Below are 252,638 nucleotides of genomic sequence, written 5' to 3' on the forward strand. Positions count from 1 at the left end.
GTGTCTTTGGGGGTGGGGGTTGTGTAACCAAACCTGGATTCTTGTCCTGTCGTATTATCTGCTCGAAATAAGACAAACATATACCACCAATTGCAAGGGAAACAGAAAGTGGGAATTTATTGTTTGCTGCAAACAAGGAGCAACGTGGAGCCTAGCAGCTGAAAGACCATGAGCTCTCCATCCCCGGGGAGCTGGGGGCTTTTATGTCCTCAAGTCCGCATGTAACCGAATGCTACTCAGGTTCTTGTCCTGTCTTATTAGCCGATTGAAATAAGACGGACACTAATTGCAAGGAAAGCAGAAAGTGGCAAGTTTATTGTCTGTACATACAAGGAACAGCGTGGGGTCTAACAACCACAAGGCCAAGTGCTTGCCCTCTAAGGGGGCTGGGGAGCTTTTTGTTTCCAGTGGCGTCAGGGGTTGGGTTTGGTACCTGGAATTTTCTTCCCTTAGCCCTCCCATGCCCATATTTGGGGATCCGGATATTAAATCATCTTCCGTTGGATGTGCATGTAGTGGGACCCCTTGCTTCTAAAATGGAATTGGGTGAAATCCCGGCCTGGGAAATACTGTTCCTTCTGGTGACAGTCAGGTCCTCGGGTAGGTTGAAGGATGTGATTTCTTTAGTCTGCGCATGCTTCGAGGTGTAAAAAAAAAAAAAAAGTTTTTTTTTTTTTTTTTTGGGCTAATTCAGTGGATGGAGCCACTACCTGCTGGGACTTCTTGAAAAATGTCGCTCAAAACAAGCTTGTGGTTAGCAAGACAAAGGGGGGAAGGGGTGTTGTTTGGGGTTTTCATCCAGGGGGCAGAGATTGGCACCTGAAATCTGAAACCCCAAGCCCTCCCCTGCCCAAATTTGGAGATCTGGGTGCTGAGTCATGTTGCAAAGGAAGGGACCTTTCGCTCTGCAAAGGGGCTGTGATGCTGCAGCGTGGGGGAGAATATCTTCCCCTCTGGCCACGCTCAGGTCTGGGGTCAGGTAAGGACACAGTTCCTCAGGTCCTCCGCGTGCACCAAGATGCTAGTTCACGCACGCACAGGGGTCTGATTTTCCAGTGGGGGTTGTAAGCCACGGGTAGTCCGGACAGAACAAAAGGTTATTTGCATCAGTTTAAAACAAAGAACAAAGTCATTAACATTTGGTCAAAACAAAGTTATTAACAGAGGTATGCGAAGGAGGAGGCAGGCAGAGGAAGGAGAAAAACTTATAGGTTCATCATGGCCTCATCAAGCTCTCAGTTGCCCGTTTTGGAAAAGGAGAAAACATACTGGGGAGTATTGGGGTCACAGTTTTGCTGCTTCCCTTGCTGCAGCCAAGGTCTGGGAGCCTCCCAGACCATGGCTCTAAGAACAAGAGACAGGAGTGGCACCAGGGGACATGTGAGGCCCTCTCCTGCCGGGGCGGCTTCAATCTACTTCATTCTGGACAAGTGAGTGGCCATTGGATACCTGGAACACAACTTTCTGCCCATTAGCCTCCAGGCCAGGGTAGCCGCGGGCACCTTTGGGAAGCTGCTCTGTTGCTTCTGTTGGGCATTTACTTGTGCCACTGCCTGGAAAGCCCTTTGCTTTGCTGCTTCTAATTGGTTTGCTTCTGTATTCAATAGTTAGGGGACCCGTCTTAAGCTCCTGGAGTTTCAGGAAGATTTTGATCTGTCTCTGTGTAGCCTTGGGAAAGTTGCAGCATGTTTCAGGCCCCTCCTGGATCCAGTGGGCTGGCCCTGGCCCCTTCCTGTTGTTCTGGGACTTTTCTGAGCTGGCAAACAAGGGAGGAGTGTCCTCAGTAGTAACAGCAGTATAACTGTCAATATTGCTGAAGTCACTTCAGTTTCCAAAGCCTTTTCACTGCAGGTGTGTTCTCTCATTCTCAAAACAACCCTGGGATGTAGACTGGCAAAGCTGTTTGCTGGGATCCTAGAGGTGGTAAGATACCCAGTGATGGTGGCAGGACTTGCGGAGCTCCTTCCACGACCCCAGGCTAGATTCCTCTGGCTTCGTCTGAGTCTCCCAGGGTGCCATGGCAAACAAGCAGCTCCAGGAGCTCCTGCATCCTGGAACAGAGGTCCCTCCTCGCTCCCCAGCAGGGACATCTGAGATGCCTTGTTGATCCTTTGCACAGTTGGGGGTGGGGGTGACCCCCTTGGAGGAGGATGGAGGGGCTTTATGGGGGTTGATGGCCTTTTTGGGTCCATCTTTCCAGAGAGGGACAGTATGCCCACAGGGTCCCTACAATGGCTGTATAGCCACCTTGCTGCAGTGCCCTGCCCACTCTCCTAGTGCTGTGCTGTTAGTCCCAGTGGGGACACCTACCCCTGGATTGGATGGGAGGGGCTCCAGGCACAGTGGACAATGTGAAATGATATTAATTGAACTCTTACTGTTTGCATAGCAATGTGTTGAACACTTTAGGCCTACCACACCCTGAGGGGGGAGGCTCTGTTTCCCTGTTTCGAGTTGGAGACCAAGACCTGGAGTGGCTAAGTGATTTGCTCAAGGGCAGCCAAAGCTAGTTTGCAGCAAAACATCAGGAAGGGCAGATTATCTACTTTCCTTTACCCCAAGGAGGGAGTGAGGGTGGGGATCCTAGAGAGGGGTCAGAATGGCTATCTCAGTCAGACGATCCCACTCCCCACCCCCACATACCTCCTTTGGCTTCTTGAATGCTGGGAGCTGGTGCTGGTTCCTCAGGCCACAGTTGAAGGACAGCAGAGAAGGAGGAGCAACTGAAGCCCCCTGTGCCCCAGACCAGGCCCCAGGATTGAGGCTGCCCTATAGGGCCTCACCCTCACTGTCAGTCTTCACTTTGTCCTTCTAGCTGGCCAGGACCGATCCTATTATATTCTGCACATGGGAGCAGGTGTTGAGAATATCCAAAGAAGGGCTCTCACAAATTATTTCCAGGTCCCAGGCTTTTAGCTAGGAGTGAACCAGGAGCACGGCCACAGGGGGGCCAAAGTAGGCTTGTCTGAAACCACAGGTTGACTCCGCAGCCCCAGGGAATAACATGTGCTTACCCAGGCCTTGGTGCCTTCAAGGGCCATGTCCCGTCCAGTAGCTGTCTGGTTGAGGACATGGTCTGTGGCTGTCCCCTGTGGCTCTTGGAGAAGGAGAAATAATGACCACTGAGGAGGGGACTCCCCACTCACCAGCCTTGTGGCCTTGGGCAAGTTGCTTCATCTCTCTGTGCCTCAGTGTCCCCATCTGTAAAACAGGAATCCTCGTGTCTACCTAGCCAGATTGTAATGAGGGTGAAGGGAGAGTTTGTAGGTAGTTTGCCTAGCACAATGTCATGTACAGTCATGGAGGATGAGTGTAAAGTAAAGGTTGAGGCGGGGTGGAGAGGGAGGCAGAGTCACAGTGCTGCAGGGACCCCTGACCCAGCCCTGGCTCCTGGACTGCATTTTCTTCCTAAGTGCCTTTGGCCTGGTGTAGGTGGAAGAACACACCTCTGTTGGCCTGGTTTGGAATCACACCTGGGCCCAGGCTTAGTACTTCTGAGGTTTTCTGGAACTTTTTACCCATGTTCATTCATTTGTCTCCTTATAAATTCATTCACTCACAGGTAATTACTGAGGAACTATGGTATGTCAGTCACTGGTTTAGGCACTGGGAATAAGGCAGCAAATAAAACCAAACCAGACCCCTGCCCTCTTGGAACTTCTGTTTCAGTTGAGAGATAGAAGTAGGCAAAAACATGAGTGAAATCGGTCTGTGTTCCATGGGGATTAGCACCATGAAGGACTATTAGGAAGAATGATGGCAAGTGCTGAGGGAGGGGCAGTTCTAAGTAGGTGGGCAGAGACAGCAGTACTTCAGAGACTTGAAGGTGAGCATGTTTTGAAAAGGAGAGTGACTTTACTGGACCTGTGTTCTAAAGGTCACAGTTGGAGGTGCCAGGGCAGGGCCAGGAGAGCCATGAGGAGAGGCTGTTGCAGGAATCCAGGGAGAGATGATGCTGGCTTGAGCCAGTGGTAGCAGAGAGAAAATAAGTGGTAGACTCTGGAGCTACTGAAGGTAGAGGCCACAGGATTCTGGACAGATTGATTGAGGGGAGGGAGGTGTAAGTCCGGTGCCTGAGTCTTTATGCTAACACTGTGGGGAAATGTTGTTACCCTGTTTTGTAGATGAGGACAGGGGGCAGCTCAAGGACAGGAAATGACCCACCAAAGCCCCAAACAAAAAGACCCGGAGCCAGAATTGAAACTCTCGTGTCTGATTCCAAAGCTCATTCCAAAGACCATGAGGCTGGGTGGGTCCTGAGGTGTCTTGGAGGCAGAAACAGCCCATTACCTGCAGGTGGCTCTCTGATCATCCTTCCTCTGCTGGGACACCCAGGGCTTTGGGCAGCTTAGACTTTCATCCTTGGATTGAGTCCGGTGGTTATGACTGAACCCTGCTGTGTGCCAACATTATTGGCCAGGTGGCGTTTAAGGGCCAGGTGTGATCTGAGAAATTCAGACCTCAGTGATCCCAGCAGGACCTGAGAGAAGTGGAGAAGGAAGAAAGAGGACAGGCCAGGTGGCGGGGGCCCTGTAGCCACATAGGTTTGTCCTTTATCTCAGGGAATTAGGGGGTCATCAAAAATAGAAGTGTCAGCAGAGGAGGGATGGATCAGATTTGTGTTTTCAAAAGAATCTTTTGGCCCTCTTGGGGACGATGCATTGGAAGGGAGAAGGAAAGAAGCAGGGGCTGGAGTGAAAAAGGGAAGGGTCAGAGAAGGCCTGAGGAGGCACAAGGGGCTGGGGAGAGCAGGTGGGAATGCAGGAAGAGGTGGGCCTCATGGGAGGAGGAGAGGTGAGGCAGAATCCAAGGGTTACCCATGTGCCCAGTGCAGGCAGATGAAGGAGGGCTTCCTTAAAGGTGTGTCCACATCAGGGACCCTTGGGCTTTGGGCAGTGTCATGGGTGGCACTGAAGGCTAGAGAGGGGCTCGCAGCTCTTATCAGCCATGTTATTGAGGCTGCCATTCCTAGGCATGCTCCTTGCCTGCACTCCAGTTCTTCCATTATGTGGAGATAGTGGCTGTAATAACTGCCAGAAGAACGAAGCCAGGGATCACTAAATTCTGGAAATAAGGGACATTTTCCTTCTCAATTGCAACTTCATCATTTAGACCAGAATCAGCAAAGCTGCTCCAGATATTTTTGCTAAAGAAGAAGTAGAAAAGGTTGGGTAAGAATTACTTTGTCAAGATGGTGGGAACCCGATCTTTCCTGCGTTTGCCATACCGTGTCTTTAGCTGTCTGCCAGGACGTGAACATAACTGCCTCTGATCCTGCCTCATTAACATCCTAGAGCTTAGGATTTACAACACATGGGAAAATCACATCGGATCACAAAATTGTGGACAACTGTTACACAATACTGGCAATCATGGCCTAGCCAAGCTTAGACACACTTTTTTTTTTTTAATTAACTTTTATTAAGCTTCAAGTGAACGTTTACAAATCAAGTCAAACTGTCACATATAAGTTTATATACACCTTACTCCGTACTCCCACTTGCTCTCCCCCTAATGAGTCAGCCCTTCCAGTCTCTCCTTTCGTGACAATTTTGCCAGCTTCCAACTCTCTCTATCCTCCCATCCCCCCTCCAGACAGGCAATGCCAACACAGCCTCAAGTGTCCACCTGATACAAATAGCTCACTCTTCATCAGCATCTCTCTCTTACCCACTGTCCAGTCCCTTCCATGTCTGATGAGTTGGCTTCGGGAATGGTGCCTGTCCTGGGCCAACAGAAGGTTTGGGGACCATGACCACCGGGATTCCTCTAGTCTCAGTCAGACCATTAAGTATAGTCTTTTTGTGAGAATTTGGGGTCTGCATCCCACTGATCTCCTGCTCCCTCAGGGGTTCTCTGTTGTGTTCCCTGTCAGGGCAGTCATCGGTTGTGGCCGGGCACCAACTAGTTCTTCTGGTCTCAGGATGATGTAGGTCTCTGGTTCATGTGTCCCTTTCTGTCTCTTGGGTCTTAGTTATCGTGTGACCTTGGTGTTCTTCATTCTCCTTGGATCCAGGTGGGTTGAGACCAATTGCTGCATCTTAGATGGCCGCTTGTTAGCCTTTAAGACCCCAGACGCCACATTTCAAAGTGGGATGCAGAATGTTTTCATAATAGAATTATTTTGCCAATTGACTTAGAAGTCCCCTCAAACCATGTTCCCCAGACCCCCGCGCTTGCTCCGCTGACCTTTGAAGCATTCAGTTTATCCCAGAAACTTCCTTGCTTTTGGTCCAGTCCAATTGAGCTGACCTTCCATGTATTGAGTATTGTCCTTCCCTTCACCTAAAGCAGTTCTTATCTACTAACTAATCAGTAAAAAACCCTCTCCCACCCTCCCTCCCTCCCCACCTCATAACCACAAAAGTATGTGTTCTTCTCAGTTTATACTATTTCTCAAGATCTTATAATAGTGGTCTTATACAATATTTGTCCTTTTGCCTCTGACTCATTTCGCTCAGCGTAATGCCTTCCAGGTTCCTCCATGTTATGCAATGTTTCACAGATTCTTCAATGTTCTTTATCGATGCATAGTATTCCATTGTGTGAATATACCACAATTTATTTAACCATTCATCCGTTGATGGACACCTTGGTTGCTTCCAGCTTTTTGCTGTTGTAAACAGAGCTGCAATAAACATGGGTGTGCATATATCTGTTTGTGTAAAGGCTCTTATTTCTCTAGGGTATATTCCGAGGAGTGGGATTTCTGGGTTGTATGGTAGTTCTATTTCTAACTGTTTAAGATAACACCAGATAGATTTCCAAAGTGGTTGTACCATTTTACGTTCCCACCAGCAGTGTGTAAGAGTTCCAATCTCTCCGCAGCCTCTCCAACATTTATTATTTTGTGTTTTTTGGATTAATGCCAGCCTTGTTGGAGTGAGATGGAATCTCACCGTAGTTTTAATTTGCATTTCTCTAATGGCTAATGATCGAGAGCATTTTCTCATGTATCTGTTAGCTGCCTGAATATCTTCTCTAGTGAAGTGTGTGTTCATATCCTTTGCCCACTTCTTGATTGGGTTGTTTGTCTTTTTGTGGTTGAGTTTTGACAGAATCATATAGATTTTAGAGATCAGGCGCTAGTCGGAGATGTCATAGCAGAAAATTCTTTCCCAGTCTGTAGGTGGTCTTTTTACTCTTTTGGTGAAGTCTTTAGATGAGCATAGGTGTTTGATTTTTAGGAGCTCCCAGTTATCTGGTTTCTCTTCGTCATTTTTGGTAATGTTTTGTATTCTGTTTATGCCTTGCATTAGGGCTCCTAGGGTTGTCCCAATTTTTTCTTCCATGATCTTTATCGTTTTGGTCTTTATGTTTAGGTCTTTGATCCACTTGGAGTTAGTTTTTGTGCATGGTGTGAGGTATGGGTCCTGTTTCATTTTTTTGCAAATGGATATCCAGTTATGCCAGTACCATTTGTTAAAAAGACTATCTTTTCCCCAATTAACTGACACTGGGCCTTTGTCAAATATCAGCTGCTCATACGTGGATGGATTTATATCTGGGTTCTCAATTCTGTTCCATTGGTCTATGTGGCTGTTGTACCAGTACCAGGCTGTTTTGACTACTGTGGCTGTATAATAGCTTCTGAAATCAGGTAGAGTGAGGCCTCCCACTTTCTTCTTCTTTTTCAGTAATGCTTTACTTATCCGAGGCTTCTTTCCCTTCCATATGAAGTTGGTGATTTGTTTCTCCATCACCTTAAAAAATGACATTGGAATTTGGATCGGAAGTGCATTGTATATGTATAGATGGCTTTTGGTAGAATAGACATTTTTACTATGTTAAGTCTTCCTATCCATGAGCAAGGTATGTTTTTCCACTGAAGTAGGTCCTTTTTAGTTTCTTGCAGTAGTACTTTGTAGTTTTCTTTGTATAGGTCTTTTACATCTTTGGTAAGTTTTATTCCTAAGTATTTTATCTTCTTGGGGGCTACCGTGAATGGTATTGATTTGGTGATTTCCTCTTCGATGTTCTTTTTGTTGATGTAGAGGAATCCAAGTGATTTTTGTTTGTTTATCTTATAACCTGAGACTCTGCCAAACTCTTCGATTAGTTTCAGTAGTTTTCTGGAGGATTCCTTAGGGTTTTCTGTGTATAAGATCATGTCATCTGCAAATAGAGATAATTTTACTTCCTCCTTGCCAATCCGGATGCCCTTTATTTCTTTGTCTAGCCTAATTGCTCTGGCTAGGACCTCTAGCACAATGTTGAATAAGAGCGGTGGCTTATACACACTTTTGGGGGACACAATTCAATCCATGACATGGCTTTATTGTTTACATTTAGATCCTTGATCCATTTTGAGTTAATTTTCATGTATGGTGTAGGGTATGGGTCCAGCTACATTCTTTTGTTTGTGGAGATTAATCATCCCAGCACTTTTATTGAAGGGACTATTTTCTCATTGAATGAACCTGGCACCCTTGACCATAGATGTATGGATTGATTTATGGGTTCTCTATTCAATTCCATTGGTCTGTATGCCTGTTCTTATACCGATACTGGACTATTTCGATTCTGTAGCTTTCTAATATGTTTTGAAATCTGGAAGTGTGAGTTCCCCTACTTCATTCTTCTTTTTCAAGATTGTTTGGCTATGCAGAGTCTCTTGTAATTTCATATGAATTTGATGGTTGGCTTTTCCATTTCTGCAAAGAAGATTGTTGAGATTTTGATAGAAGTTGGCGTGAATCTGGAGATCACTTTGGGTAGTATTGACATCTTAATGATATTGAGCCATCTAATCCTAGAACACAGGTTATCTTTTCATTTAAGTTTTCTTCAGTTTCTTTTTTACTGTGGTAAATATATATGTGGCAAAATAATTGGCACTTCAGCATTTTTTGCATGTACAATATAGTGACATTAACCACCTTCATCTTCTTGTTCCACCATCACCACTATCCATTCCAAACTTATCCATCACCCTTAATAGAAACTCAGGGTACCCTAAAACATAAGTTCCCTTTTCCCCACCTCTGGTAACTGCTGATAAACTTAAGTCTGTATACACTTACCTATTCTGTATATTTCGTATAAGTGGGATCATACAATATTTGTCCTTTCTGACTTATTTCATTCAGCATGTTTCAAACTTCATCCACATTGTAGCATGTATCAGGGCTTCATTTCACATATGGAAGGGTAATATTCCATTGTATGTACGTGCCGTGTTTTCTTTCTCCATCCATCTGTTGATGGATATTTAGGCTGTTTCCACCTTTTGGATGTTACGAGTGGTGCTGTGAAGAACATCGATGTGTAAGTATCTGTTAGCATTCCTACTTTCAGTTCTTTTGGTATATACCTAGAGTGGAATTGCTGGATTATATATATACTGGCAGAAATTTTTTTTTTATACATACTGGCAGCACAGTGATTAGGAACTCAGGCTGCTAACCAAGAGGCCAGCAGTTTGAATCTACCAACTGTTTCTTGGAAACCCTATGGGGCAGTTCTGCTCTGTCCTAAAGGGTTACTATGAGTCAGAATCGACTTGACAGCAAGGTTTTGTTTTTTTTTTAATAGTACGTCTATGTTTAAGTGCTTGAGGAACCACCAAACTGTTTTTTACAGTAGCTGTATCGTTTTATAATCCCACCAACAATGGAGGAGGGTTCCAATTTCTTTACAACCTCACAAACACCTCTTGTCCCTTCCCCCCCTTTTTTAAATAATAGCCATCTTAGTGACTGTGAAGTGATATGTCATTCTAGTTTTGATTTGTGTTCTTTTTTTAATGACAAAGGAGAGTCGACCTTAATGTTATGGATGGAGTCAAGCTTTCTAGACCTTCATTTGCTGATGTGGCACGACTCAAAATGAGAAGAAACAGCTGTAAACATACATTAATAATAGGAATGTGGAATGTACAAACTGGGAAAATTGGAAATCTTCAAAAATGAAATGGAATGCATAAACATTGATATCCTAGGCATTAGTGAGCTGAAATGGACTGGTATTGACCATTTTGAATCAGACAATCACATGGGCTGCTATCCTGGGAATGACAAAATGAAGAGGAATAGCTTTGCATTCATCATCAAAAAGAACATTTCAAGATCTATCCGGAAGTACAACACTGTCAGTGAAAGGATAATGTCCATACACCTGCAAGATCAACCAGTTAATACAATTATTATTCAAATTTACACACCAACCGCAAAGGCCAAAGATGAAGAAATTGAAGATTTATATCAACTTCAGCAGTCTGAAATTGATCGCACATGTGATCAAGATGCATTGATAATGATTGGAATGTGAAGTTGGAAACATAGAAGAAGGAACAGTAGGTGGAATACGGCTTTGGTGATAGAAACAATGCTAGAGATCACATGGTAGAATTTTGCAAGATCAATGACTTCTTCATTGCAAATACCTTTTTTCAACAACATAAACAGCGACTATACACATGGATACATTGTGTTGGGCAAATCTGCTGCAAAAGACCTCTTTAAAGTGTTAAAAAGCAAACATGGCACTGTAAGAACTAAGGTGCACCTGGTGTTTTCAGTCGCCTCATATGCATGCGAAAGCTGGACAGTGAATAAGAAGACTGGAGAATTGATGCCTTTGAATTATGGTGTTGACAAAAAATATTGAATAATACCATGGACTGCCAGAAGAATGAACAAACCTGTCTTGGAAGAAGTATAGCCAGAATGCTCCTTAGAATCAAGGATGGTGAAACTTTATCTTACATACTTGGGGCATGTTATCAGGAGGGACGAGACCCTGGAGAAAGACATCATACCTGGTAAAGTAGAGGGTCAGCAAAAAACAGGAAGACCCTCAATGAGATGGATTGACACAGTGGCTTCAAAAATGGGCTCAAACATAGGACTGATGGTGAGGATGACACAGAAACGGGGAGTGTTTCCTTCTGTTGCACATAGGATTGCTATGAGTCGGAACCAATTTGATGGTTCCGGCTCATCAGTGACTAAGGAGGTCGAGCATATTTTCATCTGTTTATACAAATGAACAACAGGAATCATTTTTTTGATTGTTGTTGTTCATTTGTATTTCTTCTTTAGTGAAATGTCTATTTGAGTCCTCTGCCCATTTTTTGATTGGGTTGTTTATCTTTTGTTGTAAAGTTGCAGAAGTTCTTTATATATTCTGGATATTAAACCTGTATCACACATATGGTTCTCAAAATTTTTCTCCCACTCCGTAGGTTGTCCCTTCACTTTGTTGATGAAGTCCTTTGATGAACAATTTTTTTTTTTTTTTTTTTTTTTGGTGAAGTCCAGTTTATCTAGTCTTCTGTGATTTCTTTGCAATGGTTTATTGTTTTTAGTGTATACATCTTTTACTTTCCTATTTAAATTTATTCCTAGGTATTTCATTCTTTTTGATGCTATTGTAAATGGAATTGTTTTATTAATTTCCTTTTTAGGTTGTTCATTGCTGGTATATAAAAAACATTACTGATTCTTGTTTGTTGATTTTGTACCCTGCAACTTTGATGAATTCATTTATAAACACTAGTATCTTTATGGGACTTCTTTGGATCATGTCATTTGCAAATAGAGGTAGTTTTACTTCATAAGAAAAACAGAAAGAAAGAAAAGACAAAATAGATGTTAGAAGGGTCTCCAAAACTTGCCCTAGAGTGCTGGATATCTAAAGTGAATGAAAGAAATGATTAAGTAAAAGAGTTGAACAGAAGATTTCAAAGGGTGGCTCGAGAAAATAAGATAAAGTGTTATAATGAAATGTGCAAACACCTGGAGTTAGAAAACCAAAAGGGAAGAACGCTCTTGGCATTTCTCAAGCTGAAAGAACTGAAGACAAAATTCAGTCCTCAAGTTGTAATATTGAAGGATTTTATGGGCAAAAAACAATGATGCAGGAAGCTTCAAAAGAAGATGGAAAGAATGCATATTGTTACTGTACCAAAAAGAATTGGTCGATGTTCAGCTATTTCAAGAGGTAGCATATGATCCAGAATCAATGGTACTGAAGGAAGACATCCAAGCTGCACTGAAAAAAAAGAAGGTACTGGCAAAAAACAAGGCTCTAGGAACTGACAGTACTAACTGAGATAATTCAACAAACTGATGCAATGTTGGAAGTGCTCACTCATCTGTGCTGAGGAATTTGGCCAACTAACTGGAAGTGATCTGTATTCATGTCCATTCCAAAGAAAAGTGAATGCAGAAATTATCGGACAGGATTGTTAATATCACAGACAAGCAGCAAAGTTTTGCTGAAGATATTTCAAAAACAATTGAAGCCATACATCAACAGGGAACTCCCAGAAATTTAAGCCAGATTCAGAAGAGGACATGGAACAAGGGTTATCATTGCTGATATCAGATAGATCTTGGCTGAAAACAGAAAATAACAAAGGTGTTTACTTGTGTTTTATTGACTACACGAAGGCATTCAACTGTGTGGATCGTAAGAATTATGGATAACATTGCAAAGAATGGGAATTCCAGAACACAATTTACATAGTTCCAGAGGCAGTCATTCGAACAGAAGAAGGGGATATTTCGTGGTTTGAAATTGGAAAAGGTATGTGGCAGGGTTGTATTCTTTCACCATATTTGTTCAGTCTGTACAGTGAGCAAATATTCTGAGAAACTGGACTGTATGAAGAAGAATACAGCATGTGGATTGGAGGAAGACTCAATAACCTGTGATATGCAGATGACACAACCTTGCTTGCGAAAAATGAGGATGACTTGAAGCACTTACTGATGAGGATTAAAGACTATAGCCTTCAGTATGGATTACACCTCAATGTAAAGAAAACAAAAATTCTCATAAATGGACTAGTAAGCAACATCGTGATAAACAGAGAAAATATTGAAGTTGTCAAGAATTTCATTATACTTGGATCAACAATCAATGCCCATGGAAGCAGCAGTCAAGAAATCAAATGATGTATTGGCAAATCAGTTTCAAAAAGACATGTTTAAAATCTTGAAAAGCAAGGGTGTGCCTTTGATGACTAGGTGCACCTGACCCAAACCATGGTATTTTCGTTTGCCTCATATGCAAGCCAGAGCTGGAGAATGCAAAAGGAAGACTATAGAAAAATTGATGCATTTGAATTATGATGTTAGTGAAGAATATTGAATATACCATGGACTTCCAGGTGAACAAACAAATCTGTCTTGGCAGAAGTACAGCCAGAATGCTCCTTAGAAATAAGGAGGTCAGGACTTGGTCTTGCTTACTTTGGACATGTTATCGGGAAGGACCAATTTCTGGAGAAGAACATCATGCTTGGTAAAGTGGTGGGTCAGTTTAAAAGAGGAAGAACCTCAACGAGATGGACTGACACAGTGGCTGCAACAATGGCTAAACATACCTACAATTGTGAGAATGGCGCAGGACCAGGCAACGTTTTTTTCGGTTATACGTAGATGGCTTTAAGCCAGAGCCCACTGAACAGCACCTAACAACAACAAACTGACTGACAAAAAATTATCAGTTGGCATAAAATCAGCACCTAACAATAACACTGATTTTTGTTTGTTGGTCTTGTGCCCTGCAACTTTGACGAATTCCTTTATTAACTCTAGTAGCTTTTTTAGGCTTCTTTGGATCATGTGATTTGCAAATAGTCTGTTGAGTTTTTCTGTTAGTTTGAGTGAATTTTTTTCTTCTTCTTTTTTTTTTTTTAATAACTTTTATTAAACTTCAAGTGAACGTTTACAAATCCAATCAGTCTGTCACTTATAAGTTTACATACATCTCACTCCCTACTCCCACTTGCTCTCCCCCTCTTGAGTCAGCCCTTTCTGTCTCTCCTTTCTTGACAATTTTGCCTGCTTCCCTCTCTCTATCCTCCCATCCCCCCGCCAGACAAGAGTTGCCAACACAATCTCAAGTGTCCACCTGATATAATTAGCTCACTCTTCATCAGCATCTCTCTCCCACCCGCTGACCAGTCCCTTTCATGTCTGATGAGTTGTCTTCGGGGATGGTTCCTGTCCTGTGTCAACAGAAGGTCTGGGGAGCATGGCCGCCGGGATTCCTCTAGTCTCAGTCAGACCATTAAGTTTGGTCTTTTTATGAGAATTTGGGGTCTGCATCCCACTGATCTCCTGCTCCCTCAGGGGTCCTCTGCTGTGCTCCCTGTCAGGGCAGTCATCGATTGTGGCCGGGCACCACCTAGTTCTTCTGGTCTCAGGATGATGTAGGTCTCTGGTTCATGTGGCCCTTTCTGTCTCTTGGGCTCTTAGTTGTCGTGTGGCCTTGGTGTTCTTCATTTTTCTTTGCTCTAGGTGGGTTGAGACCAATTGCTGCATCTTAGATGGCCGCTTGTTAGCATTTAAGACCCCAGACGCCACATTTCAAAGTGGGATGCAGAATGTTTTCATAATAGAATTATTTTGCCAATTGACTTAGAAGTCCCCTTAAACCATGTTCCCCAGACCCCCGTGCTTGCTCCGCTGACCTTTGAAGCATTCATTTTATCCCAGAAACTTCTTTGCTTTTGGTCCAGTCCAATTGAGCTGACCTTCCATGTATTGAGTGTTGTCTTTCCCTTCACCTAAAGCAGTTCTTATCTACTGATTAATCAATAAAAAACCCTCTCCCACCCTCCCTCCCTCCCCCCTCGTAACCACAAAAGTATGTGTTCTTCTCAGGTTTACTATTTCTCAAGATCTTATAATAGTGGTCTTATACAATATTTGTCCTTTTGCCTCTGACTTATTTCGCTCAGCATAATGCCTTCCAGGTTCCTCCATGTTATGAAATGTTTCAGAGATTGGTCACTGTTCTTTATCGATGCGTAGTATTCCATTGTGTGAATATACCACAATTTATTTACCCATTCATCCGTTGATGGACACCTTGGTTGCTTCCAACTTTTTGCTATTGTAAACAGAGCTGCAATAAACATGGGTGTGCATATATCTGTTTGTATGAAGGCTCTTGTATCTCTAGGGTATATTCCTAGGAGTGGGATTTCTGGGTTGTATGGTAGTTCTATTTCTGACTGTTTAAGATAACGCCAGATAGATTTCCAAAGTGGTTGTACCATTTTACATTCCCACCAGCAGTGTATAAGAGTTCCAATCTCTCCGCAGCCTCTCCAACATTTATTATTTTGTGTTTTTTGGATTAATGCCAGCCTTGCTGGTGTGAGATGGAATCTCATCGTAGTTTTAATTTGCATTTCTCTAATGGCTAATGATCGGGAGCATTTTCTCATGTATCTGTTGGCTGCCTGAATATCTTCTTTAGTGAAATGTGTGTTCATATCCTTTGCCCACTTCTTGATTGGGTTGTTTGTCTTTTTGTGGTTGAGTTTTGACAGAATCATGTAGATTTTAGAGATCAGGCGCTGGTCGGAGATGTCATAGCTGAAAATTCTTTCCCAATCTGTAGGTGGTCTTTTTACTCTTTTGGTGAAGTCTTTAGATGAGCATAGGTGTTTGATTTTTAGGAGCTCCCAGTTATCGGGTTTCTCTTCATCATTTTTGGTAATGTTTTGTGTTCTGTTTATACCTTGTATTAGGGCTCCTAGGGTTGTCCCAATTTTTTCTTCCATGATCTTTATCGTTTTAGTCTTTATGTTTAGGTCTTTGATCCACTTGGAGTTAGTTTTTGTGCATGGTGTGAGGTATGGGTCCTGTTTCATTTTTTTGCAAATGGATATCCAGTTATGCCAGCACCATTTGTTAAAAAGGCTATCTTTTCCCCAGTTAATTGACACTGGTCCTTTGTCAAATATCAGCTGCTCATACGTGGATGGATCTATGTCTGGGTTCTCAATTCTGTTCCATTGGTCTATGTGTCTGTTGTTGTACCAGTACCAGGCTGTTTTGACTACTGTGGCTGTATAATAGGTTCTGAAGTCAGGTAGGGTGAGGCCTCCCACTTTCTTCTTCTTTTTCAGTAATGCTTTGCTTATCCGGGGCTTCTTTCCCTTCCATATGAAATTGGTGATTTGTTTCTCTATCCCCTTAAAATATGACATTGGAATTTGGATCGGAAGTGCGTTAAATGTATAGATGGCTTTTGGTAGAATAGACATTTTTACTATGTTAAGTCTTCCTATCCATGAGCAAGGTATGTTTTTCCACTTAAGTATGTCCTTTTGAATTTCTTGTAGTAGAGCTTTGTAGTTTTCTTTGTATAGGTCTTTTACATCTTTGGTAAGATTTATTCCTAAGTATCTTATCTTCTTGGGGGCTACTGTGAATGGTATTGATTTGGTTATTTCCTCTTCGGTGTTCTTTTTGTTGATGTAGAGGAATCCAAGTGATTTTTGTATGTTTATTTTATAACCTGAGACTCTGCCAAACTCTTCTATTAGTTTCAGTAGTTTTCTGGAGGATTCCTTAGGGTTTTCTGTGTATATAATCATGTCATCTGCAAATAGTGATAACTTTACTTCTTCCTTGCCAATCCGGATACCTTTTATTTGTTTGTCTAGCCTAATTGCCCTGGCTAAGACTTCCAACACGATGTTGAATAAGAGCGGTGATAAAGGGCACCCTTGTCTGGTTCCCGTTCTCAAGGGAAATGCTTTCAGGTTCTCTCAATTTAGAGTGATATTGGCTGTTGGCTTTGCATAGATGCCCTTTATTATGTTGAGGAATTTTCCTTCAATTCCTATTTTGGTAAGAGTTTTTATCATGAATGGGTGTTGGACTTTGTCAAATGCCTTTTCTGCATCAATTGATAAGATCATGTGGTTTTTGTCTTTTGTTTTATTTATGTGATGGATTACATTAATGGTTTTTCTGATATTAAACCAACCTTGCATACCTGGTATAAATCCCACTTGATCAGGGTGAATTATTTTTTTGATGTGTTGTTGGATTCTATTGGCTAGAATTTTGTTGAGGATTTTTGCATGAATGTTCATGAGGGATATAGGTCTATAATTTTCTTTTTTTGTAATGTCTTTACCTGGTTTTGGTATCAGGGAGGTGGTGGCTTCATAGAATGAGTTGGGTAGTATTCCGTCATTTTCTATGCTTTGGAATACCTTTAGTAGTAGTGGTGTTAACTCTTCTCTGAAAGTTTGGTAGAACTCTGCAGTGAAGCCGTCCGGGCCAGGGCTTTTTTTTGTTGGGAGTTTTTTGATTACCGTTTCAATCTCTTTTTTTGTTATGGGTCTATTTAGTTGTTCTACTTCTGTATGTGTTAGTTTAGGTAGGTAGTGTTTTTCCAGGAATTCATCCATTTCTTCTAGGTTTTCAAATTTGTTAGAGTACAATTTTTCATAATAATCTGAAATGATTCTTTTAATTTCATTTGGTTCTGTTGTGATGTGGTCCTTCTCATTTCTTATTCGGGTTATTTGTTTCCTTTCCTGTATTTCTTTAGTCAGTCTAGCCAATGGTTTATCAATTTTGTTAATTTTTTCAAAGAACCAGCTTTTGGCTTTGTTAATTCTTTCGATTGTTTTTCTGTTCTCTAAAACATTTAGTTCAGCTCTAATTTTTATTATTTGTTTTCTTCTGGTGCCTGATGGATTCTTTTGTTGCTCACTTTCTATTTGTTCAAGTTGTAGGGACAGTTCTCTGCTTTTGGCTCTTTCTTCTTTTTGTATGTGTGCATTTATTGATATAAATTGGCCTCTGAGCACTGCTTTTGCTGTGTCCCAGAGGTTTTGATAGGAAGTATTTTCATTCTCGTTGCTTTCTATGAATTTCCTTATTCCCTCCTTGATGTCCTCTATAACCCAGTCTTTTTTCAGGAGGGTATTGTTCATTTTCCAAGTATTTGATTTCTTTTCCCTAGTTTTTCTGTTATTGATCTCTAGTTTTATTGCCTTGTGGTCTGAGAAGATGCTTTGTAATATTTCGATGTTTTGGACTCTGCAAGGTTTGTTTTATGACCTAATATGTGGTCTATTCTAGAGAATGTTCCATGTGCGCTAGAAAAAAAAAGTATATTTTGCAGCAGTTGGGTGGAGAGTTCTGTATAAGTCAATGAGGTCAAGTTGGTTGATTGTTGTAATTAGAGCTTCCGTGTCTCTGTTGAGCTTCTTACTGGATGTCCTGTCTTTCTCCGAAAGTGGTGTGTTGAAGTCTCCTACTATAATTGTGGAGGTGTCTATCTCGCTTTTCAATTCTGTTAAAATTTGTTTTATGTATCTTGCAGCCCTGTCATTGGGTGCATAAATATTTAATATGGTTATGTCTTCCTGATCAATTGTCCCTTTTATCATTATATAGTGTCCTTCTTTATCCTTTGTGGTGGATTTAAGTCTAAAGTCTATTTTGTCAGAAATTAATATTGCTACTCCTCTTCTTTTTTGCTTATTGTTTGCTTGATATACTTTTTTCCATCCTTTGAGTTTTAGTTTGTTTGTGTCTCTAAGTCTAAGGTGTGTCTCTTGTAGGCAGCATATAGATGGATCGTGTTTCTTTATCCAGTCTGTGACTCTCTGTCTCTTTATTGGTGCATTTAGTCCATTTACATTCAGGGTAATTATAGACAAATAAGTTTTTAGTGCTGTCATTTTGATGCCTTTTTATGTGTGTTGTTGACAATTTCATTTTTCCACATACTTTTTTGTGCTGAGGCGTTTTTCTTAGTAAATTGTGAGATCCTCATTTTCATAGTGCTTGAGTTTATGTTAGTTGAGTTGTTACATTTTTCTTGGTTTTTATCTTGAGTTATAGAGTTGTTATACCTTTTTGTGGTTACCTTATTATTTACCCCTATTTTTCTAAGTAAAAACCTAACTTGTATTGTTCTATATCGCCTTGTATCACTCTCCATATGGCAGTTCAATGCCTCCTGTATTTAGTCCCTCTTTTTGATTATTGTGATCTTTTACCTATTGACTTCCATGATTCCCTGTTATGTGTATTTTTATTTATTTTTTTTAATTAATCTTAATTTGTTTGTTTTTGTGATTTCCCTATTTGAGTTGATATCAGGACGTTCTGTTTTGTGACCTTGTGTTGTGCTGGTATCTGATATTATTGGTTTTCTGACCAAACAATATCCTTTAGTATTTCTTGTAGCTTTGGTTTGGTTTTTGCAAATTCTCTAAACTTGTGTTTGTCTGTAAATATCTTAATTTCGCCTTCATATTTCAGAGAGAGTTTTGCTGGATATATGATCCTTGGCTGGCAGTTTTTCTCCTTCAGTGTTCTGTATATGTCGTCCCATACCCTTCTTGCCTGCGTGGTTTCTGCTGAGTAGTCAGAACATATTCTTATTGATTCTCCCTTGAAGGAAACCTTTCTTTTCTCCCTGGCTGCTTTTAAATTTTTCTGTTTACCTTTGGTTTTGGTGAGTTTGATGATAATATGTCTTGGTGTTTTTCTTTTTGTATCAATCTTAAATGGGGTTCGATGAGCATCTTGGATAGCTATCCTTTCGTCTTTCATGATGTCAGGGAAGTTTTGTGTCAGGAGTTCTTCAACTATTTTCTCTGTGTTTTCTGTCCCCCCTCCCTGTTCTGGGACTCCAATCACCCGCAGGTTATCCTTCTTGATAGAGTCCCACATGATTCTTAGGGTTTCTTCATTTTTTTTAATTCTTTCATCCGATTTTTTTTCAGCTATGTTGGTGTTGATTCCCTGGTCCTCCAGATGTCCCAGTCTGCATTCTAATTGCTCGAGTCTGCTCCTCTGACTTCCTAGTGCGTTGTGTAATTCTGTTATTTTATTGTTAATCTTTTGGATTTCTACATGTTGTCTCTCTATGGATTCTTGCAACTTATTAATTTTTCCAGTATGTTCTTGAATAATCTTTTTGAGTTCTTCAACAGTTTTATCAGTGTGTTCCTTGGCTTTTTCTGCAGTTATCCTAATTTCATTTGTGATATCATTAAGCATTCTGTAAATTAGTTTTTTATATTCTGTATCTGATAATTCCAAGATTGTATCTTCATTTGGGAAAGGTTTTGATTCTTTTGTTTGGGGGGTTGGAGAAGCTGTCACGGTCTGCTTCTTTAAGTGGTTTGATATGGATTGTTGTCTCCGAGCCATCACTGGGAAACTAGTTTTTCCAGAAAATCTGCTGCTTCCAGTCCAAATCCCTGCAGGATGGTTCCCCGGCTCGGATGCTGCTCTTTCTGCTCCAAGGCCAGTCACTGCCTCCCGGGGACTTCTCCTACCGTTTGCGTCCCACGCCGCCCGTGGAACCAGCTGGTCCCGCTCCCGGGGTTAGTTCAGGAGGGTGGAGTAGGTCTCTGTGCTTGTGCCGTACCTGACTGGTACGCTGGCTCCAGGCTCTGTAAACAATCGCTGCTTCCCCGTATTAGTTCGTTCTCCGTCTCTAAATCTGTGTTTGTTGTTCAGGGTTCGTAGATTGTTATGTATGTGATCGATTCACTTGTTTTTCCGTGTCTTTGTTGTAAGAGGGATCCGAGGTAGCGTCTTCCTAGTCCGCCATCTTGGCTCCGTTTTTCTTCTTTTTTAAAAAATATTTTTTTTGTGCTTTAAGTGAAAGTTTACAAATCAAGTCAGTCTCTCATACAAAATCTTATATATACCTTGCTATATACTCCCTAATGAGACAGCCCATTCCTTCTCTACACCATGTGTTTCTGTGTCCACTCAGCCAGCTTCTGTTCCCCTCGGCCTTCACATTTCCCTTCCAGACAGGAGCTGCCCATGTAGTCTCATGTGTCTACTTGATGCAAGAAGCCCACTTCTCACCAGAATCATTTTCTGTCTTATAGTCCAGTCCACTCCCTATCTGAAGAGTTGGTTTTGGGAATGGTTCCCATCTTCTGCTAACAGAAGGTCTGGGGATCGTGACCACCAGGGTCCCTCTAGTCTCAGTCAGACCATTATGTCTGGTCTTTTTACTAGAATTTGGGGTCTATATCCCACTGCTCTCCTGCTCCTTCAGGGATTCTGTATTGTGCTCCCTGTCCTGGCAGTCATTGATTATAGCCCGGCACCATCTAATTCTTCTGGTCTCAGGTTGACGTAGTCTTTGATTTTTGTGGCCTATTCTGACTCTTGGACATACTTACCTTGTGTCTTTGGTGTTCTTCATTCTCCTTTGATCCAGGTGGATTGAGACAAATTGATGCATCTTAGATGGCCGCTTGCTAGTGTTTAAGACCTCAGACGCAACTCTCCAAAATGGGATGCAGAATGTTTTCTTAATGGTTTTTATTATGCCAGTTGACTTAGATGTCCCCTGAAACCTTGGTCCCCAAACCCCCGCCCCTGCTACGCTGGCCTTTGAAGCATTCTGTTTATTCAGGAAAATTCTTTGCTTTTCGTATAGTCCAGTTGTGCTGACCTCTTCTGTGTTGTGTGTTGTCCTTCCCTTCACCTAAATTAGTTCTTGTCTCTATCTCTCTTCCCCCATCTCGTAACCATCAAAAAATATTATCTTCTCTGTTTAAACTATTTCTTGAGTTCTTATAATAGTGATCTCATACAATATTTGTCCTTTTGCAACTGACTAATTTGAGTCAGCATGATGCCTTCCAGATTCCTCCATGTTATGACATGTTTCACAGATGCATCGTTGTTCTTTTTTGATGAATAGTATTCCATTGTGTGAATGTACCATAATTTATTTATCCATTCATCCGTTGATGGGCACCTTGGTTACTTCCATCTTTTTGCTATTGTAAACAGTGCTGCAGTGAACATGGGTGTGCATATATCTGTTCGTGTAAAGGCTCTTACTTCTCTAGGGTATATTCCAAGGAGTGGGATTGCTGGATCGTATGGTAGTTCTATTTCTAGCTTTTTCAGGAAGTGCCAAACCAATTTCCAGTACCATTTTACATTCCCAGCAGTAGTGTATAAGTGTTCCAGTCTCTCCACAAGCTCTCCAACATTTATTATTTTGTGTTTTTTGGATTCATGCCAACCTGGTTGGACTGAGATGGAATCTCATTGTAGTTTTGATTTGCATTTCTCTAATTGCTAATGACTGTGAGCATTTCCTCCTGTATCTGTTAGCTACCTGAATGTCTTTTTTGGTGAAGTGCCTGTTCATATCCCTTGCCCATTTTTTAATTGGGTTATTTGTCTTTTTGTTGTTGAGATTTTGCAGTAACATACACATTTTAGAGATCAGCCACTGATCAGAGATGTCATAGCTAAAAACTTTTTCCCAATCTGTAGGTAATCTTTTTATTCTTTTGGTGAAGTCTTTGGATGAGCATAGGTGTTTGACTTTTAGGAGCTCCCAGTTACATAATTTCTCTTTTGCTGTTTTTGAAGTTCTAGTAATGTTTTATATGCCGTTTATGCCATGTAGTAGGGCTCCTAGCATTGTTCCTATTTTTCTTCCAAGAACTTTATCATTTTAGATTTTAGCTTTAGGTCTTTGATCCATTTTTAGTTGGTTTTTGTGCATCATGTGAGGTATGGGTTTTGTTTCATTTTTTTTGCAGGTAAATATCCAGTTATGCCAGTACCATTTGTTAAAGAGACTGTCTTTTCCCCATTTAACATACTTTGGGCTGTTGTCAAATATCAGTTGCTCATACGTGGATGAATTTATGTCTGGATTCTCAATTCTGTTCCATTGGTCTATGTATCTGTTGTTGTACCAGTACCAGGCTGTTTTGACTACCGTGGCAGTATAATACTTGCTAAAATCTGGTAGTATGAGGCCTCCCACTTTGTTCTTCTTTTTAAGTAATGCTTTACTTTAAAAAAAAAAAAATTTTTTTTTTTTTTTTTTTTTAACTTTACCTGGGGCCTCTTTCCCTTCCATATGAAGTTGATTATTTGTTTCTCTATCTCATTAAAAAATGTCACTGGTATTTGGATCAGGATTGCATTGTATCTATAGATCACTTTGGGCAGAAAAGACATTTTTACAATGTTGAGTCTTCCTATCCACGGACAAGATATGTTTTTCTACATACGTAGGTCTCTTTTGGTTTCTTGCCTTAGTGTCTTGTAGTTTTCTTTGTATAGGTCTTTAACGTCTCTGGTTAGATTTATTCCTAAGTACTTTATCTACTTAGGGGTTATTGTAAATGGTATTGATTTGGTGATTTCCTCTTCTTCACTCTCTTTGTTGATGTAGAGCAATACAACTGATTTATGTATGTTTATCGTGTATCCTGAAAGTCTGCTGAACTCTTCTATTAGTTTCAGTAGTTTTCTTAAGGATTGTTTAGGTTTTTCTGTATATAAGATCATGTCATCTATAAACAGAGATACTTTTACTTCTTCTTTGCCAATTTGGATGCCCTTTATTTCTTTATATAGCCTTATAGCTCTGGATAGGACCTCCAGGACAATGTTGAATAAGAGTGGTGATAAAGGGCAGCCTTGTCTGGTTCCTGTTCTCAATGGGAATGGTTTCACTATCTCTCCATTTATGATAATGTTGGCTGTTGGCTTTGTATAAATGCACTTTATAATGTTTAGGAATTTTCCTTCTGTTCCTATTTTGCTGAGAGTTTTTATCATGAATGGGTGTTGGACTTTATCAAATGCCTTTGCTGCATCAATTGATGAGATCATGTGGTTCTTTTGTTTTATTTATGTGATGGATTGCATTGATTGTTATCTAATGTTGAACCATCCCTGCATACCTGGTGTGAATCCCACTTGGTCATGGTGGATTATTTTTTTCAAATGTTGAATTCTATTGCTTGAGGATTTTTGTGTCTAAGTTCATGAGGGATATTGGTCTATAGTTTTCTTTTTTTGTGGAGTCTTTATCTGGTTTTGGTATCAGGGTTATGCTGGCTACGTAGAATGAGTTTGGGAATATTCCATCCTTTTCTGTGCTCTGAAATACCTTTAGTTGTAAGGGTGTTAACTCTTCTCTGAAAGTTTGGTAGAATTCTCCAGTGAAGCCCTCCGGGCCAGGGCTATTCTTTGTTGGGAGTTTTTTTTTTTTTACTTTTTCAACCTCTTTTTTTGTCATAGGTTTATTTAGTTGTTCTGTCTCTGTTTGTGTTAGTTTAGGTAGGTAGTATGTTTCTAGAAATTTGTCTATTTCCTCTAGGTTTTGAAATTTGTTAGAATACAACTTTTCACTGTAGTCTTTTATGATTGTTTTAATTTCAATTGGGTCTGTTGTGATATCACCCATCTCATTTATTATTCAGATTATTTGCTTCATCTCCTGTTTTTCTTTTGTCAGTCTGGCCAGTGGCTTATCAATTTTGTTAATCTTTTCAAAGAATCAGCTTTTGGTCTTAGGTAACTCTTTCAATTGTTTTTCTGTTTTCTATTTCATTTAATTTTACTCTAATTTTTTTTATTTGCTTTTTTCTGGTTCCTGAAGGTTTCTTTTGTCATCTCTTTCTGTTTGTTCAAGTTGTAGGGATAATTCTTTGATTTTGCTCCTTTCCCCTTTTTGTATGTGTGCATTTATTGATATCAATTGACCTCTGAGCACTGCTTTTGCTGTGTCCCAAAGGTTCTGATGGGAAGTGTTTTCATTCTTGTTGGGTTCTATGAATTTCTTTATTCTGTCCTTAATTTGTTCTATAATCCAATCATTTTTGAGCAAAGTATTGTTCAGTTTCCATGTGTTTCTTTTCCCTGATATTTCTGTCATTGACTTGTAGTTTTCTGGCTTTATGGTCAGAGTAGATGCTTTGTAATATTTCGATGTTTTGGATTCTGTTAAGGCTTGCTTTATGGCCTAATATGTGGTGTATAGTAAAGAATGTTCCATGTACATTGGAAAAGAAAGTATACTTGGCTGCTGTGGGGTGGAGTGTTCTATATACGTCTGTGAGGTCTAGTTGGTTAATTGTGGCATTTAGCTCTTCCGTGTCTTTACTGAGCTTCTTTCCAGATGTTCTGTCCTTCACTGAAAGTGGTGTGTTGAAGTCTCCTGCTGTAATTGTGGAGCTGTCTATCTCACTTTTCAATGCTGATAGAGTTTGTTTTATGTATATTGGAGCCCTTTCGTTAGGTGCATAAATATTTAATATGGTAATATCCTCCTGGTATATTGTCCCTTTAATCATTATATAGTGTCATTCCTTATCCTTCGTGGTAGATTTAAGTTTGAAGTCTGTTTTGTCAGAAATTAGTATAGCCACTGCTGCTCTTTTTTGATTGTTGTTTGCTTGATATATATTTTTTCCATCCTTTGAATTTTAACTTGTGTCTTTAAGTCTAAGATGTGTCTCTTGTTAGACAGCATGTAGCCGTATTGCGTTTTTTTACCCATTCTGCCACTCTCTGTCTCTTTATTGGTGCATTTAGTCCATTTACATTCAGTGTGATTATAGATAGGTATGAGTTTAGTGCTGTTATTTTGATGCTCTTTTTCGTGTGTTGTTGACAGTTTCATTTTTCAACTTTTTTTGCTGAGAAATTTTTCTTTGTAAATTGTATGTTCCTCTTTTCCATTGTAGTTAAATTTGTTTTTGCTGAGCCTTTATATTTATGTTGTTTTTTATTTTTGAAGTGTAGAATTGTTAGTCTTCTTTGTGGTTACCTTAATATTCACCCCTATTTTTCTAAGTTTAAACCTAACTTCTGTCTCCCTTTATTGCCTTGATTTCCTTTCCATATGGAAGATCTATGCCTTCTTTATTTAGTCCTTCTTTGTTGATTATTGTCATCTTTTATATAATGACATCACTGATCCCCTGTTCTGAGAGGTTTTTTTTTTTTTTAAATCTTGATTTGTTTTTGTGATTTCCCTAACTGAGTTGACATCTGATTGCTCTATTCTGTGTTCTAGTGTTGAGTTGATATCTGATATTTCTGATTTTCTAACTAGAGAATTCCCTTTAGTATTTCTTGTAGTTTTGGTTTGGTTTTTACAAAATCCCTAAGCTTCTATTTATCTGTAAATGTCTTAATTTCACCTTCATATTTGAGAAAGAGTTTTGCTGAATATATGATTATTGGCTGGCAATTTTTCTCCTTCAGTGCTTTATATATGTCATCCCATTGCCTTCTTGCCTGTGTGGTTTCTGCAGAGTAGTCCAAACTTATTCTTATTGACTCTCCTTTGTAGGTGACTTTTTGCTTATCCCTGGCTGCTCTTAAAGTTTTGTCTTTGGTTTTGGCAAGTTTGATGATAATATGTCTTGGTGACTTTCTTTTGGGATCTACCTTGTATGGGTTCGATTAGCATCATGGATAGATACCCTTTCATCTTTCACGATGTCAGGGAAGTTTTCTGCCAACAAATCTTCAGCAATTATCTCTGTATTTTCTATTATCCCTCCCTGTTCTGGTATTCCAATCACTTGCAAGTTAGTCTTCTTGATAGAGTCCCACATGATTCTTAGGGTTTCTTCATTTTTTAAAATTCTTTTATCTGATTTTTCTTCAGATATAGTGGTGGCAAGTGCTTTATCTTTTTTAGTGAATTTTTTGAAATTTTTATCCTTTTATTTTGTTGTTGAGAATATGCACAACAAAGTATATACCAATTCAATTGTTTCTACATGTACAGTTCAGTGACATTTATTACGTTCTTTGAGTTGTGCAACCATTCTCACCTGGCTTTTCTGAGTTGTTGCTCCCCAATTAATATAAGCTCACTGGCCCCTAAGGTTCCTATCTAATCTTTTGAGTTGCTGTTGTCACTTTGATCCAATATATTTAGTTCTTAAAAGAGCATAATGCTCAAGTCAGAAGATTTTTACTAGTTAAGCTAAACTATTGTTTGGTTTTAGGAAGACTTCCGGGGATATTTTTGGTTTAAGTTTTAAAAATTCTCTCAGGACAATAGTTTGAGTGGTTCATCAGCCCCCAAGGTTTCAGAAAGTCTGGACTCCATGAGAATTTGAAACTGTGTTCTGCATTTTCCCTCATTTGATCAGGATTCTTCTATAGAATCTTCGATCAAAATGTTCAGTAATGGTAGCCAGGTAGCATCCAGTTCTTCTGGTCTCTTGGCAAAGGAGGCTGTTGTTCGATATCTTTCTCCTATTCCTGATTCTCCTCCTTCCTCTGTTGCTGCAGGTGAATAGAGAGCAATTGTCATCCATTGAATGGCCACTTGGAAGCTTTGAAGACCCTAGGCACTACACAACAAACTAGGAGGCAGAACAGAAGCACTAAACACATTATTAGGCCGATTAACTGGGATGTCCCAAGAAACAACTTTTGCCAACTTAGCTTTTTATAGGTGTACAGCTTATTGACATCAATTACAATAATTGGCTGTGCCACCACACCCTTAATCAATGAGATTTTCCCATTACCACTAACTCCTCCTTTCCCCTTCTTGCCCCTGGTAAACGTTAGGAAACTTTAGTCTCCATACATTTGCCTTTTCTTGTGTTTCATGTGTGAGGTCATATGATATTTGTCCTTTTGTGATTGATTTATTTCACTCAGCGTAATATCTTCAAGCTCCGTCTGTATTGGAGCATGTATCAAGACTTTATTTCTTCCACTAGCTGAGTAGTATTCCATCGTATGTATGTACCTTATTTTGTTTATCCATTCATTTGTTGATGAATATTTAGGTTGTTTCCAAATTTTAGCTATTGTGAATAGTGCTGCAGTGAACATTGGTGTACAAGTCTCTTTTTGAGTCTCTGCTTTCAAGTATTTTGTGTATATACCTAGGAGTGGAACTGCTGGTTCATGCGGTAGTTTTAGTTTTTTGAGGAACTACCACACTATTTTCCACAATGGCTCTACCATTTTTGCTTTCCCACCAGCAGTAGATAAGGGTTCCAATTTCCATACATCTTCACCAACATTTGTTATTTTCTGCTTTTTTTTAAGTCTTAGGCATCCTCATGGGGGTGAAATGGTATCTCAGTGTGGTTTTGATTTGCATCTCTGATGGCTAATGACGCTAAGCATCTTTTCATGTGTTTGGTGGCCGTTTGAATGTCCTCTTTGATGAAATGTCCATTGAAGTCCTTTGCTCATTTTATGATTGGGTTGTCTTTTTGTTGTTGTCAAAGTTTTATATATATATTGGTTATTAGATTCTTATTGGATATATAGTTTCTGAAGTTATTCTCCCAATCATTAGATTATCTTTTCCCTTTTTATGTAACATCTTTTAATGAACCCAACTTTTTTATTTTATAAGGCCAGATTTATTTATTTTGTCTTTTGCTGTTTGTGCTTTTGTTATTATATTAGATAATCCATTGTTGAAAGCTGGGCCTGACACCATTGCCACCTGTGTATTCCTCTTAGAATTTTGTGGTTTAGTTTTCACATTTAGTTCCTTAATCCATTTTGAATATGTTTTTGTGTATGGTGTGAGGCATGGATCCTGTTTCATTTTCCTGTGTGTGGAAATCCAATTTTCCCAGCACCATTTACTGAAGAGACTCTTCTTTCCCCGTCGAATGGATTTAGCACCCTTGTCAAAAATCAAGGATGGTAGATGTGTGGGTATATTTCTAGATTCTCAGTTCTATTCTGTTGGTCTCTGTGTCTGTTGTTATACCAGGACCAGGCTGTTTTGATTACTGTAGCTTTATATTATGCTTTAAAATAAGGAAGTGTGAGCCTTCCTACTTTTGTTCTTCTCTTTCAACATTGTTGTAGCTATTTGGGGCCTCTTGCCGTTCCATTTAAAGTTGAGGATTGGTTTTTCTGATTTTGCAGAGAAGGTTGTTGGAACTTTTATTGGGATTGCATTGAATCTACAGATTGCTTTGTATTGATGTCTTAATTTAACAGTATTAAATCTTTCAATTCATGACCATGGAGCATCTTCCATTCATTGAAGTCTTCTTTAATATCTTTCAACATTGTTTTACAGTTTGCATTGTGTAAGTCTTTCGCATCCCTGGTTAGATTTATTTCTAGATATTTTATGCTTTTAGATGCTATTGTAAATGGATCTGTTTCTCTAATTTCCCTTTCAGCTTTCTCATTGCTGGTGTATAGAAGCTCAACTGATTTTTGTTTGTCCACCTTGTACCCTGCAACTTTGCTGAATTCCTCTATTAGCTCTAGAACTTTTCTTGTGTTCTCTTTGGAATTTTCTCTATATAGAATCATATCATCTTCAAACAGAGATAATTTTACTTCTTTTCTAATCTGGATACATTTGATTTGATTTTGCATATTGTTCTGGCTAGGACTGCTGATACAATACTGAATAGACATGGTGAGAGCTGGGACTTTTGTCTTTTTCCCGATTTCAAGAAATAGCTCTCAGTCTTTCTCCATTAAGTATAATGTTGGCTGTTGGCTTTTCATATATGCCCTAAATCATATTGAGTTATTTCCATTTTATTCCAATCTTCTTTATTGTGTTTTCATCAAGAAAGGATGTTGGATTTTATCAACTGCTTTTTCTGCACTCATAGAAAGATTGTTTAGTTCTTTTCCTTTGTCTTATTATACAGTGTATTACATTGATTGATTTTCTAATGTTGAGCCAGTCCTTCATTCCTGGAATAACTCACTTGATCATGGTGTATGACTCGTTTAATATGCTGTTCGATTCTGTTCAGTGTTTGTTGAGGATTTTTGCATCTATTTTCATGAGAGATATTACCTTGTAGTTTTCTTTTTTGGTGTTGTTTCGTTTGTGGGTGTAGTATTTTTGTTTGACAGTTTTTTTCTTTCAGCACTTAAATGTATCATTCCTTTACCTTGTCTCCAATGTTCCTGAAGAGATATTGGCACTTAATCTTATTAGGGATCCTTTGTATGTGACTGTTTGCTTCTCTCTCACTGCTTTCAGGATTCTCTTTTTGAGATGATGTTTCTTGTTGTAGATCTCTTTGAGTTTATCCTGGTTGGTGTTCTTTGAGCTTCTTGGATTTGTAGATTCATATCCTTTGTATTAGGGAACCATTCTGTCATCATTCCTTCAGATGTTCTTTCTGTCCCTTTCTCTCTCTCATCTCCTTCTGGAATTTCCATGATGTGTGTATTAGGTCTCTTGTTGTTGTCCCATAATTCCATTAAATTGTTTCTGTCTTCTTGAGCTTCCATTCTTGTTGCTCTTCAACCTCTGTTATTTTTACCATCTTATCCTCTCATTCACTGATATTTTTCTTCTGCCTGATTAAATCTGTTGGTGAGTACTTTATTGAGTTTCTCATTTTCGATATTGTCCCCTTCAGTGGCAGTATCTCTTTTTTAAGATTCTCATTTTGTTCTTGCATTCTTTTCCTTATTTCTTTTAGCTCTTTGTCTGTGTTTTCTCTTAGGTCGTTAACTATGTTTAACATTGTTTTATTGTATTCTTCCATTTTTTCATTAATCGGTCTTCCCTAGATGCAGTTTCACTCCCTTCGTCGTTGGGTGGACCATTGTTTGTCTGTTCTTTGTGTGTCTTGTGGTTTTTTTGTTGGGCATTGGATTTTTTGAGGGTGATAACATTCTCAGTTCTGTCCAGTATTTGGTGTTTTTGCCCTCACTGCTTTCTGCACAAAGCTCTTAGGTGGGCAGAGCCTTCGGTTTTTGCTTACCATTTCTTCTCCCTCTCTGTGATTGCTCTTTCTCCCTCCCTGATTCAATTAGGATTTGAAAGTTCCAGATCTCAGTTTTTAACTTTCAGTGTCTTCCAAACACACCAGAAGATGCTGTGGTCAGTCTGTCCACCAGCAGGCACTGGCACTCTGGTGAGATACCATGCGCTAATTAATCAGTCTGTCTACTGGGGGATGCAGCTCTCTCTCTCTCTCTCACTTTCTGTTTGGTTATTACTCCCTTCTTTTTTCTGTTTCTGGAACCACATTTTCAGTTGGAAAGCCCACACCCAATGAGCCCCTTTCAGGGCTTGGTTTTGCCCTCAGGTTTTGCTTGAGGCTTCTTCCATGTTCGGTGGGGCTGCTTATATCTGAACCACCGTTCAGGGAAAACACAGGCAGGCTTTCTTCTGTTTCAGGAGGAGGCAGGGTTGGCACTCCCGCAAAGGACCTCTGAGAGATCTGTCTTGTCGGTTTCAGAGCTACAATGGCCCTTTGGTTGTTGGGGGAGCAGTATCCACTTAGATGACCTCCTCCTGGCTCCACTGTAGGGAACCGTCTGTAGGATTTGTATTAGTCCAGCAGTTGACAGTTACTTGGTGGAAGAGGGGTTGTCATGCTCCAAACAGACCCCCAAGATGTCTGCCTTGTTGCTATCAGAGCCCACCCTGTAGTATGTTGGCTGTGGGTGTAGTTTCCGCTCAAGTTGCCTGCTTCCTATCACACAGAAGCCTCATTTAGCAGCCTTCAGCACCTACCAGAAAGAGGAGCTGAAGACTTAGACTGACCCCTAGGGAGACCTGTCCTGTTGGTTTCCCAGGCCTGAGCTATGGGGAGCACAAGGAGGCAGGTGGAGTGGGGACTATGGGAGCAGACTGCACTGCAGGGGCCTTCTGCAGCAATTTGCAACATGTTAGGTTAGTAAGCAACAGTTACCAAGTGGGGGAGGGGGTGTCACGCTCCAGTCAGATCTCCATGGAGGTGTGGTTGTTGTTGTCAGAGTCCTGCCAGTAGATTGTTGGCTGTGAATGCAGCCTCCACTCAAGACTTTTGCATCCTAGCACACAGCAGCCTCCATCAGCAGCCCTCAGCACTGACCGGGATGCAGACAGAAACAAAATGACTCCCTGTCCTGTTGGTTTCACCAACAAGGCAGATAGAGCAGTGACTATGGGAGCAGACTTCATAACAATTACATACAAATTTTAGGGCTGGTTTTTCCATTTGTGGAAAGAAGGCTGCTGAAATACTGATCAAGATTGCACTGAATCTATAGATTGCTTTGGGTGATGTTGATATCTTAGCAATGTTAAGTCTTCCTATCCAGAAGGACAGAATGTTTTTCCACTTATTTTGTTCTTTTATCTCTTTCAGCATTTTTTTTTTTTTTTAAATAATTATCATTGTATAATCCTTTCACATGCCTGGTTAACTTTATTCCTAGGTACTTTTATTCTTTTGAATGCTATTGTACTGAAATTATTTCTTTAGTTTCTTTTTCAGCTTGCTGATAGCTGGTGTATAGAAACTGAATTGATTTTCAAATTGTGATCTTGTACCCTGCAACTTTGCTGAATTCCTTTATTAGCTCTAGAAGCTTTCTTGTGGATTCTTTGGAGTTTTCTGTATGTTATGTTTTGTTTTGTTTTCCTTAGTTCCCTTATACAATGATTGATTTTATAGTGTTGAACCACCTTTGGATTTCTGGAATAAATCCCAATTGGTCATGGTGTATAATTCTTTCAATATACTGTTGGATTTACTTTTCTTGAATTTTGTTGAGAATTTTTGCATCTGTATTCAAAGGGATATCAGTCTATAGATTTCTCTTCTTGGGGTGTCTTTGTCTGGCTTCAGAGAATGAGTTAGGGAGCACTCATTCTTCCTCTCTTTTTTGGAAGAGTTTGAGCAGGATTTCTGTCAATTCTTCTTTAAATGTTTGGTAGAATTCCTCAGTGAAGCCACCTGTTTTTTTTTTGTTGTTGTTGTTGGGAGGTTTTTGATTACTGATTCAGTATCTTCACTTGTTATGGGTCTGTTGAGATTTTTCATGTCTTCTTGAGTCACTTTAGGTATGTATTTCTAGCAATTTCTCCATTTCATCTAAGTTATCATGTTTGTTGGAATATAGTTGTTTATAGTATGTCTGTTATGGTTCTCTTTATTTCTCTTGGGCCAGTTGTAATGTTTCCTCTGTCATTTTTTATTCTGGTTATTTTCATCTTCTCTCTTTTTTGCTTTGTCAGTCTAGCTAAAGGTTTGTCAATTTTACTGATCTTCTCAAAGAACCAACTTCTGGTTTTATTGAGTCTATTTTTTTTTTTTTTTTCTATTGCATCTATTTTTGCTCTGATCCTCGTTATTTCCTTCCTTTGTATGGATTTAGGCTTAGTTTGCTCTTCTTTTTCTAGTTCCTCAAGCTGTAGAGTTAGGCTGTTGATTTGAGATCTTCTTTTTTAATGTAGACATTTATTGCAGTAAATTTCATTCTGAGCAGTGCCTTAGCTGCATCCCATAGGTTTTGGTATGTTGTGTTTTAATTTTCATCCAACTCTATGTCTTTTATTTTTTTCTTTATTTCTTCCCTGACTCGGTGGAATTTTAATAGTGTGCTCTTTAATTTCCATGTATTTGTGTGTTTTCCAGTTTTCCTCCTGCTATTAAAAAAAAAAAAAAAAATTTTTTTTTTTTAAATTCATTTTTAGTATCACTTCCTCGTGGTCAGAGCAAGTACTTTGTATGATTTAAATATTTTTAAATTTATTGAGACTTGTTTTTCAGTCAACATATAACACATACTGGAGAGTGACCCATTCAACCTAGAGAAGAATATGTATTGTTCCGTTGTTGAGTGGAGTGTTCTTCATAGGTCTGTTAGGCTTACTGTTAGGCCTAGTTGCTTTATAATGTTGTTCAAGTCCTTTATCTCCTAACATAGGGCCTCCTATGTTCAGTGTGTATATATTTAGATTTTTATTTTTTTAATGCATTGACCTTTTTATGATTATATAATGTTATTCTTTATGTTTTATAACAGATTTTTACTTAAAATATATGTTCTCTGATAACAATATGACCACCTTTGCCCTTTTTTGGTACTATTTGTAAGGATTATTCTTTTCCATCCTTTCTCTTTCAGTCTGTTTGTATCCTTGGGCCTAAGATGTGTCTCTTGTAGACGGCATATGGATGGATCATGCCTGGTCTTTTTATCCATTCTCAGCTTTTTCTTGGAGCATTTAATAATTTACATTTAAGGTAATTACCAATAAGGAAGAACTTATTACTTCTGTTATTTTGGTAATTGTATTTTGTTTGTCTTAAAAGCAACCCTGGTGGCACAGTGGTTAAGCGGTTGGCTGCTAACTGAAAGGTTGGTGGTTTGAACCTACCAGCCACCCTGTAGGAGAAAGATGTGGCAGTCTGTTTCTGTAAAGATTTACAGCCTTGGAAACCCTATAGGGCAGTTGTACTCTGTCCTTCAGGGCTAATATGAATCAGAATCGACATGACGGCAATATTTTTTTGTTTGTTTGTCTTGTGCCCCTTTAAGGAGCCTTGGTTGCACAGCGGTTAAAGTGCTTGGCTGCTAACCAAAAGGTCAGCGGTTCAAATCCACCAGCTATTCTGCGGGAGAAAGATATGACAGACTGCTTCTGTAAAGATTTATAGCCTTGGAAACCCTAAGAGACAGCGCTACTCTGTCTCGTAGGGTCACTATGAGTTAGAATTGACTTGACAGCAGTGGGTTTGGTTTGGTTTTTGGTATACCCCTTTATCCTTCATTTCCTGCAACTTTCTCATTATTTGTGTTTAATTGCTTTTTATTTTTTGTAATTTTTATTGTGCTATAAGTGAAAGTTTAAAAATCAAATCAGTCTCTCACATATAAACTTATATGCACCTTACTACATACTCCCATTTACTCTCCCCCTAATGAGTCAGCCCGCTTCCTCCTTCCAGTCTCCCCTTTCGTGACCATTTTGCCAGTTTCTAACCCCCTCTACCCACCCATCTCCCCTCCAGACAGGCGATGCTGACATAGTCTCAAGTGTCCATGTGGTGCAAGTAGCTCACTCCTCATCAGCATCTCTCTCCAACCCATTGTCCAGTCCAATCCATGTCTGATGAGTTGTCTTCTGGAATGGTTCCTGTCCTGGGCCAGCAGAAGGTTTGGGGACCCTGACCGCCAGGGTCCTTCTAGTCTCAGACCATTAAGTCTGGTCTTTTCAAGAGAATTTGGGGTCTGCATCCCACTGTTCCCCTGCTCCCTCCGGGTCCTCCGCTGTGTTCTCTGTCAGGGCAGTCATCGGTTGTGGCTGGGCACCATCTAGTTCTTCTGGTCTCAGGATGATGTAGTCTCTAGTTCATGTAGCCCTTTCTGTCTCTTAGGCTCATAATTATCTTGTGAACTTGGCGTTCTTCATTCTCCTTTGATCCAAGTAGGCTGAGACTCATTGATGCATCTTAGATGGCTGCTTGCTAGCGTTTAAGACCCCAGACGCCACACTTCAAAGTGGGATGCAGAATGTTTTCTTAATAGAATTTATTTTGCCAATTGACTTAGGTGTCCTCTGAAGCCATAGTCCCCAAACCCCTGCCCCTGCTTTGCTGACCTTTGAAACATTCAGGAAACTTCTTTGCTTTTGGTTTAGTCCAGTTGTGTTGACCTCTCCTGTATCGAGTGTTGTCCTTCCCTTCACCTAAAATAGGTATTATCTACTATCTGATCAGTAAATAACCCTCTCCTATCTTTTTTTTTTTTTTATCCTCCCTCTCTCCCCCTGCCCATAACCACAAAAAAATGTGTTCTCCTCAGTTTAAACTGTTTCTCAAGATCTTATAATAGTGGTCTTATACAGTATTTATCCTTTTGCAACTGACTAATTTCACTCAGCATAATGCCTTCCAGATTCCTCCATGTTATGAAATGTTTCACAGATTCATCACTGTTCTTTATAGATGTGTAGTATTCCATTGTGTGAATATACCGTAGTTTATTTATCCATTCATCCGTTGATGGATACCTTGGTTGCTTCCATATTTTTGCTGTTGTAAACAGTGCTGCAGTAAACATGGGTGTGCATTTATCTGTTCATGTAAAGGCCCTTATTTCTCTAGGATACATTCTGAGGAGTGGGATTGCTGGGTTGTATGCTAGTTCTATTTCTAGCTTTTTAAGGAAACGCCAAATCGATTTCCAAAGTGGTTGTACCATTTTACATTTCCACCAGCAGTGTATAAGTGTTCCAATCTCTGCACATCCTCTCCAACATTTATTATTTTGTGTTTTTTGGATTCATGCCAACCTGGTTGGACTGAGATGGAATCTCATTGTAGTTTTAATTTGCGTTTCTCTAATGGCTAATGATCGAGAGCATTTCCTCATGTATCTATTAGCCACCTGAATGTCTTCTTTAGTGAAGTGCGTGTTCATATCCTTTGCCCAATTTTTAATTGGGTTGTTTGTGTTTTTGTGGTTGAGTTTTAGCAGATTCATGTAGATTTTAGAGATCAGGTGCTGGTCCGAAATGTCATAGCAGAAAATTCTTTCCCAGTCTGTAGGTGGTCTTTTTACTCTTTTGGTGAAGTCTTTAGATGAGCATAGGTGTTTGATTTGTAGGAGCTCCCAGTTACCTAGTTTCTGTTCGTCATTTTTAGTAATGTTTTGTATTCTGCTTATGCCTTGTATTAGGGCTCCTAACGCTGTCTCTATTTTTTCTTCCATGATCTTTATCGTTTTAGACTTTCTGTTTAGATCTTTGATCCATTTGGAGTTAGTTTTTGTGCATGGTGTGAGGTATGGGTCCTGTTTCATTTTTTTGCAGATGGATATCCAGTTATGCCGGCAGCATTTGTTAAAAAGACCATCTTTTCCCCAATTAACTGACACTGGCCTTTGTCAAATATCTGGTGGCTTTTTATTTCTTTTAATTTAACCCTTCTTTTTACCTTCTATGTATATTTTTTAGATATTCCTTTGTGATACCATAAAGATTTAACAACTAGTATTACAACAACCGACCTAATTTAAACTCATACCATGAATACGAAAACTGTTCCTATGTTGCCCTTTCCTTATCTCTGTTGCTGCTGTCACCAATTATATCTTTATAGATCATACGCCCATGAAGGTAAATTTATAGTTATTTCTTATGCACTCGCTGTTATATAACTTACAGAACATAACTGTAGCTATCAACTGAAAATACCATGAAATTAGCCCTCTTATTTGCGCATTGCCATTGCCTTTATTGGAGAACTCTTTTATTTCCCCCCATGCATGGCTTCAGGTAGCTGTTTAGTGTCCTTCCTTTTCCATCTAAAGTACTCCCTTTAGTAATTATTGTAAGGCAGATGTGGTAATAACAAATTCCCTCAGCTTTTGTAAATCAGGGAATATCTTGATTTCACCTTCATTTCTGAAGGACAGTTTTGCCAGATAAAGAATTCTTGTTTGGCGGTTTTTAAAATTTCAGCTACATGTGTTTTCGTTGTTAGGTGTTGTTGAGTTGACAGACAGTGAGCAAACTAAGGATTGTACCAGTGTAAAGACTATCATTTACTGAGTGGTTATGCATGAAGTGCTTTACATGCATGACTTCCAGTTCTAGAGCAACCCTCTGATATCAGCATTATTCCCATTTTACAGATGAGAAAACTGAGGTTCAGGCAGCTCAAGCAATTTTCCACAGTTTCCACAGCTAGCATGGATCTGAACCCATCTCAAATGCCAAACCCATGCACTACCCATTGCACTTGGCATGGGAACACTGGATGATGCCACAGTGGCTGACAAGCGCTGAATAGCAAAGCAGTAGATTCCGAAAACCCACCCAAATACAGACTTTGTTGTCAATAGCCCGTATGCTAAAACGCAAGACCTTTAGGGAGCCAGAGAGGAGCAGACAGCTGGGAATGGTTATCCCCAAGGGTGGTAGGAAGCCAGGAAAGGGTGGCGACATCAGAATCATTTCAGTGCTTTTCCGGTCGACACATACTCTCTCATTCCTTGACCACACAGCCCCCACCCAGGGAAACCAACCATTCTGGTTTGCTTGGACTTCCCAGGATTTAGCACTGAACATCCCTAGTTCTGGGAAGCCCTACAGTCCCTGGTAAATGGGTACAGTTAGTCCCTACACCCCCAGAACTCACCCTGATCGAAGTCATGACCCAGAGTGTCCCCTTCTGGTCTCTGAGGGTGTGTCACAGTCCTAGCTGTGTTGGAGTGGAAGGAGCTTGTTAAAGAGCCTGCTGGAATGCTGAGAGAGGCAGAAGCTCTGCTCACAGATGGAGAAGCTAGCCCCCTGACTCCCATCTCCTTTGTTTTCAGGTCAGGCAGTACGCACCACGACTGGATTTATATTTTCAACTTTGTGGATGAAATAGTGAAGGCGATCATAAGCTATGACTTCTCTATGCTGCAGGCTTCTTCGTGCTGCGGGGTGCTTTTCCTCCGCCAGGCAGAGCACATCTGTTCTGGACTCAGTGGCCCTGCCTGTGGGCCAGGCCATATTGCAGGGGACATAGAGTCTGTGCTTGAGGGCCTCACAGAATGGGACAGGAAGTTAGGACAGGCACACCAGTTCTGAACACCTTGTTTGAACTGTGCTGAGGGCCATTAAAAAAAAAAAAAAAAAGACAGCAAACATGCCTTGGAAGTTTAAAGGAAAAGGCAAGAATCTAAAAATAGTCAAGGATGGCTTCCCAGTGGATATGGAGATGTGAACTGGGTCTGGCAGGATGGGGAAGACAGGGTAACAGGAACCATCAAGGTGACTTCTAGTGGCAAGAGTGGACTGCTTTGGCTAGAGAATACGGGTAACTCAGAGAGGGCTGAGAAATAAGCCTGGACAGGTCAGTTTGGGGCCATAGCCACAGGGCTCAGAATGTCAGGCAGGGGGCTTGGGCGTCTGTGGTAATAAGCAACTGTAGATTATTCTTGAGGAAGGGGATACCATGATCAAGATTGTGCCTTAGGAAGATAAATCTGACAACTGAGGGTAAAATGAAATGGGAGTAAGAGCCAGGAGCAGTGGGGAGCTCAGCTCTAGGAAATATGGTAGCAATTCAGCTAAGGGGTTATGAGGGACAGTGAATGAAAAGAGAGTGCCCAGGAATAGGAAAGGGAGGGATGTCTGTGAGTGGTTTCCAAGAAGGAGAATAATTTCTTTGATAAGGGAGGAACGAGAAAGGGGAGAAGGAAGAAGAGCAAAGGACAGGTGAAGACACAAAGAATTTTTCAGTAGAATGGAGGTGAATTAGGAGACACTCATGGAGGCATGGAGGATGCATAGGTCTCTATCTCATTGCACTACGTAGGCTCATGTGGGAGCATGCATGATTGTCTTTGGGTAGTTGCAGGTATAGGGATAGAGCAGGATGTCATCGTAGCACTTTTCTCTTCCTGGAAAGCTCTTGGAATTGAAATCCATCACTAAGGTTATGGGAACTTCGTAGATGGGCCCACAAGTGGAAGAGGTGAGGGGTGGCAGTACAGGAAAATGGCCCACACCCCTCCTGGCTGCTCCCGAGGTCTTCCCTGGCTGTATGTGGGCTCCTATGTTTCCTCCCCAGCCCGAAGCTGCAGATGTCCTTCATCATCTATGCCACTGACATGAACCTTACCTCAGATAGGCAAGTTCTGCTCTGACCCCCCATGCATGTCTGGTGGGCTGGGCTGCAGAATAGCATGAGAGAGCAAGGTTCCCAGAGACCCCTCAGTTCCTGCCCTCAGCACAAAGCTGACTAGCAGCCCATAAGATCCTGGGCTGCGCTGAATTACACGAATGCCACGTGCAGACCCCTGTGCTTCCACATCCTCGCCTTCCTCCATTCTCTTTCTCCTTTGCCTACACTCCATCTGCTCTGAGACCTTGCCCTTTTCTAGACTGATAGAGGAGGAAGGGGAGACAAGGCAGAAGACATGGGGGGGAAGAATGAGGTAGGCTTTAGTGGAGGGTCACTATGAGCCTGAATCAACTCAACAGCAATAAGTTGCTGTAGTTAGAGTTTAGTGGTGGAGAGTTCGACCCTATGGTGGATAAAAGCAGGAGGGGGCCTGTGAATGAGGTCCTAAACACCAACCTGAGCTGGATGCCTGAGGAAGGCAGGAGGTGGGCTGCAGGGGGGCTGAGCAGTGAGGGCAAAGGCCTGGAGGTGGTAGGTCATGAAGATTCTGATTGGATGGAAAGCTGAGGACACTTATAGATGCAAATGAAGGGTGCCCAATTCAGAGTGAGTGAAACACAAAGGAGAGGTTGAGGACATCTAGGACTAGAGGAGACACCTGGTTTTGTGATGGTAGAGTCACTGTTTAGGATCTTAGCCCAGAAGCCAGCCTGCAGGGCGAAGGTGGTGCCTGTGGGCCCTGCTCCTAAGCCTGGCTCTCAGGAGAAGCAGGGAGTAGGTTGGCCACTCCCTGGGCTAGGGGATGGTTTGGGATGTGTGTGTATGTAGTTTGGGTCTGGGTTTGGGAGAGACCTGAATGGGATGAGGTGGAAGAAAGCAAGTCCATGGGGAAGGACTCTGGCAAGTGGAAGAGAGGGAAGAAGCAGGGTGCCTTGGGCAGTCTGGGGACAGAACTGGTTGGTGGGTTGAAGGAGACCATACCCCCTCCAAGGCAGGGAGGCCACATTAGGGCCTGGACTTCCAGAAACTGTGGTAGGGGGCTCTTGGGGACCACCTGGGGCCATTCTGCCCAAGGGAAGGTGACAGGAGTAGCAGTGAGAGTGGGGGCTGAGGGGAGTGGAGAGGATGTGAAAGAGAGAGAGAGAGAGAGAGAGAGAGTGTGTGTGTGTGTGTGTGTGTGTGTGTGTGTATAGGGGGAGGCATGTACAGGGAAGAAAGCAGCTAGAAGTCAGCCCAGGGCCATAAGGCTGCCAGACCCGTAGGATCCTATAGATGCTTCATTAGAGCTGGGATCAGCCTGGGGTTAGCCATTCTCAAAAGTACCCCTTTGCCCTGGGGTGGAAGAGGGATGAGGCCTAGGGCCAGGGGCAGGGCCTGGAGGATGGCACATAGAGCAGGGCCTATGGAGCCTGGGAGAAGAAGGAGCCCTGGTGGCTCTGGAGGGTGTGTTGAGCAGGTGGGCCCTGGGTGGGGTGGTACTTTTCGAGATGATCCTGTAGGGTGGGCAGGTGTAGGGAGAGTTTTTGTTCTGGACTGCTGGAGGAGGGCAGGGTAGAGGAGGCCAGACAGCAGAGGGGCTGTAATCCCTGATGGTGAGAACAGGGAAGAGGTCGAAGGGGACCTAGAGGAGTAGGGTTCCCTTCAAGTGGAGTAGTGTTGCTGAGGGAGGCAGGAGCCAGGTGACCTGGCCATGCTCAGAGCTGAGATGAAGGGGTCGCTTAACTGGAGCAAAGAACACAGCCTGGACCAGCAGGGGAGGCTGGGGAAGGATGTGGGGGTGCTCCTGAGAAAATGGAAATCAGCATAAATGTGGCAGGAGGAGGCTGGTGGGGATGGAGGTTAGGAGGGGAGGGTGTTTGTACTGGGTAAGGCAGGGCCTAGGTTGGCCTCCGCTGGGCATGGGATCCAGGCCTCCTCGCCTTCTGGCTGTGTCTGGGGCTCTTAAATCTCCCCGCACAGCGATGGCCTTCTTCCCGCAGGGTGAAACCCGCCTTCAGGGTCCATGCTCTCCAAAGCCGTGAGGTGCCAGCTCAGGCAGCTCACATTGGATTAGCCTGAACCCATGCCAATCCATCAGAGCTGCCATCAGAGCCAGCCCTGCCTGCCCCCACCAGTCCCATCTGCATTAGTATCAGCTGCAGACCATAGCCCCACAGTGACCTAAGGACTGTGGCTTGGTCGATGGCCAGCAGCCTTTGGGGCTTGCTTCTCCCAGCGTGTGGAGCAGGGGTCAGACTTGGATAGAAATTGCAGGACCCCTGTAGAGTCAAGTTTTCCTCCTTCTGCCTGGAAGTGTTATGCTTGTGGAGTGTAAGAGCTGGGATTTCCCTTCATGACCAAGTTGTACTGTTTAGTGGTAATGCAGGCTTAGGTAGCTTGGTGGTAGGAGCCTGAACTGGGTTTGGTCTCCTCATCTTTCAAGTAGGTCCTGGGCTAAGGCCCTTATTCACTGGAGGAGCCTTCTCAAAGCTTTCCACGATTCTGGATGGCAGATGCTGGGGTCTCAGTGAGCTAGCATCCTGTGTCCTCAGCCACCTTTCCCCAGGATGAAGAGGTATGGGGTGGTTGGCTGTGTCCTATCTTGGGCCAGACCCTGGCCTTCGCAGTTGGCTGAAGGCCAAAAACTTCTGTGGTTCACTTCTGGTACCCGTCCTGCCCCAGCTATTCCTTGTTTCTCCTGCAGCCCTCAAGAACTCCACCATAATCCTCACGCTAACAGATGGAACACTGTTAAGATAAGCACTTCAGGAAACTGTGCACCTGGTGAGCTCAGTCCCTCCTTATCAGACTTTTTCTCCAAGTATTTTGGTGATTTACACTTAATGCCTCCTTTCTCTTAGGCTAACAAGGTTTGGCGATTGGGGGCAACAGTTTACTGCATGGCTGTAAAGGAGTATAAACAAGAAGTAATTCTGAAACGGTAACTCAGAAGAGATTACTCAGGTGCCACTTAAAACCTTGGTCGGGGGAAGGTATCAAAGCTGCTTTTCCAGGGCAGCCTGAGCATGATAATCTAACCCACCTCAAGGGATTTGGGGCAGCAGGTGTCCACTGCAGAAGCTAGTAACACTGTGTTTTGTAAAACCTATGACCCCAGAGTTGAAGGTGGAGTAGTTTGTTCCTCCTTAACAGAGCCCTGCTGGCAGAAGCAAGGCTTTAGCCCTCAGAGTATGACATTCAGCTGTCCCCGTGGCATGATGGCAAGCCACGCTCTCCTGTGCATGGGAACCCTCTGCACCCTTACCCCATGTTTGTGGGATTCAAGCCGTCTCTTCTTATGTGTAGCTGAACGTGGTTGCAGACACCAAGGAGAAGGTGCTTGGGTTGAAGGGGAGATTCTCGGCCCTGTCAAGCGTCACTGGCAAAATTAGTGGGAGCCGAGTGTGGAAGGGGGATGGGCGGTTTCTCCTTAGTACTCCCCACGTTCACACTCCATGCCTCCTCCTGCCCCACCTGGCATTCTAGCTTTCGAAAAGGAGCTGTATTCAAATTGTATCTCTGGAGCCTCCCAGTGTCTGTGCAGGAGGTAAGAGCTGAGGAGAGACTGCTACAGTCAGAGGCGTGTGTGTGTGTGTCTGTGTGTGTGTGTGTATGATGTGTGAAGGTGTGTGGGATGGGTATATGTGGGTTATGTGACAGTGTGTGTAGGGTAAGAGTGTGTGGGGTGGGTATATATGGATGTGGGTTATATGTGGGTATATATGTGTTTGGGAATGTGTGTGGGTCGAGGGTGTGTGGGGTGAGTACAAGTAGATGTGTGGAGTGTATGTAATAGTATATGGTATTATGTTTGTGTGTGGGCGTGTGTGTCGAGAGGTGTGCGGGTTAAGTATATGTGAGTATGTGGGGTGTGTGCTGTGAGTGTATTCGGATATACGGGGTGAATTTTAGGATATTTGTGTGAGGGTGAAGTTGAGTGTGTGGGGTGTGTGTGTGAGGGTATGTGTGGGTGTGTATGTGGCTGTGTGGTGTGTAGGTAGGTGGGGTGGGTATGTGTGGGATTTATATCAGGGTATGTGTAGATATATGTGTGCAACTTTTTAAAATCTCAAAACAAAAAATCTAATTAAAGTGATGAAAAATGGAAGTGGAATCCAGCAACATGTAAGAAGGACAGTACATCAAGACACATTAGGGGACATCCTAGCAATGCAGGGCTGACTCTGTTTGAAAAACCGGTGTAAGTCACCACCTCAACAGAATGGAGAGGCAAACATGATTATCCCAATGGATGAAGAAAAAGGATTGGACACAGTTCAGTGTCCAACATCATGCCTCTTCTCAGCATTCAGGGAAGTGAAGGGAAGAGCCTTCATAACCTGACCAGGGGCATCCACGAAGAAACCCTCCTGTGCCTTCCAAGAGACCCAGAGCTGGACGGGGCTGTCCTGTCTCATCACCAGGGGCAGGGACCCTCAGGTCACCAGTCAGGAGCCTTGTACTCTGGTGAGCGAGGACAGCCTTGTGCAATCACTTGTGGAAGAAGCCTTCTCTTTGTGGTGAGCTCACTGTGTGTAGGTGTGGACCTTCCTGTCACAGGGATTTAAAGAGTTGAATCTGTTGGAGAGAAAGGGAAAAGTGAGCGGCCTTCACCTCTGGTATCCTCGGGGTTCAGAGGCAGGCTGTTGGGTTTAGCCTTTGTGTTGCTGCACTAGGACTGTGGGTCCAACAGCGCGTGTTCCTGTCTGAGCCCTGTTACCCACGGGCATACACACCTGAGCAAATGACTGGATATCTGTGACCCTCAGTTTCATCTTCCGTGGACAGGGATAACACCACCACCATCAGGCCTTTTGTATGGGCTAAAGGCAGTAGATGGTGCCGTGTCTGGCATAGTATCTGGAAGTCGGTTGGTGCTAACAAATGGTAGCCAGTACTAGTATTTCTGTCATTAGCTGTGGTCCATTGTAGCTCTCCTCCCTGCTCCTGTCTCACTGTCAAGCTCAGACCCCTTTAGGGTAGAGGTGGTGGTTGAAGAAAGTTGATGATGAAAGCCTCTCCAGCTGAGCTAGCTGTTGCTGTACCTGTGTAACTCCTTATGTGCTCTGACCTGTAAGCCTGTCAAAAGAAACTGAGTCAAAGTCAATAATAAAATTAATCAATTAGATGAGGTTTATTTGGGCAGAGGATTCGCAAATTGTGTAGCACCAACCTGAGTGTGGAAAGGTACTCTGCCAAGTATCAGCAGTTACTGGCTTTTTATTGAGAAAACACGGAAGCAAAAGAGGCTTATTTCTGATTGGCTTCTACAATTTATTATTGAAGTGCTGTCAGGATGTCATTGGTCAAGGAGTATAGAAGCCGTGGGTGTCAGAATCTCATTGGTCACTAAGGGTGGTCTGTTTCATAGGAAAGCTTGGCTAAAATTTTACAAAGAGAAGTCTTAGGGGCATTGTCCACTTGGCTGCAGATGCCATTTTGCCAGCCACATAACTCTAATTTGATTTCATTTAACTATCTTTACTTTGAGGGGTGGAGTGTGGTCTGTGGCCTGCAGTGTGAGGAGTGGAGGGTGTCAGGGAGCTGCAGTGTCAGGGGCAGAGGTGGAGCTGAGAATGCCCCCACCCCATAGGTCTTTTCCTGTTTCTCCTGCAGTTGCCCAGACGTCAGCTGGCCTGACAGCTTCATTTCTCTGATTATGTCCCCTGGACACACACAGGCCCTTCTTAGCAGCCATGTCAAACCAGGTGAGGATGTGAGTCGTCACTTCTTGGGCGCAAAGGCAAAGCTGAAGTGACAGGCGCCCACTGACACCCGCTCAGCACACTGCCTCTGCCAGTGTGGCCCAGCATCCCCAACCCTGACCTTCTATAAACTGTTTGTCATCTTGTCAAAAGTTGCCAAATACAGGGTGACAGCCACTTGGGGCAAAGGATGAGGCAAGAGCCCAGACCCTGAATAAGAGAGATTGAACCATTTTTACAGGGTGCCACTCAGGATTGATTAATGCACCGAGTGGAGCTGGAGCCACCCCTCATACTCCAGGCCATGGGTGTGCATTCCACACTCCTCATCCCAGCCTGGTGGGGTCTGTAAAGCCCTGAGCCTACAACCAGGCCTCCAAGGCCTGCCCTCTGCTGCAGAGGCAGGTCTGGGTGTAGTTGCCCCAGGTTCCAATGTTCCTTATCTTCCTTGGGTTGGGCCACCCATCTTTTGAGGGGCCTTCTCTTCCCTGGTGGACTGGCCCTCTGAAGCCCCACAGCCTGTGGTCTGTCTCTGTCATAAGGCATTGGCCACCCACCAGGTGACATGACTTTTGGCTGGCTGTGTCTGTGGCTTTCCTTTTCTCATTCAGCTCTTTGTTTTCTTCCCAACATTTTATTATGGAGATGCTCCAACCTACAGTGAACTTGAGAGAAGTGTACTATGAACACTCCTGTACCACCACCTAGACTGTATAATTACTACTTTATTGTGTTTTCTTTATCGCATATCCATCCACCTCTCCATATATTCATCAAACGATCTTACTTTTGATGCATTTCAAAGCAAGTTAGAGACCTTGAACATCTCCCCTGAACACGTCAGCCCGCATATCCTTCACCAGGAACCCATATTTGTTTGCCTTCTCTTTTTGAGATGCACAGATCTTAAGTGTATCACGTGATGAGTTCACACAAGTGCATACACCTGTGGAACCCCACATCGCAGTTTGATACCGAAAGTTCCCACCACCCAGAAAACCCCCTCCGACCCTTCCCAGGCGATCCCCGCCCAGAGACAGCTACTGTTCTGGTTTCTTCCTCGTAGACGAGTTGCTTTAGGACATCACATCAGTGGAATCAGACAGTGTGCACTCTCGATGTCTGGCCGGTGCACGAGGCACCCTGTTTTGGGTATTCATCCATATTGTGTGTGGGCTGAGTATGCCTGTGGCTTTTTCCCCCCTGGAGGCGGCAGAGGTGGCACCTGCTGTGGCCTGGGATGGGACAGCTGTGGGGAGGGATGGGGCAGCCGTGTGGTGCAGGGGGAGGATCCAGCACCTTTAAATGTGCGAATCTGTGTCAATCAGCCTAAAAGGGTTTTTACACACGGGAGTATGCAGTGCATTGTGCAGATTTCTGCCCAATATTTCATTATGTGGATGTGTCAGATGTACTTGTTTTAGCCGTCCTCTCTGAGTCTGTACTGAGATTGCTCCTAATTCACCGCTTTTAGGAGCCACTCTGTAGTGAACATCCCATGCTTGCTTCTTGGCGCCCGTGGATCTGCATCTCCCCGGGGCGGATACCGAAAGTGGAGTTGCTGAGTTAAAGCGACACATGAATTAAAAGTCGATCAGAAGTGACAGTTGTGTCTGGAAGAGGCTGTGCCAAGCAGCATGGGCCAATGCCCAGTTCCCACCCCTCCTCCCTGCCGGACACTGGCCATCTGCCTGTGTGTGTGTGTGTTAGTCTGAGGGCAAGTTTACCCTCTCTGGCCACTTCTAATTACAGCAGTGCTTTTTTAGTCTAGGGTGCCATCTTGCAAGCAATGCTTCTTTGCAATAAATAATCCTAGAGCACAAATTGGAATCCTCCCTTCCAAGAGCTAAGGGGCAGTAATGCTCAGGTTAGGCTGATTTGGGCTCATGAGCAGGGTCTGTGAGGGAGATACGCCCCACTGATCCTTCAGAGGCAAAAAGCGAGCCCTGCACCATGCTGAACAGACCTCATGAGAATACTGAGTATTCAGTGTGATGGCATGGACTCAGAAGCAACGTCGTGCTCTGGGTTGTAGTGCACAGGAAGGACACGATCTTAGTGACTCCAAGCCTGTCCAGGTAGGCTGCGTCTGTGATGCTCAGGCACAGGGCCTTTGGGCTGGCCTTGCTGTCTCTTTCTCAAAGCCCCTGTGTTCTCCCCATGCTCCCACATGCCTCAGGCACTTCCTCGGGAGCCTGTGGTGGCCAGGCAGGCACCGTGAGCAAGAAGAGCAGGCTGGGCACAGCCAGCAAGCACAGGCCCAGGGTGAGGGTCCTGGAAAGTGGGTGGACACTGTGCTGCCTGGTCTGAGGAGGGAGGTAGCCCTCGGCTCCCTCCTGACGGGCAGGCCCGGCACTGTGCTGCCTGGTCTGAGGGGGGTGGTAGCCTTCTGCTCCCTCCTGATGGGCAGGCGGGCACTGTGCTGCCTGGTCTGAGGGGGGTGGTAGCCCTCAGCTCCCTCCTGATGGGCAGATGGGCACTGTGCTGCCTGGTCTGAGGAGGGTGGTAGCCCTCAGCTCCCTCCTGACGGGCAGGCGGGCGCTGTGCTGCCTGGCCTGAGGAGGGTGGTAGCCCTCGGCTCCCTCCTGACGGGCAGGGGGCCGCTGTGCTGCCTGGTCTGAAGAGGGCGGTAGCCCTCAGCTCCCTCCTGACAGTCAGGAAGGCAAACCCACTGATGCCATATCTTCCGATTTTCAACATCTGGATCGTTGGGTAAGAGTCTAGTTTTCTAAATGTGGGCTCCTATTTTTTGAAACCACTCTAAAGCGTAATGAAGAGGTCATCAGGCCAGCTTTAGCACAAGGGCCAAGAATCTCTGTTTTCTTTAAAGCAGAGAATTTTCCAACTCTGCCTTGAAGGGCTGTGTCCTGCAGGGTGATGGGAAGAAGGGGGAATAGGGACTGTCAGGTCCAAGGTTGCACTGGGCGTCTCAGAGGGCGTGATCCTCAGGTTAACTGACCTGCCCACCTGAAGCATCGGGGTTGGAATTAGCTGGGCCTCGGCCAGGAGGCGGAGTCCCTAGGTAGTAAAAAAAAAAAAAAAAAACGGTTAATGGGCTTGGCTGTAACTAAAAGGTTAAATGTTCGAGTCTACCCAGAGACACCTTGGAATAAAGGCCTGGAAATCTGTTGCTGAAAAAGCAGCCATTGAAAACTCTGTAGAACACAGTTTTACTCTGACACACCTGGAATCTCCATGGGTCAGAGTCTACAGCAGGGCAACTGTTTTGGGCCAGGAGGCAGGGCTGTAGAGAGGAATGAGCTTGCAGAGACAGGTCTGTGTCTAGCCCTGGCTCACTCTCTGAGGGCCACCTACTCCTTGTTCTCTCTCTATCTGCCTGTGATCTTTGACTCAGAGGCAGGGGAACATGGGGTAGGGTGGGGCACCCCTGCAGAGGGCTGTATCCTGCACTGCACCTCAAACTTTGCATTGGCAGAAAGAATTGCTTGGTGAACTCCAGGATAGGGTGGGTAGCCCTTGGTGGGCCAGTAAGAGGTAGGAGATGAGGAATTACCTACAGGATTCTGGAACCATAGCTAAGACTTGACTTTTCCTCTGATGATGGATTTTCCCCAGCAGGGCCTTAGACTCCTCGCTTGCCTCATGGAGTCCCTGTCTCACTCCTGGGGTCTGTAGCTTGTCATGGGCACATGGAAAGACAGGTAGGAGGAACACACCCCCTAAGAGTCCAGTAAGTCTTGCAGGCATCTAGGCGGGGTGGCCAGCTCAGGCCTGAGGAAGAGGTGATGTGTCCTGTGTCCTCTGACACCTCCCTCAGCTGTGAGGAAGATCTGGCTGAGAATATAGGCATAGCTCAGTGATAGCATAGGTTAGGTTCCAGACCAAGGCAATAAAGCGAATATCACACTATAGCGAGTCACACAAATTGTTTGGTTTCCTAGTGCATATAAAAGTTATGTTTACACTATATTGTAGTCTATTAGGATCCCTGGTGGCACAGTGGCTAAGTGATACACGTACTAACCAAAAGGTCAGCAGTTCACATCTACCAGCTGGTCCTTAGAAACCCTATGGGGCAGTTCTACTCTGTTCTCTAGGGTCGCTATGAGTCGGAATCGACTTGACGGCACTGGGTTTTGGTTACCAAAAAAAAAAAAAAAAAATGCAGTGCCATCGAGTTGATTCCTACTCATTATGACCCTATAAGACAGAGTAGAACTGCCCTGTAGAGTTTCCAAGGAGCACCTGGTGGATTCGAACTGCCAACCCTTTGGTCAGCAGCCGTAGCACTTAACCACTACGCCACCAGGGTTTCCAAGTGTGCATTATTTAAAAGTATTTTATTACTAAAAAATGATAACCATTATCTGAGCTTTAATGAGTTGTAATCTTTTTGCTGGTGGAGGATCTGGCTGCGATGTTGATGGCTGCTGACTTATCCTGGTGGTCGTTGCGGAAGGTTGGGGTAGCTGTGGAAATTTCTTAAAATAACACAGCAGTGAAGTTTGCCTCATTGGTTGACTCTTCCTTTCATGAAAGATTTCTCTGTAGTACATGATGCTGTTTGATAGCATTTTACCCAGAGTAGAACTTCTTTTAAAAATTTAGTCAGTTCTCTCAAACCCTGCTGCTGCTTTATCAACTGCATTTATATGATAATCTAAATCCTTTGTTGTCATGTCAACAGTGTTCACAGCATCTTCACCAGGAGTAGATTCCATCTCAAGAAACCACTTTCTTTGCTGATCCATAAGAAGCAACTTCTCATCCATCAGGCCCCACTTCTAATTCTAGTTCTCTTGCTCTTTCCACCATATCTGCAGTTACTTCCTCCATTGAAGTCTTGAACCCCCAAAGTCATCCATAAGGGTCAGAATCACCTTCTTTGAAACTCCTGTAAATGTTGATATTTTGACCTCCTGCCATGAATCATGAATGTTCTTAATGGCATCTAAAATGGTGAATCCTTTCCAGAAGGTTTTCTGTTTACCTTGTCCAGATCCATTGGAGGAGTCACTGTCTGTCTTAGTTATCTAGTGCCGCTATAACAGAAATACTACAAGTAGATGGCTTTAACAAAGAGAAGTTTATTCTCTCACAGTCCAGTAGGCTAGAAGTCTGAATTCAGGGCCCCAGCTCCAGGGGAAGGCTTTCTTTCTCTGTCGGCTCTGGAAGAAGGTCCTTGTCATCCACCTTCCCTTGGTCTGGGAGCATCTCAGCGCAAGAACCTCGGATCCAAAGGATGTGCTCTGCTTCCAACACTCCTTTCTTGGTGGTATGAGGTCCTCATGTCTCTCTGCTTGAGTCTCTCTTTTATATCTCAAAAGAGATTGGCTTAAGACACTACCCAATCTTGTAGACTTCGTCAACAATATAACTGCCACTAATCTATCTTATTACATCATAGTGATAGGATTTACAACATATAGGGGAATCACATCAGAAGATAAAATGGTAGACAATCATACAAGGGAATCGTGACCTAACCGAGTTGACAGATACTTTTCGGGGACACGGTTAATCCATGACACTATCTGTGGTAGCTATAGCCTTACAAAATGTATTTCTTAAATAATAAGACTTGCAATTTGAAATTATTCCTTGATCCACGGGCTGCAGAATGGGTGTTGTGTTAGCAGGCATGAAAACAACGTTCATCTCCTTGTACATCTCCATCAAAGCTCTTGGGTGACCAGGTGCATTGTCAATGAGCAGTAACGTTTTGGAAGTAATCTTTTTTTCTGAACAGTAGGTCTCAACAGTGAGCTTAAAATATTTAGTAAACCATGTTGTAAACAGATGTGCTGTTATCCAGGCTTTCTTGTTCCATCGATAGAGCACAGGCAGAGTAGATTTAGCATAATTCTTAAAAGTGTTAGAATTTTCAGAATGGTACATGAGCATTGGCTTCAACTTAAAGTTACCATCAGCATTAGCCCCTAACAAGAAAGTTAGCCTGTCCTTTGAAGCTTTGAAGCCAGGCGTCGACTTCCCCTTGTTAGCTACGAAAGTCCCGGATGGCATCTTCTTCCAGCATAAGGCTGTTTCATCTTCGTTGAAAATCTGTTCAGTGTAGCCAACCTTGTTGATTATCTCAGCTGGACCTTTTGGATGACTTGCTGCAGCTTTTACATTAGCACTTGCTGCTTCATCTTGACCTTTTACATCACGGACATGGCTTCTTTCCTTAAACCTCATGAACCAACCTCTTTTAGATTCAAATTTTTCTTCTGCAGCTTCCTCACCTCTCTCAGCCTTCATAGAATTGAAGAGGGTTAAGGCCTTCCTCTGGATTTAGGCTTTAGCTTAAGGGAATGTTGTGGCTGGTTTGTTCTTCTATCCAGACTACTAAAACTTTCTCCATGTCAGCAAAAAGGCCATTTAGCTTTCTTATTCAGTGGAGTGTTGTTGTTAGGTGCCGTGAGTCAGTTCCAACTCATACCAACACTATGCACAACAGAATGAAACACTGCCCGGTCCTGTGCCATCCTTACAATCGTTGTTATGCTTGAGCTCATTGTTGCAGCCACTGTGTCAATCCACCTCGTTGAGGGTCTTCCTCTCTTCCGCTGACCCTGTACTCTGCCAAGCATGATGTCCTTCTCCAGGGACTGATTCCTCCTGACAACATGTCCAAAGTTTGTAAGATGCAGTCTTGCCATCCTTGCTTCTAAGGAGCATTCTGGTTGTAATTCTTCTAAGACAGATTTGTTCTTTCTTTTGGCAGTCCATGGTATATTCAATATTCTTCGCCAAGACCACAATTCAAAGGCGTCAACTCTTCTTCAGTCTTCATTATTCATTGTCCAGCTTGCACATGCATATGATGCAATTGAAAATACCATGGCTTGGGTCAGGTGCACCTTGGTCTTCAAGGTGACATCTTTGCTCTTCAACACTTTGAAGAGGTCCTTTGCAGCAAATTTGCCCAATGCAATGCATCTTTTGATTTCTTGACTACTGCTTCCATGGCTGTTCATTGTGGATCCAAGTCAGATGAAATCCTTGACAACTTCAATCTTTTCTCTGTTTATCATGATGTTGCTCATTGGTCCAGTTGTGAGGATTTTTGTTTTCTTCATGTTGAGGTATAATCCATACTGAAGGCTGTGGTCTCTGATCTTCATTAGTAAGTGCTTGAAGTCCTCTTCACTTTCAGCAAGCAAGGTTGTGTCATCTGCATAACGCAGGTTGTTAATGAGTCTTCCTCCAATCCTGATGCCCCATTCTTCTTCATATAGTCCAGCTTCTCGAATTATTTGCTCAGCATACAGATTGAATAGGTATGGTGAAAGAATACAACCCTGATGTACATCTTTCCTGACTTTAAATCAATCAGTATCCCCTTGTTCTGTCCAAACAACTGCCTCTTGATCTATGTAAAGGTTCCTCATGAGCACAATTAAGTGTTCTGGAATTCCCATTCTTCGCAGTGTTATCCATAGTTTGTTATGATCCACACAGTCAGATGCCTTCGGATAATCAATAAAACACAGGTAAACATCGTTCTGGTATTCTCTGCTTTCAGCCAGGATCCATCTGACATCAGCAATGATGTCCGTGGTTCCACATCCTCTTCTGAAACCGGCCTGAATTTCTGGCAGTTCCCTGTCAATATACTGCTGCAGCCGTTTTTGAATGATCTTCAGCAAAATTTTGCTTGCGTGTGATACTAATGATATTGTTCTATAATTTCCACATCCCGTTGGATCACCTTCTTGGGAATAGGCATAAATATGGATCTCTTCCAATCAGTTGGCCAGGAAGCTGTCTTCCACATTTCTTGGCATAGATGAGTGAGCACCTCCAGCGCTGCATCTGTTTGTTGAAACATCTCGATTGATATTCCATCAATTCCTGGAGCCTTGTTTTTCGCCAATGCCTTCAGGGCAGCTTGGACTTCTTCCTTCAGTACCATCGGTTCCTAATCATATGCCACTTCTTGAAATGTTTGAATATCGACTAATTCTTTTTGGTATAATGACTCTGTGTATTCCTTCCATCTTCTTTTGATGCTTCCTACATCATTTAATATTTTCCCCATGGAATCCTTCACTATTGCAACTCGAGGCTTGAATTCTTTCTTCAGTTCTTTCAGCTTGAGAAATGCCGAGCGTATTCTTCCGTTTTGGTTTTCCATCTCCAGCTCTTTGCACATGTCATTATAATACTTTATTTTGTCTTCCCGAGAGGCCTTTTGAAATCTTCTGTTCAGTTCTTTTACTTCATCAATTCTTCCTTTTGCTTTAGCTGCTCAATGCTCAAGAGCAAGTTTCAGAGTCTCCTCTGACATCCACTTGGTCTTTTCTTTCTTTCCTGTCTTGTCAGTGACCTCTTGCTTTCTTCGTGGATGATGTCCTTGATGTCATGCCACAACTCATCTGATCTTCGGTCACTCATGTTCAATGTGTCAAATCTATTCTTCAGATGGTCTCTAAATTCAGGTGGGATATACACAAGGTCATATTTTGGCTCTCGTGAATTTGCACTGATTTTCTTCAGTTTCAGCTTGAACTTGCATATGAGCAGTTGATGGTCTGTTCCACAGTCAGCCCTTGGCCTTGTTCTGACTGATATTGAGCTTTTCCATCATCTCTTTCCACAGATGTAGTCAATTTGATTTCTGTGTGTTCCATCTGGTGAGGTCCATGTGTATAGTCGCTGTTTATGTTGGTGAAAGAGGGTATTTGCAATGAACAAGTCGTTGATCTTGCAAAATTCTATCATATGATCTCTGGCATTGTTTCTGTCACCAAGGCCATATTTTCTAGCTACTTATCGTTCTTCTTTGTTTCCAACTTTTGCATTCCAATCGCCAGTAATTATCAATGCATCTTGATTGCATGTTTGATCAATTTCAGACTGCAGCAGTTGATAAAAATATTTTCTATTTCTTCATCTTTGGCCCTAGTGGTTGGTGGGTAAATTTGAATAATAGTCTCATTAACTGGTCTTCCTTGCAGGCGTATGGATATTATCCTATCAATGACAACGTTGTACTTCAGGATAGATCTCGAAACGTTCTTTTTGACGATGAATGCAACACCATTCCTCTTCAAGTTGTCATTCCCAGCATGGTAGACTGTATGATATCCAATTCAAAATGGCCAATACCAGTCCCTTTCAGCTCACTAATGCCTAGGATATTGATGTTTATGCGTTCCATTTCATTTTTGACGATTTCCAGTTTTCCTAGATTCATACTTCGTACATTCAAGGTTCCAATTATTAATGGATGTTTGCAGCTGTTTCTTTTCATTTTGAGTCATTCCACATCAGCAAATGAAGGTCCCGAAAGCTTTACTCCATCCACGTCGTTAAGGTCGACTCTACTTTGAGGAGGCAGCTCTTCCCCAGCCATCTTTTGAGTGCCTTCCAAACTGGAGGGCTCATCTTCCAGCACTATATCAGACAGTGTTCCGCTGCTATTCATAAGGTTTTCACTGGCTAAAGCTTTTCAGAAGTAGACTGCCAGGTCCTTCTTCCTAGTCTGTCTTAGCCTGGAAGCTCAGCTGAAACCTGTCCTCCATGGGTGACCCTGCTGGTATCTGAATATCGGTGGCATAGTTTCCAGCATCACAGCAACACACAAACCCCCACAGTATGACAAACTGACAGACGTGTCAGGGATTCAGTGGAGTAGTACTTTTAATTTCCTCGAAGAACTTTCACTTTGCATTGACAATTTGGCTATTTGGCGCAAGAGGCGTAGCTTTCAGCCTATCTGAGCTTTTGACATGTCTTCCTCGCTAAGCTTAATCATATTTAGCTTTTGATTTAAAGTGAGAGATGTTCGATTCTTCCTTTCACTTGAACAATCAAAGGTCATTGTAGGGTAATTAATTGGACTGATTTCAATATTGTCATGTTTCAGAGAATAGGTAGGTCGGAGAGGAGAGAGAGAGATGAGGAATGGCTGGTCGGTGGATCAGTCAGAACACATACATTTATCAATTAAGTTCACTGTCCTATGTGGGCGCAGTTTGTGGCAAGCAAAACAATTATAATAGTAACATCAAAGATCACCAATCACAGATCGCCATAACAGATATAATGAAAAAGTTTAAATACTGCGAGAATTACTGAAATGTGACACAGAGACAGGATGTGAGTATACCTCGGAAAAATGGCACCGGTAGACTTGTTTGACACAGGGTTGTGAGAAACCTTCAATTTGTAAAAAACACAGTATCTGTGAAGTGCAATAAAGCGAAGCACAATAAAATGAGGTATGCCTGTACTGCCTGCTTTTCGTGGCCTGAGGGCTTACTGTGGGATTTCAGGGTTGGAAACCCCAGGCTGAGTTTGCACTGTAGAGGGGCTAAGGAGGGCGCCTTTCCTGAACCTCATGGATCGGGCAGTGGGGAGAGGACCCAGCCATCCCTGTCACAGCAGACCCTCCATGACACCAGATGAGGATGTACAAAAGCTGGCTCAGAGACAGCACCAGATGGGTCCTCACTCAGCCTTTTCACTGTTGCCCTTGTAGAAAAGTATTAAGTGGTGGTTCATGGAAGTGGCTTTCATAGTGCAAGGAACAAGAAGGATGTTCTTTGCAATTTCAAGTTCAGTGACAGCAAGGTAATCAGCGAGTAACCCCCTTGGTGCTTCTGGGTCAAGGATTTCCCTCGAGACTGCATTTCCCTTCAGCCATCCAAGCCTCCCCGGCCCTGGCTACCCATGGCAGGAGTGCTGTGGGGTTAGAGGTGATGCAAGCCAGCGGAGGGCCAGTCCTGGCTGGGAAGTGGGACCTGTTTCTCTTACCTGTAAAGTGGAGCGTACTAAATCCCCGAGAGCACGAGAGCGTCTGGGAACCGAGCTGTGCTTTGCTGTCAGTCAGCCCTCAGGCTGCATGAGCCTGCAGCGTCCTCAGCATCCCCTTTCTGTGAGAGACCTGAGCACAGGGTCCCTGGGAGCTTTCCCAGGGAGGTGTGTTTACCCAGGATTGGGACAGTGCTGACTGTCAGGTCTGGGCCCTAGAGTCGGCTCTGACTCAGGAATATGTTAAATGTGCCATCGTATGAGGGCTCCATTCTGGGCCTGTTTTCTTTACTGTTAAACGGGGCAAATAATGGCATTGCATTAACTTAGCAAGATCACATACATAGGAAGGTTGGCATATGGAAGAGCTTAATAATTGTTACCGTAAAAAAAAAATAAATAAATAAAAATCCTATTATTTGGTGATACCCAGGCATTGTAGCTAGCAGCTTGAAGAAGCCGACTTGTGCACTCCGAGTGGAGCCGAGGCAGTGTGGTCTTCCCTTGACCACACTTGAAATTTATGCTTCATCCTCACCTCCGCTACTTGGCTTCTTCACATACTTATTTGATCTGATTATGTTCAATGACTTTATGTTCCGGAGCCATCTGGTAAACCCAGAACAACTCCTCTCCCCTCAGTACACTTCTCTGCCCTCTCTTCTCCTCTCTGTGAGCACGTAGAGTGAGTTAGATTCCTTCCATTGCCACATTTCTACACCACAGTTGTGTAGATGTCCTTAGGAAATCATGCGTCAGTTTGCCTGTGCTTTTTCAGGAGTGACTTAGGGACTGAACGACCACTTAATATTGATCGATAAAATTTATGAAGCACTCATTTTCTCAGGTATGCTATCTTCCTTAATTTTTAGAACATCCCTATTGTTAATCCTAGCTATGGATCGGAAAGCAGAGGAGGCCCATTGAAGAGCTTGCCCAGGGTTATGGAAGAGCTGGAACCAGACCCAGGTGATCTGATTGCCAAGTCTGACTTCTGCCTTGCTCAGTGTTTGGGAAAGGACGAGGCCAACCTGTCCCAACAGGAAATGTGCTCAGATGCTTCCTCTGTAGGCCTGTGGGTGTACTGTCCTCCCACCCTGCAGGGAGGTTCTAGAGGTCCTCCCCGAGGTGGGCCAGCATCGTGGTCTCTTCACAGTGCTGGGCACCTCCACATGTGGCTTTCCTGTGCCTGGACACTGCCACAGGGAGCCCCTTCACAGTGCCGGGCAGCTCCACACATGGCTGCCCTGTGTCTGGACGCTGCCACAGGGAATCTCTTCACAGTGCTGGGCAGCTCCACACGTGGCCGCCCTGTGGAGCCTCTTCACAGTGCCGGGCAGCTCCACTCATGGCCGCCCTGTGCCTGGACGCTGCAAACACAGCTGTTTATCTCCAAGAGCTCAGAGGCACTGATGATGATCTGCTTTGTTATTGCTAATTACACTTTTCTCTGATCAAAATGTCTTTGTAAACTTTTTAGAAAATACACAATAGAAAAAATCAAGAAGAAAAATATAAAAATCAGTGTTTCTGTATGTTCTATGTTTTCTGTCTTTACCACCAGTTTTTATAATTTACTAGGAAGTTTTGTAAATACGGCAACTGAAGTATTTGGCTTAATAAGTTAGTTTGAGAACTCCTTTCCCATCAGTCTGGCTTTGCTGGGCACCCTGGCACCCTTCCCGTGTTTTCCCTGAGCCAGCTGCCTGCCGTTATCTCTTTCCTTGCTCTCCAGGTAAACCCCTGGCACACTCAGTTTTCACTTTCTTGTGGACTTTTTTTCCAGTTAATCCCAGTGCTTCTATCCCTCAGAAGCAAATTCTTGCCTGTGACCATGATTTTGCAATGTTTTCATTACAGCACTGATGAAGAGGTGAAACTATGTCAGTAATCAAAATTCATGGCAAATCTGACAACGTGTGTTAGGGCCAACAAACTAGAGTATATAGAAATGAACCATTTTGTAGAGACCTGTGGGGTAAAAGCAAAAATCAACAAATATTATGAGAGATTTTTAATTATAAAAATGATACATCCTTCAATTGGTCTCAACCCACCTGGATCAAAGGAGAATGAAAAACACCAAGGTCACACGATAACTATGAGCCCAAGAGACAGAAAGGGCCACATGAACCAGAGATTTACATCATCCTGAGACCAGAAGAACTAGTTGGTGCCCGGCCACAACCAATGACTGCCCTGACAGGGAGCACAACAGAGAACCCCTGAGGGAGCAGGAGATCAGTGGGGTGCAGACCCCAAATTCTCATAAAAAGACCAGACTTAATGGTCTGACTGAGACTAGAGGAATCTCGGCAGTCATGGTCCCCAAACCTTCTGTTGGCCCAGGACAGGAACCATTCCTGAAGACAACTCATCAGACATGGAAGGGACTGGACAGTGGGTAGGAGAGAGATGCTGATGAAGAGTGAGCTATTTGTATCAGGTGGACACTTGAGACTGTGTTGGTTATCTCCTGTCTGGAGGGGGGATGGGAGGGTAGAGAGAGTTGGAAGCTGGCAAAATTGTCACCAAAGGAGAGACTGGAAGGGCTGACTCATTGGGGGAGAGCAAGTGGGAGTATGTAGTAAGGTGTATATAAACTTATATGTGACAGACTGACTTGATTTGTAAACGTTCACTTGAAGCTCAATAAAAATTAAAAAAAAAAAGCTAAAAAAAATAATTAAAAAAAAAAAGATTGGAATCTAGAGACACACACACACACAAAGATTCTATAGAAGAACCCTGGCCAAAAAGGGGGAAACGCAGAACAGAATTTCAAATTCTCATGAACTCCAGACTTTCTGGGGCTATGGAGACTGGATGAATCCCTGAGATAATCTTTAAACCCTAAACCAAAAATATCCTCTGATGTCATCTTAAAACTAAGCAACAGTTTAGCTTAACTAGTAAAAAAAAAAAAAAAAAAAGTCTGCCTTGAGCATTGTGCTCTTTTAAGACCTGGCACAGGGTTTTATATGGAATCAAAATGACAACAGCAGATTAGATAGGAACCTTAGGTTCAGTGAACTTACGTTAACGGGGCAGGAACAACTCAGAAAAGGAGAGTAAGAATGGTTACACAGCTTGAAAAATGTAATCAATGTCAACAAATTGTACACGTACAAACTGTTGAATTGGTGTATCTTTTGCTGTTGTATTCTCAACAGCAACAAAATAAATAAAATTTTTTTAAAAATTAAAAAAAAAAAAAAATTACTGTCGACCAGGTGTGATCAGAGAATAATCAAATTGGAGTTTCTGGTGGAGGCACCCAGGCATGGTTACTTTTTAAGCTCTCCCGTACAACCTGGGGTGAGAACTACTGTTTTAGTGTGGGCATTTCTTAAAGACTAAGATAAGGAATTTGCTTTTTAGTCAGGATGCAAGGGAAGCATCTGGAAGATTTAGAGCAGAGAAATGACATCAGCACATTTACTTTTTTAAACCATCCAGAGACTTAACTGGGGAAAGAAATCAGCTTTAGAGGTGAAAAGAGGTGATTCCATTTTCAAACCAGGAAAGAAAGAAGTAACTTTAAAGAGAGTTCACATCTAAGGACCTCAGTTTTCTCTAAGAAATGAAAGACATGGTCCCACCTGCAATGATTTAAGGGCACAAGTGATGAGGCTGGAAGGAGAAATGGTAGGTCAGGAACAGCCAACAAAGGGGAGTAGGAAAGGGAGATACCTGGGAAAATAAAAATGTTAGATGGTGTCACTAGGAGCCTCAGAGGATGCCAGAAAACAGCTCCTTATGTGGAGCTGTCATTAGGCTAGGTTACATAAGCATCTCTACTGGGCAGAAGGAGCATGAGCACTGTTAGGCAGAGGAGGGTGAGCTGCAGAGAGAGAGTGCAGATGAAAAACCAGGTGGCAGGAACTTGAGAGTCATCAACAAGAAATCATAGATATTGACAGTGGGCTCCAGGCTCCGTCAAAAAGAAAGCCACAAAAGCCGGTTAGACTGGAAAAGCTGAGATCCTGGAGACTTGAAGCAGCTGAAGAACAAACACATTTAGTGAGAAGGAGAGGGAGGCATGGAAGGGTGAGGAGATGGAAGCATGGAAGGATGAACAATGAGGTGGTGGTGTTGTTGGGCGCTGTCAAATATGTTCTGACTCATAGTGACCCCATGTATGACAGAACAAAATACTGCCCGTTCCTGCGCTATCCTCACAATCCTTGTTATGCTTGAGCCCATTGTTGCAGCCATTGTGTCAATCCAACTCATTGAGGGTCTTCCTCTTTTTCACTGACCCTCTACTTTACCAAGCATAATGTCCTTCTCCAGGGACTGATCCTGATAAAATGTCCAAAATATGTGAGATATAGTCTCACTATCCTTGCTACTAAGGAGCATTCTGGTTGTACTTCTTCCAAGACAGATTTATTCATTCTTTTGGCAGTCCTTGGTATAGTGAATATTCTCCACCAACACTGTAATTCAAAGGTGTCAATTCTTCTTTGGTCTTCCTTATTCATTGTCCAGCTTTCACATGCGTATGAGATGATTGAAAACACCATGGCTTGGTCAGACACACCTTATTTTTCAAGGTGACATCTTTGCTTTTTAACATTTCCAAAGAGGTCTTTTGCAGCAGATTTGCCCAATGCAATGCATCCTTTGATTTCTTGACATCCACAGGTGTTGATTGTGGATCCAAGTAAAATGAAATGCTTGACAACTTCAATCTTTTCTCCATTTATCATGATGTTTCTTACTGATCCAGTTGTAAGGATTTTTATTTTCTTTATGTTGAGGTTTAAACCCATACAGAAGGGTGTAGTCTTTGATCTTCATCAGTAAGTGCTTCAAGCCCTCTTCAATTTCAGCAAGCAAGGTTGTGTCATCTGCATAACGCAGGTTATTAATGAGCCTTCCTCCAATCCTGATGCTCCATTCTTCTTCATATCGTCCAGCTTCTCGGATTATTTGCAGAGCATACAGATTGAATAAGTATGATGAAAGGATACAACCCTGACACACAATTTTCCTGACTTTAAACCACACAGTATGCCCTTGTTCTGTTCAAACAACAGCCTTTTGGTCTAAGTACAGGTTCTTCATGAGCACAATGAAGTGTTCTGGGATTCCCATCCTTTCAATGTTATCCATAATTTGTCATGATCCACACAGTTGAATGCCTTTGCACAGTTAATAAAACACAGGTAAACGTCTTTCTGGTATTCTCTGCTTTCAGCCAGGATCTATCTGACATCAGCAATGATATCCCTGGTTCCACATCCTCTTCTGAATCCAGCTTGAATTTCTGGCAGTTCCCTGTCAATGTACTGCTGCACCTGCTTTTGAATGATCTTTTACTTGTGTGTGATATTAACGATAATGTTTGATAATTTTCCTGTTTGGTTGGATCACCTTTCTTTGGAATAGACATAAATGTGGATCTCTTCCAGTCGGGTGGCCAGGTAGCTGTCTTCCAAATTTCTTGGCATAGGCAAGTAAACACTTGCAGCAATGCAGCCATTTGTTGAAACATCTCAATTGGTACTCCATCAAATCTTGGCCAAAGGTGAAGAAATTGAAGATTTATACCAACTTCTTCAGTCCAAAATTCATAGAACATGCAATCAGGATGAAGTGATAATTACTGGTGATTGGAATCCGACAGTTGGAAACAAAGAAGGATCAACAGTTGGAAAATATGGCCTTGGTGATAGAAATGATGTTGGCGATTGCATGATAGAATTTTGCAACACCAACGACTTCTTCATTGCAAATACCTTTTTTCAACAACATAAACAGCAACTACACACGTGGACCTCACAAAATGGAATACACAAGAATCAAATCAACTACATCTGTGGAAAGACGTGATGAAAAAGCTCAATATCAGTCAGAACAAGACCAGGGGCCAACTGCAGAACGGACCATCAATTGCTCATATGCAGGTTCAAGTTGAAGCTGAAAAAAATTAGAACAAGTCCACCAGAGCCCAAGTACAACCTTGAGTATATCACACCTAAATTTAGAGACCATCTCAAGGATAGATTTGACTAATGACTGAAAACAAACAAGTTGTGGAATGACATCAAGGACATTATTATACATGAAGAAAGCAAGAGGTCATTAAAAAGACAGGAAAGAAAAGACCAAAATGGATGTCAGAAGAGACTCTCAAACTTGCTCTGGAATGTAGAGTAGCTAAAGCAAACTGAAGAAATGATGAAGTAAAAGAGCTGAACAGAAGATTTTGAATGGTGGCTTGAGAAGACAAAGTAAAGTACTATAATGTTATGTGCAAAGACTCAGAGTTAGATAATCAAAAAGAAGAACATGCTCCGCATTTCTCAAGCTGAAAGAACTGAAAAAATTCAAGGCTCCAATTGCAATATTGAAGAATTCTAAGGGAAAAGTGTGACACAGGAAGCATCAAAAGAAGATGGGAGGAATACACAGAGTCACTATACCAAAAAGAACTGGTGCACATTCAAGCATTTCAGCAGGTGGCATATGATCAGGAACCGATGGTACTGACAGAAGAGATCCAAGCTCCACTGAAGACACTGGTGAAAAATAAGGCTCCAGGAATTGATGGACATGGGGTGGGATTTCTTAAAAAGGAGCCAAGTCAAGCAAAAACAAGGCCCAGGCTGTGATCAGGAGTGGCATCAGCAGAAAGCTGTGGAAATGGACAGGCTTTGGTTTATGGTCATTATTTAGTTTCTGAATTAAAAATGCTTCACAACTACCAAGTATTAGAGTACCATTATTAGGGGATGTTAGGGAGATGGCTTAGGATCATATGCTTGACAGTGTTCTGGAACCTTCTCTGAAGCATTTAAACCCTGAATACAAACAATTACCTATATTATCCTAGTAGGTGTGCACATTTTATTTAAAAACAATTTCCACCATTATGCCATCAAAAAGCTAAAATCATGCTCTCAATTCAAAATGCCACTCTATTGCTGACACCCAGTTCTTAAAACCCCTGGTTATTTCTCAGTCTTGGCTGAAATGCCTATCAAGATCTCAACTGGACTGTTGCAAGATGATTGATTACCCATGGGTTTTAGTCCAGTCATCTAGAGGATTGGCTGTGAAAGCCAGCTGAAAACCCAGGGGCTGTTTTTGAGAAGTGAGGATGAGAAGTAGGAATAGAAGCCCCAAGCACTTGTGAAAGGCAGCTGAATGAAGAGTAAAGATCACTGGCTTGGTGGTCAGATCTGACATCAAATGCCATATCCACACTTCCCAATGGAGCAAACTTTGATGAATTCCGTTCTGAGTGTCCTCTACTGTGCATGGGCTAATATCTACTTTTCCACAAATGTTAAACAAGGTCAAGTGTGTAAAGCACTACGCACAGAGTTTGAAACATAGTAAATGTTCGTTGAACTATAGCTGCTATTATTATTATTTTCCCAAATTATAAATGCTTAGGGCAGTGAACTGTTTCCAAGCCATCGCTGAGATGTTCTAGCCTCCCCGGAGAGCTCACCAAAGCAATATATGCAGGGGGTGTGCTAGTAAACTGCCTAAAGAGGAAGTATAGGGGAAAGGAGAACCCTGATTTGTAGCATTTGCCAATTTCCATGGTATAAATATGCCTGCCACGACTGATTTCAAGCTACCAGGAGGAGAGAGAAGAAGGGCGGAAGGGGAGAAGAAGTGCTGTTGGGGAAGAAGATGGGTTCAGCTTTGTTCATGTCGAGGTCGAGGTGCCTGAAAGACACGAAGTGAGGATGTCCAGCAGGGAGTGGAATACACCTGGAGTTCAGGAGAAATTTGAGCTGGTGATAATGCCTTCAGAGTGTCTAGCACATAGTATAAGCACATAGCATAAGCCATGCGAATCACTGAGAATCATCTACAGAGGCTGTGTAGAACTAGGAAAGAAGGGGACTTAGGGTAGAACTCTGAGGATCATAAGCGTTAAGCCCTCAGAAGAAGAAGCACCTGTAGGAAGCCTGGGAAGGAGCAATCAGAGAAGTCAAAGGAAAACCAGGTAAATGAGGAGTCATGAAACCCAAGAGAAAACTGTTTTAAAGAAGGAGGAACCAGTCAACAAAGTCAAATGCTGCTGACAGATCAAGGCTCAACTGAAGACAGATTCAAACAATAGAACATGGATGACCCCCAGGGCTCAGAAGATTTATTTGTTTTGCTAAAATGCTTGCTGCTGATCTTTCCGCCAAGGGCTGTGGCGAGAATGGAAGAAGAAACCTTCCGGAAGTGGCTGGTCTGTGCAGAGCATGCGCAAGAGAAGTAAGAGCAACAGCTGTTTGACCTTCCCGGGCCCAGCGAAGGGGGTGATCTGACGAAGGGAACCTGCGTCACATCCCATAATGAGTCCTGTCAAAGGGAACCAAAGGACTTCCATCTTGAAATCCTGAGTGCGCACCTGCATTTACATAACCCAACCCCTTCCCAGAAATCTCTGCCCTTTCCCCACCGTCCCCAAAACCTCATAAATAAACATTGAGACCTCTTTTTGTGGAAACCTGTAAATTCTTGGCTCTTAGATAAATCGGGGTGACAGTCTCTCTGAAGGTTCTAGCCCTTACTATCAACTTTTGCTAGCCGCTGGCAAAATAAATTTGCTTGTGTGACTCCAAAAAAAAAAAAAAAAGGATACATCCCAGAAAATGGGGAAATATAGAAAAGAATAAAAATATTACTAGTAATTCCAAACCCTAAGGAAGTACTGTTAAAACTCTCAAATACAGCATAATAAGTTAAAATTTACTTAAATAAATTTACTTGAATTTACATACATTTAAATTTACTTGAATCAGAATAAGAAGCTCAAGCAGAATTGAAGGAACTGTTGAATATCATGAGGCATACTAGTTCCCAAGAGATGCTTCTGAAGTTAAAAAAAACCCAGAAAACCAAACCTGTTGCTGTCGAGTGGATACCAACTCATAGCGAACATATAGGACAGCGTAGAACTGCCCCATGGAGTTTCTGAGGAGAGCCTGGTGGATTTGAACTGCTATAGCACTTAACCACTACGCCGCCAGAATTTCCCAGAAGTTAAAAGGAGAAAATAAAAACACTAAAAAGTTAGGTCATAACTGAGGATTTCTTTTTTTTTTTTAATTTTTATTACGCTTTAAGTGAAAGTTTACAAATCGTTAGTCTCTCATACAAAAATACACCTTGCTATATACTCCTTATTGCTCTCCCCTTAATGAGACAGCACACTCCTTCCCTCCACTCTCTATTTTCGTGACCATCCAGCCAGCTTCTGACCCCCTCTGCTCTCTAATCTCCCCTTCAGACAGGAGATGCCAACATAGTCTCATGTGTCTACTTGATCCAAGAAGCTCATTCTTCACCAGTATCATTGTCTATCCCATAGTCCAGTCCAATCCCTGTCTGAAGAGTTGGCTTGGGAATGGCTCCTGTCTTGGGCTAACAGAAGGTCTGGTGACCATGACCTCCAGAGTCCTAGTCTCAATCAGACCATTAAGTCTGGTATCTTTACAAGAATTTGGGGTCTGCATCCCACTGCTCTCCTACTCACTCATGAGCTTTCGCTTGCACTCCCTGTCAGGGCAGTCATTTGTTGTAGCCGGGTACCATCTAGCTCTTCCAGTCTCAGGCTGATGCAGTCTCTAATTTATGTTCTTACAGTCTCTTTGTCTCATAGTTACCTTGTGTCTTTGGTGCTTTATTCCCCTTTGCTACAGGTGGGTTGAGACCCATTGATGCATTTTAGATGGTTGCTTGCTAGTGTTTAAGACTCTACAAGCCACTCTCCAAAGTGGGATGTAGAATGGTTTCTTAATAGGTTTTATTATGCCAATTGACTTAGATGTCCCCTGAAACCACGGTACCCGAACCCCCACCCCTGCTACGCTGGCCTTCAAAGTGTTTCGTTTATTCAGGAAACTTCTTTGCGTTTGGTTCAGTCCAGTTCTGCTGACCTCGCGTATATTGTGTGTTGTCTTTCCCTTCACCTAAAATAATTCTTATCTACTATCTAATTTTTTTTTTTATCTAATTAGTGGAAATCCCTCTCCCTTACTCTCTCCTTCCCTTCCCCCTCTCATAACCATTAAAGAATCTTTTCTTTTCTGTTTAAGCTATTTCTCGAGCTCTTATAATAGTGGTCTTATACAATATTTGTCCTTTTGCAACTGACTAATTTCACTCAGCATGATGCCTTCCAGATTCCTCCATGTTATGAAATGTTTCACGGATTCATCATTGTTCTTTATCGATGCATAGTATTCCACTCTGTGAATATACCATAATTTATTTATCCATTCATCCGTTGATGGGCACCTTGGTTGCTTCTATCTTTTTGCTATCGTAAATAGTGCTGCAGTGAAGATGGGTGTGCATATATCTGTTCGTGTAAAGGCTCTTATTTCTCTAGGATATATTCCAAGGAGTGGGATTGTTGGATCCTGTGATAATTCTATTTCTAGTTTTTTAAGGAAGCGCAGAATCGATTTCAAAAGTGGCTGTACCATTTTACATTCCCACCAGCAGTGTATAAGTGTTCCAGTCTCTCCACAGCCTCTCCAACATTTATTATTTTGTGTTTTCTGAATTAATGCCTACCTTTTTGGAGTGAGATGGAATCTCATTGTAGTTTTGATTTGCATTTTTCTAATGGCTAATGATCGTGAGCATTTCCTCATGTATGTGTTAGCTACCTAAATGTCTTCTTTAGTGAAGTACCTGTTCATATCCTTTGCCCATTTTTTAATTGGGTTATTTGTCTTTTTGTAGTTGAGTTTTTGCAGTATCATGTAGATTTTAGAGATCAGACGCTGATCGGAAATGTCATAGTTAAAAAGTTTTTCCCGGTCTGTAGGTAATCTTTTTACTCTTTTGATGAAGTCTTTGGATGAGCATAGGTGTTTGATTTTTAGGAGCTCCCAGTTATCTAATTTCTCTTCTGCATTATTAGTAATGTTTTGCCATGTATTAGGGCTCCTACCCTTGTCCTTATTTTTTCTTCCATGATCTTTACCATTTTCAGTTTTATATTTAGGTCTTTGATCCATTTTGATCTCATTTTTGTGCATGGTGAGAGGTATGGGTGTTCTTTCATTTTTTTTTGCGGATGGATATCTAGTTATGCTAGCACCATTTGTTAAACAGACTATCTTTTCCCCATGTAACTGACTTTGGGGCTTTGTCAAATATCGCCTGCTCATATGTGGATGGATTTATGTGTGGATTCTCAATTCTGTTCCATTGGTCTGTGTATCTGTTGTTGTACCAGTACCAGACACTTGTTTTTTTTGACTACTACGGCGGTATAAAACCAAACCAAACCAAACGTAGTGCCATGGAGTCGATTACGACTCATAGCAACCCTATAGTACAGAGTAGAACTGCCCCGTAGAATTTCCAAGGAGCACCTGGCAGATTTGAACTGCGGACCCTTTGGTCAGCAGCCATAGCACTTAACCACTAGAGCACCAGGGTTAAATCCAGTAGAGTGAGGCCTCGCACTTTGTTCTTCTTTTTCAGTAATCCTTTACTTACTCGGGGCCTCTTTCCCTTCCATACGAAGCTGGTGATTTGTTTCTCCATCTCATTAAAAAATGTCATTTGAATTTGAATCAGAATTGTGTTGTACCTATATATCGCTTTTGGTAGAATAGACATTTTTACAATGTTCAGTCTTCCTATCCATGAGCAAGGTATGTTTTTCCACTTACGTAGGTCTCTTTTGGTTTCTTGCAGTAGTGTCTCGTAGTTTTCTTTTTATAGGTCTTTTACATCTCCAGTTACATTTATTCCTAAGTATTTTTTATCTTCTTGGAGGCTACGGTAAATGGTACCGATTTGGTGATGTCCTTCTCAATGTTCTTTTTTTTGGTGTGGAGGAATCCAACTGATTTTTGTTTGTTAATCTTGTATCCGCATACTCTGCTGAACTCTTCTATTAGTTTCAGTAGTTTTCTTGAGGAGTCCTTAGGGTTTTCTGTGTGTAAGATTATCTCTTCTGCAAATAGAGATACTTTTACTTCTTCCTTACCAACCTGGATGCCCTTTATTTCTTTGTCTAGCCTAATTGCTCTGGCTAGGACTTCCAAGACAAGGTTGAATAAGCGTGGTGATAAAGGGCATCCTTTTCTGGTTCCCGATCTGAAGGGGAACGTTTTCAGACTCTCTCCATTTACGATGATGTTGGCCGTTGGCTTTGTATAAAGGCCCTTTATTATGTTGAGGAATTTTCCGTCTGTTCCTATTTTGCTGAGAGTTTTTATCATGAATGGGTGTTAAACTTTGTCAAATGCCTTTTCTGCATCAATTGATAAAATCACGTGGTTCTTGTCTTTTGTTTTATTTATATGATGGATTACATTGATTGTTTTTCTAATGTTGAACCATCCCTGCATACCTGGTATGAATCCCACTTGGTCATGATGAATTATTTTTTTTTGGTATGTTGTTGAATTCTATTGGCTAGAACTTTGTTGAGGATTTTTGCATCTAAGTTCATGAGGGATATTGGTCTGTAATTTTCTTTTTTTGTGGTGTCTTTACCTGGTTTTGGTATCAGGGACATGCTAGCTTCATAGAATGAGTTTGGGAGTATTCCATCCTTTTCTATGCTCTGAAATACCTTCAGTAGTAGTGGTGTTAACTCTTCTCTGAAAGTTTGGTAGAACTCTGCAGTGAAGCCATCCAGGCCAGGGCTTTTTTTGTTGTTGTTGGGAGTTTTTTTATTATGTTTTCAATCTCTTCTTTTGTTATGGGTCTATTTAGTTGTTCTACCTCTGTTTGTGTTAGTTTAGGTAGGTAGTGTGTTTCTAGGAATTCATCCTTTTTTTCTAGGTTTTCAAATTTGTTAGAATACAATTTTTTGTAGTAATCTGATCTCATTCTTTTAATTTCAGCTGGGTCTGTTACAATATCGCCCGTCTCATTTCTTTTTCGGGTTATTTGCTTCTGCTCCTGTTTTTCTTTTCTCATTTGGGCCAATGGTTTATCAATTTTGTTAATTTTTTTCAAAGAACCAGCTTTTGGTCTTGTTAACTCTTTCAATTTTTTTTCTGTTTTCTATTTCATTTAGTTCTGCTCTAATTTTTATTATGTGTTTTCTTCTGGTGCCTGTGGATTTCTTTTGTTGTTCTCTTTCTGTTTGTTCAAGTTGTAGGGATAATTCTTTAATTTTGGCCCTTTCTTCTTTTTGTATGTGTGCATTTATTGATGTAAATTGACCTCTGAGTACTGCTTTCACTTTGTCCCACAGGTTCTGATAGGAAGTGTTTTTACTCTCATTGGATTCTATGAATTTCTTTATTCCATCCTTAATGTCTTCTGTAACCCAGTCTTTTTTGAGCAGGATATTTTTCAGTTTCCACGTGTTTGATTTCTTTTCCCTGCTTTTTCTGTTATTGATTTCTACTTTTACGGCCTTGTGGTCAGAGAAGATGCTTTGTAATATTTCGATGTTTTGGATTCTGCTAAGGCTTGCTTTATTACCTGATATGTGGTCTATTCTAGAGAATGTTCCATGTACACTAGGAAAGAAAACATACTTGGCTGCTGTTGGATGGAGTGTTCTCTATATGTCTATGAGGTCAAGTTGGTTGATTGCTGCATTTAGATCTTCCGTGTCTTTATCGAGCTTCTTTCTGGATGTCCTGTCCTTTACCGATAGTGGTGTGTTGAAGTCTTCTACTATAATTGTGCATCTGTCTATCTCACTTTTCAAGGCTGTTAGAGTTTGTCTTATGTATTGTGCAGCCTTGTCATTTGGTGCATAAATATTTAATGTGGTTATATTATCCTAGTATATTGTCCCTTTGATCATTATATAGTGTCCTTCCTTGTCCTTTGTGGTGGATTTAACTTGAAAGTCTATTTTGTTGGATTAATTTAATCTTGACATTCCTGCTCTTTTTGATTGTTGTTTACTTGATATATTTTTTTCCATCCTTTGAGTTTTAGTTTGTTTGTGTCTCTAAGTCTAAAGTATGTCTCTTGTAGGCAGCTTATAGACAGATCGTGTTTTTTTAATTCATTCTCCCACTCTCTGTCTCTGTTGGTGCATTTAGTCCATTTACATTCAGCGTGATTATAGATAGGTATGAGTTTAATGGTGTCCTTTTGATTTTTTTGTGTGTGATTTGTTGACAGTTTCTCTTTCCTACTTAAGTTTTTGCGCTGAGTAGTTTATATATTGTCTTTTCCTCTTATTCGTTGTTGTTGATTTTGTTTCTGCTGAGTCTCTATTTTTTTCTTGTATTTTATTTTGATGAGTAGGATACTTAGTCTCCTTTGTGGTTACCGTAATATTTACCCTTATTTTTCTGAGTTTAAACCTAACTTTTATTTCTTTATATCACTTTGTCTTCCTCTCCACATGAGAGACCTATGACTACATTTAGTCCCTGTTTATTTCAATGCTGTCTTTTACATAATAACATCGTTATCTCCCTGTTTTGAGTGTTTTTTTAATCTGGATTTATTTTTGTGATTTCCCTGGCTAGGTTCACCTCCGATTGCTCTGTCCAGTATTTGAGTCTTGGGTTGATACCTGATATTATTGATGTTCTAACCAAAGAGCTTCCTTTAGTATTTCTCATAGTTTTGGTTTGGTTTTGACAAATTCCCTAAATTTCTGTTTATCTGGAAATGTCCTAATTTCACCTTCATCTTTGAAAGACAGTTTTGCTGGATATATGATTCTTGGCTTGCAATTTTTTTTACTTCATTGCTTTATATAAGTCACCACATTGCCTTCTTGCCTGCATGGTTTCTGCTGAGTAGTCCAAGCTTATTCTTATTGACTCCACTTTGTAGGTGACTTTTTTGTTTATCCCTAGCTGCTTTTAAAATTCTCTCTTTATGTTTGGTTTTCGCAAGTTCGATTGTAGTATTACTTGGTGACTTTCCTTTAAAATGTCCCTTATGTGGAGTTCGATGAGCATCTTGGATAGATATCTTCTTATCTTTCATGATATCAGGAAAGTATTCTGGCAACAAATCTTCAACAATTCTCCCTGTATTTTCTGTCATCCCTCCCTCTTCTGGCACTCCAATCACTAGTACATTATTTCTCTTAATAGAGTCCCACTTGATTCTTAAGGTTTCTTCCTTTTTCTCCAACTCTTTTATCTGATTTTTCTTGAAATATATTGGTGCCAATTGCTCTATCTTCAGGCTCACCAGTTATATCTTCCACTTGCTCAGTTCTGCTCCTGACTCTCTATTGTCTAATTCTGTAATTTTATTGTTAATCTTCTGAATTTCTAAGTTCTGTCTCTCAATGGATTCTTGCATCTTGTTAAATTTTTCATTATGTTCTTGAATAACCTTTTTAATTTCTTCAACTACTTTATCTTTGTGTTCCTTGGCTTGTTCTCTGTGTTGCCTGATCTCCTTACTAATCCCGTTCCTGATGTCTTGAAGAGTTTTGTATATTAATTGTTTGAATTCTGCGTCTGGTACTTCCAGGAAGGCACCTTCATCCAGAAAATCTGTTGATTCTTTGTTTTGAGAGCTTGTTGAGGTCATCATGGTCTATTTCTTTATGGGACTTGATACTGACTGTTGTCTTTGAGTCACCTGTAAGTTATTGTATTAGTTTCTTTTATTTTTGCTTATTGTACCTGGCTGCTGGGGCGGGGAGGGGGGGCAGCTCTCCAGAGCCTACAGCCTCTGGGCTCTGAGCCTGGGCAGCAGTATGCAGGTAGTGAGAGCGCTTGTGGGAGCAAAGGTGTCCTGGGAAGAGGGACGCTGGCCTAATTGCCACCACCCTTGGGTCAAATTCTACCTGTAAGGATTTAAGCAGCTGTTTTTCTCCATCTGTGAAGCAGACATCTCTGTCTGTCTTCACTTGTCCCTGTACAACCACTTGTAGATCAGCAGACTGGACGCACACCTTTGTGCTCCAAGAATCCCACTATCAGCCACCTTGTTGTGGTCCTCACCAAACCTGTCCACTCTCAGCTGAGGTGTACAGTGAGAGCCGAGGTCCTCAAACCATGGAGCTTCTGGGCCATCCTTGCAAGGTTCTGGGGCAGAGGCTTTTAGCAGGGTCAGAGTTGAGTCTGTGGCCCAAGGCTCCCTGTGGCTCGTCAGGGGTCTGTCCCGGGCCTTCTAGCTTTCCTGTAGTCCCTCAAGGTGGGCAACCTGGCTAGATGGGGTGGTGGCTGATGGGAAGGCCTGGTGTGGAATGCCAGATGATAGCACCCAGGAGAGGCCACCAGGGCCCACCCCGGCCCTCTGCCATGCCTGTTGTCTGCTGGTACGGTGGGCAGTGACCATGGCTCTACCACAGGAGTAGAATGACTCCGCTGACTCCCCCAGCTTATCCAGCTTACCTGGCATCCCTGACATCCCACTACTCCTGGTGCTGGTGCTTTCCCTGCTGATGCTCCCGTTGCTGCTGTGGTGTGCCTGGCATCTGTGCCACAAGCTGGTGAGTGCCCCTGCTACACCCAGCTCTGTGGACCGGGCATACATCAACCTTCTGAGGAACACTGGCCTGGTTCATGGTAGTCCCCTCAGCCAACTGAGGTGCAGGCTCTGTCCTCACAACCCGGGACCCTAGAGTTGGCCTGGGCCTCCAGTGGGCACTAGGCCTTCATACCTGCCACATGGAGTTTGCCTACAGGATATACTGGACTCTGAGCCAAGGCCTGCCTGACACTCCCGGTCTAGTATCTGTTCGGGGGCATTGAGAATAAATTGTCAACCATGATGGGCTGTGGCAAGTGCCTGGTGTACTGCAGAGTAAGTAGCAGAAGGACAGAGATTAGCACTCCTGGGGCCTGGGTGGCAGAGGCACTGTCAAGACACATCCCAGAGAGCTGGGTGAAGAGAGTTAAAAACAGGTGTGAAAGGAGAGAACAAACCAGCTTAGAATTAACAGGTGCAGTAGAAACAGGTGCACAGGGTGAGCAGTGAGGAGAGAGAACCTGGTTTGAGGCTGTCATCCTCAGGGACAGGAGGCCTGTGATAGCCTCGGGTTGGAGAGAGAATAAGGAATGTGGGGCAAGTCCTCTTGTCTTCATATGTTTTGGCAGATGATAAAAACTACCAGATGCGGTGCCGCTACCAGGGACCACATGGGTTAGCCTGTGGGACCTGCCCAACCTCCCTTCACGGAGGTGCAGTATTCCCTTCTGAAAAATGAGCAAACCGAGGCACAGAGGTGGAGCGTTTTGGCCATGGCACCCCAGGCAATGCACAGAGGTTTCCACCCCAAAGCCTGTGCTCTGCCTGATGCTCCGACCAGTGTCCTGTCCTCCCTGCTAGCTGTCACAGAGCCTATAACACCCCCTTCCAGCTGCAGTCATGCCGTTTTGTCATTCTAGACCATCAAGGAGCCATTGCTGCCTCCACCACAGCCACCGCTGCCACCACCTACACTACCACCACCAGAAAAGGTAAGTCACGTTTTTGTCATTTATTAACACTCCTGACTCGTTCCTGACCTTCACAAAGAGACCTTCTGAGGCCTAGGAGATAGTTCCTTCCTGGCACATGGACTCCCACCCACCTAGCTAAAGAGCTGGCAGAAAGAATACGGTGACACACATCACGGAGGGGCCCTTGGAAGATTGTGGGGTCCAGGGACTCCCAATATCACCCAGATAACACCTTTCTGCACTCCCAACACAGCCTGATCATGGGCCCTTACCACATGATTAGCAGCTTGGGGCAGCCTGTTTCAGCAACTTCTACGATCCCCACTGAAACAAATGGGGCTTCTTGTCAGTCCCTAAGGGATTGCAGGCAGGAGGGCACTTCTTGAGGACTCAGGAGCTTTTGGAGAAGGAGCTTCCTGTTTCAAAAGGCTTGGTCCCTATCTCCAGTCTCTTGATGTATACCTGGCCCCATTCGGTTTCTCGTCATCCCTGTCCCCTGGCAGGGTTGGGGGTTTGGCTGGGGCTAGCCGTTATGGATGGCAAGGCTGAGGGCGGTAGAGGCAGTCTTCCTTGGCATTGAGTGGTAAGGGAGCCCCAGCTCAGGGAGTGGAAGGACCAAGGGCCAGGTGATAAGATTGTGGGGTCTGTGGGAAGCAGGCCTCAGGGCCCAAGGCTGTCCTATATGCCATCCACAGTGTGGACATTTGGAAGTCCAGATCTTTCTAAGGTCAGAGCCCAGTGGATGCTGATCAGTTACCTGCCAATGCTCAGATCCCTTGACAGACCTCCATGACATTGCATTTGCTCCACGATATCTCACATTTTTCATCATATCGTTTGTGCTTTGTGGTATTGCACAGTGTCTATGGTATCTCCCAACCTCCATGACATTACATAGCTCCATGACATCTGTGCAGCCAGGAGCCACGCAAGTGTGCCAACTGCATCAAACCAGGGAAGTTGAGATCATCTACCTCTTTACACCAAATGTGTGGTAGATAAGAAATCCCACTTCACATGCAAACCGCCTTCTGTAGAAATCTCAGCTTTCCTTCCCTGGTCAGTTCAGACTGCAGCTACAGCCATCCTCTTTCATCTTTATTCACCTAGGACTAGGTCAGCAGGTATTGGCGTCTTCTTTGTTTCTTAGGTCTTATAATTTGTTGGAAAAACTCACAAACTCCAGGAAAAGGGCAATCTTTAATCTAGAAGCAAGAAGGTTACAGATACATAGTCTGAAGTCCAGGAGGGGTCTTGGTGCAGAGGTTCCATGGCTTGAGGGGGTGTGCTTACTATCCGTAGAACAGATAGATGTTTACTCTCACCACCCAGGAAGCTCCACTGATCCTCTGACTTCCAAGGCCTTTGTTAGCCTCACTATGATAGGTTAGTCAGCATCAGGCCTACAGGGGGTGCCTCTTGGTCTTGTCAGCCTATGTTCACTGGCCTCAGGTGTGAGCCAGCTCTCAGGAAGCAGGACCAAAGGACAAATTGTTTACTGCGAACCATTCCATTATCTCATAGTTCACCCCTTGGCCCTTTGGTCATAGTTTTTTCACATGCTTAACTTTTGGTCATCAAGGTCAGCGTTATTGGCTTCATCTGTTAGGGACCTGCACAGCTACAGCCTTCGCAATTACGTCTTAATCATCACAGTTGAATCATATAATCACATCAGCCAGCATCTTCCCCCATTCTCACGTCCCCTTGTCCCCCTCATATTGAGTGTAAGCATACACTCAACAAAAGCATGCAAGCTCCCTTTCACACCTTTACCTCCCCCTGTTTTAAACAGTGAATATTTCAGTTGCCTGTCCCTGTCAAATCAGGACTCTGAGGAGAAAATCATGTTCCTTGGTCTGAAGAATCTTCTGTCCCAGTTAGACCTCTGAGCAGCTGCATCTATCACTGGGTAAACAAAGTCCAGTCTAGGGCAGGTACAGCCTCCTGGGACTATCAGTGGCATGCTGTACTGTAGATAGTACAGTAGAAACATGCCCAGACTCAGCTCATTTCTGTACCACCTCCACCTCCATTAATCTCATGCACCTAGGTGGTCACGTCAAGCAAGCATTTCAGGATAGCTACTTGCTGGCTTCCATTCCTGGAAGAGAGTTCTGATAGGCACTGGCTTGCCCTACTCTAGGGCACCCCTCAGATTTCCACAGGGCCGTGGCCCACAGAGGCATCCCTTTAATAACCCAACAGCTTGTTTACCTTCTTCAAGTAGCTTCTCAATCAAAGTCCAGTAATTATTACCTCTCAAATGCAAATATCCTTGGTCAGAAATCTCAGTGACTGCAGCTGGGTGACTTACAGATTTTATAATAAAGCCTGATTAAAGCTCCACATGGGACAATTATAAATTGCCAATTTGTGTGTGCTTGGGCAATTCTTACCAGCTCTCTTTTAGCATATCCAATTAGTGTTGACTGAGGCACTGCTTAGATGCCTGCTACATTTACAAATGTTCCCCAGTCAAATAGAGTATCCATTAACCACTTTACACGTAGCCAGTTAAAATATTACAGTTTTACATATTTCTCTTCACCCTTTTACATAAAGCCTGTTTTAAACATTACGGTTTCTAATTTCACTTCACCCCCTCAACCATTTTACCCGTTTATATCCATATAGCCTCATGTTCCTGTCTGGGCTGGTCCAGGAAACCCGGCCCCTTATCAGTCCACATCTGGATTCACATACAAGGCCTTCACCCCTAGCACTCCAGGTGCCTCTTCTCTTTCCTCACTATTCTTATGGAAATCAGTCTAGTCCTTTTTGTCTGTTGCTTTAACATAGCTTTTCCCTTTGGAAATGGATCCTAAACTGCTGGCTGACCAGAATTCAAACCTGGCTCATCTCTGACTTTCGTTTCCACCACTACAGATATCAACAACCAAAGTAACCATCCATTAATCAAAAGTTTATCATCCCTTGTCTGTTTATCCTTTTTGTTCCAAAACTCCATGTTTCTGTGAGTCAGGAGTAGCTGGAATGAATCCATCTTATGACACCAGTTTGGCATTCAGGAGCTGCTAAAGCAGACCCTGCTGACTGTGCCAGTTGCATCAAACCAGTCCAGGAAGGCTGAGATTAACCACCTCTGACAACAAATATGTGGTAGATAATAAATTCCATTCCACATACCAACTGCATCCTGTGGAAATCTGAGCTGCCCTTTGTTGGTCAGCTCCGACCCCAGCTGCTCCACACAGCCCATTTCCCTCATCCCCATTCACCCAGGGTTAGCTCAGTAGATACTGGCTCCTTCTCTCTCTCATCTCCATTCACCCACTGTACCAGAGGGTGGGAAGGGACACCATGTCTCTGGCCCTAGGGGCTGGTTGACAAGGAAACCAACAATTATTTTGTATCCTTCCAGGAGGAACCGCAAAAGGAGGAGAAAATGAGCCCAACAGAATGTACCACAGTGGTTTTCCCATGTTGTAGATGTCCAGGAGTTGACAAGATGAGACAGATGAAGGTGAAAAGTCCCTCTGTGAGGGCCTGGGGTAGAGTAAGGCATGAAGGCAGTGACTCATGCAGTCCTGCCTGAAAGGCACTGCTGGTTGAAATGAGTTTTTATGATTTTGATTTTGACCACCAGTGCTGGAGAAAACCTGAAGGCCTACCCGACCCTCATGGCCCAGGTGAGGGAAAGATGTCCAAGGGATCCTGCTCCCACCACCCCTATGTATGTCTTGGCACCAGGGGTTCTTCTGAACTTGGCTTCTTTCTCTGGGTGTTTCAGGTGGTTCCTGTCAGCCAGGCCTTGCTTCTCAAAGAGGTCCTCAGCTCTGGGAGTGGCTTGGGTTTCAAACCACTCACTCACGGATGGATGAGTCAAGACAGGCTGAATCATGAAGAAGCGTGTGCAGGTAAGAAGAAAAATAGGAAAAGTTCCAGGCAAATGTTGTTACCACCATTAAAACTTTCCAGAAATGTCTGGGGCACGTGGTGACCTGGCTGCAGCAGGCTTTGTAGACAGAGTAGGGAAGGTGTTGTTCCTGTGGCTGGTACAGTGGGGTGCCAGGGGCTGCACAGAGGCTGGGAAACTCTGGAGAAGCCCTCAAATGCCATCATCAGGTCCCCTGAGCAGGAATTTGAGCCCTTAGAACCCAAACTAAAGCAGCTCACTCTGTAGAACCTCCCTCCCCAAAGTGGGGGAGACCTGGCCAGGCGTGTGGATAGGGCTAACAGGGCTGAGGGAGAGCGGCCCCAACTCTACCTAGTTCAGCCCTCCCACTCACGTTTGGCCTAGCATCTGCTTTGTGGTTGGATCCCCGGTTTCCTCCTGGAGCTCCTTGCTCCTAGGGAGCTATTGGAGAAGCCAGCCCTACCTCTCTCCTGACAATTTGGGGATGCAGAGAAACCACAACACACCTTACCAGAGGGAGGAACCAGCTTGCTGAGATGGAGAGCCCCCAACCCCCTGCCCTAAGGGACCTGGACTGCAGGGCTGGGCCAGCCATTGTCCTCACCTCTACTTCCTGTGTTTTTTGCACCTCTCCCCACTGGGCATCAGAAACCTGCCCACAGAGCAGTGCATGGGTCCTCTTATCTCAGTTTCCACCTGCCTTTCTCCCTGAGTTCCCCCAAATGCAGCCCCCCTTCAAGCTCCTGCCCAGGACCCTGTGCCTATGCGTGTCTTCCCCTCAGGGCCTCTCCTAGGCCACCACATTCTCTGCCAACCTTTGAACTCTTCCTCTAAAAGGAGCCACTGACTTCTCCTCCCACACCAGGAATACCGTTTTATTCCAGATTCCCAAACTCTCTGTGACCCACAGTGCCCCGAATGAATACACCAAGCTGCCAGGCTCCCTCTCCCAGGTGAAGGTGCACTGTGTGAGCCATTAGGACCTGTGGGTCCTGATGCCCTGGGTAGCGAGTATCCATGTGCAGCTTCCTCATGGCTGCCTTTGCTTTTCAGTGCAAACTGGACACCCTGTGCACCCTTGTGAACCAGAGAAGCATCCAGTTGTCTCCTTGTGATGACAGGGTAAGCAGGGTACAGGGAGCTCTGGGTGGGAGGGCATCATGTCATTGCCGTTTGCTGAGACAGTTGTCCTCTGGGATTGCAGGTCCAAAAGCTGCCCCTGGGTATCTGCCTAGGAGACTGCTGCTCACAGTCCCCCAGACGGTTCTGGATGGCCCTTGTTTATTTCCCTCATACTGTAGTCTTCAGACCAACAAGGGACTTCCTTATCCTAATTCTGTTGGATTGAGTGAAAGGACTTTAGAGGAGGACAGGCTACCAGTTCTCAGTGCCCCTGGCCCATTAACCTTCCCCATAGCATCCCCAGATCCTATAGGTCTGTTCATGTTACCTGAGCAGGTGAGTCAGCCTCCTGGGCTGGAACCTTCCTGGGCTGCACCACCCATACATGTTGTCTGTACAACATGGACTGGTTTCTATCAAGTAGTAAAGATTCTCTTCTTGTATCATTGTCCAGCAACAGTGGGGCGAGACCAAGTGGTAAAGATTTCTCTAGTTGGAATTCAGTAATAAGGATGGCTAGTATTTGTCAGTTCCTCCTGTGGGCCAGGTGATGGTGTAAGAAATTTATGTGTTTTTTCTCTTGTAATCCTCCCGGTGACCCCATGAGTAGGTACTACCCTTATCTCAATTTTACAGAGGGGGATATGAAGCATAGAGATATTCAGCAACTTGTCCCCAGTCACACAGCCTGTGAGCAGCAGAGCTGGGCTTCAGCCAGGCAGCCTGGCTGCTGAGCCATTCTCCTGCCCCTCTCACTGTACGGCCCTCTGCTCAGGCCCACAGTCGTGATCTTGCAATGTTACCTTAAGTCCCTGCAGGGCTGTTCTCATGTGGCCCTGGGGCTGCAGGGAGCCCATACTTCTGATTTGGCCTGCAGCTGACCTGTCTGCACTTCCCCTTAGTCAGACCTTTGCACAGACTGGGCCTGGTGGCTTGGAGAACATTCTGGTCCCCAGTGCTTTTGCGAGGGCTGCATTGACCACATCCCCTGAATCAGGCAAACATGGACTCTCAGCTGCTGGACCAATGATGTTTAGAGCTCTGGGCAGACCCTGAGGCCTGGGACACTCCTGATGTGACTGGCTGGGACACAGGCCATGTACACCACACAGAGCCTTGTCTGTCTTGGGGGCACATGCAGTTCTCTGGCCACTGGGCTCTGGCTTGGGTCTCTGAGCAGAACGCTCAGTTCCAGCCATGCTTGGATGGATGCCCCCTCCCTAATTACTTCCACTTGCGGCTACAGCCTGGTTTTTGGCTCCCAGATCCCAGTTTGAACCTGATAACCAGAAGAGTCGAAACAAATGACCCTTCAGTGCCAGGAAAGGCAGAGCAGGAGGGAGGGACATGAAAATCCAGCCCCACCTGCCCCCCATCAGAGGGAAGGTGAGATGAACGGGGGACAAGGGACAGAGTCTCGAAATGGCCACACTGCCTAGCACCATGAGGGCAGAGGGATTAAGCAGCTTTTCAAAACGTTCCTGTCCCAAAGGCAGCTCTTTGAAGCTAAGGTTTTGGGGAGTATGGCAGAGTAGTTGAGTTATGGAGTCACTTACAGCTGGCCCCAGACTCTGCTAGTTTTCTTCATCTGGGCTCTCGTACATCCACCAGTAATCCACTATTTTGCACATGAGAAAACAGAGGCCCAGTGAGGGTAAGTAAGCTGCCAGGGGCCACACAGCCTATAAGTGGCAGCACCCAGCCTGTCTATCGTAAATCCTAGCTACCTCCTGAACCCAGCAAGGCCCACACTGTGCCTTGTAGAACAGGCTCCCTTTCAGCTCCTGTGCCACCATCTAATTTGGCCTCGTCCTGCCCACCCATATCCCTGGGGGCCCTACTGAGTATCTTGCCATATTTCTGTTGGGTATCCAAGTAAGTATTCAGGCAGATTGTCAGGATTTCTAAAAAAAAAAAAAAAAATTTTTTTTTTTAATCCTAGGGTTTAGAATGAATTGTATAGTGAAGGGATTGGGGGTCAACTGGGGTCTGAAGTCTCCTGTAGAACCAGAGTGGGATCCAGTGCCTCAGTCCTGACTGGGCCACACCCAGACACCCAGCAAAGGCTGCTTGGCAAGATCAGGTAGGTTTTTGATTGAAGAGACTTGGGGATACATTATCTGGGAGAGCTGTGGTGCCTGTTCTTGTGAACTTGCTATCAGAGCCACAGGCCCCCAAGTATGAAGTAGGTTGTGGGCAGGAGGACAGAGAACATGTCTATGTGGGTCTGGCTCATCTGACTTGACCACGGCCGAGTAGGTCACTAGGGTCATGGTTGGCGCCTTGGTCAGAAGTCCTGCCCACATAGTTATTGGCCTCTTCACTCAGGCCAGCCTGTGAACCTGTACCCTAACATGATAGCTGTCCTTCAAACCAGTGATCTTTGGGGAAGTCTCATATCTTACCTTTGGGATTGTGATGTCAACTGGTTGTCCCCCTACCTCCCCCAGTTCCCCCTAAAATAGTCATGAAATTCAGAAATAAAGTCAGTACCCCAAAGCACTGGATATTAAAGCTACCAATCAAGTATTTGCCAGTCATTCCAAGAAATGTGACTTCGCTAAGGAGTGCTTGAGATGGTGTAAGGAATGCTTGTTAGCTGGCTTAGATCTCTGCAATTGGTAGACAGCCAGGGAGGAAGGAGAATCTCTCCCTCAATCTCCAGTCAACTCTCCTCACCCCCATAAACTTAAATTACAGACTCAGGGCTCTGTCCTGTTACCTTTGAGTCGATTTGGACTCATAGCGACCCTATAGGACAGAGTAGAACTGCCCCATAGAGTTTCCAAGGAGCACCTGGTGGATTCAAACTGCGGACCGTTAGGTTAGCAGCCATAGCTCTTAACCACTAGGCCACCAGGGTTTCCCAGGGCTCTGTAGCAAATTGGAAATCTCCGCTTATGTCTGGGAGTGTCAGAGCAGCTCACTCCTCCTCCTCCTTATCAGCACATGTTCATATCCATTCAGAAGATTCCCTTGCACCTCCCAATGACAGACTATAGCCCGGGGGAGAGAAGTATCCTGAAGGTCACACTCTTAAAGAAGTCAAAGCGTTCCCAAAGCCGTTGGTAAAAACTAGACCTAGAGTGATATGTTCGTATTCTGGTGTAAATACAAACCAAAAAAGCCAAACCCATTGCTGTCGAGTTGATTCCGACTCATAGCAACCGTATAGGACAGAGTAGAAATGCCCCATGTGGTTTCCAAGGAGCACCTGGTAGATTTGAACTGCCGACCTTTTAGTTAGCAGCCGTAGCTCCTAACCATTATGCCACCAGGGTTTCCTGTGGAGTAAATAAGCAAAAGTAAAGATAATATATTTCATTCTATTCACAATAGATATAAGAAAACAAAATACCCATGAGTAAGTAGAACCAAAAAAAAAGAAAAAATGTACTGACTTATAATGAAAAAAACACAAAATTTTACTCATTGTTATAAAAGAACATTTGAGGATAGAGAGGAGGCAAAATGGCAACATTAAGCAGCTGAATGCTTCCATCCTCTTACAACATTACAGAAAAATGAAATAAACAATGTGGTCCAACTAACAAGAGTCAGAACTCTGGAAACCGGTCAAAGAGGTATAGTAACCAACCAAAAGCTGTAAAAGCAGCAAGCCAACAAGATAGGAAAGTTTTCTCTCTATCTTACAAGTGCTTCTCCCTCCCTGTGGGGGCTGCCAGTACAACTGTCTGTGAACTGCAAGCCATGAACTGAACCACGCTCCTCTTTGGCTCAGAAATGTGAGGAACAGAGTTGTGTTTTTGCTGGTGGCTGTTGTGAAAATTGTAAAACACTGCTAAAAGAGATTAAAAAAGACCTAAATAAATGAAAAATATTCTGCGCTCATTAATAGGAAAACTTAATGTTGTTAAGATACCACTACTACCCAAAGTATCTAAGATTTAGTGCAATCTCAATAAAATTACTGTAGCCCTCTTTGCAGAAATGGAAAACTAGTTCCCAAATTTGTCTGGAATTTTAAGGGATTCCAAATAGCCAAAGCAGTCTTGCAGAAAGAGAATGAAGTAGGAAGACTCATGTTTCCTGATTTCAAAACATAGTATAATCCAACCAAAAACCAAACCCAGTGCCGTCAAGTCGATTCCGACTCATAGTGACCCTACAGGACAGAGTAGAACTGCCCCATAGAGTTTCCAAGGAGCGCCTGGCAGATTCGAACTGTCGACCCTTTGGTTAGCAGCTGTAGCACTTAACCACTACGCCACCAGCGTTTCCTGAAACATAGTATACAGCTACAATAATCAAAAGAGCCTTGTACTGGTATAACCATAGACTAATTGAGAGGCCAGAAATAAACGTATATGCATACAGTCGATTGATTTTGACAAGGGTGCTAAATCCATGCAGTGGGGTAAGAATTGTCTCTTTGATAAATGGAGATGGAACAGTTGGCTATCCGCTTGCAAAATAATGAAGCTAGACTCATAACTCACACCATATTAAAAAATTAAATCAAGGACCTAAGTGTAAGAAATAAAATCATAAAACTCCAAGAACACAGGGATATGTCTCTGAGACCTAGTGACCTAGTGTTTAATAATGGATACTTAGATAGTACACCAAAATCTTTGGTAGTACAGTGGTTAAGCATTTGGCTGCTAACGGAAAGGTTGGCAGTTCAAACCCACCAGCCACTCTGTAGGAGAGATGTGGCAAATGGCTTCTGGAAAGATTTACATACTTGGAAACCCTAAGTTCTACTGTCTCCTACAGGGTTGCTGTGAGTTGGACTTGATAGCAATGGGTTTGATTTTTGTTTTAGATATGACACCAAAAGCACTAACTAAAGACAAAATAGATAAATTGGACTTCATCAAAATTAAAAACCTTTATCAACAAAGGACTTTAATAACAAATTGAAGAGACAGCCAGACTGAGAGAAAAGTTTAGAGTACTATATATCAGATAAGGGTTTTCCGATAAGGGTTTAATATTCTGAATATATAAAGAACTCCTACAGCTTAACAACAGACAACTAACCCAATCAAAAATTCCCCAAATAATTTAAATAGGCATTTCACCAAAAAAGATACACAAATAGCCAACAAGCACATGAAAAGATGCTCAACATCATTAGCCATTAAAATGTGTTGCCATCGAGTCTCTTGTGACTGATAGTGACTCTGTAGGAGAGAGAAGAACTGCCCAATAGGGTTTTCAAGGTTGTAATCTTTATGGAAGCAGACTGCCGCATCTTTCTCCCACAGAGGAGCTGGTGGGTTCGAACTGCCAACCTTTCCATTAGCAGCCAAGTGCTTTAACCACTGTGCCATTAGAGCTTCTGGTGTCCTATCTAAGTATCTGTTATTAAAAACTAGGTTGCAGGTGGGGCCAAGATGGCGGAGTAGTCAAACACTTCCGGGGGTCCCTCTCACAACAAAAACCTGAAAAAACAAGTGAATTGATTATATATTGAAAATCTATGAACCCTGAGCATCAAAGGCAAAGTTAAGAAATTGGACTGGGTAACAGGGGGAGGGAGAGACAGTGCAGAACCAGTGAGGAGCTGCCGAGTCAGCGACAGTGCCTCGGCCCCTATTCCCCTGCAGAGAGGCTGGCAGTAGTGTTCCAGGACATGGCTGCTTCAGTGAAAGAAGGCAAGCGAAGTGGCACACCCGCGACCTGCTCATGTGACTGTGGCGTGGCTGGCAGTGGTGTTTAAGATGCGGCTGCTTCAGCAAAACAAGGCAGGCAAAGTGGCGCAACCCATCTCCCTGGTTGTGAATGCAGTGCAGCTGGCAGTGGCATTTAGGACGCAGCTGCTTCAGCTAAAGAAGGCAAGCGAGGTGCCACAGCCCCACCTCCTGGCGACCACGGAGCCAGCGGACACAATCCATCCAGGCCTTCAGAATCTGATATAAAACAGTGCTCTTGGCACAAGATAAGTAATTTTGTCTAATTTACTGCATGGATCTAATAGCTCCTCCTTTTGAAAGAACTCACATCTATTGGATCCCTCCTCCCTCTGCCCCAGCTGGCTTCATTAATAGTGGATTTCCCTGGGCCTGAGAGAGGCCTTGCTACACTCCCTGAGCCATTCCCCTGGCCTTGGAGAAGGAACAAATTAACAAACAGGGAAAAATACTCTGCCTACTCCCCTAATGTGGAAACTCAGAGCAGAAGCATCTCTAGTTCAGGCACAGGCGGTCTGCAGACTTTATCTTCACCCCGTGTAGCTCCAGGTGGCCCATTACATCATACAGGATCTGGTTGTTATAGTGCAAGGGTCAATCTGTTTGAGGTCTGACTGTAACTGTTTCAACTGTGTGGTGGAGAGGCAGGTTTTTGACATTTGATACCACTCTGCCTATTAAACAGGGCCCTCACCTACCCACAGCAGGGGCCTGAGGACTGGAGGGTCCACCCACACCACCTAGCCATCTTTGACAGGGCTCCAACGATAAGTGGTGCCTACCAGTCCTTACAGTTAAAATCAATGGATGCCTGTGGTACAGCTGCAGACCCCACCCACCAGAGTGCTCTAGAGAACAGGGATGTACCTTCCTCACAGACATTCGGGGGAAGGTTGTCAGCCCCCTGCCTTCCTCAGAGTGTGACCTCTTGCTGCTACCAGAAACCTGTGCTTACACCAATCACCACTGCTCCTCTAGGATCGTAGATGAGAGCCTGCACCACACACTAGGTGCTCGACTACTAGGACACCTTAGCTGAATCTACAAAAGAACAGCGAATGGACTCCTAGACTCATATACCTGGTAACAGCTCTAGCCATCTGGTAACAGGACATTAGTACTTCAAAGTCTCCAATAATCAAGTTAGCTCACTCTAGTAGCCTATTTGGGTATATCGAAACAAAACAAAGCAAGAAGCTAGGACATAGTGGAAAAAGAAAAAAAAAAATTTTTTTTCTTTTTTCATAGTGAACACACATAAAATAAATTAATACAATAACATACATGGCTCGGAGACAACAGTCAATATCGAATCACATAAAGAAGCAGTCCACGATTGCTTCAACAAACTCCCAAAATAAGGAATCAGGGACTCTTCCAGATGAAGATGTTCCTGGACTTACCAGATATAGAATAGAAAAGATTAATATACAGAACTCTTCAAGATGTCAGGAAGGAGATCATCAGGCAGAACAAGCCAAGGAGTACACAGAGAAAGCAGTCGAGGAAATTAAGATGTGATTCAAGAACATAATGAAAAATGTAATAGGCTGCAGGAATCCATAGAGAGACAGCAATCAGAAATTCAGAAGATTGACAACTCAGTAGACAGATTGAGGAGATCGAAGTCAGAATTAGCAAGATTGAGGGTAAAACACTTGCTAACAATATATGGGAAGGAAAATCAGATAAAAGAATTTAAAAAAAAATTGAAGAAACCTCAATAATCTTGTTGGAGTCTATCAAGAAGAATATAACCTATGAGTGATTGGAGTTGCAGAACAGGGAAGGATAACAGAAAATACAGAGAGAATTGTTGAAGATTCGTTGGTAGAAAATTTCCCTGACATTATAAAAGATGAAAGTATATCTATCCTAGATGCTCATCGAACCCCATGCAAGGTAGATTCCAAAAGAAAGTCACCAAGACATATTATAAATCAAACTTGCCAAAACCAAAAATAAAGAGAATATTTTAAGAATGGCCAGGGATAAGTGAAAAGATACCTACAAAAGAGAATGAAGAAGAATAAGCTCGGACTACTCAGCAGAAACCATGCAGGCAAGAAGGCAGTGGGATGACATATATAAAGCATTGAAGGAGAAAGATTGCCAGCCAAGAATCATATATTGAGCAAAACTGTTTCTCAAATGTGAAGGCAAAATTAAGACATTTCCAGATAAACAGAAGCTTAGGGAATTTGCAAAAAACAAACCAAAACTACAAGAAATACTAAAGGGAATACTCTGGTTAGAAAATCAATAATATCAGATATCAACCCAACACTAGAACTTAAGACAGAGCAACCAGATAGCAACCCAGATAGGGAAATTACAAAAATATATCAAGATACAGAAACGCTCAAAACAGGAAATAAGCCATCTCGCTCCAACAAGGCTGGCATTAATCCAAAAAATACAAAATAATAAATGTTGGTGAGGTTGTGGAGAGACTGGAACACTTATACACTGCTGGTGGGACTGTAAAATGGTACAACCACTTTAGAAATCAGTTTGGTGCTTCCTTAAAAAGCTAGAAATAGAACTACCATACGGTCCAGCAACCCCACTCCTTGGAATATATCCTAGAGAAAAAAGGGCCTTTACACGAACAGGTATATGCACATCCATGTTCATTGCAGCACTGTTTACAATAGCAAAAAGATGGAAGCAACCAAGGTGCCCATCAGTGGATGAATGGATACGTAAATTATGGTACATTCACACAATGGAATACTACACATTGATAAAGAACAATGATGAATCTGAAACATTTCATAACATGGAGGAATCTGGAAGGCATTATGGTGAGTGAAATTAGTTGCGAAGGGACAAATATTGTATGAGACCACTAATAGAATAACTGGAGAAATAGTTTAAACAGAGAAGAAAATATTCTTTGATGGTTATGAGATGGAGAAGAGAAGGAGGAAGAGGGGTTCTCACTAATTAGATAGTAGATAAGAACTTTCAGGTGAAGGGAAAGACAACACACAATACAGGAGAGGTCAGCACAGCTGGATTAAACCAAAAGCAAAGATGTTTCCTGAAAAAACTGAATGCCTCAAAGGCTAGCATAGCAGGGGTTTAGGGACCATGGTTTCAGGGGACATCTAAGTCAATTGACATAGTAAAATCTATTAAAGAAACATTCTACGTCCCACTTTGGAGAGTGGCGTCTGGGGTCTTAAATGGTGGCAAGCGGCCATCTAAGATGCATCAATTGTTCTCAACCCATCTTGAGTAAAGGAGAATGAAGAACACCAAAGACACCAGGTAATTATGAGCCCAAGAGACAGAAAGGGTGACATAAACCAGAGACTACATCAGCCTGAGACGAGAAGAACTAGATGGTGCCTGGCTACAACCGATGATTTCCCTGACAGGGAGCACAACAGAGAACCCCTGAGGGAGCAGAAGAGCAGTGGGATGCAGACCTCAAATTCTTGTGGAAAGACCAGACTTAATGGTCCGATTGAGACTAGAAGGACCCCAGAGGTCATGGTCCCCAGACCTTCTCTTAGCCGAAGACTGGAATCATTCCCAAAGCCAACTCTTCAGACAATGATTGGACTGGACTGTGGGATAGAAAATGATACTGGTGAAGAGTGAGTTCCTTGGAACAAGTAGACACATGAGACTATGTAGGCAGGGTCCTGTCTGGAGAAGAGAAGAGAGGGCAGAAGGGGTCAGAAGTTAGTCAAATGGTTATGAAAATAGAGAGTGGAGGGAAGGAGTGTGCTGTCTAATTAGAGGGAGAGCAATTAGGAGTATATAGAAAGGTGTATATAAGTTTTTGTATGAGAGACTGACTTGGTTTGTAAACTTTCACTTAAAGCACAATAAAAAAACAGAATAAATGATGTCATTATGTAAAAGATGACAACATTAAATCAATAAAGAGGGACTAAATAAAGTAGTCATAGATCTTCCATATGGAGAGGAAATCAAGGTGATATAGGGAGATACAAGTTATCATTTTAAACTTAGAAATGTAAGGGTAAATATTAAGGTAACCACAAAGGAGACTAACAATCCTATACATCAAAATAAAATACAAGAATAGCATGAAGACTCAGCAAAAACAAAATCAGCAACAATGAAAAAGAGGAACACACAATTTACAAAAGAAACTACTCAGCACACACAAAAAAAGAATTGGAAAATGAAACTGTCAACAACACACGAAAAAAGACATCAAAATGACAGCACTATACTCATGCCTATCTATAATCACGCTAAATGTAAATGTACTAAATGCACCAATAAAGAGGCAGAGTTGCAGAATGGCTAAAAAACAGGATCCATCTATATCCTGCCTATAAGAGACACACCTTAGACTTAAAGGCACAAACAAAGTAAAACTCAAAGGATGGAAAAATATATATCAAGGAAACAATCAAAAAAGAGCAGGAGTGGGTATACTGATTTCTGACAATTCAGACTTCAAACTTAAATCTACCACAAAGGATAAGGAAGAACGCTATATAATGATTAAAGGGACAATATACTGGGAGGATATTACCATATTACATATTTATGCACCAATTGACAGGACTTCAAGATACATAAAACAAACTCTAACAGCATTGAAAAGTAGGGTAGACAGCTCCACAATAATAGTAGGAGACTTCAACACACCACTTTCAGTAAAAGAACATCCAGAAGGAAGCTCAGTAAAGACACAGAAGAGCTAAATGCCGCAAATAATCAGCTTGACCTCATAGGCGCATACAGAGCACTCCACCCAACAGCAGCCAAGTATACTTTCTTTTCCAATGCACATGGAACATTCTCTAGGCTAGACCACATGTTAGGCCATAAAAGCAAGCCTTAACAGAATCTAAAACATCGAAATATTACAAAGCCTCTTCTCTGACCATAAAGCCATAAAACTAGAAGTCAATAACAGAAAAACCAGGGAAAAGAAATCAAACACATGGGAACTGAACAACACTTTGCTCAAAAACGATTGGAGTATAGAACAAATTAAGAGTGGAATAAAGAAATTCATTGAATCCAGTGAGAATGAAAACACTTCCTGCCAGAACCTTTGGGACACAGTAAAAGCAGTGTTCAGAGGTCAATCGATATCAATAAATGCAAACATGCGAAAAGAAAAAAAGGGCCAGAATCCAAGAATTATCACAACTTGAGTAAATAGAAAGAGAGCAACAAAAGAATCCCTCAGGCATCAGAAGAAAGCAAATAATAAAAATTAGAGCAGAAATAAATGAAGTAGAGAACAGAAGAACAATTGAAAGAGTTAACAAGACCAAAAGCTGGTACCTTGAAAAGATTAACATAATTGATAAACCATTGGCCAGATTCAAAAAAGAAAAACAGGAGACAAAGCAAATAACCAAAATAAGAAATGAGATGGGCGATATCATAACAGACCCAACTGAAATTAAAAGAATCATAACAGAATACTATGAAAAATTATAGTCTAACAAATTTGAAAGCCTGGTGGGAATGGACAGATTTCTAGAAACACATTACCTACCTAAACTAACACAGAGACAGAACAGCTAAGTAAACCCATAACAAAAGAATAGATTGAAAAAGTAATTAAACTCCCAACAAAGAAAAGACCTGGTCCTGACAGCTTCACTGGAGAATTCTACCAAACTTTCAGAGAAGAGTTAACACTGCTATTAATAAAGGTATTTCAGAGCATACAAAAGGATGGAATACTCCCCAACTCATTCTGTGAAGCCAGCATATCCCTGATTCCAAAACCAGGAAAAGACACCACACAAAAAAGAAAATTACAGGCCAATACCCTTCATGAACTTAGATGCAACAATCCTCAACAAAATTCTATCCAATAGAATTTGACAACATATCAAAAAAATAACTCACCATGACCAAATGGGATTCATACCAGGTATGCAGGAGTGGTTCAACATTAGAAAAAAAAATCAATGTAATCTGTCACATAAATAAAAGACAAGAACCACGTGATCTTATCAATTGATGCAGAAAAGGCATTTGACAAAGTCCAATACCCATTCATGATAAAAACTTCCAGCAAGATAGGAATAGAAGGAAAATACCTAAACATTATAAAGGGCATTTGTACAAAGCCAAGAGCCAACATCATCCTAAACAGAGAGAGACTGAAAGCATTCCCCTTGAGAATGGGAACCAGACAAGGATGCCCTTTATTACCACTTTTATTCAACATCGTGCTGGGGGCTCTAGCCAGAGCTTTTAGGCTAGATAATGAAATAAAGGGCATCCAAATTGGCAAAGAAGTAAAGGTATTTCTGTTTTCAGCTGACATGATCTTACACAGGAAAACCTAAGGAATCCTCAGGAAAACTACTGAAACTAATAGAAGAGTTTAGCAGAGGATCAGGATATAAGATAAAGATACATAAATTAATTGGATTCCTGTATGCCAACAAAGAGAACATCTAAGAGGAAATCACCAAATCAATACCATTTACAATAGCCCCTAAGAAGATAAAATACTTAGGAATAAATCTAAGGAGAGTGGTAAAAGACGTATATAAAGAAACTATAAGACACTACTGTAAGAAATCCAAAGAGACCTATATAACTGGAAAAAAAAACCTTCCTCGTGGATAGGAAGACTCAACATTGTCAAAATATCTATTCTACCAAAAGTGATCTACAGATACACTGCAGTCCCGATCCAAATACCAGTGACATTTTTTAATGAGATGGAGAAACAAATCACCAACTTCATATGGAAGGGAAGGAGTCCCCGGATAAGTGAAGCATTACTGAAAAAGAAGAACAAAGTGGGAGGCCTCACACTACCAGATTTTAGAACCTACAATAGTCAAAACAGCCTGATACTGATACAACAACTGATATATAGACCACTGGAACAGAATTGAGAATCCAGACAGAAATCCGTCCACATATGAGCAGCTGATATTTGACAAAGGCCCAAAGTCTGTTAAATGAGGGAAAGATAGTCTCTCCAACATAACTGGATATCCATCTGCAAAAAAATGAAACGACCCATACCTCATACTATGCACAAAAACAAATTCAAAATGGATCAAAGACCTAAATATAAAATCTAAAATGATGAAGATCATGGAAGAAAAAATAGGAACAAGGCTAGGAGCCCTAATACATGGCATAAACAGTATACAAAACATTACTAACATTGTACAAACACCAGAAGAGAAATTAGATAACTGGGAGCTCCTAAAAATCAAACGCCTATGCTCATCCAAAGACTTCACCAAAAGAGTAAAAACGTTACCTACAAACTGGGAAAATGTTTTAGCTATGACATTTCCGATCAGCATCTGACCTCTAAAATCTACATGATACTGCAAAAACTCAATGACAAAAAGACAAATAACCCAATTAAAAAATGGGCAAAGGATACGAACAGGCACTTTACCAAAGAAGACATTCATGCGGCTAACAGATACAGGAGGAAATGCTCACGATCATTAGCTATTAGAGAAATGCAAATCAAAACTACAATGAGATTTCATCTCATCCCACAAAGGCTAGCATTAATCCAAAAAACACAAAATAATAAATGTTGGAGAAGTTGTGGGGAGACTGGAACACTTATACACTGCTGGTGGGAATGTAAAGTGGTACAGCCACTTTGGAAATTGATTTGGCGCTTCCTTAAAAAGCTAGAAATAGAAATGCCTTAAGACCTAGCAGTTCCACTCTTTGGAATTTACCCTAAAGCAATTTACCCTTCACATTCACACGAACTGATACAGGCACACCTTGTTCATGGCAGCACTGTTGATAATAGCAAAAAGCTGGAAGCAACCAAGGTGCCCATCAACAGATGAATGGATAAATAAATTATGGTATATTCACACAATGGAATACTAAGCAATGATTAAGAACAATGATGAATCTGTAAAACATTTTCATAACATGGAGGAACCTGGAAGGCATTATGCTAAGTGAATTTAGTCAATTGCAAAAGGACAAATATTTTATGAGACCACTATTATAACAAGTCCAGATAAAGTTTCAACACAGAAGACAATATTCTTTGATGGTTAAGAGGGTGGGGAGGGAATGAGATGGGTATCCACTAACTAGATAATAGACCAAAATTTTTTTAGGTGAAGGGAAGGGCAACGCATAACACAGGTTTAGTCATTACAAGTGGACTAAACCAAAAGCAAAAAAAATTTCCTCAATACAACCAACAGCTTCGAAGGCCTGAGTAGCAGGAATCAGGTCTGGGGATATGGTTTCATGGGACATCTAGGTCAATTGGCATAAAAAAATGTATTAAGAAGACGGTCTGCATTCCACTTTGGTGAGAGGCATCTGGGGTCTCAAACGCTAGCAAGCGGCCATCTGAGATGCATGAATTGGTCTCAACCTACCCAGAGTAAAGGAGAATGAAGAGCACCAAAGACAGAAGGTAAATATGAACCCAAGAGACAGAAAGGGCCACATAAACCAGGGACTCCATCAGTCTGAGACCCGAAGAACTAGACAGTTCCTGGGTACCACTGATGAGTGCTCTGATAGGGAACACAACAGTGAATTCCTTTTGGAGTAGGAGAACATGGGGATGCAGATCTTAAATTATCTTTAAAAGACCAGGCTTAATGGTCTTTCGGAGACAGGAGGAACCCTGATGGTCACGGTCCCTGGACCCTTTGATAGCCCAAGATTGGAACCATTCTTGAAACCAACTGTACAGACAGGGATTAGCCTGGAATATAAGGCCAACAATGATTCTGGTGCAGTGTGAGCTTCATGGCTCACATAGACACGAGACTATGCGGGCGACTTCTGTCTGGTGGCCAGAAGAAAAGGAAGAGGGGTACAGGAGCTGGTTAAATGGACATGGAAAATACAGGGTAGAGAGGAGGAATGTGCTGTCTCATTAAGGGGAGAGCAGCTGGGAGTGCAGGATGGGGTGTGTATGGCTTTTTGTAAGAGAAACTGACTTCATTTATAAGCTTTCACCTAAAGCAGAATTAAAAAAACAAACAAACACTAGATCACTAAGTCCCAAAGACACATCCCTGCTTTCTTCTAGGAGTTTTATGATTTTAGTTTTTACATTTAGAACTACCATTGTCGTGTTGTTGTTACATGCCATCAAGTCTGTTCTGACTTGTAGAAACCCTGTGTACAGCAGAACGAAAAACTGCTAGGTCCTGCACCCATCCACACAATCATTGTTATACTTAAATCCATAGTTGGAGCCACCGAGTCAGTCCATCTTGTTGAGGGTCTTCCTCTTTTTCACTGACCCCCTACTTTACGAAGCATGATATCCTTCTGAAGGGACTGATTCCTCCTGATCACATGTCCAAGGGGTATGTGAAATGTAGTCTCACCATCCTTGCCTCTAAGGAGCATTCTGGTTGTACTTCTTCTAAGATAGATTTGTTTGTTCTTTTGGCAGTCCATGGTATATTCAGTATTCGCCAACACCACAGTTGAAAGGCATCAATTCTTATTTGGTCTTCCTTATTCATCATCCAGGTTTCCCATGCATATGAGGCAATTGAAAATACCATGGCTTGGGTCAGGTGCACCTTAGTCTTCGAGGTGACATCTTTGCTTTTCAACCTTTAAAGAGGTCTTTTGCAGCAGATTTGGCCAATTTAGTGTGTGTTTTGATTTGACTGCTGCTTCCATGGGTGTCGATTGTGGTTCCAACTAGAAGGAATCCCTTGACTTCAGCCTCTTCTCTATTTATCATGATGTTCCTTTTTGGTCCAGTTGTGAGGATTTTTCTTTTCTTTAGGTTGAGGTATAATCCATACTGAAGGCGGTGGTCTTTGATCTTCCTCAGTAAGTGCTTCAAGTCCTCTTCACTTTCAGTAAGCAGGGTTGTGTCATCCGTATAACACAGGTTGTTAATGAGTCTTCCTCCAATTTTAATACTGTGTTCTTCTTCACATTGTCTAGCTTCTTGAATTATTTGCTCAGCATACAGGGTAAATAAGTATAGTGAAAGGTTACAACCCTGTTGCACACCTTTCCTGACTTATACTACGCAATATCCCCTTGTTCTATTCAAAAAACTGCCTCTTGATCTATGTACAGGTTCCTCATGAGCACAATAAAGTGTTCGGGAATTTCCATCCTTCACAGTGTTATCCATAATTTATGATCCACACAATCGAATGCCTTTGCATAGTCAAGAAAACATAGGTAAACATCTTTCTGGTATTCCATGCTTTCAGCAAGGATGCATCTGACATCAGCAATGATATCCCTCATTTTACGTCCTGTCCCTGAATCTGGCTTGATTTCCTGGCAGTTCCCTGTTGATATACTGCTGCAGCCGCTTTTGAATGATCTTAAGCAAAATTTTACTTGCGTGTGATATTAATGATACTGTTCGATATGAAATGGAATGCATAAACATCGATACCGTAGGCATTAGTGAGCTGAAATGGACGGGTATTGGCCATTTTGAATTGGACAATCATATGGTCTGCTATGCCAGGAATGACAACTTGAAGAGGAATGACACTGCATTCATCATCAAAAAAAATTTCAGGATCTGTCCTGAAGTACAACTCTGTCAGTGATAGAATATTATACGTACATCTACAAAGAAGAGCAGCTAATACAGCTAGTATTCAAATTTATGGACCAACTACTAAGTCCAAAGATGAAATTGAAAATTACTGGTGATTGGATTGTGAAAGTTGGAAGCAAAGAAGAAGGGTCGGTAGTTGGAAAATATGGCCTTGGTGATAGAAATGGTGGCGTAGATTGCATGATAGAATTTGGCAAGACCAATGATTTCTTCACTGCAAATACCCTTTTTCACCAACATAAATGGCAACTATACACATGGACCTCGTCAGATGGAATACGCAGGAATCCAGTTGACTACATCTGTGGAAAGAGATGATGGAAAAACTCAGTATCATCAGTCAGAACAAGGCTGGGGCCAACTGTGGAGCAGACCATGAATTGCTCATATGTAAATTTGAGTTGAAAGTGAGGAAATTAGAACAAGTTTGTTAGAGCCAAGGTATGACCTTGAGTGTATCCCACCTGAATTTAGAGACCATCTAAAGAATAGATTTGATGCGTTGAACACTCATGACTGAAGACCAGATGAGTTGTGGAATGATATCAAGGACATTACACGTGAAAAAAACAAGAGGACTTTCAAAAGATGGGAAGGAAAGAAAAGATCAAAATGGATGTCAGAAGAGACTCTGAAACTTGATTTTGAACATCAAGTAGCTTAAAGCAAAAGGAAGAAATGATGAAGTAAAATAGCTGAACTGAAGATTTCAAAGGGCGGCCCGAGAAGACAAAGTACAGTATTGTAATGACAGATGCAGACCTGGAGATAGAAATCCAAAAGGGAAGAACACGCTCGGGATTTCTCAAGCTGAAAGAACTAAAAAAAAAAATTCAAGCCTGAAGTTGCAATATTGAAAGATTGTATGGGGAAAATATTAAACAACGCAGGAAGCATCAAAAGAAGATGGAAGGGATATATAGAGAGTTCAACTATTTCAAGCAGTAGCATGTAATCAGGAACTGATGGTACTGAAGGAAGAGGTCCAAGCTGTACCGAAGGCATTGATGCAAAACAAGGCTTCAGGAACTGAAGGAATACCAATTGAGATGTTTCAACAAACAGATGCAGCACTGGAAGTGCCCACTCGTCTATGCCAAGAAATTTGGAAGCCAGCTACTTGGCCATCCTACTGGAAGAGATTATATTTATGCCTATTCCCTAAGAAACATGATCCAACTGAATGCAGAAATTATCGAACAATATCATTAATATCACAGAACTACCATATGACCTAGCAGTTCCACTCCTAAGTATATATCGAAGACACTTGAAAGCAGCAACACAGACACATGTGCACCAGTGTTCTTTGCAGAACTATTTACACTGTCCAAAAGGTGGAAACAACCTAAATGTCCATCAACAGATTAATGTATAAACAAAACGTGGTACATATGTAAAATGCAATATTAACTTAGCCACAAAGAGAAATGATGTTCTGATACAATCCACAACATAGATGAACTTTGAAAACATGCTGAGTGACATAAATCAATCACAAAAGGGCAAATATTATATGATCTCATTCATATGAAATATCTAGAATAGGCAGATATATGGAGACTGAGGTTTATTAGTGGTTAAGAAAAGTGGGAAGGGGGGAAACGGGGTGTCATTGTTGGGGAAGCGTTGAGTTTCTCTTTATGGAGATGGAAAATTTGGCAGCAATTACTGGTTACGGTTACACAACATGAGTACTGTAACCGCTATCACTAAAGTGTACATATGAAAATTGTTGAATGGGCTAATGTTATATATATATTTTTAAAACAATTTTAAAAAAGAATATTTGAGAATATGAAAACCTAGACCATAATGTTAATTTTCCTCAAAGGAATTCATGGACTTAATGCTCTCTTACTGAAAACTAATGAAACTTGTTTACGGAATTCAATCATAATGATTCTAAAATTCACCTGAAAAACTAAACAGTTAAGAAGAGTTAGGGAATTTTTGAAAAAGAGAAGCCATGAAGGAAGATTTGCCTCATCTTCTATTAAAATATAAAATTTTAAAACTTAAACTAATTAAAATAATGGGGGATTGTCCCCCAAAATAACCAAACACTACATGGAATAGATTCTATAAGTGAGCGCTGCCTGTGGTGTGCATGCATGTGGGGGTGTGTGTGTATATGAATGTGTGTGCATGTACTGAAATATGTTTTAACAAATGGTTTTGTAAAATTTCTCAAGCTATTTGGGAAAAACACAAATTAAAGCCTTATTTCACAACATACTAAAATTCAAGATGATTAAAAAGCTAAATACATAAAAAGTATGAATAGTAATAGCTGAAATAAGGTACAGGTAAATATTTGATTTCAGCACAGAGGTCTAGCTGATCATAAAAGCAATGGGAGGAAATCACAAAGGAAAATATTCACAGACTTAATCATGTACATTGCTTCAACAAATCTTTTTGTTGACCTAAGTGACCAAGAGGAAGCATACCCCCTCTGTCATGGGGGTAGGGGCTTACATTGTACCTGGGGAGAAGGAAAACTGTCAAGAGTGTCAAGTGATAACAAATCTGTGCAGGGAATGAGAAGTTATGAGCGTCCCAAGGAGTGCCTGGCTGGCTAGAGAAGACTTCTGGGGCGGGGGGCGGGGAGGGTGTTGGTGACATTTAAGCTGAGAATCAGTGAAGTGAAAATCAGAGGAAAGTCCCTCTAAGCCAAGGAAACAGCCAATGCCAATGCCCCAGGGCATCTGTGCTTGGTGAACAGAAAGGCCACGTGGCTGGAGAAAGCAGGAAATCAAATTCCATCTTCACTAATAAAATGGTTAAGATGTTCAGGATGACAGTCAGTGTTGGCGTAAATGTTAGTTTTGGGAGATAGACGTGTGTCCTCCATATAGGTCGGAGGGTGGATAGGAGCAAGCTTTCTGGAAGCAGTTGTCTTGTGTCTGGGCCTGCAGATACAGAGCTCTCTACTGGCGAATGATGAGTGGAAGGATGAATGAATGAGCCTTCCTAGTCCAATGTTGGCCTGTGAAGATGCTTTGGGTCGTTTCTCTGGCTCGAGGAGGCACATTTGAACCTGATGTGTATTAAGGCACAGGAATCCACTTTGAGGGGCAATCGTGTAGGGGCTGGAGGGACCCATTTGGCATTTTCAGGGGTGACCATAAGGAAGAACTTGGCTCCACCAGTTACTAACTCTGTGAACTTGGCATGGTTGCTTCACCTCTCCAAGTCTCACTTTGTCATTTCCCAAAAAGAGTGATCAAATAATAAAGCTCCATTGTACAAAAATTCAATTATGAAGGATCCTGGGTTGCATTATGCTGAGGGGAGCCTGTGGAGCCAGGAGTTCCTGGGGCCCGGCTGCCTGGCCTAATCCAGACCCGTGGGTACCTCTACCTGGGGTCAGTTGCTCACTCCAGCGTCGCCATCTACCGGGAAGATTCGGGCCTCCTTGGCTGTCTAGAACATGGGGAGAACAGTGGCGTGTCTAAGAATGTTCCATGCTAATTGATGTCCATTTCATTTTAGTGATTGGCCTGGAGATTATGGAAAGGAAGAAGAGGTAAGAGGTTGCCTCCTGTTTCCCCATCTCACTCCACCCTCTCTCCTTGCACTTGGAAAGATAATAACCTTAACTCGTCCCACTCTGGGCTAAGGTCTGGGTGATTAATCCACACAGATATTCTGGTTTGTCTTGCTCTGGGCACCAAGGTGTGTGTCTTGGGGCAGGAAGGGTGAGGGCCACACAAGGTAACTGAGACCCTGCCTGAACTGTGTTCTGCAAGGTTTGGGTCCAAGCAGGAGTTCCATGACCTCTCTGTCAGGAGAGAGAGAGAGAGGAAAAGAGAGATAGAGACAAAGAGCAACTCAGATACAGAGGCAAAGACATAGAGACACAGAGGCAGACATCCCGGCTGTGAAAAGAAATCCAGCTATAATGTGCTCTGGGGTTTGCTGACCAGAGCTCCAGGCCTAGTATCTGAAGACAGTATGGCTGAGGCCATTTTAAAGTTGAGACTTGGTAATAGGTGAGTTTGGAGCAGGAGAGGACAGCCCTCAAGGCAGAGGAACATAGGAGAGAGCAAGGGGTGAACATGGGAGGAGGGGCATTTCTAGTTGCTAGTGCTTTGGGTGTAGGGACGGGCTTGGTGGTGAACTGAAAAGAGCCTACTGTTTGAGGGCTGGGGTGCCAGACTCAAAGCTAGACCTGGACTCTGCAGGCTGAGGTGGAGCATCATTGAAGGTTTATGAGCTGGGGAGGACCCTGTTTTTCAGAAAAACAGTTCTGTGAAGAGTGGGTTAGAGAGGAAAGACTGGTATCGGGGAGACCTGAGAGGAGCAGAAACTGACAGTTAGCTGAAGGAAGATGAGTGGACACCAAGGAGGGGTGGAGAATGATGGGGCAGGTGTCTGGAGGTGGCCTGAGCAGAGCGGCCTGAGGCTAGGGTTCTGAAGAGAATAGGGCAGAAGAGCAGCTGGCAGGATGGGGGCTGAGGGTTTGGTGGGGAGAATGGCCTGCTAAGGAGTGGTGATCACAAAAGCAGGGATCTCTGATAGACGGTCAAAGTACTAGCCTGTATCCAGAATTAGGGATTTATGTTTGTTTGTAGTGGTTACTGTGGGTATTTGGGAAACAGGCAATTCTTGTTTACTTGTACGTAGTCTGTTTATTGTCCAGGTTCTCTGCAATGAGCAGGTGTTACTTTTATAACCAGGAAAAAGGAAAAAAAATGTTAACCTCTAAAATTACCCTAGGTTATTTTAATAGAAAATTGTCTTTTAGTGAGTGACCTTTACCAAGGTATCCCAGTCTTGTCAAATTGGGGAGCTTCACAGTGAGGAAAGTCCTTCCCACCGCTAGGCTTGGCTTTCCTCTCTGTATAATGGGTACAAGTCTCCAGAGGATGTTTGCAGTCCGCAAGGCTCTCATTGGACCAGACACATCACTGTGTTTTTGAGACCTCAGTCAGGTTCAGATGTCACAGAGCATACCTACTAAATTCAAACCCTTGGTCTGTTTTCCTTAGTTTGGTTTGGTTTTTTAAACTATGTGGCTACCCATTAGGAGAAAATAGCTGCTATCTTTCTTCGGGTTACTAAGGATTTCAACATTCTGGGGGTCAAAATGAGAGGCTCTCGAAGGAGAAAGCAGGCCTCAGTGCCTTTCTCACTGACATTCCTGTGAAAAGGACCCTTCCACCCATGAGTTAGCACCTTATACATGGTAAGAGAGTCAAGGGCACCTGAAGTCTGCACACCGCAGAGCGCCTATGGGGGTTCCTGGCAACCTATAGGCCTGAAAGGCCCAGAAGAGCCATCAGTGCAACTGTGAGCCATGTGGGGAGGGTGGGCATGAGGAAGGAAGTGGTTCAGCAGGCCCCAGGCCCAGGGAGGCAGTGGATGGTGCAGAGCTGTGGGGATAACCAGCCCATTTCACAGATGAGGAGGTCAAGGAGGTTGGGACTAACAGCATCCTGAGGGAACCTTGTCAGCCCTCCAGCCTCAGATGCTGCCTGGTGGTACAACCACAGCAATGATGCATATGAAGTAAGGACTGGCAGCCCCAAAAGGACACTGGTTTTCCCACGCTGGACCTCCCACTATAATTTGGGAGTTTTCGTGCCTAGGCCCAGTTTGTGCATGAAGATGTACTGGGCTAACCTGTGCTTTACAATATTCCCAGGGTATATGGAGCTAGCCCAATTGTCAGTGTGATGGCCTCTGCCTCAGACTCCCAGCAAGAAGTCCAGGGGACTGTAGGCAAGCAGACCAGGAGGCAGGAGGTCTGCCTGCCCCTCTCCCTGGAAATGTCACAGTTCCCTAGGGATAGCCTAGTAAAGAAAGAGTCTCAGAGCTGAAGATCAGTGCTAGGGGAGAAGAACTATGATTGCAGGGTACGACTGGAAAGGCCAAGGAGGAAAAGTGATTTTTGTTGGAAATAAGGTTAAGGGGTGTCATGGAGGAGGCGAAGCTTGAGCAGAGTCTTAAAAAAGAGAGTAGGAATTCAGGAGGCAGGTAAGATAACAAGGGGCATAACAAAGAAAACTGCCTGTGTACAAGCTTAGAAATGGGAAAGCTTCATGGCTCTGAGAAAGGTTTTCATCTCATTGGCTGGATCCTTCAGTTTTGAGGGAAACTTAACAATTTTCCTTGAACAGTGCAGGCTCTCAGTTTACCTTCATGCTTTCAGAATAGCTGCTGGAACTTCAGCTATCACACCTGTATTTCAGGCAGAAAAGAAGAAGGGGGCTTTCTCAGAAGCCCTCCCCAGTGACTCCCATCTTCATTCCATTAGTCAGAATTTATTCATGTGGCTACCTCCTTCAGCAGGGGAGACAGAGAAATTTCATTTGACAGCTGAGCATATTGTTTCCCCAACAAAATCACGTCTCTGTTACTGAGTAAGACAGGAGAATGAGCGTGGAGTCTGCAGTCAGCATTTGGTTATTCCTAGCCCCAATTTCAGAGATGGGAAAAGGTTCCAAGAGGCTGAGTAACTTGCCTGAGGTCAGAGACGGAATTGTAACCAGCTCTTCACCCTTCCATAGACTGGGCAACTCTTCGGGCTTCTCCAAAAGGCCCTAATCAGCTCTTCCATCAGGCTTGTACCTGATCATCTGCGCATAAGAACCAGTGGAGAGCAAGAACCAACACCTGGAGAGAAGAAGGCTCCCTGTGTCCTTTGGAGCTATTGTGATGCCGTGGTGGCAGCCTTGGTTGGTGTGTGCCGGAGGGCCCAGGTGGCAGGCCTAAGGCTGTCTAGGGTAGCCGGGCCACAAGCAGAGAGGGGAGATGACCCCTGAGGACTGGGCAGCCATGTATCTTGAGCACCTATCTCCCCACCCCGCCTGCCTTCTTTGTTTGATAGAAAGGTTTTCCAGTGCAGCCTGTGCTGGGTGGCAAACAGAGTCCTTGCTGTCAGATTAATGTCATCATGCTTGACAGTCACATCAGCCACTTAAGTGGTGGTGGGCAAGGGTTGGAACAGACATTAGAAGAAAATAAACCCCATGGCAATGCAGTGTGTTTTCATATAGGCCCCAAAGCCATTTAGATCATCTCTCAATTGAATACAATAAGGGAGAAAGTCTTCTCACATCCCTAGTGGTCCAAGACCTTGCAGGGCCTCTCTCAGTCCTCTGGAAGCTTCCAGATTTTAGACCATGGTATGTTGGAAATCCTCTCCTCCTAGTTTTCCTTGTGAGGCTTCAGCTGCACCTGTGTACACACACATACACACATATATAGTGGTGAACATATACAAAAAGAAACATTCACTGGTTCAGCATGTATAATTCAGTGACGTTGATTACATTCTTCCTGTGTGCAACCATTATCTCTTACCATTTGCCAAATGATTCTACCACCATTAACATAAACTCAGTGTCCCTTAAACAGAAGCTCCCCTCTTCTCCCTCTTCCCACCCCTGGTGACAACTAATAATCTTTGTTTTCTGTATATTTGCTTTTTTCATGTAAGTGAGATCATACAGTATTTATCCTTTTACAACTGGTATGTTTCACTCAACATGTTTCCAAAGTTCATCTGTTTTGTGGCATACACATTTTGTTTATTCATTTATTGAGGGACATTTTGGTTATTTCCACCTTTTGGCTGTTGTGAAAAGTGCTGCAGTGAACATTGGTGTGTAGGTGTCTTTTTACATTCCAGGTTTTACTTCTTCTGGGCATATACCTGGAATTGGAATTGCTAGGTCATATGGTAACTCTTTGTTCAACTTTTTGAGGAACTGCCAAACTGTTTTCCACAGGAGCTGTACAGTGTAACATTCCCACCAGCAATGAATGATGAGTCCAGTTTCTCCACAACCTCACCAACAACTGTTATTTTTTTTTTTTAATTTTTTTAGGCTTTGTCATTGTAATGGGGGCAAGGTGGTACCTCATTATGGTTTTGATGTAGTGCAAGAGGTTTTCAGTCAACTACTAACCCAGCAGAGCAGTGGAAGAAAAGCCTGAAGATCTGCTTTCCTCAAGAGTATAGCCAGGAAAGCCCTATGGAGCTCAGGTGCACTCTGTAACACATGCGATAGCCATGCGTCTGAATTGACTCCATGGCAATGGGTTTGATTTTTGGTTTTGGTTTAATGGCTATTGATGGTAAGAATCTTTTCATGTGCGTCTTGGCCATTTGAATATCCTCTTGTTGAAATATTTGTTCAGATCCTTTGCCCAGTTTTTGATTGGTTTCTTTGTCTTTTTTGTTTCTAAGTTTTAGACATTTTATATATATTTTGGCTATTAGACCCTTATTGAATATATGCTTCCCAGAATTTTCTCTCAACTGATAGGTTGTCTTTTCACTTCGTTGGTAAAGTCCTTTGATGAACAAAAGTATTTAATTTGTTTGAGGTCCCATTTACTGACATTCTGTTTTGCTGAGCTAGCTTATGTTGTCCGATGTGATAAGCCATCATTAAAACTAGGTCCTGAAGCCACAGCCCTATATTGTAAGAGTTTTATGGTTTTAGTTTTCACATGTGGGATCTTGATCAATTTTGATTTGTGTTTGGTGTCATATGAGGCATGCATCCTGATTATGCTTATGCACGTGGACGTCCCTGCTTCCTGATCTCAGGGAGAAAGTGCTTGGCCTTTTTCCATTAAGTATGATGTTAGCTGTGGGTTTTCCATAAATGTCCTTCATTATGTTGAGAAATTCCCCTTTTACTCCTATCTTGTTGAGTGTTTTTATCATGAGAGGGCATTGAATTTTGTAAAATGCCTTTTCTTCATCAATTGAGATGATCAAGTTGTTCTTTTCCTTTGTTCTGTTAATGTGGTGTATTATGTTGATTTAATTTCTAATGTTGAATCACCTTTGCATTCCTGGGATAAACCCCACCTGATCATGATGTATAAACCTTTTAATAAGGTTTTGGATTTGGTTTGCTAATATTCTGTTGAGGGTTTTTGCATCTCTATTCATTAGGATTATTGGTCTGTAGTTTCCTTTTCCTGTAGTGTCTTTATCTGGCTTTGGTATCAGGGTAATGCTGCTTTGTAGAATGACTTAGGAAGTGTTCTCTCCACTTCTGATTTTTGGAAAAGTTTGTGAGGATTGGAGTCACTTCTTCTATAAATGTTTGGTAGAATTTCCCAGTGAAGCCATCTGGTTCATGAATTTTCTTTGTTGCAAGGTTTTTGAATACTTATTCAATCTCTTCATTTGTTATAGGTCTGTTCAGATCCACTATTTCTTCTTGAGTTAATGTAGGTAGTTTTTGTGTTTCAAGGAATTTGTCCGTTTTCTCTAAGTTATCTAATTTGTTGGCATAAAACAGTTCATAGTATTACCTTAAAATACTTTTTATTTCCATAGGGTCAGCTGTAATGTCTCCACTCTCATTTCTAAATTTAAATATTTTCATCTTCTCGTTTTCTTTGTTAATGTAGCCAAAGGTTTGTCAATTTTATTGATATTTTCAAAAACTCAACTTCTGGTTTCATTTATTCTGTCTATTTTTCTATTCTCTGTTTCATTTATGTCTTCTCTGATCTTTATTATTCCCTTTCTTGTAGGTTTGGGCGTAACTTGCTCTTCCTTTTCTAGTTCGTCAGTTGTAGAGTTAGGCTACTGAGTTGGGATCATCTTTTTTTGTTGTTTTTTTTAAATTGTGGTGAAAACATATATAACAAAACATACAGCAGTTCAACGACTTCTTTAAGTACAGTTCAGCAACACTGGTTTTATTCTTCAAGTTCTACAACCATTCTCACTTTCTTTTTCCAAATTATCCTACCACCAGGAACGTATACATTCAAGGCCCCCTAAATAAATACTCCCTCTTTCTCTCTCCCACCCACCACTGGTAACCACTAATAATTTTTGGTCTCTGTGTATTTACCTATTTCATATAAGTGAAATCGTACAGTGTTTATCATTTTCTGACTGACTTATTTCACTCGGCATGATGTTCTTTAGTTTCATTCATGTTGTGTCACCCATCAGGACTTTTGTTTATCCATTCATCAGTTGATGGACATTTTATTTGTTTCCACCTTTTGGCTGTTGTGCTGTAATGAGCACTGGTTTACATGTGTCTGTTTGCGTCACTGCTTTCAGGTCTTTTGGTATATACCTAAATGTGGGCTTGCTGGGTCATATGGTAGTCATATAGTAATTCTATGTTCAACTTTTTTTTGTACTTTAGATGAAGGTTTACAGAACAAACTAGTTTCTTATTAAACAGTTAGTACACATGTTATTTTATGATATTGGTTAATGACCTCATGACACGTCAGCACTCTCCCTTCTCGACCTTAAGTTTTCTATTACCAGCTTTTCTGTCCCCTCCTGCCTTCTAGTTCCTGCTCCTGGGCTGGTGTGCCTCTTTAGTCTCATTTTGTTTTCTGGGTTTGTCTAATCTTTGGCTGAAGGGTGAACCTTGGGAATGACTTCATTACTGAGCTGAAAGGGTGTCTGTCCGGGGCCATACTCTTGGGGTTTCTCCAGTCACTGTCAGGCTAGTAAGTGTGGTCTTTTTCTGTGAATTAGAATTTTGTTCTACATTTTTCTCCAGCTCTGTCCAGGACCCTCTATTGTAATCCCTATCAGAGCAGTCAGTGGTGGTAGCTGGGCACCAGCCAGCTCTACTGGACTCAGTGTGGTGGAGGCTGTGGTAGTTGTGGCCCATTAGACCTTTGGACTAATCCTTGCCTTGTATCTTTAGTTTTCTTCATTCTTCCTTGCTCTTGAAGGGGTGAGAGCAGTGGAGTATCCTAGATGGCTGCTCACAGGCTTTTAAGACACTACTCACCAAAGTGCTACAGCTGCTAACCAAGAGGTCAGCAGTTCAAATCCACCAGGCGCTCCTTGGAAACTCTATGGGACAGTTCTACTCTGTCCTATAGGGTTACTATGAGTCGGAATCGACTTGATGGCAATGGGTTTTTAGTGGGTTACTCACCAAAGTAGAATGTAGAACATTTTCTTTATAAACTATGTTATGCCAGTTAAGCTAGATGTTCCCCAAGACCATGGACCCTACAGCCTTTAGCCCAGCAATTCATTCTTTCAGGGAGTTTGGATGTGTCTATGGAGCTACCATGACCTTGCCTTGTGCAAGGTATGCTGGCTTCCCTAGTATTGTGTACTGTCTTACCCTTCACCAAAGTTACCTCTTATCTATTGTCTTTTTAGCGTTTTTCCATCCCCACCCCCCTCCCTCGTAACCATCAAAGATTGTTTCTTTTTTCATGAGTTTTTACAATAGTGGCTTCATACAATATTTGTCATTTTGTGACTGACTTATTTCACTAAGCATAATGCCTTCCAGATTCATCCATGTTGTGAGATGCTTTGCAGATTCATCATTGCTCTTTATTGTTGCATAATACTCCGTTGTGTGTATGTACCACAGTTTGTTTATCCAGTCATCTGTTGATGGGCATCTAGGTTGTACCTATGTTTTTGCTACTGTGTACAGGGCTGCAATGAACATACATGCCTATTCATGTGACAACTCTTATTTATCTGGGATATATTCCTAGGAGTGGGATTGCTGAATCATATGGTATTTCTATTTCTAGCTTTCTAAGAAAGCGCCTCTTTGTTCAACTTTTTAGGGAACCACCAAACAGTTTTCCACTGCAGCTATACCAATTTACATTCCCACCAGCAATGGTTGAGGGTTCTTGTTTCTACAGAACCTGTTTTCCATCTTTTTTGATCATTGCCATTCTAATTGGGGGTGTTGCACTTGCCTGGGGCACAGAAGCTCAAGCCTACCCTACTACACTTACCCTGTGCTCTTTCCTGGGGCTGCTCACTTCAACTTTCTGGCCCCAACCTGGGCACTCACATAGTCTGGTCCATACTATTCTCCCCAGATTGCACTTTCCTGGGACTCTCAGGACTCAAACCTGTGCTGTGCCCATGCACAATTATCTCCCAGTCCTGTGTAGTCCTGGTACACACCATGCCCACCTTGCTGCTTCGTCTCAGGGATATTTATTCAGTACATCCATCCCAGTCTGTGTCCTCTGTGCTGCTCCCACCCTGAGGTCCTGCTTGGGAGGTGCTGGCTGCATGTTGAGCCAGGGTGGTGGACAGGGTGAGGATAGTCCAGGAACCTCCACTTTTCCAGTGTCTGTATTCCATCTTGTTCTTGATTCAGGGTTTACTTTGGTTCTCCAACCCTTCAGTTGATGTCCAGAGTGTCAGAATTATCAGTTCCATCAATTTTTACTTGTTTTTTTCTAGTACCATTGTGGGGGACATGGGAGTGTGAGTGGTTATGCCTTCATCTTGCTCCTGTTCCCTCTTCTTTTTTCATGTAGGCATTTATTGCCACACATTTCCGTGTGAGTACTGACTTTGCTACATCCCCTAGATTTTGATATGTCATATTTTCATTTTCCTTTGACTCTAAGTATCTTTTCATTTCTTCTTTGACCCATTGGTTGCTTTGTAGTATGTTATTTAGTTTCCACGGATTTGTGTATCTCCCAGTTTTCTTTCTGTCATTAACTTCTAGGTTCATTCCATTGTCATCAGAAAAGGTATTTTGTATGATTTCAATCTTTTTAAATTCATTGAGACGTGCTTTGTATCCTAAGATATCATCTGTCCTGGAAAGTGATCCATGTGCACTGGAGAAGAATGTATACGGTACCATTGTGGAGTGGAATGTTGTATCTATGCCTGCTAGGTCCAGTTGATTAATAGTGTTGTTCAGGTCTTCTGTTTCTTTATTGATCTTCTTTCTAGTTGTTCTATTCATTATTAAAGGTAGTATATTAAAGTCTCCAATTATTACTGTAGACCTATCTGTTTCTCCCTTCAATTCTGTCAGTGTCTGCTTTATAATTTTTGGAGATCTGACTTTACGTGCATAAATATTTATAATTGTTGTATCATCTTGATAAATTGACCCTTTTATCATCATATTGTATCCATCTTTGCCACTTATAATTGATTTTAGCTTAAAGTTTGCTCTGTTTTGATTACTGTTACCTTGGAATGTATTTTTCCATCCTTTCACTTTCTACCTGTTTGTGTCTTTGTGCCTAAGGAATCTCTTCTATATACAAAATATAGTTCCATTTTAAATCTAGCAGTTTCATTATCAGTTTCATAACTGATCAAGCCTCATGCCTCACTTGCCTTCCACAAATTTTGCCCCAGAGAACATGTACTTTCTCATGTAGGAAACCCCTTTACACAACTTCCAGAGCCTCTCTACCCCTCTGAGCAGGCAGAGCTAATAGGTGGTCACTAGTTACCAGCAAATTAATCAGAATGCAGAGGAATTGTGACAGGTTAGCACAGGCATCACAGGAAAAAGTGAGAGTGACTGCAAAGGGAGGTGAAATAAGAACCATGCCTACTGATTTGAGAACTCAAGGATATCCATCATTTTACTAGTAGCCCTGTGATCGTGGGGGCTGAGCAGGGAACCAAGGTCACAGCAGCAAAGCCCTTCAATCGCACAGTGCTGCTAACTCCTCCACATCACCGTGCATGGAATTTACGTGGTTTTTTAATCCAGGCTGGTGCATGTAACCTCTGGGGTTCAAGATTATCATCTGGATTTTGCTGAGGAAAGTACTGAGCTTCCAAACTTGCCTAGGGTCCCTTACTTGACAGAGGGCTAGGCTGGGACTCACACTCTGCTCCTGCATTCTGAATCACCCACCATGCCTCATGGATGAGGTTCTAGAGGTGACCCTCTCCTTCTTCCATTCTCTGCAGGGAGGTGCATCAACCATGCCCCAGGAGTAAAGTCCCAGTGCATGCAGATGGATTGTTGCTGCCCAAAGGCTTACCCTTCTCCCTGCCAAGAGAGAAAGTGCAAACCCCTCACCTGCTGCCCAAGGTACCACTACCCCCGACATGTGCACTCACAGCCTCCATGCAGAAGGCTGCCACTGGTTCTTTCCCAGGCCTGTTCTCTCTCAGGGCCCCCACTGGCGCTCCCACCATCTTAGCCCAACCTCAGAAGTACCAAAACCCAAGATTGTTAAGAGCCCGTTTTTTGCTGAACTGGACATGTTTATTGAGTCCTAAATGACAGTCAAAAGATGTTGTAATTTGATGCTGAACAGCAAAAGGGCTGATTACCAGGTGAGAATTGACCCACTGTGTCAGATGCATTTATTCTGCACCTACTGGGAAAAGGATGCTGGTGTCATGTGTCATGTCCTCAACATGGTGAGCCCCATTCCAGACAGCCCTGTCTCCAGCTGTCACCAAGGGCCGTGATACATGGAAACTTAGCCAAATTTAGCCCGGAGACAAAAGCCCCCAAATCCTGTGTCTCCTTCCTTAATGGTTTGCAAAGAGAAGTATTTGAATGTGTGATCTTTTTCATGCCACACCCTAGTTACTGTTTTTTTGCCCACGAATTCTGAATGTGTCACAGAAGGAGACAAGGCCCTCCAGAATTTACCATCTGGAAGCGTGACCTCTTTTCTGATACACCAAACAGTTGCCAGGTTTAGGAGAAATCCACATAATCCTCTCCATTTCACTAGAGTAGGACTCCTCACCACTACCACCACCACCTCCCCCCTCACCGCCCCACATCTTTCCTGGCCCCAGAAAGATGTCCACCGGCAGTGTCCCCCACCACACATGTGCACACAGGGTCTACAGGACCCAGCACAGGATCACGGAACCACTGGGGAAGGTCTCAAGGTGGACTGTGACTGAGAGCTTTGCAGCCGTCCAGAATCCATCTTGCTACTTTTAAACAGCTGTGCAGTCTTGTCCCACATTTCCTTAAATGTTGTATTTATGCCTTCCTGTTGAATTTCTGTAATGCAAGTCCAGGTTTAAATATGCCAGATTTGGACTTGTTTTCAGTATTTCTTGAATGGAATGGCTAGTGATAGAAATGACCATAATTTCTCTTGTGTTTTAAAAACAAAAAAGGTTTTACTGGAATGGCTTATACGTATATATATGGGGATTATCTGCAGATTTAGCCTTGGTCAAATAACTTAAGCTTTGGGATGTTCATATCTGGGAATGGCTCTTTCCATGGACCCCATTTCTGTCCCGTGGGGTCCTGGGGCAGCCTGGGCCAAGATCAGCCAGCTGTGAGGAGGGGTGTGTGGGTGAGAGAACACGTCCAGCCACCCTCCCCTGGCCTGGCCATCTCTGCCAGCACATTACTCAACCAGGTAGTAAGAAGGTTTTCCCAGGCAAGAATGCCAGGCATAAGGCAACTCAAAGGCAAGAAAGTAGAAAGTCCCCTCTGGGGGGAGTTCAGCATTTGGGGAGATAACCCCTGAAAACTGCAAGTGCTTTAACAATAAAAAGCAGCCTCCCCACCTCACCACCTAATGTTTTTCACAGAATGTGAGGCCTGACTCAGTCAATTCATTCTTGTTTTGTTTTGTTTGTATTTATTTTGCCAAAAGTAAAGGCCTCTGGTAGTGTAAATAAAGAGGCTTTATTTACAAGGAAGAACTCTGCATTCCTGCTTCATTGCTAGGCAGAGAGATTCATTCCAAGGAGTGCCTGGCACCTTCCTGGGGTTCAGATGGGTGTTCCACACTTGGGCAGGTGTAGGGGTTGGACAGGCATGCCAAGGTGGTGGCCCTGTTGCCTTCGGTCAGCTGCTTAAAGCCTCTGGATTGTGTATGAGGACAGCCATACCGAAATGCAGGTGTGTGGACTATGGGTCATTACAAAATCGGGAAAAATGCTTATTTTACTTATGAGAACGAAAAGCGTACGGAACCTTTCTTTTGGGCAGAATAGGTGTTCTAGTAATGTAAAAGCATACAGAGAGATTTAATTTCTGTATAAGAAATGTATCTGTGACCTAGTAAAGAGGTTACAGTGTCCTTGACTAAAAATCAGTACCTATTTTTATTAGTGGCTGTTGAGAGAGTTCTTGTTTTTTACAGTGTGAACTGACTCTAGGGCTGTCTTAGTTATCTAGTGCTGCTGTAACAGAAATACCACAAATGGATGGCTTTAATAAAGAGAAATTTATTTTCTCACTTTTTTAATAAGCTAGAAGTCCAAATTCAGGGTGTCAGCTCTAGGGGAAGGCTTTCTGTCTCTGTGGACTCTAGAGGAAGGTTCTTCTCATCAATCTTCCCCTGGACTAGGAGCTTTTCTGCATAGGAACCCTGGGTCCAAAGGCCGTACTCTGTTCCCAGCACTGCTGTCTTGGTGTTATGAGGTCCCCAACTTTCTGGTTGCTTTCCTTTCCTTTTATCTCTTGTAAGATAAAAGGTGATACAGGCCACACCCCAGGGAAGCCCTCTTTACATTGGATCAGGGATATGACCTGAGCAAGGGTAGAGATTATGATTTATAACACATTAGAAAATGGAGGACAACCACACAGTTCTGGGAATCGTGTCCTAACCAAGTTGACACATATTATTTGGGGAGACAATTTAATCTGTGACAGAGGCCATCACTCCTTCCTCATCCCTGAACTTGTTTAGGGGCCAGAGCCCTGGAATGTTTGACCAGAGGACATCTGTGAGGAATACTGTACCCCTCTCACATCCACATCCCTTTCTTACCCTGCTTTCTTGGTAAGCATTAACGGGAAGCAGCAGCAGAATAGGGTTTCATCAAGGACCCCTCAGGGGCACACTCACCCTGGCTTCCCACTCCCGTTCTAGCTCAGCATTAACAAAAAGGGGCCCCAAACCCTTGGTGAAGAGGAGACAGGGGTGCATTCCTTGGCTGATGCCTGATCTCCAGGAGGGCTGCTTTTGTCTCACCACCCTCTTCTGCCCAAGTCCTTGGGTAGAGCAAGATATTTTTTGAGAACAACTCTCACATCTGAGCTCCCAGCCACTTAGAAATGTGCAAGGAGGATTATATTGGGGAAGTTCTGATTTCTTGTCCAGCTAGAGCAATAAAAATGCAATTTTTTGGAGGTGGGACCAAGATGATGAAGCAGTGAGACACTCTGTGGTCCTTCTTACAACAAAGACCCAATAAAACAAGTAAATCGATTATATGTGACAATCTAGGAGCCCTGAACATCAAAGTCAAAGTTGAGGAGTCAAACTGAGTAGCAGGGGGAGGGAGAGACACTTCAGAGTCAGTGATGATTTGCCAGACCTTACCTGGCCAGCACCCTGCAGGCTGGATCAGGTGGCATGCACAGGCTGAAGGAAGCAGTAGTGCTCGGGACAAGTTTTCCGCACCAGGAAAACCCAAGTGAAGAATTTGCTCAAGCTTCCAGAACCAGGGAGAAGCAGCGTTGAATCTGTGAAAGTTAAGTGCAACTTTCAAATGTACCATGTGGGATCAAAAAAATCCTCCCTCTGGGAAGTACCTCTCTCCCATTTACACGTCCCCTCCCCACTTTGCTCCAGTCCTAACCTGACTTCAGGTTTTCCTGCGTCCCCTGGGACAGAAGTGGGACCTGTTGTGCACCCTGAGCCATTGTCAGGGCTTTGGAGAGGGAATAAATTAAGAAACAGGAAAAAATAACCTGCCAGCTCCCCTAAGTTGGGAACTCAGGACAAGTACAGAACCTTTGCCTAGATGTATGCACAAGGGGTCCATGGACTTTGAATGACTTTCACCCCTGCCTAGACCTATGTGTGCCCATTTCAGCAGCATGGGCTCTTATTAGCATAATACAACAGGGTATATACCTGAAGCCTATTTCCAGCTGCAACAGCTAAGGGGGGTGGCAGATTGGTGACATTTGACATCACGTTACCTGTTAAGCAGGGTCCTCACCTACCCACATTAGGTACCTGAGGACTGGTGGCTCCACCCACTCCACCTAGCCACCCACAACAGGAGTATGAAAACAAGTGGTACCTCCCAGTTGTTACAGCCAACAGTATCGAGTGCCCAAAGTCCAGCTACAAAGCTTACCCACCTACTCTCTCTGGGGAACAGGGACACACCTTCTACCCAGGCACTCAGGGGCAGTCATCAGTCCCCTACCTTGCTCAACACATAACTCCCTACTGCAGCCAGATACCTGTGCCTACTCCAGTCACCCCTACTTAGCCCTGCCTGTCTAGGACTGTAGGTGAGAGCCTGCACCACACGCTCGGTAATTGACAACTTGGACACCTGAGCTGAATCCACATGGTGGGCTACCATACCTAGTAACAGCTCTGACCACCTGGTGACAGGATGTGAGAGCTTCAAAGACGCCAATAATCAAAGTAGCTCACACGATCAGTCTGTTTGGGCATGTTGTTGTTAGGTGCCATTGAGTTGGTTCCGACTCATAGTGACCCTGTGCACAACAGAATGAAACACTGCCCGGTCCTGCGCATCCTTACAGTCATTGTTATGCTTGAGCTCATTGTTGCAGCCACTGTGTCAATCCACCTCGTTGAGGGTCCTCTTTTCCACTGACCCTGTTCTTGGCCAAGCATGACATCCTTCTCCAGGGACTGATTCCTCCTGACAACATGTCCAAAGTATGTATTTGGGCATATCAAAGCAAGAACCTACGACACAGTAAGCAAACATAAAATGAATAAATATAATAACTTATTGGTGGCTCAGAGGCAACAGCCGATATCAAATCACATAAAGTGGCAGACCAAGATCTAAATTCCACAGTCAACCAACTTGATCTCATAAACATATACAGAACACTACTCAGCAGCAGCCAAGTATACTTTCTTTTCCAAAGCACACGGAACATTCCCCAGAATAGACCACATATTAGGCCACAAAGCAAGCCTTAACAGAATCCAAAATATCAAAATATTACAAAGCATCTTTTCTGACCATAAAGGCATAAAAGTAGAAATCAACATAAAAAGCAAGGAAAACAAATCAAATACATGGAATGTGAACAACACCTAGGTCAGAAACTACTAGATTATAGAAGAAATTAAGGACAGAATAAAGAAATTCACAGAATCAAATGAGAACACATCCTACCACAACATTTGGAACACAGCAAAAGCAGCTATCAGAAGTCAATTTATAGTAATAAATGCACACATCCAAAAAGAGGAAAAGACCAAAATCAAAACATTAACCTTGCAACTGTGACAAATAGAAAAAGAGCAGCGAAAGAAGCCCACAGGCAACAGAAAAAGGGAAATAATAAAAATTAGAGCAGAAATAAATGAAATAGAGAATAGAAAAACAATTGAGAGTTAACAAGACCAAAACCTTGTTCTTTGAAAACATCAACAAAATCGATAAACCATTGGCCAAACTGGCAAAAGAATAACAGGAGAGAAAGAAAATAACCTGAATAGGAAATGAAATGGGCAGTATCACAACAGACCGTACTGAAATTAAAAGAATCATGACAGAATACTATGAAAAATTGTACTCCAACAAATTTGAAAACCTAGAGAAAATGGACAAATTTCTAGAAACTCAGTACCTACCTAAACTAACACAAACAGTGGTAGAACAACTAAATAAACTTTAAACAAATGAAGAGATTGAAGAGGTAATTAAAACACTCCCAACAAAAAAATTCCCACCCCTGACGGATTTACTGGAGAATTCTACCAAACTTTCTGAGAAAAGTTAACACCAGTACTACTAAAGGTATTTCAGAGCATAGAAAGAATGGAATACTGCCAAACTCATTCTAGGAAGCCAGCATAATGCTGATACCAAAACCAGGTAAAGATGCCTCAAAAAAAGAAAATTACAGACCAGTATCCCTCATGAACGTAGACACAAAAATCCTCAACAAAATTCTAGCCAATAGAATTCAATAACATATAAAAAAAATAATTCACCATGACCAAGTGGGATTTATACCAGTTATGTAGGGATAGCTGAACATTAGAAAAACAATCAATGTAATCCATCACATAAATAAAACAAAAGAACTACATGATCTTATCAAGTGATGCAGAAAGGGCATTTGACAAAGTCCAACACCCATCCTTGATAAAACCATCAGCAAAATAGGAATAGAAGGGAAATTCCTCAACATAATAAAGGGCATTTATATAAAGCCAACAGCCAACATCATCCTAAATGGAGAGAATCTGAAAATACTCCCTTTCAGAATGGGAACCAGACAAAGATTTCATTTATCACCACTCTTATTCGACATTGTGCTGGAGGTACTAGCCAGAGTAATAAGGTAAGAAAAAGAAAGAGCACTAAAATTGGTAAGGAAGAAGTAAAAGTATCTCTGCAGATTATATGAAAACTCAGAAAACTCCAAAGAATCCTCAAGAAAACTACTGAAACTAATAGAAGAGTTCAGCAGAGTATCAGGATACAAGGTAAACATACAAAAATCAGTTGGATTCCTCTGTGCCAAGAAAGAGAACTTTGAAGAGGAAATCTCAAAATTAATACCATTTACTGTAGCCCCCAAGAAGAGAAAATACTTAGGAATAAATCTAACTAGTGACGTAAAATACCTATACAAATAAAACTACAAGACACTACCGTGAGAATCCAAGAGATCTACATAAGTGGAAAAACATACCTTGCTCATGGATAGGAAGATCAACATTGTGAAAATGTCAATTCTACCCCCCCCAAAAAAAGCAATCTACAAATACAGCGTAATTCTGATCCAAATTCCAATGACATTTTTTAACAAGAAACAAATCACCAACTTCATATGGAAAAAGGCCCTGGATTAGTCAAGCATTACTGAAGAAGAACAAAGTGGGAGGCCTCACACTACCTGATTTTAGAACCTATTTTACTGCCACAGTAGTCAAAACAGCTGGGTACTAGCTCAACAACCGATACATAGAGCAATGGAACAGAATTGAGAATCCAGACGTAAATTCACCCATCTATGAGCAGATGATATTTGACAAAGGCCTGAAGTCCACTAAATGGGGAGACGACAATCTCTTTAACAAATGGTGTTGGCATAACTGGATATCCATCATTAAGAAAATTAAACAAGACCCATACCTCACACCATGTACAAAAAACTAACTCAAAATGGATCAAAGACCTAAATATAAAATAAAAAATGATAAAAATCAAGAATGAAAAAAATAGGGACAATGCTAGGAGCCCTAATACAGAGCATAAACAGCATACAAAACATAAATAGCAATGCACAAACATCAGAAGAGAAACTACATAACTGGGAGCTCCTAAAAATCAAACACTTATGCTCATCCAAAGACTTCATCAAAAGATTAAAAAGACAACCTATGGACTGGGAAAAAAAATTTTGGCTATGACATATCCAATAAGGGTGTAATCTCTAAAATTTACAAGATACTGCAAAAACTCAACAACAGAAAGCAAATAACTGAATTAGAAAATGGGCAAAGAATGTGAACAGACACTTCACCATAGAAGGCATTCAGGTGCCTAACAGATAACATAAGGAAATGGTAACCATCATTAGCCATTAGAGAAATGCAAATCAAAACTACAGTGAGTTACCATCTCACCCCAACAAGGCTAGCATTAATCCAAAAAGCACAAAATAATAAATGTTGGAGAGGTTGTGGAGAGACTGGAACACTTATACACTGCTGGTGGGAATGTATGATACAACCACTTTGGCAATTGATTTCTTGCTTCCTTAAAAAGCCAGAAAAGAAGTGCCATATGATCCAGCAATCCCACTTTTTGAAATATATCCTGGAGCTGTCGCACAAGTAGATACATGCACACCCATGTTCATAGCAGCACTGTTCCCAATAACAAAAAGATGGAAACAACCTAGGTGCCCATCGACAGATGAATGGATAAATAAATAATGGTACATACACATAGTGTAATACTAGGCAACTGTAAAGAACTATAACGAATCTGCAAAACATCTCACAACATTGATGAATCTGGAGATCATTATGCTGAGTGAAATTAGTCACAAAAGGACAAATATTGTATAAGACCGCTATTATAAGAAATCAGTAAAAGGTTTAAACACAGAAGAAAAAATTCTTTGATGGTTATTAGTGTGGGGAGGAAGGGAGAGGGGAATTCACGAAGTAGATAGTAGAGAAGAAACACAGTACAGAGGAAGTCAGCACAACTGGACTAAACCAAAAGTTAAGAAGTTTCCTGAACACAACCAAACACTTTCAGGGACAGAGTAGCTGGGGCAGGCGTCTGGGGACCATGGTTTCAAGTGACATCTAGGTCAATTGGCATAACAAAATTGATTAAGAAAATGTTCTGCATCCCACTTTGGTGAGTGGCATCTGGGGTCTTAAAAGCTTGCAAGTGCCCATCTAAGATGCATCATTTGGTTCCAACCCACTTGGAGCAAAGGAGAATGAAGAACACCAAAGACAAGGAAAATATTAGCCCAAGAGACAAAAGGTCCACATAAACTGGAGACTCCTTCAGCCTGAGACCATAAGAACTAGACGGTGCCTGGCTATCACCAGTGACTGCCCTGACAGGGAACACAGCAGAGTCCCTGACGGAGCAGGAGAAAAATGTGGCGAGGTACTCAAATTCGCAACTAGACTTAATGGTATGGCTGAGACTAGAGAAACACCAGAAGCCATAGCCCCCGGACTCTCTGTTAACCCAGAACTGAAACCATTCCTGAAGCCAACTCTTCAGACAAAGATGAGACTGGAATATAAAACATAAAATAATACTCGTGAAGAGTGTGCTTCTTAATTCAAGTAGATACAGGAGACTAAGTGGGCAGCTCCTGTCCAGAGGTGAGATAAGAAGGCAGAAATCCGTATACTGTGACAGCACACTCCCCATTTCCACCCCTGGTTTCCTGTGTCCATTCAACCAGCACCTATCCCTTTATGCTGGTGTGTGGTCCAAGGTTGGGAGTCGTGAATTAGGCCTCAGCAACCAGGTCTTCTGTCTCCCAGCCCAGGGTTCCTTGCACTTCCCCAGGTCAACCCCACCTTCTAGTGTCAAAAGTTGACCCTCCAACTCTCCCCAGATGTTGTGCGTACAGGTAAGTGCGTTAGTGGACCACTCTGATTACCAATTGTTGAACTAGACTGCAATGTGCTTATGCATCAGAACTCTCAGAGCATGGAGCGGGTGGGAGGGCTTGATATATTGTAAGCCCCTACTCTGTGTGAGGCCCTAAGTCGTTGGAGGTGGGGCATCTCACACCAGAATCCCCGGAGACTTTTATCAACGTGTATGTGCCATCAGGAATGTTCCTAGGATTCTTCATCAGTGCATCATTTTATTCTCACTAACATTTTGTAAGTTTGGCTTTATTTCTCCTCGTTTGATGGATTAGGAAACCACGGTTCTGAGAATTTAAGAGAACTTGCCAAAGATCCCACAGCTTTTATATGGAGCAACCAGGAGCTGATACAGACAAGCTTTGTGCAGAGGGGCCCTGAGGGCTTCGTTCCTGAGGATTAGAGACAGGGAAATGGGTTATGGGGGCACCACCTACCTCCCACATTGGCTTGCAGCCCAAGGCCTCCTGCCAGGTTAACATTGGCTGCCAGGGGTGCTGAAGGCTGAAAAGAACCCTGCAACCTGTAGGGGCACTGCATGGGACAGGGGTATGCCTCCCTCACCAGGAATAGTTAGGGGGCCCTTTCCCCAGGCTTGCTAGGGCTCCTGCTGGGCTCTGGTGCTCAGCTTTTCCCTTCTCTCTCTCCAAATGTGGGCCCATGCTTGTGCTTCCTGAAGCTAAGACCCTCCCTCCTACCCACACCGGGGCCAGCCACAGGCCTTGTTGCAAGCATACGTGTACAAGTGTAAACACAAACCCATGATAGGGCGGGTATACCTACATAAAGCTGTGGTCCTTATGACAGTTCCCCTACCCTTTTCTCTGTGCACCAGGATTCCCACCCCCATATTTAGCCCAAAGTGTAGATGAATTGGAGACCATGGATTGCATACAGGACTTGGTGGAGGGAAATATTTAAAGCATTAAAAGAAATAATTCCCCAAACTAGAATTCAGTATCCAGTGAAATTGTTATTCAGAAGTGGAGGATAAATGCTTTCTCAGACAAAGAAAAATTGAAGAAATATGTCACTGCTCTACATGCGTTTCTTTATGTTGAGGTCCATAAAGAAAGCATAAAAATCCTCACAACTGGACCAGTGAGCAACATTGTGATAAACGGAGAAAAGATTGACGTTGTCAAGAATTTCATTTTACTTGGATCCACAATCAACAGCCATGGAAGCAGTAGTCAAGAAATCAAAAGACGCATTGCATTGGGTAAATCTGCTGCAAAGGACCTCTTTAAAGTGTTGAAGAGCAAAGATGTCACCTTGAAGACTAAGGTGCCCCTGACCCAAGCCATGGTATTTTCAATTACATCATATGCATGTGAAAGCTGGACAATGAGTAAGGAAGACCAAAGAAGAATTGATGCCTTTGAATTGTGGTGTTGGCAAAGAATATTGAATATACCATGGACTGCCAAAAGAACAAACAAATCTATCTTAGAAGAAGTACAACCAGAATGCTCCTTAGAGGCAAGGATGGTGAGACTGTGTCTTACAAACTTTGGACATGTGATCAGGAGGAATCAGTCCCTGGAGAAGGACATCATGCTTGGCAGAGTACAGGGTCAGTGGAAAAGAGGAAGACCCTCAACGAGGTGGATTGACACAGTGGCTGCAACAATGAGCTCAAGCATAACAACGATTGTAAGGATGGCGCAGGACCAGACGGGGTTTCGTTCTGTTGTGCATAGGGTCGCTACGAGTCAGAACCGACTCAACAGCACCTAACAACAACAACAACATACATGCCTTGTAGGAAATATTTTAAAAAGTTCTTCAGAGAGAAAGGAAATAACTAAGTGAGAAACTTGGATCTACCTAAAGAATAGGAGGATGTTCAAGAAGGATAAAGGAAGGTAAGTAATTTTTAAAAAGCTTTTCTTATTAAAGAATTTACCAGAAAACAGTTTGTTTAAAATAATAACAACAATATTTTGGATATTTATATTATATGCGTCAGTGAAATGTGTGACAGAAGTGTTTTAAGGGTTGGGAGATGGGAATTGGGAATAATCTGTAATAAGATATCTGTACTGCCAGTAAATTGGGATAGTTTTATTTGAAAGTAGATTCATACTAGTTGTAAATGTATATTGAAAATTCTATGTCAACCACTAAAATAAGTAAATAAATAAAGAGCTAAAATTAATATGCCGAGAGGAAAGAAAGCTGAATCACATAAAATGCTCAATTAAAACAAGAGAAACACTCTCTAGATAGTAAACGTTTGTTATTTTTGGTGATTGTAAAGGTAACACTGAAGGAAGATGAAGGGTACGCAGCTTTACAAAGGTAAATAATGTCACTAAAAAGAACACAAGAAAAAAGGACCTGTTGGCTATAGCATATATAATTTTGAAGCAACAGCAAAAAAAAAAACCAAAAATATATATGCAGGTATATATGTATCTATGTTGGCATATGTGTGTATAGATATGTATGTATTATGTGTATAGAGGTGTATGCGTATGTATATGCATCTGTGACTTATGGGTATATATTCACATATATAGTAAAGCACATAGGGGGTACAGTCACAGATATTTCTTAGACATAACCATACACATCTCAGAATTGCATTTCTGGGTTTGAAGGATTAGGACCATAGTCTCATGGTACATCTTGATCGGTTGGCATAATGTAGTTCATAAAGTTATGTTTTTCATCCTAGTTTAATGAGTAGTGTCTGGAATCTTTAAAGCTTGCGAGCAGCCATCTGAGGTATGCTATTGGTCTCTACTGGTCTGGAGCAAGAGAGAAAGAAGGAAACTAAAGACACAAAGAAGAAAATAGTCTACAGGACAGTCTACATGAACCTCATCTACCCGGAGACCAGAAGAACTAGATGGTACCTGGCTGCCATTTCCGAACTTTCTAATCAGGGCCATTATTGATGGGCCCTGATAGAATGGGAGAAGAATGTGGAAGAGAACCTCAAATTCCTAAAAAAAAAAAACCAAAAAAACAGACCTCCTGGACTAGTTGAGACTGGAGGACTCTCCGACGTAATTGCCTTGAACCAAAACTAATCCCTGAGGTTTCCTTGTAGCTAAGTAACAAATTGACTCAAAAAGTAATGAATATCATCCATAAGTACTGTGCTACTTTTAAAAATCACCTATATGAGACCGAACAGTCAACAGTTATTTTAAAACAAAGATGAGAATGTAAGGGGCTAGGAAAACTAGATTAATGGAAATAGAGCAAACAGAATGGAAATGAGAATGTTCACGCATTGTGAAGACTATAACCAAGGTCTCTGAACAACTTGTATAGAAATTGTTGAACAGGAACCTAAGCTTCTGTGTAAACATTTGCCAAAAACACAATAAGATATTATTTAAACAAAAATCAAACAGTTAAGGCAGAATTAGAGTGGAAGACAAAAAAAGAAGTAAAAAACAGGGACAATGAATAGAAAAGCTACAAATATGGTAGATATTAATTCAACTATATTATAATAATTTTAAATATAAATTGCTTAAATATGCCATTGAAAAGACAGAAACTATGAAATTCAAGGACTGACACTATAACATTACCCAATTTTAACCACATCAGAGGGGGTTAAAACAAAAGACCCAACAATATGTTGTCTACAAGGAACCCACTTGGAATATAAAGACACAGCTACATCACAAGTAAAGAATGAATAAAAATATACTATGCTAACACTAATTGAAAGAAAGCTGGAGTAACTTCTAATTTCAGACAAAGCAAATTTCAGAGCAAGGGAAATTACCAGGTATAATATGGGACGTGATATAATACAGGGGTCATTTCTCTAAGGCAACGTAAAAATCATGAATGTGTATCATAACATCGTAACATCAGATGTCAAAATATGTGAAGCACAAATTGATAGAGCTACAAGGAGAAGCAGACAAATCCACTATTACAGCTGGAGACATCAACACCCCTCTATCAGTAACTGACAGATCCAGCAGGCTGAACATTATATAAGTATATAGTTGAACTGAACAGCACCATCAGTCAACTAGATCTAACTGACATGTATAGTATACTTCATTCAACAACAGCAGAATACACATTCTTCTTCAAGCCCACATGGGACATTCAACAAGACAGACCACATCCTGGGTCATAAAACACCTTTACAAATTTCAAAGAGTAGAAATCATCAAAGCTATACTCTCAGACCACAATGGAATTAAAATGGAAATTAAAGAATTGATAACTAGAAAAATCCCAAAATATTTGGGAATTAAACAACACACATCTAAATAGGACATAGGCCAAGGAAGAAGTCCCAGGAAAAATTAAAAACATAACTACCTAAATAAAAATGAAAATACAAGTTATCAAAATTTGTGAAATGCAAAAGCAGCGCTTAGAGAAGTTAACATAACATGGAGTATGTACATTATAATCATCTATAATCAATCATCTAAGCTTCCATTTTAGGAAACTTGAAAAGAAGAGCAAATAAAATCCAAAGTAAGCAGAAAAAAAGAAAAGAAATAAACATTAGGACAGGGATCAGTGAAATTGAAATCAGTAAATTAATAGAGAAAAACAAGGAAACCAAAAGCTTGTTCATTGAAAAGTTCAGTAAAATTGATAAACCTCAAGCCAGGCTAACCAAGAAAAAAGGAGAGAAGACACAAATTATGAATACTATAAATGAAAGAGGAACTTTCACAACTGATCTCATATGAGGACATTAAAAAGATAGTAAAAGAATCTTATGAACATTTCTATGCCCATAATTTTAATAACTTGGCTGAAATGGACCTTGAAAAACACAATCTATCAAAGACCACACAAGGAGAAATCAATAATATAACTAGTCCTATTTCAAAGAAATTTTAAATAGAAAGCACCAGACTTAGATGGTCTCAATGGTTATGCAACATTTAAAGAATTAACATCAGTTCTTAAAGTTTTTCAAAAAAAAAAAAAGAAGAAGAGGAGGGAACACTTTATAAGCCAGTATTACTCTAAAACCAAAACCACTCAAGAGCATTACAAGGAAGAAAAATTAAAAGACATTATTTCTCATGAACATAGATGTAAAAATCTTCAAAATTTTAGCAAATCCAACAATGTACAAAAAATTATACACCATGACCAAATGGGTGGGATTCATCCCAAGCATGCAAGCCTGGTTCAACATTCACAGATTAATCAATGTAATTTCTCATATTAACAGGTAAAGAAGAAAAATCATATGGTCATATCGATTGATGCAGAAAAAGCATTTAACAAAATCAACACCTTGCATGATAAAAACTTTCAGCAAACTAAGAATAGATAGAAACTTCCTCAACTTAATAAAATATATTTACAAAAACCCTGGAAGTATGTAATATTATTTTGTTAAAATGCTGTCTTGACATAGTTTTGAAGCCCTAATGGGAGGTCTGTTTATTTGCTTTTTTTGAGCAGCTGATCAAGTTTACTGTCCAGCTACTCCCATTATTGGGCTTTCACAGTCCTGGGCCAAAACACACCCATCCTGATGGCCCCAGGGACAAAACCAAGCCCCAATCCAAGTCTGTTGCAGAGGAGTCGTTTCTGACTTATAGTGACCCTGTAGGACAGAGTAGAACTGCCGTATAGAGTTTCCAAGTTGGATTCAAACGGCCAACCTTTTAGTTAGCAGCCAAGCTCTTAACCACTGCACCACCATGGCTCCTCCCAGAGACAAGCACTCAACAACTAGGAATAGCCCCTTTGTCACCTGGGCCTGCAGAATTATTCAAAATGCCCAAACCCCAGAAACCCTGTGAAACCTAACTATGACCTGCTTGTCATACGCAAGTCCCCTCCTAAAATTCCAGCTACAGTTCCCACTCATGTGCATATATGGAGTCATCAGTGTGCCCAGTGCTGGGCTAGGCATCATGAAGGCCACAGAGGACAGGAGGTCTGTTGGCCGGTGATAATGGCATTCTCTCTTCATGAGACATCTTAGTACGTGGGGAGTCAGCACCACATCACCGGGCCCTCCACTGACTCTGGGGTGGAACATGGAGAGAAGGGACTTTCGAATCTGAGGCCAGGGGTCAAGTCGTAGCTGGGTGCCCCTGGGTGCAACCCTCTGCGTGGCCCTTCTTCATGGCATGCTGTGTTTTCTCTAGGGAACTGTGGATATACTATACTTCCCATGGCATTAATTTCCATGTCTGTTTGCCTTGCCATTCCTGATTAAACAAACCCTGGGAACATTTAAAATGAGCTAACATCATACTTAATTGGGAGAAACTAGATGCTTTCTTCCAAAGACTGGGAACAAGACAAGGATACCACATGTCCCCATTCCTTTTCAACATCATACTGAAAGTCCTACCTCATGCAATTAGACAAGAAAAGGAAATAAAAGGCATACAGATGGTAAAGGAAGAAATAAAACTCTCACAGTTCACAGATGATATGATTATCTATCTAGAAAATAAATGATGGTTAAAAAAAACTAGAACTAATATGTGATTATAACAATTTGCAGGATACAAAATTAATATACAAAAGTCAATTGCTTTCCTGTATACCAACAAAAAACAATTGGAATTTGAAATTTAAAGTATAGCACCATTTACATTGTTGTTGTTAGTAGGTGTCAAGTGGATTCTGACACATGGTGATCCTGGGTGTGCAGAGTAGAACTGCTCCGTAGGGTTTTCAAGGCTATCTAGGCCTGTTTTCTGAGGCACCTCTGAGGGGGATTGAACAGCCAACCTTTTGGTTAGTCACCCAGTGCTTAACTATTTGTGCCATCCAGGGACTCTCATCATATACATTCGCACACACACACAAAAGGAAACACAGGTATAAATCTAACCAAACATGTACAGGACCTATCTGAGGAAAACCTTAGAACTCTGATGAAAGAAATGAAAACATTCAATACAATTCCGGTGAAAATCCCAGCAGATTATTTTGTGGATATTGACAAAGTGATCCTAAATTTATACAGAAAAGCGAAAGACCCGGAGTAGCCAAGGGTCGCTATGAGTCAGAATCGACTCAATGGAACTGGGTTGGGATGGGTTTTTTTATACTGAAGGAGAACGAAGTCAGAGGACTGATATTACAAAACTTCAAGATTTATTCTCAAGCTACAGTGGTCAAAACAGTGTGGTATTGGTGAAGGAACAGATAAAGAGATAAGCAGAACAGACTAGACAGACCTGAAGTAGACTCACACAAATACAGTCAACTGATCTTTAACAGTGGAGCAAAAGTAATTAAATGGAGAAAGGATAGTCTTTTCAACAGATGATGTTGGAACAACTGGATAGCCACTCGGAAAAATTTTAACTAGACAGAGCTTACATCTTTCACAAAAACTAACTCAAAAGGGATCATAGACCTAAATATAAGATGGAAAACTATACAACTTCTAGATGATAGCATAGGAGAAAATCTAGGTGACATTGGGGTTGAAAATGACTTTTTAGATTCACCACCACAGTCACAATCCATAAAAGAAAAAAAGAACCTGGTAAGTGTGACTTCATTAAAAGGAAAACCTTCTGTTTTGTGAAAGAAATTGCTAAGAAAATGTAAAGACAAATTGCAGACTGAGAAAAAATATTTGCAAAACCTGTATCTGATAAAGGACTTATATCAAAAATATTTTTAAATCTCAACAATAAAAAAACACAAGCAACCCAATTACAAAATGGGCAAAAGAAACTAACTGACACCTCATAAAAGAAGATAAGCAGATAGTAGATAAACATACGAAAAGATGTTCAATAAAAGAACATTTCAAGCTCTGTTCTGAAGTACAACACAGTCAGTGATAGGATAATATCCATATACCTACCAGGGAGACTAGTGAATATGAATGTTATTCAAATTTACACACCTACCGCTAATGCCAAAGATGAGGAAATTGAAGATTTTTACCAACTTCTGCAGTCTGAAGTTGATCAAACATGCAATCAAGATGCGTTGGTAATTACTGGTGATTGGAATGCAAAAGTTGGAAATGAAGAAGGATCCGTAGTTGGAAAATATGGCCTTCGTGATAGAAGAAACAATGGAGATCACATGATAGAATTTTGCAAGACCAAGGACTTATTCATTGCAAATAACTTTTTTCAACAACATATACAGGAACTATATACATGGACCTCACTGCACAGAAAACACTGGAATCAAATTGTCTACATCTGTGGAAACAGACAATGGAAAAACTTAATATCATCAGTCAGAACAAGGCCAGGGGCCAACTGCAGAGCGGACCTTCAACTGCTCATATGGAAGCTCAAGCTGAAGCTGAAGAAAATTAAAACAAATCCGTGAGAGCCAAAATAACTTGAGTATCTCCCACCTGAATTTGGAGACATCTCACAAATAGATTTGACACATTGAACACAACTGGCTGAAGACTAGATGAGTTATGAGATGACATCAATGACATCATACATGAAGAAATTAAAAAGATCATTAAAGAGACAAGAAAGAAAAGTCCAAAATGGATGTCAGAAGAGATTCTGAAACTTGAACTTAGAGTAGCGAAAGTGAATGGAAGACATGAAGTAAAAGAGGTGAACAGAAGATTGAGAAGACAAAGGAAAGTACTATAATGAAATGTGCAAAGACCTGGAGTTAGAAAACCAAAAGGAAAGAACACGCTTGGCATTTCTCAAGTTGAAAGAACTGAAGAAAAACTTCAAGCCTCGAGTTGCAATATTGAAGCTTTCTATGGGCAAAAATATTGAATAACACAGGAAGCATCAAAAAAAGATGGAAGGAATACAGGGTCACTGTACCAAAAAGAACTGGTCAACATTCACCCATTTCAGGAGATAATATGTGATCAAGAACCAATGGTATTGAAGGAAGAAGTCCAAACTGCGCTGAAGGCATTGGAAAAAAACTAGCCTCCAAGAATTGACGGAATACCAATTGAGATATTCAGCAAACATACGCAGTGTTGGAAGTTCTCACTCATCTATGCCAAGATACTTTGAAGACAGCTACCTGGCCAACAGACTGGAAGATACCCATATTTGTGCCCATCCCAAAGAAAGGTGATTCAACAGACTTCAGAAATTATCAAACAATATCACTAGTATCACACCCAAGTAAATTTTTGCTAAAGATAATTAAAAAATGGTTGCAGCAGTGTATCAACAGGGCACTTCCAAAAATTTAAGCCAGATGCAGAAGAGGACGTGGAATGAAGGATATCATTGCTGTCAGATGGATCTTGGCTGAAAGCAGAGAAAACCAGAAAGATATTTACCTGTGTTTTATTGACTATGCTAAGGCATTCGACTGTGTGAATCATGAATTATGATACCATTGTGAAAAATGGGAATTCCAGGACACTTAATTTTGCTCATATGGAACCTCTACATAGACCAAGAGGCAGTCATTCAAACAGAACAAGGAGATACTGCATGATTTAAAATCAGGAAATGTGTGTGCCAGGGTTGTATCCTTTTGCCACACTTATTCAATCTGTACGATGAGCAAATAATCTGAGAAGTTGGACTATATGAAGAAGAACACAGCATCAGGATTGAAGGAAGACTCATTAACAACCTCCGATATGCAGATAACACGACTTGCTTGCAGAAAGCAAAGAGAATTTGAAGCACTTACTGATGAAGATCAAAGACCACAGCCTTCAGTATGGATTACACCTCAACATAAAACAAAAAATATCACAACTGGACTAATAAGCAATATCATGATAAACAGAGAAAAGATTGAAGTTGTCAAGGATTTCATTTTGCTTGGATCCACAACTGACACCCGTAGAAGCAGTCAGGAAATCAAAAGACACACTGAATTGGGCAAATCTGCTGCAAAAGACCTCTTTAGAATGTTAAAAGTTAAGATGTCACTTTGAGGACTAAGGCGAGCCTGACCCAATCCACGGTGTTTTCAGTCGCCTCATATGTATGCAAAAGCTGGACAATGAATAAGGAAGACGGAAGAATTGATGCCTTTGAATTGTGGTGTTGGTGAAGAATATTGAATGTACCGTGGACTGCCAGAAAAACGAAAAAGTCTGTCTTGGACGAAGTACATCCAGAATGCCCCTTTGAAGCGAGAACGGTGAGACTTTGTCTCACATACTTTGGACATGTTCTTAGAAGGGACCAGTCCCTGGAGAAGGACATCAGTGAATAAGAGGAAGACTCTTGTCAAGATGGATTGCCACAGTGGCTGCAATAATGGGCTCAAGCATAGAAATGATTGTGAGGATGGCACAAGAACGGGTAGTGTTGTGTTCTGTTGTACACAGGGTTGTTGTGAGTCAGAATTGACATGATGGCACCTAACAACATCAACAACATGTCATTAGGGAATTGCAAATCCAAAACACTGACATCATAAAATACTGGCAAGGATGTGGAGCAGTGGAAACGCTCATTCATGGCTGGTGGGGATGTAAATGGTACAGTGCCTTTGGAAGGCAATCTGGTAGTTTCTTAGAAAGCTGGACATAGGCTTATCATATGAGCTGGGCTGTCTGCTCCTAAGTATTTAACCAAGTGAGTGGAACTGCCAGAAATACAAGCCGGGTTAAGAAAAGGCATGGGACAAGAGATATCATTGCTGATGTCAGATGGATCCTGGCTGAAAGCACAGAATACCAGAAAGATGTTTACCTGTGTTTTATTGACTACATTATTAGACTGTGTGGATCATGACAAATTATGGATAATGCTGCGAAAATGGGAATTCCAGAACACTTAATTGTCCTCATGAGGAACCTGTACTGAGACCAAGAAGCAGTGGTTCTACCAGAACAAGGGGATACTGTGTGGTTTAAACTTAAGAAAGGTTTTGTGTCAGGGTTGTATCCTTTCACCATACCTATTCAATCTGTGTGCTGAGTAGATGATCCGAGAAACTGGACTGTATGAAGAAGAATGGGGCATCAGGATTGAAAAGGTGTAGCTGGGGAGGGAAGGGGGGCACCTGACCCCAGGCACACATCCAGGGGGCCTCGAGACAAGGCACAGAATGACATTCTGAGACCCTACAGATACGAAAGATGCCTCTCTGAGGCAGCCAGACAAGGGGGAGGAAGTCATTTCTGATGACACCTTGCTATCAGTGTCTGTTCATCTTGAAATGGAGGAGGCACAATTTAAAGATTACCTCTGAGTGCTCAAATTGGGGGAGGGCACAATTTAGAGATTGTTCCTGCCCTGGGCACTCCTTACCCTTGCTACGCTCCTGCAGAATTAGAGGAAGATTAATCAACAACTTGTGATATGCAGATGACACAACCTTACTTGCTGAAAGTGAAGTGGGCTTGAAGCACTTACTGATGAAGATCAAAGACCATAGCCTTCAGTAAGGATTACACCCTAACGTAAATAAAACAAAAATTCTCACAAGTGGACCAATAAGCAACATCATGATAAATGGAGAAAAGATTGAAGTTGTCAAGAATTTTGTTTTATTTGGATTCACAATCAATGGCCATTAAGAAACCAAACGACGTACTGCATTGGGCAACTTTACTGCAAGACCTCTTTAAAGTGTTGAAAAGCAAAGATGTCACTTTGAGGACTAAGGTGAGCCTGACCCAAGCCATGGTATTTTCAGTCACCTTGCATATGAAAGCTTTACAATGAATAAGGAAGACTGAAAGGATTGATGCTTTTGAATTATCGTGTTGGCCAAGAATATTGAATATACCATGGACTTCCAGAAGAATGAACAAATCTGTCTTGGAAGAAGTACAGCCAGAGTGATCCTCAATAGCAAGGATGGTGGGACTTCATCTCACACACATTGGACATGTTATCAGGAGGGACCAGTTCCTGGAGAAGGACATCACGCCTGGTAGAAGGTCAGCGAAAAAGAGGAAGACCCCTCAACAAGACGGATTGACACAGTGGCTGCAGTAACAGTTTCCAACACAGCAACCAGTGAGAATGATGCAGGACCAGGCAGTGTTTTGTTGTACATAGGGCTGAAATGAGTAGGAACTAACACAGTGGTCCCTAAAAACAACAATTATTTTGTGTGTGTGTGCATGAAAAAATGCACAGCAAAAGATATACCATTTCAACAATTTTTCTACGTACCGTTCAATGACGATGACGTAGTATTATATTCTTTAAGTTGTATAACCATTTTCACTGCCCTTTTCCACGTTATTCTATACCATCAACATAAACTCACTGCCCTGTAACCTTCTTATCTAACCTTTCCAGTTACTGTTGTCAATTTGATCCCATATACATAATTCTTTAAAAGAGCACAATGTTCAAGCAAGACATACTTTAGTGATTAAGGTAACTATTGTTTGGTTCAAAGGAGCCCTGGTGTCACAACAGTTAAGCACTCGGCTGGTAACTTGAAGGTCAGAGGTTCCATTCCCTCAGCCACTTCGAAGGAAAAAGATAAGACAGTCGGCTTGAGTAAAGATTGTTTGGTTCAAGGAAAACTTCAGGGGAAAGTTTTGGTTTGAAGTTTAAGGTTTAAAGATTATCTCAGGACATTAGTCTTAGGGGTCCATCCAGCCTAAATGACTCCAGAAGGTCAGGATTCATTGGGAATTTGAAATTCTGTTCTACATTTTCCCCCTTTTGCTTATGATTATTCTTTAGAATCTTTGATTAAAACATTCAGTAATGGTAGTCAGGCACCATCTAGTTGTGGTCTCACAGCAAATGAGGCAGCTGTTCATGGAGGCAATTAGAAATGCATTCCAATTCCTCCTCAGATTCCTGCCTCTCCTTTTTCCTCTGCTGCTGCAGGTGAGTAAAGATAACTGTTTTAGCTTGAATGGTCACTTGCAAGCTTTTTAGACCCTAGGCACTACCCAACGAAATAGGAAGCAGAACAGAAATACTAAAAGCAAGAGTAGGCCAGTTGCCTGGGCTGTCTCATGAAATCATGACCCTAAATCTCCAAACCGCTTTTTGAGAATTTTAATGGCCACTTGTGAGGGGTTGGGACTCAATGAGGACAAATGGAGTCCTCATTTTATACCCCCTTGAAAAGACCCCTTGCTGTTGTTAATAGGGAAGATATTCAGCAGAGCCGCAGGTCACAAAGTCACCATGTCAACCTTCATGTCAACCCTAACAACCAAGAATTCTGCTAGGGCCTGGCGGGGGAAGGGCCAGAGCAGGGAGCTGGTAGCTCGTCGCCCCAGAGCCACCACTTCCACCCTTCTGCTCCCACTGGGCAGGGACCGAGTGGGAGGGTTGCAGCAGGTGTGGGGGAGAGGACCAGAAGGGCCATAGCCCCTGGGCACTGGCAGAGGCAGTGGCAGTTGAGGTGCCCCCCATACCATTGAGCCCTACCCCCTCACTGGCTCCCCAGAGCACGGCCTGGGGAGGGAGGGAAGATGGCGAGCCATGGCCCCTGGGCGCCCTGCCCTGCACCCTTCTTGCTGCTGCTGCTTCTGCCACCGCCACCACTGCTGCCTGGTGCTGGGAGCTTTGGCCACCGAGGCCATGGTTCCAAAAGCGTGAGACACAGGTGGCGCCAGGGGACAGGTGAGCAGATCTCCTGCGGGGGCGGCTTCGATCTCTACCTCATCTTGGACAAGTAAGTGGCCAGCAGACACCTAGAGCACAAGCCCTTGCCCACTGGGTGCCCAGGCAAGAACAGCAAATAGTAGGGGAAGCCCCGCAGCCCACAGAGAGCACTGTCTCCTAGTGGCCACTGCAGGCCTTAGGGGCCACCAGCTTCTGTGAGAGGTGGACCCAGTCTGTTGGTCAGACCTAAGAAACAGTGTCTTTGGGGCCTCTCTGTGGCAGCCTGCAACAAAACCAGTGATCCAGGCATTTGTTCACAGGTACTTGGACTTTTTGGGGGAAAAAACCACTGTAGTGTTTTAGGATGTCTCTCTGTATTTTCATCAGCTTGGCATGAATCCTTATCCTACATTCCCCATAAAAAGTGATTCAGGCAGGTGATTGCTAGGAGCTGCCTTCTCAGTAGTTGTTAGAAGCTAACTGTGGGGGCTGGTTTCTTCTTCTTCTTCTTTTTTTTTTTCTTCTTCCCTCCAAAAAAGGCTTCTATTTTTACAGGCTCAGAGAGGCAGCTCTGTTGCTTCTGTTGGGCATTTTACTTGCATAAAAAAGCCCGTGGCTTTGCTGCTTCTAATTGCTTTGCTTCTGCCTTCAGCGTTTGGGGACTGTCTTACAGTTCATGTACTTTCTGTCTCTGTTTGGCCTTAGGAGAGATGGAGTGTGTTTCAAGTCCTTCCTAGGTCCAGTGGGCTGGTCCTGGATCTTGTCCTGGGCCCTTCCTGAGCTGGCAAACAAGGAAATGTAGGGGTGTCTTCAGTCTTGGAGATACTGTCTTACTTCCACTTTCAGCTCCTCCTGTGGGGCTGAGAAAAAAATTTGCATTAATTCAGTAGTACCTTGTTGTTAGTTGTTGTGGAATCCATTCTGACTCATTGCAATCCCATGCGTGCAGAGTAGAAGTGCTCCAGAAAGCTTTCAAGGCTGTGACCTTCCAGAGGAATATCACCAGGCCTGTTTTTCGAGGTGCCTCTGGGTGGGTTCGACACTACCCTTTCTGCAAGTAGTCAAGCACTTAACTTTTTGCCCCACCCAGAGACTCCAACAATGATACAACCATCAATATCATTGGAGCAATTTCAGTTTCCAAAGCTTTTTCACTGCAGTTGTCTTCTTTTATGCTCAAAACAACCCTGGGATATAAACTGCCAAAGCTGTTTGCTGGGATCCTAGAGGTGGTGAGATATGCAGTGATGGTGGCAGGACTTGGGCTTTCTGTGCTGGGCTTCTTCTGTTACTTCAATTTCACAAGTTAGAGCCGTCTGCCGCAAACAGCCAATTCTTGAGACGGGTAGCAAGAGCTTTGTTATATATACCAGTATATGGAGACAGAGGGGAATGATCTCCTAATGCTGTCTCAAAAAACTGCAGTCCAGCTGGAGTTTTACAGGGAAAGGGGAACATGGGTTTTAGGAGCTTGTGGAATGTCCATTCCCTTTCTGTGTGGCTTAGGTGATCACGTCTCAAACATGCTGATCTTTCCCTTCCATTGTCCCTTCAGACTGGAGCCATCCTGATGAGCATCGTCCTGTTTGACAGGCTTAGATCAATATCACTTTTTTTCCACAGTCCTAGGGGAAACATTGGTTAACATTTAACTCTTAGAGGAGTCAACAAAAAATCATACTAGGAGACAGAGACAGGCTAGGGAAGGGAAAAATGGCACAGGTTCTGTTCAAGATATGGCCGAGCAGCCTGTTCCACTTCCGCCACCCCAGGCTAGATTCCCCTGGCTTCGTCTGAGTCTCTGTGGGTGCTATGGCAAACCAGCAGCTCTAGGAGCTCCTGCATCCTGGAACAGAGGTCCCTCCTCACTCCCCAGCAGGGACATCTGAGATGCCTTGTCAATCCTTTGCACAGTTGGGGGTGGGGGTGACCCCCTTGGAGGAGGATGGAGGGGCTTTATGGAGGTCGATGGCCTTTTTGGGTCCATCTCTCCAGAGAGGGACAGTATGCTCACAGGGTCCCTACAATGGCTGTATAGCCACCTTGCTGCAGTGCCCTGCCCACTCTCCTAGTGCTGTGCTTTTAGTCCCAGTGGGGACATCTACCCCTGGATTGGATGGGAGGGGCTCCAGCCACAGTAGACAATGTGAAATGATATTAATCGAACTCTTAAACTGTATGCATAGCAATGTGTTGAACACTTTAGTCCTCCCACACCCGGAGGGATAGGTTCTGTTTCCCTGCTTGGGGTTGATTATGCAGCAACCTGGAGTAGCTGAGTGTTTTACTCAAGGGCAGTCAAAGCTAGTTGACTAGTGGGAGGTTTATCTCATTTCCTTTAGGGTGTGATGGAAGGGGTCCTAGAAAGAGGTCAAAAGAATGGCTCCCTAAGTCAAGGAGTCTCTACTTCCCACCACCACATGCCTCCTTTGGCTTCTTAAATGCTGGGAGGTGGCACTGGTTCCTCAGGACACAATTGGAGGACAGGATTGGGAGGAGCAACTCAAGTTCCCTGTGCCCCAGACCAGGCCCTGGAATTGAGGCTGCTCTATAGGGCCTCACCCTCACTGTCAGTCTCCACTTTGCTCTTCCAGCTGGCCGAGAACATCTGGACCAGCTCAGGGTAAGAGAAGGGGCCTGAGGCCTGTCTGGGTGAAGAAGGCCTTTGAGGACCAGGTCTTCTCTCCAGTAGCTGTCTGGTTGAGGATATGGTCTGTGGATGCCCCCTGCTGCTCTTGGAGAAAGAGGAATAATGATCACTTAGGAAGGGACTCCAATCACCAGCCTGTGGCCTTGGCAAGTTGCTTCATTTCTTTGTGCCTCAGTGTCCCCATTTGTAAAATGGAATCCTCATACCTACCCTCTGTTTGTGATGAGGATGGAGAGAGAGTTTGTGGGTAGTTTGCCTAGTAGTGTCCTGTACAATCATGGAGGATGAGTTTGAAGTAAAGGGCAAGGGGGGAAGAGTCACATTGCTTCAGGGGCCCCTGACCCAGCCCTGGCTCCTGGGCAGCAGCATCTTTTCATGTGTTTGTTGGCCATTTGTGTTTTTATTTTGGCAAAATGTCTATTCAAGTTCAAGTCCTTTGCCCATTTTTAAATTGCATTTTGGCTTTTTGATTTTGAGTGGTATAAGTTCTTTATATATTCTAGATATTAAACCATTATGAGGTACAGTGAAACCTGTAACCCGATGGGACTGCCTTATTTTCTAGGTCTCACAAATTTTCTGCCCTTGACAGGGTGCAGTCTTACCACTTCTCCATCACTCTTTATTAGTAGAAAATATTTTAGTTTTCCTTCTCTAACAGGTTTTCTCCTTACACAGGTTCCTACTTTCACAGGCTTTACTGTATATGGTTACCAGGTATTTTCTCCAGTCTGTAGGTTTCCTCTTCTTTTGATGGACAAAAATTTTTAATTTTGGTGATGCATGTTTTACCTATTCTGTCTTTTGTTGCTTGTGCTTTTGGTGTCATATCTAAGGATTCATTGTCAAAAACTAGGCCCTGAAGCATTACCCCTATGTTTTTTCCTAATAGTTTTATGGTTTTCATTCTATATTTAGACCCTTGATCCATTTTGAGTTAATTTTTGTATATAGCGTGAGGTGTGGGTCTAACTACGTTCTTTTGCACTGGAGATCCAGTTGTCCCAGCACCAATTAGGAATAGCTGTTCTTTCCTAGCTGAATGGACTTGGCGCCCTTGTGGAAATTAATAGATCATAGATAATATAGGTTTATTTCTGAATTCTCAATTCTATTCCATTGGTCTGTATGCCTGTTCTTATATCAGTTCCACACTGTTTTGATGCCTGTAGCTTTCTAGTATGTTTTGAAATCGAGACATGTGAGTCCTCCCACTTCGTTCTTCTTTTTGAAGGTTTTTTTTTGGCTATTCAGTGCCCCTTGAAATTCTGTATGAATTTGAGGATTGGCTTTTCCATTCCTGCAAAGAAGGTTGTTGGAATTTTGATAGGGATTGTGTTGAACCTGCAGATCATTATGGATAGTATTGTCATTATGATGATATTAGGTCTTCCAATCCAGGAACACTGAATGTCTTTTTATTTTTCTTTAAGTTTTTTTTTTTTTATATAGATACATATGTAACAAAATTTTCCATTTTAACATTTTTTTACATGTACAATATAGTGACATCAGTCATGTTCATTTTGTTTCTCAACTATCACCGCTCTTCGTTTCCAATTTTTTCTGTCACCTTTAACACAATCTGAGTGTCACTCAAGCTATAAGTCTCCTTTACCCCTTCCTCCTGCCTGTCCCTGGTAATCACGAATAACTTAGGTCTCTGTGTACTTGCCTGTTTTACATATTTTATGTAAGTGGGATCATACATTTTTCCTTTTCTGATTGACTTATTTCATTCAGTATAATATTTTCAAGGTTTATCTATGTTATGGTATGTATCAGGACTTCGTTTCTTCTTGTAGATGAGTCATAGTCCATTCTATGTGTATACCACATTTTGTCCATTCTTCTGTTGATGGGTTTTTAGGCTGTTTACTCCTTTTAGCTATTGTGAATAGTGCTGTAGTGAACATTGGGGTACAAGTATCTGTTTGCATTCCTGCTTTCAATAATTTTGCATATATACCCGTTATGGATTGAACTGTATCCCCCCAAAATATGTGACAACTTGACTAGGCCATGATTCCCAGTATTGTATGATTGTCCACCATTTTGTCATCTGATGTGATTTTCCTGTGTGTTGTAAATCCTACCTCTATGATGTTATTGAGGCAGGATTGGAGGCAGTTAGGTTAATGAGACAGGACTCAAATTACAAGATTAGATTGTATCTTGAGTAGATCTCTTTTGAGATGTAAAAGAGAGAAGCCAGCAGAGAGCAGAGATGCAGGAGCAGTGCATGTCCTTTGAACCAAGGTTCCTGTGCTGAGAAGCTCTTAGACCAGAGGAAGATTGATGACAAGGACCTTACCCCAGAACCAACAGAGAAAGCCTTCCCCTAGACCTGGCACCCTGAATTTGGACTTCTAGCCTCCTAAACTTTGAGAGAATAAATTTCCCTTTGTTAAAGCTATCCCATTGTGGAATTTCTCTTACAGCAGCATTAGATAACCAAGACAATACCTGAGACTGGAATTGCTGAGTCTTGTGGAAATTTTGTGCTTAACTTTTTGAGAAACCACTAAACTGTTTTCCACAGCAACTGCACCATTTTACCATCCTACCAGCCATAGTTGAGGGTTCCAATTTCTCCACATCTCACCAACACCTGCTGTTTTTCATTTTTAGTATCATAGTCATCTTAAAAAAAAAAAAAAAACAGTGCTGTGGAGTTGATTCTGACTCATAGTGACCCTATACGGCAGGGCAGAACTGCCCTGTAGGGTTTCCAAGGAGTGGCTGGTGGATTCGAACTGCTTACCTTCTGGTAGCAGCTGTAGCTCCTAACCACCATGCCTTTGATTTTTTTTTTTTCCTTGCTGTTTCTGTTATTGATTTCTACTTTTATGGCTTTATGGTCAGAAAATATGCTTTGTAATATTTCGGTGTTTTGAATTCTGTTCAGGCTTACTTTTGTGGCCTAATATGTGGTTTGTTCTGGAGAATGATCCATATGCTTTGGAAAAGAATGTATTCTTGTCTGCTGTTGGGTGTAGTGTTCTGTATATATCTATGATTCAAGTTGATTGATTGTGGCAATTATACCTTCCATGTCTTTATTGAATTTCTTTCTAGATATTCTGTCCTTCACTGAAAGTGGTGTGTTGGAGTGTCCTACTATGATTGTGGAGATGTCTATTTCTCTTTTCAATGCTGTGTTTGTTGTATGTATTTTGGAGCCCTGTCATTGGATATGTATATATTTATTATGGTTATGTTCTCCTGGTATATTGATGCTTTAATCATTATGTAGTATCTTTCCTTATCCTTTGTGGTAAATTTTGCTTTAAAGTCTATTTTGTCAGAGATTAATATTGCCTCTCTGCTATTTTTGGCTGTTGTTTGTTTGATATGTATTTTTTTCCCATAGTCTGAGTTTTAGTTTTTTCATTTGAGTCTAAGATGTGCCTCTTGTAGGCAGCATATAGGCAGATCATGTTTTTTATCCATTCTGCCACTCTCTGTCTCTTTTTTGGTGCATTTGGTCTGTTTACATTCAGTGTGATTATTAATAGGTATAAGTTTACAGGTGTCATTTTGATGTATTTGTGTGTGTGTGTGGTGTTAACAGTTTCTTTGTTCCACTTAATTTTCTGTGCTGAGTCGTTTTTCTTTGTGTATTTTCTTTTCATCATTTTCATTATTGTTGACTTTGTGCTTGCTGAATCTTTGTGTTTTTCTTCTTTTTTATTTTGATGGGTAAATTTGTTAGTTTCCTTTGTGGTTACCTTAAAATTTATCTCTATTTTTCTAACTTTAAAGAAATCTTTTATTTCTTGATATTGCCTTAAGTTCTTCTGCATATGAAAGTTCTATTACTGTACTACTTATTCCCTCCCTTTTGTTCTGATGTTGTCATCATTTACATATTGATGTCTGTTTCCCTATTTCAGCCTTTTAGCTTTGACTTATTTTTGTGACTTCCCTCTCTGGGTTGATATCTGGTTGTTTTGTTCTGTGTTCTAGTCTTGGGTTGTTATCCGATATTGTTGGTTCTCTAGCCGTAGGACTCCGTTTAATATTTCTTGTAATTTTGGTTTGGTTTTTACAAATGCCCTCAACTACTGTTTATCTGGAAGTGCCCTAATATTCCCATCATATTTAAGAGACATTTTTGCTGGATATATAGTTCCTGGCTGGTGTCATGGGTTGAATTATGTCCCCCAAAAATGTGTGTATCAACTTGGTTGGGCCATGATTCCCAGTCTTGTGTGGTTGTCCTCCATTTTGTGATTCTAATTTTATGTTGAAAAGGTTAGGGTGGGATTATAACACCACCCTTACTCAGGTCATCTCCCTGATCCAAGGTAAAGGGAGTTTCCCTGGTATGGGGCCTACACCACTTTTTATCTTTCAAAAGATAAAAGGAAAGGGAAACAAGCAGAGAATTGAGCACCTTATACCACCAAGAATGCAGCACCAGGAACAGAGTATGTCCTTTGGACCTGCGGTTCCTGTGCCTGAGAAGCTCCTTAACCATGGGAAGATTGAGGACAAGGACCTTCCTCCAGAGCCAACACAGAGAGAAAGCCTTCCCCGGAACTGACACCCTGAATTTGGACATTTAGCCTACTTTACTGTAAGAAAATAAACCTCTGTTGAAGCCATCCATTGTGGTATTTCTGTTATGGCAGCACTAGGCTCTGTGTTTGGTTTTTGGCAATATCCCTGGGGTGTGGCCTGCACCACCTTTTATCTCTCAAGAGATGAAAGGGAAGGAGGCAGAGTGGGGGACCTCATACCACCAAGAAAGCAGCATGAGGAGCAGAGCACGTCCTTTGGACACGGGGTCCCTGCACCTGAGAAGCTCCTTGACCAGGGGAAGATTGAGGATAAGGACCTTCCTCCAGAGCCCACAGCGATAGAAAGCCTTCCCCTGGAGCCAACACCCTGAATTTGGACTTGTAACCTACTAGACTGTGAGAAAATAAATTTCTCTTTGTTAAAGCCATCTGTTTGTGGTATTTCTGTTATAGCAGCACTAGATAAATAAGACAGCTGGCAATTTTTTTTTTCCTTCATGGCTTTATATATTTCATCCCATTGCCTCCTTGCTTGCATGGTTTCTGCTGAGTAGTCAGGGTTTAGTCTTATTGACCCCTTATCCCTGGCTCCTCTCAAGAGTCTATCTTTATCTTTGGTTTTGGCAAGTTTGATTATAATATGTCTTGGTGACTTTATTTTGGGATCTACCCTGTGTGGCGTTTGTTGAGCTTCTTGGATAGATACCTTCTCACCTTTCAGAATATCAGGGAATTTTTCTGCCAGCAAATCTTCAACAATTCTCTCCGTATTTCTTTTACCACCCCCCATCCCCCCCGCCCCCTGCATTCTGGTACTCCAGTCACTCGTTGGTTATTCCTCTTGATAGTTTCCCATGTAATTCTTAGAGTTTCTTTAATTTTTAAAATTCTTTTATCTAATTTTTCCTCAAATAAATTGGTGTCACAGGGTTTATATTTAGTCTGACTAATTCTGAGTTCCATTGCCTCAATTCTGCTCCTCTGACCTTCTATCGAGTTGTCTAATTCTGTAATTTTATTGTTAATCTTTTGGATTTCTAATTGCTGTCTCTTTATGGTTCCTAGCAGCCTGTTAAATTTGTCCCTCTGTTCTTGTATTGCTTTCCTGAATTCCTCTATTCTTTTGTCTGTGTGTTCCTTGGCTTGGTCTGAGTTTTGCCTTATCTCCTTGCTGATCCCTTGAAGAGCTCTGTATATTAATCTTTTGAATTTTAACCCCGGTAACTCCTAGACCTTCTCTTCTTCCATAAGGTTTCCTGGTTTTTTGTTTTGGTTTTTTGCTGGAGCCATCTTGACCTGCATCTTTATGTGATTTGATATTGACTGTTGTGTTTGAGCCATCAATAAGTTATTATATTTATTTATTGTATGTTTCCTTGTTGTGTCCTAGCTTTTTGTTTTGTTTTGTTTTGATATGCCCCAGCAGGCTGGCCGTTTGAGCCACTTTGGTTATTGGTGTCTCTGAAGCTTTCATGTCCTGTCATCATGAGCTGGTTAGAGCAGCTACTAGTGTGAGCTCAGGAGTCTGTTCACTTTTCTTGTGTGGATTTAGCTCAGATGTCCAGGTCATCAGTCACCGAGTATGTGGTGCAGATTCTCACCTACAGTCCTAGACTGGCAGGGCTGCGTAGGTGTGTTTGTAGCAGGAATAGGTATCTGGCTGCAGTTGGGGGCTATGTGCTGAGCAAAAGAGAGGGCTGATGGCTGCTCCTGAGTATCTGAGTGGAAGGCGTGTTCCTGGCCCCTAAAGCATGTAGGTGGGTAGGTTTCGCAGCCGGACTTTGGGCACCCAATGCTGTTGGCAGTAAGGACTGAGAGGCACCACTTATTCTTGGACTCCTGTCATGTGTGGCTGGATGGAATGGATGATACTGCAAGCCCTCATGCTGCTGATGTGGGTGGTGAAGACCCTGTTTAATGTGCAAGACAGTGTCAAATGTCCCCAATCTGCTACTCCGCTTTGGCTGCTGCAGTTGAAAATAGGCTTCAGGTATATGCCCTGTTCTTCTATGCTAATGAGGATCTACGATTTTGAATTGACCCACAAAGGTCTAGGCAGGGGTGAAGGGTACTACAAGTCTGTAAGCCCTTATGACAGTGCCTAGGCAAAGGGGAAGTGCCTGCCCTGAGTTCCCAGCGTAGGGGGCTTGGCATTAATGAGGGTCTGTAGTGTTGAATCAGCCCACACAGGTCTAGGCAAGGGTGAAGGACATTACAAGTCCGTGGACCCCTTATGCCAGTGCCTAGGCAAAGGGGCAGCGCCTGCCCTGAGTTCTCGGCTTAGGGGGTGTGACGATTTCTTAAAACCGTGAGACTAGTTTGGGTGCAGATAGCCCTTAGTTCTGGCTTAGGGGACATGGCAGTTGTTAAATACTGCTGGACTGGTATCAGAGTGGGGTGAGGTAGGATGTGGGCAAGGGAAAAGAGGCACTTCTTTGCAAAAGTCCCAGAGGGGAAGGGATTATTTTGACCCCGTGTGGTAGGTTAGATGCCTGCACTTAACTTTTGCAGGTCCAGCACCACTTTCCCTTGGCTTTGGAGGCTTGAGCAGACTCTTCACTGCCTGGTTTCTCCTGACGTGGTGAAACACTTCCTGAGCGCTGCTGCTCACCTCAGTCTGCATGTGCTGCCATTCCAGCCAGCATGGTGCCAGCTACTTTATGACAGGCACTTCTTTGCTGCTTCTGTGCTGTCTCTCCTTCCCCCTACTGCTCAGTCTGACTCCTCAACTTTGTCTTTGATGATCAGGGCTCCTAGATTTTCACATATAATCAAATCACTTGTTTTTTCAGGTCTTTGTTGTAAGAGGGACCACAGGAATTGTCTGACTATTCTTCCATCTTGGCCCCACCTCCTAGATCTTTTGTTTATTGATTGAGTTTCTTTCTAGCTGGTCTGTTCTTCACCGAAAATGATGTTCTGTAGTCTCCTACTATTATTATTATTTCTCTTTTCAATGCTGTTAGGGTTTGTTTTATGTATTATGGAGCCCTGTGATTGGGTGCATAGATGTTTACTATAGTTATGTCCTCCTGCTCTGTCAACCCTTTAATCATTATATTGTGTCCTTTATCCTTTATAGTGGATTTTGCTTTAAGGTCTATTTTATCAGAGATTAATATTGCCATTCTTCCTCTTTTTTGTTTGTTTTCGTGATATTATTTTTCCCATCCTTTGAGTTTTAGTTAGTTTATGTCTTTGTCCCTAAGGCGTGTCTCTTGTAGACAGCATATAGATGGATCATGATTTTTTTTATATACATTCTGCCACTGTCTCTTTACTGGTGCATTTAGACCATTTACATTCAGTGTAATCATCAATAGGTGTCAGTTTACTGTTCTCATTTTGATGTGTTTTTTATTGTTATTGCTGTGTTGACAGTTTCTTTGTTCTGCTTAATTTTCTGTACTGAATTCTTTTTATGTATTTTTTTTCATCTCATTGTTGATTTTGTGTTTGCTGAGTTATGTTTTTCTTCATTACAATTTTGATGGGTAGATTTGTTAGCTTCTTTTGTGGTTACCTCGAAATTTACCTTTATTTTTCTAAGTTTAAACCAGTCTTTTATTTCTTGATACCACCCTGACTTCCTTTCTGTATGGGAGTTCTGTGACTACACTGTTTATTCCCTTTTTTTTTTTTTTTTGACGTTATCATCATTTACATATTTACTTCTCTGCTTCCCTATTTTCAGTCTTTTAGCTTTGATTTGTTTTTGTGAATTCCCCATCTGGATTGATAACTTGTTGATCTGTCCTGCGTCCTAATCTTGGATTGTTGTCTGATGTTGGTTCTCTAACCAGAAGATTCTCTTTAATATTCCCTGAAATTTTAGTCTTTTTTTTTTTGGTCTGGTTTCTACAAATTCCTTTAATTTTTGTTTGTCTGGAAATGATCTAATTTCACCGTCATATTTGAGAGACAATTTTGTTGGATATGTTATTCTTAGCTGGCAGTATTTTTTCCTACAAGGCTTTATATATGTCATGCCATTGCCTTCTTGCCTACATGATTTCTGCTGAGTAGTCAGAGTTTAGTCTTATTGTATTCATTTATTACTAGCCACTTTCAAGATTCTTTTCTTTGTCTTTGGTTTCGGGAAGTTTGACTATGATATGTCTTGGTAACTTTCTTTTGGGGTTTACCCTGTATGAAGTTTGTTGAGCTTCTATGATAGATATCGTTTCATCTTTCATGATATTAGAGAAGTTTTCTGCCAGCAGATTTTCAACAATTTTCTCTGTTTCCTGTTATCATCCCTTGTTCTAGTACTCCGATCATTCATAGGTTTTTCCTCTTCATAGTTCTTCTTGTTGTTGTTCGATGCCATTGAGTTGGTTCCGACTCATAGCAACCCTATGCACAACAGAATGAAACATTGCCCCGTCCTGCCCCATCTGTACAACCATTGTCATGCTTGAGCTCATTGTTGCAGCCACTGTGTCAATCCACCTCGTTGAGGGTCTTTCTCTTTTCTGCTGACACTGTACTTTGCCAAGCATGATGTCCTTCTCCAGGGACTGATGCCTCCTGACACCATATCTAAAGTATGTAAGACACAGTCTCACCATCCCTGCTTCTAAGGAGCATTCTGGTTGTACTTCTTCCAAAACAGACTTTTTCGTTCTTTTGGCAGTCCATGGTATATTCAATATTTTTTGCCAATACCACAATTCAAAGACATCAGTTCTTCTTCAGTCTTCCTTATTCATTGTCCGGCTTTCACATGCATATGATGCGATTGAAAATACCATGGCTTTGGTCAGGCATACCTTAGTCTTCAGGGTGACATCTTTGCTCTTCAACACTTTGAAGAGGTCCTTTGCAGCAGATTTGCCCAGTGCAATGCATCTGTTAATTTCCTGACTGCTGCTTCCATGGCTGTTGATTGTGGATCCATGTAAAATGAAATCCTTGACAACGTCAGTCTTTTCTCCATTTATCATGATATTGCTCATTGGTCCAGTTTTGAGGATTTTTGTTTTCTTTAAGTTGAGGTGCAATCCATACTGAAGGCTGTGGTCTTTGTTCTTCATTAGTAAGTACTCCAAGTCCTTTTCACTTTCAGCAAGTAAGGTTGTGTCATCTGCCTAACACGGGCAGTTAATGAGTCTTCCTCCAATCCCAACGTCCCATTCTTCTTTGTACAGTCCAGCTTCTCAGGTTATTTGCTTAGCATACAGATTGAATAGGTATGGTGAAAGGATACTACCCAGACGCACACCTTTCCTGACTTTAAACCAATCAGTATCCCCTTGTTCTGTCTGAACAACTGCCTCTTGATCTATGTAAAGGTTCCTCATGAGCACAGTTAAGTGTTCTGGAATTCCCATTCTTCGTAATGTTATCCATAATTTGTTATGATCCACACAGTCGAATGCCTTTGCATAGTCAATAAAACACAGGTAAACATCGTTCTGGTATTCTCTGCTTTCAGCCAGGATCCATCGGACATCAGCAATGATATCCCTGGTTCCATGGCCTCTTCCGGACCAAGCCTAAATTTCTGGCAGTTCCCTGTTGATCTACTGCTGCAACCATTTTTGAATGATCTTCAGCAAAATTTTGCTTCCGCATGATATTAAGGATATTGTTCTATAATTTCTGCATTTGGTTGGATCACCTTTCTTGGGGATAGGCATAAATATGGATCTCTTCCAGTCAGTTGCCCAGGAAGCTGTCTTCCATATTTCTTGGCATAGACGAGTGAGCACCTCCAGCGCTGCATCTGTTAGTTAAAACATCTCAATTGATATCCATCGATTCCTGGAGCCTTGTTTTTCGCCAATGCCTTCAGAGCAGCTTGGACTTCTTCCTTCACTACCATCGGTTCCTGACACATGCTACCTATTGAAATGGTTGAACTCTAATTCTTTTTGGGATAATGACTCTGTATTCATTCCATCTCCTTTTGATGCTTCCTGTGTCATTTAATATTTTCCCCATGGAATCCTTCACTATTGCTACTCGAGGCTTGAGTTTTTTCTTCAGTTCTTTCAGCTTGAGAAACGCCGAGCGTGTTCTTCCCCTTTGGTTTTCCATCTCCAGCTCTTTGCACATGTCATTATAATACTTTACTTTGTCTTCTCGAGAGGCCCTTTGAAATCTTCTGTTTAGTTCTTTTACTTCATCAGCTCTTCCTTTTGCTTTAGCTGGTCGATGCTCAAGAGCAAGTTTCAGAGTCTCCTCTGACATCCATCTTGGTCTTTTCTTTCTTTCCTGTCTTTTCAGTGACCTCTTGCTTTCTTCATGGATGATGTCCTTGATGCCATTCCAAACTCATCTAGTCTTCAGTAACTAGCGTTCAGTGTGTCAAATCTGTTCTTCATATGGTTTCTAAATTTAGGTGGGACATACTCAAGGTCATATTTTGGCTGTCGTGGACTTGTTCTGATTTTCTTCAGTTTCAGCTTGAACTTGCATATGAGCAATTGATGATCTGTTCCACAGTCAGCCCCTGGCCTTGTTCTGACTGATGATATTGAGCTTTTCCATCATCTCTTTCACATATGTAGTCAATTTGATTTCTGTGTGTTCCACCTGGCGAGGTTTATGTGTATAGTCGCTGTTTATATTGATGAAAGAAGGTATTTGCAATGAAGAAGTCGTTGGTCTTGCAAAATTCTGTCATTCGATCTCTGGCATTGTTTCTGTCACTAAGGCCATAGTTTCCAACAATGAATCCTTCTTTGTTTCCAACTTTTGCATTACAATCACCAGTAATTATCAGTGCATCCTGATTGCATGTTCGATCAATATCAGACTGCAGTAGCTGATAAATATCTTCTGTTTCTTCATCTTTGGCTTTAGCGGTTGGTTTGTAAATTTGAATAATAGTCATATTAATTAGTCTTCCTTGTAGTCGTATGGGTATTATCCTAGCACTGACAGCATTTTACTTCAGGATAGATCTTGAAATGTTCTTTTTGATGATGAATGCAACACCGTATCTCTTCAAGTTGTTGTTCCCAGCAGAGTAGACTATATGTCCAATTCAGAATGCCCAATACCAGTCTATTTCAGCTCACTAATGCCTAGTGTATTGATGTTTATTAGTTCCATTTCATTTTTGATGATTTCCAATTTTCCTAGATTCTTTCTTCGTACATTCCAGGTCCTGATTATTAATGGATATTTGCAGCTGTTTCTTCTCATCTTGAGTCATGCCACATCAGCAAATGAGGGTCCCAAAAGCTTTACTCCACCCACGTCATTAAGGTCAACTCTACTTTGAGGAGGCAGCTCTTCCCCAGTCGTCTTTTGAGTGCCTTCCAACCTGGAGGGCTCATCTTCCAGCATTATATCAGACAGTGTTCTGCTATTCATAAGGTTTTCACTGGCTAATGCTTTTTCAGAAGTAGAACTGGCAGTCTAATACTTCTCTTTGTTTTGTTTTGACATCCCCAAGTAGGGTGGGCATGAGAACTGCTTTGGTTGTTGGTGTGGTTGAAGCTTTCACATCCTATCTCCAGATGGACAGAACAGCTGTTCTTGCAGGGGTATGGTTATTCAGGGCACAGCTGTCTCGGTCATTGGTCACCTAGTGGTTGGTGCCAACTCTTACCTACACTCCTAGGCAGGCAGGGCTGTGTGGGGGTGTTTGGAGCAGCATGGGTCTCTGGCTGTAGTGGGGAGTTATGTGTGGGGCAAGGCAGAGGACTGATGGCTGCCCCCAAGTGCCTGAATGGAGGACATGTCCCTGTCCCCTGTAACGCATAGTGGGGTGGGTAGTGCAACCAGTCCTTGGGTGCCTGATGTCATTGGCTGGAGGGATTGGAAGGCCACACTAATTCTCAGTCCCCTTTCCTGGGTGGCTAGATGGAGTGGGTGGGACCCCATAGTGTGGGTGGGTGAGGCCCCTTCGTAGGGGGCGGGACAGTATTGACTGTCACAAATCTGCAGCTCCTTCTTGGTTTCTGCAGGTGAAAATGAGCTTCAGGTGTATGCCCTGCTGTTTTATGCTAATGAGGGCATGAGGTGTTGAATTAGACAAAAAGGGACTGGTCAGGGGCAAAGGCCACTGCAAATCCGTGGACCCTGTACACCAGTGGCTAGGCAAAGCGGCAGGATCTCCCGACTGGCCCTGAGTCCCCAGCTTAGGGGGACTGATGTCATTGGCTGGAGGGATTGGAAGGGACTGGTGTCGAAGCAGGGTAGAGAATGGGTGAGGGGAAGGGAGTAGTTCTGTGCTGTGATGCCCTTGGTGGGGAAAGAGGTTATTTTGCCAGCGTGCTCAGTAGGTTGGGAGCTCATGCCTAAGTTTTGCAGGGGTCTATTGTTGCTCCTGTTTCATTCTAGAACTGCATGGAAATTCACTGCTTCGTGTCTGCACCAGATGTAGTGGGCCTCAGCTTGGGATGTTGTAGCTTGCCTCAGCCTGTGTGCTCTGTGCAGACTCAGCTAGCAGGGTGCTGACAATCTCGCGATCTGTAGTTCCTGTTTTCCACTGCTTTTGAGTTGTCTCTCCTTCCACCTGCTACTCAGTCCTATTCTTCAGCATTGTCTTTGATGATCAGAGTTCCTAGATTGTCATACATATTCAATTCAGTTGTTTTTTTTTGGGTCTTTCTTGTAAGAGGACAAAAGGATGTATTTCATTATTCTGCCATCTTGGCCCTATCTCCCTTTTTTTTTCTTTTTTTAAATAATATTTTATTGTGTTTTTGGTGAAAGTTTACACAGAAAATTAAGTTCCCATTTGACAATTTCTACACAAATTATTTAGTGACATCAGTTATATTGTCCAAGTGTATCAACATTCTCTTTTTTAAGTTTCTATGTGTACAATTTAGTGATTGATTACAGTCTTCAAGTTGTGCAACCATTCTCACCCTTCTTTTATAAGTTGTTCCTCCATTATTAACATAAACTCACTGCCCCCTAAGGTCCCCATCTGATCTTTCAAGTTTCTGCCGTCAATTCAGTCCCATACAGACAGTTCTTAAAAGAGCACGATATTCAAGGCAGTCTTTTTTTTTACTAGTTAATCTAAAATATTGTTCGATCCCAATATGACTTCTGGGAATACTTTGGTTTTAGGCTATGTCAGGGCAGTAGTTTCAGGAGTTCATTCACCCTCCATGGTTCCAGAAAGTCTAGAGTTAATGAAAAATTTAAATTATTTTCTGCATTTTCCCCCTTTTGGTCAGGATTCTTCTATGGCATCTTTGATCAAAATGTTCAGTAATGATAGCTGGGCACCATCAAGTTTCTCTGGCATCACGGCAAGGAGACAGCTGTTCAGAGAGGAAATTAGCCACACATTTCATATCCACCTCCTATCCCTAACTCTCCTTCTTCCTCTTTTGCTCCAGGTGAATGGAGACCAATTATTGTGCCTGCATTACCACTTGCAAGCTCTTAAGACCCCAAGCACTACGCAGTGAACTAAGAGGTAGAACAGAAGCACTAAACACGTTATTAGGCCAATTAACCGGGATGTCCCATAAAACCATAATCCTAAACCTCCAAATCAAGGAAGCAATCCCATATTTGGTTGTACATAAGCAGCCTCAGCAGCTACTCTTTCTTTTTGTCATTGTTATAAATCTATCACACAGTTTCTGCCTATTCAGCTTTTTCAGGTGTACAACTTATTGACACCAATTACAATAATCGGCTCTGCAACACTTCCTGTAATCAATGTCATTTTTCCAACACCGTTAACCCCTTTTTCCCCCTCCCTCCCACCCCTATTAACCTCTAATAAGCTTTGATCTCTATATGTTTGCCTTCCCTTGTCTTTTTATACAAGTGAGGTCATACAGTATCTGTCCTTTTGTGATTGGCTTCAAGCTCCATTCCTATTATAGCTTTCATCGAGACTTCATTTCTCCTACTAGCTGAGCAGTATTCTATTGTATGTACGCACCACAATTTGTTTATCCATTCATCTGTTGATGGGCAGTTAAGCTGTTTCCACCTTTTGGCTATTGTGAATAATGCTGCAATGAAAACTGGTGTATAAGTCTCCTTTTTGAGTCTCTGCTTTAAAGTCTTTTGGGTATATACCTAGGAGTGGAATTGCTGAGTCATATGGTGGTTCTATTTTTAGTTTTTTGAGGGATGGCCATACTGTTTTCCACTATGTTTTACGTTTCCACCAGTAATGGATAAGGGTTTCAGTTTCCCCACATCCTTGCCAACATTTGTTGTTATTTTTTTAATCTTAGCCATCTTTGTGGAAGTGAAGTGATACCTCGGCGTGGTTTTTATTTGCACCTCTCTGATGGCTAATGACATTGAGCATCTTCTCATGTGTTTGGTGGCCATTTGAGTGTCCTCTTTGATGAAATGTCTATTCAAGTCCTTTGCACGTTTTATGATTGGGTAGTCTTTTTGTTGTTAAATTGTCAAAGTTTTATATATGTTTTGGTTATGAGATTCTTGTGGGATATATTTTTTCTGAAGATATTCTCCCAGTTGGTAGCTTGTCTTTTCACTTTTTTGGTAAAGTCTGCTTATGAACAAAAGTTTTTAATTTTTATGAGGTCCCATTTATTATTTGGTCTTCTGCTGTATGTGCCTTTTTATTATTATTATTCTATTAGATAATCCATTGTTGAAAACTGAGCCTGACAGTGTTGCCCTTGCTTGTTCTTTTAAGAATTTTGTGATTTTAGTTTGCACATTTATAACCCTTAATTTATTTAGAATTTGTTTTTGTATATGGTGTGAGCCATGGATCCTGTTTCATATTTCTTCATGTGGAAAACCAGTTCTCCCAGCATCATTTATTGAAGAGACTCCTCTTTCCCCATCGAATGGACTCAGCACCCTTGTCAAAAGTTAGTTGACCATAGATGTGTGGGTTTATTTCTGGACTCTCAATTCTATTTCATTAGTCTATGTGTCTATTATTTTACCAGGACCAGGCTGTTTTGATTACTGTAGCTTCATAGTATGTTTTAAAATCAGGAAGTGTAAGTCCTCCTACTTTGCTCTTCACTTTCCAGAATGTTTTAGTTATTCAGAGCCTCTTGCCATTCCCTATAAACTTGAGGATTGTTTTTTCTATTTCTGTAAAGAAGGCTATTAGAATTTTGATTGCGATCACATTGAATCTGTAGCTTGCTTTGGGTAGTAATGACATCTTAATAGCAAGTCTTCCAATCCATGAACATCGAACATCTTTCTGTTTATTGAAGTCTTCTTTAATCTCTTTCAGCAGTGTTTTATAGTTTTCATTGTATAAGTCCTTCATGTCGGTTAGATTTATTCCTAGGTATTTTATTCTCTTAGATGCTATTATAAATGGAATCCCCCCCCCCGCCGCAATTTCTCTTTCAGATTTCTAATTGCTGGTGTATAGAAATTCAACTGATTTCTGTTTGTTGACCTTGCACCCTGCAACTTTGTTAAATTCCTCTATTAGCTCTAGAAGTTTTCTTGTGGGTTCTTTAGGGTTCTCTATGTATAGGATCATGTCATCCATGAATAGAGATAATTTTACTTCTTTTCCAATCTGGATACCTCTTATTTCTTTTTCTTGTCTTACTGCTCTGTCTAGGACGTGTATTGCGATATTGAATAGAAGTGGTGAGAGTGTCTTGTTCCTGGATTTCAAGGGGGAAGCTCTCAGTCTTTCTTCATTAAGTATAATGTTGACTATTGGCTTTTTATATGCTATGAATCAGGTTGAAGAATTTTTCTTTTATTCTGATCTTCTTGAGGGTTTTCATCAAGAAAGGGTGTTAGATTTTATCAAATGCTTTTTCTGCATCCATAGAGATGATCATGTGGTTCTTTTCCTTTGTTCTATTGATGTGGTATATTACAGCAATTGATTTTCTAATGTTGAACCACGGACATTCTTTTCTTCACTTTCTGGGTTTTCCTTTAATTCTTTGAGTATGTTTAATATTTTTGTGTTATAGTCTTCTAGTCTGTCCATTATTTGGGCTTCCACAGGGAAAGTTTCTATCAGTTTGATTTGTTCTTTCAGTCAGGCTGTCCTTTACTGTGTTTTTGTCTGCCTTGTGGTTTTGTGTTAAAACTGAAACATTTGAATATTATGATGTGATAAATGTGGCACACGGTCTTCCTGTTCCCTAGGCATAGCATTTTTTAACTCTTGAAGACTAATAATCCATCTGCGTAATGACCTCCCTTAGCTATTTTTCGGTGATTGCTTTTCATACATGTGTGTATACCTAGCACCCTGTTCTAAGCCCTTTTCCAGCTAGTGTTTTTAAAGAGATTTTCTTGTACTTCAGGGAAATGCAAAAAGCGAAAACAGGAAAACCTTCTCCCAGTCTTTGTAAATTGGCTGTGTTCCTGAGTCCTTCTTCAACACTTGAGCTGACTTGCAGCAAACTTGGTCTGATTTTCAGTAAGAATGGCGTGAAAGCAGAGGTCTCTCCCAGGTATGATGTACACATACATGCATCTCTGAGCATGTGCATGGCCCACTCAATTCCCCATATACATGGTGCCTCTGAAAACTCCAGATTCCAAAAGAAACACACACTTCCGTTTCTCCTTCAGCCCTTAGGCATTACATATATGCTCCAATCATACTGTTTACCACAACTGAGAATGGGTAGATATGGTGGTCACAGCCTTTGGGCATTGCCCATATCTCTCTTTTGCCTGTGTCAGTTCCGAGACACAAAGAGAAGTGCCCACTTTAGTCCTTTAGGCAGTTCAGAGCAGACCTTCACTATAATCTGCTAGTAAAGTATGCTCGACTTCCTCCAGACCCAGAGATCTGCCCCCCTTAGTAGGTGCACTGTCCACTGCCACCACATTAAGATGACAGAACCATCAGGCTGGGAATGGTGATGGGTTCAGCCAAGTAGAAAGCCAAAGTTTTCCTACCATTTAAAAGCCAGTCTTTTTCTTGATGTGGTGTGAGCTTAATTGTTGTATCCATTCAATTGCTTTTCAGATTTCTTAAGTTGATTCTACCCATTTCTGGTTATTTTCCTTGGTGATCTTTTGAAGAGGCTAGGTACAGCATGGAACTATTCATGTCATCATCTTCTCAAAATATTCCCAATAAAAGGCCTTTTAACCAATGAGACAGAGCTACCTCAGACCTTCCCACCAGAGTTGGCTGCATGGCACTCCCCCTATATCAGGAGTTGCTGCGGTAAGTCACGGAACCTGCATCTGAGTACAGAAAGGCGACTCATGCAGCTGGAGAAACTGGGGCCAGAACCACAGCAAAGGCTTCCAGCAGAGATGCAGTCCTGGTGGTCCCCAGACCTCAGAGGCCGCATCACGTGGTTTTTGCCCTTACCTGGCCACTGCCTGCCTCCTATCCTGCCCAGTAGAGAGAGTCTGTCCTGCAGGAGAAGGTGCTCTCAGATCATTGGTGTTTACAGTTCCAACCATGGATGGGCAATGCCCAGTTCTCTCTCTAGCCTCAGAGTGCAGGGTGTAGCTCTGCCTGAGTGCTGTGCTCTGCCATACTGTGCTTTTTTTTCCTCACAACTAGCATGTGCCATTTCCGCCTTGCTCTTTTGTCTGTGTCCTGTGTGCTTCCCTCTCCTGTCAGGGGACTAAACACATGGCACTGTCCCTTCATGATCTTGCTGTCCTCCTTGACACTTTGTCTACAGGGAAAAGGGAGGGTGGAGTCTGTGGCTGATTTGGGACCAGAGTTTAGTGTGCAGGATGCTCATTAGGAGTGTCTTAGCATCAACACCTGTAGATGTGGATGGGAGGAAGTAGTATTAGATGGAGCTTTCGTGCAAGCCCCACAGCCTCAGCTCTGGAGCTGAAATGTTCCCTTAGAGCTGTCTGGAGTTGGGTCAACATGGCGGCCTCACCATCATTCCAGGCAGCCACCTTGGGAATGGTATGACCTTGGCCGGGCAACTCTGCAGCTGAGGCCATCCCAGAAGGGGATTACAGTGAAAAACTCTAGCCCTTCTTTGAAGGGGCATTCAGACCAAGGTTTGTGTGTCCCTCACAACATTTCTCCTAGCTCAGGTGAGTGAACAAAAAGGGCTAGGCAGGCCAGGTGGTTGATGTATGGTCTCCCTTCCAGAGGGCCTCCTCTTTTCTCTTGTTCTTATCTCATCAAGACACCTTATAACCCTCCAAGGTGCTATCTGTGGCTTAGGTGCTATCTGTGGCTTAGGTGCTAGGTCTTTGGGCAGAGGGCATTCCAGCCACTCCATAAAGGTCAGGGCTAGATGAGGCCCTTGGGTCCAGCCCTGAGACCTGCTCTCTTTTCATCCTGAAGCATTCTTGGCCTCCCCGAGTTTGGAAGGTGCCCTTTTGCTCCCCCAGCCCAGGATGCCCTTGTGGCCAGATCTTTCAGCCCATAGGGTTTCAGGGGCCTCTCTCTCTAAGCTGTTTAGTACCCCAGCAGCTCACTGTATCCCCATGCTGGGTGGTAGCCCCAGATGGCTTTTGTGTTCTGACCTCTCTAAGTTCAGATGATGGAAGGATGGGGTATGGAAGCTGGGAGTTTAACCCCCAAAGATATTTCTGCCACCGTGTTCTATTTGCCTGGATTTAGTGATTCACAGCTCAGAGAATGGTTAGGATCTGTAGATTGTGAAGACTTTATAGATTGTCAGACCCACTCTCCACGATGAGTGTCTGCCTGAGCTCACACATCCAGTGACAAGGCATGCACTCTCTACCAAGCCATTTTATTCTTTTTAGAGAGAATTCTAAATTTTATATAACTGTTGCACGTAACAGCATTTTTTATACCATGCAATAATGTCCTCATGTATGATAAAAAGACTCTGCTATCCCCTTAGCAATACATTTTTCCCTTTCTTATCGTTGTTCATTTTGTTTTAACTACTGTTGTGTTCCCCAGGAATATTTTCTGTTTCAGGCTGAAAAGTCCCTATTCTTTCTGTCTTTCTGTAATTTTTGGCTCTTTCACTCCTTCCCTTCAGCCTGGTCCTTTGATTTCAGGCCGACCTAGCCACTCTGCCTTGTGTCGTACAGTGCTCTGATCCTTCCTTCATTTAGCTCCACAGCTCAATCCTCCAGGGAGGTGGGATGGTTAGTCGTGGAAGAGGATTAAACTGAGGCACAGAGAGGCTAAGTGGCCTGCCCAAGAGATTATGAAGGGATTCAAACTTGGGTCTTCCAACTCAGAGCTGCCTGGATCCAAAGCCTATATTATTTAGTTTTTGTTTGTACTTTCATTTATACATTTATCAAGGAAATACTTAAAGTAATTTTAAAACTCAAACACTGTTACAACAAAGAACATGAGGCTTGTGCCCCTCCTCCTTCAAATCGTCCAAGTTTTTCTTCTGATAGTGTCTTAGGCTGGGTTCTCTAGAGAAGCAAAACCAGTAAAGCGTATAAATCTATATAGGGAGAGATTTATATCAAGGAAATGTCCCAAGTCCATGTATCAGGATAGAGACTTCTCTCAATTCATGTAGCCACAGGGGCTGGCAAACCCAAGATTGGCAGGTTGGAGAGTGGGGCTCCTGCTCTGTGAAGATCAACAAATTCCAAGATCTGCAGATAAGCTGATAGCTCAAGTCCCAAGAGGCGGAGGTCAGAGGAACAGGAGGCATTGCAGGGTCCAGAGTGAGCAAAAAGCCAGAAAGTCTGCTTATGTTTGGATGCAGGCTACACCCCTAAGGAAACTCTCTTTCAACTGATTAGCTACTCAGCAGATTCAGTCAAGGGAATGATCACGTATAAACACTGAGAATCATGGCCCAGCCAAGTTGACACACAGTCTTAACCATCAAGTAACACACATGTACTGACTACCATTTCTTGCTTTTTAAGGTTTACCCATTATCTCTTGACTTCTTACTGTGGAGGAAGAGAATTTAGCTTTCATTAGAGCTCAGCTCCTGTACAGGAATCTGCCCCTCCCATTTCCATTCTCCCAACATCGTTATATCACTTTGGGTTAAATTAAGTATTAAGGATGAACTATCATTATTATGAAAATATTGTTTGCAACTGAGCTATGTAGTGTATTATGATTTCATTTCTTAATTTTTCCTAGTGTTCATATAGCTGTCACCTGTAGGGTTGGGGAGCGGGCGAGGCTTAGTTTCCTATTCTTTTTATTATTTCCTTTATATAGCTTCTCATTTTTTTACACATCATTTTAACTCTCTGAAAATATGAATTAGAGTTTTGTTTTTTTCTCTCTCCCTCCCCAAGTCTCTATGCATTGCTGTTTTTCTTCTAAATTTCTCCAGTAGTTGTTAATGTTTTGGTTTCAGTTTGTTTTTTTTTTTTTAAATCGGCTGTTGTTGAGAATGTACACAGCAAAACACACACCAGTTCAGTAGTTTCTACATGTACAATTGAGTGACATTGATTATATTCTTTGAGTGTACAACCATTCTCACTCTCCTTTTCTGAGTTGTTCCTTCCCCATTGAGCTTTCTTAGAGCTCAGGAAGACATTTTTTACTAGTTAAGCTAAATTATTGTTTGGTTTTTGAGAGACTTCAGGGGTTATTTTTGGTTTAAGACTTAAAGATTATCTCAGAGCAATAGTTTCAGGAGCTCATCCAGCCTCCATGACTCATAAAAATATGGAGTCCATGAGCATTTGAAATTCTGTTTTGCATTTTCCCCGTTTCGATGTGGATTCTTCTGTAGTATCTTTTATCAAAATGTTCAGTAGTGGTAGCCAGGCACCATCCAGTTTTTCTGGTCTCGTGACCTGAAATTTTAGTAGTGGATGTGTTCCCCAAATATCTAACGATCCTCATCCACCATTCTCATTTAAGAGCAGGATGTTAACATATGATGACAAGCTCTGCATACCAGCAACTCACACAGTTTGCATTGTTTCATGCTGCCTCCTTCCTAGGTACCTGTGGGTCTCCTGTGATCCTTTCTCCTAACCATGCTGGCTTTTTTAGTTGTTCTATACATTAGACCCTCTTTCAGAATCATCTCAAGCTGGAAGCTTTCGCAGACTAGGTGAATGGGTTGAAGGCTTTTGCTTCTCATAAATCTTTTAGGAGTTTTTCTTCCCTGGAAGATCCTTTTTACTTAGGGAAAAAAGAGAGAAATAATGAGAAGGGAAGGTCCCTGGGTGACATAAAAGGCTTATGCTGGATGGTTAACCTCAAGGTTGATAGTTCAAACCCACCAGCAGTACTACAGAAGAAAGGCCTGGCAGTCTGCTTCCATAAAGATTAAAGCCAGGAAAAGTCTATGGAGCAGAATTCTTTGCAACGCATAGGGAATACACTCAATAGTTTTTTGGGTTTTTTTTAGCGTTTTTTGGTTTTGTTTTTTAAATGAGAATGGAAATTCGCAGTGCTACCATTAGTTAGGAAAATAAATGGTTTTGCGTATTAACCTGGGAGCTGCCAAAAGCAAACTCTGTATTCTAAGTTGGCTTTTAGAGTTTAGGGCTTTGCTTTCTAGCCATTGTCAGCCACTCTGGCATCGCCCATTGTTCCTGTAACAAGTGCAATCAGTAGAGATTTGGTTTGGCAGTTCATTGTTGTTGTTTGTTAGGAGCCATTGAATCAGTTCTGACTCATAGCTACCCTGTATACAACTGAATGAAACACTACCCAGTCCTGCGCCATCCTCACATCCGTTGTTATGCTTGAGCCCATTGTTGCAGCCACTGTGTCAGTCCATCTTGTTGAGGGTCTTCCTCTTTTTTGTTGATCCTCTACCAAGCATGGAAACCCTGGTGGTGTAGTGGTTGAGTGCTATGGCTGCTAACAAAAGAGCCAGCGGTTCACATCCACCAGGCGCTCCTTGGAAACTCTACGGGGCAGTTCCACTCTGTCCTGTAGGGTCGCTATGAGTCAGAATCAACTCGACGGCAGTGGGTTTGGTTTTTTGTCTACCAAGCATGATGTCCTTCTCTAGGGACTGATTCCTCCTGATGACACGTCCAAAGTCTGTGAGACAAAGTCTCGCCATCCTTGCTTCTAAGGAATATTCTAGCTGTACTTATTCCAAGACAGTCCATGGTATATTCAGTATTCTTTGCCGATACCATAGTTCAAAGGCATCAATTCTTCATTGATCTTCCTTATTCATTGCCCACCTTTTGCATGGCAGTTACAGATGGGTTCATATTCATGGTAGCTGTGGAAAACTGCTTGATGTGTCTGAGCCTCAGTTTTCTAATATGTAAAATGGGAATAATGCCAATATTGTAGAGTTGTTCTACAACTGTAAATCATGTAGGTAAAGCACCCTGTACATAAGCGCTCAATAAATGATAGTCGTGGTATCAGGAGAATCATTTAGTCCATAGTTTCCTCACTGTTGACAGTTCTAGATGCAATCTAGAGTAGGCAGTAAGGATGGTGGAAAGGAGAAGGTAGCAACCTTGGGTATATGGGAATCACCACATACAAACATGACAAGATGTATAATTTTTATGGATACAGTAATTTATGGAGGAGGGAGGAAGGGCCTCCTGGTGGGTCCCTCTAACTTCCATGACTTATAAAAGAGCCAACACAGATCGAGGGAGAGAGTACCGCTAAGGGGTGAGGATTCCTGGGTACCAGCTTCGACTTCACCACTTGATGTCTACAGGACCTTAGACAAATCCCTTAAACTCTGAGCTTCCCATTTCCTCTCCATAACCTAGAATCATTCCCATTTACATGCTGCTGTGCAGATCACAGAGCTGTGGGATTGAAGAGACCTTCAAACACTGGGCATGTAGGGCAGATGCGAGCAGGTTCGCACCTAGACAGAATGTCCTAAATCCCCTGCCCCCTTCAGCCTCCTCCCTCTCCATCCAGGCACCAAATATCAGATGGAGACATTTTTCCATTTGTCAGATGAGAGAAAGAACCTGCAAGTGGGGATGTGAAGGGCCTATGGTTTTGTCTGCTAGTCAGGGATGATGATACAAGGACTGCAATGGCCTGGGAGTGCTCCTACGCCTGCCCTGGAAGTGCTCCTACGCCTGCCCTGGAAGTTCTGCTTTGAAAAGCCTTCAATGCCAGGAGTGGCTCAGCTTTTCAGGCTGATGAGAAAGCAGGAAAATAAAAGGGTCTGAGTTGCCCATCCTCCCTTGCTGAGAGAATCTCTTCCTACTCCTGGGTGCAGGGATGAAGGAGTGAACAGGATTTGGGGGTTGTATTAGTTTCCCAGGGCTGTCACAACAAAATACCACAGATCAGGTGGCTTATAAGAACAGAAATTTCTTGCCTCACAGTTCTGGAGGAAGCTGCTCCTAATTCAGAATGTTGGCAGAGCCATACTTTCTCCGAATACTTTAGGGGAAGATCTTTTCTTGTCTCTCCTGTCTTCTGGTATCCCAGGCATTCCTTGGCAAGTGGATGCGTCTTCACATGGCCATCTTTCCTCACCTCTGTGTCTCTTCTCCTCTTTTATAAGGATTCACTCATACTGGATTAGGACCACCATGCTCCAGTATGCAGAGCCCTAGGTGGTGCAAGTGGTTCTGTCTCTCTACTATCCTAAAGGTTGGTGGTTCAAATCCACCCAGCAGAGCCATGTAAGAAAGGCCTGGGGATGTATTTCCACAAGATTACAGCCACTGAAAACCTTATGGAGTGCAGATCTATGAAACACATGTGGTTGCTATGAGTTGGAATTGACTCCATGGCAATAGGTTCTTTACTCCATAGGAGCCCATGTTAATTTAACTGATAATATCTTCAAAGATCCTATTTCCAAACGGGGTCATGTTCACAAGCAGAGGTGTTAGGACTTGAACATGTCGTATTAAACCACAGTTTAATCCTTAACTCGTGTCTTAGTTTTTAGTTCTACTATAACAAAAATAGCACAAGTGGGTGGCTTTAATGAACAGAAATTTATTTTCTCATAGTTTAGGAGATTGGAAGTCTCCTAAGATTGGAATTCAGGGCACCAGCTCTTAGGGAAGGCTCTCTCTGATCCCTCTGGGGGAAAATCCTTATCTCTTTCAGCTTCTCTTCATAGGTTCCTTGGTGATCTCCAGAAGGCATCGATTTTTACCTATTTGTGCTTGCTTTCCTCTGTGCCTAATCTGTTCTTTTTATATCTCAAAAGTGATTGACTTAAGACACACCGTACACTGATATGACCTCATTACCATAGCAAAGAAAACACTATTTCCAGGTTGGATTACATCCACAAGTGTAAAACCCATAAACTCATTGAGGTCGAGTCAGTTCCAACTCATAGCGACCCTATAGAACAGAGTAGAACTATCCTATAGCGTTTCCAAGGCTGTAATCTTTACAGGAGCAGACTGCTACATCTTTTTCTCTGGGAGTAGCTAGTGGGTTCAATCTGCAGACCTTTCAGTTACAGCCGAGCATTTAATCACTGAGCCAGCAGGGCACTTATTCATAAGTATTGAGGTTAGGATTTACAACACATATTTTTTTAGGGCCACAATTCCATCCATAGCAGAGGTACAGTGAGGAAGGTTGACAAGTCAAAATCAGGCTTGCAAATGAATCCCTAACCTAAGGGGGCAGGTGAAGCCTCACCAAGAATCCAAGAGTTCAGCAGGGGAGTTTACAGGGTAAGCCTGGGTAACTCTCTGAGCCTGGGGCTGCTGCTTTCCAGGGGCTTTTAATAGGAGCAGTGCAGAATAGCTGCTGTCCCTCTCCACCTAACTACACCCCTTTAATGGTCCAGAGGGGAGCTGACAACTGTGAATGGTTATTCTCAAGGGCGGAAGGGGACCAGGAGAAGGTAGTCACATATCAGAACTGCTTCGGGGCTTTTCCAAACAATTTATCCAACAGAAAGTGGAAATTATTGAACAATTTTATTAATATCACACACAAGTAAAATTTTGCTGAAGATAGTTCAAAAAAGTTTGCAGCAATACATCAACAGAAAACTGCCAGAAATCCAAGCCAGTTTTGGAAGAGAACATGGAACAAGGGATATCATTACTCATGTCAGGTGGATCTTGGCTGAAAGCAGAGAATACCAGAAGGATGTTTATCTGTGTTTTATTGACTGTGCAAAGGCATTTGATTGTGTGGATCATGACAAGTTATAGTAACATATCAAAGGATGGGAATTCCAGAACACTTAATTGTGCTCATGAGGAAACTGTATATAGACCAAGAGGCAGTCATTTGAACAGAACAAGGAAGTACTGGCTGGTTTAAAATCAGGTAAGATGTACATCCGAATGGTTTCCTTTCACCCTACTTGTTCAGTCTGTATGTTGAGCAAATAATTCGAGACTCCTGACTCTATGGAGAAGAACACAGCATTAGGATTGGAGGAAGATTCATCAACAACCTGAGATATGCAGACAACACAGCCTCACTTGCAGAAAGCGAAGAGGACTTGAAGCACTTACTGATGAAGATCAAAGACTATAGCCTTCAGTATGGATTATACCTCAACATAAAGAAAACAAAAATCCTCACAACCAGACCAATGAACAAAGTTATGATAAATGGAAAAAAGATTGAAGTTGTTAAGGATTTCATTTTACTTGGATCCACAATCATTGCCCATGGAAGCAACAGTCAAAAAATCAAATGGCATATTGCATTGGGAAAATCTGCTGCAAAAGACCTCTTTAAAGTGTTGAAAAGGAAAGATGTAACTTTGAGGACCAAGATAAGCCTGACCCAAGTCATGATGTTTTCAGTTGCCTCATGTGCATGTGAAAGCTGGACAATGAATAAGGAAGACTGAAGAAGAATTGATGCCTTTGAATTATGGTGTTGGTGAAGAATATTGAGTATACTGTGGACTGCCAGAAGAACAAACAGGTCTGTCTTGGAAGAAATATAGCCAGAGTACCTCTTGGAAGTGAGGATAGCAAGACTTTATTTCAGGTGCCTTGGACATGTTATCAAAAGGGACCAGTCTCTGGAGAAAGACATCATGCTTGGCAAGGTAGAAGGTTGGCAAAAAAGAGGAAGATCCTGGTCAAGATGGACTGACACAGTGGCTGCAACAATGGGTTCAAACATAGCAAGGATTGTGAGGATGGCACAGGACGGGGCAGTGTTTTGTTCTGTTGTAGATAAGGTTGCTATGAGTAGGACTGGACAGCACCTAAGACCAACAGACATCCTCCCCCATTCCTTGGCTACACAGCCCCTACCGAGGGCAACAAACCATCCTGGTCGTCCTGGAGTTCCCTGGATTAGCACTGAATGTCTGTCATCTCAGGAAGCCCCTTAGTCCCTGGCAAATGGGTGCAGATGGCCAACACGCTCAGCAGTCACCCATGTGAAAGTCACTACCCAGGGTGTCCCCTTTGGTCCCTCAAGGTTTGTCACAGACCTGGCTTGTCAAAGTGGGAGGAGCTTGTTAAAGGGCCTGCTGGAATGCTGGGAAAGGCAGAAGCTCTGCTCACTGATGGAGGAACTGGCCCCCTGACTCCCGTCTCATTTTTTTTCAGGTCGGGCAGCGTGAACAATGACTGGATGTACGTTTTCACCTTTGCAGAGGATATAGTGAAGAACGTCATAAAGTACGACTTCTCTGTGCTGCAGGTTTCTCTGTGCTGCAGGGTGCTTTTCCTCCACCAGGCAGAGCACATCCATTTTAGACTCAGTGGGCATAATATCCCTGGGGTGGGGAGCATGGAGCCCTGGGCAGCGTTGTGATGCAAGAGAGGTTAACAGTCTGCACTGATCCCTCAGATCTCAGCAACTCCTTTTGGCTCCTGCCTGTGGGCCAGACCATATAGCAGGGAAGAGCCTATCTTTGAGGACAGGGCTGGGAAGCGAAGTTAGGACCTGGTTTGAACAGTGATGAGGGCCAACAGAAAGGGACAAAGAACTTACCTTGGAAGTTTAAAGAAAGATAAAGAATCTAGAAAAAGTCAAGGATGGCATCCAAGAGGATGTAGAGATGTGAATTGGGTCTTGCATGATGGGGAAAAGACAGAGTGACAGGAACCATTCAGGGGACTTCTAGTGGAGTGAGTGGGGTAGTTTGGCTGGAGAGTAGGGTTAACTCAGGGAGGGCTGGGAATTGAGGACAAGTCAGCTTGGTTCCACAGCCATATGGGCTCAGCATTCCAGGCAAAGGGGCTCAATCATGATTCCAAGGGGAATGTTCAAGATCATGCTGCAGGAAGACGAGCCTGATAAATGAGGGTAAAAAGAATTGAGAATAAGAGCCAGGAGCAGTGGGGAGCTTAGGTTGGAATTTATGGTAGGAATTCAGCTAAAGGGTAATAAATGATAGCAAACCAGAAGAGATTGGCCAGGAAGATGAAAGGGAGGAATGTCTGTGAATGGTTCCCAAGAAGAATAATTTCTTTGAGATGGGAGGAAGGAAGAGGGGAAGAAAGAGGAGGCTGAAAGAACAGGTGAAGACACAAAGTATTTTTCAGAAGAAGGCAGGTGAGTCAGGAGGACCTCATGGAAGCATGGAACCACATGTAGGTCTCTATCTCATTGCATGTGTGTGAGTGAGTGTGTGGGTGGGCATGCAGGTGAGTTAGCATGTTTTCATATGTGTGTGCATGTGCCCGAGGGTGCCTACATGTATATGGATGCATGTGCCCACATTTGCAGTGTGTGTGTAGGTGCATACAGAAGTGCATGTATGTGTAAGTGCCCGTCTTTGGGGGTATGGCTGGCATAAGGATGGAGCAAGATGTCATCCTGACACTCTTCCAGGAAAGCCCTAGAAGTCCCTCACTTAAGTTATGGACACTCCCTGGGTTGGGATGGGCCCCCCAGAAGGGCTCCAGAGTGGAAGAGATGGGGTGGGGAGCAGGGAAATGGCCTACACACCTCCTGGCTGCTCCTACGGTCTTCCCAACCTGTGTGTGTGGCTCTTTACTTGCGTTGCTTCCTCCCTAGCCCAAAGCTGCGGATATCCTTCATCATCTATGCCACCTATGGCACCACCATCATGAAGCTTTCTTCAGACATGTAAGTATCATTCTGACCCCTCAGGCAGGCCTGGCAGGTTGGGCTACAGGGAGAGTGAGGGAGAAGACGTTTCCCAGAGATCCCTCAGTGTCTGCCTTTATGCCCACGCCAACTCCCAGGCCCTCAGACCAATGGCTGTGCTGAATGAACCTGCTAGCACCTGCAGACCCCTGTGCTTCCATGCCCTCTACTTCCTCCATCTTCTCTCCTCTGCCTGGCTTCTATCTATCATGACCCTTTGCCCTTCTCTAGGCTAGTGGTGGAAGGGGAGACAGAACCATGGGGGAAGGGATAAAGAGGCTTTATTGGAGGAGACCTCGACTCCAAAGTAGATCCAGGTGGGGGGGCCCCCGTGAGTGGGGTACTGAACACCAAGCTGAGCTGGATGCCTGAGGAAGGCAGAAGGAGCATGTACCCTTGGTGGGTTGCAGGTGGGCTGAGCAGTGAGGGCAAAGGCCTGGAGGTGGGAGGTCACAAAGATTCTGAGTGCATGGAGACCTGAGGACACTGATACATGCAAATGAAGGGTGCCCAATTCAGTGAGTGAAGCACAAAGGAGAGGTTGAGGACATCTAGGACTGGTGGGGACACCTGGTTTTGTGATGGTAGAGTCACCGTTTAGGATCTTAGCCCAGAAGCCAGCCTGCAGGGCGAAGGTGGTGCCTGTGGGCCTTGCTCCTAAGTCTGGCTCTCAGGAGAAGCAGGGAGTAGGTTGGCCACCCCCTGGGCTAGGGGATGGTTTGGGATGTGTGTGTATGTAGTTTGGGTCTGGGTTTGGGAGAGACCTGAATGGGATGAGGTGGAAGAAAGCAAGTCCATGGGGAAGGACTCTGGCAAGTGGAAGAGAGGGAAGAAGCAGGGTCCCTTGGGCAGTCTGGGGACAGAACTGGTTGGTGGGTTGAAGGAGACCATACCTCCTCCAAGGCAGGGAGGCCACGTTAGGGCCTGGACTTCCAGAAGCTGTGGTAGGGGGCTCTTGGGGACCACCTGGGGCCATTCTGCCCAAGGGAAGGTGACAGGAGTAGCAATGAGAGTGGGGGCTAAGGGGAGTGGAGAGGATGTGAAAGAGAGAGAGAGTGTGTGTGTGTATAGGGGGAGGCATGTACAGGGAAGAAAGCAGCTAGAAGTCAGCCCAGGGCCATAAGGCTGCCAGACCCGTAGGATCCTACAGATGCTTCATTAGAGCTGGGATCAGCCTGGGTTTAGCCATTCTCAAAAGTACCCCTTTGCCCTGGGATGGAGGAGGGATGAGGCCTAGGGCCAGGGTGGGGCCTGGAGGATGGCACATAGAGCAGGGCCTATGGAGCCTGGGAGAAGAAGGAGCCCTGGTGGCTCTGGAGGGTGTGTTGAGCAGGTGGGCCCTGGGCCAGGCTAGGGGTGGTGTTTTTCGAGATGATCCTGTAGGGTGGGCAGGCCCAGGGAGAGTTTTTGTTCTGGACTGCTGGAGGAGAGCAGGGTGGAGGAGGCCAGACAGCAGAGGGGCTGTAATCCCTGATGGTGAGAACAGGGAAGAGGTTGAAGGGGTCCTAGAGGGGCAGGGTTCCCTTCAAGTGGAGTAGTGTTGCTGAGGGAGGCAGGAGCCAGGTGATCTGGCCATGCTCAGAGCTGAGAGGAAGGGGTCACTTGACTGGAGCAAAGAACACAGCCTGGACCAGCAGGGGAGGCTGGGGAAGGATGTGGGGGTGCTCCTGAGAAAATGGAAATCAGCATAAATGTGGCAGGAGGAGGCTGGTGGGGATGGAGGTTAGGAGGGGAGGGTGTTTGTACTGGGTAAGGCAGGGCCTAGGTTAGCCTCCGCTGGGCGTGGGATCCAGGCCTCCTCGCCTTCTGGCTGTGTCTGGGGCTCTTAAATCTCCCCGCACAGCGATGGCCTTCTTCCCGCAGGGTGAAACCCGCCTTCAGGGTCCATGCTCTCCAAAGCCGTGAGGTGCCAGCTCAGGCAGCTCACATTGGATTAGCCTGAACCCATGCCAATCCATCAGAGCTGCCATCAGAGCCAGCCCTGCCTGCCCCCACCAGTCCCATCTGCATTAGTATCAGCTGACATTCCATATCCCCACAGTGACCTAAGGACTGTGGCTTGGTCAATGGCCAGCAGCCTTTGGGGCTTGCTTCTCCCAGCCTTTTGGATTCAGGGGCATATGAACCGAAGGAGCCCTAGCACATGAAAGAAGGACATTTGCACGTCCTCTAGCACCAGCTCAAGGCACAAGGAAGATGAGGCTGGTGGAGACTGCTTCCCATCCAGGAGTCTGCAGCAGTGGGGGAAGGGGCAGGACAGCCTTTCCCAAACTCAGCCTTACCATTGTCCTCAGAAGGTAGTGTGCCCATCACCAGGGACCCTTGTGTGCTTCCTCTCAGCACTGGGCACCCTGCATTCTTGAGTCACAGCTGCACATCTGTGGAATGCTCCTGACCTCCACTGTAGGTGGTCAGAGTCAGGACCTGCCATTGGGTCCCTGTGGTCTAGGTGCCATGAGACAGGGATGAGCTCAGAGGAAGCCAGGCCATGCCCCTGGGGCCAGCACACCAGGGAGAGATAAGGCCACAGCAGTTCCCCCCTGTGTCAGAGATGCAGAGTGCCCTGGGGCCTCTCTCATCCATGCGGGCCTGGGCAGTGCAGGAGGCACCTGACAGCTGAGGTGTACGTCTTAACACTCAACCCGCTCCCTGTACTCTTCCCCCTTTTTTCATTTTCCCAGAAACACTATAGAAGACGGTCTTAACAAACTCCGTAACGTACGTCCGCAAGGAGCCACATACATGCAAGAAGGATTTAAACGGGTACAGACTGCTAGAGCCCTGGGAATATATGCAGGTTTATGAAGTTCTTAGAGCGTTACTTGGGTTATCTAACTCCCTGCCAACCCCCCAACATTTCTTCATGTTGTTGCAGGCGATTGAGCAGATGGAGGTATCGAACGCCGGAGGTAAGGTGACACCTTAGACATTATTATCAGTGTGGAGGACAGAGCCAGTCTTGGACATCACAGAGGTTGGGGTTCAAATCCCACCTCGGCCACTTTCTAGCTCTGAGTCTTGGAGCAAGTTACTTAGCTTACCCCTCTGTGCTACAGGTTCCTCCTCTGTAAAATGAGGATGATAAAACACCCACCCTGCGTGATTTTTAAGAGATAACCCACCTCCATTCTTTGTCCTTTACAAAGATGAGGTGCTTACACCTGGGAGCCTTCGCCGTGCGGTAGTTAAGATTTTGGCTGCTAACCAAAAGGTTGGCAGAGTGAATCCACCAGCCGCCCCTTGGAAGTTCTTCTCTGTCCTATAAGGTTGCTATGAGTTGGAATCGACTCAGTGGCAACGAGTTTTTGGTTTTGGCTTGCACCTGAGGACACTTTCTTCCTTTGACCTCCTGTGGGCTGGAGAAGAAAAGAGAAAGGCCAGGGGACCTGGAGCAGACTCAGGATTCAGTTTGTAGAAAATAAGGGTCTTGATTTTCCCCCTTTGCTGACCACACTCTTCTCTCTGCCACATTTCTAGCTTCTGATTCCTTTTCCTTTCCACTTCTTTTGGTCATTGACATTTGTCCTGTGACTATGTCTGCCACAGTGTAAAGAGCTCTCCACAGCCCAGAGCCAACTTCATTCAAGACTGTAGGGCCATAAGTTTTGTAAGGAGAGGCATGCAGGCCAATAGCTCATCCAGCAAGCCTCCTGGTTTGAAAGGACATTGAGTCGGGCGTATGGCCTGCTACTCAAGTGCCTCTGACTTGAACGCCTCGGCCCTTTAAAGGCCAGCAGGAATTCCTGTAGATGCTGCAGAGAGCAGGGGCCTGGCTCTCCCTGGAACATGCAGGACCCCTGTAGAGTTGAGTTTGGCTACTTCCTCTCTGAAAGTCTTAAGCTTATGGAGTATAATATAGCTGGGGTTTCCCTTCAAGTTGTGCTGTCTGGTGGTAGTGAGGGCTTGGACAGCCTAGTGGCAGGAGCCTGAAGTGGGCTCAGAAAGTGGGTCATAGACTAAGGCCCCTGCTTACTGGAGGAGCCCTCCTCAAAGTCATCCAGCACTCTGGATGGTGAAGGCTGGAGTCTCCATGAGCTGGCATCCCGTGTCCTCAGCCACTTTACCCAGAAGGATGAGGTATATGGGCCCTTAGCTGCACCCTGTCGTGGGCCAGGCTCTGGCCTTGCAGCTGACGGTAGACTAGAGTCTTCTGGAGGTCAGTTCTATTGCCTCCATGGACCAGCAGCTCCCTGTTTCTATCTTCTGCAGGCGTCAAGGTCCCCACGGTAATCATTGCTATGACAGATGGAACGCTGGAACCGAAACCTCTTAAAGAGACTGTGGAACTGGTGAGTTTAGTCCCTCCTTATCAGCCTTTTTCTCCAAGTATTTTGGTGATTTATACTTAATGCCTTTTTTTCTCTTAGGCTAACAAGGTTCGGAGCATGGGGGTGACTGTTTACTGCGTGGGTGTAAAAGAATATTTGCAAGAACAGGTAATTCAGAAGAGGTAGGAAGGGTGCCAATTCTGAGCCTGGTTGGGGGAAGATATCAAAGGTGCTTTTCCAGGGCAGCCTGAGGATGATATTCTAACCCACCTGAAGGGATTTGGGGCAGCAGGTGTCCACTGCGGAAGCTAGTAACACTGTGTTTTGTAAAACCTATGACCCCAGAGTTGAAGGTGGAGTAGTTTGTTCCTCCTTAACAGAGCCCTGCTGGCAGAAGCAAGGCTTTAGCCCTCAGAGTATGACATTCAGCTGTCCCCATGGCGTGATGGCAAGCCACCCTCTCCTGTGCCTGGGAACCTTCTGCATCCCCACCCTCTGGCTGTGAGGCTCAAGCCACCTTCTCTCCCTTAGCTGGACGTGATTGCAGACTCCAAGGAGCATGCCATCGGGGTGACAGGGGGATTCCCAGCCCTGGGAAGTGTCACTGGAGAAGTAAGTGGGAGCTGGGTGTGGAAGGGGGATGGGCGGTTTCTCCTTAGTACTCCCCACGTTCACACTCCATGCCTCCTCCTGCCCCACCTGGCATTCTAGCTTTCGAAAAGGAGCTGTATTCAAATTGTATCTCTGGAGCCTCCCAGTATCTGTGCAGGAGGTAAGAGCTGAGGAGAGACTGCTACAGTCAGAGGCGTGTGTGTGCATGAGATGTGAGGGTGTGCAGGGTGGATATGTGTAAACGTGTAGAGTTTAGGTGAGGACTTGTGAGGGTGCATGTGTGGGTTATCTGGTGTTAGGGTGTATGGGGTGGATATGTGTAAACGTGTGGAGTTCAGGTGAGGATTTGTGTGGGTGTGTGTGTGGGTTATCTGGTGTTAGGGTGTATGGGGTGGATAAGTGTAAACATGTGGAGTTTAGGTGAGCGTTTGGGTGCATGTGTGTGTGGGTTATCTGGTGTTAGGGTGTGTGCAGTGGGTACATGTGGATGTGCGGAGTATATGTGAGCGTGTATGTATGTGTTTGGTGTGGTGGTGTGTGGACATGGACATAGAGATATGTGTGATAGCGATGTGGTGTGAGGGCATGTAAGATTTGGATGTGTGGGGTGTATGCAAGGTATGTGTGTGGTGAGTGTAGGGTGAGTGCATGTGTGGGTGTATTTGGGTGTGTGTGTGGTGTGTGCAAGTTGGAGGTGTGTGCTGTGGGTTTATGTGGATGTGTGGGCTGTATGTGGTGGTATTCGTGAGTCTGTATGTATTTGGGAATGGGTATGGGGTGAGGTGTGTGGGGTGAGTGTATATAGATGCGTAGGGTAGGTGTGTAGTGTGTGTGTGTGTGTGTGTGTCATGTGAAGTGTGTGGATTAAGCATATGTGGATGTGTGGGGTGTGTGGTTTGAGTATATTTGGATATTATGGGGTATATGTGAGGGTGCATGTAGGGCATGGGGTGTGAGGGTGTGTTGGCTGGTATATGTGGATGTGTGGGATGATTGTGCAGGCGTGTTGTGTATGTATGTATGTGTGTGGGTATGCGGGGTATATGTCGATGTGTGCGATTTATATTGGCATATGTGGATATGTGTGTGCAATTTTTTTTAAATCTTAAAACAGAAAGTATAATTTTAAAAAAGGAAAAAAAATTTAAACAGCCCTCAATGAAACATTAGCAGGTGGAACCCAGCAACACGTAAGAAAGACCCATTAGGGGACATCCTAGCAATGCAGGGCTGACTCTGTTTGAAAAACCAGTGTAAGTCACCACCTCAACAGAATGGAGAGGCAAACATGATTATCCCAATGGATGAAGAAAAAGGATTGGACACAGTTCAGCGTCCAACATCATGCCTCTTCTCAGCATTCAGGGAAGTGAAGGGAAGAGCCTTCATAACCTGACCAGGGGCATCCACGAAGAAACCCTCCTGTGCCTTCCAAGAGACCCAGAGCTGGACGGGGCTGTCCTGTCTCATCACCAGGGGCAGGGACCCTCAGGTCACCAGTCAGGAGCCTTGTACTCTGGTGAGCGAGGACAGCCTTGTGCAATCACTTGTGGAAGAAGCCTTCTCTTTGTGGTGAGCTCACTGTGTGTAGGCGTGGACCTTCCTGTCACAGGGATTTAAAGAGTTGAATCTGTTGGAGAGAAAGGGAAAAGTGAGCAGCCTTCACCTCTGGTATCCTCGGGGTTCAGAGGCAGGCTGTTGGGTTTAGCCTTTGTGTTGCTGCACTAGGACTGTGGGTCCAACAGCGCGTGTTCCTATCAGAGCCCTGATACCCACGGGCATACACACCTGAGCAAATGACTGGATATCTGTGACCCTCAGTTTCATCTTCCGTGGACAGGGATAACACCACCACCATCAGGCCTTTTGTATGGGCTAAAGGCAGTAGATGGTACCGTGTCTGGCATAGTATCTGGAAGTCGGTTGGTGCTAACAAATGGTAGCCAGTACTAGTATTTCTGTCATTAGCTGTGGCCCATTGTAGCTCTCCTCCCTGCCCCTGTCTCACTGTCAAGCTCAGACCCCTTTAGAGTGGAGGTGGTGGTTAAAGAAAGTTGATGATAAAAGCCTCTCCAGCTGAGCCAGCCGTTGGTGAAACCTGTGTCCTTATGTGCTCTGACCTGTAAGCCTTAGTGTGAGGGGTGGAGGAGGGGGTGGGGCCTATATTATAAAGGGTGGAGGAGGGGTGGGGGGCTATAGTATAATGGGTGGAGGTGAGGGTGGGTGCTTGTAGTATGAAGGGTGAAGGAGGAGGTGGGGGACTGCAGTGTGAGGGGTGGAGAAGGGTGTGGGGGCTGCAGTGTGGGGGATGGAGGAGGGGGTGGGGGGCTGCAGTGTGAGGGGTGGAGTAGGTGTGGGGGCTGCAGTGTGAGGGGTGGAGGAGGGGGTGGGGGGCAGTAGTATAAAGGGTGGAGGTGGGGCTGGGGGCTGTAGTATGAAGGGTGGAGGAGGGGGTGGGGGCTGCAATGTGAGGGGTAGAGCAGAGGGTGGGGGCTGCAGTGAGGGGTGGAGGAGGAGGTGGGGGGCTGTAGTGCGAAGGATGGAGGAGGGGGTGGGGGCTGCAGTGTGAGGGGTGGAGGAGGGGTGGTGGCTGTAGTATGAAGGGGGGAGGGGGTGGGGCTGCAGTGTGAGGGGTGGAGGAGGGGGCAGGGCTGTAGCATGAAGGGTGGAGGAGGGGATGGGGGGCTGCGGTGTCGGGGTGGAGGGGGTGGCGGCTGTATTATGAAGGCTGAGGAGGGGGTGGAGGAGAGGGTGGGGGGCTGTAGTATGAAAGGTGGAGGAGGGGGTGGGGCTGCAGTGTGGGGGGTGGAGAGGGGTGCCGGCTGCAGTATGACTGGTAGAGGTGGGAACAGGGCCACTATATGAGGTCTTGAGGCTGGGGCTACAGAGTAAAGGGTGGAGGTGGAGAGAGGACTGCAGTGTGTGAAGTAGGGGTCGGAGCTGGGGGCTGCCCCACAGTAAAGAATAATCAAAACTCAAAAAATTGAAACTAAGTTTATTCTGAGCAGTTATTCTGTATACATGTAATGGAGACCATTCTAATTCTAAAACAACAAATGGCTCCATGAAAGCTAGTTACAATGAAGAGCTTATGAAGAGAAGAGGTGTAGGAGCTGCTGTGTGAGGGGTGGAGGAGGGTGTAGGGGCTGCTGTGAGGGGTGGAGCAGGGTGTGGGGGGCTGCAGTGTGAGGGGTGGAGGAGGGGGTGGGGGCTGCTGTGTGAGGGGTGGAGGAGGGGGTGGGGGCTGCAGTGTCAGGGATTACAATGCAGCTTATAAAGAGAAGAGGAAGAAGAATAGAAGATCACCAAGTGGCTAATCTAACGTGATTGACTGAACTCTGTCCTTCCCTCCTTTCTCAAACAACTGATATTAGGTTACTGGGTGGTGTCTGGCCTGGCTGCCCCTTACCCCATAATTTACACAAATCTTTAAGTGTAGTGTGTACATTTTGAAATGATAAAAGGTACTTCATCTCTCAGGAAACAAAGGAAATTACCTAGTTACATTTTTTGAATTAGATAAACTCTGAGCTAGCTTATGGTTAACAAATGTCATTGTCACAGAGGGGCTTGTAAAAGATTCAATCACTGTGTTAAACTGAGCCTCAGTTTTCTTACTATTAACACTCCTTAAAGCCAGGAAAAAAAAAAAAAAAAACAAGTTAATAGTTTTGGGAGTCAGGCTTTTACCATTAATTTTTGGTTTCATGGGTAAGAAAACCCCTTAATATGAAAGTAAGATGTCTGTTATTAATTTTTTTTCTTTGACATCTCCTCCATTTCTGGTCATGATTTAATTGGAATCCTTGATCAATTGAGTGTTGAATGGGCACCACATAAGTTTTTCCGGTCTTGGCAATCATAGGTGTTGCTTTTTGAGATACTAGTAGTGTATCAAGGAGCCCTCGCAGTACAGTGTTTAAGAGCTTGTCTCCTAACCAAAAGATCAGCAGTTCAAATCCTCCAGCCTCTCCTTGGAAACCCTATGGGGCAGTTATACTCTGTCTTACAGGGTTGCTATGAGTTGGAATCAACTGGAGGGCAGCAAGTGGTGTGGATGGGCGATTAGTGTAGCCTAATCCTTCTTGTTGTTTCCTTAGCTTCTTTGTTCTTCCTCTAGTTGGAAGGAGACGGTTTCCTTTACCTTAGGTAGCTCAGCTGCTCACAAGCTTTTAAGACTCCAGAAACCAAACAGCATAGTAGCTTTATAATAATATAAATATCAAAAAGGGCAGAATACATAAGCCAACGGTCGGAAAGACTGGTCTGGGCCACGAACCCAAACATTGTAACCATGAAAACAAATCTCAAAAAGATGTGAAAAGAGCATCTCTACTATGAGTTTCTGCTAAAACTGTATCTCCATGTGCTTGTGATTAGGGATTGTTGACATAGATACAACAATGTGCTTTTACCCATGTACAGACTGCTCGTGGGAGGCAAGTAAATGGTCAAGAGGTAATCTCTTTTATAATGTGATTATCTTTGATATTTCAGAGAGAGAGAGGATATAACGTCACCTAGATTATTAACAGAGCCATCTAATTCTAGAGCCACCCTGCCTAACATCATTTGCAATCTTTTTATATATATATACGTATATATATACACACACACAAGTTGTTTTGTTGTTTTGTGCTGGCTGTCAAGTCAATTCCAACTCATAGCAACACTATAGGACAGAGTAGAACTTCCCCACAGGGGTTTTCAAGGCTGTAAATCTTTATGGAAACAGACTACCACATCTTTCTCCTGCAGAGCTGCTGGTGGGTTCAAACTGCTGATCTTTCGGTTAGCAGCGAAGTGCTTTAAGCGGGGCTCCTATTGTACCACCAGGGCTCTATAAATATACACAGTTTATTTAAATGAATTGCAGTAACTAAGGGTGCCATGGTTGTTATAGAGCAGTCAATCAATGTGCCTTTTGTCAGTGTACCTTGATTTGATAGCAGTTTAGTCAGTTTGATGGCCTTCAGTCTTTGTCATATTTCTCATTTTCCTTATGGTTAATTGATTAAGTATGTTTTCATACAGTACAGCATAAATTATGTAATAAAAACAAGTCTAATCTACAAGTAGAAAACAAACCCATTAGTACTCAATGGTTTACAAAAAATAAAAAATGTGTCAAAGACAATGAACAAAAGCCAGAATTCAGTGGCCTACAAGGGATTGCCATGATTTCCTACTGAAACATAAAATATCTCTGTATGCTCACTCTGGTGTCACAGTGGTTAAAAGCCCGGCTGCTAACCAGAAGGTCAGCAGCTTGAATCCACCAGCCACTCGTTGGAAACCCTGTGGGGCAGTTCTACTCTGTCCTATAGGTTCGCTATGAGTTGGAATTGGCTTGATGGCAATGGGTTTTAACAGGTTTATGGTCACCCTCCTCTCTAGCAAAACAACCTCAAAACAGAGTTTTTCTTGATCAAAAATACGATTGTTCATTATTATTTACATAGGTGCAGCAAGAATAGTAAATTATCACATAACTTTTTAAATCTGCTTTGCTGGAAATTTTCATAAGAAACTTCAGATTAAACTTGTAAAAGCCTCCTGAGGCCAGGAAGTTGAGCCAGGAACTTGCCGCCGGATCTCACCTATAGTACCCACAGGTTTGAATGAGTTCCTTTTTTCTCAAGGACCCCAAATATCATAAAGTTTCTACCTCTGCCAGGAAGTGAACTTCCTCATTTACCTGTAACACTGGGAATCTTGTAAATCAGGTACCGGATTAGATTTCCTGGAAGGGCTTTGTAAACATCAGCTCCATAAAGTCAATCTTAGTCCCTTAAAGTATCTGGTCTTACCTGATTCTCTGAGTATCGTTATCAAATATGACATTCCAGTCAAAGCTTGGATATATAACTGAGATTTCCAGTTATGCTGTGTTATCAAGGGGGACAGATTTTTATTGAATTTATGCAAATAGTTATATTGCCATAAAAATAAGAATATTTATTAAGAGTTTTCCAATACTGGAGCAATCAGGCAGAGAGAGAAGATAAATATTTTATTTTTGTTTGCATAAACATATTTATTAAATTGTTATAAATTATAGATAGCTTAGGAGAAAAGAGAAAAGATATTTCTTATATCCAGAAAATATCAAGACATCAGCTATATTTCATACAGAATTCATAATAGTCCTTTTGTCCACTCAGTCCAATTTTGGCTCCTTCTCCTGAATCAGCAGTCCCATGAACCCATCAGCTTCTCCACAGGAGTTCTAGAATTCTTGATTTAGTCCAGTGGTATAAGTAGTGCCATTTAGAAATTTACATCCAAATATATGGCATATTCCTTTCCACAGGACTTTTTTGGTGAAATACTCTGGCCTATGGTTTATTGCAAGCATAATGATGATTTAGGACATCATCAAAGTAAGAACTATCTGCAGATAATAAGACTTAAAAATGGCCATAGTTAACTTACTAGTAATATTAATTTGTACAAGTGAAAGATATGATGAGAATTCATTACAAAAGTAATGCAAAGCAAAATAAGGTCACTCCAAAAAGCTTTAGATAAAATCTCTAAACATAACGATTAACCTTATTTTGAAAAAAGAGTGGACATTGCATTTAATTTATGAAAATGGAGAGCCACAATCTTTAGTGAGAAAAGAACTTTAAATATAACATAATATGAATATAAAGCATATAGTTAGGATATACAAAAATATACCAAGATTATCATGTTTCTAAACATCTGAATATTGATAAAACTCTATAGGAATGTAATGTAAATCCTCAGTTGAAATCTGATGCTAGATTTAAAGAAAGAAAATTGCAACCAAGTTAAGAGTTTAAAAAAAAATGAAATTTTGACTGATAATATACTTTCATTATCTAATGTCAGGCAAAGCAGCACCAATATATCATGAACAGTATGGACAGGACACTCATAAATTTTAACCTGAAGAAAACTAAACACATTCCTGACTTGTCAACACTTCTCATGCAATTCATAACATTTTTAATAAACCTTATTAAAAAAATAAAAGACACATTGCTGTCAAGTCAATTCCAACTCATAGTAGCCCTATGGGACAAATTAGAACTGCTCCATAGAGTTTCCAAGGAGTGGCTGGTGGACTCAAACTGCTGACCTTTTGGTTAGCAGCCATGCTCTTAATCACTAGTGTTAACATTTTTCCTCTCATAAAGTAGGAACAATTATTCTGTGACTTTCCAAGATGTTTCAGAGTTGACAGGAGTTTATCAAAGATAACTGAGAAATATTTGAATATCTATTTGACCAAAATGGCAATAAAAGATTTTGGAAAGTAAAAACTTTAGCTGTTTCAAAAGCCATGAGGCTTGGTTTTCTTAGACTAGGACATACAAGTCAGCATAAACTCAGCTTTTCTTTTTTTTTTTTTTTTTTAATTTAGATGAAGGTTTGCAGAGGAAATTAGTTTCTCATTAAACAGTTAGTACACGTATTGTGTTATGACATTAGTTAACAACCCCATGACATGTCAGCACTCTCCCTTCTTTAGCTTAGGTTGCCTATTTCCAGCTTCCCTGTCCCCTCCTTCTAATCCTTGTGCCTGGGCTGGTGTGCCCCTTTAGTCTCGTTTTGTATCATGGGCCTGTCTAAGCTGAACAGTGAACCTCAGAAGTGCTTGACTACTGAGCTAAAGGAGTGTCCAGGGGCCATAGTCTTGGGATTTCTCCAGTCTCTGTCAGGTTAGTAAGTCTGGTCTTTTTTTGTGAGTTAGAGTTTTGTTCTACATTTTTCTCTAGCTCTGTGCAGGACCTTCTGTTGTGATCCCTGCCAGAGCAGTCAGTGGTGGTAGTCGGGCACCATCTAGTTGTATTGGACTCAGTCTTGTGGAGGCCTTGGTAGGTGTGGTCCATGAGTCCTTTGGACTAATCTTTCCCTTGTATCTTAAGTCTTCTTCATTCTCCCTTGCTATCGAAGGGGTGAGACCAGTGGAGTATCTTTGATGGCCACTCACAGGCTTTTAAGACCTCAGACTGATTCACCAAAGTAGAATGTAGAACATTTACTTTATAAACTGTGTTATGCCAGTTGAACTAGATGTTCCCCGAGACCATGGTCCCCACAGCCCTCAGCCCAATAATATGGTCCCTCAGGGAGTTTGGAGGTGTCTAGGGAACTTCCATGACCTTGCCTTGTACAGGTTGTTCTGGCTTCCCCAGTATTGTGTACTGTCTTACCCTTCAACAAAGTTACCACTTATCTATTGTCTATTTAGTGTTTTTTCATCCCTCCCCCCACCCCCGCAACGATCGAAGATTATTTCTTTTCGTGTGTAAACCTTTTCACAAGTTTTTATAGTAGTGATCTCATACAATATTTGTCGTTTTGTGATTGGATTATTTCACTGAGCATAATGCCCTCCAGATTCATCCATGTTATGAGAGTTTCGCAGATTCATTGTTGTTCTTTATCGTTGCATAATACTCCATTGTGTGTATGTACCAGTTTGTTTATCCATTCATTTGTTGATAAGTATCTAGGTTGTTTCCATCTTTTTGCTATCATGAACAACGCTGCAATGAACATGTGTGTGCATATGTCTATTTGTGTGATGACTCTTATTTCTCTAGATATATTCCTAGGAGTGGAATTGCTGGATCATATGGTATTTCTATTTCTAGCTATCTAAGGGAAGCACCATATTGTTTTCCAAAATGGTTGTATCGTTTTGCATCACTACCAGCAGAGCGTAAGAGTTCCGATCTCCTCGAAGCCTCTCCAACGTTTGTTATTTCCTGCTTTTTGATTTGTGCCAGTAATGCCAGGATGAGATGGTATCTCAATGTGGTTTTAATTTGCATTTCTCTAATGGCTAGTGATCACGAGCATTTCCTCATGTATCTGTTGGCTGCTTGAATGTCTTCTTTGGTGAAGTGTTTGTTCATTTCCTTTGCTCATTTTTTAATTGGATTATTTGTCTTTTTGTTGTAGAGGTGTTGGATTTTCTTGTAGATTTTAGAGATTAGACCTTTCTCTGATTTGTAGTAGCCAAAATTTTTTTCTAGTCTCTAGGCTGTCTTCCTACTCTTTTGGCAAAGTCTTTTGATAAGCATAAGTGTTTAATTTTTAGAAGACCCCAGTTATCTAGCTTATCTTCTGGAATTTGTGTGTTGTTGGCTATGGTTTGTGTCCTGTTAATGATGTGTATGAGGGCTTCTAGAGTTGATCCTGTTTTTTCTTCCATGAACTTTATAGTTTTTGGCTTTACGTTTAGGTCTTTGATCCATTTTGAATTAGTATTTGTTAATAGTGTGAGGTATGGGTCCTGTTTCATTTTTTTGCAGATGGACATCCAGTTTTGCCAGCACTATTTGTTAAAAAGACCATCTTTTCCCCATTTGATGGATTTTGGGTCCTTGTTGAAGATCAGGTGACCCTAGGTGGATGGGTTTACATGGGTTCTCAGTTCTGTTCCATTGGTCAATGCATCTGTCGTTGTACCAGTACCAGGATGTTTTTACTACTGTTAGCTGTATAGTAGGTTCTGAGGTCAGGAAGTGCAAGCCCTCCTACTTTATTCTTCTTCTTCAGTAGTGCTTTACTTATCTGGGGCTTCTTCCCTTTCCGTATAAAGTTAATGATAGTTTTTCCATCTCTTTAAAGAATGTTGTTGGTATTTTGATCGGGATTGCGTTGTATTTGTAAATCGCTTTGGGTAGCATTGTCATTTTCACAATGTTGAGTCTACCCATCCATGAGCATGGCATGTTTTTCTATTTATGAAGATCTCTTCTGGTTTCTTGCAGTAGTGTTTTGTAGTTTTCTTTGTATAGGTCTTTTACATCCCTGATTAGATTTATTCCCAAGTATTTTATTTTTTTAGGGGCTATTTAATTGATATTGTTTTCCCGATATCCTTTTAGTGGTTCTGTTTATTGGTGTGTAGGAATCCAGCTGATTTTTCTGTGTTTATCTTGTATCCTGCTACACTGCAGGATCTTTCTATTTAGTTCCAGTAGTTGTCTCATGGAGCCTTTTGGGTTTTCTGTGTATAGTATCATCATCCGCAAACAGGGACAGTTTTACTTTTCATTACCAGTTTGGATGCCCTCTATTTCTTTTTCTTGCCTTATTGCTCTAGCTAGGACTTCCAGCACAATGTTAAATTGGAGTGATGATAAAGGGCATCCTTGTTGTGTTCCTGTTCTCAGGGGGAATGTTTTCAGCCTCTCTCCGTTAAGAATGATGGTGGCCACTGGTTTTGCATAGATGCCTTTTATTATGTTGAGAAATTTCCCTTCTATACCTATCTTATTGAGAGTTTTTGTCAGGACTGGGTGTTGGATTTTGTCGAATGCCTTCTCTGCATCGACTGAAATGATCATGTGATTTTTTTCCTTTTATTTATGTGGTGGATTATGTTGACTGATTTTCTAATGTTGGACCATCCTTGCATATCTGGTATGAATCCTACTTGTTCATGGTGTATTATTTTTTTGATATGATGCTGAATTCTATTGGCTAGACTTCTGTTGAGAATTTTCACATCTATATTCATAAGAGATATTGGTCTGTAATTTTCTTTTTTTGTGGTGTCTTTGCCTGGTTTTGGTGCCAGAGTTATGCTGGCTTCATAGAATGAATTTGGAAGGATTGCTTCCTGTTCTATGTTCTGAAATAATTTGAGTAGTACTGGTGTAATCTCTTCTCTGAATGTTTGGTAGAATTCTCCAGGGAAGTCATCTGGGCCAGGGCTTTTATTTGTTGGGAATTTTTTTTTATTACCTTTTCAATCTCTTCTGTTATTACGGGTCTGTTCAAATTTTCAATATCATTTTGTGTTAGTTTGAGTAGGTCCATTTCCTTTAGGTTTTCAAATTTTTCCAGTATAGCTTTTCATAGTACTCTGTTATGATCTGTTTTGTTTCAGTTGGGTCTGTTGTAATGTCCATTTCATTTCTTATTTGGATTATTTGCATCCTCTCCTATTTTTCTTTTGTCAGTTTAGCCACTGGTTTGTCAATTTTGTTCTTTTCAAAGAACCAGCTTTTGGTTTTGTTGATTCTTTCTATTTTTCTGTTCTCTATTTCATTTATTTCTGCTCTGATCTCTATTATTTCATTTCTTCTGGCTGTGTGCTTCTTTGGCTGTTCTTTTTCTATTTGTTCAAGTTGTGCAGCTAATGTTTTGATTTTGTCCCTTTCTTCTCTTTTGATGTGTGCATCTATTGCTATAAATTGTCCTCTGAGGACTGCCTTTGTTGTGTCCCAAAGGTTTTGGTATGATGTGTTTTCCTTCTCGTTTGAGTCTAGGAATTTTTTTATTCCAACTCTGATTTCTTCTATTACCCAGTGGTTTTTAAGCAAAGTGTTATTCAGTTTCCATGTGATTAATTTTTTTCCTTCCTTCTCCTGTTGTTAATTTCTACCTTGATGGCATTGTGGTCAGAGAATATACCTTGTATTATCTCAGTGTTTTGGATTTTGATGAGGGTTGCTCTGTGGCCTAAGATGTGGTCTATTCTTGAGAACATTGCATGTGCATTGGAAAAGAATGTGTACTTTGCATCTGTTGGGTGGAGTGTTCTATGTATGTCTATGAGGTTAAGTTGGCTGACTATGGCTTTTAGCTCTTCTGTATCTTTGTTGTTTCTTTCTAGATGTTCTGTCCTTTACTGAGAGTGGTGTGTTGAAGTCTCCTCCTACTATTATAGTGGAACTGTCGATTTCTCTTTTCAGTGCTGTTAGAGTTGTTTTATGTATTTTGGAGCCCTGTCATTGGGTGCATAGATGTTTATTATGGTTATGCCTTCATAATGGATCATGTCTTTAATCATTATATAATGCCCTTCTTTGTCTTTTATGGTAGATTTTGTTTTAAAGTCTGTTTTATCTGAGGTCAGTATTGCCACTCCTGCTCCTTTTTGGTACTTATTTGCTTGATATATTTTTTTTCTTTCTTTGATTTTTAATAAATTTACATCTTTGTTTCTATGGTGTGTCTCTTGTAGACAGCATATTGATGGATCCTGTTTTTTTAATCCAATCTGTCACTTTCTCTATGGGTGCATTTGTGCTATTTATATTCAGTGTAATTGTTGATAGGTGTCAGTTTATTGCTGTCATTTTGTAGTGCTTTTTTTTTTTTTTTTTGTGGTCCTGACATTTTCTTTGTTCCTCTTACTCTCTGGCGCTGAATTCCTTTTGTTTTTTTTCATTTTCATTTCTTTTGTTTTTGTAGATTTTGTTTTTACTGAGTCTTCATGTTTTCTTCTTTATCTAGGTGAGTAGTTTTGTTAACTTTCTGTGTGATTACCTTGAAATTTACCCTTATCTTCCTAGATTTGAACCAGTCTATTATTACTTGGTATCACCTTGCCTTCCTCTCCATTAGAAAGTTCTATACCTACACCGTTTATTCCCTCTTTATTGTTCTATCATTGTTGTCATTTACAGATTAACCTCTCTGGTTCCCTGTTGCAATTCTTTTGGTTTTAGATAGTCCTGTGCTGCTCGGGGGTGTGATGTTCAGTGCACGGTGTAGGTAGGCAGAAAGGAGGGAGGAGGGCATGATGTGTGGATCTAAGATGGTTATGGGACAGAGGAGAAACAAAAAAAAAATGCTAAGGGAGCTTGCCTTTGGAGTCAAGAGATGAGAAACCAAGAAATAGAGAAAAACAAAAACAGAAAAAAGGGAAGAAGAAAATAAGAAATATATAAAAATTAAGACATAAAAGAAAAGCCTCAGGGATCCCACCCATGCGGGTATACAGACTGGGGAAGTGGCTCCCAAGTCACGCAGTACAGCCTGGCTAGAAGGGGCTCCCAAGCCACGAAAAGAAAAACAAACAAAACAAAAGCCTCGGGGATCGCACCAGCCTGCTGGCACAGGCTGGGGAAGCAGTCCCCCAGTCGAGTGGCATTCCACAGACTTTCAAGAAGAAGCAAAGGTAGCACGTGGAGCCAGGTGTTTCAGAAGAGGGAGAGGTGGTGAGAGGCATGGAAGAAACCAAAAGAAGTGGCAAAAAGTAATATCAGCAACAAAAAAAATGGCGCTCCAGGAGCCGGCCAGTGTGGACAGGGCAAATCCCAGCGGCTAGGGGCTGAAGCCAGTGCCTCCTGGCAAAGAAACTGTGGCTGGCGGGAAGCAGAGGGGGAGAAGCAGCAGAGGTAAGAAGGATGGGTAGGTGGGAAAGCATATATCGCTGGTTACCTGGTGCTCTGTCTCCTGCTGGAAGCTCCTTGAAGCTGCTTTCCTGTACTCCCTGCCCACCCATCCCCAATTGGTCAGGGTGAATCCAAGTGGCATGGACCCTGCATTTCATGGCCAGCTGAGCAACCTCAGCCAGCTATGAAGCAGGGAAAGTCAAGCAGCGGGGAGAATGATGGGGAGTGGGAAAGCGTACCTTGCTAGCCCAGGTGTTCAGTCTCCTGCTGGGAGCTCCATGAAGCTACTTTCCCATACTCCCTGTCAGCTGATCTCTCACAGGAGTTCAATTTGGTGAGTCAGTGCTGTGTTAGCTGATAGGGGACCACCACACGTATGTCTCCTCACTCTCTGTTGTCTTTCAGTTTCTTATTCCTTTCAGTGCTTGACTGAGTTCTTTTATTTCTTCATTTGACATTCAGGAATCCAGGATTGGTGTTTGTCTCTGGTTTACTTAGTCTTTCAGGGCTCTGCTGTGGAGGAATTGTGCGGTGCTTCTGTCCATAGTGCCATCTTGGCCAGACTTGAAACTCAGCTTATTTTAATGAGACATGGAACCTTTGCCTCCTAAGCAGATTACACAGAAGAAAGGATAAGTTTTCATATTATAGTAAACAGCAAACCAAGTAAACAATCTTTCAATATTCTATTTTACACCTTGTCCTGGAGTCAAGTCGATTCCAACTCATAGCAACTGCCCCATAGAGTTTCCAAGGAGTGGCTGGTGGATTCGAACTGCTGACCTTTTGGTTAGCAGCCTGAGCTCTAACCACTGTGCGACCAGGGCTTCATATTCTTAGGAATGATTTAAGTAGCTAATGATTACCAATTAATTAACTCAAATTTATATCAGTTCAAGATTTCAGAGTTACCTAAAGTGCTTGGAAATTATGTAACCTTCAAGCCTGTGTATCACACAATGTAATTACTGTTGAAATAGTTTGTCAGAATTATGATGCAATTTGATTAAGCACAAATTTATATATTTCATAATCCTAAATATTTAGTAAAAGTGAGACGAGATTATTGTATCAGTAACCTTATATAAAGAAAAGTGTACTCAGGTAGAGTAAAAATGTATGCTTATATTAACAATGTTAACTCAGAGAAAGCATAGCTGTTTTTATTAAACCAAAATTATTAAGCTAGTCTAGTTTTTTCAAGGATCTGTCTTAATCATATGAACTTCAATTCTTGAAAGTTTCTGGTTTAGTTTCTCTAGTACCTATTTTTTAATATAGAAAATATTTGAGATTACATTTTCATAACCCTATCTCCTAAAAAAAAAACTCCTGCATGCTTTAAATAACCTTTTAGAGAAGTAAATTTATAATAATTTTTGTCTTTTTAAGGCCTCATTATACCAATCAAAGGAAACAGCCCGTCACTTTTTCAGTGCATTTTCCAAATGAGCCAATTTATATGAAAAAGTTTCTCAAATTACTAAAGGGAAGGACAACATGCAATACAGGGAAGTCAGCATAACTGGACTAAACCAAAAGCTAAGACATTTCCTGAATACAACCAAACACATTAGGGGACAGAGTAACAGGGGTGGGGGTCTGGGGACCATGGTTACAGGGGACATCTAGGTCAATTGGCATACCAAGGTCGATTAAGAAAATGTTCTGCATCCCACTTTGGTGAGTGATGTCTGGGGTCTTAAAAGCTAGCAAGCGGCCATCAATTGGTCCCCACCCACCTGGAGCAAAGGAGAATGAAGAACATCAAAACCAAGGAAAATACGACCTCAAGAGACAGAAAGGGCCACGTAAACCAGAAACTCCTTAAGCCTGAGACCGGAAGAATTAGATGGTGCCTGGCTACCACCAATGAGCGCCCTGACAGGGAACACAATAGAGAATCCCTGTTGGAGCAGGAGAAAAGTGGAATGCAGACCTCAAATTCTAGTAAAAAGAGCAGACTTAATGGTCTGACTGAGGCTAGAGGGACCCCAGAGGACATGGCCCCCTGACTCTGTTAGCCCCAAACTAAAACCATTCCTGAAACCAACTCTTCAGACAAAGATTAGACTGGCCTATAAGACAGAAAATGATACTGGTGAGGAGTGAGCTTCTTAGCTCAAGTAGACACATGAGACTATGTGGGCAGCTCCTGTCCGGAGGTGAGATAAGAAGGCAGAGGGCACAGGAGCTGGCTAAATGGACACAGGGAATAAATCCAGGGTGGAGAGGAGGAGTGTGCTGTCAACATTATGGGGACAGCTGCTAGGGTCACATAACAATGTGTATGTAAATTTTTGCATGAGAAACTGACTCGAATTGTAAACTTTCACTTAGAGCACACTAAGAAAGAAAAAGTTTCTCAAAGTAGCTACTGAAGACAGGCACAAGAGGCAGTTTTTCTTGAAAGGGAAAAGAGTTGAGATTTAAAACTGCCTCATGAACAAAGTCAGCCTTGGCCATCTGATGGTGCACAGAAAACAAACAAACAAAAAACCCCAGATTGCTCTCTAGATCGTAGCTGAAGTTCTCAAGACAAAATCTCATCTAGTTTTATAGGTGACTTTCTGTAAAATTTGTCCACGTGGACACCATTTTTGGTGAGAACCACAAATTCACTGGTCTGCGGGACAGCCCAAACAATAGGTTTGCAGGGTCTATATCTGTGTTCGACCTTATAATTTTTCTTTTTATGACAATCCACAACAGCATAAGACTCTTAAAACAGCGCAACACAAAACAAGGCAACAAACACACATAGTAGCTACTGCAATTCCAAGCTGATTTCAGTAAGGTTGGTCCATTTAAAATTTTTTTTTTAAAAACACAACTACCTGAGGCCTTTGTGGGACACAGTACACCTTCTTTTGGACCCAGTCCAAGGAGATTATTCAAATAAAAACTATCTGAGGCCTCTGTCAGACTCAGTTCGATTTCCCTTTAACCCAGTCCAAGGAGAGTATTCAGGTAATGCAAATGGGCACTCACTACAAAACCCAAGTGCCAAACAGAAATTCCTCAGATTGGAAAGAAAAAAGAGCAGATGGGAACCCAGTTCTCCAAATAGACAGAGCAAAAGGTGACTTATCAAGGGAAGGATGTCCAAAACTGTTCAGATGTAAACCAGAGAGTAGAACTCACATCTGAGAGAGATTCACCAAGTTCTCCAGTGTGGTAAAAAGGACATTGGGCACCAAGGGCAATCTTCTTTCTGGGTCCTAGTTCTGACACCAAAAACTGTCAAAAATAATCAAAACTCAAAGAAATTAAAACATAAGATTTATTCTAAGGAGTTGTTCTATATACATATAGGGAGACCAGCCCGATTCTTAAAGAAGACTTGATGTAGGCTAGTTAAAGGGAAACTTGGGAGGGAGGAGAATAGAAGATCACCCACTGGTAATCTTAATGTGATTGGTTGAACCCTGCCCCCACTGTTCCTGAAATCAGCTGATAACAGGTTATTAGGGAAATGACCTAAAGTTACATTCCTTGCATTATGTAGCTCCCTTATGATTAACAGGTGTCTTTTTTTTTTTAATAGTTTTTATTGAGCTTTAAGTGAACGTTTACAAATCAAGTCAGTCTGTCACATATAAGCTTATATACACCTTACTCCATACTCCCACTACTCTCCCCCTAATGAGTCAGCCCTTCCAATCTCTCCTTTCGTGACAATTTTGTCAGTTTCTAACCCTCTCTACCCTCCTATCTCCCCTCCAGACAGGAGATGCCAACACAGTCTCAAGTGTCCACCTGATACAAGTAGCTCACTCTTCATCAGCATCTCTCTCCAACCCACTGTCCAGTCCCTTCCATGTCTGATGAGTTGTCTTTGGGAATGGTTCCTGCCCTGGGCCAACAGAAGGTTTGGGGACCATGACCACCGGGATTCCTCTAGTCTCAGTCAGACCATTAAGTCTGGTCTTTTTATGAGAATTTGGGATCTGCATCCCACTGATCTCCTGCTCCCTCAGGGGTTCTCTGTTAGTGCTCCCTGTCAGGGCAGTCATTGGTTGTGGCCGGGCACCAACTAGTTCTTCTGGTCTCAGAATGATGTAAGTCTCTGGTTCATGTGGCCCTTTCTGTCTCTTGGGCTCATAGTTATCGTGTGACCTTGGTGTTCTTCATTCTCCTTTGATCCAGGTGGGTTGAGACCAGTTGATGCATCTTAGATGCCCGCTTGTTAGCATTTAAGACCCCAGATGCCACATTTCAAAGTGGGATGCAGAATGTTTTCATAATAGAATTATTTTGCCAATTGACTTAGAAGTCCCCTTAAGCCATAGCCCCCAAACCCCTGCCCTTGCTCCGCTGACCTTTGAAGCATTCAGTTTATCCTGGAAACTTCTTTGCTTTTGGTCCAGTCCAGTTGAGCTGACCTTCCATGTATTGAGTATTGTCCTTCCCTTCACCTAAAGCGGTTCTTATCTACTAACTAATCAGTAAAAAACCCTCTCCCACCCTCCCTCCCTCCCCGCCTCGTAACCACAAAAGTATATGTTCTTCTCAGTTTATACTGTTTCTCAAGATCTTATAATAGTGGTCTTATACAATATTTGTCCTTTTGCCTCTGACTGATTTCACTCAGCATAATGCCTTCCAGGTTCCTCCATGTTATGAAATGTTTCACAGATTCATCACTGTTCTTTATCGATGCGTAGTATTCCATTGTGTGAATATACCACAATTTATTTAACCATTCATCCATTGATAGACACCTTGGTTGGTTCCAGCTTTTTGCTGTTGTAAACAGAGCCGCAATAAACATGGGTGTGCATGTATCTGTTCGTGTGAAGGCTCTTATTTCTCTAGGGTATATTCCGAGGAGTGGGATTTCTGGGTTGTATGGTAGTTCTATTTCTAACTTTTTAAGATAACGCTAGCTAGATTTCCAAAGTGGTTGTACCATTCTACATTCCCACCAGCAGTGTATAAGAGTTCCAATCTCTCTGCAGCCTCTCCAACATTTATTATTTTGTGTTCTTTGGATTGATGCCAGCCTTGTTGAAGTGAGATGGAATCTCATCGTAGTTTTAATTTGCATTTCCCTAATGGCTAATGATCGAGAGCATTTTCTCATGTATCTGTTGGCTGCCTGAATATCTTCTTTAGTGAAGTGTGTGTTCATATCCTTTGCCCACTTCTTGATTGGGTTGTTTGTCTTTTTGTGGTTGAGTTTTGACAGAATCATATAGATTTTAGAGATCAGGCGCTGGTCTGAGATGTCATAGCAGAAAATTCTTTCCCAATCTGTAGGTGGTCTTTTTACTCTTTTGGTGAAGTCTTTAGATGAGCATAGGTGTTTGATTTTTAGGAGCTCCCAGTTATCTGGTTTCTCTTCATCATTTTTGGTAATGTTTTGTATTCTGTTTATGCCTTGTATTAGGGCTCCTAACGTTGTCCCTATTTTTTCTTCCATGATCTTTATCGTTTTAGTCTTTATGTTTAGGTCTTTGATCCACTTGGAGTTAGTTTTTGTGCATGGTGTGAGGTATGGGTCCTGTTTCATTTTTCTGCAAATGGATACCCAGTTATGCCAGCACCATTTGTTAAAAAGACTATCTTTTCCCCAATTAACTGACACTGGGCCTTTGTCAAATATCAGCTGCTCATATGTGGATGGATTTATATCTGGGTTCTCAATTCTGTTCCATTGGTCTATGTGCCTGTTGTTGTACCAGTACCAGGCTGTTTTGACTACTGTGGCTGTATAATAGGTTCTGAAATCAGGTAGAGTGAGGCCTCCCATTTTCTTCTTTTTCAGTAATGCTTTACTTATCCGAGGCTTCTTTCCCTTCCATATGAAGTTGGTGATTTGTTTCTCCATCACATTAAAAAATGTTATTGGAATTTGGATCGGAAGTGCATTGTATGTATAGATGGCTTTTGGTAGAATAGACATTTTTACTATGTTAAGTCTTCCTATCCATGAGCAAGGTATGTTTTTCCGCTGAAGTAGGTCCTTTTTAGTTTCTTGCAGTAGTACTTTGTAGTTTTCTTTGTATAGGTCTTTTACATCTTTGGTAAGATTTATTCCTAAGTATTTTATCTTCTTGGGGGCTACTGTGAATGGTATTGATTTGGTGATTTCCTCTTCGATGTTCTTTTTGTTGATGTAGAGGAATCCAAGTGATTTTTGTTTGTTTATCTTATAACCTGAGACTCTGCCAAACTCTTCGATTAGTTTCAGTAGTTTTCTGGAGGATTCCTTAGGGTTTTCTGTGTATAAGATCATGTCATCTGCAAATAGAGATAATTTTACTTCCTCCTTGCCAATCCGGATGCCCTTTATTTCTTTGTCTAGCCTAATTGCTCTGGCTAGGACCTCTACCACAATGTTGAATAAGAGCGGTGATAAAGGGCATCCTTGTCTGGTTCCCGTTCGCAAGGGAAGTGCTTTCAGGCTCTCTCCATTTAGAGTGATGTTGGCTGTTGGCTTTGTATAGATGCCCTTTATTATGTTGAGGAATTTTCCTTCAATTCCTATGTTGCTGAGAGTTTTTATCATAAATGGGTGTTGGACTTTGTCAAATGCCTTTTCTGCATCAATTGATAAGATCTTGTGATTTTTGTCTTTTATTCATATGGTGGATTACATTAATGGTTTTTCTAATATTAAACCAGCCTTGCATATGGTATAAATCCAACTTGGTCGTGGTGAATTATTTTTTTGATATGTTGTTGAATTCTATTGGCTAGAATTTTGTTGAGGATTTTTGCATCTATGTTCATGAGGGATATAGGTCTGTAATTTTCTTTTTTTGTAATGTCTTTACCTGCTTTTGGTATCAGGGAGATGGTGGCTTCATAGAATGAGTCGGGTAGTATTCTCTCATTTTCTATGCTTTGAAATACCTTTAGTAGTAGTGGTGTTAACTCTTCTCTGAAAGTTTGGTAGAACTCTGCAGTGAAGCCGTCCGGGCCAGGGCTTTTTTTTGTTGGGAGTTTTTTGATTACCGTTTCAATCTCTTTTTTTTGTTATGGGTCTATTTAGTTGTTCTACTTCTGAATGTGTTAGTTTAGGTAGGTAGTGTTTTTCCAGGAATTCATCCATTTCTTCTAGGTTTTCAAATTTGTTAGAGTACAATTTTTTGTAATAATGTGATATGATTCTTTTAATTTCAGTTGGGTCTGTTGTGATGTGGCCCTTCTCGTTTCTTATTCGGGGTATTTGTTTCCTTTCCTGTATTTCTTTAGTCAGTCTAGCCAATGGTTTATCAATTTCGTTAATTTTTTCAAAGAAACAGCTTTTGGCTTTGTTAATTCTCTCAATTTTTTTTCTGTTCTCTAATTCATTTAGTTTAGCTCTAATTTTTATTATTTGTTTTCTTCTGGTGCCTGATGGATTCTTTTGTTGCTCACTTTCTATTTGTTCAAATTGTAGGGACAGTTCTCTGATTTTGGCTCTTTCTTCTTTTTGTATGTGTGCATTTATGGATATAAATTGACCTCTGAGCACTGCTTTTGCTGTGTCCCAGAGGTTTTGATAGGAGGTGTTTTCATTCTCGTTGCATTCTATGAATTTCTTTATTCCCTTCTTAATGTCTTCTGTAACCCAGTCTTTTTTCAGCAGGGTATTGTTCAGTTTCCAAGTATTTGATTTCTTTTCCCTAATTTTTCTGTTATTGATTTCCACTTTTCTGGCCTTATGGTCTGAGAAGATGCTTTGTAGTATTTCGATGTTTTGGATTCTGCAAAGGTTTGTTTTATGACCTAATATGTGGTCTATTCTAGAGACTGTTCCATATGCACTAGAAAAAAAAGTATACCTTGCAGCAGTTGGGTGGAGTGTTCTGTGTAAGTCTATGAGGTCAAGTTGGTTGATTGTAGCAATTAGGTCTTCTATGTCTCTATTGAGCTTCTTACTGGAAGTCCTGTCTTTCTCCAAAAGTTGTGTTGAAGTCTCCTACTATAATTGTGGAGGTGTCTATCTCACTTTTCAGTTCTGTTAAAGTTTGTTTTATGTATCTTGCAGCCCTGTCACTGGGTGCATAAATATTTAATATGGTTATATCTTCCTGGTCAATTGTCCCTTTAATCATTATGTAGTGTCCTTCTTTATCCTCTGTGGTGGATTTAACTTTAAAGTCTATTTTGTCAGAAATTAGTATTGCTACTCCTCTTTTTTGCTTGTTGTTTGCTTGATATATTTTTTTCCATTCTTTGAGTTTTAGTTTGTTTGTGTCTCTAAGTCTAAGGTGTGTCTCTTGTAGGCAGCATATAGACGGATCATGTTTCTTTATCCAATCTGAGACTCTGTCTCTTTATTGGTGCATTTAGTCCATTTACATTCAGCGTAATTATAGATAAGTATGTGTTTAGTGCTGTCATTTTGATGCCTTTTTATGTGTGTTGTTGACAATTTCATTTTTCCACTTTCTTTTTTGTGCCGAGACGTTTTTCTTTGTAAATTGTGTGTTCCTCGTTTTCATAGTATTTGACTTTATGTTTGCTGAGTCATTATGTTTTTCTTGGTTTTTATTTTGAGTTATGGAGTTGTTATACCTCTTTGTGGTTACCTTAATATTTACCCCTATTTTTCTAAGTAAAAACCTAACTTGTATTGTCCTATATCGCCTTGTATCTCTCTCCATATGGCAGTTCTATGCCACCTGTATTTAGTCCCTCTTTTTGATTATTGTGATCCTTTACATATTGACTTCAATGATTCCCTGCTTTGAGCATTTTTTTTTTCTTTTTACAATTAATCTTAATTTGTTTTTGTGATTTCCCCATTTGAGTTGATATCAGGATGTTCTGTTCTGTGACCTTGTGTTGTGCTGGTATCTGATATTATTGGTTTTCTGACCAATTTCCTTTAGTATTTCTTGCAGCTTTGGTTTGGTTTTTGCAAATTCTCTAACCTTGTGTTTATCTGTAAATCTTTTAATTTCGCCTTCATATTTGAGAGAGAGTTTTGCTGGATATATGATCCTTGGCTGGCAGTTTTTCTCCTTCAGTGCTCTATATATGTCATCCCATTGCCTTGTTGCCTGCATGGTTTCTGCTGAGTAGTCTGAACTTACTCTTATTGATTCTCCTTTGTAGGAGACCTTTCTTTTATCCCTGGCAGCTTTTAAAATTTTCTCTTTATCTTTGATTTTGGCAAGTTTGATGATAATATGTCTTGGTGATTTTCTTTTTGGATCAGTCGTAAATGGGGTTCGAGGAGCATCTTGGATAGATATCCTTTCGTCTTTCATGATGTCAGGGAAGTTTTCTGCCAAGAGATCTTCAACTATTCTCTCTGTGTTTTCTGTTATCCCTCCCTGTTCTGGGACTCCAATCACACACAAGATATTCTTCTTGATAGAGTCCCACATGATTCTTAGGGTTTCTTCATTTTTTTTAATTCTTTTATCTGATTTTTTTTCAGCTATATTGGTGTCAATTCCCTGGTCCTCCAGATCTCCCACCCTGCATTCCAGTTCCTCGATTCTGCTCCTCTGACTTCCTATTGCGTTGTCTAATTTCGTAATTTTATTGTTAATCTTTTGGATTTCTGAATGCTGTCTCTCTATGGATTCTTGCAACTTATTAATTTTTCCACTATGTTCTTGAATAATCTTTTTGATTTCTTCAACTGCTTTATCAGTGTGTTCCTTGGCTTTTTCTGTAGATTGCCTTATTTCATTTCTGAGGTCATCCCTGATGTCTTGAAGCATTCTGTAAATTAGTTTTTTATATTCTGCATCTGGCAATTCTAGGATCGTATCTTCATTTGGGAAAGATTTTGATTCTTTAGTTTGGGGAGTTGTAGAAGCTGTCATGGTCTGCTTCTTTATGTGGTTTGATATCGACTGCTGTCTCCGAGCCATCACTAAGATATTGTAGTGATTTATTCTATATTTGCTCACTGAGTCTTATCTTGTTTTGTTTTCTTTCAATATACGTAGATGGGCTACTAGATTGCGCAGTCTTGATTGTTACCAGCTGGTTTGGACTGTTACCAGATATATAAGCCTAAGAGTCCATTCACTATTCTTGAGTAGAATCTGCTTTTGGATCATCAAGTGTGTGGTGCAGACTGTCACCTATGCACCTAGAGAAATAGTGGTGATAGTTGTGTGCACCAGATTCTAGTAGCAGCAGGGGTTCACACTCCAGGGTGGGCAGGATGCTGACAGGCTTCCCCCAAGTGCCAGTGAGGTAGGTGTGTCTCTATTCCTAAAGCACTTTGGTGGGTGGGCTCTGCAGCTGTACCTTAGGCCCCCAATGCAAGTACCTCTACAGATTGGTAGGTGTCACCCTCCTTAGACCCCTAAGGCAGGAGGCTAGGTGGTCTGGGGGGAGCTTCAGCCCCTCAGTTCCCTGTTGTGGGTCAGTGAGGGCTCTGTTGAATACACAGAGATATCAGACCTGGGAAACTTGTCTTTCCAGTAATCTGCTAAAACAATTACAGTCAGATCCCTATCAGAAATGCCTTTGCATTATAGTAGCCACCTTGTTCCCTGTAGGAATGAAAGCCCAAGACTGTGGATCAGATATGCTTGGCTGGAGCTGGTTCTGTGTTTTTAGTCCAATTAGGGAAGGATTTTTGGTCCCTGGGTTCTTTGTAGCTGCTTCTCTCAGTCTTGGAGAATGGGTTAGGAAAAGACCAAAAAAAAAAAAAAAGACAGAAAGAAAAAACACAGCACAGTTCACTCTCTGGCTCAGGAAATTCCAATGTTAATGAAGCCGCCTGGGAAGGGGAGGGGAGGGTTCAGATAAATAGGAGAGAGTAGCACCCCGGAATATAGACAAAGTCACTTATCTTGCTTGGGATGACTGTTTTATCTGAGATTCCCGAGGGGCGCGTCGACTGTGTGAGCTGCCTGGGTAGAGATTGCCCCCGAGGGTCAGGCCTGCATCCCATGCTTGCACTGTCTCAGAAGCCGTGGTTAGTTCCTCCGCTCCCAGTCCTAAGCCCAGCGCCAAGGTTCCCCAGCTGGGACGCTGCACTCCCGGCTCCAAAACCATTGGCTGCCTCCCGGTGACTTCTCCTCCTATCAGCCGCGTCGCTGTGCTGTCTGCGTGCACCGGCTCGGCTTCCCCCAAGGTCACTTCTGGGGGCTAGGGCTGTGTCCCGTGTTTGCGCCCTCTCAGGATGCCGTGCTCGGCTCCCCTGTGCCCAGTCCAAAGCCCAGCCCCAAGGTTTCCTGACTGGGACGCTGGCTCCAGGCTCCGAAAACAGTCGCTGCTTCCCCGTGGTTGTTCGTTCTCAGTCTCTGTTACTCAGGTCAACTCTTTGGATCTGTGTTTGATGGTCAGGGTTCGTAGATTGTCATGTATGTGATCAATTCACTTGTTTTTCCGAGTCTTTGTTGCAAGAGGGATCCGAGGTAGCTTCTACCTAGTCAGCCATCTTGGCCCCACCTCCTCCCAAAAGGTGTCTTGATCACAAAGGGGCTTGCAAAGATTCAATCACTGCTAAATTGGGTCTCAGTTTCCTTATTATTAACACTCATTAATGCTGGGGGTGGGGGAGTTAATAGTTCTGTGGTTTTGGGGAATTAATTTTTTGTTTCATAGGTAAGAAAACCCCTTAAAATCAAAGTGAAATGCCTGTTATTAATTTTTTTTGACAAGTATGGGTTCTGGTACTGCAGTTTGAAATGTGGAGGTGGGGAAAGGCGATTGCCCTGTGAGGAGTGAATGGGGGCTGGAGGCTGTAATTTGAAGGGTGGGAGTGTAAATACTGGGTGCTACAGGGTGAGGGGTGGGGATAGGGACATGGGGGCTACAAGGTGAGGGATAGAGGTGGGTGCGGGGTCTTCAGTGTAATAGGTGGCCTCGGGAGGGCTTGCAGTGTGAGTGGTAGAGGTGGAGGTCAAAATACCCCCACCCCATAGTACCTTTTCCTGTTTCTCCTGATTGAAGTTGCCCAGACGTCAGCAGGCCTGACAGCTTCATTTCTCTGATTATGTCCCCTGGACACACACAGGCCTTTTTGAGCAGCCATGTCAAACCCCAGTTGAAGATTTGAGTCGTCACTTCTTGGGTGCAAATGCAAAGCTGAGGTGACAGGTGCCCATTGACACCCGCTCAGCACACTGCCTCTGTCCGTGTGGCCCAGCATTCCCAACCCTGACCTTCTATAAACTGTCATCTTGTCAGAAGTTGCCACATACAGGGTGACAGCCACTTGGGGCAAAGGACAAGGCAAGAGCCCAGACCCTGAATGAAAGAGACTAAGCCATTTTTACAGGATTCCATTCAGGAGACATTAATGCACCGAGTGGAGCTGGAGCCACCCCTCATACTCCAGACCATGGGTATGTATTCCACACCCCTCATCCCAGCCTGGTGGGGTCTGTAAAGCCCTGAGCCTACAACCAGGCCTCCAACGCCTGCCCTCTGCTGCAGAGGCAGGTCTGGGTGTAGTTGCCCCAGGTTCCAATGTTCCTTATCTTCCTTGGTTGGGTTGGACCACCCATCTTTTGAGGGGCCTTCTCTTCCCTGGTGGACTGGCCCTCTGAAGCCCCACAGCCTGTGGTCTGTCTCTGTCATAAGGCATTGGCCACCCACCAGGTGACATGACTTTTGGCTGGCTGTGTCTGTGGCTTTCCTTTTCTCATTCAGCTCTTTGTTTTCTTCCCAACATTTTATTATGGAGATGCTCCAACCTACAGTGAACTTAAGAGAAGTGTACTATGAACACTCCTGTACCACCACCTAGACTGTATAATTACTACTTTATTGTGTTTTCTTTATCGCATATCCATCCACCTCTCCATATATTCATCAAACGATCTTACTTTTGATGCATTTCAAAGCAAGTTAGAGACCTTGAACATCTCCCCTGAACACGTCAGCCCGCATATCCTTCACCAGGAACCCATATTTGTTTGCCTTCTCTTTTTGAGATGCACAGATCTTAAGTGTATCACGTGATGAGTTCACACAAGTGCATACACCTGTGGAACCCCACATCGCAGTTTGATACCGAAAGTTCCCACCACCCAGAAAACCCCCTCCGACCCTTCCCAGGCGATCCCCGCCCAGAGACAGCTACTGTTCTGGTTTCTTCCTCGTAGACGAGTTGCTTTAGGACATCACATCAGTGGAATCAGACAGTGTGCACTCTCGATGTCTGGCCGGTGCACGAGGCACCCTGTTTTGGGTATTCATCCATATTGTGTGTGGGCTGAGTATGCCTGTGGCTTTTTCCCCCCTGGAGGCGGCAGAGGTGGCACCTGCTGTGGCCTGGGATGGGACAGCTGTGGGGAGGGATGGGGCAGCCGTGTGGTGCAGGGGGAGGATCCAGCACCTTTAAATGTGCGAATCTGTGTCAATCAGCCTAAAAGGGTTTTTACACACGGGAGTATGCAGTGCATTGTGCAGATTTCTGCCCAATATTTCATTATGTGGATGTGTCAGATGTACTTGTTTTAGCCGTCCTCTCTGAGTCTGTACTGAGATTGCTCCTAATTCACCGCTTTTAGGAGGCATTCTGCAGTGAGCATCCCATGCTTGCTTCTTGGTGCGCGTGGGTCTGCATCTCCCCGGGGGCTGACACCAGAACCAGAGTTGCTGCGTTAAAGTGACACATGTATTAAAAGTCGATCAGAAGTGACAGTTGTGTCTGGAAGAGGCTGTGCCAAGCAGCATGGGCCAATGCCCAGTTCCCACCCCTCCTCCCTGCCGGACACTGGCCATCTGTCTGTGCGTGTGTGTGTTAGTCTGAGGGCAAGTTTACCCTCTCTGGCCACTTCTAATTACAGCCGCAAGCAATGCTTCCTTGCAATAAATAATCCTAGAGCGTAAATCGGAATCCTCCCTTCCTTGAGACTAGGGGGCAAGGCTTGACGCGGGCTGAGTCTGGCTGGTGAAAGGGTCCATAAGAGACGCAGGCCTTGCTGGTGTCAAAGAGAAAAATTAATAACAGACATCTTACTTTGGTTTTAGGGTTTTTCTTACCCATGAAACCAAATACTTGAATAATTATTAATACTGTATTTTTTTAATTAAAAAAAAATATTGTCGTTTTTGAGAATATATGCAGCAAAACATATACCAATTCAACAGTTTCTACCTGTACAGTTCAGTGCCACTGATTACATTCTTCAAGTTGTACGGCTGTTCTCACCCTCCTTTTCTGAGTTATTCCTCCCTCATTAACATAAATTCACTGCCCCCCAAGGTTTCTATCTGATCTTTCAAGTTTCTGTTGTTAATTTGATCACATATAGACAGATGGGTCTTAAAAGAGCATAATGCTCAAGGCAGATCTTTTTTACTAGTTAAGCTAAATTATTGCTTGGTTTTAAGAAGACTTGAGAGGATATTTTTGGTTTAAGGTTTAAAAATTATCTCAGGGCAATAGTTTCAGGGATTCATCAACCCCCCATGGCTCCAGGAACTCTGGAGTCCATGAGAATTTTAGATTCTGTTCTGCATTTTCCCCCTTTTGTTCAGGAATCTTCAATAGAACCTTTAAGTGTTCAGTAACGGCAGCCAGGCATCATATAGTTCTTCTGGTCTCAAGTTGCTTATGGAGGCAATTAGCCACACATTCCTTACTCTCCTCTTTTTCCTGACTCTCCATCCTCTGTTACTCCAGGTGAGTACAGACCAAGTGTTATATTTTGGGTGGCCACTTGCCACCTTTTAAGACCCCATGCAGCATGAAATGAACTAGGAGGTAGAACAGAAACACTAAACAGGTTATTAGGGCAGTTAACTGGGATGTCCTCTTGAAACCATGACCCTAAACCTCCAAACCAAGAAATCATATCTCATGAGGTGTTTGGTTGTACATAAGTAGGCTCAGCAGGTATACTTTTGTTTTTTATTAATAATGTATTAATCATAAAAGTTCTTAACCACATCCTGCCAGTGGCTTTTTTCACACAGGATTGCTAAGCTTTTCCTTCCTATTCCAAGCCAGGCTTACCTAATTAAAATTTCAAAAGATATTGGTGGGTGGCAGGCCAGTGATCACCTTGTGACTTGATATCAGTTGATCTCAGTAAAAGGAGGAAGGCAGGGTTCATGTTAAGATTAGCCAACAGTTAATCTTCTGTTCTTGTCTCCTCTTTATAAGCTTCATTGTAACTAGCTTACTTCGAGCCATTAGCTTTTTTTTGGAATCAGAATGGTCTCCTTATAATGCGTATAGAATAACTGCTTGGAATAAACCTTATTTTTCAATTTCTTCAAGTTTTGATTATTTTTAACACTGGGCAAGCCTCAATAGGATATTGAGTGTGCACTTGGTGCCATGGAATGAGAACCAGCATCGTGATACAGAGCGTGGGAAGGACACCATCTTAGTGACCCCAAGCCTGTCCAGGTGGGCTGCATCTGTGATGCTCAGGCACAGGGCCTTTGGGCTGGCCTTGCCGTCTCTTTCTCAAAGCCCCTGTGCTCTCCCCATGCTCCCAAATGCCTCAGGCACTTCCTAGGGAGCCCGTGGTGGCCAGGCAGGCACTGTGAGCAAGAAGAGCAGGCTGGGCACAGCCAGCAAGCACAGGCCCAGGGTGAGGGTCCTGGAGAGTGGGTGGGCACTGTGCTGCCTGGTCTGAGGAGGGTGGTAGCCCTCAGCTCCCTCCTGACGGGCAGGCGGGCACTGTGCTGCCTGGTCTGAGGAGGGTGGTAGCCCTCAGCTCCCTCCTGATGGGCAGGTGAGCACTGTGCTGCCTGGTCTGAAGAGGGTGGTAGCCCTCAGCTCCCTCCTGATGGGCAGGAAGGCAAACCCACTGATGCCATATCTTCCGATTTTCAACATCTGGATAATCGGGGAAGAGTCTAGTTTTCTAAATGTGGGCTCCTATTTTTTGAAACCACTCTAAAGCGTAATGAAGAGGTCATCAGGCCAGCTTTAGCACAAGGGCCAAGAATCTCTGTTTTCTTTAAAGCAGAGAATTTTCCAACTCTGCCTTGAAGGGCTGTGTGCTGCAGGGCGATGGGAAGAAGGGGGAATAGGGACTATCAGGTCAAGGTTGCACTGGGCGTCTCAGAGGGCGTGATCCTCAGGTTAATTGACCTGCCCACCTGAAGCATCGGGGTTGGAATTAGCTGGGCCTGGGCCAGGAGGCGGAGTCCCTAGGTGGTGAAAAGGGTTAATGGGCTTGGCTTCTAATGGAAAGGTTAAATGTTCGAGTCCGCCCAGAGACACCTTGGAGATTTGTTGCTGAAAAACCAGCCAATGAAAACACTATGGAATACAGTTCTACTCTGACACCAAGAATGAACACCAAGGCAACAGGTTTGAGCCAGGAGGCAGGGCTGTGGAGAGGAATGAGCTTGTAGAAACAGGTCTACGTCTAGTCCTGGCTCACTCCCTGAGGGCCACCTACTCATCTGCTTTCTCTGTATCTGCCTGTGATCTTTGATTTAGGGGCAGGGAAGCATGGGGTAGGGTGGGGCACCCCTTCTGGGGGTATATCTTGAACTGCACCTCAAACTCCACACTGGCAGAAGGAAATGCTTGGTGAACTGCAGGATAGGGTGGGTGGTCCTTGGTGGGACAGAAAGAGGTAGGGGGGTGAGGAGTCATCTACAGGGTTCTGGAACCATAACTAAGACAGGCTTTTCCTCCCATGATGGATTCTTTCCAAGAGGGTCTTAGGCCCCATGCTTGCCTCATGGGGTCCTGGCCCCACTCCTGGGGTCTGTAGCTTGTCATGGGAACATGGAAAGATAGGGAGGAGGTTCACACCCCCTAAGAGTCCAGTAAGTCTTGCAGGCATCTAGGCTGGTTGACTAGCTCAGGCCTGAGGAAGAGGTGGTGTGTCCTGTGTCCTCTGACACCTCCCTCAGCTGTGAGGAAAGCTTGGCCGAGAGCACCACCTGCTCCCTGTGCCCTGAGGCTTCCTGTGGAATCTCAGGGTAAGAAATCCCAGGGTGGGTTTGCCACTGTGGAAGAGCCAAGGAAGGTGTCTTTCCTGGACCACACGGATCAGGGGCAGTGGTAGGAGGACCCAGAGCATGAGGCTCAGGCAGCCCCATCACAGCAGACCCTCCATGACACCAGATGAGGATGTACAGAAGCTGGCTCAGAGACAGCACCAGGCGGGTCCTCACTCAGCCTTTTCACTCTTGCCCTTGTAGAGAAGTATGAAGTGGTGGTTCATGGAAGTGGCTTTCAAAACGCACAGAACAAGGAGGATGTTCTCTGCAGTTTCAAGTTCAGTGACACCAACGTTGTCAGTAAGTAGCCCTCTGGGTGCCTGTGTGTCATGTTTCCCTTCAGCCAGCTGAGCCAGGGTGTGTTGCGAGGTTAGAGGCATATAGTCCAGGGGAGAGACAGCCCGGTCTGGGAAGCCAAGCCCCTCTCTCTCTCACCCATAAAGTGGGAAATAATAAATCCCTTAGAGCACCAAGAGTTTCTGGAGGTGGGCTGTGGCGGGGTACCAGGTCTGCACCACGCCGCATGTGTCTGCTGTGTCTTCGGCACCCACTTTCCATGAGAGGCTCCAAGACTGCTCCAGGTTCACTGGAAACTTTCCCAAGAGAGTGTGTTAACCTAAGATTGAAAGATGATGCCAGCTGCCAGGCCTGGGCTCTGGAGTCAGATCTCCTGGCTCAGCACATATTACATGTGCGACCAAATGAGGACTCCATTCTGAGCCTCTGTTTTCTTTACTGTAAAATGGGAATCACATATATAGAGAGGTTGGCATAAAGAAGGGCTTAATAATTGTCATGTAAAAAAAATCCTTCTATTATTTGGTAATACCCAGGTGTCAGGGCAAGTGGGCTGAGGAAGCAGACATGTGCCCTCTGAGTGGAGCTGAAGTGGCATGGTCTTGTGTGTAGAGTGCTTGGGCCACAAGCAGTCTTTCTGCCTCATCCTGACCTCTACTAATTGGCTTTTTGATACACTAAGTTAATTCAAGTACGTTATGTTCAATGACTTTTTATTCTGGGCTCCATAAACCCAGGGCAACTCGTCCCTCAGCACACGTCTTGGCTCTCTGTCCTCCTCTCCATGAGCACATAGAATGGGTTAGGTGCCTTCCATGTCCACATTTCTACACCACAGGTCTGTGTTGATGGCCTCAGGAAATTATGTCAGTTTGCCTGTGCTTTCTCAGGAGTGGCTTAGGAACTGAGCAAGCCCTTAACACTATCATGAAAATTTAATGAGCACTAATTGGTCCTCACAACTGGACCAATAAGCAATATCATGATAAACAGAGAAAAGATTGAAGTTGTCAAGGATTTCATTTTACTTGGATCCACAGTCAACACCCAGGGAAGCAGCAGTCAGGAAATCAAAAGACACATTGCATTGGGCAAATCTGCTGCAAAAGATCTCTTTAAAGTGTTGAGAAGCAAAGATGTCACCTTGAAGACTAAGATGCACCTGTCCCAAGCCATGGTGTTTTCAAATGATGCCTTTGAATTGTAGTGTTGGTGAAGAATATTGAATATACCATGGACTGCCAAAAGAACAATTTGTCTTTGAAGAAATACAACTAGAATGCTCCTTAGAAGGAAGGATGGCAAGTCTTCGTCTCACATACTTTGGACATGTTACCAGGAGGGATCGGTCCCTGGAGAAGGACATCATGCTTGGTAAAGTAGAGGGTCAGTGAAAAAGAGGAAGACCCTCAATAAGATGGATTGACACAGTGTCTGCAACAATGGACTCAAGCTTAGCAACTAATGTGAGGATGGTGCAGCACTGGGCAGTGTTTCGTTCTGTTGTACGTAGGGTCGCTGTGAGTCGGAACTGACTCCACAGTGCCTAACAACAACAATTATTAGGTAGTAATCTGTGTGCTTAGTATTAGTATATACTATCTCTTAGTTCTTAGAACAACCAGATTGTTAATCTTTTGTGTGGACCGGAAAGCAGAGAAAGGCAATTGAAGAGCTTGCCCAGGGTCATGGCAGAGCTGGATTCAGACCCAGGTGATCTGATTGCCAAGTCTTACTTCTGCCTTGCTCAGATGACAGTGTTTGGGAAAGGAGGAGGCCCACCTTTCCCCTCAGGAAATGTGTTCAGATGCTTCCGCTGCAGGCCTGTGGGTGTACTGTCCTCCCACCCTGCAGGGAGGTTCTAGAATTCCTCCCCGAGGTGGGCCAGTGTCATATTCTTACATAGGGAGCCTCCTCACAGTGCCGGGCAGCTCAACACATGGCCGCCCTGTACCTGGACACTGCCACAGGGAGCCTCTTCACAGTGCGGGCAGCTTCACACACGGCCCCTCTGCCTGGACGCTGCCACAGGGAGTCTCTTCACAGTGCCAGGCAGCTCCACACATGGGCGCCCTGTGCCTGGATGCTGCCACAGGGAGTCACTTCACAGTGCTGGGCAGCTCCACACATGGCCCCTCTGTGTCTGGACACTGCCAAACACAGCTGTTTATCTCCAAGAGCTCAGAGGCACTGATGATGATCTATTATGTTATGGCTAATTACACTTTTCTCTGATCAAAACACCTGTGTAAACATTTTAGAAAAAGCACAATAGAGAAACATCAAGAAGAAAAATGTAAAAATCAGTGTTTGAATATGTTTTATGCTTTCCATCTTTACCATATACTGTTTTTATAATTTTGAAGAAGTTTTGTAAATGTGCCAACTGAAATATTCAGTTTAATCAGTTAATTTTTGTTTGAAAACTGCTTTCCCATCAACTTGGCTTTCTTGGGCACTCTCTGTCTATGTATATCCTGAGTCACTGCTCTGATAGGGCATGTCCCTGACATTATCGCCTTTCCTGCTGTCCCTTGGGAATACCCTTCTGCAAGTCAATCCTCATCTCATTGGGGATTTTTTTTTTCACTTAATTCCAATTTTTCTACCCCTCAGAAGCAAACCCTTGCCTGTGACCATACTTTTGTAATATATTCATTATCAGCTCTGATGAAGTGGTAAAAAGTTTCGATAATCAAAATTTTTGGCTTATACAATAGTTGAGTTAGGGCCAAGAATCTGGTCTACCTGGAAATGAACCATTTTGTAAGGAACAGATCTGATCTGTGGGAGAGAAGCGAAAAACAAAAATTATCAGAAATTTTTAAGTCTAAATATGATGCACAGTAGAAAACAGGAAAGAATAAAAATATTCCTCCTAATATCAATCCCTGAGATAAGTACAGTTAGCACCCTCAAATGTACCATAATTAATTTTCACTTGAATAATTTTATTTACTTGAATTTAAATAAATTTAAATTTACTTAAATTAGAAAAAAACTCAAGTCGAATTGAAGGAACTATTGAGCGTCATGAGACATGTAGTTCCTAAAAGACACTCCTAAAATTAAAAGGAGACTATAAGAACCATAAGGATGGAGCAGAGTGAGATGGTGGTGTAAGCAGTCTTGTGCTCCCATTTCCCTGCAACAAATCCAGAAAGGAAAAAAAAAAAAAAAAAATGGTGAAATTGATATTCTCAGAATTCTGGACATAAAGGATTGAAGGACTAAAATGAACACTGAATCCAAAAAAAATATATCATACAGATGGTGGTAGGGTGGAAGTCTCCATGTATCTTCATTCCACTCCCCTACCGAGCTTGGCATGGCCTTGGGGTGACTGCAGTCACTGCCTCCTGTCAGAGAGCTCAGTATTGGAGCAGCAAAGCACAAAGTGGGTCAAACCTGAGACACACTTGGTGAACACAATAAAGACTGGAGTTCCAGTGAGTCCTGGGAAATAGCAGTGCTGTATGCACAATTCAGGTTGCAGTACCTGAACAGGTGGCCATGGGAAAGACAGGTGTTATGGGCACAGCACACCAAAACACCTGAGCAGTTGGACCTGGGGCAGAGAGGTTTGGTGAGCCAACTTAGGCTGAAATTCCTGTGAGTCTCAAGCAAGAACAACACAGAGGATGAAGCTCAGGCCACAGCACATGAACAGCTGGGCCAGGGACAAAGAGAAACAGTGGACACACTAATAAGCAAGACACCTGAGTGGTCAGACCTGTGACAGAGTGGCCCAGTGAGCATAACATGGGTGGGAGTTTCCTAAAGGTCTCAGAAAGTATAGCATGGTGAGAATAACGTGGGCCTGAATTCTTGAGTACTCAGGCCCAGGACAAGGAGACTTGGTGAGCACAATGCAGGCTGAAACACCTGAGCAGTCGAACAAGGGTCAGAGCAGCTTGGCAAGCATAGGGTGGGCTGGAGTTCTCATGAGTCCTGGGAAGAAGCAACAAGGTAAACACACTGTGGACTGGAGTTTATGAACAGTGAGGACATGTAGTGAGTAGGCAACAGCTACTGTTACCAGAAAATGGCTTCGGTTCTTGTCTTTGGTGTAGGAAAGAATTCAAACACTGAGACAAATAGCTTCAAGCAAGCAGAGGCTTATTAGCAAGCAGAGGGTTAGTAGTAAAAGTACACTTGACTAGGGTCAAGTGGGCTACTCAGGTAAAGAAATAATCTGAGTGCCCTGATAGTCGTTTTCTTAGGGTTTTATACCCTTTTTTTCTCTTTATCTGTCTCTATTAACACTGAAAAGCTAGGACAAGACCCCCCTATGAAGACTATTTCCTTGGCTTAAGGTTTAATTACCAAGTTAGGGATCTTATCAAGTTAGGGACTTTATCAAGTTAAGGACTTTAACAAATGAAAGACTCCTGTAAAGATCATTTCTTTGGCTTAAAGTTTAACTATGTAGGGACCATCTTATTGAGGAATGTCACCACCCCCTTGCCTCTTTCTCTTCCCGAATACGAGCCCCCCCCCCCCCTTACACTACCACTTCCAGGGGAATATTCTGAAGCTGGGGCAGCACAGCCAATATCCTGACAGAAGAGCCTTGTGGTGCATCTGCAACAGCTGAAACTCCTGAGTGGGGGTGGGGGGGCTTGGGGGGTGGTCTAGTGTCAGAATTCCACGGTAAACTCTGGTAGTGGGAGAGATTTGTGGTGAGAAATGAGAGACAGCTGGTAATTCCAAACTGGGGAACAAGGTGCTAGAGGAGCATACCAGCATCCCTGGTGAGGGGGCATCTGGTATCAGAGTGATACTGTCAGTTGTCCTAGAACCTGGTGGAGAGGAGAGAGCAGCAAGTGCTACAAACCATAGAGTTTGGTGCTAAGTGGCATGACCAGCACCTCGACTCAGGTAAACTAGATGTGAAACAGTAACAGCCAGTACCCCTGGGCAGGGAGACCAATAGGGAAGGGACAACAGCAAGTGCACCTAGATGGGGAATCTGCAGTGTAACTACAACTTTAAACAATCTATAATAATAATAATAATAATGAAGAAGAAAAGCAAACACTACAGAAGGGAAAGACTCTAATCTCCAGAGTTATCATAGTAAAATAACTCAATTTCCCGATTACAACAGACAATCTCAAAGGATATGAGGAGGCAGGAAAGTTTGGCCCATGCTAACACAAAGTAAGCAGACAGAAACTGTTCTTGAGGAAGGGTAGATAATGGAATCAGCAGACAAAGGCTTTAAAGCATCAGTAATAAGCATTTTGAAAGGGAGAAAAACATGGAAAAAGAACTGAAGGAAATTGGGAAAATGATGCAAGAACAAGAATTTCAAGAAACAGAAATAAAAAAATACTGGAGCTGGAAAGTATAATAACACAAATAAACAGTTCTCTGGAAGAGCTCAATGGCAGATTTGAATTGACAGAGACAGGATCAGTGAACTCAAAGATAGGGTAATTGAGATTGTTCAGTCTGAGAAGCAAAAAAGAACAAAGAGCAAAGAAAAATGAACAAACCTAAGGGATCTGAGGGACACCATCAAGTGGAATAATATACACGTTATGGAGGTCTCCTAAAGAGAAGTGGGGAGAAAAAGACAGGAATAATTTTTGAAGAAATAATGGCAGAAAACGTCCCAGATATTATGAAAGACAGAAATGTATCCACCCATGGTCAGGCAGATTCAAGGAGGATAAATTCAAAAAAAGCTACACGGAGGCATATTACAGTCAAACTCTCAAAAACCAAGAACGAAGAAAATTTTGAGAGCATCACTAGAAAAGCAAAATATTACATACAAGAAAGCCTCAATAAGACCAAGTGCCAATTCCTCCTCAGAACCATGCAGGCAAGAAGGCAGTGGGATGATATATTTAAAGTGCCAAAAGAAAAGAATTATCGACCAAGAATATTATATCTGGCAAAAACTGTCATTCAAAAACTGGAGCAAATTAAGACATCCCCAGATAAAAACTGTAGAAATGTGTTATCACTACGCTGGTATGTCATGAATTGAATTGTGTCCTCCCAAAATATCTGTCAGCTTGGCTAGGTCATGATTCCCAGTATTGTATGATTGTCTACCATTTTGTTATCTGATGTGATCTACACCCTGAATTTGTACTTCTAGCCTACTAGCCTGTAAGAAGATAAATGTCTCTTTGTTTAAGCCATCTACTTGTGGTATTTCTGTTATAGAAGCACTAGATGACCAAGACAGAATCTGGTAACAGGAGTGGGGTGCTGCTCTAACAGATACCTAAAATGTGGAAGCAGTTTTAAAACTGTGAATGGATAGAGAACTGGCAGCAGCAGAGGACCAGCAGCAGCAGAAACAGGAGACCAGTGCCAGACAGCACAGGGACCGACCCATGGAGCATGAGAGCTGAGTACTACCTTCCAGCCAAAGTTTACTGGTGGAGTTGGGTGACTCCAGGCACTTATCGGTGGAGCTACAGAGCTTTGGAACCCTTGCCTCAGCAGGGCAGATGCGGGCTTTAGGCTCTAGGAGCTGAGAGACCAAGAAACAGGGAAGCAGAAGGTAAAGAGGCAAGGAACACAGGAAGGTGAACTGCCTCAGTTTCAAAAGATATGTCCACGAACTCTGAGGTTTCAAAGGTGGAACTATGGCCTCTGGTGTTTCTTAGGATGGAGTCACCACTCAGATGAACTAGACCGAGGAAGCAGAGTTGCTGTCCCGGTGGGCCTGGAATGTGGAGCTGAAGCCCAGACCCGAGGGGCCTCCACTCAGAAGCTAGAGAGTGTGGCCAATTCCTAGAGTCTGGAGGGCAGGGCCATTGTGTAAATTCTCTCAGAATGGAGGATTATTTTCAAAGCCTTGAGGGCTAATGTAATGTGTTCTGCTGACTTGCTTGGTGCCTGTTATCCCTTCTTTCCCTCCAATTTTTCCTGTTTGTAATGGAAATATCTACTTTGTGGCTGTTGCACCATTGTACTTTGGAAGCAGATAACTTGAATTCTAGATTTCACAGATGAAGAGGAATTTTTGGATTTTGGACTTGGAGTTGGTTTAAGACTTTCTGCTATCATATGATGGTGTGAATATGTTTTCCATGTGGTAAGGACATGAATTTTGGGGGGTCAAAGGCTGGAATTTCATGAATTGAGTTATATCCCCCAATAATACCTGTCAACTTGGCTAAGTCCTGATTCCCAGTGTTGTATGATTGTCTACCATCTTGTTATCTGATGTGATTTATGCCCTGAATTTGAACTTCTAGCCTACTAGACTGTGAGAAGATAAATTTCTCTTTGTTAAAGCCATCCACTTAAGGTATTTGTATTATAGCAGCACTAGATGACCAAGACATGGTCCTACAGGAAATACTAAAGGGAGGCTACAGAGGGAAAAGCAATGTAACTAGACAGTAGTTTGAATTTATAATATACAAGAAGAAAATTAAATTCCATTGAAGGAAATGTCTTGAAAAGTATTAGGGTATTTTTGGTTCACAAATACAGCTGGTATGTCCTTCATGCTTTATAATGGCAAATGCATTAAAAAAAAAAAAAAAGCCATATATATATATATATATAATACTAAAATAAATTCAAATTTAAATTACAGAGTATCAAGATCAAAAGTCATTGGTGATAACAACAACATAAATGGGGTAAGGGAAGGATTGGCATAAGTATAAAGTTTTTGTATGTTACTGAATTTAAGTTGGTATTAATATAAACCAGGTTGTTATAAATGTAAGGTATTAAATGTAATCTTCATGGTAACCACAAAGAAAGTAAATAAAAAATTACACACAAAAATAAAGAAGAAGAGAAAGAAACAAAAATCTTCACGAAGAAAAAATGTGTATACAATAGAAGTCAACACTGGAGTAAATGAGCGACAAAGAAGGTAAGTCACAAAAACTGAACAACAAATGGCAGAAATAAGTTGTCCTTTATCAGTAAACGCTATGAATCCAAATCCATTAAACACTCCAGAAAGTTCGAGCATGGCACACTGAATTCAAAAAAAAGAAATGACCCATTTATATGCTTTCAACGAGAGAACTTTGGCACAAGATACAAATAAAAGTGAAAGCATGGAAAAAAAAGTCCATGTGAACAGTAATAAAAAAAGAGCAAGCATGGCAATTTTAATGTTAGATAAAATAGACTTTAAGTCAAAATCTAAGAGACAGAGAAGCATACTATATAATGATTTTTGTTGTTAGGTGCCACCAAGTTGGTTCCAACTCATAGCAACCCTATGTACAACAGAACGAAACACTGCGCAGCCCTGCACCATCTTCACAAATGTTGCTGTGTTTGAGCCCATTGCTGCAGCCACTGTGTCAGTCCATCTGTTTTTTGCTGACCCTCTACTTTATGAAGCATGATGTCTGTGATGGTTAAGGTTGTGTGTTAACTTGGCTGGGCCATAATTCTCAGTGGCTGATAGTTGTATGATGGTGTGAGCACTTCGTGATGAGATTTGATATTATGTGATCATCTAGATGGTGGGATCTGCTGTGAGTAGCCAGTCAGGTGAAAGGGAGTTTCCTTGGCCGTGTGGCCTCCACTGAATATAAGGGGATATTCTGGCAAGGTTTGTGGGCTTTTGCTCGTCCTGGATCCTGCAACTGGCCCCTGTTCATCTGACCTCCGGTTCTTGAGACTTGAGCTAGCAGTTTACCTGCGATCTTGCCTGCCAATCTTTGGGATTCGTCAGTCTTCATAGCCTGTGAACAAGAGCCCTGCTCTCTGACCTGCCAGTCTTGGGGTTTGCCAGACCCTGTGGCTATATTCATCAGGAGAAGCCTGTATCTTAACCCACAGACTTGGGATGTTCCAGCCTCTACAACCATGTGAGCCATTTTCTTGATATAAATTTCTCTATATATTTATATGCTTTACTGGTTTTGCTTCTCCAGAGAACCCAGCCTAAGACATTTGGTACTGAGAGTGGTTCTAGGGAAACAGAGTCGTAAGGATGAATTTTCTAAATTGGTTCTCAAGTCTGGTTAGTCTTAAAGATGTTAATGACTCTACTTCCAGTAGTAAAGAGGGCACTGTTAATCCATGGCATGAGGTGGCAATTCGGATACACAAAATATCACCGCCAATAGATCAGGTATTTGTTAAAGCTGAGGCTATGGGTGATAGCATGTGTGATACCTTTCTACAGATTTCTTAGATTGAGAAGTATAAGGAAGCTGGTTGGTTAGTCCTACTTTTGCTAGACAAACTGGTAAAAGGAAGTGATGCACCCAGGGCTTCAGAGTCAAAGCTCAAGTGTCACATAAACAACCTCAAAGTTTCCACTTGTGCTTTGAAAGAAAGCCTCATTTCATGTAGTAACAGAGCTCATATTGCCAAAACCAAACCCAGAGTCTTATTGTCAGAGTAACTGAATTACAGTGCCAACTCAACTGCCAACCTCAAGAGATGTCTGAAGTTAAAGTGAGGGCATTGATTGGGAAGAAATGGGACCCTGAAGCTTAGGATGGGGATATGTGGGCAGATAATCAGGAAGCTAGAGAAATTGAGCCCCTAAATTCCATTGAATCACTCCCGCCAACAGAACCAGTCCTTTCACTCCCATCTACTAATCCACCCTGCCCAGTAAAACCATTATCCCCTCCACTTCTATCTAATGAGGTTAACCCAGCTGCCTCTAAAGAGCACTTGTCTGAGTCATTGCCTGGGGCATCGCCTGAGGCAGATGCTTTATCACACTATGCTGAATGTTCTCAAAACAGCTCCTCACTACCAATTTTGGCTTCTAGACCTATAAGTCCCAGCAGGCCCCAAAAGGTGAAATACAAAGTGTGACCCAGGAGGAGGTACACTACACTCCAGAAGAACTGCTTGACTTTTCTAATACATACAAACAGAAACCTGGGGAATGTGTGTGGGAATGGCTATTAAGGATGAGGGATAATGGTGCAAGGAACATGAATATGGATCAGTCTGAGTTTATTGATATGGGCCCACTAAGCACAGATTTTTCACTCAGTGTTTCAGCTCGAGAAGTTAGGAAAGGATCTAACAGTTTATTTGGTTGGGTTGCTGAAGCATGGATTTGATGCCCTGACTATATCAAGTTGAAGTACCAGACCTGCCTTGGTATACTGTGGAAGAAGGAATCCAAAGCCTTAGGGAAATTGGCATGCCAAAGTGAATTTATCAGGTTAGGCCCATAGACCCACTCATGGAGTGCCCAGAGGAAGCACTTTACCACAAGTGTGAGAAAACAAATTTGTAAAGGGAATCCCAGCATCTTTGAAGACTGCTGTGATTGCTATTTTATGTAAATCAGATTTGACAGTGGGAACTGCCCTAACTGAATTAAGGCACCCAACTTGAGTGGAGCTGATTGAACCCCATGGTAGTAGGGACCAAATGGCTGCACTCAATCAACACAGACAAGGTGGGCGTGGTTACAGTAAGGGACAATGGAGTCAAAGCAGTAATCAGAATAGTCTGACTCATATGGACTTATGGTGTTGTTTAGTCACAGTGTCCCTAGGAGTGAAATAGATAGGAAATTTACTAAATATTTATTTGATCTGTACAAACAGATGAATTTTAGATCAGGGGAACAGCGGTCTAACTCGAATTCCCAGAATAGAAACTCACAGTCCCTCAAATTCCCAGATTTGAGTGAATTTAAAGACCCACAACCCCTTGAATGAAGGGGAGGCTGGGTCCCTTTGAGGAAGGACTCCAATACACTGCCAAAAAATTGTAGTGTTAATCTTTCTCCTAGCCTTTCCCAAAGGGATCTAAGGCCTTTTATGAGAATGACTGTTCAATGGGGAAAAGGAAATAATCAGACTTTTCAGGGAATACTGGATACTGGCTCTGAACTGACACTAATTCCAGGAGACCCAAAACATCACTGTGGTCCACCAGTCAGAGTGGGGGCATACGGAGGTCAGATTGTTAATGGAGTCTTAGCTCATGTCCATCTCACAGTAGGTCCAGTAGGTCCCAGAACACATTCTGAGGTGATTCCCCCAGCTCCAGAATACGTAATTGGAATAGATACACTCAGCAACTGGCAGAACCCTTGACAAATGGAGTAAAGGCTATTATGGTAGGAAAAGCCAAGTGGAAGCCATTATAAATGATCCTAGGAAAATAGGAAACCAAAAGCAATACCACATTCCTGGAGGGATTGCAGAGATTACTGCCACCACCAAGGACTTGAAGGATTCAAGGGTGGTGATTCCCACCACATCCTCATTCAACTGACCTGCTGGCCTGTGCAGAAAAACAGATGGACCTTGAAGAATGACAGTGGATTATTGAAACCTTAACCAGGTGATGACTTCAATTGCAGCTGGTGTTCCAAATGTAGTCTCATTGCTTGAGCAAATTAATACATCTCCTGGGACCTGGTATGCAGCTATTGATCTGGCTAATGTCTTTTTCTCCATACCTGTTTCAAAAGACAGAAGCAGTTTGCCTTTAGCTGGCATGGCCAGCAATACACCTTCAGTTGTCTACCTCAGCGTTACATCAACTCTCCAACCCTGTGTCATAATTTATTCTGCAGGGACCTTGATCACCTTTCGCTTTCAGAAGACACCACACTGTCCATTACATTGATGACGTGATGCTGATTGGACCTAGTAAGAAAGAAGTGTCAATGACTCTAGTCTTACTGGTAAAACAATTGCATGCTAGAAATTAATTCCACAAAAATTCAGGCACCTTCAGCCTCAGTGAAATTTCTAAGGGTCCAGTGGTGTGGGGCGTGTAGAGATATTCCTTTTAAAGTGAAGGATAAATTATTGCATCTGGCTCTTCCCACAACTAAAAAGGAGGCAGAATGCCTAGTGGCCTCTTTGGATTTTGGAGGCAACATATTCCTCATTTGGGTGTGCTACTCTGGCCTATTTCTCAAGTGACTCGAAAAGCTGCTAGCTTTGAGTCGGGCCCAGAAATAAGAGAAGGCTCTGCAACAGGTTCAGGCTGCTGTGCAAGCTGCTCTGCCACTTGGGCCATGTGATCTGGCTGATCCAATGGTGTTTGAAGTGTCAGTGGCAGGTGGAGATGCTGTCTGGAGTCTCTGGAAGGCCCCTCTTGGTGAATCATAGCACAGACCCTTAGGATTTTGGAGCAAAGCCCTGCCATCCTCTGGAGATAACTACTCTCCTTTTGAGAAACAGCTTTGGCTTGTTACTGGGCTTTAGTAAAGACTGAACACGTAACCATGAGACACCAAGTCACCATGTGACCTGAGCTGCCCATCATGAACTGAGTGTTGCCTGATACACAGAGTCATAAAGTTGGACATGCACAGCAGCACTCCATCATTTAATGGAAGTGGTATATACAAGATCAGACCTGAGCAGGACCTGAAGGCACAAGTAAGTTGCATGAGGAATTGGCCCAAATTCCCATGGTCTCCACTCCTGTCACATTACCTTCCATCTCCCAGGCTGCACCTATGGCCTCATGCAGAGTTCCTTATGATCACTTGACTGAGGAAGAGAAAACTCATGCCTGGTTTACAGATGGTTCTGTGCGATATGCAGGTACCACTCGAAAGTGAGCAGTGGCAGCACTTCAGCCCCTTTCTGGGACCTCTCTGAAGGACAGTGGTAAAGGGAAGTCCTCCTAATGGGCAGAACTTCAAGCAGTGCACCTGGTTATTCACTTTGCTTGGAAGGAGAAATGGCCAGGTGTGTGACTGTATACTGATTCATGCGCTGTGGCAAATGGTTTGGTTGAACGGTCAGGGACTTTGAAGGAACATGAGTTTGTTTTTTTTTTTGGTTCTGGGTAATGAAAAGTTGTATGCCAACAAATTAGTTAACTTAGAGTATGTGGACAAGTTCCTTGAAACACATAAACTTCCAACATTGACTCAAGAAGAAATAGTGGCTCTCAACCCATAGCAAGTGAAGAGGTTGAATCAGTATTCAGATACCTCCAAAGAAAGAAAAAATCCAGACCAAATGGCTTCATTGGAGAAGTCTACCAAACATGAATAGAAGCGACTCCAAACCTACATAAGCATTTCCAAAAAGTAGAAGTGGAGGGAGCACTTCCTAACTCATTCAATGAGGCGAGTATTACCCTGATACCAAAGCCAGAGAAAAACACCACAAGAAAAGAAAATTACAGACCAATATGCCTAATGAATATAGACACAGAAATCCTCAACAATATACTAGCAAACTGAATCCAAAAACATATTAAAATATTATACAACATGATCAAGTGGGATTTAACCCAGGAATGCAAGAGTGGTTCAACATTAGAAAATTAATGTAATACACTGTATTAATAGAACAAAGGAAAAGAACTACATGATCATCTCAATCAATGAAGGAAATCATTTGAGAAAATGCAGCACCATTTCATGATGAAAACACTCAACAAGATAGCAACAGAGGGGAAATTCCCCAATATAATAAACAGCATTTATGTAAGACCCACAGCTAACATACTCATTGAAGAAAGACTGAGAGCTTTCTTATTAAGATCAGGAACAAGACAGTGATTCTCCATCTCACTACTGCTATTCAACATCATTCTGGAAGTCCTAGCCAGAGATATTAGGCTACAGGGAAAACTATCCAAATAGGAAGGAAGAAATAAAACTGTCCCTTTTAGCAGATGACATGATCCTATAGACTGAGAACCTCAAAGTTTTCCCAAGAAAGCTATTAGAACAAATAAATTAATTTAACAAACTGTCAGGGTGTATAAGGTAAACACAAAAATCAGTTGGGTTTCTATACATCAACAGTGAGTAAGCAGAAAAGGAAATTAAGAAAATATTACCATTTAATATAACATCTAAAATAATAAAATACCTAGGAATAAATTTTACCAGAAAGGTGAAAGACTTGTAAACAAAAGAAGTATAGAACATTACCAGAAGAGATTAAAGAATAACTAAATAAATGGAAGGATATTATGTGTTTGTGGATTGGAAGGCTCAATATAGTTAAAATGTCAATACCTCATAAAGCAATCAATAAATTCAATGTAATCCTGTCAAAATTCCAAAAAAAACTTTTTTGCAGAAATGGAAAAGCCAGTCCTCAAATTTGTATGGCTGGGCAGGGAACCTGAATAGCTAAAGCAATCTTGAAGAAGAAGAAAGTAGAAGGACTCACTTCCTAATTTCAAAATACTTATAAGCACAGTATTTAAATCAGCCTGGTACTGGTATTATAATAGACACAGACCAATGGAATAAAATTGACAGTGCAAAAATAAATCCATGTATCTATGGTCAACTGAATTTTGACAAGAGTGTTACATCCATTCAGTGGGGAAAGAAAAGTCTCTTCAATAAATGGTGCTGGAAAATTTGGATTTCCGTATACAGAAGGATGAATGAGGATCCATGACTCATGCCATACAGAATAACCCATTCAAAATGCATCAAGGACCTGAATGTGAGACTAAAACCATAAAATTCTTATTAGAAAACATAGGAGCATGATTGCAAGACCTAGCTTTTAAGGATAGATTATAGATATGACAGCAAACCCAGGAGCAGTAAAAGACAAAGTAGATTAATGAAATCTCATAAAAATTAATACTTCATTAGAGAACTTTATAAACAAAGGTAAAGAGAAACTATAGTCTGGGAGAAAATTTTGGGGAACCATATATTTGATAAGGGTCTAATATACAAAATATAGAAAAAAATAAACTACAACTGAACAACTGAAAGACAGATAACGCAATCAAAATATGGGCAAAAGATTTGAACAGACATTGCACCAAAGAGGATATTCAAATGGCCAAGAATCACATGAAAAGATGTTCAACATCATTAGCCATTAAACCTATTGCCGTTAAGTCACTCGGACTCATAATGGCCCTGTAGGAGAGACTAGGTGGCATAGTTGTTAAGTGCTACAGTTGCTAAACAAAAGGTTGGCAGTTTGAGTCCCCCAGGCGCTCCTTGGAAACCCTATGGGGCAGTTCTACTCTGTCCCATAGGGTCACTATGAGTCAGAATTGACTCGAGGGCAGCAGGCTTTTTTTTTTTTTAAATAGTTTCCAAGGCTGTAAATCTTTACAGAAGCAGACTGCCACGTCTTTATCCTGTGGAGAGGCTGGTGGATTCAAACCTCCAACCTTCTAGTTAGCACCCAAGCTCTTAACCACTTTACCACCAGGACTCCTCCATTAGCCATTCAAACCAAACCCAGTGCCGTCGAGTCGATTCTGACTCATAGCGACCCTATAGGACAGAGTAGAACTGCCCCATAGAGTTTCCAAGGAGTGCCTGGTGGATTCGAACTGCTGACCCTTTGGTTAGCGGCCGTAGCTGTTAACCACTACGCCACCAGGGTTTCCATTAGCCATTAGGGAGATATAAATTAAAACCACAAAGAGATACCATCTCATTCCCATTAGAATGGCAAAGATAAAAACAAAAATGGAAAGCAGAAGGTGTTGGAGAGGTTGTGGAGAAATTGGAATACTCATACATTGCTGGTGGGAATGTAAACGGTGGAGCTGTTGTGAAAAAGTTTGGTTGTTCCTCAATAAATTTAACATAAAACTACCATATGACCCAGCAATCCCTATCCGAGGCATATACCCAGAAGGAGTGAAAGCAGGAATACAAACAGAAACCTGTACACCAATGTTCACTGCAACACTTTTTTTTCACAATAGCCAAAAGGTGGAAACAATCAAAACGTCCCTCAATATATAAATGGATCAGCAAAATATGGTCTATACATACAATGGATAACTACTCAGCTGTAAAAAGAAATGAAGTCCTGATGCCATGCCACAACATGGATGAACCTTGAAAATATTATGTGGTGAAATAAGTCACAAAAGGACAAATACTGTATGATCTCACTTAATATCATATAAGCAAATATACAGAAACCAAACATTTTTAATGGTTACCAGTGGTGGGAGGGGGAGAGAAAGGGAGATTTTTTTGCTTAGGGAGTATTGAGTTTATGTTAGTGGTGGTAGAATAATTTGGAAAAAGATATTGATAATGGTTCCACAACATAAAAAATGTAATCAATATCATTGAAATATACATGGAGAATTGTTGAATTGGCAAATGTTTTGTTGTGTATATTTTTACTACAATATAAAAGAACATCAGAAAACCTGGAGGCATAGTGGTTAAGTGCTACAGCTGCTAACCAAGAGGTCGGCAGTTCGAATCCACCAGGCGCTCCTTGGAAACTCGATGGGGCAGTTCTACTCCATCCTGTAGGGTCATTATGAGTCAGAATTGACTCGACGGCAGTGGGTTTTTTTGGAAAAGAACATTAAGAAGTTAAGTCGTAACAGATACAATGCAATCCTGATCAAAATTCCAACAACATTCTTTACAGAAATGGGAAAGCTAATCCTAAATTTTATACATAAAGACATGAGACCCCAGATAGCCAAAGCAATTTTGAAGAACAAAGTAGGAGACCTCATACTTCCTGACTTCAAAACATATTACACAGCTACAGTAATCAAAACAGACTGGTACTGGTTTAATGATAGACATGTAGACCAATGGAATAGAACTGAAAATCCAGAAATAAATCCAAATATCTATTGTCAATTGATTTTCGACAAGGGTGCCAAATCTGTTCAATTGGGAAGGAAAGTCTCTTCAACAAATGGTGCTGGCCACGCTGGATTTCCGCATGAAGAAAAATGAAACAAGATTCATAGCTCACACCATACACAAAAATTAATTCAAAATGGATCAAGGACCTAAATGTTAAATCTAAAACCATAAAGTTCTTGGAAGAGAATATGGGAGCAAACCTTTGTAATCTAATGTTTTTTCTTCAATTATCAAACACAACAATGAATGCATGAGCAACAGAAAAAAATAGATAACTGGGAAATCATAAAAGTTCAATAGTTATGTTCATCAAAAGAGTAAAGAGACAACCTACAGACTGGGAAAAAATCTTTGGAAAAATATAACTGATAAGGGTCTAATATTTAAAACATATAGAAAATTACAGTGTAACAAAAAAATATAAATAACCTGATCAAAAACTGGGCAAAGGACATGAACAGACACTTCACCAAAGTGGCTATTCCAACGGCCTACAGACACATGAAAAGATGTTCAACATCATTAGCCATTAAATACAAATCAAAACCACATGAGATACCATTTTATTCTCACTAGGATGGCCACCCTCACACATCTGTCAGTTTGTCATAAAGTGTTAAAGAGCAAAGATCTCACTTTAAGGACTAAGGTGCTCCTGACCCAAGCCATGGTGTTTTCAAATGCCTAATATGTATGCGAAAGCTGGGCAATGAATAAGGAAGACCAAAGAACTGATGCTTTTGAATTGTAGTGTTGGGAAAAAATACTGAATTTATCATAGACTGCCAGAAGAATGAACAAATCTGTCTTGGAAAAAAGTCCAACCAGAATACTCCTTAGAAGTGAGGATGGTGAGACTTTGTCTCACTTATTTTGGACATGTTATCAGGAGGGATCAGTCCCTAGAAAAGGATATCATGCTTGGTAAAGTAGAGGGTCAGCAAAAAAGTGGAAGACCCTCAATAAGATGGATTGACACAGTGGCTGCAACAATGGGCTCAAGCAAAACAGCAATTGTGAGGATGGCACAGGACCAGGCAGTGTTTCATTCTGTTGTACACAGGGTTGCTATGAGTTGGAACTGACTTGACTACACCTAACGACAAGGATGGCCAAGGTTTTAAGAAATGGAAAATAGTAAGTGTTGAAAGGGATGTGGAGAAATTGGAGCCCTCATCCATTGCTGGTGGGAATGCAAAATTGTACAGCCAGTGTAGAAGACAGTCTGGTGGTCCCTTAAAAAATTAGAGGTAGAGCTGCCATATGATCCAGTGATTGTACTCCTAGATATATACCCTAGGGATCTAATAGAAGTGACATGAACAGATATAAGCACGCTTGTGTTCATCACAGCACTATTTACAATAGCAAAAAGATGGAAACAACCTAAAGTGACCATCAACGGATGCACAGATAAGTAAAATGTGGTAATACATACAATGGCATGCTACTCAACAATAAAAATGAGTTCCCAAAACATCTTGGAACATGGATGAGCTTGGAGGATTTTATACTGAACAAAATAAGTCATTTACCAAAAAAAACAAATATTGTATATTTTCAATTTTATGAAATGACTTGAACAAGTAAATATACAAAAATTAATGTTCATTAGTGGTTACCAGGAATGGGGGCTGGGGAGAGGGGTAGTCACTGTCTAGATGGTAGAAACTTGTTATTTTTGGTGATGGGAAAAGTAACACTGAATGAGGGTAAAGTGTACACAGCTTGACAAAGAAAAATGATGTTCACTAAAAAGTACACAAGAAAAAAGTAACTGTTGGTAATTTCTGTAGCATATGTAATTTTGAAACAACAGCTAAAACAACCAAAAAATATATGTGCAGGAATATATGTATGTATGTACCAAAAAAAAAAAATCCATTGCCATCGAGGTGGTTCTGACTCATAGCGACCCTATAGGTCAGAGTAGAACTGCCCCATAGCATTTCCAAGGAGCGCCTGGCAGATTTGAACTGCTGACTTTTTGGTTAGCAGCTGTAGCACTTAACCACTACGCCACCAGGGTTTCTATGTATGTATGTAGGCGTACACAAGTCCTCATAAATGGACCAATAAACGGAGAAAATATTGAAGCTGTCAAGGATTTCATTTTACTTGGCTCCACAATACCACCCATGGAAGCAGCAGCCAGGAAACCAAATGACACATTGCATCGGGCAAATCCGCTGCAAAAGATCCCTTTAAAGTGTTAAAAAGCAAAGATATCACTTCAGGACTAAGGTGCACCTGACCCAAATCATGGTATTTTCAGTCACCTCAGATACATGCAAAAGCTGGATGAATAAGGAAGACCAAAGAAGAATTGATACATTTGCATTATAGTGTTGGTGAAGAATATTGAATGTACCATGAACTGCCAAAAGAACAAACAAATCTGTCTTGGAAGAAATACAGCCAGAGTGCTCATTAGAAGAGAGGATGGCAAGATTTCATCTCACTCACTTTGGACATGTTATCAGGAGGGACCAATCCCTGGAGAAGGACATCATGCTTGGTAATATAGAGGATCAGCGAAAAAGAGGAAGATCCTCAATAAGATGGACTGATACAGTGGCTACAACAATGGGCTTAACATAGGAATGATTGTGAGGATGGTGCAGGGTCAGGCAACATTTCATTCTGTTGTGCATGGGGTCACCATGAGTTGGAATCAACTTCACAAAATCTAACAATAACATGTATATATGTGTGTAAATATAGGTGTATGCATATGTATATGCATCTATGTGACTATGTGTACAAGTGTTCATATATACAGTAAAGCACATGGGGGGCACGGTTAGATATAACCAGACACCTCATGGGATTGGATTTCCAGGTTTGAAGGATTAGAACCGTAGTCTCATGAGACATCTTGGTCAGTTGTTATAGTTCATAAAGTTATGTTCTACGTCTTAGTTTGGTGAGTAGTGTCTGGGGTCTTACAAGCTTGTGAGCTGCCATGTGAAATACAACTATTGGTCTCTACTGGTCCAGAGCAAAAGGGAAAGAAGGAAACCAAAGACTCAAAGAAGAAACTAGTCTAAGGACAAATAGTCTACACAAACCACAGCCTCGTCTACCCTGAGACAAGAAGAACTAGATGGTGCCTGACTACCGCTTCTGACCATTCTAACCAGGGCCACATTAGATAGAGCCTCACAGAATGGGAGAAAAATGTGGAACAGAACCTCAAACTCCTAAAACAAAACAAAACAAAAAACAGACCTACTGGACTGGTTGAGACTGGAGGACTCCCTGACACAATTGCCTTGAGATACTCTTCAAACCTTGAACCGAAACTAACCCCTAAGGTCACCTTGTAGCTAAATAACAAATTGGGTCAAAAAATTATGAATATCACCAATAAGTACTGTGATCCTTTTAAAAAATTCCCTATATGAGACCCACTGGTCAGCAATTACTTTAAAACAAAAATGAGAATGTAAGGGGGCAGGGAAACTAGATTAATGGAAATGGAATAACCAGAACGGAAAAAACAAGAATATTTATACACTGTGAAGAAAGCAACCAATGTCACTGAACAACTTGTATAGAAATTGCTGAATGAAAACCTAAACTGCTGTGTAAACCTTCACCCAAAACACAATGAAATGTTATTTAAAAAAAAAAATAGGCTGGTGGAGCCAAGAAGGTGAGCTAATCAGACGCACTAAACCATCCTGCTGTAACAAAGACCCGAAAAACCAAGTAAAACATACAAATATCAATCCTGGAACCCTGAACCTCAAATGAAGGGATAAAGTATTACATCATAAGTCACTGAGAAGATGAAACTAATGGAAAATGGGGAAAGAATAGAGATATGGATTGGAGGCTCCCAGCCAAATGGCATGACTCAGCATGGCCATCTTGGAGTAAAACCAACAACCTAGCACACAGAAAGCACCTTGACGGAATTCCCAGTAAGAGATAGAGGTATGGTGTGGACACATACGGGCTAAGTATGACCATGTTTGCTGGCTGCAACTCAAGGAAGAGCCCAGACTCTCTCACCCAGTAACCACAGGAGCATGCTCCTACGACCACCAACCCTCTGGTAAACAGCAGCTATAACTGCCCCATCCCGGCAACCTGGACTGCCGGGAAGCACAGTACTAACCCACCCTATTGCTCTCCTCCATTCAACCACCTCCTCTGCCCCTGACTTTGCCTCCCCCTCCTACCTCTCAGCTCCACTGGCCATGGCCCTGAGGGGAACTGGCCCAATCCTCAGGCCCTTCTCTGCCGGCTCTGGAACCCTCCCGCTGCCCACCACAGCCCCAACGGGACCCACCACCTCCAGACCCCTCCTGCTACCTGCCGTAGCATTATGCTGCAGATAAATGACTCATCTCCATCCTTTCCCCCTCTGCTGGACTGAATGTCTCAGAGACAGCAGATAATATCAAAACAGATTAAAAAATAGGACAAGATGGCTTAAGCAAGTGACAAAATAAAGCACTAGTTGACTTTCCAGCAGAAGAAAAGGCCATGGAACTACCTGATAAAAATGATAGGAAATTCAAAAGTTTAATATTCGGGGATTTCCAAGAGATTAGTAAAGAGATGAAGAAAAACACAGACGAAATCATGGAAAACACAGACAAAACCAACCAAAACATAGCCAAAATCAAGGAAAACACAAAGCAATAGAATAATTCTGGAAAATAATACAAGAACAAGTTGTCAAAATAAATGAACAATTAGAAATCATACAAAAACAGCAGCTAGAAATTCAAAGGATAAACAGCAGAATTTCAGAAATGAACAATGCAATGAAAGGTTTTAGGAGCAAATATGAAACAATGAAAGACAGAATCTGCGAAACTGAAGACATATCAATGGATGCCATTTTGAGGAAAAAATCAGAGAAAAGAATGAAGAAAATCTAAGAACTACGTGGGATATCGTCAAGAGCAAAACTTTGCGCATGATCAGGGTTCCAGAACAGATGGAGAAAATGGACAACACAGAGAGGATCATTGAATATTTGCTGACAGAAAACCTCCCTAACATCATAAAAGATGAAACACTGACCATCCAAGGAGCACAATGAACCCCATATAGGATAGACCCCAAAAGAATATCACCAAGGCATATCAAAATCACAGTCACCAAAATCAAAGACAAAGAAAGAGTCCTGAGATCAGCTCAAGAAAAATGAAAAGTAACATACAAAGGGGAAATGATAAGACTAAGTTCTTATTATTTGGCAGAAACCATGCAGGCAGGAAGGCAATGGGATGATATATATAAAACCTTGAAAGAAAAAAATTTTCAACCAAGAATTATGTATCCTGCAAAACTCTCTCTCAAATAAAATGGTGAAATTAGGGCATTTCCAGATAAACAGAAATGAATTTGTAAAAGCCAAACTGAACTTGAAAGAATTATTAAAGGGAGTGCTTTGTTTAGAGAACCAGCAACATCAGACAACACAACCTGAATCTAGAACACAGATCAGTATCAGCCAAATACTGACCTAGGTAATGAACTCTTAAGGACAAAACAAAACTAAAAGATTCAAAACAGGGAACTAATGACATCAATTTGTAGATGACCACAATGTCAGAACACCCTTTTAAGGGGGGTGCACAATGTAGGTATAGAACTTTCAAATGAAGAGGAAGTCAGGTGATATCAGGTAATAAAAAACTGGTTCAAACTTAGGAAAATAAGGGTAAATTTCAGGTAACCACAAAGAAAGTTAACAAACATATCCATCAAAATAAAGAAGAAAAACAAAGTCTCAGTAAACACAAAATCTACAATAACAAAATACATGAAAAGAAATTTCACAAACAAAAGGAACTCAACACAGGAGAGTTAGAGGAGCAAAGAAAATGTTAGCACCATAAAAAAAGCACAATAAAATGACACCAATAAACTCACACCTATTGATAATCACACTGGATGTAAATGGCTTAAATGCACCAATAAAGAGACAGAAAGTGACTAGATTAAAAAAATGGCCTATCAACATGCTACAAGAGATACATCGTAGACACAAATATGTACATATATTAAAAATCAAAGGATGGAAAAAGTATCAAGTAAACAGCAACCAAAAAAGAGCAGAAGTGGCAATACTACTCTCAGATAAAATAGACTTTAAGGCAAAAGACATGGAAAGACATATAATTCGTGGCTAGGATTCAGTGCTTTCACTGCTGTGACCTGGATTCATTTCCCAGTCAGGGAAGACTTTGGAGCCTTGGTGGTGCAGTGGTTAAGAGCTCAGCTGCTAACCTAAAGGTCAGCTGTTCAAATTCACCAACCACTTCTTGGAAACCCTGTGAGGCAGTTCTACTCTGTCCTATATGGTCGCTATGAGTTGGAATCAACTTGATGGCAATAGGTTTGGTTTTAACTGGGCAATCCACCATGATGACATAATCATAATAAATATCTATGCACCCGACAACAGGGCTCCAAAATAGATAAAACAAACTCTAACAACACTGAGAAGAGAAATTGACAGTAGGAGATTTCAACACACCACTCTCGGTAAAGGACAGAACATCTAGAAAGAAACTCAGCAAAGATACAGAAGACGTAAAGGCCACAATCAACCATCTTGACATCACAGGCATATATAGAACACTCCATCCAACAGCAGCAAGGCATGCATTGTTTTCCAGTGCACATGGAACATTCTCCAGAATAGACCACATCTTAGGCTACAAAGCATCCCTCAACAAAATCGAGAACATTGAGGTAATTCAAAGGATCTTCTGATCACAATACCATAGAAGTAAAAATTAATAACAGTGCAAGAAATATAATCAAATACACAGAAACTGAATAATACCTTCCTTAAAAACCACTAATAGAAGAAATGAAATATGAAATAAAAAAAAATGTCTAGAATCAGATGAGAATGAAAACACATCATACCAAAATCTTTGGGACACAGCAAAGGCAATGCTCAGAGGTGAATTTGTAGCAACAGGCACACACATCAAAAAAGAAGGGACAAAATCAAAACATTAATGCTACAACTTGAACAAATAGAGCAGCAAAAGAAGCCCACAGCCACCAGAAGAAAGGGAATTATAGACCAATATCTCTCATAGATGCAAAAATTCTCAACAAAATTTTAGCCAGTGGAATTCAACATCTTAAAAAAAAAAAAAAAAACCACTACCAAGTGAGATTCATACCAGGTATGCAAGGGTGGTTACGTATTAGAAAATCAATCAACATAATCTACCACATAAATAAAACAAAGAATCACATGATCATCTCAATCACTGCGGAAAGGCATTTGATAAAATCCAAAACCCATTCCTGATAAAAACTCTCAGTAAGATAGGAGTAGAAGGGAAATTCCTCAACATAATAAAAGGCATGTATTAAAAACCAAGATCCAACATCATTCTCAATGGAGAGTCTGAAAACATTAACCCTGAGAATGGGAACAAGACGAGAATGCTCTTTATCACCACTCCTATTTAACATTGTGCTGGAAGTTCTAGCTAGAGCAATAAGGCAAGAAAAAGAAATAACGGCCATCCCTATTTGCAGATGATATGATACCATACATAGAGAACCCTAAAGACTCCACAAGAAAAATACTGAAACTAATATAGACTCCACAGAGTAGCAGGTACAAGATAAACATACAAAAATCAGTTGGATTCCTATACATTAATAAAGAGATCTATGAAAGGGAAATCAGGAAAGCAATAGCATTTATAATAGACCTTAAAAAAAATAAACAAAATACTTAGGAATAAATATAACCAGGGACATAAAAGAACTATACAAGGAAAACTACAAAACTACTGCAAGAAACCAAATGAGACCTAAGTAAATGGAAATACGTACCATGCTCGTGAATAGGTAGACTCAACATTGAGAAAATGTCAGTTCTACCCAAAACGATCTACAGATGTAATGCAATCCCGATCCAAATACCGACAGCATTCTTTAACAAGATGGAAAAACAAATCACTAACTTTTATATGGAAAAGAAAGAGGCCCCAGACAAGGAAAGCATTATTAAAGAGGAATAAAGTAGGAGGGCTCGCACTACCTGGCCTCAGAACCTACTATACAGCTACAGTAGTCAAAACAGCCTGGTGCTGGTACAATGACAGACACATTGACCGATGGAACAGAATCGAGAACCCAGATGTAAATCCATCTACCTACAGCCACCTGGTCTTTGACAAAAGCCCAAAGCCCATTAAATGGGGAGAAGACAGTCATTTTAACCAATGGTTCTGGCAAAACTGGATGTCCATCTGTTAAAAAATGAAACATGACCCATACTTCATACCATACACAAACACTAATTCAAAATGGATCAAAGACCTAAATATAAAACCAAAAACTATAAAGACCATGGGAGAAAAATAGGGGCCCTAATACATGGCATAAAGAGAATACAAACTTTAACTAACACTGCACAGACACCAGAAGATAAACTAGGTAACTGGGTACTCTTAAAACTTTATGCCCACCAAAAGACTTCACCAAAAGAATAAAAAGAAAACCTACAGACTGGGGAAAACATTTTCGCTATTACATATCTGACAAAGTTCTAATCTCCAAAATCTACAGGAAAATCCAACACCTCTACGATAAAAAGACAATCTAAGAAATGGGCAAAGGACATGAATAGATACTTCACTAAAGGAGACATTCAGGTGGCTAACAGACACGTTCAGAAGAGGATTCAGAAGGGGACATGGAAAGAGGGATATCATTGCTGATGTCAGGGGGATTTTGGCTGAAAGCAGAGCATACGAGAAAGATGTTTACCTGTCTTTTATTGGCTATGCTAAGGCATTCAACTGTATGGATCATAAAAAAATATGGATATAATTGCAAAGAAAGGTAATTACAGGACACTTAATTGTGCTCATACAGAACCTGTACGTGGACCAAGTGGTAGCCATTTGAACAGAGCAATGAGATAGTATATGGTTTAAAATCAAGAAAGGCATGCATCAGGGTTGTATCTTTTCACGGTACTTAGTCTGTGTGCTGAGCAAATAATCTAAGAAGCTGGAGTATATGAAGAAAAATGTGTCATTAGGATTGATGGAGAACTCATTAACAACCTGCAGTAGGTAGAATGACACAACCTTGCTTCCTGAAAGTGAAGAGGACTTGAAGCCCTTACTGATGAAGATCAAACTACAGCCTTCAGCATTTATTGCACTTCAACATAAAGAAAACAAAAATCCTTACAAGTGAACCAATAAGCAACATCATGATAAAGGAAGAAAAGATCGATGTTGTCAAGGATTTCATTTTGCTTGGATCCACAATCAATGCCCATGGAAGCAGCTGTCAGGAAATCAAAAGATGCACTGCATTGGGCAAATCTGCTGCAAAAGACCTCTTTAAAGTGTTCAAAAGCAAAGATACCATTTTAGGACTAAGGTGCACCTGATCCAAGCCATGATATTTTCAATTGCCTCATATGCATATGAAACGGGACATGAATAAGGAGGACCAAAGAAGAACTGATGCCTTAGAATTATGGTGTTGGCAAAAAAAAATACTGACTATACCATAGACTGCCAGAAGAATGAACAGGTCTGTCTTGGAAGAAAATCAGCCAGATTGCTCCTTGAAAGCGAGGATTGCAAGACTTTGTCTCCACGTATTTTAGACATGTTGTCAGGATGAATCAATCCCTGGAGAAAGACATAATTCTTGGTAGAGGGTCAGCAAAAAAGAGAAAGACCCTCAATGAGATGGATTGACACAGGGGCTGCAACAATGGGCTCAGACATGACGATCGCGAGGATGGCAGAGGACCAGGCAGTGTTTCGTTCTGTTGTACATAGGGTCGCTATGAGTCAGAACTGATTCGTTGGCACTTATCAACAACAGACACATGAGGAAATGCTGGCAATCACTAGCCATTAGAGAAATGCAAATCAAAACTGCAATGAGGTACCATCTCATCCTGACATTACTGACAATGATTAAAAGAAAAAAACAAAATAAAAAATGTTGGGGAGGCTACGGGGAGATTGGAACTCTTAGCACTGCTGGTGGGAATGCAAAATGGTATGCCCATTTTTGAAAATGGTATAGTGCTTCCTTAAAAAGTTATAAATAGAAATACCATATGATCCAGCAGTCCCACTCCTAGGAATATACACTAGAGAAATGAGCCGTCACACAAATAAACATATGCATCCCCATGTTCATTGCACCATTATTCACAATAGTAAAAAGATGGAAACAACCTAAGTGCCCATCAACATATGAATGGATTAAAAAAAAAACTCTGGTGCATACACACAATGGAATGCTACACAATGATTAAAGAACAATGATGAATTTGAAACATCTCAACATTGATGTATCTGGGAGACATTATGCTGAGTAAAATAAGTCAATTACAAAAGGACATATACTGTATGAGACCACTATTATAAAAATTCATGAAAAGCTTTACACAAAGAATCTTTTTTTTTATTGTACTTCAAGTGAAAGTTTACAAATCAAGTCAGTCTCTCATACAAAAGCTTATACACACCTTGCTATGTACTCCTAGCTGCTCTCCATCTAATGAGACAACACACTTCTCCTCTCCACCCTGTATTCCCTGTGTCCATTCAACCAGCTCTTGTCCTCCTCTGCCTTCTCGTCTCACCTCTAGACAAGAGCTGCCCACATAGTCTCACGTGTCTACTTGAGCCAAGAAGCTCAGTCCTCCACAGTATCATTTTCTGTCTTATAGTCCAGTCCAATCCCTGTCTGAAGAGTTGGCTTTGGGAATAGTTCCAGTCTTGGGCTAACAGAGAGTCTGGGGTCCATTATCTCTGGGATCCCTCTAGTCTTATTCAGACCATTAAGTCTGTTTTTTTTAATGAGTATTTGAGATCTGCATCCCACTTTTCTCCTGATCCATCAGGGATTCTGTGTTGTGTTCCCTGTTGGTGCAGTCATCAGTGGTAGCCAGGCACTATCAAGCTCTTCTGGTCTCAGGCTGAGGTAGTCTCTGGTTTATGTGACCCTTTCTGTCTCTTGGGCTCATATTTACCTTGTGTCTTTGATGTTCTTCATTCTCTTTTGTTCCAGGTGAGTTGAGATCAATTGATGCATCTTAGATGGCCACTTGCTAGCGTTTAAGACCCTAGATGCCACTTACCAAAGTGGGATGCAGAACGTTTTAATATATTTTGTTATGCCAGTTGACCTACATGTCCCCTGAAACCATGGTCCCCAGACCCCTGTCCCTGCTACTCTGACCTTTGAAATGTTTTATTGTATTCAGGAAACTTCTTTGCTTTTGGTTTACTCCAGTTGTGCTGACCTCCTCTGTATTGTGTGTTGTGTATCCCTTCACCTAAAATAGTTCTTGTCTACTATCTAGTTAGTGAATCCTCTCCCTCCCTCACTCCCCAACCTCATAAACATCAAATAATGTTTTTTCTGTGTTTAAACTTTTTCTTGAGTTCTTATAATAGTGATCTCATACAATATCTGTCTTTATGCAACCGACTAATTTCACTCGGCATAATGCCTTCCAGATTCATCCACGGTATGAGCTGTTTTACGGATTCATCATTCTTAATTGTTGCGTAGCGTTCCATTATGTGAATATACCATAATTTATCCATTCATCTGTTGATGGACACCTTGGTTACTTCCACCTTTTTGCTATTGTAAACAGTGCTGCAATGGACTTGGGTGTGCATATATTTGTTTCTGTGAGGGCTCTTATTTCTCTAGGATATATTCCAAGGAGTGGGGCTGCTGGATCGTATGGTAGTTCTATTTCTAGCTTTGTAAGGAACCGCCAAATCGATTTAAAAAAATGGTGGTATCATTTTACATTTCCACCAGGAGTGTATAAGAAAAAAATCTTTGATGGCTTCAAGGGTGGGGAAAGATGGGGAGAGAAAAACACTAACTAATATTAAGTAAGTGGTAACTTTGGTGAAGGGTAAGATGTTTATGCAATACTAGGGAAGTCAGCGCACCTTGACCAAGGCAAAATCATAGAAGCTTCACAGGCAGGTCCAAACCCCCTGAGGGATCAAGTTACTGGGCTGAAGGCTGGGGACCATGGTCTTTGAGGACATATAGCTCAATTGGCATAACATAGTTTGTAAAGAATATGTTCTACATCTGACTGTGGTGAGTAGCATCTGGGGTCTTAAAAGCCCATGAACAGCCATCTAAGATATATCTCCTGGCCCCATTACAGCTGGAGCAAAAAAAAAGAAACAAAAGACACAAGGGAAAGCTTAGTCCAGAGGATTAATGGACCATAACTGCCACAGCCTCAACCAGACAGAATCCAGAACAACTAGATGGGACCCAGCTACCACCACTGACTGCTCTGACAGGGATCACAATAGAGCGTCCTGGACAGAGCAGGAGAAAAATGTAGAATGAAATTCTAATCCACAAAAAAGACCAGTTTCTGATGTGTCAGAGACTGGAGAAACTCTGAGAGTATGGCCCCTGGATACCCTTTTAACTTATTACCGAAGTCACTGTCAAGGTTCACCCTTCAGCCAAAGATTAGACAGATCCATAGGGTCTCTGTGAGTCAGAATCTAGTTGAGGGCAACGGGTTTTTTTTTTTTTTTTTAAATAGGGCAAACAGTAACACAGGTGAGGAATGTGCTTCGTAGCTCTATCATGTATATGAGACTAAATGGGCACGCTAGCCCGAAAGCAAAGATAAGAAGGCAGGAAGGGACAAGAAAACTGGACAAATGGAAATGGGGAACCAAGGTCGAGAAGGGGAATGTTGACATGTCATGGTATTGGCAATCAGTGTCACAAAACAATTTGTGTATTAATTGTTTAATGAAAAACTACTTTGCTCTGTAAATTTTCACCTAAAGTACAATTTTAAAAAAGAAAAAAAGTTAGGTCCTAATTAGGGACCTCTTTTATTTGATTAAGGACAATGCCAACAGGTTTGGTTTTGGATTTATTTTAAAGTTTAAATGTTCAAGTAGTCACACCTAGACTCTTATCTCATAAAAATTAGACAATATTTATAAACAGGTTACAAGCCTGTTCTAAACAAATTTTAAAAGAATAATTTTATAACATATCTTCTTTTGGGAAGATGTTTCTCGAAAGTGTCTCAGGAGAGTGTCAGCCATGCACTGTTCAAGGTTTCTCTGGCCACGTGTCCTCCCATCACCCCATGGTCACTACTCTTGGGTGCCAAATAGGAACATGCAGGCAGGCATCTGATCATTTAGTGCCCGTGGCAGAGTGGTAGTTCTGGCCTCAGTCTTACTCCTGATCCTTGGGAAGTCTGGGTCATCATAAAGGCCAAGGACAAAGATTCTTCTGGAGACCCAAAAGTCAGAACCACTGAGGACTCAGAGACCATTCATTCCAACATCCAGAGAGGAAGATGGGATCCAGGAAGCAGACACAGAGCACGTAGGGAGACAGTAGGAAAGCCATCCTGAGAAGGGAGCTTTGCTCTTGCTGCTTTGCCACAGTTGAGGGGACTGCGGGGAATGTGCATGAAAAGAGTGTACGTTCTGGAGCTGTCTGCACCTTGTGAGTCCCACTTCCCAGGCCCCTACAAAAGACAAAAAGCAAAAACCAACTACCCTATTCCCTCCTTGGGCTTCCCCATCTCAGCAAATAGCACCACCATCCATCCACACTTTCAAACACCTGGATGTCATCCTAGGTTACTCTTTGCTCCACTTCCACCACCAGTGCTGGTGCAAGTCCTCTTGCTTCTATATCCAAAACACATCCAGAATCTCCGAGGCTCCCTTGCTGACCTCGCTGACCTCTTTCCCTCCTCCACAAGCTGAGCCTCTCACAGCCTGGAACACTGTTCCCTCAGACCTTACCGTGGCTGGGGCCACATCTTTTGGTCTCAGCTCAAATGTCATGTCCTCAGAAAGGCCTTATTTTTAATGGAAAATTTCAGCCATATACAAAAATAGGAAGACTTGTGTAATGAACTTGAAGTCCCTGTAGTCTTTCAGTAGCTGTCAGCCCACATCCATCTGGTTCCTTGATACCCCCACATTGCATCATTTATGTGTAAATATTTCCATTTCTCTAAAATACAAATTGTAGCTCTCAAAGCTAGGGCAGGTCACCAGTTCCTGAGCAGCTGCCCCTTCTCCATTCTCTATCCCTTCCCTCTCTTCATGTCATCACTACACTTCTCACTCTGCCATTGATTTTGTTCTTATGTTATTGTCCCTTTCCCCGTCCAGTCCCTAGAATGTGAGTCCCTGAGAGCAGGGTCTTTGCCCACATAGGGCCTGGTGCACAGCAGGTGTTCAGCAAGTACCTTTGAGTGGGAGAAGGCATTGAGAAGCTGGGGTCTGTCAGTGTCTGCTCTGCTTGCCAAGGGCAGAGAGGTGAAGATGGGTGGACTGATGTGTCATTGACATTCTTCTCATGTGGTTTTGTTTTAGATGAAAATGCGATCACTGTGGAAGAAAACACCGTAACTTGCCCAGGACCACTGCTGGAAGAAGCTGAAATGTACGTGCCCTTGTTGGGGACCCTAGTGGGCAGGAGACCAGGTGGGTAGAGTCTGCCTCCATCGGGTGTACAGAATGTGGGTGCTGCCTCTGTTGGGCAGCAGTGTGTGTGTCCAGGGGAATAGGACTCAGGGAGCCCTCACCTGCTCTGTTGGTGGACCCCAGAGCTGTGCAGGGACCCAGGCTCGGTTGAGGAGGCCAGGACATGGGTGTTGCTGTGCCTGAGGAATTGTACCTTTGCTCCCGGTGGTGTTTTAGAGCCAAGCTTACCTGTCCTGTGAATATGGAAGAGCAAACATTTTGGTTACCTTGCCCATGGCTGCAGCTGCATCAGACTGGTGCAGGGCCCTCCCTGCCTGGCCCGGGCCTCTCTTGGTTTTCATTGCAGAGGTCGGCCCCACCGTGCTCTGGGGAATGAAGGTGCTTTGTCCATGCTATTGACTTTCCAGGCCTCCAAACGCCTTATTTTCAAAGTCGTTGCAGTGAGGAGAGCTGTGGGAGAGGTGTGAGTCAAGGGCAAGAAATGTATCTCTGAGGCTAGTGGTCACCGTCTGCCCTTTGTGCTTCAGGACTGTCTTTGTTGAAGTCAGCCTGAACAATGGGCTCAACTTCCTCTCCAATGACCTCAGCATCACTAGCACCAAGTGTGTGAGTACCTGGCTGGGTAGGGGAGAAAGGCATTGCATTTGCCCCCCTGGGGCTTATTCCAGAGCCCCTAAGGGATGGAGACACACTCTGGGAGGCAAGAAAGGGAAAGGGGCAAGCTGTCCGCTGAGGTGTGCAGACTGTGGAGCTTCCGGGCCATCCTTGCAGGGCTCTGAGGCAGAGGCTTTGAGCAGGGTCAGAGTTGTCCCTGTGGCCCAGGGCTCCATGTGGCTTTCCAGGGGTCTGACCCTAGGCTCCTAGCCCCACTGTGGTCCCTAAGGGTGGACAGCCTGGAGAGAGAGGATAGTGACTGATGTGAAGATCTGGTGTGGAATTTCAGGTGATGGCACCCAGGAGAGGCCACCCTGGTCCACCTCAGCCCTTGCCATGCCCACTGTCTACCCAGCATGATGGACAGTGACCATGGCTCTCCCACAGGGCCATGGCTTCTTCCCTGGCTTCCCCAACATCCCCTTACTCCCGGTGCTGGTGCCGTCCCTGCTGATGCTCCCGGTGCTGCTGTGGTGTGCCTGGCGTCTGTGCCGCAAGCCAGTGAGTGTCCCTGCCGCACCCATCAACTCTCTGAGGAACACCGGCCTGTGACAGCCTGTGGGGAGGTTCTCATTAGCTTCGTGGTTGTCCCCTGAGCCCACTGAGGTGAAGGTTCTGTCTTCACAGCCTTGGACCCTAGAGTTGGCCTGGGCCTCCAGTGGGCACTAGCCTTCATACTTGCCACAGGGAGTTCACCTACAGGACATGCTGAACTCTGAGCCAAGGCCTGCCTAGTGTTCCCAGTCTGGCATCTGGCCAGGGGCATTGAGAGTAAATTGTCAACCATGATGGGCTGTGGCAAGTGCCTGGTGTACTGCAAAGCAGTAGCAGGACAGAGATTAGCACTCCTGGGGCCTGGGTGGCAGAGGCACTGTCAGGACACATCCCAGAGAGCTGGGTGAAGTGAGTTAAAAGCAGAGGTGTGAAAGGAGAGAACAAACCAGCTTAGAACTAACAGGTGCAGTAGAAACAGGTGCACAGGGGGAGCAGTGAGGAGAGAGAGCCTGGTTTGAGGCTGTCATCCTCAGGGACAGGAGGCCTGTGATGGCCTCAGGGAATGGAGAGAGAATAAAGGATATGGCGCAAGTCCTTCTCATACGATTTTTTGGCAGATGTTAAAAACTACCAGGTGTGGCGCCACTACCTTGGACAAGGCGCATTAGCCTTTGGAGCCTGCCCAACCTCCCTACAAGGGGTGATGCAATATTCCCTTTTGACAAATGAGCAAACCAAGGCTCAGAGATAGAGCGTGTTGGCCATAGCACCCTGGGCAACAGGGATCTAGGCTTCCTTCCCAAAGCCTGTGCTCTGCCTGCCACTCTGATCAGTGTCCTGTTCTTTCTGCCATGACCACAGCAGAGCCTGCACCACCCCTTTCCAGCTGTACTCATGCCCTTTTATCATTCTAGGCTGTCAAGGAACCACCACCATTGCCACCATCACAGCCAATACAGTCTCCACCACCAAAAAAGGTAAGCTAGTTTTTCATCAACATACTGTCAGCACATTGATATGTCCCTGACCTTCAAACGAGGCCTCCCATTGCCTAGGGTATAGTTTCTCTCCATGCCCATTGGGCTCCCATTGACTTGGGCAATTAACTGGCAGAAATGATACAGTGACAGATAGCAGAGAGAGCCCCAGGGAAGGACTTGGGATCCAAGGACTTCCAGTGATGTCACTCAGACAACATTTTTTTTCTACTCCCAACACAGCATATTCTTGGGCCCTTACTATGTGATTAGCAGCTTGGGGCAGTCTGTTTCAGCAACTGTTGTGATGCCTACTGAAAGGAATGAGACTTATTTCAATTCCCAAAGGACTGTTGGTAACAGAGTATTTCCTCAAGGCTCTGGAGAGCTTTTGGGAAAGGAGCCTCCTATTTCAAAATATCCAATTGGCACCTCTAGTCTCTTGATGTATACCTCGTTCTGTTTGGTTTCTCTTCGTCATAAATACCCTGGCGGGGCAGATAGGCTTGGCTGGGCTTTAGAGATGGCAAGGCTAGTCTTCCCTGGGCTTGAACTGGAAAGGAGGCCCAACTCAGGGAGCACAGGGACCAAGGGCCTTGTGAACAGGATGCAGGAATGACAGACCTCCATAATATCACATGTGCTCCGTGACATTACACAGCTTCTAGACATCACACAGCCTCCATGACAACACACAGCCTCCATGACATCTCACATGCTCCATAACATTGCATAGTATTCATAATATTGCAGTCTCCATGATATTGTATGTGCTCCATGACATCACACAGCCTCCATGATATCACACTGACTCCACAACATCACACAGCCCTGATGATGTCACACATGCTCCATAACTTTGCAATGCTCTATGACATCACATGTGCTCCATGACATTTCACAGCCTTCATGACATCACACATGTTCCATGACATTGCGCATGTTCCATGACATTGTACAGCTTCCAAACAAGTCTTCTACCAACAGGGTGGCCTTGGAAGTACTAAAGGGACAGGACAGCCTTTGTTGGTATTTTGGGAAGAGCCATTCTTGGAATTAAAGAGGATTTTCTTGTTCTCACATGGAAGTCCAGCCCCTATGATTCGGGTGGTACATGATAAGAAATTCAGATACCCTGTCCCCTCACTCACCTGTTCTTTCTTTTACCTGGCAAACCTGCTGAGTGAGTGTCAAACACTGTGCCAGGAGCTGGGAAGGGAATCATGTCTCTGACCCCCAGGGGCTGCCCAATAAGGAAACCAACAATCGTTTTCTCTCCCTCTGATGGCAGTTTTTTTCTTTTTTAGGAAGAACCAGAAAAGGAGGAGACAATGCCCCCGACGAAATGTCCCACATTGGTGTTCCCTTGTTGTGGATGCCCAGGAGTTGAGGAGATGAAACGGATGCAGGTGAGAAGGTCCCTCTGTGAGGGCCTGGGACTAAGGTGTGAGCATGTGCCATGAGGCCCCACCCGGAAGGTACTGCTGGGTGGAGATGAGCTTTATGGGCCTTGATTTTGACCACCAGTGCTAGAGAAAATCTGAAGGCCTACCCGACTGTCTTGGCACCAGGGGCTCTTCTGAACCTGGCTCCTTTCTCTGGGTGTGTCAGCTGGTTCCTGTCAGCCAGGCCTCACTTCTCAAAGAGGTCCTCAGCTCTGGGAGTGGCTTGGGATTCAAACTACTCACCCACAGGTGGATGAGTCAAAACAGGCTGAGTCATAAAGAAGCGTGTGCAGGTCAGAAAAAAAAATAGGAAAAATTCCAGGCAAATGTTGTTACCACCATTAAAACTTTACAGAAATGTCTGGGGCACATGGTGACCTGGCTGCAGCAGGCTGTGTAGACAGAGTAGGGAAGGTGTTGTTCTGTGGGTGGTACAGTGGGGTGCCAGGGGCTGCACAGAGGCTGGGAAACTCTGGAGAAGCCCTCAAATGCCATCATCAGGTCCCCTGAGCAGGAATTTATTTGAGCCCTTAGAACCCAAACTAAAGCAGCTCACTCTGTAGAACCTCCCTCCCCAAAGTGGGGGAGACCTGGCCAGGCGTGTGGATAGGGCTGACAGGGCTGAGGGAGAGCGGCCCCGGCTCTACCTGGTTCAGGCCTCCCATTTACCTCTGGCCTAGCATTTTTTTTTTTTTTAGCATCTGCTCTGTGCTTGGATCCCTGGTTTCCTCCTGGAGCTCTGTGTTCTCTCCTGACAATTTGGGGGCACAGAGAAACCACAACACACCTTTCCAGAGGGAAGAACCAGCTTCCTGAGATGGACAGCCCCCCACCCCCCACCCAGCGGGGCCCGAACTGCAGGGCCCAGCAGCCATGATCCTCACCTTTGCTTTCCTCCTTTTGTTGCTTTTGCTTCTTCCCACCCCCCACCCCCCCCCAGGCATCAGGAACTTGCCCACAGAACAGTGCATGGGTCCTCTTATCTCAGTTTCCACCTGCCTTTCTCCCTGAGTTCCCCCAAATGCAACCCCCACTCCAGCTCCTGCCCAGGACCCTGTGCCCATGCATGTCTTCCCCTCAGGACCTCTCCTAGGCTACCACATGCTCTGCCAACCTTTGAACTCTTCCTCTAAAAGGAGCCACTGACTTCTCCTCCTCCCACACCAGAAATGCTATTTTGTTCCAGATTTCCAAACTGTCTGTCACCCACAGTGCCCCCCATCAACACTCCAAGCTGCCAGACCCCCTCTCCCAGATGAAGTTGCACTGTGTGGGCCTTCGGGATCTATGGGCCCTGATGCCCTGGGGAGCAAACACCCATGTGCAGCTTCCTCATGGCTGCCTTTGCTTTTCAGTGCAAACTGGATGCCCTGTACACCCTTGTGAACCAGAGCTGCATCCAGTTGTCTCCTTGTGATGACAGGGTAAGCAGGTACAGGGAGCTCTGGGTGGGAAGGGCCCCATGATTACTTTAGCCTGGGACAATAGTCCTTTCAGATTATGGGCCAGGAAGCCACCTCTAGGCACCTGTCTGAATGTAGCAGGATGATGCTCACAGCACCCCACATGACTGGATGTTGCTGGTGCAGTTCCTTTATGGTATGGTCTCCAAAGGGTTCCCCATGCCCCTGCCTGACCCTGTGGTTCTCCTGGTGCTACCCCAGCAGGTGAGTCATCATCCTGGACTGTAATTTCCCTGGGTTTACCCTTTCTGCCAAATACTGTCTGGCCAATACAGACTAGTTTCTACCAGGTAGTAAAGATACACTTCTTTGTCATTGCCCTGTAACAGTGGGCTGAGCCTAAATGTTTTAGATGACCCTCTTTGGAATTCAGTCATAACTGTGGCTAATATTTGTGAGTCCCTCCCTTGGGACAGTTGATTGTCTAAGAACTTTATGTGTTTTCACTCTTTTACTACTCCCAGTGACCCCGCATAAGTAGGTACTATTGTTATCCCAGTTTATAGAGGGGGAAATTGAAGCACAGACAGACTCAGTAATTTGTCCCAGGGCACACAGCCTGTGAGGTGAAGAGCTAGACTTGAGCCAGGCAGCCTGGCTGTTGAGCCATGCTTCTGCCCTCTCTCTGCGGTAAACCTCACCCACCCCTGCTTTGAGACAACCCCACAGGGCTGTTCTCATGTGGTCCTGGAGCCCCAGGGAGCCCATGCTTCTGCTGAACCTGCATCTCACCTGCCTGTACTTCTCCTCAGTCAGAACTTTGCACAGACTGAGCCTGGTGGCCTGGAGGGCATTCCAGGCCCTGGGGCTGTCATGAGGGCTGTGTTAGCCACATCCTCTCAGTTAGGCACATGCGGGCTCTCAGCAGCTGAATGGGTGGCGTTTAGAGCTCTGGGTAGACCCTGAAGACTGGGAACCCTGCTGACACAATGGGCTTGGAACACATGGGCCCTGCACGACCCACAGGGCTACACCTGGCCTCGGGGGCACCTGGGTTCCTCTGGCTGATGAACTCCAGCTTGGATCTCTGAGCAGAGTGCTGGGTTTCAGTCATGCTTGGATGGATGCCCCCTTACCATCTGCTTCCACATGGGGCCATGATGGCCGAGTTATGGCCCCCAGAGCCCACTGCCAGCCTGATGCCCTGAAGAGCTGAGACAAAGAAGTCCACTCAGTGGACAGGGTAGGACAGAGGGATATGAAAATGGAACCCCCCCCCCCAAGCAGAGGAAATACAGGAAACTAAAGGGAGACAAGGGACAGTGGCCAGAAATGACCTCTCTGACCAGCAAGGGGAAGGCAGAGGGATTAAGCAACTTTATCCAATGGTCATGTCCCCAGTGGAAATTCCTTGAAGCTAAGGTTCTGGGGCTGTGGTCGGGTAATTGGTTATGGAGGTACTTACAGCTGACCCTGAACTTTGCTAGGCCCCTTCCTCTAGGATCTTATGATGTCTGCACATGCTTCTCTATTTTACCAACGAGAAAACAGAGTCCCAGAGAGGTTAAGGAAGCTACTCGAGGCAACACAGACCAGAGCTGACAGCATGCAGTCTGACACAAACTCCAGCTATCTCCTGAACTCAGGCCCATACTGTGCCTTCTAGAACTGGCTCCTTTTCACCTCCTCTGCCACCATCTAATTTGGCCTTGTCCTGCCCACCCATAGCCCTGGGGGCCTTACTGAGTATCTTGGGAGATTTCTGTTGGGTACCCGAGATTCAGGCAGGTTGTCAGGAGTTCTGGTCCCTGATCCTAGGGCTTAGAATGAATTGTGTAATAAAGGGATTAGGGGTCAACCAGGGTCTGAAGTCTTCTGCAGGACCAGAATGGGTCCCAGTGCCTCAGTCCTGACTTGGCCACACCCAGACACCCAGGCAGGGTTGCTTGGAAAGATCAGGCAGATTCTCACTAGAAGAGACTTGGGGGTACATTATCTGGGAGTGCTGAGGTTCTCTGTACTTGTGAACTTTCTGATGAAGTCATGGGCCCCCGAGTGGGAAGGAGGCTGTGGACTGGAGAACAGAGAAGATGTCTCTGTGGGACCCAGTGTGAGACCTGACTAATCTATGGCCCAACAGGCCACCAGGGTCAGGGTTGGGAGCCTCAGATGTCACGCCCACAACAGACCCAGTCATTCACCTCTTCCCTAGGGCCTAGGGCTACCCCGTGTACCTACCACCCTAACATAACAGCTGTCCTTCAAACCAGTGTTATCTGGGAAAGTCTCATATCTTAACTTTGGGATTATAATGGCAACTACCCCTCACCTCCCCGCCCCCACATCCCATAAAATAATCAGGAAATCCAGAAATAGAGTCAAAGCCCCAAAGCACTGGATATTAAGGCTACCTGTTAACTATTTTTTTTATCAACTGTTTGCCAGTTAGTTCAAGAAATGTGACTTAGCTGTGGAGTACTTAAGACAGTGTAAGAAATGCTTCGTATCTGGCTTAGATCTCTGCAGTTGGTGGACAGCCAAAAAGGAAGGAGAATCACTCTCTCATTCTCCAGTCACCTCCACATACCCGCATAAGCTTAAATCACAAATTCAGGTCTCTGCAACCAAATGGAAATCTCCTCATATGTGTGGGCGTGTCAGAGAAGTTCACTCTACCTTCTCCTTATCAGCACATGTTCAGATCTTTTCAGAAGATTCTCTTGCACTTCCGCAAAACAGACCTATGGCCTGAGGACAGAGGAGAGAAGTGCTCTACAGGTCATGCACTTAAAAAAGCCAAAGGGTTCCCACAGCAGTAGGCCGAGAGTAAATTGTTCATGTTCTGGGGTAAATAAGCAGAAATAAAGGATCTGGGAATAAAGTTAAGAGATACCATTGTATTCACACTAGAAATTAAAAAAAAAAAAATGAATAAGGGCAACCCCCCTGCAAAAATGTACTGAGCTATTGTTATAGGGAAAAAAAATCACAAAGTAGAGTAAAGCAAAAAGAAAGTTTTATTTGGCATATATTCAAAAAGGCAAAAGTGGGAAAACCGACAAGCACACTGCCACAGCCATGTCTGTCCAAGTCCAAGGAAATATTACATAACAGGCAAGAACGGGAAAACTGACAAGCATGCTGCCACAGTCATGTCTGCCTGAGTCCAAGGAAATATTACAGAACAGGCAAGAATGGGAAAACTGACGAGCATTCTGCCACAGCCATGTCTGTCCGAGTCCAAGGAAATATTACAGAATAGGCAAGAACGGGAAAATCAACAAGCATGCTGCCACAGCCGTCTCTGCCTGAGTCCAGAGAACAATACAGAATCATCAGTAGATAACATTACAAATGGGCAAAACTATTGAAAGCTTCACCTATTCACAGATTGACTAGAAACTGTGATCCTACATTTCGAATTGTCTTTCTTAACAATCATTGGTACAGGTTTCAGTAATGACAGTCAAGAGGGTCTTCATTGGTCAACAAATTTTCTATTCACTAAATGGTAATAGAAAAAGATGAGTGGAAACTATTTTGTTTTCTGTTTGAATGGTTTATGTGAAAGGTTCCCTAAAAGATATTTTCTGAGATTATCTTAGCTTTTGTCTTTATACCTCAGGGCCCAGTGGATGTGTCTTTGTGAGTCCTTGTGAGCCCAGCTCCAGCTGGGTCACATCCTCTGTGCTTGAGGACAGGTAATAATGATTCCAATATTATATTCTAAATCACTATAATGTAGAAACCACAAAAATTTACTCACTGCTATAAAAGAACATTTGAGGATAGAAAGGAGGCAAAACAGCAGTATAAGCAGCTGAATGCTCCTATCCCCTCACAACATTACAGAAAAAAGTAAACAAAGTAAAATAACCAATGTGGTGCAACTAACAGACTCAGTACTGTGGAAACCAGTCATAGAAGTACAGTATCTAACCAAAAGCTGAAAAAACAACAAGCCGACAAGGTAGGAAAAGTTGTCTCTCTATCTTACACAAGCTCCTCCTTCCCTGCTCCACAGCAGTGAGGGCGGCTGGCACACCTGGCTGTGAACTGCAAGCTTTTGCCCAGGAATGTGTGTAAAAGACTTAGCTTTAGCTGATGGTCGCTGTGTCCCAAGCCTTCATGTCTCTGTGTGGCACCCAGAAAATCAGGAGATGCGGGATCCTCAAGGCAAGACCAGGCCCATGTTGAAGAGAATTAGTTTGCAATTCCTGCAGTCACCATGAATCAAATGAGAGCAATTGAGCTTAATGGTTGCAAATAACAGGCTCCCAAGGGCTGAAATAGGAGAAAGTTCTGAACTGGAAGAGTTTACTGTAAAAGTTAGAATTTTAAAAATAAAAAGGCATATTAAGAAGTTGTAAAGATCCTTCTCTCCAGAAAATCATCTACTACCCTGGGAAGAGCTCTAGGATCTATTTTGGGGTTCTGTAAACAGATCAGACATTTAAATCAACCAGGGAGATGCTTAATGAAGGGCTAACCTGCTGATATTTCCTAGGTGAACCACACTTAGCAACTGGCTAACATCGCCCATTCCTCAGCCCCTCCACAGAGGTGGAAACAGCAGCCCATGAGCCCACAACTATGCTATGGTGTGTAGTGAGGACCTTTTCCTTCAAAGTTTTAAGGTTTCACAGTTTGCAGAGAAGGCTTGGTCCAGTGATGCCCTAAAAGGTTCAAGCAGGAGTGGAGACTTCAAATTTTTCCTAGCACGATGTCATTCCTGGCAGAATGAAAAGGTCAGAGCACCTTCTAGTGGCATCAGCCAGGCCACTGACTGACTGCAAAGATAACAGAATTGGAACTCACACTACAAAAGGCAAATCAGAAAAGGCACTAAACAACTGGTTGTTGTTTCCTCTCTCTGGTAAATTTAGGCATAGTTTGCTCTTCTTTTTCTAGTTCCTCAAGTTGTAGAGTTAGGCTATTGATTTGAGATTTTTCTTCTTTTTTAATGTAGGCATTTATTGCTATAAATTTCCCTCTGAGCACTTTTGTCAGAAGAAAGAATAAGTGAACTAGAGGACAAAGTAACAGAGCTTTTTGAGTCTCAAGAGTAACAGAAGAAAAGAATAAAGGAAAATGAGCAAAGCCAAATGGAATTGTGGGACACTATCAAAAAAAAATTTTTTTTTTTTTAATCAAATGAACCAATGTACGCATCCTGGGAATTCCAGCAGGATAGGAGAGAAAGAAAGGGACAAAAAGAATATATGAAGAAGTAATGGCAGAAAACTTTCCAGACTTGATTAGGGAGTTGAATCTGCAAATGCTCAATGAAGTCCAAGTAGAATAAACTGGAAAAGGTTCACATTGAAACACTTATTATCAAACTCTTGATAACCAAAGATGAGAGAATCCTGAAAGCAGCAAGAGAAATGCCCGTTATAACATATAAGGGATCCTGAATAAGATTAAGTGCTGATTTCTCCTCAGAAACTTGAAGGCCGAAAGGCAATGGAATAACACACACACACACACACACGCACACACACACACACATATACACACACATACACACACACATATATATACACACACACATATATATACACACACACATATATACACACACACATATATATATATACACATGCACACATATATATACACACATACACACACACACATATATATATATGGAGCCCTAGTGGCACAGGGGTTAAGCTTAGCTGCTAAACAAAAGGTCAGCAGTTCAAATCCACCAGCTGCTCCTTGGAAACCCTATGGGGCATTTCTTCCCTGTCCTATAGGGTCACTATGTCCTATAGGGTCAGCATTGACTCGATGACAATGGTTTTTTTTTTTATATTATATATATGCATATATCACATATGTACATATATAGAGAGCTTTATCTATCTACATAAAGTGATGAAAGAAAAGAACTGTCTTTCAAGAATTCTTTATCCACCAAAACTGTCCTTGAAAAATGAAGATAAAATCAAGACATTCTCAGATAAACAAAAGCTGGGGAAGTCTGTTACCACCAGACCTGCCTTGCAAGAAGTGTTAGAGTTTTTCACACAGAAAGGAAAGGACACTAGACAGCTACTCAAATTCCTAGAAACATGTAGTCAACCTAAATTGACTCAAGAAGAAGTAGAAGATCTCAGCATGCCCATAACCACTGAAGAGATTGAATAAGTAATCAAAACCTCCCAGCGAAATAAAGCCCTGGACCCCATGCTTCTTTGAAGAATTCTACCAAACATTTAGAGCATTGACTGCAATCCTGCTCAAAGTATTCCAAAAAGTAGAGGAGGAAGGAACATTGCCTAACTCATTCTGTGAGGCCAGCATTACCCTGATATCAAAGCCAAAGTTACCACAAAAAAACCTACAGACCAGTGTCCTTTATGAATGAACACAGATGCCAAAATTCTCAACTAAATACTAGTAAACTGATCCAATAGCATATTAAAAGAATTATATGACCAAGTAGGATTTATTCTAGGAATGCAGAAATTTTTCAACATCCCTCATGGATCAGATCCTAAATGTGACCCTAAGCCACAAGGAACTAGTGTTGAATATGTGTGCAGTGGTGGTAGTGAAATGACACCCACAATTCAGAAGATTCATAATGAGTCTTCAATGTTTACATGCTCAGTGTGTCTACAACTGGCCTTTCTGTCAGTGTTTTGGAAGCTGTGATTTTGTTGTTGGTTCGTGACTTTGGAGACCCTGTGCATTACAAGGGAGTACTTTCCCATGAGGTTTTCTTGGCTGTAATCTTTACAGAAGCAGATTTGCAGGCCTGTTTCTTCTGCAGTGCCACTGAATGGGTTAGAGTTTCCAATCTTTGGGTTAGGGGCTAAGTACAAATCATTTGTGCCACCCAGGGATCTTGGAAGCTGTGGTTTTATTGGGGGTTCTCTGCCTGAGCAAGTATATTGGTTTCCTGTGGCCAGTGGAACAAATGACTGCAAACTAAGTGGTTTAAAACAACATACATTTAGTATCTCACAGTTCTGGAAGCCAGAAGTCCATAGCGATCTCACTGGACTAAAATCAAAGTGCTCTGCACATGCAGTATGCTTCAGAGTCTGTCCCAAGATCCCATATAGCCACAAGACTACTGGGATGAGGACCCTAACCAGTAGCATTAATCCCTCCGTGGGTGCTGTGTACGTCTAGTCTGCTGAAGTTTTGCACACATGAGATACAGTATTGGCAAAGTGAAAGCCATTTCATTACTCACAGAAAGCAGACAGCAGTCACCGGGAACAGATCCATGGTGAGCAGGTCCCCACTAGGCTCTGAAGACTGTTCAGGCAGGATGGAGACTATATGTACCCCACTTTGCATTGTAGGAGAAGGACCCCCTTTAAGGGGACATACTCACCCTTCCCGATGTTTGATGTTCACTCTTACATCACTGGGTGGGCACGTTGTGGCTCAGATGTCAGCAGCTATGCCATCGTTTAGGTGCTGGGTTCTCACTCTCTCTCTCTGCAGCTCCTCTTGGCTGGCTCTGCCTCCATTGCTGACTGGTCCAGCTCTCAACCAGCAGCCTTGGGACAGCCCTGGGCCACCTTAGCTCTGGCCTGACATTATGACAGCTGTCAAAATGGAACTGCTCACCAGTGAGCCCCCTGTATGCACTCCGCCCAAGCTCTGCAGGCAGCCTCCTGCATAGGGTGACACCCAAGCTCTGTGGGCCTTGCCATGCCACCACTAATCTCTATAGAGTGGAGTGGGTAGCCCCCTGCATAAGCACCATGAAAGCCCTCTGGGCCTCTCACCACCTCCTCTGGGCCTCTCACTGCTACCACTTGCACTGGATGTGTGGGCCTGCTGGTTCTGCTTCTGGGCCTTTCACTGTCTCCCAGGCCTCTCCTCTACCTGGGCCTGCTCATGGTGTCCATTGCTATTGATGTTGCATCCCTAAGCGCATTATAGCTCTCGGTTCACTCCTCTCCAATCACTCTGCTGCCATTTCTCTGTTCAGTGGGTGCTGGCTTCTGCTTCTTCAGGGCTCTGCTGTTATTTCTCCAGGGTACTGCTGACTGCTGTGCCTTCTACTGGGTCCAGGGTTTCTGCTGCTTCTGGTACTTTTCCCTTCTATATTTTTTGATGAATTTCTAATCTATCATCCCACGGGCTGACATGTACACCCTGAGGTGAGGAAGGGGGGGTTTCTTCAGCACAATGCATCTGTGTCCCCACAAATTATGCTTATACTTCTCCCAAGAGCCAAATACTCACTTTTCAACCCAGGAAGCTCCGGTGAGCCTCCATCTTCCCAGGCCTTTATTGACCTCACCCCATGACCTCCTGAGGTTTATTCAGCATCGGGCCCCCAGGTGATCTCCTCTTAGATAGGTTGGCCCCCAGTCATTGCCCTCGGGTATGGTCCCAGAATCAGAACCAAGACCAAAAGATCGAATTTTTTACCGCACTTGGTTTCCATACCTCACAGAAGGTGTCAGCCAGGCCTCGCTCCTTCCAGAGGGTCTAGGGGAGAACTTCTCTTTTCTTTTCCAACTTCTGGAGCCGTGCTCCCAGCATTCCTTGGCTCATGGCCCCTTCCTCCATGAGCCAAGGAATGCCATCAGCAGTAGAGCATCTTAAACTCTCTGTCTCCATCACATCTACTCCTCTTTCCAGGTTAAGTCTTCCTCTGCCTTCCTCTTATAAGGACACTTGTGATTGCATTTAGGCCTACCTGGATAAACCAGGTCACTCTCCTCTCTCAAGATCCTTAACCTCATTTCACTTGTAGAGCCCTTTTTCCATCTGAGCTAACATATTTACATGTTCTGGGGGTTAGGATCTGGATGTCTTTGGAGACCATGAATCAGCTTACCGTAGAAGGCCATTGAGATAGAAACTTCTTTAAGGGCAGGGCCTATCAGAGTCAGCACCATGCCCAGTGTGAGGAACATGATAGGCAAAATGTGAGGGGCCCAATGCAAGGGGCACAAGGCCTGAGGGAGGGAATAGGCAAGGAGGGGCAGTAGCCCTGGGCTGAAGCAGAGATGTGTGGGCAGCACAGAGGGAGCTTTGCCGTCTGTTCTAATAAGGCTTTGCTGCCTTGGGGGCCAGTGGGTGTGTGTTGACCTAAGGCATCCATTGTGTATCCTCGAGGAACTGCTCTCTGGAAGTGAGCTTAGGGGCCTGGTCTCCTTTCCCTAATACACTGGTGGCCTTTTCTTACTGTGTGCTGCTTCTGGAGTTAGAGTATGGCTGGAGATAATGCCAGCTGGCCAGTGTGCTCTAACCACTCTCCTTGGCACATGGGACCCTCGAGTTAAAACTGGGGTTGCTCAACAGAGCCTGAGATAGCTGGGGGCAGAGACAACAGCAAGCCAGGGCCAGCTGATGCTGCAGACAGGTTTTGATGTCCCAAAGGGTCTGGATCATTCTCTTCACAAGCCAGATGTCGCAGCTTCTTCTACTTACAAAGCCCATACCTTGGCCGTGTATCCTTGCCTGGGCCTCAGAGGCCAGCTTCAGGGCTGTGGTGAGGGGCCATCCTTCAGCAGATATTCACTGAGAGCCTCCTGGAGCCAAGGCCTGAGCTGGGGCCATGGAAGGAAGACAGGCCTCGTCCTTGTTCCCACAGGCCCCAGTCCATGGGCAAAGAGGACAAATTCAATACCAGACAAAACGGGTCCGAGAGGCCAGGGCACCTGAGGCAGCATGGGGAGGGCAGGGGAGGCTTTCTACAGGAGAGTACACCCACTCCAAGTCTGGAAGGAGAGTCCATGCTGGAGGCCCACACTCCAGGGAGAAGAAAAGCCTCAACAGGCATACCTGTCAGTCCTCATGGGTCCAGAAGCCGACCGACATGAGCCAAAGGACCTAAAGCCTGTGGTCCCAATTTAAGTGGCTTCTCAGTGACCTTCACCTTCTTCTCTTCCCTGCAGGGGAGGTGCATCAGCTTCGCAGGTGGAGTGAAGTGCCAGTGCATGCAGATGGGGAAGTGCGAGGCCCTCACCTGCTGTCCAAGGTGCCAGCACCCCCCACGGGTGCACTCACAGCCTCCCTGCAGGATGCTGCCACTGGTCCGTTTCCGCACCCGTTCTCTCTCAGGGCCTCCTCTGGCACTCCCACCCTCAGTTGCCCCAACTCTGAAACACTAAACCCCAAGATTGTTAAGAGCTCGTTTTTTGCTGAACTGGTCATGTTTATTGAGTCCTAAATGACAGTCAAAAGATGTTGTAATTTGATGCTGAGCAGCAAAAGGGCTGATTACCAGGTGAGAATTGACCCACTGTGTCAGATGCATTTATTCTGCACCTACTGGGAAAAGGATGCTGGTGTCATGTGTCATGTCCTCAACATGGTGAGCCCCATTCCAGACAGTCTTGTCTCCAGCTCTCACCAAGGGCCATGATACATGGAAACTTAGCCAAATTTAGCCCAGAGACAAAAGCCCCAAAATCCTGTGTCTCCTTCCTTAATTGTTTGCAAAGTATTTGAATGTGTGATCTTTTTCATGCCACACCCTAGTTACTGTTTTTTTGCCCACGAATTCTGAATGTGTCACAGAAGGAGACAAGGCCCTCCAAAATTTACCATCTGGAAGCGTGACCTCTTTTCTGATACACCAAACAGTTGCCAGGTTTAGGAGAAATCCACATAATCCTCTCCATTTCACTAGAGTAGGACTCCTCACCACTACCACCACCACCTCCCCCCCCACCGCCCCTCAACTTTCCTGGCCCCAGAAAGATGTCCACCGGCAGTGTCCCCCACCACACATGTGCACACAGGGTCTACAGGACCCAGCACAGGATCACCGAACCACTGGGGAAGGTCTCAAGGTGGACTGTGACTGAGAGCTTCCCAGCCGTCCAGAATCCATCTTGCTACTTTTAAACAGCTGTGCAGTCTTGTCCCACATTTCCTTAAATGTTGTATTCATGCCTTCCTGTTGAATTTCTGTAATGCAAGTCCAGGTTTAAATATGCCAGATTTGGACTTTTTTTCAGTATTTCTTGAATGGGGTGGCTAGTGATAGAAATGACCATAATTTCTCTTGTGTTTTAAAAACAAAAAAGCTTTTACTAGAATGCCTTATACGTATATATATGGGGATTATCTGCAGATTTAGCCTTGGTCAAATAACTTAAGCTTCGGGATGTTCATATCTGGGAATGGTTCTTTCTGCGGACCCCACTTCTCTGTCCTGTGGGGTCCTAGAGCAGCCTGGGCCCAGATCAGCCAGCTGTGAGGAGGGGTGTGTGGGTGAGAGAACACATCCTCTCACCCTCCCCTGGCCTGGCCATTTCTGCCAGCATGTTATGCAGCCAGGTGGTAGGAAGGTATCTTAGTCATCTAGTGCTGCTATAACAGAAATACCAGAAGTGAATGGCTTTAACAAGAAGTTTATTCTCTCACAATCCAGTAGACCAGAAGTCTGAATTCAGGGTGTCAGCTCCAGGGAAGGCTTTCTCTGTCAGCTCTGGAGGAAGGTCTTTGTGATGCACCTGTCTTTTCCTGGTCTGGGAGCATTTCAGTGCAAGAACCTCAGGTCCAAAGGACACGCTCTGCTCCTAGCACCTCTTTCTTGTTGGTATGAGGTTCCCGACTCTCTACTTGCTTCCCTTTCCTTTTATCTCTTGAGAGAGAAAAGGTGGTGCAGGCCACACCCCAGGGAAACTCCCTTTACGTTGCATCAGGGAGGTGACCTGAGGAAGGGTGGTGTTACAATCCCACCCCCATCCTCTTTAGCATAAAATTACAACCACAAAATGGAGGACAACCACGCAATACTGGGAATCATGGCCTAACCAAGTTGACACATATTTTTGGGAGGACACAATTCAATCCATGACAGAAGGTTTTCCCAGGCAAGAATGCCAAGCATAAGGCTACTCAAAGTCAAGAAAGTAGAAAGTCCCCTGTGCGGGGAACTCGGCAGTTTGATTTTGGCCCCATTCAGAGACTCAACCCCCTGACAACTGTACATGCTTGACAATAAAAAGCAGCCTCCCCACCTCACCACCTAATGTTTTTCACAGAATGTGAGGCCTAACTCAATTTATTCTTGTTTTGTTTTCTTTGTATTTTTTTTGCCAAGAGTAAAGGCCTCTGGTAGTGTAAATAAAGAGGCTTTATTTACAAGGAAGAACTCTGCATTCCTGCTTCATTGCTAGGCAGAGAGATTCATTCCAAGGAGTGCCTGGCACCTTCCTGGGGTTCAGATGGGTGTCCCACACTTGGGCAGGTGTGGGGGTGGGACAGATATGCCCATGTGGTGGCCTTGTTGCCTTCAGTCAGCCACTTAATGCCTCTGTGTTGTGTATGAGGACCAGATGAGGTATGTGGGCTATGGGTCGTTACAAAATCAGGGGAAAAATGCTTATTGTACTTATGAAAAGGAAAGTGTATGGAACCTTTCTTTGAGCTTTAGTGATGTAAAAGCATACAGAGCTTTAATTTCTGTATAAGAATGGGATCTGTGACCTAGTAAAGAATTTAATGTGTTCCTGACTGAAAATCAGCATCTCTTTCCATTAGCGGGTGTTGAGAGTGTTCTTGTTTTTTGTAGTGTGAACTGGCTGTAGGGCCATCACTTCTTCCTCATCCCTGAACTTGATTAGGGGCCAGAGCCCTGGAATGTTTGACCAGAGGACATCTGTGAGGAATTCTGTACCCCTCTCACATCCACATCCCTTTCTTACCCTGCTTTCTTGGTGAGCATTAACGGGAAGCAGCAGCAGAATAGGATTTCATCAAGGACCCCTCAGGGGCACACTCACCCTGGCTTCCCACTCCCGTTCTAGCTCAGCATTAACAAAAAGGGGCCCCAAACCCTTGGTGAAGAGGAGACAGGGGTGCATTCCTTGGCTGATGCCTGATCTCCAGGAGGGCTGCTTTTGTCCCACCACCCTCTTCTGCCCAAGTCCTTGGGTAGAGCAAGATATTTTTTGAGAACAAATCTCACATCTGAGCTCTCAGCCACTACGAAGTGTGCGAGGGGGATTATAACGGGCAATTCCGATTGCTTGTCAGACTAGAGCAATAAAAACGCACTTTCCTGAGTGCCTGTTTGGCCCCCTGAGGGGAGACAGAAATGAAGCAGACTCTGGAGAGTCAGAACAAGCTACAACAGGCTGAGGTAACAAGTAGACCCAAACATGAAACGGCTAAGTGCAAAGGTGCATGTCTCACCAAGGAGCAGTGCAGAGGGCCTCTGGGCCACCAGGGAACACTGCAGGCCACCATTCCTCTTTCAATCTTAGCTCAGCCAAAAGGGGAAGGTCAGGACTGGGTTAAATGTCACACTTGTTCTTGAGCCACCAAATGGAGCCGCACAGGCCCCTGCTGCACTGTGGAGACTGTTGTGTGGTGCAGTCGCCAGCCCAGCAAGAAGTGGGTATGAGTTTGATGACACAGACCCAGGCACTGAGCACAAGGACCTGGGTGTTTTAGACCTCCTGGTGGTTTACCTGGCTTCCCAGGCAAAGGGCCATAGCGATGGCACCCTAGTGGGACTTGTTGCATTCGGATCTACCACCATATGAGCTAATAATTGTCTCTAAGGTGGAAAACCAATGTTACTTGTCCATAAGAAACAGACTCTGAGAGAAAGGCTTACATGTAGGAGGCTTATTTTCTTGGTAAATGCTCTTGGGAACAACACTTGTGAGACAGGAGTGAAGTCTGGAACCAGACCACATCAAGATGAGAATTTAGGACTGATACAGCTGACGTTTCAAATCAACCAGCAGAGAAATGAATGGTTTGGGAACCTCGATCTATCCATTTGTAGAAACCATTGTAAGATACTTTTCCTGGAGTCCTGAAAGCCCCAGCCCCTGTGGAGAGGGGTGGAAATGAACTGAGACAGGTATTGCTGGTGACAAGGTGAGCGCTCAGGTTCTCCCACCCCATGCCCACCAACAGGCTTCTTCTGGAGGGAGGACTGCACAAGGCAGGTGGGAAGCTTGAGCTGAAGAGAGAGGATATGACTAGGGCATGGTCCAAGCTCGGGTGTGATGAGGTGAGCCTCAGCAGCCAGGTCTGACTCCCAGTTCAGGGCTCTTTGCACTTCTCCAAGTTGGCCCTACCTTCCAGAGTCAAGAGTTGACCCCTTTACTCTCCCCAGATGTTGTGCTTATGGTTGAAGCTGCATCAGTGGGCTGCTCTGATTACCAATTGTTGGGCTGGACTGCAATGTGCTCACGCATCAGAACTCTCAGAGCATGGGGTGGGGGTAGGGGGCTTGATATGAATGAAGCCCCTACTCCGTGTGAGGCTGTACATCCTGGGAGGTGGGGTATATCACACATGAATCCCCAGGGAGTTTTGTCAAGATGCATGCACCACCAGGTATGTGCTTCAGATTCACAACTAGTGTATCATTTTATCCTCACCAACATTTTATAAGTTTGGCTTTATTTCTCCACATTTGATGGATAAGGAAAGCATAGTTCTCAGAGTTTAAGAGAACTAGCCCAGGATCCCCAGCTTTTATGTGAAGGAACCGGGAGTTCATGCAGACAAGCTATTTGCAGAGAGGCTCTCAGGGATTCATTCCTGAGGCAGGAGATGGGGAGATGGGGATGTGGGGGCACTGCCTACCTACCACATTGCCTCAAAGCCCATGACCTCCTGCCAGGTTAGTGCTGTCTTCAGGGGTGCTGCAGCCTGAAAAGAACTCTGCACCCTGGCATAGCACTGGGTAGGACAGGGGTGTGCCCCCCTCATCAATGATGGTTAGGGGTCCCTTTCCCCAGGCTTTTGGGGCTCCTCCTAGGCTGTGGTGCTCAGCCTTTCCCTCGCATCTCTCCAAATGTGGGCCTATGTTTGTACCTCTTGAAGCTAAGACCCTCCTTCCTATCTCCACCATGGCCAGGCACAGGCCTCCTATGAGCATATGTGTGAGAGTGTAAGAATATACAAACCCATGGTGCAGCAGGTGCACCTACATAAAGCTGTACTTATAATGACAGTTCCCCTAACCTCTTGTTTGTGCACCAAGATATCCATCCCCACCCCCTCTCCGGCCCTTATCAATTTAACCCAAGCGGTAGACGAATTGGAGACCACAGGTTGCATACCAGACTTGGTAGAGGGAAATATTTAAAGTATTGAAAGAATAAAGCATTTCATGTATGAAAACATTTCTTATATTGAAATTTCTCAAATATTCCTTTTCTAAAGCCATTTCTTGTATTAAAATATTTGATATGTAAAAATATTTCTTATGTTTTATTTAAAAATATATTTAATATATAATATTAAAATATTTCTTATGCAATATTTTATATAGAAATATTTAATGTATGTGAATATTTTATACATAAAATATTTTATATATAAAGGTATTTCATGCTAAAACTTTTCATGTATAAAACTGGTCCCTATATAAAAACGCCATATATAAAAAATATTTCATATATAAAACTACTACATATATAAAATCATTTCATATATAAAAGAATTTCACATAAAAATTATGTAAAATATTTCTTACATACGAATATTTCATATATAAAAATTCATATATAATGTATTTCCTATATAAAAATGTTTTACACATAATGATATTCCATATGTAAAATATTTCATGCATAAAAATATTTCAAATATAAAACATTGAAATATAAAAATCATTTTATATGTAGTCATTTCATCTATGAAAACATTTCAAGTATAGTTATGTAAAAATATTTCATATATAAAAATTTTCATAAATAAAACATTTCATATATAAAATATTGCATATATAAAACATTTCATATATAATCTCATGTAAAATATTTCACACAAAATTTCAAATGTAAAACATTTTCTACAAACAATATATCTTATATTAAAAGTTTTCATATATAAAGATATTTCACATATAACTACATTTATAGCTACGTTTCTTAATGTATCACACTTATAGAGCTATATTTCATGCATGCATTTCACACATAAAGACGTGTTTCAATCTAAAGCAGAGTTTCTTACACAAAGATGTGTTTCAACATAAAGACGAGTTCTACCCTTAAAGAAGTGTTAAAGAGGTGTTTCATCAATAAAAACTTCACACATAAAGATGAGTTTCAACATAAAGATATGTTTCAACATAAAGACATGTTTCACACAAAAAGATGTTTCACAGAAAAAGTCATGGTTTACAAATAAAGACATTTCCCAACAGAAAAACGTGTTTCAACATAGTTTCACGCATAAAGGCATGTTTCACAGAAAAAGACATGTTTCAACATAAAGATGTGTTTCACACATAAAGACATGTTTCACACATAAGTGTTTCACACAAAAAGATGTATTTCACTTATAAAGACATGTTTCAACATAAAGGCTTGTTTCTTATGTAAAATATTTCATACATAAATATTTAAATTTATAAAAATATTTCATAGATAAAATCATTTCTTTTACAAAAACCTTCCTTGTGTAAAAGTATCTGTTTTGTAAAAATATTTCATGAGTAGATATTTTTCCTTTATAACTCTTGTTGTTAGGTGCCGTTAAGTCGGTTCTGACTCATAGCGACCCTATGCACAAAAGAACGAAACACTGCCCTGTCCTGTGCCATCCTTAAAATCGTTGTTATGCTTGAGCTCATTGTTGCAGCCACCATGTCAATCCACCTGGCTGAGGGTCTTCCTCTTTTCCGCTGACGCTGTACCCTGCCAAGCATTATGTCCTTCTCCAGGGACTGATCCCTTCTGACAGTATGTCCAAAGTATGTAAGACGCAGTCTCACCATCCTTGCCTCTAAGGAGCGTCCTGGCCGCACTTCTTCCAAGACAGATTTGTTCTTTCTTTTGGCAGTCCACGGAATACTCAATATTCTTCACCGAAACCACAATTCAAAGGCGTCAACTCTTCTTCGGTCTTCCTCATTCATTGTCCAGCTTTCACATGCATATGATGTGATTGAAAATACCATGGCTTTGGTCAGGCGCACATTAATCTTCAGGGTGACATCTTTGCTCTTCAACACTTTGAAGAGGTCCTTTGCAGCAGATTTGCCCAATGCAATGCATCTTTTGATTTCTTGACTGCTGCTTCCGTGGCTGTTGATTGTGGATCCAAGTCAAATGAAATCCTTGACAACTTCAATCTTTTCTCCGTTTATCATGATGTTGCTCATTGGTCCAGTTGTGAGGATTTTTGTTTTCTTTACATTGAGGTGTAATCCATACTGAAGGCTGTGGTCTTTGATCTTCATTAGTAAGTGCTTCAAGTCCTCTTCACTTTCAGCAAGCAAGGTTGTGTCATCTGCATAACACAGGCTGTTAATGAGTCTTCCACCAACCCTGATGCCCCGTTCCTCTTCATCTAGTCCAGCTTCTCGTATTATTTGTTCAGCATAGAGATTAAATAGGTATGGTGAAAGAATACAACCCTGACACACACCTTTCCTGTATTTAAACCAATCAGTATGCCCTTGTTCTGTCCAAACAACTGCCTCTTGATCTCTGTAAAGGTTCCTCATGAGCACAATTAAGTGTTCTGGAATTCCCATTCTTCGCAGTGTTATCCATAGTTTGTTATGATCCACACAGTCGAATGCCTTTTCATAGTCAATAAAACAGAGGTAAACATCCTTCTGATATTCTCTGCTTTCAGCCAGGATCCATCTGACATCAGCAATGATATCCCTGGTTCCACGTCCTCTTCTGAAACTGGCCTGAATTTCTGGCAGTTCCCTGTCGATACACTGCTGCAGCCATTTTTGAATGATCTTCAGCAAAATTTTGCTTGCGTGTGATATTAAGGATATTGTTCTATATCTTCCACATTCAGTTGGATCACCTTTCTTGGGAATAGGCATAAATATGGATCTCTTCCAGTCAGTTGCCCAGGAAGCTGTCTTCCATATTTCTTGGCATAGACGAGTGAGCGCCTCCAGCACTGCATCTGTTTGTTGAAACATCTCAACTGATATTCCATCAATTCCTGGAGCCTTGTTTTTTCGCCAATGCCTTTAGAGTAGCTTGGACTTCTTCCTTCAGTACCATCGGTTCCTGATCATATGCCACCTCTCGAAATGGTTGAGTATCGACTAATTCTTTTTGGTATAATGACTCTGTGTATTCCTTCCATCTTCTTTTGATGCTTCCTGCATCGTTTAATATTTTCCCCATGGAATCCTTCACTATTGCTACTCGAGGGCTGAATTTTTTCTTCAGTTCTTTCAGCTTGAGAAACACCAAGCGTGTTCTTCCGTTTTGGTTTTCCATCTCAAGCTCTTTTCACATGTCATTATAATACTTTACTTTTTCTTGAGGCCCTTTGAAATCTTCTGTTTAGTTCTTTTACTTCATTAATTCTTCCTTTTGCTTTAGCTGCTCGACGCTCAAGAGCAAGTTTCAGAGTCTCCTTTGACATCCATCTTGGTCTTTGCTTTCTTTCCTGTCTTTTCAGTGACCTCTTGCTTTCTTCATGGATGATGTCCTTGATGCCATTCCAAACTCGTCTAGTGTTCGGTCACTAGTGTTCAATGTGTCAAATCTATTCTTCAGATGATTTTTAAATTCAGGTGGGATATACTCAAGGTCATATTTTGGCTCTTGTGGACTTGCTCTGATTTTCTTCAGTTTCAGCTTGAACTTGCATATGAGCAATTGATGGTCTGTTCCACAGTCGGCCCCTGGCCTCGTTCTGACTGATGATATTGAGCTTTTCCATCGTCTCTTTCCACATATGTAGTCAATTTGATTTCTGTGTGTTCCACCTGGCGAGGTCTATTTGTATAGTCTCCGTTTATGTTGGTGAAAGAAGGTATTTGCAATGAAGAAATTGTTGGTCTTGCAAAATTCTATCATTTGATCTCCAGCATTGTTTCTATCACCAAGGCCATATTTTCCAACTATTGATCCTTCTTCTTTGTTTCCAACTTTCGCATTCCAATCGCCAGTAATTATCAATGCATCTTGATTGCATGTTCAATCAATTTCAGACTGCAGTAGTTGATAAAAATCTTCTATTTCTTCCATCTTTGGCCCTAGGGGTTGGTGGGTAAATCTGAATAGTAGTCGTATTAACTGGTCTTCCTTGAAGACGTATGGATATTATCATATCACTGACAGCATTGTACTTCAGGATAGATCTTGAAATATTCTTTTTGACGATGAATGCAACACCATTCCTCTTCAAGTTGTCATTCCCAGCATAGTAGATTATATGATTGTCTGATTCAAAATGGCCAATACCAGTCCATTTCAGTTCACTAATGCCTAGGATATCGGTTTATGTGTTCCATTTAATTTTTGATGATTTCCAATTTTCCTAGATTCATACTTTGTACATTCCAGGTTCTGATTATTAACGGATGTTTGCAGCTGTTTCTTTTCATTTAGAGTCGTGCCACATCAACAGATGAAGGTCCCGAAAGCTTTACTCCATCCACGTCATTAAGGTCAACTCTACTTTGAGGAGGCAGTTCTTCCCCAGTCATATTCTGAGTGCCTTCCAACCTGGGGGGCTCATCTTCCAGCACTATATCAGACAATGTTCATAAGGTTTTCACTGGCTAATGCTTTTCAGAAGTAGACTGCCAGGTCCTTCTTCCTAGTCTGTCTTAGTCTGGAAGCTCAGCTGAAACCTGTCCTCCATGGGTGACCCTGCTGGTATCTGAATACTAGTGGCATAGCTTCCAGCATCACAGCAACACACAAGCCCCCACAGTATGACAAACTGACAGACTCGTGGGGGTTTATAACTGTTTAATATTAAAATATATATTTATTTTTGCAAAAAAATTTTATGTATATTTCATATATAAGTTTAATATATGAATATTTCGTATATATTTTATATATAAATATATTTCATGTATAATATTTCATATACAAAATATGTCTTATATAAAAACATTTCAAATATAAAAATTGTTTCATATATTAAAATATTTCATCTATAAAACTACTTCAAATATAAAAACATTTTATATATAAAAACAATTTACACTAAAATTATTGCAAATATTTCATATATAAAATAATTGATACACAAATATTTCTTATGTAAAAAAATTCATCTGTAAAAATAGTTTATATATAAAAACATTTCACATGTAAAATATTCCATATGTAAAAATAATTCATATATAAATTATTTCATGTATATATGAATTTTTCATGTTTGAATATTTCAAACATGAAAAATTCATATATAAAATTATTTCATCTCTAAAAACATTTCATGTATAAAATTATTTCTCATATAAACATATTTCTAATATAAAAATATTTCATTTGTAAAATTATTTCAAATATAATTCATATACAAATTATTTCATACATAAAATATCTCTTACACCAAAATTTTTCATATATAAAAATATTTCATAATTATATTTTAATTATGACTATCTTATATAACTACATTTCATGTATACATTTCATACTTACATATGTGTTTCACACATAAAGATGTGTTTCACACTTAAAGACCTCTTTCACATATA

The 252,638-nt window shown here is 42.7% G+C and overlaps 1 protein-coding gene across 1 annotated transcript; it reads left to right on the forward strand.

The window, feature by feature from the left end:
- Positions 1 to 129,976: 129,976 nt before the first annotated feature.
- Positions 129,977 to 242,337, forward strand: ANTXRL (ANTXR like). Its single transcript, XM_064269093.1, has 16 exons — positions 129,977 to 130,179; positions 159,576 to 159,647; positions 160,993 to 161,064; positions 163,767 to 163,848; positions 163,961 to 163,994; positions 165,295 to 165,374; positions 165,453 to 165,521; positions 165,885 to 165,969; positions 166,065 to 166,125; positions 227,791 to 227,869; positions 228,305 to 228,418; positions 229,327 to 229,389; positions 230,697 to 230,798; positions 232,190 to 232,258; positions 232,376 to 232,501; positions 242,122 to 242,337. The coding sequence occupies exons 1-16, from the start codon at positions 129,977 to 129,979 to the stop codon at positions 242,335 to 242,337; spliced, it is 1,527 nt and encodes a 508-aa protein (XP_064125163.1).
- Positions 242,338 to 252,638: the final 10,301 nt, after the last annotated feature.

Source organism: Loxodonta africana, chromosome 16, assembly GCF_030014295.1.
Source record: "Loxodonta africana isolate mLoxAfr1 chromosome 16, mLoxAfr1.hap2, whole genome shotgun sequence".
In the NCBI taxonomy this organism is placed as follows: Eukaryota; Metazoa; Chordata; class Mammalia; order Proboscidea; family Elephantidae; genus Loxodonta; species Loxodonta africana.

Excerpts from the sequence above, each read along its gene's own strand:
- ANTXRL (XM_064269093.1), top strand. The coding sequence starts at position 129,977 with ATGGCGAGCCATGGCCCCTGGGCGCCCTGCCCTGCACCCTTCTTGCTG. Across the intron at positions 165,522-165,884 it reads AAGAATATTTGCAAGAACAG|CTGGACGTGATTGCAGACTC; the intron begins GTAATTCAGAAG and ends TCTCTCCCTTAG. Across the intron at positions 232,259-232,375 it reads TGTCTCCTTGTGATGACAGG|CAGGATGATGCTCACAGCAC; the intron begins GTAAGCAGGTAC and ends GTCTGAATGTAG.